This window comes from Lethenteron reissneri, chromosome 46 (assembly GCF_015708825.2).
Source record: "Lethenteron reissneri isolate LAM-NWPU_2019-01 chromosome 46, ASM1570882v1, whole genome shotgun sequence".
Classification (NCBI taxonomy): domain Eukaryota; kingdom Metazoa; phylum Chordata; class Hyperoartia; order Petromyzontiformes; family Petromyzontidae; genus Lethenteron; species Lethenteron reissneri.
In genome coordinates, this window is record NC_083824.1 from 3,838,313 (window position 1) to 4,126,670 (window position 288,358).

Here is a 288,358-nt window from a genome sequence, read left to right on the forward strand (position 1 = left end):
ATAAGCCACTTCGTTGAGCTGTCATTTGTGATTGCCAGGTCGCTTCTGAAAAAGAGCTGTACAGCTCAGTGGGCCTTACCTGTTAAAATAACAAAAACATTTAAATTTGTATTCTTAGTTCTTTCGGTAAAGTTACGTAGAAGGGAAGTAATAAAATAATAAAACATAATAAAATAATATAATAATATTTTTATTACTTTATTACTTCCCTTCTACGTGACTTTACCGAAAGAACCAAGAAGATGAATCCCTGCAGTCACGAAAGCTTTAAACCATTTTAATTCAGTTCAGATTTCATCGCGCGCTCCATCTCTTTAGCGGACGTCGTCCCAGGGCGCGTCCTCACCACCGTGCCACCCGGCCACCATGCCATTCATCCACGAAAAATATCAACGCGGTTGACATTGTTGATGAAGCACACGGAGCTCTCTCTCTCTGACGTCTTGAAGTGGCGCAGGACATCGGGGCTGCAACCTGAGACTCGCCGTCGTAGTCGCAAGCAAAAGAAATAAAAAAGCACCCCACCGGTTGTTTTTTTTTTGGCCGAGCCGCTCGATAGCTGCCGAGCAAATCACGGTAATGGCGCTTCTCGCAAACCCGAGCACGGAGCCGCAAACGGACGCTCGGGGGGCGGACGCTCGCCGCCCTCGAGTCGTGGAGTGACCCGCTGGGCCGGGCCATCACGAAGCCCCACACCTCGCCGGAGTCGGGCGGCGTCCGCGGCACGATCACGCGCGTGCGTGCTGCTCACAAACGGGGACGTGCCGGGACGAGGGGTCCGGGTAGCCTCCACGGTCTCGGTAACGAGGCAACTTTTGAGAAACTCGACGCCTCCGTCCAGTGGCCCGCGTGCACATTGATTGCGCGTTATGGATTTGGCGGGCGGGTTGATGGGGGCAGCGGAAGGGAGGGACGCGGCGGGCGGACGGGAGGGAGGGAGGGGGTGGAGGTTGAGGCTGCAGTCGCTCGCGAGGATCGATGGAGCTGCTCTGATAGGAAGCGGCCAACACGGACCGCTTCGTGTCGCGGTGATGGGTCGCTTGTTTTGCGCGTGCGTGATCTCTCCTGCGGAGAGCGATGGCTCAGCGGTCAGCACATTGCGCTACGAGCCCGGCGACCCGAGTTCAATTCCCGCTCACGATTAATAATGCTGGTGAATATTCAAATCCGCCCTTTGCATCACCCTTGAGTAAGTACCAAGTGCGGTGTTTATTAAACATCAGAATTGGGGATACAATAGCGGCCTGGCTTGGTGGTGTTGACCACCCACCCCCTCGTGTGCCGTTCAGGCCTTCATAGGTGCTCGCTAACAGCACTTGCCCCAGGAGTGTTGTGAAGGTTATACAGGGGATCTTTGTCTTTGATCTCTCCTGTGCTGAGTGGAACGTCTTGGATGTTTAGGAAGCCTACTGCTGCTGTAGCGTTTTCTCATATATATATTTAGCGTTGAGTTTTCTGTCCTTCCCCCGCGCCTCCAATTAACACGGTTGGCTATGTACGGTGCGAAAGAAGTTCAACATATACGCGTATTGTGCGAGCGCCTTTTATAGTGGTGACACGTGGCACGGTGGTAACCCTCGTCACGGCGATTATGCTGCTGCACGACGCCCGGCGTTTCGCTCCTCGTGCTGCAGGGAAATTCTTCACGAGTTTAATTGAGCAGCTCCCTTTGTATCTCCATGACGTGGCATTGCCTGCCGCTGCCGCCGCCGCTGCTGCTGCTGCCCATTCTCGATGCTGATTGGCTAAGCGCTCGGTTCGGAACCGTGGCGTGCGCTCTTCGCTCACAGTCGGTCTCCGTTTTCACATTTGTGGCGGCTGGGAGTGTGAACGCTTTTCACGACGAGTTGGGGCACGCCGGCCTCTTCATCATAATCAGCCCTTGTCTATCCACTGCTGGATGAGGGCCTCCACCACGCCGTCGCCATCTCCCACGCTGTGCAGCGCCGTCACCGTTCATCTTCACTCCAGCGCGTGTTTAATAACCCCTTTGCCGTGTCCAAGACGCCTGCGAGGTGCAGGGTGGGTCCCATTCACCACTGAATCTCGGAACGCGCAAGCGGTTCAACGTTAATTGCATTCAGAGCGCCGTTGTTGTTTCAAGACATTGTACTCACCGCAGAGAACTGTAGCGACACGACCACACTCTACGAACTCTAGCACGCGCCCTCCTGCATGCCCTTATGGGAGTCTCGGTACTTATAAAGTTATTATATATTTTTCTTCTCCAAATAAAAACTGCCAATGTAAAGGGTTAAAATGGTCATATACAGGCTTGGTGTGCAACTGCACTCTTGTATTGTGATACTTAAATGAGAAGTTTCGACTACAGCAAGATAATTATAGTCTTCATTAGTCTCGTCACAAATTCCCCGCCAGTCTAACTGTAGAATTTTTTTTTATTTGAAGTAAAGATCCATTTAATTACATTGTAGTAATATAAAGAAGAGCACACGGATGAAAGAACATACAGAGGTTAATGGCACAAATGCAACTATTAGGAGAGGTACGTGGGCTTGGGTAGGTCACGTCGCTCGATGAGATAATGATCCAGAGTAATAATGGAGTGGCAGCCAAGGAGTCGAATGTTTCCGATAGAACGTCGTCCGAGGAGGTGGAGCGATTAATTCTGTTTGCGTGCAAGTGTTCGGTGAGGATCAAGAGAGACGAGAGCGTCTTGGGAAGGCCTCCCTCCAGCAGTGGATTGACCACGGCTGATAACGATGACATTTTCAATTTCGCAAAAATGAGCTCGTCGGAAAGCTGCCGGCACGCCGCGGTTTTACTGACGGTCGCCGTGGCTCTCGGAGCCGGCGCTTGAGCTGCAGGTCACGCAAGAAGCGCTCGCTAGCGCCGGCTCGCCCCCGCGGAGTTTCTCCCGCGATAATGAATTTGGGGGCCTCCCTCGGAAAGGTGAGAAGGCCGCGTGACACGCGTGACCTTCACAAACGGCGAGAGCCGCGTCCCGCCAGCCGTGTAATGAACCCCGTCGCCGCGGACGGCAGGGCGAGCGGAAAAAACCCACCGAGCCACCCCCCCCCCCCCTCAACGCGCCTTCGCCACCGTCGCCCTCTCGCTCGCTCGCTCGCGTCCACCTTGGCCTTCGCCGGCCTTCGTTTGCGCGGTGCTGGCCAGCGAAGGCCCCGGGCGCGGAGTCCCCAGCGAAGCGCGCCGACCTCCTGATCTCCTCCACGACCATGGATTCGGAAATACGTGAGGGGGGGAGACGATCAATAGACGGACACGTGTAGAGCACGTGTTCACGTGTAGGGCACGTGTCCACGTGTAGGGCACGTGTTCACGTGTAGGGCACGTGTTGAGGTGTAAGGCACGTGTTCACGTGTAGGGCACGTGTTGACGTGTAGGGCACGTGTTCACGTGTAGTGCACGTGTTCACGTGTAGGGCACGTGTCCACGTGTAGTGCACGTGTCCACGTGCAGGGCACGTGTTCACGTGTAGGGCACGTGTCCACGTGCAGGGCACGTGTTCACGTGCAGGGCACGTGTTCACGTGTAGGGCACGTGTCCACGTGCAGGGCACGTGTTCACGTGCAGGGCACGTGTCCACGTGTAGGGCACGTGTCCACGTGTAGGGCACGTGTTCACGTGTAGGGCACGTGTTCACGTGTAGGGCACGTGTTCACGTGTAGGGCACGTGTTCACGTGTAGGGCACGTGTTCACGTGCAGCATAGGTCACCGCTGCTTAGGTTTTCTCGGTTGCGCTGCTGTCTTCGGGTGGTGCCGCGCGCTGTTCGGCACGATGCCCAACGTTTCGCTCCGTGTGCTGGGAGCGTCTTCAGTAGCTGAATTGAATATTTGATTATTCGTAAAAATCGATTGAGTTATTGAATCTTCCATTCCTGAAGGAACTCCCGGGCACAGCGGAGTGAAACGGCGGACATCGTGGCGAACGGGCGCACGGTGCGACCCGGAAAATGCTCTGACCTCCTGACCTCTTGCTAGAGGACGCTCCGTGGTGGCCACCTGTGAATCGAAATAAATGTGGACACGCACGAGAGCGTTATACTGTACTTCAGAGTCACCTATCCTGGCAAATCTTTAAGGAGTCAAAGAGAGAGAGTCCTGTGGAGCTGATCCATATGAAAGATGTATTGTCCATACTAATTACGACTAATTATGATGTACGGGTGGCAACCCTGGATGGATGGCAAAGTTTAATAGTAATGCAGTAAAATATAATTGGATAATAATTGAGCCTCTTGAGATGTAGTTGTATTTAGGCGCTAAATTAATACTAAATGCGATTACTGTTATTATATTGGGTGTAGCGGCGCACGGTAATTAGCGCACTGCGTTGTAAACCCTGCCATCGGAGTTCGATTCCTGACCGCGGCTCAAATCAGTAGCGAATGACTCCTCATATGAGCTTGCGTTTCCGATCATAGGAAAACATTCCTATGGGCTGAACGAGGCTTTGCTGGCTGAAAATGTCTATTTCTGTACATTCATTGTCAACGCAAACGTCAACCCACCGTTGCCATGCATTTATTTATTTATTATCCGTTGACCTTTGACCCCCTGTAAAGAACCTCACAATGCACTTCTCCTCCACATGTGGCACGTACGCATATGGCCACGTCACCCGGGGCGTGCGTCCGATCTTGTCAGACCTACGATGCTAATTAGGGTTGAGCCTGGCTCGTGCCAGGATGGACGACCGCCTCCTCATTCTCAAAAATAAGTAAGCTGACAATTCGCCCCCAACCTGCGCGTGCGAATTTAAAAGTTTTTTTCGTTAACACAATCCACCAGCCACACAGCCTTCTGGGAGAGTTTATTTTTCTTCCCAGCAGCATTGGTTGAATACAAGTGTAGTGACATAGAATTAGCTGTGTAGCAGCATAGCGCTGGCTGCTGGCGGGGAAGGGGATCTGAAACTTACAGCAGCCCTGACAGCAGCAGGCCACGTGATAGGGGGAAAGGTCACGGAAGGGACACACCAAGATCCCGCGGGTAGGTTCTAGAAAGGGGGCGTGGCCGGGGGCGGAGCCAGGCCACGTGACGGTATAAAAGGGGCCCCGGGAGGAGAGCTCGGGGCTGTCGCGTGGAGTGGGATCCCCGTCGTGCTGCTGCTGGAGTCTTCACCGTCTCGGCATCGCCAGTCAGGCAGTCTACCAGCTGCCCTGACTGGGAACCGTAGTCGACTATAGACGGATTATTTGGAAGTGTTAACCCTTGATACTTGATACAGTAATTTTGCTGCGACGGAGTAATTTTGCTGTGACAGTTCCACCTGAAGACGGAAGCTCGTGTTACCTCCAAAGCGTCGTGATTTAATTTAGTAATAGGGTTTTACCCTTTCAACTGGTACTTTTGGCGTCATCTGGTCCAACACCAATGGAGACTAGGCTCTAAGAAAAGCTGTCTCGGGTGTGGACCAATCAACTTCAAGGACAGTGCATATCATTATCATCATCAGAGTTGTTTCTTTTTGTTTGCATTTTGACTGCTTGTGTTGTGGTTATTGCAAACATGATGCTTTGTATAAAGGTGTCAGTTTTTGTACCAGTTGAAAGGGTAAAAACCTATTACTATATTTTGCCACTGGTAAAGGAGGTCTCATAGTGTGATCGAATTTATTTATTTATTTTACCTACGTGACTTTACCGAAAAAACCAAAGAGTATGAATCCTTGCAGTCACGAAAACTTCAAATCTAGAATTAAGTGTTAACCCGTTGGTGCGTGTTAATAAACAGAGTGCCTCCAACTCTTTTGCGTCTCCGATTCAGTCACTACACAAGCAACACTCTGGACAGGTGTTGACGTTCATCATCTCATCAACAGAGTGGGTCCTTCTTTAACCCATGTTGGTGGCCTGCGCCATGTTCATCAGCAAAGATCCTCTCTATTAGATATTGGTCCTTGTATATACCTAAAGAATAGAAGCTATAAGCTGCTGAAGCAAAATCCATTGTATTGTACTATTCACCCGCATCTCTGTGCTCCCCGGCTTCATCAACCTGCACTGACCAGCGTGGTGAAGTATGGTCACGTAACCTCCTAGACCCGCACGGCGTGGCAGTCGATTGGTGAAAGGGCCGTGTGGGCTCACACGCTGCCCTGTCAGGAGAGACCGCACGTTCCGCAACACGAAACAGTAAACGTTCAGACCCGACGAAATTAACAATCCAAGACTGCCACCAGAGGTGGCTTTCTTGCACGCTCGGTGAGTTTGGTCAATCTGGACCCAGGCTTGGAGGACGTGCACGAGGTTCTGCAGTGGACATCAATGTGAGCGACCTCTGGAAGTGTGGGGTCTGTCACTCGCGTCAGAGCCCCGCTCGCATCTCCGCTGCCGTTCAACAAGGAGCCCGGCGTGCCGAGCACGGACACCGGCGCCCGCTTGGGAGGTCATGAACTTTCTTTTTTAAATCCTTTATATTAAGTTCACTTGCTTGCTTGCTTGCGCGCTTACGACCGTGCAAATCTTTCGATCGTTTTTTAACCCACTTCCCGTGATCCAATCGAGCTGACATTTTGCACACAAACTCGTTGTACGTGACAATTTATTTTCGTGAAAATTTTTTTCCAAAATTTTCCACTTTTCAGGAAAACATTTTTTTCATATTTAATTAAAATACCAATGTGATAAAAATGAAACTCTTACTCAAGAAAAACAGAAATGAATAATAAAATAAAACCGATGCCACGCATATAAAGGATTTAAAGTGAAAAACTTTGTTTTTACGGGTTAATTTTATTCTATTCCAAGTCGCAGCTCGCTCCGCTGCATTCTCAGCCTGCACCACCATAGCTTGTTGTTCGGCGCCATGTCCGACGTTTCGCTCCACGTGCCGGCGGCTTCATCAGCCGCTGCGCGGCACGACTGCGGAAACCTCAGCGAGTCGCTCTGGCGCTCGATTCTCACGGACAGAGGATGCCACCGAAATGCAGTGCACCGGCGGATCAGCGGAGTCGGCGGTAGAGGAGAGAGGTTTGTACAATTTTTCTCTCGAATCGATTTAAAAGCGACACTCACCGGAGTATGAATCGAGCGCTTTGTGTCTCTCCAGGACTAAAATGCTAAACTGCAGCTACCTCTGTGGGCGACGGCTTCGCATCACTCGCTCCTCCTGAATGAATGTGCTGCGCCCACCTTCCTTCTCTGAGCACTCTGGGAGAAAGATTGCTTGCACAAGCAGTGGCCATGGTGGGGGGGTGGTTGCCGTGCCCCCCGAATGAACATCAGTGCCCCCCCCCAACCCCGCATTTAAAGGCAGCTCCTCGCGGTGACTCGAGATATTCCAGTTCATTACATCAAATGCATGAATGCCACGGCACCTCGCCGTCGCTTTCTTCCTGATGCCAAATTCCGCAGACAATTCGTGACCTCCAAGTGCAGCTCTTCGTCTGATCCCACTCGTGGAGCTACACACTGATATCTTAATATTTCCGTGCCCAGCACACCACATCCAGTATCTCTTACTGTGGATACTACTAGTCACGTGCCACCTTTTGCAGTCCACCAACGACCCATTGGCTGTTTCCTAGGATTACTGCTGTCAACAGCAGGAAGGTTCACAAAACAATTTCGTAGGTGGTGCCAAAAATATTTCAAAACTGCAGCACAGTTGAACACACAGCGGGTAGACTATAGAATCCATTCTTCACCATTCTCGTGAGTGGTGCATGGTGGTTTCTCGCCTGGTTAAACAGAATAAACTTGAGGCAGGGGGACCAGGGCGCGTTCAGATATCACGTGCCAGTTGTATTAGCCGTGGCCAGGAATCAAACTTCATTTTCTAGGTTCATATCGCAGTGCGCCAACCACCACGTCACCGCCCTCGTTAATAACAAAGATACCAATAACAACAACAACAAAGCCCTTTGTTTACCCATGGATGCTGCGGTGACTCCTCAAGACCCTCGTTTCACAAGGGTCCTATTGCATTGAGATGTTTGGGCAATTCCATGAACATGGGTGAACAAGACAGAGGGCCCAGGGGACAGGCACTTCTACAATCCAATTATCCGTACCACCGTCTTGTGGCCACCGTGCATCCCGTGGGTTTGGAAGTTTCATAAATCGACGCGACCCACCGACCGCTCGCCCTCCAACGTGTCGCATTACAAGAACAGATTTTCGTGTTTAGTTTGTTGTCCTTTCCCCCGCACCTCCGATTAGCACGGGTTGGACACGTACGATGCGAAAGAAGTTCAACATACGTACATACTTGTACATGTCGCTGCTCACTTCTTCGGGAACTGCGTGGATTCTTCTTGAGAAACGATTCAGTTGCGATTGCTACAGACGTAGTAATCTTTGCCGCCCTCCCGCGATGATCTTGCCAGGACCCTGCTGAAAGAGAGTCACGAGACTGAGTGTGGCTTTCGTGGGTAAACAAGCGGAATAATAACAACAACAACAACAGCAGCAACAATACTCGACTGATCAACCCTCAGCTGGGTTCGGCAAATGGGCCCGCAAATGAGTCTTGTGTGGAAGATACAATCAATGCTTCAACCCTTCGCCCACGGAATATTTCGGTTGAAACGCCGCTGCGAATTGCGAGAATAACGGTGGGATTAAGCAAGAAATAGGATCCGTGTGTGTGTTGTTAATTTTTTTTGCAGGAGAAAAGTTTAAAGCGAAGCGTACGGGCGCCGTATCTGCCTGTCAAATCCGCATTTAGTTTCACTTAATGCGAGGAGACGTAAAATACAATTATATTAATCCTCAGCCGAAGCCGTACACGAGCGTGTTCCTCAAGTCCCCGAAGATAGCGTTCTCGCTAAATTGATTTTCATAGTGAATGCAAATTAAACAAATAAATAATGACTGCTCCTCCGCGCGGTGCCCGTGGATACTTTTAACAACAACAACAAAAAATAATAATTCAGAAACCCTCCGGCACTTTTTCTTGAATGTAAATAACTTAAATCGGGAAACGCGACTCTCAATCCTGTCGCTTCCTCGCGGCTTTATTCAAATGTCTTAATGATCGCCTACTCCGGGCAAAACTTAAAAAAAAATCCCAATAAAGGAACTGAAAGAAGCCTTTTTGTGTCTGTATAAAGATTCCAACGATTACCGCAATCATCCAGCTCCCACGAGATCTCACCCGGTCAAACGAAATAAACCCTCGCTGAGCAACCTCGGGAAGGATGTTGACCTTCTGGGTCTCATCAGCAGTCAGGCGTGTTAAGAAAATGCTGCTGACTTCTCCAGATGCTCTGGGCAGCAGATCAAGACAGTGCAAAAATAATACAACGATAGCACAACAATAGTACAACATTAGTACAACAATAGAAGAAGAAGAAGAACAACAACAACAGCAGTACAACAATAGTACAACAATAGAACAACAATAGTACAATAATAGAACAACAGTACAATAGTACAATAACAGTACAACAATAGAAGAACAATGACAGTACAACAATAGTACAATAATAGAACAACAGTACTATAGTACAACAATAGAAGAAGAACAACAACAGTACAACAATAGAAGAACAACAACAGTACAGCAATAGTACAACAAATTTCGATTTAAAGCTTTCGTGACTGCAGGATTCATATTCTTGGTTCTTTCGGTAAAGTCACGTAGAAGGGAAATAATAAAATACTAAAAATAAAACATAATAAAATTCTCACGACGTTTCGGCCACAACACAAGCAGCCGTCCTCAAGTGAAGAACAGATCTGTCGGAAAGACAGCGTTCTAATGAACAGAGCTGTCGGAAAGACAGCGTCCTAATGACGCTGTCTTTCCGACAGCTATGTTCTTCACCCTGAGGACGGCTGCTTGTGTTGTGGCCGAAACGTCGTGAGAATTTATTTTATTTTTAGTATTTTATTATTTCCCTTCTACGTGACTTTACCGAAAGATCCAAGAATAGAACAACAGTACAACAACAGTACAACAGTACAATAGGACAACAATAGAAGAACAACAATAGTACAACAGCACTACAACAACGCTACAACAATAGCCGTGGTGGTGGAGTGTGGGTAGTAAGGTGGCTCTGTGTGGTTGAGGCCTTTAGCCGAATGTGCAAGGATCGGAGTAGGCCCCGGCAAGGTAAGGTAAAAGTGTAAAAACAACGAGCCTACCTTTACCCTACCTTTTACCTTACCTCAATACAATCACTCTACCCTACCTTTTACCCTTTAGCAGGTAAGGTCAAAGGTAAAAAGCAACGAGCCTACCTTGCACACCTTTACCCTTTTACCCGGTAAAAAGGGTAAATTACCTTACCTTGCCGAGGCCTAGATCGGAGGCAGGAGGCAGCGGTGCAGCAACCGGCACCGCAAATCGTCGCAGGTGCCCCTCCTAAACAACCTTAGCATAGGGGATGTCCCCCTAAGCGGAGCAGATAATCAAACAATAGCAGTGATATTCTTGGTTCTTTCGGTAAAGTCACGTGGAAGGGAAATAATAAAATAATAAAAAATATCAAACAATAAAATGTTCACGACGTTTCGACTGCGACACAAGCAATCATCATCAGGTGTAAAATCCACAGCAAGAAAAAATTCAAATTTTAAAATTTTCTTGCTGTGATGAATATGAATCCCTGCAGTCACGATAGCTTTCAATCAAAATAGCAGTGATGTGCTGTGCACTCTTTGCTTCTCTTGCCGTATCGCTGTTCTTCTCTGTGTGTGACTGTCTCCTTGTCTCTCTCTCTGTGTGTATTCTTGTGGCGAAATGTTAGTTACCTCTAGATTTGAAGCTTTCGTGACTGCAACGATTCATATTCTTAGGTTTTTTCGGTAAAGTCACGTAGGTAAAACATCAAAATTAATAAAAATAAAATAAAACAAAGATCACGACGTTTCGGAGGCAACACAAGTCTCCGTCATCAGGTGGGACCGTCACAGCCAGATTAGCTGCATCAAGTGAGGCAATGATTCAAGATGTAATCCCTTAAAAGCGAGTTGAGGGGGGAGGAGAGGGGGGGGGAGCTCATCAGAATGTGGTAGCCAATGAATGGAACGTATCGGGAGGGAGGGGGGGGCGGGGCCAAAAGGGTGGGCGTCGGCGTGGAAGCGATTGTGCGCAAGCGACAAACTGCTGCACGCCAAACGTTTTGGGTGACTTTACCGAAAAAACCTAAGAATATGTTAGTTACCTCGCCTGGTATACAGGACGTTGTGGGTTCAATCTCAACCCTGACGCCTGCTGTATATTTGGAGCTTGCATTTTCTCCCCGTGATCACGTGGACTTTTCTCCGGGACCTCCGGTTTTGACCTCCACATTTAGAAACTTGCGTTCAGAGTGTTTGGTTGCTATGAATTTCCACGCAATAGACCACTTTTGTTGAGCTATCATTTGTGTTAGCCAGGTTGCTTCAGAAAAAGAGCTACATGGCTCAGTGGGTCTCATCTGGTGAAACAAAACATCGTTTTCAGTAGTTTCAACGTGTCTCTCAAACACAGACACACAGACAGCGGCTGCGTCCGCCTCTCCCAGCGGTGTTGCGAAAAAGCCACTGATCGTGGCTTAAATCACTTCCCCCCGAATATTTTCCGGATCGCTTGTCGACCGAGAGTCGGTGACACGTGACTAGTCGCCAGCAGCCACAGGGAGACGTGTAAAGTGATCGGCGTTCCGGGCACGGAAATATACTCGGGGTCAAACGACCCCGAGTCAAACGAAGTCCTGGCTGTGAGCGAGCGAGCGAGCCGCGGTGGAGGAACGGAAGAGGTCAAATCCTCAGTTGGGCACGTCCAACTGAGTTGGGGGTTAGACGGGCCCAGTCGACTCGATACCGACAGGGGTAGGAACACGCGCGTGGAATCAATGCCAATAATATATTAACGCTGTGCGTCCTTCGGCGATCATACCCTGCTATATTAAATATATTCAATACAAATACTGCAACAAAAACAGCCGAGCTGATAGGACATGGCCGTGTACATCATTGAATGGGAATGCATTTTATTTTTACAGTATATAGATGCATCCAATCGATATCAATTACAGCCGAGTAAATTGTTGCGGCTGGATTTGTGCTGATTGCGTGGTGTGTGTGTGTGTGTAGTGTGCGTGTGTCGTGAATGTCGAGACACGCTAAAAGTTAATACCGCCAATGTTGTCTCAGATGGATCAGAGATATTCAAAGGGGGGCTGGGGGGGGGCACAATGGGGGAACTCGCCCCCCCCGCCTCCCCCCCGCCCCCAACCTTTGAAACCCCAATAAATGACATTTTATTGATATTTACCATGGTGAATTTGAGTATATTGATATTTGCAATGGTAAATGTTAATATATTTATATATAAATTAATAAAAACAAATTCTATTTTCTCTGCTGAGACACAAAAACCTGTGTTTATTGTATGAATTATTAACGTAGGGGGCCCTCATTAAAATCGTGAAAGTTTATCCACCGCCACCCCTCCGCCCGCTACATTGTGTGCGAGGATCGTGAATATCGGGTTGCTTTTTTGGGGGTGTTTTTTTGTCATCCCTCCATTGATTCCCAACCATTGACCGCTGCGTCCCTGCGCCGCCACTTAGCGTTATAACGACGCCGAGTACGTGTCAGGCCGGAGATTTAAAAAATATATATTTAAAGCCGCGCGGTGCCACGGGGGCAGCAGTGTTCCTGGGATCTCGATGGAAGTGCAAATTGTGAACGCGTGCCTCCCTGGGGAGTCTGCAAATAAGACGCGCGGGGATGGAAGATTCACGAGCTCCCACCTCGAGCACGGATCCCAGGGGCTGGAGTCGCGGGCTCCGTTGCGCGGTCATGATTCCTGGAATCCCACAGCAGGAGAGGGGGGGGCGGTGGAGGGGGGGGGGTCGGATGACCGCGACATGATGTGCCCGGGCGATGTGGATCATCTTGTCCCTATCCCACACCACCCCACCACCGACCGACCGACCCCCTAACGTCCCCCTTAAAAAAACTATTTCTATTTTAGCAGGTGAAATCCACTGAGCTATATAGCTGTTTTTTTCAGAAGCGACCTGGCCACAAATGATAGCTCAACAAAGTGTCCTATCATGTGGAAAGTTATAGCAGACAAATACTCTAAATGCACGTTCGTTCTAAATGTGGAGGGGAAAACCGGAGGACTCGGAGAAAAAATCCACGCGATGACGGAGAGAGAAACACGTAAACTCCGAATATGCAGGCGTCAGGGGTCGGGATGGAACTAATGACTTCCTGTATACCAGGCGAGCTCGTTAACATCTCGCCACCGTGGCGCTAACCCTTCTGTTTTTGTGCCGCACAGAGAGGATTTTTTTTGTTTAACCCTCCAGAGCTAAAACACAGAGTGATCCATTTATAGATTTGTGGTATGCATCGTATAATTTTGCGTCGAACTCGGAGCCATTTCTTACAGGATGGGTCCAATCCTCTATACGTATCGGGTATTTCACCAGCGGCGGTTCAAGCAAAGCCCGACTGCTGATGACACACTGAATGTCGCCAACTGTTGTTTGTATTAAACCGATGCTGCTGATGCAGTCCCACAAGGCTGTGCGGCCGATGGGTTGTGTCATAAATACTTTGTATTTGTATTAATTATGTGGAGAGAGAAATATGGAAATGTAGTTTTTTTATGCAAAGAGACAAATGCGGAAAGGAAGCATTAATTATTTTATTATTAACATTCTCAACAAGGACGCTTCGTGCTTTTATTGGGGCTTGCGTTTTTTAGAGAGGTACAAGCGCAGCCCTGCAATGGCTTGTTCATGCCACCGCTGGCGGAAGGATCCCTACTCGAGGGAGCAACGGAGAGCATCTCACAGAGCGTGTTTTTGGCCTACTCTTCCACGCTGACAAGACGTCCTTGTAGACATCCATGTTTATAGACCTGACAGAGATAAGATATTGGCCTTCAAAATATATTGCTATGGAAGGATACTGCTGCATCTAAACTGGACTCAAAAATTTAGATTTAAAGCTTTCGTGACTGTAGGGATTCATCTTCTTGGTTCTTTCGGTAAAGTCACGTAGAAGGGAAATAATAAAATAATACTATTTAAACACAATAAATACAATTCTCACGACGTTTCGGCCACAACACAAGCAGCCGTCCTCTTATTATTTTATTATTTCCCTTCTACGCGACTTTACCGAAAGAACCAAGAAGATGGACTCAAAAAGCCATCAACGTAGAAGTAAGAACAAGGTTGTACATAGACGAAGACACCCTGATGATGCAGGCGGTGATGAGAAGGAAACTGGCACGATTGGAACACAGACATGTAGTGGGATTGACAACAACAACAACAACAGGAACATTGAAAGTGTTCATCTTCTTGGTTCTTTCGGTAAAGTCACGTAGAAGGGAAATAATAAAATAATAATAAAAACATTTATAAATAAAACATTTTTATAAAGAATTTTTGTTTATTTTTTTTTATTTTATTATTTCCCTTCTACGTGACTTTACAGAAAGAACCAAGAAGATGAATCCCTGCAGTCACGAAAGCTTTAAATCGACATTGAAAGTGTTGTTGTTCGCAAAAAATGGAAAGAACCGGAAAGAGAGGAAGACCTCGCAGAGAACGGCTTGACGAGGACATCGCACGAGATCGGTGCCAGAAAGATGTGGCCATGACTTGAGCATCGCGGCACAAGACAGAGGAAAGTGAAAACAAATGGCGACATGTGCAATGGACACCTACCGACTATCTGCCCATGGATCGTGATGATTGTTATAAATACCGCAATGATGTCTAATGCCCCACTTATTCTGCCTTCTCAACAACCGATTGAATATCGTGAATGCGATGGCTTCGTGTCTTACAGGGGAGAGCGTTGAAATATTTAACATGTATTGGGATTCAAGTTCAAGTTTATTTATTAGGTATAGCCTACATGCAGCAGTGTGGTGTGCAGTAGGGTGGGTAGAATAATACATAGTGTAATATTACATAAATATGCAAAAATATCCTCTTGATATGCAAATTATGTTGTCAAGGCGCTCTTCCTCCTCCCTCCCAGCTTAAATAGACGCTCCAAGCCCAGGATGTGTCATTCAGACTCTGTCTTATCGACGGACCTGTTCTTCACCTGAGGACGGCTGCTTGCGTTGTGGCCGAAACGTCGTGAGAATTATTTAATTATGTTTTATTTTTATTTTTTTTATCATTTCCATTCTACGTGACTTTACCGAAAGAACCAAGAAGAGGTATAGCCCTGTGAGCCATTCGGCTCTTGAATCGGGTGCAACCGTGTAGAGGCCGTTAGAATTGAATGTTGATTTCTCTAAACATTACTCCCTATAATATTAGTGGGGTATCTGAAAACGGATCACCCTTCGTAAAATATTCACATGCACGTAAGGCCATTGTTGTCAATCCACTGCTGGATGAAGGCCTACCCATGCCGCAAGAGTCATGATGGGTTTTTTTTTCACCATACTTCACCGCGCTGGTCAGTGCGGTTGGCGGAGGCGGGTAGCATGGGCGTGGGGGGGGGGACATAAAGGTACAGTACAACAATAGGTTTTCCGAACTGCTCGTAGGTCCGCAGCAACCCTATGACAACCTGTTTGTAGATGGTGCTTGCCCAACCAGCCACTGTCCAGGCTGTCAGCTCTGCATTGCTTACGATACCTGCCAAGATCAGGCGTCCTCCAGGTGATATGGTCATATACTAGCAATATATAATAACAGCATAATAAGAATAATAATGCCGATTTAACCATCAAGAGCCTTGAGACTCTTTTCCAGAAGGGTCCTGCATTGTTGGTATGTTTGAACAATTCCACCCTGCGAGTGTTTGGCATCACGTGGGAGGAAATCCACACGATCATCATTATCATCATCACGCTCACAATCATCAACCAGTGTTATTTATCCACTGCTGGATGAAGGCTCCGCATCGTCGCCATTTCCTACCACGTCGCTCCAACGCACGAGCCGATCCCATCGCTCCGACTCCGAGGTGGTCATCCCAAGCGTGATACCTCGTTGGACTGTGATTCCATCACCAGTCTCATCCACCATCCTGCCGTTGCTGATGCGTCCGGGCCCGAGTCCACTTATCTTAACCATCTTCACGATGTCTCGACAGTTCAACACGTAGGCTTTCACGACCAATATCATCCATAATATACCCCCCAAAACCCGATATTATGGACGATGTCCCGAATTTTCCGTTTGTTTCTCTGATCCGTGCTTTGTTCTGTCTGCCATTCGGTGTTTTTCCCAGCATGCACCTCTCAATACTTATTTTAGTACTCGTTACTTTATTGTCTTGTCGCCTCATTGTCTTGTCGCCTCATTGTCTTGTCACCTCATTGTCCCAGCGTCCATCTTTTTACCGCTATTTTGTACGCTCTAAACAAAACCATCCCACCCGCGTGGATAATAGAAAAACAGTTACGCTGATAAAACACAAAAACGATCTCGACGCTGATTTGAAATTGTCTCTTTTATTGTCGCCTTCCTCAGCTCATGTGCATTTCCCGTGTGGTGAAGAACGCTTGGCCCATTTCTATCTTCCCCCCTCTTCATGGTGCAGTTGCATCGCCTGCACAATCCATCGGCTATGCCACCGGTCCCTGACGTTCCGGGTTCGATTCGTGTCTCCTCTGCATGGATTCTTTGCGATGGCGGCGAGCGCTGTTAAATAATATTCAACACAGTCGCTCCTGAGTGAGTGAGTGGGGTTGGGGGGGGGGGTTCTTTTAAAGGATTAATTCAGACGCGAAGTAAAACGAGATTTCTATCGTGTCGCTCGGCACCCGTGGCTCCGCCGCACTCGTGATTCACAGTCGTTTTTGTCCATTGCGTTGCCGAGACTGCAAACGTTCCAATCGTTGCGGCATGGCTTTCGGGAGGAGAGAGAGCCTCTGTTTTCCCCTCCGATGTTTGGCGAATGATAAGCACTTCTTTTTTTTGCACAGTATTCTCTCTTTTTGTTATTGGAGAGTTCACCCACGGCGGACGTGGAGCGATGAAATCGGCTCGTGTGTCGGCGGGCGACCGGTGAATTTTCTGTGTCGCAGGGTCGTGAGAGGTGGCGATAGTGGATTGATCATGACCGACAACGACGGTGATGAGAACAGTCAGAGAGAAGCGAGGTTTTCAGGGTTAGGCCGCATGTTGAGAATTTCTTATCTCGAGAGCTTTTGCCACGCACTACTGTGGGCATCTTCGACTACTGAAGCTCTTCAACTTTCTGAAGATGCCCGCCAGTAGTGTGTGACTCGACTTACGATCAACGGTGCCTGGAGCCGCAGACGTTCCAAACTTTTGAGCAACGAGCGGCGCCGCAAAAATACTACGTGTCAAAATTATCGAGAGGGAATCTTTCCCGGCACACCGCACCCCGTCTGTAGATTTTCCGGCACCTATCACGAAATCGCCGTGCGCCTTACGAAAGGCGCGGACGCCCGAAATTCCCAAATCATTCATCACCGTGCATCCCGGCCGGGCTCTGCTCCAGACCGGGTTAGCGGCCATGTGCCTGGACACGTTTCTCCCCTTCCTCCGGTCTGAGTCTCCCAACCCCGTATCTTGTTAGATACGCGCAAATCCCACGGGAGGTGACACGTGGCGTCGCACGGCAAGAGCCCCCCTCCTCCCCTCTTGCGCCGCCGGCTTCATTTTACACATGGCTTGTGTGGCCGTCGGTGCGTGAAGGCGGCTTAGCCGGGCGGGGGCCGGCACAGCGCCACGGTCCCGCCAGAGAGCCGAGTTCGATGCCCGCATCACGGCCAACGACACCAGCGATGAATATTTGAACCGGTCCCTGAGCCTCACCTGGCTCGACTCAGCCTCAAATGAGTACCTGGTGTGGGTGCGTTAACATCGCCACTGGGGAGATGAGGCGGCTGGGTGTGGTGCTGGCCACCCAGCCCCTCGTGTGCCGTGCCAGCCTTCATAGGTACTGTACTCGCTAACAGCACTTGCTCCAAATCTATATTAAGGCTACGACGTGGTTCTTTGTCTTTGCACGTGCACGGTTGTGTGGTTTTGTGTGAAGGAGTAGGCCAAATATCCCCCAGAGTGGCCCTCAAGAGGGAGCTCTATTTATTCATATCATTTACTTATTTATGCAGGAAAGTCCATTTTTTCAGAAGGGTCCTGCTTTTTTTTTTTTATATTTTAAGACTTTTTCAGTCATTCAAGGAGTGTTTACATGCGGGAGGAAACCTGAGCACGTGGGGGAAAAAACCCCGCAAGTGCGAGGGAGCAGAACTCTATCCCATACAGACGGAGCAGATCGAATCCCGTATTGGCCGCACCAGTCACCTGGCGAGCCAAGGCATGGCACCTCGATGCCCACAGGAAGGGACTTTCACAGCATCTGTGCGGCGATCCGTCAACCATCGCTACCGCCAAGGTGCTCGGTTACAGGCAGCCGCATGTGTAGCCACCACCGCCTCTGCTGGCTCTTCTGCCCGGGGAGACAGGAGGGAACAATTGCAAAGCACACACCACTGCGTTTAACTGCGACGAGTTAACGCTCAAGCGGTCAGGGATCTTTTTGCACAGCGTGGACTACGAAAGTCTATGAACTGCAAACTTTTTTTTTATTTTACCAGGTAAGACCCACTGAGCTATATAGTTATTTCTCAGAAGTGACTTAACACGTGGAAATGTCCAGCAGCCAAATGCTCTAAACGTACGTTGATTCTACATTTGGAGGGAAAAACTGGAGGACCCGGAGTAAAATCCACGTGACCACGGGGAGAACATGCAAACTCCAAATATAAAGGATTCAGGGTCGGGATTAAGACCACGATCTTCTGTATACGAGACGAGGTAGTTAACATCTCGCCACTGTGACGCCCGCTGACCAACTCATATGGTCACCGGCCGAGAGGGACCCTGGCTGGTTCTAATGTCATTCGGTGCTTCTGAACATTTCAACATTCTCAAAGGGAAACCCACAGAGTGACCTTGCTGCACCTGCGGAAGCCTCGCCATCACTGTGCCTTGTTATTGTTTTCGCCCAGTGATGTTCCTGTTGTGTTGTGACGACGACGTCATAATTCAGAACTCGAGATCACATGATGCCACAACTATCACCTCAATGAGCACGAGGAGAGCTGGGATGCTGTTAACGCCTGATGACGTCACGTAACGCTGTCAAGATGTTGCCTGCTTTTCAACATTCCTCCGTTTTGCTTAAGCAACTAATGAATTGGCATATTTGCCCACGATGTGACAATTAAATTTGATTGGCTCTATCGGGTTGCTGAGGGGAAATTGACATTGTACCTCAACAAACGAATTATAATAATGATCAATCATAATATTGGTCATGAAAACCTGCAGATAAAATTGATAATGATGGTGACAATTATGATGATGACAATGATGATGACAACAATGATTATGAAGACAATGTTTATGACGACGACGACGATGATGATTAGGGATGATGTTATATGTATGTTGAACTTCTTTCGCGCATCAACTGGCTGCTGGTCAGTCAGCAGAGACACATTCATTTCAGCCTGAGATTTACATCTAATCGGTGGGTTCATTTGTGAGCTTGTTTAAATTATGCGTGCTAAAGGATTTATTTGGGAGCTCGTTTTAATTATATGGACTAAAGAATATTAAACGTGATTATTTTTTACTATGCAATGCACACTCAGAATGGGGCTGTTTTAACGCGGACGTTATTCAAGGCAGGGCAGTCACAGCCCCAAAAATATACGCGTGTGAGTGTGCACACAGTGGAGACAAATATTCATAATTTCCGCTTAGAAGGTTAAAAGGATCAACCATAAAATAAAATGCTCTTGTAATTCCGCTGTCTTAATGGACTAATTTGCTTTAATGCATTTTGCGTGCACACAAAGCCAACAGTAGCGGTTTGTCTCCGGCCATTTTTCGGGAAGATATTTCGGTCATTTCCTCTCTGTGAGATGCTCGCGAGGATTCTGTCCGGCTAAAAACCCCAAAAAGATCGCAAAGATACGAAGTCTATTCTTTCCCCCCGCCCCCCGCCGCCCCGCCTCTCCCCGAGGAGTAAGAGGTTACGTGAGCGATTTCTGAAAATGAAGGCAATTTGTTTTAGCGGTTCGGATTGGGTGAACGTGGCCTCGTCTCGTGCCGGCTACGGCGGTTAGCGTCCATAATTGTAGCTTATCGCGGGCACTTTACGCAACACAATAACGGCCTCACTGCGCCCGCGCGCGACGTACTTTGGGTGGCGTGGGTCGAATTTATTCAAACGAGCGACACCGATTTACTGAAATTATACATATAAGCACATGGCGTGTCATTAAGGGCCAGTAGCGAGCTTGGCTGGTAAAGCAACAGGTTCGCCATTCGCAAGGTTGTGTGATCAATCCCCTGCCACGACTTGGCTCAAAATCATCATTATTACCAGCGCCCCTGACGCTACGATGACGTGGAGTGAACATGCACAGTGTACCCACTGGGCAGCCAGAAGGTGGTGGCACAGGCCTGTAATCTGCAACTGTGGAGCCAGGGAAGGTTGGTGGATCTCTAAAATGATGCAAAACTCCGATTTAAAGCTTTCGTGACTGCAGGGATTCATCTTCTTGGTTCTTTCGGTAAATTCACGTAGAAGGGAAATAATAAAATAATAAAAATGAAACATAATAAAATACAATTCTCACGACGTTTCGGCCACAACGCCAGCAGCCGTCCTCAGGTGAAAAACAGGGCGGTCGGAAAGACAGCGTCATTCGGACGCTGTCTTATTTTTTATTATTATTATTATTTTATTTCCCTTCTACGTGACTTTACCGAAAGAACCAAGAAGATGCAAAACTCGCTTCCTGTGGGCACCCAGGAGGTGTCATATCCTGGCTCACCAGAATATGACGGTGCAGCAAAGTGCAGACAACATCAGTTTCATGCGTATGGGATAAAGTGTTTCCCCACGCACATGTGGGTATTTCCCCAGTGCCCCAGTTTCCTCCCACGTGTATAAGCAGTCACTCATTGGCCGATAACACCTTAATATATAATAACACCTTAATATATAGAAGGCCGCAGGGCTTGGGGGGAAATTTTCCATCAGCTCGGCAAGCATGCGGCCTGCCCTTCCTGCTTATCTTTGGTTCCTCGTGCCTCTGAGTCAATGTCTCTGTTGAGAGTGACACAATGTTTTTGGTGATGTAAGTTGATCGTGTTGTGTGGGTAATTCGACGCCTTACTAGAATGCCCCATGTGCAGCTTCACGTTGCTTTGCAAGAGGTCGCCGGTGTGAATTGGCTAATTTTCTTGATTTAAACTATAGCGAAGTGGAGAGGGATATATAGAGGGCTGTGGTGTGGAGTTGGTGTGGTATGCGCAAGTGAAACCCGGGTGGACGTTGTGAGAAAACGAAATGAATAGATTAAATGTGATTGGGATGTGGGGTTACAGGAGAAAGGAAACAGCTGGTGCTATAGAAATATGAGAGAAGGGTTGCTGAGAGAGGAAGTGCTGGGCAATCTGATCAGGAAGGTGCGTATGAGCAGTGCCACGAAACAAGCAACCTCGGTCAGATTTTCATAATCATGCTAATCGTACATATAGGGTGTAATTTTGAAGGCAATTACCTATAGTGTGAGAAAATATTGTATTTTATGGAAAAGGCCATGGTTGGACTTGCATGAACCTTAACTCACCATTCCAGGCTGGATATAACGTCTGACGCCATAGTAGTTCATGCGCATTTCTCCCTTATCAAGAAAGGTGGACACATTTTTTTTATATTTGAATTATTACAGTGCTAATTTGGTGGTGCACGGCACTCAAGTCGGGTAATAAGCCACTTCACGATTTTTCGAATGATTGCCCACATCTGTAGAGTGTCCCTAACATGCAGCGCAAAATCATGGAATTTTCCCTCCCACGCAAGATCCTATCACAAGTGGATCCCCTGGTGTAATTGTGATGATGAATGCGCAGGGGACAAGGGGCAGTTGAAGGGAAAGGGGAAGAGGTCGGAGGCAGATAAGTGGGTGGAACAACATTAACATTTGTAAAAGAGATGCTGATGACCACATGATGGCGAGGATTTGTCTTAGACATCACCCCTCTAATTATGAGGATCACACATCACACTGATTCAGTGGCTCTCGTCGTTTTTAGAATGGTGCACCCCTCCCCCACACCCATCAACACCACTGGTCCCTAGCATTTAACCCAGCAATAGATAGATAATGGCTGCTGATGATGAAGTGAGCACATTGGTAGATGGAGTTAGCGTCAAGTATTTCGAAACACGTGTTTAGAATATTTGGCTGCTATACATTTCCACGTCATGAGCCACTTCATTGAGCGATCATTTCTGACCACATCGCTTCTGAAAAATAACCATATAGTTCAGTGGGCCTTACCTGGTACATGTTTTGTTATATGGTTAATAATAATAAAGATTAGTTTTCTATCGCGCCATAAAAATGACAAGCCTTTTCCAAGGGCACAGAACAAGCAATGACGAAACAATTCAACACGTTCTTATAAGATGATGCTGCTGCTGCATCGACAGTGATGCACGGAGCACAGCAACCAACAAAACACTCAACACGTCCACCAACAACACCGTGGTCATAACAGACACAATATTTATAATAGGTGACATTTTGGGCAATGTCCCGTCTTCGTAGTACATTTTCAAAAACGTTATTATTATGATTCCATTGCAATGAGAAAGAGGTGGCGCCACTAACGGCTGGTGAATATGTACGTTTTGAGTGAGATTTGAACACAGCTTTCACAATAAGTCATCGAAACGCCTCCTTGTGAGTAGACGAACACAGAAGACTTTGATCGTCTGTGAAGATCACGGGCCGCAACCCTCAATCGCATCATCCGCTCACAAACCATGGCAGCAGACAAATGGAAAATGAAAAACTCTCCGGTCAGTGTGCGATCGTGGTCGCCAAGAATAGAACCATGGAACTTTTTGCCACTCAATTCCCGATGCAAAAATACAAAGGAGGAGGAGGAGGCATCGTCGCAGCGATACGCTGAGCTACTCCTCATGAAATAATCGGGCACAACCACCTCATGGATCACAGCGGCAGCAACGGCAGCATCTCGACACATTAGTGTTCCGATTTAAAGCTTTCGTGACTGCAGGGATTCATCTTCTTGGTTCTTTCGGTAAAGTCACGTAGAAGGGAAGTAATAAAATAATAAAAATGAAAACATATTAGAATAATATAATGAAATATGATTTTATTATGTTTTATTTTTATTATTTATTACTTCCCTTCTACGTGACTTTACCGAAAGAACCAAGAAGACATTAGTGTTCTTCACTCATTTTCAGGAGGGGAGCACTTTCGCCAATAAGACATCATCAGTGGTGAGGGCCGCCACACGTTTGAAACCATTGGGGGGGTTGACAGGACGTCAGGGGCCCCACGAAAGGCCACCAGGGGCCGTCAGTTGCCCGCGGGCCTTGCGATGAAGAACACTTCCTGAACATCAACATCAGCCATCTCACAATCGCATCACTGCCGTGTCTCTCGCCGCATGCTTCACTATAGCGACCTCTCGTGGCAGGCTACGTCCTAGGCACCAAGATTTTGTGGCGTGTTCCAAAGGCATCCATCCTCCCAGTTGTGGTTCATATAACGTTCAGTGTATCATCATGTACGGAACAAACACTGATATACTCTACATGAAACACGTTACAGTTACTACAGAACTGTGCTTAGGAAGGGTCAGTGTCGATACATTGCGTAATATATATTTTTTTCTGAAGTCCAGCTTGTGAACGCAAATGCGTTATTATGAATGAGCAGTAAGCTTTGTTATAATTTAACATCAAGTGTGGATGTGATTACGTGCGGTTCAAAATATTGCCATGTGTTGTTGACTTTTATGTTTACACGTCTTTATAATTAAGATAAATAATTGTAAGAAAATAAAATATTTGGAAAAATAAAGTGTTTCCGCCCGGTTTCGAACCGGGGACCTTTCGCGTGTGAGGCGAACGTGATAACCACTACACTACGGAAACTCGCCATGAGAAGGGAATCTAAATGATCGGTTTTAATCTTGGTAATATTGGAAGGGGGCGTCCACAAATGACGTCGCGCGATTTTGGACGATTTTTGACCCCCCCCTCAACTATGACGTCACAAAGCTCTGCCCCCCCCCCCCCCAAAATAAAACTTGCTTCAAATCGCTTTTAACTATTGTCATTGTAGTGCGTATTTAATGTGGCGCTGCACTCTGATGTTGTAGGAGAAAACATTTATTAAAAAGTTTATTTAATTAAGTAGAACGCGTTGTCTATATTTATTTAAAGTTGCGCATTTTGATGTGACGTCATATTTCTCACCCCCCCCCCTCGTCACACATCGTCACTAATGTCTGACCCCCCCCCCCCCTCTAGGTGCGTGACGTCATTTATGGACGGCCCCTAAGGCAGCTCTCTCACCATAATTTGTGATCATAAGCATCTTTTTCCGTTCAGTGTATAAGCATGTACGGAATAAAAGACTGATATTACTGTGTCGGTGTTAATAAATTGCACAACAAGTTTTTTTTTAAGTTAAACTTGTTCGTTATTATGACTTTACCGAAAGAACCAACGAGTAGTCACGAAAACTTAAAATCTAGCTTATGAATGAGCAGTAAGCGTTGTTAAAATTTTACATCACGCCATGCGGATGTGATTCAATGCGTGCGTTTCTAAAACATTAGCATTTCTTCTCGAGTTTTATTTAGAAGATAAATAAAAAAATTTTTTTAAATGTTTCCGCCCGGTTTCGAACCGGGGACCTTTCGCGTGTGAGGCGAACGTGATAACCACTACACTACGGAAACGCGCCATGAGAGAGCCACCTCGAGATGGCCTGTTATCATCGATACTGGATAACATTGGAGGGTCAATAGGTCAATAATGGATCACGCTACATTTTTCGATTTAAAGCTTTGGTGACTGCAGGGATTCATATTCTTTGTTCTATCGGTATAGTCACGTAGAAGGGAGATAATAAAAGAATAAAAAATAAAACATAATAAAATTAACGTCGTGAGAATTTTATTTTATTGGTTTATTTTATTTATTTTATTATTTCCCTTCTACGTGATTTTACCGAAAGAACCAAGAATATGACTACGCAACATGTTTATTTACAGTACATGTAGAGACAGAATGGAGTGCTGATTATATTTGACGTTTTATCCATGGCAGCGCGTTTGTGTTGACGGGCATTGCTTTGTTTTTGTATTGAGCGGGTGGTGGGGGGGGGGGTCCCATCGTTTTTATGAAGCCCTCTTACCAGTCTTCTTATTCGTATGGATTAAAAGCAGCAGATGAAAGGTGTCATTTTCGATGTTGTTATCCCACTCAATTGTCTGTTCAGAAGCAGAGTGGATCTCGTCCATTAAAGAAGTGAAGCCATCGACCGGCGGAGTGTTTCACGACGCCGTTCGATGGCTTTGGCATTGGTGGCCGCAACTTCGCAGGCTGCCCGATCTTTGAACGTCGCCGTCGTTTGTGCATCGGGTGGCCGCCATCGGCCGTGATTGGGCTGGTGGTCGACCACTGTCGGGCGTGGAGGGTTCAACCCGGGAGGTTCGACGGGGCAGGGTCCGTCGTGCGAGATGGTGACTTGTCCTAGTTTACACAACAAAGACTCATTCCTAACAGCGTGCTTCAGCCGCACCGAACCTCACAAAAAAAATTATATTCAGGGCCTACCTTGGCTCCTCCCACCCTCAACCAGTATATATACAAATACTGTTTCTTGGTATTTCTCTCACTTGATACAGCTATCGTGCTGTGACGGTCCCACCTGAAGACGGAAGCTTGTGTTGCCTCCGAAACGTCGTGATTTCATTTTTATTTTACTTTTATTAATTTTAATGTTTTACCTACGTGACTTTACCGAAAAAATCTAAGAATATGAATCCTTGCAGTCACGAAAGCTTCAAATCTAGAATTGTCCAGACTCGCCTGCATCTCACGCCCTCATTTGTGGCGTGGCGAGATGCCGCCGCTGCTGCTGTCGCTGTGATCCAGGAGGGGTGCCGTGAATTTGGGCGAACGGACGGCGCTGGGTCCACGAGATTGTGTTTTGTTCAAGGCCGTAACCTCCACATACATACAAGGCAAAGTTGTGAATGTGCGTCTGTTCAAAATGTTTCGCGTACTTCCCGACACGCAACAAACTGGACATTTTCCATGTGGGTACTTTCCAGACTGTACACCATGCAAACATTATTAAAATACACTTTTGGTTTTTTTTGGGGGGGGGAGCTCATTAATGCATATATTTTTTGCACGGCAAGTGAGCTGTGACGTCAAATTTGCCACGTGACCCGCACATGTTCAAAATGCCCCCCCCCAATATATTGCTATAAAAATAATTGCTATGCTATGTAAATAAAAACAACTATTTGTTAAACCTTGGCCACAATATCTGGACTTGTCTTCGTATAAATCAATGCACATATTTCTGTTTATATGATTGTGGTTATGGTTGTACTTTATTAATCCCTAATCTCTGCCATTACATACAATGAAACAAGAGAAGGTAAAAAAAAGTTAAAACAGAGCAATGTAATACAAACCACTATTAGATATTATTGTAAAAATAAATAAAAAGTCCATCCCATGTGTCCGTGAATTTTTATTTTATTTTATGCAGGAAATAAGTTTTCAAATGTAGATATATTTCTGGGTTAGGACCCCCAGACAGCCTGGAAGATTTGGTCCCCCCCAATGTTGACTCCATGGCTACGGCCTTGGTTTTGTTGGTTACTCCCGGACGGATTTGCGGCGCAGCGATGTTGGGGTGAGCACTGGGGTCGACTTTTAGCGTGTGCCACACCGGATCGCACGCGTCGCGGTGTTCAGTTGCGTGTTGATTACTCAGTCGAGTGTGAACGCTACGGGTGAGCAATGTTCTGCCGTCGAACGCACGAGGGCGAGCGTCGCTTGTGACCCACGAGTGTTTGTTTGACAAGCCTGACTTTTAATTTTGATTTAAAGCTTTCGTGACTGCAGGGATTCATATTCTTGGTTCTTTCGGTAAAGTCACGTAGAAAGGGAAATAATAAAATAATATTAATATAAAACAATAAAAATTCTCACACCTGATGATGATTGCTTATGTTGCGGTCGAAACGTCGTGAGAATTTTTATTGTTTTATATTCATATTATTTTATTAAGCCTGACTTTGCTGATGAGCCCCAGAAGGTTGAAACCGGTCCAGAGCCTGCCTGCTTACTACTTAAACGCTGCTTTGAACATATTGATATGGAAAGCCAATATAGTTTGATGTTACACTAAATGTGTTTTATTTATACTGTTGGTATGAATAGGAAATTGAGATCTACTTATATTTTCTTTGTCCGTATGGCTCAACGGGAACACACGGCGCGTTATGTATGTGGATTGAGTCCTAAATACAGTGAGACGACCCCAGTTCGGCTCCCACACCACGGCGACCAGCTGACCAAAGTGGTGAAGTATGGTCAACCAGCTCCCACGACCCCCACATGGGGTGGGGAGGCACTCATCCAGCAGTGGATTGCAATTTCGGCAGCGGTGCCTGTGAATGCGTTCCTGGGCATATGCCCGTGTCGCTGGCTCGTCTGCAAGGTTGCGGCCACAGCTCTGTCGAGATGTAATACTTGACGTGGTGTGCCGGGCGCGGATTTTACTTCCCAGCGTCACGGCCAACACCAGCGACGATTATATCTGAACCCTTTCTGGGCCTCCCCTAGGTCGACTTAGCCTCGAATGAGGACCTGCTGCGGTGTGTGGAGATCGCCACCGGGGAGACAAAGGCGGCCGGGCGTGGTGCCGGACGTGGTGTTTGGCCATCCACCCCCTCGTGTGCCGTGCCGGCTTTCGTAGGTTCTACTCCCTAACAGCAACTTTCTCCCCAACAAGTCTGTTCAGTAAAGTCACGTAGAATGGAAGTAATAAAATAATAAAAATTAAACATAATAAAATAATTCCCACAACGCAAGCAGCCGTCCTCAGGTGAAAAACAGGTCTGTCGAGAAGACAGAGTCTGAATGACTTTACCGAAAGAACCATGAAGATGAATCCCTGCAGTCACGAAAGCTTTAAATCAAAATTTAAGTCTGTTCAGGCTATAGGGGGGGGGGGGGGGGTAATCTTAGTGCTGGAGGCTGTTTGTGGTAGTTACCACCAGAGGACGCTGTCGCTCACGCAGCGCCACCGCCTCGCGTCTCTTGGATAAGCGTGTGTGTGTGTGAAGCGTTATAGCACGCGGCTTACATAACACATCAGACTGATTTACACCACACACACACAACTTACACACAGCGTCCAACATACACAGCGAATTCAACACGTACAAGCACACGCAGAGTGCACGCAATGTACAACACGTTAATATGCACGAGGCATAAAAACACAACGTATACAACAAAAACTGCACAGCATAGACAACACAGACGCATACACAGCACACAACATTAACAGTGTATAACAGCAAACAGTAGCTAGAAACTGGCGAATACATGCTTTAATGCTACTGAACCTTTCACGTTAATTTGTCGATGAATTGTTCATTTGCTCTTGTTCAATGTTTACACACAAGACTTGATCTTTCACACGCGCTCATGAAATTACGATAATTATTATTATTCTTTTTAATCCACGTCAACCCCAAAAAGTTCAAAATCGGCGAAGACCCCGACTGAACAACCTTTGGGAACTCCAAGAAACCGAGGCAAAACAACGTTGGACAGGCAAAATGGAGCGAACGAAAGAAGGCGTGGGTTGCGGGAGGGAGTTCTAAACGAGTTCAAGTTCAATTATTAGGTATAGCCCTGTGAGCCATTCGGCTCTTGAATCAGGTGCAACCGCAACAAACAAAAAACATGAACAAGAATACATCTTATAGTGACGATCTGCAAACAGAAAATCCAAGAAAAGACAGCAAAATATTGCAGAAAAAGCACCGTACGCCAACACTGTGAGCAAAAATCCCAGTGGGATGCAAGCAAACAACAACAACTACAAGACAACTTAGATTAAGACCATCAGTGTAACTCTATACTACAACAAACAAACATGGCCAAACCAAAAAACTTTTCGAAAATCACCAAAATAAAGCCATTAAAGCAATGAAACAGTGGTCATAGGAACTGTGACCGAATTTTCACAATAATCGACGTCAACAACATGTACTACCAAACTCTGAGTTTGCGTAGCAGCAACAGGCTCATGCATACCACCGAGTGAACTCCCATGTGTACGGGATAAAGTGTTGCCCCCTCGCACGTGTGAGTTTACCTGGCGTGTGCCGTTTTTCACCCACTCGTAAACTCTCATGAATTGGCAGGTAACATTTCGTGTGTAGTGGATCGCAGAGCTTGGGGGGAGGAGGGATTTTGGGACCGGCTCACTGCGTGGTTGGCAGGATGATTGAGGATAGAGGGTACAGGACTCCGCGGGCAGCGGAGGATTTTGAGCGGAGTGACCTCCCATTGGGTGATTACACTGCAAAGCGATAGTTCATATGCTAGTTTTTAAATGACAGCAATAACTCCCTCCAGCATTTTTACTCACACTATGACGCATACGCTTGTAGCTGTGGCCAGTAAAATATCTTCTGATTTCAGACACTCCAGTGTAATTACTTCCTGGGGCCCATGCACCCAGGTATTGGCAGTGCAAAAGTCAGGTTGTTCCCATGCTGCAATAATCGCTGGGTGGTGCCCATTTCCATTGGTGGTCCTGAGTGAGTCATGGGAAATATAGGTTCTGATGGCAGGAATCACTGCCAGTTTTGGGCTAGATGATGCATTATACGATGTACTTTGTTGAAGCCAATGTCGATGAATGTACGAGAGCAACTCTGCGGACATGTGTGGCGCCATTCGTTAAAGTTATTGGGCTTGGGCAGGACACATCGCTGGAGTAGATGATGACCGGTGGTCGAGACTAATGACGGAGTGGCAGCCGAAAAAAAGGAGGGGCTCACACCCAAGGCAAAGCTTACTGCACAGATAGGCCATTGAGATCAGCTCGTGTGTAGGCGCGAGATGGATCATTGCATTTGTTGACCGTGAGGGAATGGGGTGGCTTGTGGACGCTTGCTTCATGCAGCAGCGAATAGAGATTGTGGCCGAGGACCACGTTGCACTGGGAGAGGCCTGCAAGAGTGCCTGTAAGTGTGTGCTGCGGAAGTGAACAAGGCTGGCATGGAGCCGTGGACCGCTGTCTCGCCGCTGTAAATGGGACACCCACCCACCCCCCAAACCATCCGTGACTGATCGTCAAGGAGCCCAGACTGTCGTGCGTGGTTGGCACGCGCCGGTATCCATATCGGTGCGGGAGAGAGGAGCGAGAGGAGGAAGGCTACAGGAGCGCTCACCGAAGCCAAGCTGCTGCAGAAATACATTGCATCAGCACGCACACACGCTAGCCCACTCACAACAGCGATACACATGCAGCCGATGCACTTCGAATATGATTACCTTGGCTCTTTAATACAGGGAGTGGGCAACAAAGGCTGTTCCTCCTGCAGCAAGCGGAGGTCTCGTCGGCGCAACGCAACCGTTATTCGGTCTGTCCAGGCAGACTGGAATGGGCCATCTCGAAACACATGTGGCAGATCGATCTGCTCACTGTAAGTGGAGTCTGGAGCTGCTGTGCTGTGCTGTGCGTGCGTGCGCGAGGGAGTGAGCACGCCCTTCCGCCAGAGAACCTCCGACGCGTCGTTCCAGGCTGGGTGATGGGGAGATATCACGGGTGTCATTCCTGGTGCGGAGAAGCACTGCTGCGGTACCAGGGGACGTTGATTCGCTATCCGTGTTCTATGCGAAGGCTTTTTTTTTGCTGGATCGCAAACTTGGCAACGACGCTCATCGCTTTGTCGCATCGGCGTTGCATAAGCCCGGTCTTTTTACGCGAATAAAAATCACCTTCGCGGGACATTCACTGACACACGGGGCCCTTCGCACTCTGCGAGACATCGATTCTCTGTCTCGTGCCGTGACACCAATGGCACAATTGGAATACATCGATTTTGTTTTAAATTAATTAAAACAGCTTTTTTTCGATTTAAAGCTTTCGTGACTGCAGGGATTCATCTTCTTAGTTCTTTCGGTAAAGTCACGTAGAAGGGAAATAATAAAATAATAAAAATAAAACAACCAAATAATTTTATTATATTTTATTATTATTTTATTATATAAAATTATAATACGAGCTGATCTCAAATAAAATAATAATAAAATAACATATTTTTAAATAATTTTATTATGTTTAATTTATTTTATTTTATTATTTCCCTTCTACGTGACTTTACCGAAAGAACCAATAAGATAAAACAGCTTTGCTTATTCGAGATATTGCGTATGCCTTACGTACTATCCCCCAGCTACAGCTCCTCCATGCAGCAGACGCGGACCCTCACCTGCTTGACGTCTGCGCCGTTTTCTCGGCCTTGTTCCCACGCCCCCCCCCCCCCCCCACTTGTAAAACGATGACACAGCCCGTGGTGATGGTGCTGGGTGTTTACGGAGGAGATGGAACGAGCGGCCGCAGAGTCGCTGACCCCGTGGGCCCCTCTTGGCTCAGCGAGCCATGCCCAGAAATATCAGCGCTCCTGAAAATAGCGTCACGGTCGAGAAATAGCCGACTTACAGCGAGTCGGCTAGGGGTTAGGGTTAGGCTTAGGGTCAGCATATAGAGCATAAAGCTAAGGGTATGCTTAGATTAACGGTAAAAAACGGGGTATGCGTCATGTTGGTTATTAAACCGATTCACCGATCGTGGGTGATTGTAGTTTCGTCGATATGAAGAGCTGGAATCTATACTCTTTGGTTCTTTCGGTAAAGTCACGTAGTGACGACCGCTTGTGTTGCGATCGAAACGTCGTGATTTGTTTTATTTTATTTCTACCCACGTGACTTTACCGTAAGAACCAAAGAGTATGAATTCCTGCAGTCACGAAAGCTTCAAATCAAGGTGGAATCTGTCCGCAACAATTCAGCGGCACGTGGTACGTCGTGTTGTTACAGCTTCTGCGACTGCTCGACAGATTTGAGTATAGTATTTGTTTTGGTGTATTGTCCGTACCGACCTTTGTCGCTCCACTGCTGGATGATAGCCTCCCCATGCCTTTCGGTCATGAGGGTTGCATAACGATACTTTACTGGTAGGAACCTCCTGGTTCCACCAGCCCACAGGGGATTATTGTGTCCGTCGTGCAGGGAGGGCCTGGGTGGGGAGGGGAGGGTGGGGAGGGGCTGGGTGGGGAGGGTGGGGCTGGGTGGGGAGGGGAGGGGCTGGGTGGGGAGGGTTGGGAGGGGCTGGGTGGGGAGGGTGGGGCTGGGTGGGGGGTGGGAGGGGTGGGGCTGGGTGGGGAGGGGCTGGTCACCCCGTGGTGCCCTTATAAAACTCAACGTTTTACCTACTCACGCCGGCTTGTGCCCGCCTTCACAGTCGGCCATATTTGCGGAATACACCACGCCGCCGTTGACCTTGGCCATTGACCGAGCAACCCAACGTTCCTACCAGCTCCCTCCGCAGGAGGAATGTGTTACTGTGCTGGTCAATACGGTGTTGGTAAACAGGGCTGCCCAGGACCAGTTCAGATATCGCTCGCCACTGATGTAAGCCGGGGCTTGGAATCCAACTCATCGACAACCACATCATCATAATCTCACGACGCTTGTCCATTCTGGTCAGGTTGCTCAGTGAGCAGAGCGAGCGGCTCGCAATTTAAAGGTTGTGACTTCAAATCCTGGCTGGGATTTTAACTCGCATCATTCAACCTCGGTCGGCAAAAATGAATGTCACTCTGTGGGAAAGTCAACGGTGGATGTCCAATGACTAGACTCACCCCTGGCATCAGCATGAGGAATTTCCACCAGTGGTCGAGGCCTGTAAACTGAGGGTGAGCACCGCCTCAATGCTCATTTGAGCAGGAAATCACTTTCAATGTCATCAAAGAATCCACTTTCAAGCGTCCTCATCTGAGACAGAAAACCCCCGAGGTTGAGTGGTGGAGCCTTATTAACCCGGAGCCGCGAGCCACCATTCGTGCAAGTGAGCCATTCTAGGTTCAATATTTTATGCATTTCATTTGAGAGACGCAATTGTTTTTACGTGCGCGCAGGCTTTAATTAATAATTGACCAATGGCCTATTCTGCCTGTGCCTGCCCCCGAAGACAGACATTATTTACACAAGCCTGAGCTTGTATGCTACGTTTCTATAGCTTGCATTAGAAACCGGACCCAAGCCGTGCTCGACCGTTCTCGATATGACCCCAAGTTTATCCCTGCCACTCCCTTTCCTTACCAGCAATCGTATTCCACGCTATCGCAAGCAAAAATCGTGTTTTATTCAATGCATAATAATCCACCCGTATTTTTTCTGAGGTTGATCTACTTTTCACAACGCGCGGCTTCTGTGCGTTAGCGCCTCTAACATCACGACTTTGTGTTTGGCGGCTCAGGCAACGCTGTGGCTATCGAGTGTGCAGGCGGTGCAACTGCGTCAGGGGCCCGTAGGCCAGAGGCGTCCCAGGCGCCAGGCTTCGAAGGAAAAGGGGTGGAAGGTTGAGAGGCGAGCACCTAACAGAGTGGCACCCATTGCATCCCTTGCACCGAGGCCCATACCAGCCCCGCTGCGACACTGGGGCTGGGCCCACTTGCCCGACTGATGGAATAGGCCAGCTCGCCACAAAGCGACTGCGGGAACGCGGCATGAGACTTTAGCGGGCCCTCTGTGGTTTTCCGCGCCCTCTGCATGGTACCTGTTAATCACAGCGTGCAAGTGTGGAGGCAGCACGCGCTATTACGCACAGCACTCTATTAATCAGCGTGCACCATCAAATATGCATGATGCTAATTCACCCTTTTCTTGGTGGGAGAAAACCCCACTCTGCTCGCGCTTTCCATGGTGGCCGCCAGTTCCACCGTATTCCAGTAAACTCGCCGAGTCTTGGCTGTGCATTCATTTAAAATCCAGCCTCGACATTTCCGGGGAGTTTTTCATTGTTTTTCACCCTCTAAAATGTTTAGCGCAGTGTGCCGTATTTCACGCTTGACAAAAAAAAATCCACCAAAAAAAACCCCCTGTAGCTCCACGAAGGCATTGGGTTTCCAAATCGGATCGCTGCACTTGCATGCGTTTGTCTTTGTTGTGCCGTGTGTGTGCATTTGTGCAGCGGTTAGCGCGCTGGGTATCCCTTAGGTCGACTCAGCCTCAAATGAGTACCTGGTGTGGTGTCTCTATACATCGCCACTAGGGAGACAAAGGCGGCCGGTCGTAGTGATGCCCACCCACTCCCTCGCGTGCCATGCCAGCCTTCATAGGTGCTCGCTAATTGCATTTGCCCCAAAACTTTGTTAAAAGCTATCAGGGGAATCTTTGTTTTTCATCTTTGTTGAACGAGTATTGACTTGCGTATGCCCATGTGTATTAAACGCGTCGTGGGGAGCGGTGGCGTAGTAGTTAGTGCATTGTGCTGGCAACCAGAGTTTGATTAGTCACTCACGGCCAACATCTATGATGAATATCTGAACCGGTCATGGGCTTCCCCTATGCCGACTCAGCCATAAATACGCACCTGGTGCATTTGTGCAAACACTGCCACTGGGGATACAAAGGTGGCTGGGTGTGGTGCTGGCCAAATGACCCCCTCGTGCGCCGTACCGCTCTCAATTGGAGCTCGCTCCCAAGCACTCGCCACAACAACCGGTATACGGTGATGCGGAGAAGGATCTTTGTTTGTGTGGAACAGAGTGGGCCCTTTACTCCAGCTGTAAGATTGGACAGCTGTGAATGGTCAAGCTCCAGGAAGGACCATAAAGGCTTATTAAATACACACTGCGGGCACTTGCAGTGTCCTGCTGCCATTGAAAACAGACTCCACAATGAGCTGATAAGATGACCACATTTGCGTTGCCGAGCAACCGCATTCACTCTTCCATTGCGCTTCCAAAAAAAAAAATCGGAGCAACGCGAAATCTGAGGAAGCTCAGGAATTACGTAACGACCCGTTTTTTTTTCTCCACGGCCATTGTGAGCGACTCCCAAAATCAGCCGAAGCCGGACACATAGTCGGAGAGAGCTCGTTCTTCGAATCGTGGCTTTCTCGCGCGTTGTTGTTGTTGTTGCTGCTGCTGCTGTTGTTCGTGTACTCTTTGGTTAATTGACAAATGCGTCATGTAATTGTTTTGTCCACGTATTCCTGGAAAATGCAAGTGCCGTACGTAGTCCCGTGCGGATTTCTAATGCGTCTAAAGGGTACGGCGAGGACAGCAGCTTCAAGCAGCAGCTTTGACAGAACCCAGCCGAGTTCCTTGAGCACCACGTGCCGAGGCTCAAGGGACGACCCCCGATGTTCCGGCGGTCATAAAACAACCGCCGCTTTCGAAAGTGCATCAACAGCAGCGGCCGTTCTCGTACTGCGCACAGGCAGGAGGGGGGGGGGGGTCACGGAACGTGCTAAAGCTTGCTGCTTTTCGCGAGGGTTTCCACCTCCGAGTTACAAATCTAGCCACTGCTACACGTGAGCAGAGTTCGTGGCTCCATCTCCACGTCGCACGTACTCGTACGTGGGGAGCGGTGGTGTAGCGGTTAGCGCGCTGCGCTGCGCTATGAACCCGGCGACCCGAATTTAGATTCCCTCTCACGGCCAACACCAGTGACGATTAGCTTAACCGGTCCTGGGCTTCCTCTAGGTCGACTCAGCCTTAAACGAGTACCCGGTGTGGTGTATAAACATCACCATTGGGGAGACAAAGGCGGCCGGGCGTGGAGTTGGCCACCCACCCCATCACGGCCGTGCCGGCCTTCATAGGTGCTACTCGCTAACAACACTTGCCCCAACAGTCTGTTCAAGGCTATACGGGGGTTCTTTGTCCTTGTCCCACTTTTCGCTGCCATTCGGTCGTTATTCACGACCACCGGTCACCGTGCCTTCTGTGTGCGCGTATGCTGAACTTCTTTCGCACCGTACGTGGTGGCCAGCCGTGCTAATCGTAGGTGCGAGGGAAGGACAACAAACGAAACACAGCGTCGTGTGCCGCCCGCGTGAAGGTTGCCACCTCTGAGGTGCAACATCTCACAATGCCGGCACACGGGAGAAGCTGCTTGTAAACGCATCGCCTTGGGTGCTGTACTATTATTATCATCATTACCATGCAACTTACACTAGCGGGGACATTTACTGATTGTGTAGTAGGTTCAAAGAGACTTGGACGACGTAGTCGGAGGCACACATTTATTAACCGTTCCACTATATACAGGCCAAGGTATACAACACTCGAAGGGGTATCGGCCCCTTCACCCGTCTAACAGGGAGATCTCACGATCTCTATCCCGGCTAGCCTACTCCCAGGTCCTCCACTACAGAGCTACGGGAGGCTAGCTGATCCAGCTCTGGCCAAGCTGGGATCACGGCACCCTTAGTCACCAGACCAGCTCTTACAAGAGCATCGGCTCTGGGCTCTCGGGGCCACGCCACTGGCTTGCCCTGGTCGGTCCTTAGAAGGACGACGATCCAGGGGAGTCCCAGGGCCTATCTAGCCGGTCTTCACTCTTCACTGGTTTAAGGTAAACACTCAACCCCGAGCCCACCGACTCACCGCCTTATATAGCAACTCCCCCCCGCCGAGGGGTGGGGCCGTGGGGGATCACAGCGCCGTTTCAGCCCCCCAGGCTAAACGGTGCAGACGTGGATGTAAGCATCCTTCCGCGTGCGGGCATAACCACCCCTGGTGCGTTTGTTCACCCTCCCGTAACACCTCTACAATTTTAAGAAGATGTTTCATATTTCTCAGTACAGCTTCCTAAATAGAGGACGATACTGGAAAAAACAGATCAGGTGGCAACACGAATCCGCTGCACACAGATATCGGGAGTATTACTCTTTGGTTCTTTCGGTAAAGTCACGTAGGTATAACATAAAATAAATCACGACGTTTCGGTCGCAACACAAGCGTCCGTCATCAGGTGGGAAAGCGTGGTCTGCTGCTGAGGTAGACTGTTTTATGACCCTTGAGCTACACCCATTTCAAACCTTCTAAAACAGCCTGCCTCAGCAGCAGACCATGCTTTCCCACCTGATGACGGACGCTTGTGTTGCGCCCGAAACGTCGTGATTCATTTTATTTTCTACCCACGTGACTTTACCGAAAGAACCAAATAGTATAGATTCCTGCAGTCATGAACGCTTCAAATCAAGATCGGGAGTATTATCAGCGTGAAAGGCGGACTCACCTGTAGTTACGCCAGCTTCCCCCTGGAACTAATTTTTGACTGCCTTGATTGGGGGGGAGGGGGGCAATTGCCTGACTATGGGGATCGAGTGCTCATGACAGGGCCAGTTTGTATGAAGGTAACGGTTCAATTCCACCCAGATGGCCAATCCATTCCATCCCGGGTAGTAGAAAGTTAAACCGCATCTTGTCACCCAAACGCACCCCGTCCTCACGGCCACCCAATGGCCACTTAATTCGTAATTGCCGATATTTACCGGTGCGTGCAAATTAAGCCACTGCACAGAACATAAAGGAGTGAAAACTCGAACGGAGCCGTAATCGTGGCTCGAGAAAAGGCCAACCGCGGTGGAAACTTGTTCAGCCCCCTCCATCACTAATGAGCTAACGTTAGCAGGGGACAGCTGCTAAAGACGGTGAGCGTTGGGATGTAAGAGTCTCGTGACATCACCAGGCACGAGTAACTACGTCGTGTGCCCGTGTCCTGGCCCTGAGCTTGCGGGCAAGAAGGTAGAAAGATTGGCGGCAGTTTTGGCTTCCATCACACATTTTTTTAAAAATAGGAATACCAGTAGATTTCCAACTGGATAATCTAATGGCAGCCGAAAGAGTATAGCAATGTTAATGTATTTTAGTTTAAATGATTTACTTTAAATCACCCGGGCCGGCTAGTGGCACGCCACGCACACGACCACTGCATCGTAATCCAATACTGGATGAACGCAGTACTGTATTACCAATATGCTGGGATGAAGAGCCATTGCCCGAAATGTCGCCTGTTATATAAGGTTACTGTTATTGACGATTGTGTTGAGTGTTTGTTGTTAATTGCGCTTGTGCACCACTGCCAAAGCAGCAGCAGCAGCAGCAGCAACAGCAGCAACATGTTCTAGATTTGAAGCTTTCGTGACTGCAAGGATTCATATTTTTAGGGTTTTTTTCGGTAAAGTCACGTAGGTAAAACATTAAATTAATAAAAGTAAAATGAAAAAAAAAATCACGACGTTTTTATTTTATTTTACTTTTATTAATTTTAATGTTTTACCTACGTGACTTTACCGAAAAAAAACCCCTAAGAATATAGCAGCAACATGACCAAATAATTTGTTCGGCGCTCTATGCAGGCCTCCCGGCACGCCATCCCGGTCATGGGAGTGTGACCATACTTCATCACGCTGGTCAGCTCAGGTGGGTGAAGGGAGGACCAAGGAACCCGCTTGGATACCACTCGCCACTCGATTTACCAGTGGCCGGGAATCGAGTCTCAGGTTACTGAGTTCGTCGCTTCGTGAGCTGCCAATACAGCTGTTTCTTCTCGTAACTGCTGATATAAAAATAACGAATTTAAATCGTAGTACGGTTAAAATTACCCAACAGTTTACATACTTAATTCAAACAATCTTGTGCGGCCCAAACATATCGGTCGTAATATTTGCGATATCGAATTAAGGCTCAATGATTTGTGCCAAGAATAATAGCCGAGCTGGGATTTCATTATTTGTGTTAATGAGTCATTTGTTTAAATCAAATCCTTTCTATAATGTTCGCAAGTCCCACAAGTGTTTGCGGTGTGTATTTGCACATGATTTATGCAAATTGCATCTCAACTTATCGCCATAATAAATATAAACTTTCATGAACTGTAACTACACACGCGGCGACGTTAAAAATAGAGAGAGAAAAAAAGACCGTCTCAAAATTCCTCCACGATTATTTGTATAGCATTTACCTGTGGCCACCAAGAGTATGTCTACACAACTGTAGCTTGACAAGGCATGTTGTGTGCAGAGTAAATACTGAGACAGACGACATGCAGATTATACGCCACGGATGCTGCTTTGATGTAATAGTCTTCATCCTGGATTTGGTTCGTCTTCCTGGCACCACAGTTGAAAATGTTGGTACGTCTTCTCAGTGACGGGCGGTGAGGTCAATGGCTGGGGAGGCACTGGCTCGTGTCAGAGCCAGAGTCACACACTGAGGGGGGCGTGGTCTCACTGAGGGGGCGTGGCCTCGCTGAGGGGGAGTGGTCTCGTTGAGGGGCGTGGCCTCGCTGAGGGGGGCGTGTTAGACACGTTTCCTTGAGTGAGGCAGATGTGATAGCTGCCTCCCCTGACCGCACGTCCCTGCGTCTTCTTAACCCCCCCCCCCTTGCCTCTGTCCACCACCCAGGAGTATCAGTAAATTAATGTCTATAAAGATATTGGACATCTGTGAAAATTAACTTCAGAGCTCATCGGCTTCTTCCAGTCTGAATAAAGATTCTGATTCTGTGTGGCCAGCGTGGCGGAGTCAGCCAAATACTCTCACGAGGGGCACTCTATGGCTCCCTCCGGTTGAGGTCCTCCCGTCAGCATTGCTTTGAGTAAGCAATTTGCACGGCTGCGCCTTCACCTCTTTCCTTTATCTCAAGGAGGGGCCAGTTCTACTCGGCTCCTGTGGAGATGCTCATGCTGCATTCCCACGGACGCTGAAACCCGGTCTGGGCGCGTTCATGAACTGGGCAAATGAGTTTGGCAAACTTAAGATTTGAAGTTTCTAACAGCTTTAAGTAAAATGTTCCGCTAGTGACCAGGATGTGATTTCATCATAGATGTCATAGATGTGTAATCAAATCGTGGGTCACTCACCGAGTCTATATTTATCTGGGCCACACACAAGCTCCCCTGTCATCACAAAGCCCCACTCGTCTCTCAGACGCCTGAAGCATCTCTGGTGAATCTGATGCCACGTGAGGTTCCTGAAACCAGATTGCTGCTGCTGCTGTTTCTGCACAGCCTGATGCTGCTGTGCATTCTAATGTTGCTAGTTGTTTTTATCGTGCGTGCCGCTGCTGCGTGTCTTGTCGCCGCTACACAAGCCGCATGTTGGACAGCAAAGCGGTTCTTACCGAGTTCGCAATCTGGGAGCGTTACAGCTTGCGCACTCACCGGTCACGTTCACCATCGCACGTGACATTCACGCTCATCGTTCGCCGTTGGGCCCTCGTGGTCGAGCGGGGCTGGAAGGAGGGCGACTTAAACGATAATAGGTGGAGGTGAAAAAGTGGCACAGGCAGTCGCTCCCGAATAAAGCTGAAATGCGTGTTTGGCGTCTATTCCCAATGCGGCATAATTATCCGGACCAAGCAAGTTGTAACTGAGCTATGCGGCCCCTGCTTTTATTTTGGGCCAAGTGGTCCGCTTTGTCGACGGGGCTACCCGCTGTTAGCCAGCCAGCCCTCAGAAACAGTCGGGACATTGAAGGGGTTCAATCGGAGAGAAAAGAGACGCGCCGTCGTCGACATATAGGTCAACACGGAGGGTTTTTTTTTTAAACTAGAAATACACGGCAGAGAGTTCCAAAAATCTGATTATCGCTCGTGGCGGATCAAGCTAACCCAAGCGTATGTTAAACCTTGTTAGATTTTTTTTTATCACTGTTGATTGCCTGCAGATACAGAGGGGAAGGTCCAATCTCACGGAGTCTCGGCGGCAGGTCAAACACCACACAGCCGGGACGGGCCGTTCCAGAACGCGCCAAGCGTGACTCGGGGTCTGACAATGCCCGTGGAAGTGCAACATTAGACCTGTGAAGACAAAGGCCCTCTCATGAGCGCTTCTGGCCTAATGTGCGCATGTTTGGGCCTCTCCGTTTGGTCATAACCAGTTACCCATTAAGACCTGGCCTCCCATGAACCAATAAAAGCCATTACACCTGGGCGTAAGGAAACAATGTAGCAGTGATCGAGGCGATTTGAGAGCGGCGGTAACGCTAATGGGGGCAATTAGACTCAATCACGGCTGCACTTGGGGGTTATTAAGGGATGGAGCTCAGGGGCTTGAAAACAATGGGCATCAGATTTTTATTTTTTATCAGGCCACTTCCAGAAAGGCACACCACACATCGTGGTCTATGGCGGCAGTTAGTGGTCACTGATGATTCAGAGCCGAGTTATTATGAGTGAGTTGACGTTTTTATGATGAACCCACGGTGACGTTTTTATGATGAACCCACTGTGACGTTTTTGGATTAACAATTCTCCAGCGTAATGACAGTTTTAACTGTTGTGTGTATATTTAAGGTGTATCGTATTCACGGGCGGAATAGAAATGCAAGGGTGTTTTCGTGGCGTGCACTCATGTAGACGTGCACACTGCAATTTGTGTAACGATGGCTAGGTTTAAAAGCCACATTGTGTGATCAGCAAATCAGTGTGACTTGCTCACAATCTCCAAAATAAAATTTAGATATTCTTGGTTCTTTCGGTAAAGTCACGTAGAAGGGAAATAATAAAATAATAAAAATAAAACTATAAAATTCTCACGACGTTTCGATTGCAACACAAGCAATCATCATCAGGTGTGAAAACCACAGCAATAAATGTTTTCATACCTGATGATGGTTGCTTGTGTTGCAATCGAAACGTCGTGAGAAATGTATTGTTTTATTTTTTGTATTTTATTATTTCCCTTCTATGTGACTTTACCAAAAGAACCAAGAACATGAATCCCTGCAGTCACGAAAGCTTTAAAACGAAAAAATTGTAATATTTTAATACATTTACGGTGCTGTGTCGTACCACTGTTGGATGAAGACCTCTGCACGCCGGTTCAGTAATGTGGATGATTTAACCATACTTCACCACACTGGTCAGTCCTGGTTGCCAGTTTTATAGCACAATACCCAAACTACTCGGCATTTGCCCCGTGCCCCAAATCAAGTGGATACTGCCACACTTTCTTCGTGGAACTCAATGGCCAATTCAGCCCTGTGTGGAAAATTGTCAGGCGCGATTCAGGTGAAGTACCGGTGAAGACGCTTGACGCCGAGGTTGAGGCACACGTATATTTATTTCACAGTATGACAGTGGGCATATACACTCTCGAGGGGGTATCGGCCCCCTCACCCGTATAACTCGGGATACACCCCTAGCTAACTCTGTCCTAGCCCCGAATCCTCCACTAATGGGCTAGGGGAGGCTAACTGGCCCGACACTGGTAAGTCGGGCCCGGTACCCGGAGTTCCAGACCAGCTCTTACAAGAGCACCGGCTCTGGCTTTCGGGACCACGCCGCTGGCTCAATCCTGTCCGGCCCTGAAAAGGACATCGAACCAGGGGAGTCCAGGGCTCTATCTAAGACGTCTTCAATCTTCTTCCCTTAGCTTAAACATAACTGCCGAGCCCTTTGAAACATCCCCTTTTATACCCAACCCCTCCCTGAGGGGTGGGGCCCCGGGGGATCATAACGTTCAAACCAGCCCCCCCCAGGGTGTCTGGCTCGGACGTCGTAGAGAGCACTTGCTCGTGCACTTACGTAGCCCCGCCCACTGTGTTTGTTTTCCATAGGCTGCCATGCATAACGGGCCCTCTCTTTAACACCCCTACATCACCCCCCCCCCCCCCCCCCCCCGCATAGCTTGCAGCCGTCCCGGCTGCCAACATACAAAAATGACAATAAAAGTGCATTTACCCCTTGACCGCGCGTGTGCCTCACTATTTTTCAACAATAACAAGAACAGCAACAAGAACACAACAAAATGCAACAGCAAGAAGAGAAAACAACCCGACGCACCCCCCCTTGAATAAATACGAATTCCGTAAAAAAAACAACCTATATACAATTTGCAGGGAACCCACCATACACACAACACCAGGTGAACCCAACGTATGTACATTTCAATGGGCAGGGAACACACCACCCACACAACACACGATGAACACAACCTATGTACACATCTTCCGGCCTCATAACAGTCTGCGCATTTTTGCGCGCGTCCTTGCAGCGGGCCCCTCACACGGGGTAACCCCGGGTGGCGGACCGTAAGGTGGCAATTGTCCGTCCCGGAGTGAGACCTCATCCGATGCCGCGCGACCGTCGGTATCCCCAGGAGGGGTGGTCGGGCGTGAGCCCGTCAGTCCTGATGCACCTGGAGGTGGCACGGCCGGCAAGGCATTAGGTGAGAACGACGGAGACGGACCCAGTGAGTCGGTCGACCCCCCACACGTTTGGCCACGCATGTGTGAAGTGGGTTTGTGTACCGCAACGAGGGGTTTTAACCTAGAGGGGTGCACGAACCATCGCCGCTTCCCCCATTTAATGCGCACGCACTGTGGTCGCAAAACTTCGACCACCTCCACAGGGCCCCGCCACGGCCGCGCCAGCTTAGGGGAGGTAGCCAGGGGCACTTGGGGACAGTGCAACCATGCCTTGTCCCCCGGCTTCCACTGTATCACGTGCGCCCGACCCAGCCTGAGGCGCTCATTCGCTTTTTGACGGAGGTCCGAGTTTAGCATAGCAGCATCCCGCGCCTCTGTTAATTTGGCCAGATTAAATTTGACGTGGTCAGCCAATTTAGTTTTCCCTTGCGGGTCGGGGATCTGCAGCTGGGCGCGAACAGGCGGGTCGGGTTCGCGACCGTACATGAGGTAAAAGGGGGAAAATCCCGTAGCTGCATGGGGTGCCATCCGGTATGCCGCCAAGACCCCTTGAATATGCAGGTCCCAGTCAGTCTGCGAGTCCGAGACCTGCTGTGACATCATTGACGTAATGGTGCGATGCAGGCGCTCGACCATTCCGTCAGTTTGCGGGTGATACGGGGAGGTACGAATTTTCTTCGTGCCTAAGAGGTCACAGACTTGTTTGAGTAATTTACCGGAAAAATTTCTGCCCTGGTCGGTCAGCAGCCGCTCCGGAGCACCTTTGTCCAGGACGTATCCCTGAACAAAGGCCTCCACGATGGCTGCTGCCGACTGGTTGGCAAGGGGCCAGGCCATAGGCCAGCGTGTAAAATACTCGACACCTGTCAACAAATACCTATTGCCCCTGGGGGTGGCGGGAAATGGGCCCAAAATGTCCAGCGCGACAAGCTCATTTATTCTGGATACTTTGATCGATTGCAAGGGCGGGTTAGACTCCCGCGCCGGCGGTTTCCGTTGCGCACACCGAGGGCATGATCCCAATAGATCCCCAACATCCCTCGTCATACCAGGCCAAAAAAAATCAAGTTGTAGCAGTGCAAGAGTCTTTTGGGTCCCCAGGTGTAATAGGCGCTCATGCGCGGCCCACGCCACCTTGCCTCGCAACTCAGAAGGGACCACCAGCCGATGTCGCTGGGATTTGCCGTCCCAATGCATCAGCAGACCTTGCACCATTTCCCATGCATCCGAATCACCCTTCACCCGCCCAGCACCCCCGACGCGACGACGCCACCCGAGGAGGGAGGTATCCTCCATTTGGAGGCACCCCCATTCAGTGACGGGCAACCCCAACAGGGAATCTCTTCCCTGTTGTTCGATCGAATTAGTAACCAATGGTTCGTCGTCGTCGGTGGCTGCTAAGATCGGAACCGATGCGTCCCCTGAAGGCCTGCAACGTCCCGACCCCAGGAGGCATGCACATTCGGAGGTGGTTGGCATGCGCGACAGAGCGTCCGCATTCGTATGGCGAACGCCCTTACGGTAGGTGGTTTCAAAATCAAAGTCCTGGAGAACCTCCAACCATCGAGACAACTGTCCCGATGGTTGTTGAACTCGCAGGGCATACTGTAGTGCCGCATGATCTGTGCGGACGGTGAAATGCCGACCATACAGATATGGGCGATACTGTTGGATGAAATAGACAATTGCCAACAGTTCCCTACGGGTGACACAATATCTTTGCTCCGCAGGAGACAACACCCGACTACCGTACGCGACCACCCGTTCCACGCCATCAACCACCTGGGAAACACACCCCCAATACCCGTGTTGCTCGCATCGGTGTCGAGCAAAAAGGGCTTCGAAAAATCTGGGTAAATCAAGGGAGGGGCTTTTACCAGGGCGTCCCGAAGGGAGCAGAAAGCAGCCTCCTCCTCTTGACCCCAGTGGAACCGAACGCCTTTAGATGTTAAAGCGTGCAGGGGTTTTGCAATTGTCGCAAAATCAGCGACGAACCGTCGGTAATACGACGCGAACCCAATGAAACTCCTGACCTCTCCCACCGAGGTGGGAGTCGGCCAGGAGCTGACACACTGCGTTTTGGCGGGATCGGTAGCAATACCTGAGCGTCCCACGATGTGCCCCAAATAACGCACCGAATCGCGCAACAAATGGCATTTTTGGGGCTTGAATTTCAAATTAGCAGCCCGCATCTTTAGGAAAACCGCCCGCAACCTCTGGAGATGTTCGTCAAAAGTTTTACTAAAGACGATAACGTCATCCAAATAAATGAGGCACGACTCCCATTGCAATCCAGCCAAAACCAATTCCATCAAACGCTGGAAAGTTGCCGGCGCTGAGTGTAAGCCCATCGGCAACCGGTTGAATTGGAACAGGCCATGCGGTGTACGGAAAGCAGTTTTAGGCTTTGAATCATCGTCCAGAGGAAGCTGCCAGAATCCCGAAAGTAAATCCAGTGTGGAAAAGAATCGCGCTCCCCGCCAAGGCGTCCAGCGATTCATCCATCCGAGAGAGCGGGTATGCGTCGGCAACCGAAATTTTGTTAAGACGCTGGAAATCAACGCAAAACCGCAACGAACCGTCCTGCTTTTTAACCAGGACGATCGGCGCTCCCCAAGGGCTGGTGGAAGGAGAAATGATGTCGGCGGCCAACATGTCATCAACAGCCGATTTGACATGGTCCTTTTCGGCGGGACTCAACCGAAACGGATTTTGGCGAATTGGCGCGCTGTCACCCGTGTCAATATGGTGACGCAGCAGGTGAGTACAACCCAAATCGTATTTATTCCGACTAAAAACGTCGGAAAACTCCCGCAGTAGTGTTTTAAGTTGTTGACGCTCTGAATCTGACAGGTCCGTCGATCCCGCACAAAGCGCCTCGAGCCACCCTTCATCGCTGTCCGAATGCGGTCGCGGCGCAGGGACAACGCTGACGTGATTTGCGACGGGTTCCTCACATGGCACCGGCGTTGCGTGAGCAAGCACGGTCCCCTGTGGGACCACCACCGTCTGCGAGCCCACATTGAGGACCGCGATGAAGGGTTCACCGTCCCCTCTTACTATGGTCTGGGCCGGAAGTAAATGAGGTCCACTAACCCCGGCCCTAGACGGCCCCAGCAGAACCCCTTGGGCCCCAACACCCTTAGCGAAGGGCCGCCGAAGTTTCAAGGGAATCAACATTTGCGCCCCCGGAGGGACGCGCACCGTTCTCTCTACGAATGCCGGCACCGTCGCGAACGCCGTCCGAGTCGTAACAGGCGATGGCAGAAACGCCATGCGTCTGCCCGACGGGAGCTCAATACATCCCTGGTCGATCAATATCCTAATCGGCATTTTGGCCAGGAAGTCCGTCCCCAGCAGGCACGGAACCGCCAGCGAGGAGGAAACAAAAATCGGCCCAGACAATTTAATTTCCCCAATACAAATTTGGGCACGAATTTGTCCGATGATGCCAAGTGAGCCCCCGTTAGCCGCATAGAATGGTACGTTAACAGGCATCAAAGGACGACTCCGGACAGGGAGAATATTGTAAATCAACTCCGAAATAATGGTCGCCGATGCTCCCGTATCGACCAGGATGCGCACTTCAACCCCGTCGATGTGCCCCACAACGGCCGACGACCCCGACGATGCGGCTACCATACGATCGGCCAGCACGGACCACTGGCCGGGTTCGATATGAGTACCCGGGGTGGTGCGTGATGGTGCGATGGTGCGCGATATCGGCCCCCCTCTCGTTGCGGTGTTTGAGTGCGTGACGGGTGTGTGCGTGGGCCAAACATGTGGGGTGCCGCGACTCGCCGGGTTATGATGGTGGAGCTTGTGATGAGGCCCGTCGTCCCGTTGAGGTGTCGTCCCGCGCTGTCGAGGAGCGCGGCACCCCGAGGCGACGTGGCCCCGGACGCCGCAGTTGAAACACCGCGGGAGCGCCGTTGGAGGAGACGGACGGTTGAAACGGCCCGGCCCGTCCCGGCCCGACCGTGCTCCTGTCGCCTGTTGCGGTCGGTGGTCGACGGCGTAGAGCTCCTCCGTCGGAATGGTGGCTGCAGCCACCGCACGCCCCGCCGATGCCCTGCTGGCTTTCCGCCGCAGTGACAGGAGGTTGGCGTGGAGGAGCCGCGCCGCCTGGAGCGATGTCATCTCCTCGTCCTCCCGGGCGACGACCGCGATGTCAAGGTCGTCTGCCAGGAGGAGGATCTTCTCCGTGACCATCGCGTCCACGCCGTCGTCGTCCATACGAGGGAAGGCCGACTTAGCCATCGCCAGGAGGCTCGTCCGATATGCTAGGGGCGACTCCTTCTCACCCCGCTTGCGGTCGTAAAATTGCTGTCGGCATTCAGCCGATGGTCCATAGACCCCGCCCAGCAGCTGTAGTGCCATCGGTAACGTAGACCGCTTCTCTCTCGGCGCCGATGTGAGGGCGGCGAGCGCGTCGCCGTCGAGGAGCGCCGGCAGCGCGCAGAGAGCCTCCTCATCGGACCATTTCGCCATCTCCTGATGGGCGAGGAAACGTCGGCGAAAACCGGCCCAGTCCCCCTCCGCGCCGATGAACTCCTTCAGCGGGGGCAGTCTCTGATGAAGCGCAGCGGTCGTTGTGGACTCCCGCAGGCTGATGTCACCACCACTCGGCTGTGCGTCGGTGCGAACGGCCGATGGGATCGCCTGTCGCGCTTGTGATGACGTTGCAGCTTCAGCGACGGCGATGTCGGAGCGGATGTCTAGGCTGGCCACGCCCCGAACAGCTGTAGCGTCGATGGTGGGAATTTCAAATTCGGACTGCTCCGAAATGGCGGGAAGGCGCCCTGGTCATTGGCTCGCCTCGCCCCGTGTTGGATCACCGGCCCCTAGTCGCGTGATGGTCTCCAGCGTGGCGGCAGCGGCATACAGCAGCTCCGCCAGCCTCCCGTGAGCCAGCCGTAACGCGTCTGGCTGCGGCCCCTCTTCATTTCGATGCCCCGGTAAGGAGGCGTCAGGCCCCGGCTGCACCTTGTCTTGTGGAGCCGTCTCGGGCTCGACGATCTCGGCAGTGTCTTCCTCCTGCGGTACTTTGGCCCGCGCTGTTTTCCGCGTGTCCATGTTCGAATTACTTCTGACACCAGTTGAAGTACCGGTGAAGACGCTTGACGCCGAGGTTGAGGCACACGTATATTTATTTCACAGTATGACAGTGGGCATATACACTCTCGAGGGGGTATCGGCCCCCTCACCCGTATAACTCGGGATACACCCCTAGCTAACTCTGTCCTAGCCCCGAATCCTCCACTAATGGGCTAGGGGAGGCTAACTGGCCCGACACTGGTAAGTCGGGCCCGGTACCCGGAGTTCCAGACCAGCTCTTACAAGAGCACCGGCTCTGGCTTTCGGGACCACGCCGCTGGCTCAATCCTGTCCGGCCCTGAAAAGGACATCGAACCAGGGGAGTCCAGGGCTCTATCTAAGACGTCTTCAATCTTCTTCCCTTAGCTTAAACATAACTGCCGAGCCCTTTGAAACATCCCCTTTTATACCCAACCCCTCCCTGAGGGGTGGGGCCCCGGGGGATCATAACGTTCGAACCAGCCCCCCCCAGGGTGTCTGGCTCGGACGTCGTAGAGAGCACTTGCTCGTGCACTTACGTAGCCCCGCCCACTGTGTTTGTTTTCCATAGGCTGCCATGCATAACGGGCCCTCTCTTTAACACCCCTACACAGGTATGAGGCTGTGGACATCAGTCCGTCAGTCAGTTCGTGCGGCTTTCGTGGCATGTCCACGCATTAGTTCCACCCGAACGTCGACGTGTACAGGCATAATAATAGCAATATTTATTTAATTTGTAGTATTTTTTTTACAAACGCGTCATTTATATAATTGCATTGCACTACACTGCCACAATCCGCAGCACACGGCAGGCTAATTGATCAGTGTTTCGATTTAAAGCTTTCGTGACTGCAGGGATTCATCTTCTTTGTTCTTTCGGTAAAGTCACGTAGAAGGGAAATAATATTATTATGTTTTATTTTTATTATTTTATTATTTCCCTTCTACGTGACTTTACCGAAAGAACCGAGAAGATGATCAGTGTTTATTTCGGAGGAAACCGGAGCACCCGGAAAAAAACCCCCAGAAGGGGCAGATGATGATATGAAAGAATAAGAATCGCCTTTTCTCTTCCTGGTAATAAAGCAGGCGTTAAGAGGTTCGTGTTTTGCCACAAGTACGTGTGGTTAATGCAGACTTGATGCCTTGCCATTTGGTATCTATTTGGTGTTTGAACATCTTAACACTTACACTATGAGACCTCCTTTACCAGTGGCAAAACATAGTGATAGGTTTTTACCCTTTCAACTGGTACAAAAACTGACACCTTTATACAAGGCATCATGTTTGCAATAAAGGAGGTCTCATAGTGTAAATGCTTACCCCGAGCTCTCAATACTCTGATAGTGCGCTGTTTTTGAGTTGTACGCCTTTTGGCGTTATCTGGTCCAACACCAATGGAGACTAGGCTCTAAGAAAAGCTGTCTCGGGTGTGGACCAATCAACTTCAAGGACAGTGCATATCATTATCATTATCAGAGTTGTTTCTTTTTGTTTGCATTTTGACTGCTTGTGTTGTGGTTATTGCAAACATGATGCCTTGTATAAAGGTGTCAGTTTTTGTACCAGTTGAAAGGGTAAAAACCTATCACTATCTTAACACTTCTTTTATTGCCAGAAAGGGTAAAGCCTATTCTTTTTGGTTTTTTTACCCTTTTATCTGGCAACAAAACTGACACCATTTTTTTTTACAAGGAGTCATGTTTGCATTGACAACAATACCTGCGGTCGGAATGCAAACAAAAAACACAACTCTGATAATGTATGCACTGTCCTTGAAGTTGATTGGTCCACACCCGAGACAGCTTTTCTTAGAGCCTAGTCTCACATGGTGTTGGACCAGATGACGCCAGATAAAAGGGTAAAAAAAACTATTAACATATTTTGCTACTGGCAAAGGAGGTTCGAATGGCCTATTCTTATTAAATCCTTTATATTAAGTTCACTTGCTTGCTTGCTTGCGCGCTTACGACCGTGCAAATCTTTCGGTCGTTTTTTAACCCACTTCCCGTGATCCAATCGAGCTGACATTTTGCACACAGACTCGTTGTGCGTGAAAATTTATTTTCGTGAAAAAAATTTCCTACATTTTCCACTTTTTAGGAAAAAAAAATGTCATATTTAATTTAAAATACCAATGTGATAAAAATGAAACTCTTACTCAAGAAAAACAGAAATGAATAATAAAATAAAACCGATGCCACGCATATAAAGAATTTATAGTGAAAAACTTTGTTTTTACGGGTAAATTTTTTTTCTTCATGAATTTGATACTGGCACAAAGGTCCCATAGGTACAGAAGATATCCGTCCACACTTTGCTGTGCTGCCTTCTCCTGGTGAGCCAGGGTACGCGATTCCTCTTCCACGCCCACAGCAAGGGAGTTTCACGGCAGTAACGTGACCCACCAACCCTTGCTGCTGCTGCTGCCGCCACAGTGCTGGGTCACTGGTCACGTGCATGGCCACTGCCGTCGGGTCACAAGTGGCAAAGACTGCACACCGTGCCGCGCAGATGCGAGCGATCGATTTGTGCCGAGGAAGCTAAACACGATACGGCGAGAGCGCGTGTCGGCCAGACCCCTCTCTCCGAGGCATCGCGGCGGTTCACGCAAACGCGTAATGTGTACGCGCGATCACAGCGGCCACAACTCACGTTTTAAGAAGTCACTTCCTGTTTGCCGGGTGGCTCGGAGGTCGTCAGGGTGCTTAGCTGGCAGCGATGAGATGTTTGGGTTTGAATCTGTTGTTTCATCTGTCAGTGATTAAGTTTCGTTCTCAAACGCAGTGAGTTGATGATGGTGTCAGCCTGGTCACAAACGACTGTACAAAAAAATCCATCGGTTGTTTTTTTGCACTTAATATGGCTAATTACATCAATTTTACTGACATGTGACAATTATTACTCAATAGCAGAGTGGGTGCTGCTCCCCTACTCTTGTGTGGACCAAAGGTCACTTGAAGGGATCTCAGAGGTAGCTCTGTGAGATCCATTTCTTCGATTTGTTCTCTCAGCGCAAAGGGTTAGACTGCTCTGTGCAAGTCCCAAATTGATTCTTTGTCTCGTTACCCGAATCAGATGGCACTCTTGGGAAAAATACAACAGAGGTCAGTCACTTCTTGAATTAAAAAAGCCAGTCAGCGACAACATGAAGATTTTAGTTAATTCTTCAACATATTTCACCTGGATAATCTCTTGAGATGGAATATCTCATTATCAAACACCCCTGTCATTGTCTGTCATTACATATTTACTCATTAAACAGGTTCTCTGAATTAAAAGAGTATATATAGTTTAGAAGGCAAAATATTGTAATGTGCTATTAACAGAAAATCAATGTGAATCTTCCATCAGCTGGGTTGAGGGGTGGGAGCAGGAGGTCCTTTGAGTGTGACCACATCAGAATTATGAACCAATAATGATTAAGCTGGCCCTCGATTTGTTACGGGAGTCACAGATGCGGGGACAGGGAGATGCTCAACACCTGACCGCTTATGGGTGGTTAATGGAAATGTGTGTTCATCTGTCAAATTAGAACTGTCCATGTATCAACTGCAACGTTCTAAGAACACCACAGTGTAGATTCCAAAGAACACAGGATGAGATGTTACTATCCTTTGTGCAAGCACTTCCAAGAGTTCATGAACAGTGAGCCTGGTGAAATTTGGGGAGCGCATCGTCAGTAGTGACCCTTTGGTTCCTAGGGTGTTTCGGCCTTTCATACTATACACCCTCCCCAAAGGCGGCCAGCGACAAGGTGATCAATCCTACGCTTGCGTCCCATTCCCAATTAGTCATAGGAGTTGCCTTGTTGTTGGTAGCCAACATAAGATATAATCTCCTGATAAGTTAGTAAATCGCTCTCTTTCTGCTCAAACAAAGGAAATTTCTCATCGAGTTATTTGCTTAAATTATTCACATGGAACATCCCTTGGCAATGGAGCATCTCGTTTGCAGGGGTGTCCAGGATGTCACGTGACACATGACAAACACGTAATGACGCATGTATACAAACATTCTAAATGTATAACGCATATGGTATGCATTTATACAATAAACAGTATTGTACACAATTCCAGACCACTATCGAACACATTTTCTGTTGTAAGCCAGTGTTAATAATAATTTGACTGATGTCTGTGTGCGCTTAAGGCTGCACGGTGGCCCGAATCTAGCAGGAAACCCATCTGTATGGAACTTTGGAGTGTTAATCCCCTGGGTAATCCAGTTTCTACCCGCAGGCAAAATACCCCTTTGAAAAAAAGAAAGGAGCCTCCTGGAAAAGGATCATGAGACTCAGTGAGGCTTTTCCAGGTATAAATAAAGGACATCATAATCATCATCTTCATCATTTGGTGCGTGACGCCACAATGCAGTACGGCCCTTGGTCTGCCCACTCTTGGATGAAAGCCTCCTCCCAACAGGAAGTCGATGACGAGGGTTGTTTGACCATACTTCACCACGGTGGTCAGTGGGGGGTTGGTGGAAGGCGGTGGCAGGGGGTGGTAGGGGGTGGGGGGCTAGAATTGGTTCAGATATCCCTCGCCACTAATATTAGCCGTGGCTGGGAATCGAACTCAGCTTGCCAGGTTTACAGCACAGAGCGCAAACAACTGCACCGCCACTCTCATCTCCGCACGTAGATTTTCTCGACGGTACAGTAATCGCCATGCAGCATTTCCGTTAAAGATCACGCGGCATCGACTCGCAAGAGGTAGGCAGGCCATCGTGTGCCGGTGTCACGGTCCACATTAGAAAAAATAACATTGCAAATCATCGCAAACCCCCCGACTGTCACCATTTGGCAGGACGCACCTGAAAAGGAGTCCACGAGACTCACTGAGGCTTTCCTTGGTAAACGAGGGTCGTGTAGGTTTTTTGTTGATGCAAGAAAAAAGTTTACATCGCTTTATAAAAATAATAATTTGAGTGCCCTCCAAGCAACACTCCGAACTGATATATGTAGTGCGATAAGGGAATGTAGGCAAAAATAAAGATGAGCGAAGAGAGATGCAGACAAGATAGAGAAGTGAGAGAGATGTATTGGCTTTCGCTGTTAAAAAAAACGTTCATTTACGTTCTATGCTTATTTATGATCTGAAATTCAGCTGATGACAGTATTTGAATCCGGGGCCCCCTTGAGCCACTTGGGGGGGCACTTAGCGTGGCCTTGGTTTGCTTCTGCCTCGCGCCGCCCACTGCCCATTACCCCGGTACTGCCGCAGCTGGAGGTTGAAGAAGATGATGATCGTAAGGTTCAAAATAAAATTAAGATGATCTACAGCCACACGGTTTATGTCGCCGGCGATGTACACGAGTCGAGTCCCAGCAGTTTCACTTTAAGGGCTCCGTCATTGACCTGGTCACCGCCGTGATTCAAGTTGAAGTTTCAAGTTCATTTATTAGGTATAGCCCTCTTCTTGGTTCTTTCGGTAAAGTCACGTAGAAGGGAAGTAATAAAATAATAAAAATAAAACACAATAAAACAATTCTCACGACGTTTCGGCCACAACGCAAGCAACCGTCCTCAGGTGAAAACCAGGTCTGTCGAGGCGACAGCGTCTGAATGAAACAGCACACGTGCTTGGAGCATATATATAAGCTGGGTTGGAAGGGGGGAAAAGGGCGCCTTGACAAAAGAATATGCATATATAGGTATATCCCTGCGAGCCATTCGGCTCTTGAATCGGGTGCAACCGCAACAAACAAAAAACACAAACATGAACAAAAACATCTTAAAGTGAATATGTGACTAAGTGCAAACAGAAAATCCAAGAAAAGACAGCAAAATATTGCAGAAAAAACACCGTACACCAACGCTGTGTGCAAAAATCGCAGTGGGATGCAAGTGATCAGGTTGAATCAAGGCACATGGGTCGACAAACCTGCGGCTCCTGAAGGATTGCTCGGTGAGGTCGTTTATTAAAGAGCCACCGTCTCGTATTCACCATGAGCATTGCGGCTCTTGCAATGTTGAGTTGTCGCCAAATTCGAAACACACGTGTGCGTCTCTTCTTGTTTGTTTGGGTGCCGCCCTTCCCTGCGTTAAGGCCTCGTTCATTTCTCCGCGGCGAAGGCAAATCACTCCTCGCGCTCACCACGCTGGTGCAGAAGCAACGCGACCTCGAGTGACGGTGATTGCGTCGCTTGATATATATCGTTGTTGTTATTCCAGCCGTTATAAATCCACCCCACCATAAACGGGAATCGAACTCGGGTGGCCAGGCTTTTAGCGCGGCGCCGCGTAGCCACTCGACCACCGGCCTTCACTCATATCACAAAAATATCGCTTTGTTTATAGTTAATAATTATATCAATATTTTGAGACCAAATTGCAAATAATAATATGTTGACAATGCACATGACAGCCCTTTTGACAAAATAGATAAGAAGACTGCATCTCCTTAAATATCCATACCCGTCTCACCACGTGGAAAACTTCAAGTCCCGTCCCGTATTCAAACTTGATTTGAAGCTTTCGTGACTGCAGGATGTACTCTTTGCTTCTTTCGGTAAAGTCACGTGTTCCTTACACAGCCCGCCAGCCGCACGACCTTCCGAGAGTGCATCATTTCAGCAGCATTGAGTGTCGTCAAGCGACACTCTGGACTGGTTTCGACGCACGGTGTCTCACTGGCAGAGCGGGAAACAAGGAAGTTCTTAATATATAACTGAAGCTTTCGTGACTGCAGAAATTACTATAGTCGTAGTTTTTTTTCGGTAAAGTCACGTATGTAGAAATAAAATAAAAGTAAAAATGTTTTTATTTAGGGGTCGACTAATTTTTTAAAATTTAGTTTTATTTTATTTCTACATACGCGACTTTACCGAACATATTCCTGCGGAGGGAGCTGGTAGGAGCGTTGGGTTGCTCGGTCAATGGCCAGGGTCAACGGCGGCGTGGTGTATTCCGCAAATATGGCCGACTGTGAGGGCGGGCACAAGCCGGCGTGAGTAGGTTAAACGTTGAGTTTTATAAGGGCACCACGGGGTGACCAGCCCCTCCCCACCCAGCCCCTCCCCGCCCTCCCCTCCCCACCCAGCCCCTCCCTCCCTCCCCACCCAGCCCCTCCCTGCACGACGGACGGACACAATAATCTCCTGTGGACTGGTGTAACCAGGAGGTTTCTACCAGTAAAAAAAAAACAATGAGTAAAGGAAGGTCTTGATTCTAGACTCGAACTGGGCAACGAGTCGACAGCACGGATGTCTGGGGGGCGGGAGGAGTTATCGACTAGGGGAGCAGCAGAGGAGAAGAAGCGAGAACGGTTGTCCCTATATATTCACCGGAGTCACTGGAACAGCTGATTTTGCACTCAGGCTGCGCGCAAATAATTGTTGCACAGAGACAAGGCGCTTGTGTACTGACTACTGGGTCGAGTGCTGTTAGCGAGCACCTATTCAAGTGGTTATTTGGTGATGCTGCATTTGCAGTGGTGCACAAGCACATACTGTATATCGTAAACGCTCAACACATTCATCCATAACACTGCGATAAAATGATAAATATGCAACAGATGACGTTTCAATCCATGCTCCTTCATAGCACATACATGTGTGACATTCAGACGGGTCATTGCCACATAGGAAACGGTGGGCAGCGCTAAATCACTGCAGAACAGGGCCTGACAGATGCGGTCACCTCCTTCATCGATAGAAAATGAAAAACAGTTGGCAATGTGATTGCTGTGGTCAGGGACCGCCCGTGGGGGGTTGCGGAGCAAATCCGGACGCCTTCGAACTAAACCATAAGTATTACCCATAATATAGTTCTTTGGGGTTAGATCGCGTAAATGTGTGTCGTTAAACTCGCCACCACCCGACACAGCCAATTATATTTACGCGATCTCACCCAAAAAGCCTGCATTATGGATGGCGTGAGTATTACGCCCGAAGCGGGGGGCCCACCAAAGGCGCGGGGCCCGGGGCGACTCAATCTGTGGTCACCAGGGCCAGACCATGGGCCACGTGGTGAGTCCACACTGGCCGCACGGGCGACTCGCACGAGAGCCAGTCGCGTGCTGGTGGCGGTGGCCGGCACAGTGCTGATGTCTAGTGTCTACACAGCGCCCAGTGCACTCGTCTTTGGCCAAGTAGACCTCAGGCAGTCCGTGCACGAGTTCAGGTAACGCTTGTGTACTGATGCGTTCCTTGGCCGGGATTCCACTTCAGTGTCTCAGGTTTGTCGTGCAGTGGCGCAAGACACTACGCGACGTGTCGACACCCACACACACACACGCGGAATACAATGCACACCTTTCATTCCACGGCCTGAAATCATCATTTGCACCCACGCACTCGCACACACAAACAAAAGGCAAGGATCCTCCGTATAGCCTTAACACAACCTTGGGGCAAGTGCAACGCCCGGCCGCCTTTGTCTCTCAACGTGCGATGTTTACACATCGCACTTGGTTCTCATTTGAGGCCGAGTCGACCTAGGGGACGCCGAGGATCGGTTCAGATAATCGTCACCGGTGTTGGCCCTGGGCGGGAATCTAACCCGGGTCGCCGCGTTCGTAGCGCGCTAACCCCTGCGCCACCGCTCCTCACACACCCGTACTTGCACACACGTGCAAGGCGCATGCACATACACACACGTGCACATCTGCACACGTAAATACACGCATATATACTTATGCACAACAACACCCGCCACTCAGTGGCGGTGACGTCACCACGGCGCCTGTGCCAGGAGAGGTGCACTTTGAGGCCACGTGAAGTGTCGCTGACAGGAGGTCATGGTACAGACCCAGCAGGTGCCATGGGTTGACTGAGATGACTGGCAGATGCACCAGATGTGCCCCCTACTGTGCCAACTTGCTACATTTTAGCCACCCGGCGCTCTGCTCGTTGTTGTGAGCGTCGCTCCTCCGCCCTCCGTTGTTGTTGGAAGGCGACTGCCTCCAACTGCCCAGTGGCAGCGTCCTTCACGAGCCTCCTCCACAGAGGCCGATCTTGACACCGCTGGTACCAGCCATCAGCAAGTCCACTCAGCTCCACATCCTTCTGTACCACATCCGTCCATCTCTTCTCCAGCCTTTTCGCGCCCGTTTAGCCCCCTCTATCCGGCCAAGCAGAAGCTCCTTGGCCATGCGGTGGCTGGGCAGGCGGACTACATGGCGCAGCCAACGCAGTCTTGCCTAACGGAGACGCTCACCGATGGGACACATATAAACACACGTGTACTCCAATGCACACATATAAACACACGTGTACACCAATGCACACGTGTGTACTTGCACACACACACAATTTCATACACATTTAAACACACACGTGGGTACACGTGTAACCACATACACACGTGTACACGCACGTACACACAACACGTGCCAATAGCATTGCACACATGCGCACGCATGCACGTACTGCATGGATATAAACACGTGCACACACACACACATGTAAACACACGTGCGTAAGCACGCACACGTGCACAAGCAGTCAAGCATTGATCTCCCATCTGCTGCTGGAGTACGTGGCTTCTCCACTACTGGCTCCGGATCCGCCGAGGGTGTAGCCGTCGGAAATCCGGTTCCGCGTTTTGCGCGCGGCTCGCGGCGTCATGTGTTTGGAATGTGCGTTCGCAAAATCCGGAGTAAGTGGCGCACGCGCACGCACGGAGCATGGATTCCCGGTGCCTCTCCTGGTCCGTCACGGGGACCTTAACAGGGCATTGATGGTCGCGTGGCGTTTCGCGTCCATCTTTTGGTCAACCGACGACCTGAAATTGTGTACCGTCCAACTACACGTGGGGTTTGGCATGGGTGGTCTGTATCCACTACCTAGTAAACATGCAAACCTTGGGCCAACGTCAGCCAACGTTGTTGACCCAACGTTGGCGTGTAGGGGTGGTGGATTGAATAGCTGTACACTTGTAAAATCGTAAAGCCCTCGTTCCTTCAAACGACCTCCACCTCTGGCGTTTGTAATTCTCAACACGGAGGTTCATTACAGGTTCGCGATAGAGACCAGGTTGATAAACGTGTTGGGACAGATTAACTGGACCGGTAATGCTGGTTTGGGGCATTGGCCAACGCTGATGTGTCTACGTGTCTGTCACAGCACGTGTCACGCAAAGGCTGGCACGTACGCATAAGCACGCAAACTCACTCACGCACTCTCACAAACTCATAAATACACAAACAGAAACTCACTCACGCACACCTACATACTAACGGAGAGCTATAACATTCACGCAGGCTATTAACAACAACAACACAAACGCACAGAACAATACACGCTCACCTCCGCCACACACAGCCCTATGGTATAAAGACAAATATCCCCCATATAGCCTTAACATACTTTCGGGGCAAGTGCTGTTGACGACCACCTATGAATGTCGACACGGCACGCGAGGCGGTGGGTGGCCAGAACCACGCCCGGGCACCTTTGTCTCCCCAGTGGCGATGCTTACACACCGCACCAGGGTACTCATTTGAGGCGGAGTCGACCTAGGGGAGGCCCAGGACTGGTCCAGTTATGTTGGCTGTGAGCGGGAATCGAACTGGGACGGGCGGGTTCGTAGCGCAGTGCAAGAACGACTGCCGCTGTGAGCCGCCACTCCCAGCCAGCACACGACAGCACCCGGGGGGGGGGGGGGTCAATGTGGAGGAAGCCGTCTCCTCCTCCTGGCCCATCCACGCCCCCAAACACACACACCCACAACACAAAGACAAAGACTCCCCGTGTAGCCTGAGCACGCCGTGGGGGCAAGTGCTGTTAGCGAGCGGCTATGAAGGCCGTCACCGCGCACGACGGGGTGGGTGACCAGCACAACGCCCGGCTTCCTTTGTCTCCCCAGTGGCGATGTTTGCCCACCGCACCCAGGTATTCTTTTGAGGCTGAGTCGACCTAGAGGAGGCCCAGGACCGGATCAGTTCAGTTTCAGTTCAGTTTAATTTATTAGGATTTACCCTGTGAGCCGTTCGGCTCTTGATTTGGGTTCAACCGCAACAAACAATAGAATTACAAGATACACCTAAAATTAATTGTACACAAATCTGAACATCACATAATCGTCACTGGGTGTTGGCCGTGAGCGGGAATAGACCTGGGGTGGCCGGGTTCGTAGGTCAGCGCACTAACGGTAGCACTAGCACACACGCACCGCCATACACAACAGCAGCAGCAGTCACCATTCGCCGCTAAGTGGCGGTGACGTCCACACAGCGCTAGGTGCAAGTTGAGGCCAGGTGAAGAAGTGTGGTCTGTCCCGTGGCAGGTCACGGGACAGACCAAAGTGTTGTGAGTTAACCGACTGAAAATGACTGACAGATGCACAACATGCGTGCTCCCCACTGTGCAAACTTTCAAAGTTTTAGCCGCCCGGCGTTCTGCTCGTTATTTTTTGCGTCGCTCCTCCGCCCTGTTTTGTTGTTGGGAGGGTGACAGCCTCCAACTTCCCAGTAGCGTCCTTCACGAGCCTCCACCACAGAGGCCGATCTTGACACCGCTGGTATCAGTCATCGGCAAGTTCACTCTGCTCTACTCCTCCAGTACCACATCGGCCCATCTCTTCTCTAGCCCGTACCGAGCCCGTTTAGCTACACCTATCTGGCCAAACAGAAGCCAGATAGGCATGAGATGGTTGGGCATTCAGGTTGCACGACCCAGTCAACGCAGCCTTTCAAGCCGGAGTTCACTGATTGGATTGTATCCACACCATTCAAGGATCATAACACAATCCAGTCTCTGGTTAAACTCAAGACCGTAAGCAGGCCAAACCTGAATGTTTAAAACTGACACAGATGTTCCTTTAAAGGGGTCCGCGTTTCACAAGCATAAATAAGGGAAGGAATAACTGGCAAACACGCTTCGTATGGCGCAACAGCCCAGGTAGCTAGCTCCACACGTGATTACGTAACTGATTAAATAAAATATACTGCCGCTTGAATGATTTGGAGTGAGACCACTGCCAAATCGGAGCTAGTTTTAAGCACACTGCACGGATATGGAAACTCCTTCACTCTCTCCAAAACTGTCCCATCGCTCATGGGGAGTTGATGGAGGGAAGTATTTGATGACATAAAATTCAGAGGCAGGTATTGTACATTGTTTTGTGAGTCTGATGGTAAGGCCCCACCTCTGTGGCACAACAGTGGATAGAAGTCTCTAACTGCATATCAAAGTGAGCAGCATTTGCCAGATCATCAACAAGCATACAATGGATGACCAATAGGGAGCCATCACTTGGGCATCGATTAGCCTCCCATATCTGTACCAGATTGAAGTTAAAACTATTGGGAGCTTCTTGAACTACGTGGTAAAACAGATGTTGAATAGTGTCGTTGCCAGAGGACATACCTGTTACACCCCAAGGTGAACAGGAAATGGCTCTGACTGACTCCCGGTCACGCAGCTCTATCCAAGCTTGTCCAACATCACGAAGGCCCTTAATGATTGTGAGCCGAGAGACCAGGGACCCAAAAAGCACGAACAACCTCCGTACATACACACACAACCACACAAAACACACAATAACATCCACACTAACACACACAACCACACAAAACACACAATTACATCCACACTAACACACACACAACCACACAAAACACACAATAACATCCACACTAACACACACACAACCACACAAAACACACAATAACATCCACACTAACACACACACAGACATACAAAACACACAATTACATCCACACTAACACACACACAACCACACAAAACACACAATAACATCCACACTAACACACACACAGACATACAAAACACACAATTACATCCACACTAACACCCACACAACCACACAAAACACACAATTACATCCACACTAACACACACACAACCACACAAAACACACAATTACATCCACACTAACACACACACAGACATACAAAACACACAATTACATCCACACTAACACACACACAACCACACAAAACACACAATTACATCCACACTAACACACACACAACCACACAAAACACACAATAACATCCACACTAACACACACACAACCACACAAAACACACAATTACATCCACACTAACACACACAACCACACAAAACCACAACAATTACATCCACACTAACACACACAACCACACAAAACACACAATTACATCCACACTAACACACACACAACCACACAAAACACACAATTACATCCACACTAACACACACACAACCACACAAAACACACAATACATCCACACTAACACACACACAACACACAAAACACACAATAACATCCACACTAACACACACACAACCACACAAAACACACAATTACATCCACACTACACACACACAACACACAAAACCACAATTACATCCACACTAACACACACCACAACCACACAAAACACACAATACAATCCACACTAACACACACACAACCACACAAAACACACAATAACATCCACACTAACACACACACAACCACACAACAACACACAATAACATCCACACTAACACACACAACCACAAAACACACAATTACACAAAACACACAATAACATCCACACTAACACCCACACAACCACACAAAACACACAATAACATCCACACTAACACACACACAACCACACAAAACACACAATAACATCCACACTAACACACACAACCACACAAAACACACAATAACATCCACACTAACACACACAACCACACAAAACACACAATAACATCCACACTAACACACACACAACCACACAAAACACACAATAACATCCACACTAACACACACACAACCACACAAAACACACAATAACATCCACACTAACACACACACAACCACACAAAACACACAATAACATCCACACTAACACACACACAACCACACAAAACACACAATAACATCCACACTAACACACACACAACCACACAAAACACACAATTACATCCACACTAACACACACACAACCACACAAAACACACAATAACATCCACACTAACACACACACAACCACACAAAACACACAATAACATCCACACTAACACACACACAACCACACAAAACACACAATTACATCCACACTAACACACACACAACCACACAAAACACACAATTACATCCACACTAACACACACACAACCACACAAACACACAATTACATCCACACTAACACCACACAACCACACAAAACACACAATAACATCCACACTAACACACACAGACATACAAAACACACAATTACATCCACACTAACACCCACACATCCGGACAAAAGATAAACGCTGCAAATACCCCCAAGGTAATTATCCGCCTTATAAGCCTTCACGGACTTTCGTGGCAAGTGCTGTTCGTGAGCACCTATGAAGGCAAGCACGGTATAAGAGGGAGTCCGGTAGGTGGCCAACACCACGCCCGACCGCCTTTGTCTTCCCAACGGAAATGTTTACACACTGCACCCGGCACTTATTTGATTATCTGAACGACAAGTTCAGATAATCGTCACCAATTTTGGCCGTGAGCGGGAATCGAACTCGGGTAGCCGGGGGGGGGGGTCGTAGCTCAGTGCGCTAACCACCCCCCACACACATAAAGACCCCAAGTTGTAGCCTTAGAGCAGCCGATTGGGGCGAGTGCTGTTTGGGAGCACTCATCATCATCACAAGCCTCGCAACACGCGCGCGCGCGTAGCCGCCGTCCTCCACCCTCCCTCGCCCCGTGAGTTGCCCCCCACTACCCCCCCCACCACCACCACCCCCACCACCCCCCCACCACCACCACCCCCACCACCCCCCCACCACCACCACCCCCACCACCCTCCCACCACCCTCCCACCACCCCCCCACCACCACCCCCCCCCCCACCACTACCCCCACCACCACCCCCACCCCACCACCACCCCCACCCCACCACCCCCCCCCACCACCCCCCCCCACCACCTCCCCCCCCACCACCCCCCCCCCACCACCTCCCCCCCCACCACCTCCCCCCCCCACCACCCCCCCCCCCCCACCCCACCCCCACCACCCCCCCCCCTCCACCACCCCCCCACCCCCCCACCCTCCACCACCCCCCCACCCTCCACCACCCCCCCACCCTCCACCACCCCCCCACCCTCCACCACCCCCCCACCCTCCACCACCCCCCCACCCTCCACCACCCCCCCACCCTCCACCACCCCCCCACCCTCCACCACCCCCCACCCCCACCCTCCCCACCCCGTGCGCACCGCGTCACGGCCACGGTCGCGTTCCGGCTCCGTGGCTCCGGCTCCGGCGCGCCTTCCGCGGCTCCGCTCCGCGTCTTCCGCGCTCCGCTCCGCGTCTTCCGCGGCGCCGCGCTCTTCCCTCCGCGCAAACCAATCGCCATTGCTCGTCGTCGTCGTTGTTTATGAGCCCCGCGCTGAAGGCGAAGTTGACTCCGCTCGCGGGCACGCCGGAGTCGCTCTCTCCCCTCCCCCTCCCTCTCCACCTCGTCCACACCGCTATCTTCTGTCTTCGACGACGTCGTTATCGGCGGCGGTATCGTCCGTCGAGAAGAATTACCGCGGGATTTGTAATCATCGTTTCGTGAGCAGCGACGGTGAAGAGACACGCGGCTGCCGGGAGGTGGTGGCCACGACTTGAGGGCGGCGAGGGGGTTCAACATCATCATCGGAAAGCTTTCCTCATCATCCTCTTATCTTCTCGCCTCATTTCCCTCCTTCATCTTCTTGTTCCTTCATCGTGACCGCGGCTGTGACCGCAACGGAGGCTGATTCAGCTCCCGGGTCGGAAAAAATCGGAGCAGCCGCTGTGGATTTACATTTTTATTTTTTTCGGAAGGTTGTGGTTGGTGGTGGCGGTGGTCGTGGTTGTTGTTGTTGTTGTTAGTCTCTGCAGTGTACTACAGCCTCTGGTTCGACCATTTGCGGCGTGCGTGTTGCACAGAGACCCTCACCGACAACTCGAGGAGGTTGAACTCAGGAGGAGGATATCGCACGAGTCTGAGGTGTGAAGTAGTCTCATCGTGATGGTGTTACTACTACGACTACTCTAGGACTCGGGGGTGGGTTGGGGAGAGACTCGGTTCGTTCATCTGCCTCGCCTGGACACGTACCACACCGGGACCCTTTCGACACGAGCAGCATTCGTGAAGTGAGCGAGCGTGGTGGGACACGTCCAGTGTGTGTGCAGCATTGTCGAGGAGGAGGAGGAAGAGGTTCGTTACGAGCCCCCTGTCCTTTGAGGGAGAAGTGAGGCAGGGAGGAACGTCAAAGAGAGTCAGGAGAGGGGACACGGACGACACCAGCAGCAAGAGGAGGACACGGCAGCGTCTTTGCTGTGGCTGGAACACGGTGGAGTGAGTAGGAGGAGGAGGATAGGGGCCCATCGGTGGGGACTGCATCATCGACGACAACAACAACACCACCGATCGATCTACCTCATCGTCGTGGGCCTGTGCAGTGAGGAGGGCTGTGGAGCCTTCTCGGCTGGATGCGAGCATGAAGCCCGGCACACAGGGCCGACGCATCGTGGCCGCCTTCACCGTGGCGTGGCTGCTCGCGTTGCTGGCCCCATCGCCCACCTCGGCCATCAGTGAGTTAACGGAGAGGGGGGCCCCTGTGGGGAGGGAGATGGGAGCTGGAGATTGGTTGGGGTTCTCTGTGGCGTGAACACGCGATGATGATGATGTTGTTGTTGTTGAGAGGCTCCACGTACACGCGAGTGGTTGTGTGTGTGTGTGGCCTTTGCCCCATCAACCCACCTCGGCCATCAGTGAGTAATTACTAATTCGGGATTCAGAGAGAGCTAAATCGGATTGGAGATTGGTGGTGTCACACGTGTTGAGGAGCCCCTAGGCACACGTGAGAGAGGGCTGTGTGTGTGTGTGTGTTCTGACCGCATCAACCCACCTAGGTCATCGGTGACTAATGCGATCACTAAGTAGGGATGCAAGGACAGGGATGGAGGGATGGAGGTGGGGATTAAAGGTGTCACTTGCACACGAACAGTGTTGTTGACGTGCTCCGCATGAGAGTGCTGCGTCAGTGTGTGTGCGCGTCTTGGCCGCGTGTGATCCAGCGATTTGGAGGAAAGGGTTGGTGGGTCACGTCGAGATTTGTGAACCATCCTCGCTGCCCGTTGGCCAGGGATGGCAGTGCAGCTCAGTGAGTTCGTGAAACCCGTCTGTGCAAACCTTTACATGTTCACGATTGAGGCTTTGATAAAAAAAACTAATGAATTGTAATGTTCAGTGTAGTGATTAACTCCCTTATGCATGCAAGACACGACAGTATTAACAAGGCATTGGTCAAATATCCCAAATGCAGGGCCTCCCTGAAAAACAGTTCAGTGTATCCAGGTGAGAATGCATTGAGCCTTACAAGTATCGTTTTCAAGAGTGGCCTGGGTCAACAGTTCACACATCTTTGAGGCTCATTTTATTCTGGATAAGTGAGTGATATTCCTGATGTAATTTATATTTAAAAAAATATTTTATCGTGGGATTGAGCGGTGGTGCAGTAGTTAATGCACTTCCTATACATCCCGGGCCATGACTAATCACAGTGGTAAGTGATATCTGAACCGGACCTGGGTCCCACACCCCACACCCTTAAATTCACCAAACCTCACCGATCATCATGGTGAAGTGTGGTCAGGCAAACCCCGTGACTGACACGGTGTGGCAAGGCTTTCATCCAGCAGTCGATTGACAAGGCTGCCCATTACGTCTCATTGGAATATAAGATCATTGTTTTGTGTCTTGAATTTCCATACCAACGTTTGGTAATTCAAGACACTACCAGTTAAGTGTCACACTTGGTCATATCCGTCCACATGTTTATAACAGTTCTTACACAGCGTTACCTAAATATGTTGCAACAGTTTTACCATCTCTGTATGACTTGCCCAATCTTTTCCAGGCATATTAGAATGTATCCATTCGGTCACTTTGGGAGGACCATTGTCTTAAACGTCGGTCCATCCAGACGGTGGTGGTCTAGTGTGGATGGTGAAGTGTTCTAGAAGTCTGGTGGGGTTAGGGCTCGTTGGAGTCGTTTGGATGGAATTCCTTAATTGCTGCTGTTGGATTTCGTCATTATTCATTGACTGATGTCATTTACGCAGGTAAGAGGCCTTAGATATTGGTCCCTTATATATACCATATATAGTTGCGCTGAAAAGAGGTGTGAGGGCCTGTTGAAATACTTGTTAGCCTTCTGCAACAAGGATATTAACCACCGACGCTCAAGCATTACGGCAAAGTGGCAGCCAAGGAATGAAACGCACCTAAGAAGGACACCCACCGCGGAGAGATGGAACGATGGAATAGGCCATTGTACAGAGCGATAAATAGGCCGTTGCGTTATACGACCGTGAGAGATGGCGACAGCTTTCGGAGGCCGTCATCTAGCAGTGGAATTATCAATACTTGCTGTTGATTCATTGAGCAGAGGGAGAGGCTGACTTTGACCTGTTGCTTTACTGCCCTTGTTAAGTCACCGTGCCCTTTGGGGGGGGGGGGCGAACGTGGAGCCCAACAGGTGTGGCAAGGAGTCGAGATAAGATTTCTGTTGCTTCCTGCTTGTTATTCTGTTAAGGACGGGTTATGCAACTGTGTTTATTGAGGGGTTAAGGGAAGAAAAACAAGAGAATTGAAATGGTGAGTGCGTGTACAGGAAGTGGGTGTGTGCACCCATGTCACGGTGATATGTAAGACTCGCATCGGGCAGACTCACCAGCAAGCCCTGCAGGTGAATAACTCGCAACTCTGATTGATTTCATCATGAAAGTGGGAGGGAGGAGGAGAGCTGTGTGGCTCAGGACACTCTTTAATCCCAGTCAAACAATTACCATCACGTGATATGAGCACAGCCATTCACAATTAGGCTGGGTATGATACCTGGGTCCCAAACCCAACACAGCAAAATTACTGTTGTGACGGTTCCACCTGAAGACGGAAGCTTGTGTTGCCTCCGAAACGTCGTGATTTAATTTATTTTAACGTGACTTTACCGAAAAAAACAAAGAGTATGAATCCTTGCAGTCACGAAAACTTCAAATCTAGAACTTGTGATGATACTAGCCTACCCCTACCCAACCCCCTAACTGAGATACAAAGTCAAGTTTATATTCGTCAAATAGCAAATGTGTTTTTTCTGCAGCGAGGTTGCCCTTGGTTGAAGGAAGTGCCCGTGTATTATTGTGCTTGTTTGAGTTGTCTCGTGTGTGATTGATGTTTGGCACGCCCCTTTGTTTAAGGGTCCCACGGTGGCTAGGAAATGTTAACTACCTCGCTTGCTTTGCAGGAGGTCGGGGGTTCGAACCCGACTCTGATGCCCGCTGTATATTTGGAGTTTGTGTGTTCTCCCCGTGGTTGCGTGGATTTTTATGTTGCTATAAATGGCCAAATAATGAGCCACTTTGTTGATCTATCATTTGTGGCCAGTTCGCTTTTGAACAATAAGTTAATACCTCGACGGTCTTTGTCTGGTAGGATGGAGTTTATTTTTATGTGTTTGGGTGATTTGTTTACCTTTCATGTACCTTGCACTCCTATATCATGTTCTTGTTTTGTTGTAACGTTCCTACCCCGTGCCCCTACTGAACATCTGTGAAAATAGCTTTATACCTCATCGGATTCCTCCAGTATAAATAAACAAAATATTCTGATTCAGTTTGGCCCCACGTACAAGGTAGATTTTTCAAGAACTGCAATGCGTTCCTGCCCTTGGGTCGCAGGCGCAGTAGATCACGGCAGAGATCCGTCGGTTTTGTAGGCAATGGTTGGTGGATCACGGAGAGATTTACGAGAGCCACCAAAGGTGTTTGGGCTCTAGCCAAATGGCAAGGAAATGGAAAGTACAGCAAGTGGGGTTGTGAACCCCATCCGAACTGACCTGTCGTGAATGTTGTCGCTTCGTATGCGTGGCAGGGTTTTCTCCAGGCACCCTGGTTTCCTACGATATGCAAAACATTATTTTGAAAGGAATTGGCCAAAATCCCAAAGCAGGACAAGCCTAAAAAACAGTTTTGAGCCGTAGAGAGTCTTTCCTGTGTAAATACATTACATAATCGTTTCAGTTTTTTTAATACACATTGAAGCCCTCTCACTGAGCAGTGCTCGGCCAATTGAATTTCCTTTATTATTTTTTGATGTTAATGGTAATAACGATGATGATGATGATGATCAAAACGAGACGGTAGTTTAGGCGATGTTATTTTTCCACCCCGCAGTCGCTTATCAAGTTTACATATCTCTGACGTCGAGAGTCCAGGTCACGTGACTTGATTTGTGTTCGCTAAGCGAGCACACACACACCCTCCTTACCAAAGGCAAAGATCCCCCCACCCCGTGTAGCCTCAACAGATTGTTTTGGGGCAAGTGCTGTTAGCGAGCACCCTATTGAAGGTCAACACGACACACGAGGGGGCTAGGTGGCCAGCGCCCGCCCCCGGCCGCCTTTGTCTTCCCGCTGCTAATGTTTACACATCGCACCAGGTACTCATGTACTAAGGCAGAGTCGACTTAGGGGAGGCACTAGACCGGTTTTTCTATTCGTCACCGATGTTGGATGTGAGCGGGAATCGAACTCGGGTCGCCAGGTTTGTAGCGCAGTGTTCAAACAACTGCACAACGACCATTCATTCCCCTTATCCCCCCATACACACACCCGACTTACCCCCCCACACACACACTGCTTTAAGCAAGCACCTATAAAGGTCGTCACTGCATAAAGGTTGGGCAGCATCAACAACGTGCGCGCCTCACTGCCATTGTTTCTAACACACCGGCTCGACATTGTAGGCTGAGTCGACCTAGAGGAGAACCCAAGCCACTGACAAGAGCCCCACATTTACACCAAAGATACGACGACAGTGACCCAAGTTTAGTCGTATAAACTGTGAAAACACCTGAACCGCGGGGCCAAAAGTGCTGTTAGCTCACACTCTATTAAGGCCGGAACGGCACCCAAGGAGGTGGTGTGGTGTGGGCGGCCACAACGCCCTCGCCGCCGCTGCCTTTGACCTCCCCCAGTGCCCTCGCTCCCTGAACCTCCACAGGCCTGGAGACTGCTGGGATGGGTGCTCGCCAACAGCACCCGCCCTCAACAGTCCGCTTTTTCCCTCCACGGTTAAGAAACACGCGTTGAGATTATTTATATGTAAATTGGCCGCTATAAATGTCCGCATGATGATAAGCCACTTCGTTGAGCTATCATTTGTGGCCAGGTCGCTTCTGACAAAAAGAAGCCAATTGCTCGGTGGGCCTTACCTGGTAAAATAAAAATAGATAATGTTTTAGTGATGTGTTTACCTTTGCTATACTTTCCACTCTTATCGTTTTTTCGTATTTGTTGTCATGACTTTGTGACCTGCCCCTACTGAAGACCTGTGAAAAGAGCTTCATAGCTTATTGGGATTCCTCCTGCAGTCTAAATAAATATTCTGATTCTGGAAAGAGCTATTGTCAGGCATTTCGTAACGTCAGTGGACGCAAATACACGGGGGCATGGCCCGAACAATACAAGTGTCAGTGCTGTGTGCCTTTTCATCTGTGGGCCATACACGTGGATTGTATTTGTGTACACGTGCTTGTACACAGCCAGGCAGACAGTTGAGTTTACAGCTCTTTGTCAATCCACTGCTGGATGAGGGCTGCTCCCCGCCCACGCCCTGGTGTATCAGTCATGGGGGTTGTTTGACGATACTCGCCATGCTGGTCAGTACGGGTTGATGAAGGCAGAGGTCCCAGGCCCAGTGCAGATATCACTCCCCACTCATGTTAGCCGTGGCAAGGAGTTGAACTTATGTGCGCTAAGTGTCGGAGAAAGTGCTCTGACCGCTTTTTAATGGCTTCATTTTCACACTTCATGGGAATCGGATTACTTGGTTCACTGATGATGGGAATCGGTTGTGAGTTGTTTATCACAGGACTCTAAGCAAATGTAGAACCATAGATTGAGCCTTCCCAAATTAGTGAAGCCAGTCAACTTCCTGAGCCTTACATTTCGCAGCCCAACGAGAGGCTTTGGGGATTTTCATCCTGATATAAGCATAGCCCATTTCTCAATTATTGTTTTGCCAAATTTCTAATTTTATTTGGCCCGATAGAACGTCATCAGTCGTGATCATGTGTATGTGTGCTGTGTGCGTTAGATGTGTTTACATTGGGGGGTGTAAAGACTCAAACCCTGCCCATCTGGCAACCCTCTCACACTTATACTCAAGAATAAATGTATTTTTATCCAACGTTGTGAATTGTTGCGGCCTCTACTGGCTGCACAGTTCACACAGACACAACGCCAAAAAAAAACAACCCACATCAATTACATTGCGTCGATAGGTGCACGTTGTATCATAAGCATAATAATCAATGTATTAATAGATTGTTCGTCGTAGCTTATGTACATGTGTACTGTATGTTGTTGATAGAGGCTGAGTCAATACACTGGGCAGTGTAAAGCTTCCGCCACGAAGGGAGCAGTGTTTAACCCTGCAGGAGTCGTCCAATAACAACCGCACAGGAGAACAAAACACAGACTCAACGTAGCGCTCCTAAACCATGAATGCACAGTCCACCAATTGTGAGACTTTAAATAACCCACTGAAATCACCACCGTCATCATTGATTCAAGATCAAACCACTGTTGGATTAAGGCCTCCCCTTTCGCTGTTTCTCACCATTCGGCAATGTAACAGTCCACCTTACATCTGTAAACAAAATTATTTTATTGCACCATCTCTGCAGTGCACGGCCTCTCGGGCGTGATTATGTCCCTTCAAATAAATGTACGTACTACGTATGTTGAACTTCTTTTGCATGGTAAGAATTGATAAGAAAAAATTACTTACGTTTCCCATTTTCTTGACCATTCTTCACCACGCGAGTCGGTGCGGGTTGGGAAGAGGAGCGGCGAACAGAGTTCAATTCCCGCTCACGACCAATAATAGTGCCGAATATTTGAACCGCTATTGGGCCTCCCCTAGGTCGATTCAGCCTTACATGAGTACCTGGTATGGTGTGTAAACATTACCAGTGGGGAGACACATGTACCGTGCTTGCTTTCATAGGTGCTCATTAACAGCACTTGCCCCAACAATCTGTTTAAAGGCTATATGAGGGATGAGTTGTCTTCGTGAAGTTGAAGAGCGGCATTGGTTCGGATATCGCTCGTCACTTTTATTTTTTTAGCCGTGGCCCAAATTTGAACATGGATCGCTGGTTTCACCGTTCATTGCGCTAATCACTCTTATCACCGCCGCTCTGTAAGGGCACGATAACTCCTGATGTTGATCAATTGTTGAGTTCGTCGGGTCTCCCTGGCAAATGAGATACCTCGCCTTGAGTGAGACGAAGAAGGGCGAGTGAGATGAAGGGTCATTGCATGAAACATGAGCCTGGTACACGGTGAACTCTTGTTTTATCCTGGGTACTTGGGGTGGAGATATAGCCTGTATAAAACCAAAAATCCTACGTATTGTAAAACATTTCAGCGATGCTGTAATTCCGTATTGCTTACCTTTTGTGGAATAGGGTGAAAGACCCGTGGAATGTTTCGTCTGTTTTTATTATTTATTAAGGTGATCAGTCACTGAGTCGCGACTAATAATACCCATCTTCTTGGTTCTTTCGGTAAAGTCACGTAGAAGGGAAGTAATAAAATAATAAAAATAAAACATAATAAAACAATTCTCACGACGTTTCGGCCACAACGCAAGCAGCCGTCCTCAGGCGAAGAATGAAACACCACCAAGCTTGGAGCGTATATTTAAGCTGGGTTAGAGGGGGAGAGGTGGGAAGAAGAGCGCCTAAACAAAATAATTTGCATATCAAGAGGAATTCAGCATATGGAAAATGCGTAGGAGGTGGGCGGGGGTTCCAAATCAATACTATGCCCGTGCATTATGCAGGATTAGCAGCATCAAAGGGGGGGGGGAGGGGGGTAGCATTAACAAAGGAAAGGAATGTTAATAGTATGTGGCTGCAGTTACTAAACAACCACGTAACAAACTAAAGTATAAACTGCATAACAAACTAAAGTATAAACTACATAGCATCATCAGTTTACTTACTATACTCTACAATAAGCTGAGTTACTAACAGTAAGTAATACATAAAAAATTTCTACGTTGTAAAAAAATTATTTAATATGCTTCCATCTAAACTTTATTCTCTTACATCACACGCGTCTATACCGTACTATATACTGTCATAGGCAAACCCAACATTAAATTACATACTGTATTGCTATAAACCACTCTATACCCAGCACAGGATTGAGCGAGCGTGGAATATCATACGTTACGTTATTTTCCTTTTGTAGCAACCACGGATAATCCACATGCAGAGCATCGATAGTTGACTGCGCGTCTATGTGCAGTATGTGGTTGCGTTGTATGAGGTAGTGCGGTTAACGTGGAGGAAGCTTTTTTACGGTGGAGGGGATCGATTTTGTGTACGCAGTAAGCGGTTCCTGGACCGTGCGCCTACAATCCCAGCCGCCCAAGTTCAATTCTCTGCCCCATGCATTGGGAAATGTGGCCTGATGGGTTTCTTAATATCACGAAGCTCCGACGAAATACAACCGAACTCACCGTGCCCTTTTCACCCCGTCATTGTATCCATTGGAGATGATAGAGGGCACCGCCAGATGTTTTTGGCCAGTTTGTTGTTGGCAATCCCCCCTCCTGTTTGACTCGCAGAGGGAATATTCACTGTGAAACGCAGCAAAGAGGCTCTTGCTTGATCTGTTTTGAGTAACGCGACCGCTGTGATGTTCGTTACAAACGCCGCCCCGCTTGTTATTGAAAAACTTTGCGTGGACGGTGGAGGGTTTTGAGCAGACGCTGTTGTGACATCGGCATCCTCCGAATGCACTCTTTGCCGAAAGCATTTATGGTTTCGAACCTGCTTAACATTGTTTGGCTCTCAATGCTCCGCACTCATTCACGCGCGTGTTATACAAGTTACAAGTTCGGTTTTATAACTTTTTATTAAGATCAATCGCGTATGGGGGCGTCGGCATTTCTGTCCCACGGCTAAGTGTTGGGACAAAATTGGCGCCTTGAAAACACCTTTGCGGGAAGTAAAGTCTCTTTGCCCAAAGGTGTTAATCTGCGCACTCTTATTAGTGTCTCCCATAGATGCAAACTGCTAATTTTGGTCATGGTGAGATATATATAGATACTTCTCTGTATCCCTGTCTCTCTACTCTTCAACCACAATTTTTGTCATCATCCGTTATTTCTCTATCCGCTCCCGGATGAAAGCCTTCTGACATTGTCGTCCAGTGCTGCTTACCATCCATCTCACTCCTGCACACGAACAGATCTCAACGCTCCACATCTCCAGGAGTCCCCGATCACTCCACCGATTATATATTTATCGGTGTCCATGACTCGACCAGTCGGACAACGCGAAAATAGTTGGGGTGAAAAATCATGTCGCGTGTGCCGCTGGACGGGCGGCGGTGGGGCTTACCGACGCCATGGGCATCATCAGCCACGGCTCGCTGGGTGTGGGTTGTAGAGGGGGAGGGTTCCCCACCTTCGGGCGGCAGGGATGTCAGGGCACCCGTCATTTTTAAACGGGCCTGAATAATCGGCCACAAAAAAGTAGTTGATTTACAATTCAAGCATTCCAGTTGTAGGCGACACAGTGATTGTAGAGCGAGCCTGAGAATTCTGGGGTGTTTAGCGGTGTAACCTGCTGCAAGCCGCCAACAGCACGAGTGTGGCATGTCCATGGTAGGTCACCTCCTTGGCCTTGCTGTGTGCCCCACGGGAGAGATTGGACAGTGTGTGTCTCTCTCATCTGTGTGGTGTGCACGTGCTGTGTTAGCGCTGAAGCAAAATAACGATTATTTTACTTGAAGCGCAGGCAACCGTGTCTGTTTAAAATTAACTTTCCCCAGCTTGAAGTACTTAATGCACTTAGCTTGTGCGTTTTTTTATGCATATATATGCGCGCACGGGGTGTAGCAGTGGTTGAAAGCGTACTGCACTGTGAACCCGGTGACCCGAGTTCGATTCACGGTCACAGCGCACACCAGTAGCGAGTGGTATCTCGGCCGGTCCTGGCCCCTGCTCCTTTTCACCAACCTGCACCGGCCAGTGTGGTGAAGTATAGTCAAACAACACCCACATGACATACACTGCTGGGGTATACCTTCATTCCGCAGTCGATTGACAGCTTAATATTCAAATGGGAAGGGAGCGGTGGTGCACAGCTTAGCGCACCGCACTTCGAACTCAGGCAGCCTGAGTTCGATTCCGGGGCATGGCTGCCATCAGTAGAGAGTAGTATGTGAACCGGTCCTGGTCTTTCATCTATCACTGAGCAGTACTGTGAAGCATGCTCAAACCACCTTCATGACTGACACAGCATAGGAAGGCCTTCACCGAGGAGTGGATTATTTATAATATATACGCGGATGACTTGAAGTGCTACAGCAACAGATAGAAAGGGAAATACTTAACCCGTGGTAATGAAGTGGGTAGGCAGGGATTTGTTGAGGGAGGGGTTGAGTTTGTGTGACGGGCGGACTGCGCCGGTGATTGATTTACGGCACGGTGCCACAGGTCAACAGCTGTGGACTCCCGAAGTTCGCGTGCCCACGTTTAATATCCCATAAACCCCGGCGACCTCGCGCGCCGACACGCGCCATTAACGCTTCGTGAAGATAACTTACGTACGCTCGTTTTTTTATTGTTGTTGCCTGCCCCTTTTTTTCGGCCTTAAATGATTTTTGTTTTTTTGCTCTTTCATTGAAAACGGTGAAGGTAATGAATGGAATCTCCTTTTTTTTATTTTTGTCTTCTCTGTCACTCGGCATTCTATTGGCGTAATCCTGAACAGATTTTAACGGGACACGAACCAAAACATTTGTCAGGCAACGTGGAGGACGGGTGGGTTGGTCCCTGTTGTTGGGAAGAGAGAGAAAAAACAAATCCGCCATCTTGAAATAAAATGGTGGCCATTTTTGTCCACCCCAAAAAACGAGGGAGGGTGAGCGAACTTGCACTTCTAGACGTGCTAGGAGGCTCTGATTTGTCACAAATATGGTCAAGTTGATGCCAACAATGAGCCCAATCTGAAAACTAAAATTTTATATTTGCCCCTCCCCCCATTTGGGCCTCCCAAAATGAAAGGATGAGTTAACCTTACTTTCAGAAGAGCTAGAAACTATAATTTTGCACAAATATAGCCAAAACAACAAAACTGCAAAGTTAATGTTTTGGCTTCCCCTACTTTGGCCCCCAAATTACACACATTAGCGTAGACTTGAGGTTTAATAACGATGACTGTATATATTTGCGGCAGTTGCCCAAAATATCACTCGGAGGAAGCGCAAAGGCGATTACAGAGAGAATAACCTTTGTTTTGAGGTAAACACGAACATCGTGAAACAATCTTAACATAGCAACACGTTAACACGGAGAGTTTAATGCACAGCCCTTGGTTCAAAAGGGAACTTCCGAGCGCAAACTCAGCTGACAGCTGCAACTGCCATTCTGTGCCACGGCAACAACAATGATAGCAATGCATCAAACGTTTGGCTTATATAAGTTATTAATGTCGATGCGAGCATGCACCGAGGGTTATGTAAATGACTGCAGTCCCTATGGCTATGCGACTTCAAAGGACAGTTATGAAAAAAGCAACATTGCCCACGATCCCGTTTGCGTGTTTTCTGTCTCAAAATTCTCCGAGCGGCGATTGCAAAGTGGTGGCACAGGCGTTGGCGTGCTGCTTGTGCCACACACCCGAGTTCGATTCCTGGCCACGGCTGTTTTCAGTGGCGGGCGATATCCGAACCCGTCCCTGGTCTCACCCCTCTCCCAGTACCCCACCCGCCCTTCACCAACGCTCGCAGTGACCAGCGTGGTGAAGTACGGGCAATAACAACGGCGTGGAGAGGCCTGCATCCCGTAGCGGTTTCACAACAAGCTCTACACACACAACACAATTTAATCCCTGGGGAAAAAATGGCTCTCTTTGCAGCCTGAACTGCAGCTGCTGTTGCTGCTGCTATAACTGTTGCTGCTACTACTGCAGGTGTAGGCTGTGGCACTTGTTGTTGTTGGGTTCTGCCAATGTCCGTCTCCACTCGGAAGCCGTCCCTCATCTGTAGAGTACAGAATTTCCTCAACCTCCGATACAACCCGGGGCCAGCACCTGTAGCAAACAAACACGGGGGGGACTTTCTGCTTGCATCTGGATACCCACGCAGTGAAACAACAGTGCTTGTTTTGTTTCATTATTCTTTTTTTATATTGCAGTTTATAAATGTAAGTATGTGAAAAAATGTGGATATTTATCAATGACAATAGTTTATACACACTTGCGGGCATATGTCACCCTTGCAGAAGAAGGTTAGTTGGCAAAAACATCAGTTCTTTCCATTCAATGCAGATGTGTTTATTTGGTTTATGTGTGTTTGAGAATACACACAGCTACACACATAAAACTACTAGAACGAAAACAGTATGATGATGAGGTGGATTTTAGGATGGTGAGGACGACGATGATGCTGATGATAATGCTGGTGATGATGGTGATGATGATGACATTGATCTTGGTGTCAGTGATAATGCTGGTGAAGATGACTGATGATATTGCTGATCATGAAGAGATGATGCTGGTAGTGATGATGACACGGGTTAACGGTGCGTCACTGCTACAGGATGCGTTTTGAGCAAGCGGGTGAGCGAGTAAGCGAGCTGCAGCCTGCCAATCCCTGACTCTCGCGCTCGGCTGTCTCCGTCTCCCTCTCCCACTCGCGCAGTCTGCTCGAGCATGGACGTGCGGAACACCGTGTCTCAGCTGAAGCAGCTTGAGAACTGCACCATCATCGAGGGCTACCTGCAGATCCTGCTCATCCGCGACCCGAGCCCCAGCTACTTCCGTGGGATCAGCTTCCCCAACCTCACCATGATCACCGACTACCTGCTGCTCTTCCGTGTCTACGGTCTCGAGAGCCTCAAGGACCTCTTCCCGAACCTCGCCGTCATCCGTGGCAACCGCCTCTTCTACAACTACGCCCTCGTCGTCTTTGAGATGCTCAACCTCAAGGTGGAGCAGAAGTCGCTTCGCCCCTTGTTCCACGTGGGACGAGGGCGTGTGGGCTGTGTCTCCCTGTGCCGTGTCTCCCCGTGCCGTGTCACTGCCGTGTCTCCCGTGCCGTGTCTCCCGTGCCGTGTCACTGCCGTGTCTCCCCGTGCCGTGTCTCCCCGTGCCGTGTCACTGCCGTGTCTCCCCGTGCCGTGTCTCACTGTGCCGTGTCTCCCCATGCCGTGTCACTGCCGTGTCTCCCCGTGCCGTGTCTCCCCGTGCCGTGTCACTGCCGTGTCTCCCCGTGCCGTGTCTCACTGTGCCGTGTCTCACTGTGCCGTGTCTCCCCATGCCGTGTCACTGCCGTGTCTCCCGTGCCGTGTCTCCCGTGCCGTGTCTCCCCGTGCCGTGTCTCACTGTGCCGTGTCTCACTGTGCCGTGTCTCCCCATGCCGTGTCACTGCCGTGTCTCCCCGTGCCGTGTCTCCCGTGCCGTGTCTCCCGTGCCGTGTCTCCCCGTGCCGTGTCTCCCCATGCCGTGTCTCCCCATGCCGTGTCACTGCCGTGTCTCCCGTGCCGTGTCACTGCCGTGTCTCCCCGTGCCGTGTCTCCCGTGCCGTGTCTCCCGTGCCGTGTCTCCCCGTGCCGTGTCTCCCCATGCCGTGTCACTGCCGTGTCTCCCGTGCCGTGTCACTGCCGTGTCTCCCCGTGCCGTGTCACTGCCGTGTCTCCCCGTGCCGTGTCTCCCCGTGCCGTGTCACTGCCGTGTCTCCCCGTGCCGTGTCACTGCCGTGTCTCCCCGTGCCGTGTCTCCCGTGCCGTGTCACTGCCGTGTCTCCCGTGCCGTGTCTCCCCGTGCCGTGTCTCCCCGTGCCGTGTCTCCCGTGCCGTGTCACTGCCGTGTCTCCCCGTGCCGTGTCACTGCCGTGTCTCCCCGTGCCGTGTCACTGCCGTGTCTCCCCGTGCCGTGTCTCCCGTGCCGTGTCTCCCGTGCCGTGTCTCCCGTGCCGTGTCTCCCCGTGCCGTGTCTCACTGTGCCGTGTCTCCCGTGCCGTGTCTCCCCATGCCGTGTCTCCCGTGCCGTGTCTCCCCGTGCCGTGTCTCACTGTGCCGTGTCTCCCGTGCCGTGTCTCCCCATGCCGTGTCTCCCGTGCCGTGTCTCCCCGTGCCGTGTCTCACTGTGCCGTGTCTCCCGTGCCGTGTCTCCCCGTGCCGTGTCTCCCGTGCCGTGTCTCCCGTGCCGTGTCTCACTGTGCCGTGTCTCCCGTGCCGTGTCTCCCGTGCCGTGTCTCACTGTGCCGTGTCTCCCCGTGCCGTGTCTCACTGTGCCGTGTCTCCCCGTGCCGTGTCTCCCCGTGCCGTGTCTCCCCGTGCCGTGTCTCACTGTGCCGTGTCTCCCCGTGCCGTGTCTCCCGTGCCGTGTCTCCCCGTGCCGTGTCTCACTGTGCCGTGTCTCCCCGTGCCGTGTCTCCCGTGCCGTGTCTCCCCGTGCCGTGTCTCACTGTGCCGTGTCTCCCCGTGCCGTGTCTCCCGTGCCGTGTCTCACTGTGCCGTGTCTCCCCGTGCCGTGTCTCACTGTGCCGTGTCTCCCCGTGCCGTGTCTCCCGTGCCGTGTCTCCCCGTGCCGTGTCTCACTGTGCCGTGTCTCCCCGTGCCGTGTCTCCCCGTGCCGTGTCTCACTGTGCTGTGTCTCCCCGTGCCGTGTCTCACTGTGCCGTGTGCCGTGTCTCCCGTGCCGTGTCTCCCCGTGCCGTGTCTCCCGTGCCGTGTCTCACCGTGCCGTGTCTCCCGTGCCGTGTCTCACCGTGCCGTGTCTCCCCGTGCCGTGTCTCCCGTGCCGTGTCTCACCGTGCCGTGTCTCCCGTGCCGTGTCTCACCGTGCCGTGTCTCACCGTGCCGTGTCTCCCGTGCCGTGTCTCACCGTGCCGTGTCTCCCGTGCCGTGTCTCACTGTGCCGTGTCTCCCGTGCCGTGTCTCCCGTGCCGTGTCTCCCGTGCCGTGTCTCCCGTGCCGTGTCTCCCGTGCCGTGTCTCACTGTGCCGTGTCTCACTGTGCCGTGTCTCACTGTGCCGTGTCTCCCGTGCCGTGTCTCCCGTGCCGTGTCTCCCGTGCCGTGTCTCCCGTGCCGTGTCTCCCGTGCCGTGTCTCCCGTGCCGTGTCTCACTGTGCCGTGTCTCACTGTGCCGTGTCTCCCGTGCCGTGTCTCCCGTGCCGTGTCTCCCGTGCCGTGTCTCACTGTGCCGTGTCTCACTGTGCCGTGTCTCCCCGTGCCGTGTCTCCCGTGCCGTGTCTCTCCGTGCTGTGATGGACTGGCACCACTGCGCTGCCTGGGTTGGCTGGTTGTGCGGTGTGATCTGTGTCTGCGTGCCGTGCGGCACCTGTCCGTGAAATCCTGTCAAAGGCCCATCTTGGTTCCTTCCTTCCCTGTGATTCCTCCTGGTGTTGTTTACTAAGCATTAGGTAGTAAGTGCACTGCACTGAGTTTAAGTCCCAGCCATGGCTAACATCGGTGGCGGTGAGCGACTTCTGAACCGTGCCCGGGTGGAGGGGGAGTGTTCGACGGAATGAGAACCACATGGGGTGGAGGAGTCGACAGCGGTTGCCGTATGGAATGCCTCGCTTTTGCCATAGGAATGTGGAAGCTCCACCCCTGTCTCAGTGCTGCAAAGAAGACACAAACAGTGCCCCTAAATTATTATTGATAGAGGGCGGAGAAGAGCCACGGTGGGATTTTTTTTGTTCCATTGAAATTTAAACGGGTATCACATCAGATTTTCCCATTATACAGCATCATTGCCTGCATATCATGCTGTGCGTGTTGGTTAACTCGGCCTTGTGTTCCTGGTGCGATGTGTTTAAAAAAAACACCAGCACCAACGAGGGCGGCTGGGCGTGGTGCTGACCACACTGCTCCTTCATGCGCCGTGCCGGCCTCCATAGGTGCTGCTCGCTAACAGCACTTGCCCCAACAGCCTGTGTAGGCTACACGGGTGATCTTTGCTGTCTTTGTTGTTGGGTTAGTTTTGGGGCCAACAGTGAGGTCAACTGGGCTTTCCAGACAGACAATGTCAGGTGTGGGCATTAGATGCAATGTGCGTTGTCCAATGATGTGCGTCGGTCACAGCCAAAAACAAACAGAATGGCCTGGAGTTCCTTCACCTGGATTGTACACCATTATCATCATCAGCCGTGATCAATCCACTGCCTGATGAAGACCTCCGCAGGCTGTCACCACCTCTCACAGTTCTGTGAATCAGCAATTCATCAATATGCTGCACACGAGCTGATTCATGGCTGGTATATATAGCGTCCGTGTATTTGCGTGCATTTATACAGTACTTTATGTTAGTGTGTATTTGTGCCACTGCTTGAATTGGTTTACCCTTGCGAGTATTCAATATTTGGCGGCAGTGGCAACGTTAGTGGATCGCACACTACTTGCTGTGATTCAGAAACGTGATCATTAACGATAAAACAACGGAGCAAAGAGTGAAAAGTTTGCCTAGAGGAGAAATGAAGAGATGCACTCTCGGAATTTCCATGCAGAGACCGTGAGAGGGACACATGGAGTTGGGTTAATGGCATCATTCAAAGCGGGCTTGGGCACGGCGCGTTGCTCAAAGGGGGACGATGGCCGATGGTCAGGCATAAGCGACGGATCGGCAGTCGGAGAACACAACGCATCCGAGGAGATGAAGCGGTGCATTCAGCTCGTGCGCAGCTGCTAGGGTGGACCGTTACGTCGCAGGATCACGAGAGATTGTGGCGGAACCTTGCGGTCGGGCGGGGGGGGGGGAGAGGTCATTATCCAGCAGTGGATTGACCACAGACGGCGATGTTGACGATGCGTGGCAGCGGTAGCCTTGCAAACCCGCCGGTGTGCACCGATTTTTGCACGGGCCGCGTGTGGTTTTTTTCATTGACTTGGCCGGCCCACAGAGTTGGCTCTGTGATGGGACGCGTTCAGCTTGTGCATCTGTACACCCCACCCCCGCGCGTGCGCGTGTGTGCGCGTGTGTGTGCGTGTGTGTGCGTGCGTGTGTATGTGTGCGTGTCGCGATGTTTTCATAACCGCATTTGCCTCATCGGGGGGTGGTTTCAGGTGCCCTGTTACCTCTCCGCCGAGACACTGACGAGGCTTGTTGGTGCGCGGACGAACGCGCGCGCGTGCGCGCGCGCACGCGTGCGTGTGTGTGTGTGAGCGCTCGTGGCTTTTGGTGCACGCGCGTGTTTTCTTGTCTGCTCCGCGCGCGTGTGTCCGTGTGTGAGGAGCACGGCTGCTTGCGTGCACGCTTGTGCACCGGCTTGCAAAACGCGCTGGCGTGCGCGCTTTCGTGCGACGGTGTGCGTAGGTGCATGTGCTCGGAGACACGGCTAAAGTGGATGGGCCAAAGGGGCAAATGCTCCACCTTTCTCCATCCCTCAACTCAACCCCAATACTTTTAGATGACCGTTGTATGTAACCGACAATGTTTTAAAATTTGTAAAATTGCAAACACGTAATTATGTGTTCGCAATTATAATTAATGTGATAATAGGTTTTCCCCCATTTTTTTCTGGTAACAAAACAGGTGTTAAGATGTTAAAACATCAAACTGAAACCTTTTACAAGGAATCATGTCTGCATTAACCACAATACTTGTGGTCAGAATGCAAACAAAAAAAACACTGATAATACATGCATTGTCCTTAAACCGATTGGTCCACACCAGAGACAGCTTTCTTTTGAGCCTCGTCTCAAACGGTGTTAGACCAGAGGACGCCAAAAGGCGTACAGCACAAAGACAATGCACTATCAGAGTAACGAGAGCTCGGGTGAGCATTTACATCATGGGACCTCCTTTGCCAGTACCAAAATATGATAATAGTGTTTTCCCCTTTTTTCTGGCAACAAAACAGGTGTTAAGATATTAAAACACCAAACTGTAACCTTTTACAAGGAATCATGTCTGCATTAACCACAACACTTGTGGTCAGAATGCAAACAAAAAACATACTCTGATAATACTATTGTGGTTAATGCAGACATGATTTATTACTTAAGGTTTCACTTTGGTGTTTTAACAACTTCTGAACCACGCGGCTCTGACTGACCCCCCCCCACCCCCGCGCGCTCTCTGACCTCTCGTCGCGTCGTTGTCGCTTCATCCACGCAGGAGCTGGGCCTGTACGGGCTGCGCAACATCACGCGCGGCGCCGTGCGTCTGGAGAAGAACGAGGACCTGTGCTACGTGGCCAGCCTCGACTGGACGCTCATCCTCGACTCGGTGGAGAACAACTACATCCAGGGCAACAAGCCCGTGAGCGAGTGCTCCGACATCTGCCCCGACCTGCTCATTAACGACTGCAAGTGCCCCCGCACCAGCTTCAACGGCCAGATCTCCTTCCGTTGCTGGAACTCCCAGCACTGCCAGACAGGTACGCCACGCAGCGCGCCGTCACCTGCTCGCAGTGCCCGCCTGTCACTCGCCCCCGTAGCTCACCCGCAGTTCACTTATATTTTCCATACAGCTCACTTGTAGCTCACATGTAGCCCACCTGGAGCTCACGTGTAGCCCAGGGCTTAATATGTTACTGAATATTATCCGGCTTGCTGGTCGACCGGAGTAAGTGGCATCGAACGAGTAGCCACATCCATAGCGAGAGGCATACGGGCCTGTAGTGTTCTGGATAGCAAAACACTTTCCGGGGTACTGACCCAGGACAGACCTGACTCAAGTTTAAGCCCTGCCATGTAGATCACCTCGAGTTCTGAAGCTCACCTGTAAATCACTTGTACGTCACACGTGGGCGCCGCTGTGAGCCGAGCGATTAACAAATGAATGAGCACTCGTTACCCGCATGCGACAACGCAGAGCGCCGGGCTGTGTGGAAGACCCTCGTCGTGGGTGACGACGATGAGGTCGCCGTTTCCGTGAGCGAAATTCCGTGCTGGGTCGTGCGAGGCGGGGGGGCGATTGCGAGTTCTGGCGGTGGCTGCGTCGCGAGCAGAGGACCGTGCGCTGTTTGTGGCCGCTACGTTTGCGCGTCAGGCTTAGGCCTGGCAAGGCCGCACGGACGTCGCGTGATTGAAGCCGCGAGCGCGCGCGTGCTCACTCGTGTTTATACGTAGCAAATAATTTATTTGCGCGTTTGTTTTTTTAAAGAAGTATTTTATGATGTGTAGGTAAAACAATGGGCTAGATTGGTTCCTAAAAAGCACATGAGGGAGAGAGTGTGGGGATTAATTAGGGCTTGGCAGGGCTATTTCAGAATTGTTTTGGAGTTTGGTGCGCGCTTAGTGAAACGCATCCACGGAGTTGGCTTTGGCCCAAGTGCGGTTAGCCCAGAAAAATACCTTAAAGTTTAAAGTTGATTTTGTTTATCCAGGTGAGAGCTCAACAAAGTAGGGACGACCTCATTGGCTAGGCTGGCCTGGGTCACCAAAATGACAGAAGCGAAACAAACAAAATAAGGTACAGCAATGAAACGAATAGAAAGCAGGACGAAAACAACCATGTCACTCGAGATAATCTCAAATATTGCACAAAGACAAATTAATGTTCAATAATTAATTTCCTGTTGCACAGCTCGGCTGGAGCAGATTATATTCCGACTGACCAGATTACAATTAAAACGTGTAATATACTGAAGCATGAAACAGATACGGGGTGATTATTTGACTAATATGTAAACAGCCAAGCATATATACGAGTCAAACCCATTTTGCAACTGAAGTTATTGCAAAGAATTGACAATTTAGTATCAAATTGTGAATCCACGTGGGGCATCGCCAAAAACCGGCACCTCCTTGCCGAGCGCCATGGTCACCGTTCCATTTCCGCCAAAACTCACGGAACGGTAGCCACAGCTGACTCCCATTTGCCGTGTTGTCACAACACTCCACGTTGGCAGTGGCTCGTAAGAATAAAAAAATGAACGTGGGTCGGGTGCAGGGGCAGAGGGGCGGTGGAGGGATCGGTTGAATCGGAGCAGAGGGTTTGGCTAATCTCGGCACGGTGGGCGACGGTGGCGGTGGATGCGAGTGACGCCTAACGCTATCTAGCGTGCCGGACTGTGGCGGGCGGATGCCGGATTAGACGGCACTCGCAGCTGTGACCTTAAACAATGGTCCTCCGCGGGAAGGCTAGTTTTGTACGGCCATTTCCTCCAGGGCAGCGCCGTGCCCCGCTCCACTGGGCTCTAGTGGAAGCGCCGTTAAGCTCTTTCCGTGCCCTGTTGGCACGAGCCGGGTGCGGCGTCGTGGCGAGAACGCGGGGTGCCGCGTCGTCTCTTGTTCGGATGTGGGGCGCACAACGAGGAGGCGTAAGTGACCGCGAGAATGGAACCCCCCCCCTCCCCAACCTCCCTCTTCTCGCGTACCCAAAATTGTCGCGGGTCCGCTGAGCTCTCAAAGCAGGTGAATGGAAACTGCCGGCTTGCCGTCCCTTCCGGGGGCCAGTCCGCTCCGCCACGTGGCGGGGGGCGGGTCCCGCCGGCGCCGAAATTGGCTTCGAGCCACCGATCCTCTCGGGGATTCTGCCTCGTGTGGCTGGCGACAGCGACGAAGCCCGGCTTCCTGCCGCCTCGTTTCCACGTGTTTTCATAAGCGTTTTTATCGGCATCGTCGATAAACGTGGAAAGGTCTTCCTTTAAACGCGCTCGCAAAACAATCCCGCATCCTCCCCAGGGCCCTTGGTGGAATTTGAGCTGCGCAGGGAACATCGGGTGGACATCGGATGGGCTGCGATCGTTTCCCAGCGCAAGCACGCCGGTTGAACTCCGCGTGACGCGGAGTTTAACGTTTGCGCGTCCGTCCCGTCCCCGCGTAACGCACGTCGCTCTCGTGGAAACCCGGGCTCTCGTGCATCCTGTACGGAATGCATCTTTCTCCTTGGTGCTTTTCATGACCCCTACCCACCTGCTGCTGTTTTGTGTACTCGAAGTCGTCACGCGCACATGCGCGTTCCGATCGTGACGATCGGCGGTTGTAAATATCTCCCGAGACGATTATATCCGAGGTCTGACCTGGTGAAGCGAAATCATTTTGAAAGTGCCTCCGCTTCCATCATGCACGTCACAATGAAGCACATCAAAACAATCGACGCGGTCACATTGACACTCCGTCCTCTCTCGACGGGTCGGCGTCTCTTGAGCCGGACAGCGTGTGACAAGCAGCTGGCGTGGTTGGTGCGCGCACACCACTATTGCGCCCTCCAGTCACCTCCTTAACTGGTCGCGCAGAATGTTTCACTTTTTGTGTTTGAGCGGTGACATTGGTGCGCAGAAGAGATAATGTCCGACCGCAGCAAAGTCCACTTAAATGTACAGTGCTTCAGAGTAATAAAGGTAGTCCTCCCAAGTTCTTAATCGACCAAGGAAAGTGTCACGAACACAGAGGCTGAGCAGTCTAGGTTTCATAATAATTGAATAATAATTTCTACTTGTGACGCTCATCTGCGCAGTAGTCGATCGCTGTCAATGAGAGAGGTTGTATAATTCGTATATGTTGTATGTTATTGGTTCATGTGACCCTGTCAGCCACTAGTGGCCGCTATAGTTACCACAAACCAACAAAAATTTATTCCTTAATCATTTCACGATTTGGAATCGGAGCAATCCATCGGATGGCCGTTGGCACGGCTGGGTGGGGGTGGATAATTTTACACCCCTACTCTGCGGTAATGTTTACCTCTCCTCTTTCACTATTTAAATCATCAGTTCAGAATTTGTTCCGAGTGTATTTTACGTGCGTGCGTGTGTGCGTGCGTCGCTCTGTTTGGCGTGAACCGCGTGCGGTGCAGAGTTTCCGAATCGGCGCAGCTAGGCTCGACGCGGGGCCGCTGGCGGTGCATCACGCCCCCGCTGCTTGGCTTGCCCTTCGGCTACGGCTGCTCGCAGTGCTTGTATCGGATATCTGCCTTGTGTGCGCCCAAGGCCACGTGAGATCCTTTTAAGCTGATAACAAGCCGAAGAAATCCTTACGATGAGGGCTTTGTTTCTGACAGACCCGTCTCGGACACGTGGAAAGGTGGCGCGGGTTAGGAGCGTGCCAGGAATTTCGCGGAGTTATTTTACTCACGAATTGGCGATTGTGTGATTATATCCCCCAGCCCCCCTCCCCCCACACGACGGCGCGTAACGCCGCGTGCCATTCTTGCGAAGCGGCATTTTTTTCTTCCTGTGGGTATGCGTGTTATCAAAATATGTTTCAAAAATATGCATTAAACAAACCCGCACAGCAGACACCACAAAGTTGAGTCTATTAACCGAGGCCGCCTACACTGCCTGGGATTTGACGTGACGCTACGAGGAGGCGGCGGCGGCGGCGGCCACCCCCGCTGCGCACCATCGGCCGCACCCCAAGCCCGGCGAGTCAACGGGGCTCGGCCCGCTCGTCGATGACCGCACACGAGGAACTAGTCGCACCCCGTGCAACGATACGTCGTGCGGGCGCACGCCACCGTCTCACTGGGGGGGCGGAGGGCGTGGGGGCGGGGTGCGGTGGGGGGGGGTGGTACACATCATATTTGTTTTGACTCGGTAGAAAAACGGGATCTTCCGGCGCTGGAAATAATATCGGCGAGCGAGGTCGAGCCGCCCCCGACGGCGTGAAAGGAAAAACTCGTGAGATTAAAGACTGGCAGAGTGGCCGTCCTGCGTTCCTGCGGTGCATCTCGACCCCGTTCACATCCTGAAAATCTATGTGGGGGGGATGTCTTTTGCTTGGCGGCGCGTACTCGCGAAGCCGGTTTAATTCCCCGAAATTAATTGTTATGTTGAAAACGTGGGCGGGAAGGTGAAAACGCCGACATGTCCTGACAGCAGCTTGCAAGGCAAATGGAGAACGCGACGGTGCCATCCGTGGCTCGCGGGTGGCTGCTAATGCGCTGAAAATGAGTCTTGTATACCCGTGTTGTTGCTCAGAGTTAATCTAAAATCAACTACGTCCTGAGCTAGATTTCGAAGTTATCATTCTTGTTTTCTTTTCCTACAATTTATCATGAAAAGCAACATACCAATGTGCCCAAACAGTGACATTCTTAATTGTCACTTGCCTTTTGCCCGTCCAAGGATGGGTGTATGGCAGTAAATTTGAAACTTGCAACCGAAAAGCAGACCGCGACTTGATATTAATTGCATCAATTCGTGTGCAATTTGTAAGGCCGCGGTGACACAGACTTATTTCATTTAAAGGTTATAATCCCTTGTTCATCATGACGTCCTTTTTACTTCTATGTCTCAACAGCGTTACGGAGATCGCGTGACGTGAGGGTTCTGCTTTTGTAGTGAGGGTTGTGAGTTGACACTGAGGTCACCCGCTATTGGACGACGTCACATGTTCATGATTATTAATGAGGGGGGCTGTTCAATGTGGAGTTACGTCACCTGCTCATGATTATTAATGAGGGGGGGTGGTGCTCCATGTGGAGTGACGTCACCCGCTCATGATTATTAGTGAGGGTGGGGGTCCATGTGGAGGACGTCACCTCTTCATGATTATTAATTAGGGGGGCTGGCCGATGTGGAGTGGGACACACAGACATTCTTGGCTCATTATAGTAGTAGATTGCATACTTCATGCTACGACACGTGGCTCAGAAACGTTGACAGAGAAAATGGAACAAAACTGAGAGGCACAAAGCGATGGATTAGAGAACACAGGCAAGTCAGAGTCATTATTTTGCCTCTCAAGACAAGCCGGTTGGCTTGGGCAGGCCACGTCACTTGAAGGGATTATTGCCATTCGTCGAGACTAATGACGGCATGACAGCCAAAGGTGCGAATGCGCCTGTGCGGAGATGGAGCAATAAAATCGGAGAGGTGGATGCGAAGGGGGAATGTGCAGGAAGCGATGGCTTGGGGAGGCTTTCATACAGCAGTGGATAGATTAATTGAGAACTCGCTTCTAAATTGAAAACTAATTTTTATTTTAAGTTTGTCCTCCCACACCTCCGATTAGCACGGTTGGCTACGTACGGTGCAAAATAATTTCAACATACATCAAGTCTGATGGTGATGGTGATGACTTGTTCTGCTTTCTGGCACCGCACCTTCTAACTGACACAGCCTCTAGATTTGAAGTTTTCATGACTGCAACGATTCCTACTCTTTGGTTTTTTCGGTAAAGTCACGTAGGTAAAAAATTTTAATAAATTAAATCACGACGTTTCGGGCGCAACACAAGCATCCTTCTTCAGGTGGGGACAACTTAGCGAAAGCACACAATGTTTTTGCATGGGGCCTTGGTTACAAGATACAAGTATCAGTCCAGCGTGATTCATGAATTTTTGCGATCCGCAGGTTGGCAATTCGATCAAAGGACACATACATTTTTGCGTCTTTTTTTTCTTGAATCGTTTGTGTTGCTTCTCATTTGTTCCGACTGTGGCTAGTTGGGGCATCGAGTACAGTTGAAACCGTATGAACGAGACAGAACGTACAAGATAGAAAATACAAACAAGGCAACAGCAATATATGCGAGAAAGTGCAAACAAGACAAAACATGAATCTTGAATCGAATATTCACCATCCATTAAATCGGTGCGGGTGGTGCCTGTAGTCTAGGATAGGTCACCTAGTCTCTGATCTGTCAATATGGCTACTGATGGGTCGGCCTGTCCTCTGGCGGCTCTGCTTGTCTCATGGGTCGCGTTGACTGGGTCGGCATGTCTGATGTATCGGCTTGACACCGAGTTCTGTTTGTTGGGGGTGCGATGCCACAGCCCGCGGGATGGAGGCGGGTGGCGTGCGCCACTGTTGCATTTTCTTCTGTCTGGTTTTTAATGCGGCGTCCATTGCCCAATTGGTGATCATTTAGTGACGTGAAGTCGAACAAAACCCCACTCAGATTGCCGTGTGAGAATGACGGTGGTCGTAATGGCCTGCAGGGTGGGAGTATCCCGAGTAATAACACGGTACAAACAAGATGCAGCTTATAAGAGCGATTCTTAAAAAAATATTAAATAAATCGTATCAGCTTGGGCACAACGGTTGTGTCGTAGAATATGACGGAGACCGGCCCCCATCATCAGAATGTGGAATTTCCATTGCCGATGAAAAACGATGACTGCCAAGTGCTCATATGAGCAAGGAGGAGCCTGTTTTAACTTCCGACTCTGCGTGTTTGTTGGTATAAATAATGCGCACTAAAGGGTCTGGGTTGTAAGAGCGGTCATAGCAAGCCACAGCGCGGGGATGCCCTCGTCCAGCCGTTGCTTGACCAACGCACACACACTTGTGCCTAAAGAGTTAAAAATAATGGACGCGGCGCGAAAGGGGCGGCCGTGCGTCGCTGGGAGAGCGGCGACGCAGTCCGCCTGCTGAAGCGTGAGGAATGCGTGGGGCTGGTGCTTGGCAGGCAGAGAGGGAGGTTGGTGAGTGGGTGGGTAGATTTGGGTGGGTGGGGAGGTGGGGGTGGGTGGCCCTGACAGTGGCGCTCACACACACACATACGTGTGTTCCCATTGAGACTGTGGCCATAAGAGCCTCTATTTTAACAGCGTTATGTAATTGTAAAGCTCCAACACGTCCCCCCTTGTTAGATCTTTATTTAAGTTGGGGTGTAAGCGATGCGGTATTTTTATAATTTTTTTTGGCAGTTTGTCTGTTTGTTTTATTTATTCTGTTTGTTTTTAAGCGCTGTTCTCTGGCTCGTTATTCAGCGCCTGTCGTGTGTTAGCAACGGCAACTATGCCGTTTTAGAGAATAAGTTGCTGTAAAGCGTTCAAGCACGCTAACCTACACTGACCGGCACGGTGAAGTATGGTGAAATGGATCTGCAAGACCGACACGTGGTGGGGAGGCCTTCATCCAGCAGTGGAATGACCCAGGGCTATGAATTTAAAGTGTGGAAGGAACCCATACGTCCGAGATTAACTTGCACCAAGGAGATTGAACCATGAATTCAGTTTGCGCGCAGTTGCCAAGCGGATTGCTACATCGCAGGATCGTGAGAGATGGCGACAGTATAAGGAGGCCTTCATCCAGCAGTAGATTGACTGTGACTGATGATGACGTGTAGACGGCATGAGGTTATTCACTGCAGCGTAGGGAGAGAGGTTGGGTAAGAGCGGTTGTTATAGGAAAGCATGATCGTTCTTCTGGGTTCGTGACCTCACCAACAAAACAAGTTAATAAACCCGGTCCAGGTACACGTATTGCACCTGGATTGGGTCTTTGCACGAAAACACATTTTTTTTTCTCAAATAATAAACTGCGCGCCCGTGTTTTCGACGCTCCATAATGCTTTGCCACCAGTAACGTTGTTAACTTCCTCCTCGCCGTCCCCGCGCATGACGGCCTCGGCTTAACACACGGATGCGAGCTAAATCGTCTTTGTCTTGGGAGGGATTCCTCCTCCTTGACTGGAGGTGAGCGGCGCAGCGCAAGGTCACGGCGGGTCACGGAGGGTCACGCGGTCGCGTTTTTAATTCAAGCAAAGCCCCCTGACTCATGTGGCCATGGAGCAGAACGGTCGTCCCTCAAGGGTCAGGTGGCGGAGGAATGGAGCCAAACGTGATTTCTAGGATTGCCGCACATTTTTAATATAAACTTCAGAGAAGTTTATATAATATTACTGTTGAGGTGCTTGCTTAGGAAAACCTTCGGGCGGTGGCAGTGGCACGCTGCCTTTACGTTGAGCGCCGCGATGCTTGCACCTGTCTGCGCCTTTTGTTAACGAGCGCCCGCCCGATGACGCACACCCGCGGGCAGCCTGCCGCTGAGGCTCGACTTGCCACGTGGTGCGAGCCCGCCGCCACCTACCTGCTGCCTTGGCAGCCGCCCCGCCGCCTGGATCATGTGAAACGTGTCCCTTGCAAGCGGCTGGCATGGCAGCCAAGAGGCTGTGACACTCTTTAAAATACGGTCACATTCCCCAACCCACCCCCACACATCCACGTGGAGCCTTCCACCTGTGTTGCGCCGCACCAGCCTTTATTTAGGCATGTGACGGCCCCGGGATGTACCACTCTCGCGGCGTGGGCATCACGGGGTTGGATGCCCTCCCCTTGTCACTGCCACCACCACCTTGGACCCGGCGCCAACGCCGCATCCAACGGTGACTCATACGTAAGACGAAGGCTGCTGATGCTGGCCGGCGTGCCGGGTTACCTAACGGGAAGCACAGTGCCCTTTCCCGGCAGCGTGGTGGCATCTCCGAGCCAGGGGGGTTATCGCCGGGCGAAGGGTGGGGCCCTTGCGCAGCTTCCACGTACGACGCGACGAGCATCAGCAGCGTTTCAACCCCTCGGTCAGAGAGCTACTTTGTGTTAAGTACACGCATGTACAGCAAGTACGCCTGCGTACAGCAAGTACACGCGTTTACAGGTGCACGTTCCAAACACCGGCCGAGTTTGGCCGAATGTGTTTAGTGACCACCGTGGTGGGAATAAATGACGAAAAGCGGAGCTCGCTTGAATTGGGGCGAGCGCTGGGATGTCATCGCCACGATGTTTTGAGTGTTGCGTGTTTGAATTTTTATTTTATACCCACTCCAGGGGGCTTTCTGGCCAAAACTACAGATGTGGGCAATGGCTATCTCTCAGCGATTGGAATCATGGTTTGTTAGTTTCGGTGAAAATATTTTGTGAAAACACACGGACTAACAGAAGAACGCACTGATTATTTCCAAGGCACAGATATGAGCAGGCCTTTGTGCTGCCGTAAACACTGGTGCCGCCCCAGTGCGCGTGCGTAGTCATCTCATGACGTCGTCTCATTCTCTCGGTCTCGTGGGAGCTGCGTGGGATGGTAGGAAGGCTTCAAGCCTTTAGGTGACGCTAAATATAGGATGGCAAAAATGTGTTTTTGTCATAAATGGACCGCAGTGATTCGTGCAATCCCTGTTTGGCCAGAGACAAACCTGTTGTTCATCAGATTCCACCGATTCTGGAATCAAACTGGTTTCACCGTTTTCGGTGAAACCAGTTGCAGCAAGTTACGTGAAGGGGAGGGGGGGAAACATGTTTTGAAGTGAAGAGCAAGATAATGAAAGCGTGTGGCATTGAGTAACGTGCGTGAGCGCACCGCGCGCCCGCGTGAGTGCGCGGAATGTGTTGTGACCCCTTCTGCCTTCACGTGATGTTTCACGACATGAACTTTACATTACAATCAAGGTACACCGTCGTCATCGTCGTCAGCCGTGAGCGGTCCCCTGCTGGATGAAGCCCTCCACGGACAATCTCCGTCTCTCGCAGTCTCGCAATGCAACAAGCCAACCGGCACCTGAACACGAGCTAATTTTACCGCTCCATCTCCGCAGCGGGTGTCCTTCAAGGCACGTTCCCTCCTTTGGCTGCCACTCCATCGTTAGCCTCGACCGCCGACCTTCTAACATCGTTTCCTGCCCCAAGCAGGACGCAACGTGGGCCTCGTGTTTGCCACATGGCCGTGTGAAATTGCGTATCGGGTTGGTTCTGGCTCACGTGGTTGTGTAGGTTCTCCCGCCTCTATCTCAGAATTCTCGACACCGAGGTCGGCGGAGCGGCGATTCCTTTCTGCCCCGGTTGGAGGAGGCGTCCTTCGTTTCAGCCGCGCGTGTTCGCTGTTGTTTTGTTTCGCAATCTTTGGAAAACACGAACGGCGCCAGCAAAACAATCCGCGCGGACGCCCATGAGTCCCGGCGGCTTCGCGCGTGGCCGATCGGCTTGCGCGCGAGGATGAATGTCAAAAAGGGATTTAGGATTTGTTTTAGTGGGGGGGGGGGGGGGGCGGCCGTGATCTTATTTATGGACAGGTATTACGTTTGCCGGACCATCGGAAAGGGCAGTAATCCAGTTGTGACCCCTTTGCGCCTCTAGAGTGACACGGCTTATTGGCCTCAACAGCGGCTCTCCCTACCTTTTCCATCTTAGCGTAATTTTAAATCCCTTGTTGTTGACGAGGAAAACTGACGCGCGCGGTACCAGTGGTTTAGGTTTTACAGCGCCGGGCAACCTGCGCACGTGCGTGCCGCTAATTGGCTAGCTTTGGATTTCCATGGTAACCGGGCCGATGAAGCGGACGCTCTAAGATTCTGCTCAACGGAGCCGAGCGGCAATGCATGCAGGGACAAATCCTCTTTCTGGTGAATTGCAGTTTTCAGCCGTCATGCGGAAAGAATAATCATCCATACATTACAAGGTTATTACCGTTGATAATTGTTTTTTACCCTTTCATCTGGCAAGAAATCTGACACTTTTTTTTACAAGGAGTCATGTTTGCATTGACCACAATACCTGCGGTCGGAATGGAAACAAAAAACACAACTCTGATAATGTATGCACTGTCCTTGAAATTGATTGGTCCACACCCGAGACAGCTTTTCTTAGAGCCTAGTCTCACATGGTGTTGGACCAGATGACGCCAAAAGGCGCACAACTCAAAGACAATGCACCATCAGAGTATGAGAGCTCGGGGTAAATGCCCCGACCGCAGGTATTGTGGTCAATGCAAACATGACTCCTTGTAAAAATAAGGTGTCAGTTTTGTTGTCAGATAAAAGGGTTAAAAACAATTATCATATATTGCTACTGGCAAAGGAGGTTCCAATGGTGTTATTACCGTTATTGATATTTGTCAACATCAATTTCATCAGGGCTTGGGAGCTAAGCAGAATTATTCAGCTTGGTTAGTACTTGGATGGATGATTGTTATGATTACAAGTGTTACTTGAAATGTGTTGTTTGCACAGGAAAACTACTTTACCAAAGGCGTTTCTATTCCTTGTTTTGCAATATTTCTTCGAATCTTATTTCTCACTCTAGATGCACTATTTTGCAATATGCTTCTCTAATCTTAATGTTCACTTTAGTAAAATATTTAAATCATAATTAAGTAATATATTGTAACAAAAAATAATTTGACTTTCATCATTTCCTTACTTATTGTATTTATAATTCTCATGCGACTTGCTGCAAACGTTGTGTTTTAAATTTTGTTCTGTTGATGAAACCCGATTCAAGAGCTCACAGGGCAATTCTAAATCAACTGTTCAAACTGTTTAAACCACCAGCGCCTGCCAGGTGTTGGTGGCATGAGGCTGGTAGGTGTGGCCGGGCCACAGAAGTGTTGAGTGTTACCCCCTCGTATGTACGAGTTTTATTCGGTTACCTTGTTTGCTTCGCACATGAAGCCAAACACTCTCTCGTGAGCAGAACTCGCCAACAAACATCCCAATGCAGTTCTATTCCAAAAGAAGATACCGAAGACTTGGTGAGGCTTTCCGACGTAAATCATTCACGTTATAACACCTTCCTGTGCTGGAATGTAATTTCTTGAGCACCAAAAGCCCCCCCCCCCCCGTGTATCAGCAGCCAGTCTCTTAACACAGGCCAAGAGCATAAACCCATTTAGCCCAGGATGTGACGCAGTTTGCATCTCGACGAGCGTGTGGCTCCACACGGGAGCCGCGTTAGGCGCCGTGTACCAGGTGGCAGAGCTATCGATGTTGGAAAATTACCCATGGGCAGGCGCGTGGTCCATGCCAACCTGGTCACAACAAGACGCACAACCACACGCACACGCACGCGCGCCCACCTGTCGGTTCCAGAACTCGCACGCGGAACAAAGGACATCTGAGCCACAGTGTGTTGACTGATCGTTTGTGTTGTAATAACACGTCCGTTCCCAATATTCAAAACAATCGTAGGAAAGAGGGGAAAAAAAGTATATGAATCCAAAGCAACACAATGCAGGAACCAAGCGGCGCTGGAGAGCGTTTATCGTTTCCCACGACGTGCGCACTCGGAAACACAATTTGATTCACGAAAGCTGTCGCCCCAAACGCAAGCTTCCTTCCCGCTCCCACCGCGCCCCCCCTCGCCTCAAAAATAAAAACCTTCACGGGAGGATTTCCGCTGTTGGGCTCTACGAGAGTTCGCGGAGCTAAAAGCAGAGGAGCATTGCCCCGTGTTTGTTTTGAAAAGGTAAACTTTGCCGGAGTGTGTGGCCAAAACCGGTCCAATTTCTTTGTTATCGGGCTTCTCTTTGTCTAAATGCGTCCACGCTATATCAGTTGGGCGGCACAAAGCGGGGCTTCCCATCTTTTCTCGGGCAGCTGACGCACTTCACCCGGGACATTGTTATCGACACGCTTCCGCTAGAAGGCAACTGTTGCGATGCACTGAGTGATCCGTTTTGATGTTGCGAAGGCACGGCGCCCGCCGAGACTCTCCGAGGGCCCGCGCTGTCCAAGCCTTTTAGAGTTTTCCGCCGAGCGTTGGCACGGGCGGACGTTGCCGGACCGTTCCCAGGGTTTCCTTCCCTGAGCCGAGGCCACCGCGGGCGTTCCGGCCAAACAAGCGGAGCGCGGCGCGGTTCTGAAGTCGCTGCCGTTGGCCGGTTTCACCGCGGAGCCGGCTCTGGACGCACCGGTGCCAAGCCGGCGCGCGTGTAACTTGGCCGCGATGTGACTGCGAATCTTGCTCGGCTGAAACCGTTCCGGCGCTCCAGCTAGCGGCTGCCTGGTGGCAACGGGGGAACTTCAGCGCTGTCAGTTGAAGCCTGTTTGGTAATTAAGGGGCGTATAAACATTTAAATCTGAAACATTTGATGTCGGTCAGGGTGCCCAGTTGTATCGTACCGCCTCCGACTCTTGTTCCCTCAATTTCTTTGCTATGAAGGAGAGCCACTGCCCGAAATGTAGATTTTTTTTTTTGTTCCTCTTCAGGGCAGGACACTTGACATGATTAAACATTTTCATATTAGTGGCTGTTCATGGCCATGCAGAGAGAGCTCCCGAAATTTGCAACTCGGTAACTAGAGGAGAAGCGGTTGCGAGCAGCGCGTCCGGACATGGCGACGCCGTGGGATGTCTCTCAACGGGCGGTTGGAGGGGAACTGGCTCCGGTCCCCGGCTACGCGGCGGCCGTCCGTCTGTCTGGTGGCCGGTGATGTACAATCTGTCTAATGAACAATCTGGCTCCGGCAGTCTCCTGAGCTGGGCCAAGCCCCGCGCGGGAACTCCGTCACTCGCGCTCTCCGCTCGCACGGTAGCGACGCTGTCAGGGGTGGCGACGGTGGGGGGGGGGGGGAGTTTCCACGACCTCCCAGCGCGTCTCGTAAGTGCTGGCCTAAGTAACCCGACCTGAAGCATTGGGCCCTCGGGCCCCGGGGCCGCAGACACGCCTGTCTAGCAAGGGACGTCGATGGCCGTCAATAATTGTGGTTATTTATAATGCGGGGGGACGCACTCGCTGAGCGTGCGCCTGGATTCCTACCCAGCGCCTCTCGCCCGCCACTCTTGTCTCGTCAGTTTCTATTCTTCCCTTCGTGGCGGTCGTCTTGTTTCCGTGTTTATCCTTCGTTATTTCTGTATTTTCTGCAGTGCTGGTGGTTTACGCTCTTGCGGTCACGCAAGAGTTGCGCGTAACTCTGCGGAAACGAACGTTGCATAAGAGCGCATCCTGGCACATGAGGAATATTCAATGCAAATTTCATACCTCTTGGTCGAACCCTTCCCCCTGAGCTTTCGGGGCGACCTCATGAGAGTTAGAGGGAGCACAGCGTATTACTTTGTTCTGGAACACGTGGGAGGATGTGAGTCTGCCCCACACATTATTTTGGGGGGGTAGGGGTGTGGGGACCCCTAATTTTTCTGTCGTTAAAATATGTTTTGGAAAAGACTCACGCTCTCAAAGCTCATTAATGGAACACGATGCAGCACTGTCGTTGGCTGTGTCTCCACTCTGGACACAAACGGCACGTGTCCAGAGCCTGCCCCAGTTTAGTGCCGTGTTGTACAGTAACTACAGAATTATTGAATGCATGGTGATTTCTAGAATAGACTCGTCGTTTTCATTGGCATTTTCTTTACTTTTCTTAAATATTCGTTTACATTTTTATTTATTTTAAAACAAACCAAATATAACTATCATTACAAACTGTAAATGGCCTCAATTTGGTCTGTATGCAAATAACAGAGCCTTGTTATATCACCAGGGCACTCCAACCCCGGCATTAACCTGCTGCGCTTATACGTCGGTATCGGCGTCCACGGAAGTTCTTAAATAATCACTGCGTACGCAACCCCCCACGTATCTGTGCGCATGCAGAGCTTTCCAGACAACGTCGTCCCGTATTTAGACTGCGGGAAACAAAGTGTCAATGCGCGTGCGTAGGGCTCGGAGAGAGCGGGGCGAGCGGTGGTTGCAGATCTGATGTCGGGGTTGCAGCCCGCATCACGGCACTGGTGGCAGTGACCCGCGTTGGCACCCGGCTGGGGTAACGCAGTCACGCGGTCACGCGGTCACGCGGTCAGTGACGCGCGCTATAAATACGCGGTGGTTCATGCGCCCTGGCGAGGGAGCTGACCTGGTCGGTCCGGCCGACTTCTCCCTGTAAGTGTCCTTCTGCATTCGATGGTGACCCTTCCGGTTTTGATGGAAACATTCTTTGGTGAATTCGTTTTGTTGTGGTTTTAGCAACTTTTAAAGAAGAGTTTGCCAGCCGCTTCTCGGGACTCACCCACCACGGTCCACCTCTCCACGGCTTTCAGCCTATCCCAGTGAAATGCAAACTAAATTGTGGCACGCAATACATACCTGATGATCGGTAAACATGCCCCTCGCGACACACAGAGGGTGCCAATTTATATAAAGGTTGAGGTGTCGTGTGTGTCTTTGTGCTTCCCAGCCATCAAAAAGCCACACTTGCAAATGAGACTTAGCTGTGTCTCTTGACTTTATTAAACAAATAAACTTGAACTAGATCAAAAGGGACCATCAGGAGCATGCAGCCTTTAAACGACTTTGTTCATCTTGGAGCGGAAGAGATTGGTAGACGTGGAAAGGCGGACTGCGGTGGGCCACGAGGACTGGAATCTGGGGAACCCTAAACTAGAACTTGTGCTTCCTGGTAAGTATGTATGTTGAACTTCTTTCACACCGTACGTAGCCAACCGTGCTAATCGGAGGTGCGGGGGATGGACAACAAATTGGGTTGTGACCATGACAAATCAATTATTTAAGTCAGATTTTCCCCTACGCCACCACAAGGGAAAACAAGAATATTATCATCAGTGCAAAAATATGGCAAGATCGGTATCACCGTTATTAATGGGCCTTTTGTGTCAACTTGGTATCTGACTCGCTAAACTATCCCGAAAGCCTTTGTGGTTCACTGTGCGGGTGATCGCTGGTGTGTTTTTCTACGGGGGCGTAAACAAGATGATATTTCAGCTTGTGTGTGTTATTGTATTTGGTTACAGAGGGCCTCGGCGTGTTGGTTTCAAAAGTTCTCTCCATGAGAAGCGTCGCCGGCACTTTTGGCTCGACACCAATGACATCTCTGCTGTAAAAACACCACGAGCGGCAGCGACGGCAACAACGAGCGGGCCCGCACGCTCGCCCCTAACGTGCCCGCAATGCGTCCCCAACATGCCACTCCCGCCTGCGCTGTTCTTGAGCGTGACATCGGAAAATACGGATATAACCGGCATTGTAATGGACCGTGCAGTGGAGGAAGAGGGGCGGCAATGTTAGAAAGCAAACCTCTGCACGTATGTTGAACTTCTTTCGCACTGCATCTAGCCAACCATGCAAATCATAGGTGCTGGGGAAGGACAACAAGCTTAACACAAAAACAAACGGATGGAACATTGCCTCAAAGTACAAAAGACAGAGACGTCTTACCCTGTGCTGTCCAGAGGATTTTTGGTGAAGCGTAAGGGGCCCATAGTTGTGGGCCGCGCGTGCTGCGACAGGGCCTCTGGCACTGTCGCGAACTCAACTCGGCCTCGGGGGCTGAGACTCGCATCCTGAGCTCTGACGGGGGCACCGTTGCGTAGCATGGCCGTGCCCTGCGCTCTCGGCCTCGCATTCCGCACTCATTCTCGCCACTAAAATCTGTACCTTGCCATGCTCCGTCTACCTGCGTACCTCGCCCTCTCGACCCGGCCGCGCGGTCTGTACCTAGCCCACGGCCTCTATGCCGTGGCCTGCCCTTGCGTACGTGGTTGGGATCGTTGTCTGTGAAACGAGGACAGCGGATGCGGCTCTGTTTGTACTCGGCGAGGTTTCCCCTTTATTTTTCTCTCTCCCTCCCCCTGGCACGGCCCTGGTCCAGGCGGCCGACATCCAGGTCCTGAATTCATCCCTTTGGAGATTAATCCCCAATCTCAAGGGCACGTCGGAAAATGGTTAAGATCACAAGGCGGCAAAGTGGGAGTGAGCGTCTTGTGTCTCGAATTCTTTTTATTTGCTCCTTTATTTACCTTTCACATCTGGTACCTCACGCGTTCATCACCGCACGCCTGCTTAGCAGTCATTGCGCCCCCGTCTCTCCTTGTAGCGTATTTGAATGAATACCACGCAGGCAGCTCTGATGAATGCGGTTGCAGGGGCTATGGGGCCGGTTGGAGACTGCTCTCGTGGGAGCGAGTGATTTATCCGTCTCGTATCTGCATCGTGGCGGTGTCTTCCTCCAACGGCGTTGAAAAGAGTCGGTTCCTCTGTTGCCAGTCCGTGGCTCTGCGATTCTCTACGGGAGGGAGAGCGGAGCATTGCTCTGGACGCCGTCCCCTCCCTCCATCCTCGCCTCCCCCCCTCCCTTGCTGCCTGGTGACTCGGGGTTATTCGTGGCAACGACTGCACACAACATCACCGTGAATATGTGAGCTTGTAAAACAACAAGTTAAATATTGTTAAAGGGCCTGTCTTTGGGGTTATCCTTTGAAAGCAGCGGTGGGGGTTGCGGTATGGAGTTTGCTCACTTTGGCGTTCTGGCTGGCAGACCGCTGGCGCTCTTTCTGTGGAGCGAGGAAATTCAGCGGAGCCATTAAAGACATTCACCCAGCTTCCCCCCCCCCCCACCTCCGAGTTGTACTTATTTATTTTATTAGGGAAGGGCCCTATTCGCAAAATCTTGAAATTTCAGGATGACCCCCCCGCCCTCCCTCGTGCCATTTGCCTGCGGCATGGCACTTAAAGTATGGCTCGGAGAATAAAGAAAACGGTGGCTTACACAGAATGCATTAATGCATCAGTTTGTTAATTCAAAATAATTCCTACACCGACGATATGTCCACCAAACCAAGTGTGCTAGAATTGCTTAATTTTAGTTCCTGACAATTATATGACAATTGTACATTGCGTCTGAGTAAGCAGATAGATGGAAGAATACAAATTAAGAAAACCCATGATGCAAATGGTAAAGGAAAAAACGAGACAAAAAGAATGGATTTTTTAAATCAAATCCTGACAGTGAGTCGTGACAATAGAATCGCTCCCTAACCCTCATTCCTACCTTTTGAAAGGTTAAATCTATTTTCAATAGATAACCCACTTCGCTTTGGTATGCCCGGCATAAATGTGCAGTGGCATATTTGTGCTTAATATTCTGCAAATATCCGCATGGCATTTTACACACTAATGCGTCATTGGACGGGGTCATGGGAAGAAAGTCAACAATAAACAGACAGAAAGTCCCCGTCCGTTTGTTTGTGGAGATGGACGCTTGTTGTTTATTCGTGTGGCTCTGTAGTGATTGCCGGCAGAGAGTGTAAACACTTATTGGAGTGAGGGTGGGCCTTGTGATAGTGGCGTAGTAGCGGTAACAATTTATAATGTCTCCCCACCGCCCGCGTAATGCGGCGGTGGCGGTGAGGGCTGTAGGGGGGGCCTTGTCTGCAGCTGCCAAGGCCTAAACTCTGTCTATGAAAATAAAGATACGGTGGAGATTATGGATGGGGCGGGCGGGCGGGCGGGCCGGCCGTCCGGCGCCGTGCTTTTCAATAATATTCTGGTGGCTTCTCCTTGAAAAGATTGGCAAAATAAATCAACGAAAAACACGAGCCACACGGGTTGTAAGTTTTTGGTCTAGTCCAGGGGTCGGCAACCTACGGCTCCGGAGCCGCATGCGGCTCTTTACGGGCTGCTTCTTGACGATGAGTACGTATGTACTCAGATGCATTGCGGCTCTTGAAATAGTGAATTTTGTACCGAATTGGAAAGAAATGGCTCTTCTTGTTATTTTGGTTGCCGACCCCTGGTCTAGTCGCATAAAAAGCAAAGGCAGACTCGAACCAGCGGCGCTGGAATTTCATTGCGTACGCAGCCCTTGCGAGATTTTTTTTTTTTACAAACCACGGGAGTGTTTATGTTATTGAGATGTTTTAACTTGAAGCATGGGAAGATAACAAAAGAGAAAATTGCGATGAGATTGTTTGCATGCCAGTGTGTGCCCGCTGCGCCAGCAATGTCGAGAGGAACAGTGCGGCTAACGAGACGTAATTGCTAACGGATGTGGTTCCGAGCGCGATGTGTCTGCCCATTGTGTCGCCATGAAGGTGGCGATTGCAGTCGCTGTGGAAATCCTCGGAAGGGACAGCTAAATTTGCCTCGCCGTGCAGGAACCGTGGAGGTGGTGTGAGAAGTCGAGGTCACGCCGTTCCTGAGAGTTTGGCTTTTATAACGTCAGACACGGTCGCTTCACCACGCTTCAATCTTGACCTTTAGCTGCTGCTTAGCACATGCTGCTGATGATGTTGATGATGGTGCCGTATGGAGGAATAGAACATCTTTTTACACAATGAAGTTCATTTTTGGTCTTGAGTCAAGAGCTTGAGAAGGTGGTGCGGAGTGAATTTCAACAGTGGACAGTTGTGTTCACCCAGATTATCTATTATTAGAAACTGTTCAGATCACACGCTCTTGGAGTGTCCTCGTGATGGTTCCGACGAGGTTCGTGATGGTCGTCCACCGTTGCCGTGGCGGTGCCAAGCCAAGGAGGCTCGAACGTCGAGTGAGCCGCGAGTCGTCGTCGTCTGTCCTGCGAAGAGCGACGTGAGCAGAAGAGCTGGAGGAAGCGCCCGCGCGGGTTCCTGCTAGGCCGAGTTTTTTTTCTCCAAGGTTGCTTGTCCTCTTGCCACCTTTACGTCAAGAGCAAAAATTCCGTGTCCTGAGTTTTACGAACTGGAACTGTGCCACATTGTATAAACTGACTTGTGGCTCACAAAGAAAATCCCCCCGTATAGCCTTAATAGACTTTTGGGGCAAGTGCTATTAGCAAGCACCTATGAAGGCCTTCATGGCACAGGAGGGGGTGGGTGGCCAACACCATGCCCGGCCGCCATTGTCTCCCCAGTGACGATGTTTACATACCGCACTAGGTACTCATTCGTGTAGAGGTTAGCACGCTAACCGGTACACACACACGTTTGTATTGAAACATGGCTGGCCTTGTATCGTATGGCGGTGGCCAGCAATGTTTGTTGTCAAGGGCTAATTGGCCCGTGGCAGAGTTTCTGAAAGATGCTGACATGCAAACGCGGGAACACTTTGCTGCTGTTGTTGTTGTCCTCTTTGTTTGGACGGCGTTTGGGTTGGATGACAAATTCACGTGTACGTGGACACGTCGTGCCCTCCCCCCACTGGCGTCTGGGTCACGGCTTGTGACCTCGTGGCCAAATCATGGGTCGGCGCCGTGATGTAGGTGGGCATGTGGTCAGAAAGCCTGTGACCAAACCACCGGGAATATGGTCGATTCCATCAGATCTCAGAAGCTATCTACGAAGCAACGACGAGCCTGGACGGTGCTTAGATGTGCGACCACCATGCACAAACAGGTTGCCATCGTGCCTGCAGGACTGCAGGGGGCAGTGTAGCAAAATCCATTGTTGTATTGTACTTCTGTGCTCGCAGACCTATGCTTCTCTAACTTCACCATCCAGAACTGACCAGCACGGTGAATTATGGACGTGTTGTAACCCCCACGACCCAGATGGGGGTTGACGAAAAGGGGGTTGATTAGGCCACTCATTCATTCGGGGTTGATACAATCGAAACCACTTTGTGAGGAAGTCAACAGTGCTTGTCGTTTAGATAGACTCTGTCCTGCTATACGAATGTGGAATTGCCATCGCTAGCTCTGCAGGCCTGCAAACAGGAGGTGGGTATGTATGTAGCGAACCGGTGCTAATCGGAAGTGAGCAGCAATGCCCCAATGTTGAATTGAATGGGAACTCCCATTGACTCGTGACTATTTTGTTGACATGTAAATCACGAGTCTCTGGTTTCCATGCGTTTGTTGCCTTGTTGCACGAATCCCTCCCGACGCAGCCTGACACCGGAATGTCGACTCGCAGTGCGACGTACCACCCATGTGGTTCTGGCAGCGCCGTCGGCTTGCCCTGCTGTCTGGCCGCCTGCTTGAAGTAGACACGGCTCAACGGCACACAGCTCTTACCTTGTAGTTACCGTGCACGCCGGTGCTGTGTGCGCACCCAGCCTGGTCCCCCGCGTGTTTTGAGGCCTCCGTAACGAGGGTAAGAACTTTCGAGTGACTTTCCCTGCACTGGTTTCGTTTGAAAAGTTGCAGTGTGTCGTGTCGTAGACTTGACTTCATTGGGCCGCTATGGCGGTACCACTGGAAGGTACTTTAACGTCTTTGTCACTCATTACACTCCAGTGGATGGCCCTTATGCCAGCAGTTGCAAGAGCAATCAAATTGCAAGGCTGCACCTTTATCACCTGTTGTTACATTGAGCGTAACGGGGCTGAACAAAACTGCAATAATCCAGCCGCAAAAAACCAGACGTGCTCCCAACGAGACACGAAAGGAATCACTTCTCGATTCACGCCTAATGCCGAATGCGGACTGCGCGCATCTTGAGCGTAAGAGCTGTGTTTTTTCGGATGTATCTTTGACAAACCACTGCGACGAGCCACACACGTGGTTTATGATGCTACTAAGATGCTGATCGAAACCCTGATTCCTCTCGCCATGCCGAGTAGAATGTTTGCCCTGATTTATTTGCGCAGTGCGAGCTGTGCGCTTCGCACCGCAGCGCAAACTCCGGTGACCGCCCTTTGAAGTTTGAGCGCCCACCGCCGTCGCTGCCTCCGCTCTCTCCCGGCTCCCCCACGTCCACACTGGCTGTTGCCCACTCCCTCCCAGGTCCAGCACACTGCCAGCTCACTCTCTTTCTAAGATAACCCTCTCCTGCTTGGCCTGCCCGCCCGCTCAGGTTTCTTCCTCTCTCAGCTCCTCCGAGGTTTCTCTCTCTACTTTTCAGCTCCTTCCCTTCCAGTTATCTGTCTTCTTCTCAGCTCCCCCACTGATCATGTGATCCTGCTGATGCTCCGAGGCTGCACCAGGCATGAACCCCACACACCGTCTATTGTGTAAACGTGCGCACCGGTGTTTGTCGGTGAAGGCTCCTCCTGAAGCCGAGGTTGTTATTTTCATAGCCACGTGGTGGTGACTCACGAGCGGAGGTCACTGCGGGGCACGCTGGTTGTGTCCCTCGTGGCCTCTAGCAGAGCGGTTCCCAGTCCCAGCCGGTGGCCACCTGACACGGCCAGGACCCCAAACCAACGCGCCCGCGGATCGGAACACCGCTTAACGTGCATCCAAACATTTTGTAAACATGCGCAAAGTGCGTGTGCCGCGTTGTTGCCCCCTCTCTTTAATTGCTCATAAAATCAAGTGCACTTAGTGCGTCCAGCTCACGCGGCCCCGCGGTGTGTGTGGCTCAGAGCAACTGGAAACCAGAGAGGAGCTGCAGGAAAGGAAAGCCCCGGGGAGGGGATAACATAAACGTTTGTGTTGCGTGCGGCGCAAACGTTCGTAACGTTTTGCACGGAGATGAGAAAACCCACGCCCGAGACCACCTTTGCAGCACGAGATAGCATCGTGTCAATCTCTACGAGCAGTAGGCACCGTTCATTTCTGCACGATTGCGAGATGTTAACTACCTCGCCTGGTATGCACAAGGTCGTGGGTTTGATCCGGAGCCTGAAGCCTGCTGTATATTTGCAGTGTGCATGTTCTCTCCACGGTCGCGTGGATTTTTCTCTGAGTCTTCTGGTTTCGAATCGACGTGCGTTTACAGTGTTTGGCTGCTATAAATTGCCACATGAGAAGCCACTTCATTGAGCTATCATTTGTGATAGCCAGGTCACTTCTGTAAAAGAGCTACATAGCTCAATGGGCCTTACTTGGTAAAAAAAAAATAGTTTTATACTTTCGTTTATAGTTTCCGTTACCCGGAGTTAATATTTTCTCCCGATGGCCGCTGGCTGGTTTTGCAGCGTACAGAGAGCGCAGCGCGAATGTAATGGTCAAGATTTGGGTGGCGTATTTACGAGGCCTCTTAGCTATGATTTATTTCGGTGCTAAATACAACCCATGTGTCGCAGACGGGGAACTTGTTTTTCTTTGCTTGATGGGCAAGGTCCTACAAAACCGTCGGGTGCTTTTCTATGTCGGTGAAAGGTTTTTCTCAAGTAAGGCTAATCTGGCTTGTCGGAGCTAATCTGGCAGCAACAAGGGCAGTGTCCGTAATTCATTCAAACTTGATAATTCTGCCAAGTCATCATCATCATGGTGAAGCGGCTCTAACTATCGTGGTGCTGGGGCGTCAGAGAGGGTGAGAACATCTGAGTGCCTTGCGAGGAGAGCCGTGGAGTACAGATCAGGAGAAGATGCAGGAGTGGCCAAGACGGCTATTGACATGGGTCACTGAAATGGTAACATGTCGGACACTGAAGAGATTGCTGAGGATGAGGATATTGGAGGTTTTGTTCGGTGCGGAGTGTGGTAGGATGCGTAGATGGTGCGTGGACACCGTGGGAAAACGGAAAAGAGTGAGTTGGTGCGACAACAAAAAGTGATGGGGGGGTGGGGGGGAGTGAATCGCTCCAAGCAGGAATGACCGAGAGGTCCGAGGCCAGGGTCGCAGCTAGAGAAGAAATGGCAAAAGTTGCTGCTGCTGCTGCAGGGTAACATGGAAGAAGCGGGGGGAGGAGGGGAAGAGGAAGGCAACCGATTGGCTGGTGGGACAGTGTCAGCGGTCACGGCAGGACTGACCACGAGAGACGCTTGGGGAGAAAAGCGCGTGTCATGGACATCATCCCTCATCTGTGAGGATGACACTAGACAGAACTGGCCGGGTATGTGCTTACCGGGGTACGTGCTGACACCTGGTACGTGCTCAATTGGTAGGTGCTCACCAACTACCCGCTTACCGAGTACATGCTGACACCTGGTACGTGCTCACTTGGTAGGTGCTCACCCAATACGCGCTCACCGACTACCCGCTTACCGGGTACGTGCTGACACCTCGTACGTGCTGACACTTGGTAGGTGCTCACCGACTACGCGCTCACCGACTACCCGCTTACCGGCTACGTGCTCATTAGGCACGTGTTCACCGGGTACGCACCGGCTGTGAGCGTGCTGCGAAGCACAGGGGGAGCGAGTGGCGCCTTCTCTCAGACTCGTGCCGTGCAGCCACACGGACGTGCAGCGAGGGTCGCCCGCGCCGTCGTTTCAGCCATTGCCCCTGGGGTTTTAGTTTTATTTACCACATTTCCGTGTTCTCTTTGCACCGGCAATCTGTCCGTGACCTTATATTGTGGAGATGTATATTTCTGTCGACTTCCCCAGCCAGCCTTTGATCATTGGGGAGGGGAGGGGGGGGGTCACTCATTCTCTCCTGCGAACCCCCATCGTTTGAAACTCCCTTCCCTCAGCTTTCTGTGACGTCCACTACCTGCCCCTATTGTTGTTGTTGTTTGGGTGTCACTTAAGCCAGTGGGATGACAACTTCAGGCTTAAGGAACGGCCTCTACTCCTCTACCCGCGACTGACTGCCGCTCTCGATAAAATGAATGTCCAATGTTTGTACGCCGCGTCTGGAGATGCGCTTGCATTCGGATAGGCGTGCGAACCCGCGCACCGTCCTGTGCGCGGTGCATCGTGACTTGTTCCACGCCTACGTGCGCACGAGCCACACCGCACGTAGGCGATTGGGTCCAGGTGACGCACGTCCCACGGCCGGCTCGATGGGCTTGCAATTAAATGGCAAAATTGGCAACGGCGTGGGCCTGCAATTTGCTTTGTCACACCACTGCTGACGGAAGGACCTCCCTTAGAAGGACCTCTAGAGAGTCCTTCTAAAGAGGTTAATTGGCCTCCTGTTCCAGGCTGGTCAGACACCTTGAAATAAGTGGGAGTTACCCACACTATGCCCCACCTGACGATTGACGAACCGCGGTGTTACCCGTTCATACGGCTGTGTGGAGAGAGGCGGTCGGGGGTGGTTTGAGAAACTTTTTTCACCATTGCCGTGCCGGGAGATTGAATCGCTTCACCATTACACCATGGGAGCCCCCCCTCCTTGTTAAGCCACATGTCGGCCTCTGTCTCAGGCTTTCACGTTCTGAGTGGGAGCGTGTCGGAGACAGCCGTATCAAGCGAGAGGGATGTTTGGGAACGACGTGAATCCCGATTCTAATCGGTGTCCGCCGTTCCCCGCGAGAGTGTCTCTGTTGTGATTGTGGGTTTATGTGTATTTTTGTATTTATGTTGCGGGGGAAAAACTGCCGATACTTTCCAGTTGGTGAGGTTACTGTTGCTCAAATTGGACCTTTTCGCTTGCCTGTGAGATGCAGGAGATGGTATCCCCTCCGTATTAAGATTTTGGCCATCACTTTGAAATTAGGCCGGAGGGTCATGTGGTGACCTGGCTCCTGCCCCCTCCAACTTCCCCCCCCCCAGGGAGGGGGGGGGGGATGAACCCCGCACCAGCTTAGTGAATTATAAAAAAAAAACTGTGTGAAGTTTTCTCGGTGCCCAGCACAGGGTGGCGTTCACAGGGCTCCGAGTTGGAGTGCGCTGGCGACCAGCTGTGAACGGCGGCATAAACGTCAAGCGCCAAATCCTGGCTCTTCCGTAGATGTTCGCAAATCCGACCTTGTCACACACAGTCGTGTACAGTATTTTTATTTTAACTCGTGTACATGAGCTTACGTCTTAAACACTGTAGTAAGGCATTTGCGCACGTTCAAGGTGGCTTGCGCTTATTTTTGCCCAGTAACCTATTTCTGCACGGTGGTGTAACTGTCGTTTTCTATTTGTGTTCAAGCACCCGTCGTTTTCACGTATCCGCCTACAGCTCAGTCCCTCCCTTCCGAGTTGGATTTGCCAAATAATACCAAATCGATGTTCAAACACAACGTAGAGGCGCGGTAGCGAGGCGTCTCCGTGTGCTCCTTGAAATTGGACGGGGGAGCGCCGATGCTGCGCATCTACATTGAGATCCAGACGGCCACAGGAAACCACTGCACGGCAAAGGAGGGACCACCCCTGCACCATGGGGTCACCGACGAAGCTGAGCGAGGAACTCCGTCATGCCCGGCGACTGCCAGCAGTCCGTGGTGTGAGGAGATGAGAACGATAACGGGTGTTGCGGGCTGAGGGGGTGGGGAAAGATTGCAGCCGTTCAGTACAGCGGGGTCGCACGCTTCCTCTTCACGGTTTCTCCCCGCTTGTCTGAGGCCCGGAAACCCGATCGCTGCGTCTGTGCGGTCGGGCGGCCGCGCACGCCTCGGCAGTGGAGCTCACGGGCCGCGGTCGATCGTTTCGGCATCAAGTTGCACAGTTCTGTTCATCGATCGGATATTTCGGCGAGGTTCGCTCGACCGCTCCGTATCGTGCGACTCGCTTGTGCGAGTCATGGCTGTTGTCGTGTGTTTTTTTTAACGTAGTAAACCGCTTACTTTTGCTTGAGTCAATTCTCAGGTCCCACTGTGCGAGCATGTCTCCATGCTGCCAAAGATAATTTACACTTGCTCGCTAAGATTTGCCACAAGTCATAAAACGTATTCATCTGAATGAGAGCCGCGGAGTTGATTAACTTATGACACGCCGAGTGTGTTCTGATGCTTGTCAGTGTAGTGCTTTACTGTGGGGTGCCAGGGTGGTGGCAGTGCAGTGGTGCTGCTCGTGCCTCACAGCGAGAAGGGGCCTCGGTTCGAGATCCGTTCTGAGTGGAGTTTTTAGTATTTTGCATGGGTTTCCTCCAGGTTCTCCAGTTTCCTCTCATAGCTAAAAAACAAACACACCGTACAATGTAACCGGCCCAAACATCCCTATGGTGAGAAATTATCTTGAAAATTACTCGGTTGGGATTACACGCAGGGGCAGCAGCGGCAGCAACGTCAGCTTTCACCGCGTGAAAACTTGGCAGGGCCCTCCTGAAAATGAATCTCGAGACTCGGCGAGGCTTTACTGGGCAAACAAGCCTGATTATGGTAAGCAAAATAATCACTGTAAAATAGCGTGAAATGTTTCCGCCGTTACATTTCCAGAATTTCAGCCGCATGAATACGTCGCCGTAATTCCTCTTGGCATGTTTTGTATTTCCTGTTCTTTGTGCAGCTATTCAACCACATTACGGGGGGGGGATCCAAGTAATTGTACCATGTAACAATTATTGGAATGTGTTTATATTGGGGAAAACAGCAGGATATGTTCTGGGCACAGACATCACCGTCCAAATGTGTGTGTGCCCTCTTTGATCAATTAGTCGCAAATGACTTCATTTGAAGTCCACTCATTTTGTTCCGGCAGTTGGTACCGCTTCTTTGATGATGATGTCCACAGATCTATCATGTGGAGCTCTTCCCCGTTTTCATACTGCGAAGGGGCAGCAGAGTGTAACGTCTGAATTGTTCCCTTGAATTCACAGCTTGTCCATTTGCTGTGTTAGTTGATTTATTTTTTTGCTTGAGGGACCTTCCTAAAATTTCGTTCAGCAATTTCAAGATTGTCTACGTCTTACCATGCGTTAATATTATTCCACCGAGCGCTTACTTAGTCCCTTATTGCAGTCGGCTACCTAGCTGCCGGGCTGGACCGTTTATGTTTTGCCAGTGAATCAATTCAAGCAATGTACTCGTGAAGTGAAGGTTCGCCACCTCCTGCACACGTCATTCTGACGTGCCGCTAAAACCTCCGCTCGTTTTTCAAGTTTCGCCTCATTCCAAATTTCACCACGTGAGCATTTATTACGCCCTTTTTCGGTGTTGACGGCAACATTGGAGAGCGCCGTTACCAACTCGCGTCTATGCAGTTGCCTGCGTCACGCATCGGCCTGGTCTATTAATTCCGTAGTCGCAGCCGTGGTCAAAAGGGGAAAGTTTAGTCGTTTTGTTGTTTTTGTTTGCATACAATTGTGTCCATCGATGGTGCCACCCCCTGGTAGTCATTCAGCTTCCCGTTGGGGCACGGAGTGTGGTGCAGAGAGAGTGGTTTGAAGCGGGGCGCTGTGTGGCCGCCACTCCTGGCACCTCGCTTTTCCCCCAGCCTGCTACCCACAATACTCACCGCTTTTTTCTGCATCCTGAGCAGGTGCAGGTAGAGAGGGAGACAGCCATTGTAGCTAGCGAGGTATGGGAAGTGGTTTAGAAGTACAGAGAGAGAAGGTGTACAGCTGCATGTACAGTCTCTGTTTTTCCTTTCGCTATCCTGTACCGTGTTCTTTTTTGCTTTTTGTAGGTAAAAAGTAACATGAATTAACTTAATTTCGTTCCGATTCAATGTAGTCACTACATTGTGACCTTTCCCCCCCTTCCAACCCAGCTTGTATATATGCTCCAAGCACGTGTGCTGTTTCATTCAGACGCTGTCGCCTCGACAGACCTGGCTTTCACCTGAGGACGGCTGCTTGCGTTGTGGCCGAAACGTCGTGAAAATTGTTTTATTATGTTTTATTTTTATTATTTTATTACTTCCCTTCTACGTGACTTTACCGAAAGAACCAAGAAGACATTGTGACCTTTCTATGGGTTTGGCGACCTGAGAGCGGTGTGCTTCCTTGGGCCAGGTCGCTGGGCCAGGGTGGCGACTCAAAGAGAAGAGAGCGGAGGTCGGGGCCCACACTGGGACACAAACCCAATCTCGGGTTGTTGTTGCGTTTCTTCGACGAGAGGGCTCAAGTGAAATCTGCTCGCGAGATTTTCAAAGTTCTCCTGGGCAGTGCTGGGGCATCACTGACTCGCTTCTTTAGCTGCACGTTTTCTCAATCACGTCCGCTGGTAAATTGGTCCGCGCAAAATCCTGCCTTTCGAAAAATCCTCGTTTACCGGAACGTAAACAAAACAGCAAGTCATGTAAAAAATGTACAACTCTTTAAATTAGCACGATCGAAGCTAACGGATGGCTGTTGGGATAAAATCCATTTTAATTTTTGCAAATAGTCCTCTTTGCTCTGGTTTATGTTTCTTTTGTCAGGATTTTAATCGGGCAAGTTCGTGACAGTAACACAACATTATACGACCATTTAAATAAATATTTGGTCATCTTTCAGAGAGTTATGCTGTGCCCCCCCCCTTCCCCATGACAGACGGACGGAGAGAACTCGGGCATAAACGCTTTCCACTTTGGTTGAAAAGCATTAAAACCGAATTGATTATGTAAGCAAATGAGTACCTAATGAGCCTGTGGTGACACGCGTTCTTAAAGACACAGAGTACGAGGTGGATACACGATCCGTGGGGAGAGGAGGTGTTAGCGCTGGGTGGCGAGTGGCCGCCCCCCCTCCGCTTGTCGCTCGCTCGCCCCGTGGCTCGTGGCCGTCCCCTGCGTTTGTTGTGTCTGCCTCGCGCTCCATTTGCATTCGATGCAGACGCCCATAACTCACGATGTGGCGCTGGAGCGATCTCAAATGCCTTCCATTTGACGCGCCGCCACGCAGCCTGCGCGTGAGAGCGTGCGTGTGTGCGTGCGCCTGTGTGCGTGTGCCCGGGTGTCTGCCTGTGTGCGTGTGCGCGTGTCTGTGCGTGGACGTTTTTGCGCGCGTGTGTGAACGTGCATGCGTGTGCGGGGGCATGTGTACGTATGTGTACGCGTAGGCATCTCTGTGTGTGTGAACGTGGATGTGTGTGCGTGTGAGCATCCGTGTGTGTGTTTGTGAGGATATGTGTTATCTGAACTGGTCCTGGGCCTCCCCTAGGTCTTCTCAGCCTCAAATGAGTACCGAATGCGGTGTGTAAAATCATTGCCACTGAGGTCGGGCGTGGTTGCTGACCCACCCCACCCCTTCGTGTACCGTGCCGGCCCTCATAGGTGCTATTCGCTAACAACACTTACCCCAAGAATCTGCTACGGCTACACGGGAGATCTTTGTTTTGTTGCATGCATGCGTGTGTGTGCGCGCGCGCGCGCGTGTGGGCGTCTGTGTGTGTGCATGTGGGTTTGCACCGGCTGCACCTAGCTCTCACGGCGAAGGTGTTTGTGCAGCGGCTCGTGTCTTCCTCGTCAACCATCGCCGTGTTTTTTCACTCGCGTTCAGCGTCGTCGTAAATCATCGGAGCAAATCGCGGTGCAGCATTTTCAAGCATATGTGTCCATAGGCCCGCGCACGCAAACGCACGCATGCGTGTTTTGTACAGTAAGCGTGTGCGTAGTTTGGCACGGTATCTGTGCAGCCATCGCCGCCAGCCAGCGATTTTAGAGCCGCAATGCATACGCGTATGTTTTTATTTAAGCGCCGTTTGTCACAATGTGTTAGTCATTAATTGTTTCATGCGTTTAATACACATTTTGTGATTGCGCTATATTAATTACGGCTGCGCGTCAGGAGTGGCGCTGCATCCCGCTGCCCGTCGACTGCCCCCGATGACCCACCCCCCCCTCCCCGTTCATTTATAGTCTGGAGCCCCTGGGTTTCTGCAGGCGGTTTGCTTTGGCCTCTGTACCCAGAGAGGACCTCCCCAAGGTTGACTCGCCCCAAAATGGTGCTGCTTTTTCACAAGCAGCCGAGCGGGCGCACAGGAGAAAAAAAAACTTGCAGCCAGGCCACGCGTGCGCGCTCGTGTATGTGTACATGCCCGCACGCGCGTGTGTGTGTGCGTGTGTGCGTGCGTGTTTTTGCGTGCGTGTGTGTGTGTGCGGTAGTGTAATGGTTCGCGTGCTGTGCTACGAACCTGGCGACCCGAGTTCGATTCCCGCTCATGGCCAACATCAGTGACGATTATCTGAACCGGTCCTTGTCCTCTCCTAGGTCGACTCAGCCTCAAATGAGTACCTGTTGCAATATGTATAAACATCAGCACTAGGAAGACAAAGGCGGTCGGGCGTGGTGCTGGCCACCCACCCCATCCTGTGCCGTTCTGGCATTCATAGGTACTCGCTAACAGCACTTGCTCCAACAGTCTGTTAAGGCTACACGGGGGATCTTTGTAATTGTTTTTGATGCCGCGCAATCCCACACTTGGCGGAATAAAAACAAATGCGGGGCCCTTCTTTGAATGGGGCCGGCCGTGAGAGGGCTTTGCGCGCGCGGCGCCGGTCAGCGTGCGCTGTGCCGGCCCGGCAGTGGTCCTGCCGTGGCCCCGGCAACATCTTGCTGTAATCTGGGTCCTTAATTTTTTCCACTGAGACACTCGAACTTTGTGTGATTTGCATGCGGCAGAAGCAGCGACAGTGCAGATTAACTTCGCACACAAAAAGGTCCCCGTCGTGGGCACGTACAGACCGTTGGGACAAGTGCTGTTTGTGAGCAACTGTGTATGTCGGCACGGTCAGAGGACCGGTTTTGCCAGAACCATGACCCCACTATTTATGTTTACATACGCTACCATATACTCATTTAATATTGAATCTACCAAGTTGGTTGGGCCAGGACAGATTTAGACACTATTGTCCTCTGTTGTTATGGAATTGAATTCAGGTCACTAGGTTTTTAGCAGAACGTGCTAACCACTGCACGTTGCCCTATGCCAACCCATTGCCGAGTGAAGTCTTCCCCAAATCGTGCATGTCATGGGGGGCTTTTTGACCATACTTCACCGCTCTGATCGGTATGGATCGTTGAAAGGTGTTAAGAGCGGGCAGAACCGGCTAAGACAGGGCCATCGATGTTGGCCGTGGCTGGGGTTCGAGCTCCTGGTCATTGGGTTCATAGTGCAATGCACTAACCGCTGCACTGCCACCACAACCTACACACACACAACGGTACTGTGTATAGAATACGAAGCAACACTGCGTTAAAACCACGAGAAGCAATCGTGAGCTATCCACCGCTAGATAAAGGCTTCCCTTCACTGCCACCATCCCACATGGTCCCCACGGTGAATCGATCCACCGAGCACCTGTAGACAGACCAATCCCATCTTTCCGTCTCAGCGGTCGGCTTCCTCTTGTGTACGTTCAGCGAGCGATCCCGCCACCGAATTGACCTCTGGGTACCCACAGCGGACATGCCACCCGGGAGGCCCTTCTTACGGTACGTCGCAAGACCGGCACCCGAGCTCAGTACACAGCGGTCGCCAAAAGTCTCCGCTCCCGCCACCATCACCGCCACCACCGTCGGCGGGGGGGGGGGGGGGGGGCTCAAGCACACGCCCACCACCTCGCCTTACCAACCGCTCCATCTGACGATAAACAACAAACACGGGCCGGGTCGGCGAGGGGGGGGTGTCCACACACCGCCCTGAGCGGTGGTGGACGTGGGAGTGGAAAGCGGCCCGCGAGCGGGTGGCGGTTGGGGGGCAGGCGGGGGGTGCGAAGGGGAGGGGGGGGTGCAGAGTGGGGGGGGGGGGGAGGGGGTCACTCGAGTGCAGCCGCGCAAGTTATTCCTGATGCATTGTACGCACGTGACGATGCCCCTACAGTGAAAGGGCTCCGGCGGTCCGTTTTGAGCTAATATGGATTGCGTACACATTCGGGTGCTGGTTTGGAGAAGGAGAGAGGGGAGGGGGTGTTTATTATTTTCTATTTAAAGCTCCTTAGCTGGCGTATATACCTAAGCTTGCACGGCCCCAGCAACCAAGCTAGCCGTGCATCGCCACTTGTTAAGCGGCCAATGCGTAGAGCGGGACGAGCGGGGCAAGCTGGTAGATTTTTGGTCACGGCTCTTTACGTGTTTGTGCGCTTTCCTCGCGCGTGCTCTGTTTTCGCTGGGCACCCTTTTCTTTCCTGCTGTACCCGTCAATGCATGAGAACGAAAATTGGCGGAATTAAAACCAGCGCAGGGCACTCCTCGAAGAAAAGTTTTGCAAACTCGGTAAACTTTCAAGATACGAAAAATGTTCCAACGGAATACACAGAAAGTTTGTCTTAGTAACAGCAGGCAACTTGGCAGCATTTGTTTGATAAGCGCGACTGCTGATGAGACTGAAGAAGCCAGAACTGGACCAGAGTTCGCACACTCAAGCGAACTCTGCCAGGAAACATCAGTGGAGATCGGCCCACAGGGCTGATGACTTGAACATTTTTTTTGATGTATTTTAATACATGGAGACACAGACTCTTGCTTGCTGAGTCTGTCTCCACGTGTTATGATCGATCGGCTGACCAGTTGACAATCAGCAGACGTCTAGGCCACTGGGAGGCGCACGGCGCTGGGCTGGTGTGGCCGCGTTAACGGCGCGGTGCTGGCGATGTTGCCTGTCCTGTGCCGGCGGCGTGGCGCGGCGGCGCCGGCGCGGTGCTAACGGCGCGGTGCTGGCAGCGCAGTGCTGGGGCCACTTCTCTCGCTCGCTCGCCCCCCTCCAATCCGAGGAGCACCTGGCAGGCTGTGACGAGTCCATGCTGCCCAGCACACTGGTGACCTCCCTTGAAATAGTTAAGCAAGGCTGGACATTGCTCTCACAGCGTTATTGGACGCCAATAAACCCCCCAGCGTGCTGCCATTCGAAATGTAAGTAGTCGTTTGTAATTTGTCTTATTGAGATGTCAGGCGGTGGCCCAAGTGCAGATGCACACGCGGCTGGTTTCAGTTTCAAATTAAATTGGGCGTACAAAGCTGGGGTTTGACGGCATCCCAGCCGCTGGCATGGCCACTCCGGTCAGAGGGGCCCCACTCGTTTTGAGGTTGATGCCTTGGGAATTCGTGGCGACGTTGGCCTTTTAACACCGCGACGGTCGAGTGCTTTCCGCTCGGGGGTTCAGAGCAGCCCGCTCATGGCACCAGCCCCCGCCGCTGTTCCCGATGATGGGCTTCAGCCGTCATGTATGTTTATTTTATTTTAATTTACGTCAACATATCGAATACGTGCAGATGGTCGTGACTAACTTACAACTCATTTCTTTCTAACTGCTTTTTGTGTTTAGTTTTATGTCCTTCTCCCGCACTTCCTATGAGCATGGTCGGCTACCTACAGTGCAAAAGAAGTTCAACATACATTACTGAGCGAGTGATGTAAATTCTCATGGTGTTCCAGAGGGGATATGAAGCAGAATGTGGCACATATATAGTTGAGTCTGTGCTTTTTTTTTATTCCAAAAAAAAAAATAATTTTGACTTTTGAGTCACAATAATTATTGACTGCAAAAGTTAAATTTGTTTTCTGTCCGTGGGGAAGGTGAGTCTGGAGTTTGCTACAAACGTATGGTTACGGGGCAGTCACGCGGCTTAGCGGGAGAACGCTCGCCGCTTCTTGCAGAGGTTCACGGTTTCAAATCCAGCGGCCTCCCTGGTTAACACTGCAGGTGTATTAATCGTAATACTACACGCCGTCAGCTGCAGAGTGGACATTAAGATCCCCATGACATCATTCCCAAGAGCAGGCCATCATGTACTGGTGTCAAGATCGCAATTTTCCAAATTTGAAAAATTACTCGCATGTTGCTGACTTACTACGTCACAACCATCGCCCTCTGGATATACAATAATAGGAATAAAGCATAATAATGAATGAGTAGCTAAGCAAGTAATCCACCTGAAGAAGCTCCAAGGAAGTGGAGAGAAGCATCAGACATCATGCCGGACGGCACGCGGAACGACACGGAAATGCGTCGGACGGGCATTGGTGCTCCCGAGCAGATAGCAGCTTCCTGCCATCACAGGCTCATGTCTGCCTGCCACGTGTCTCTATTCTGTTTCACTTGGATTTATTTGACAAAAATATATGGACATTGTGCACTTTTTACACTCATTCCCTCTCATCCTCCCATATTATTTATTGATTTGTCTCTCATCGCTTTCATTTTGTCATAACATCTTTAACTCTCTCCCACTCCATTATCCCATCTCATCCTTGCCTCCCCTCTGCCTGAGACTTTCCCGCTGTCTGACGTCAGTGCTTCCTGCCACTCGGTTCCAAATGAACTCCAATTTGCTCTCACTCACCTATTTATTTAATAATCTCATCGCGGGCTGCCTTGAATAATAATTTACCTATTTTTTAATGTATATACTGTGATTTGTTTTCTAGCTTTACGCCTCCAAAACGTATTTTGTTTAGTTTAGTCAACTTATTGCACGCAACGTTTGCTTTTCTCGGATTTTTTTTTATCTTGAGGCCAAATTTGCGGACGTCTTTCAGTCATTTCTGCAATCGTTTCCCTGTAGTGCACTTTCAATTGGCCATCGTCACGACCACGTTCAGCATCGTCGTCACCGCTGTACACAGCGGCTCGGTTGATGGGGTCGTGTCACCTCTAAAGCAGCTAAGAGGCCCTGCCATTGACTCACTGCGTTGTCAAAAATATATAATGAATTATGCGACCAGTTGTGACCCAGAATCACAAGCATTCACTGAATTGTTCAGGCCGGAGAATGATCACACCACCACCATCCATTGAATTTAAGGGGTTAGGATGCAACGCCGCATTGTTGCCGTCTTGCGTCATCGGGGAATGTTTTCACCATTTCTCTCCACTTCCCATCACTGTGGGGCATGTCAAAAGAATTTAATTGGGCACCGTCATATTTTATTGTTGGTGTAGGCTTCACTTGGGTACACGGTGGCGCGGCGGATCGGAAAATTGCGGCTGGCTCGCATGCCCCCCCGCGGCCCCCCTTCCCCCCCCCCTCCACCCCCTCAAAAAAAATTGACGTTCTCGCCATTGTGCGTGAGTCACCCGCATGTTTGCGTTTCGGACAATCGCGTTTCCCGGTCGGAGCGGGCGTAACCAGCGTCGATTCGTGGCCTGTTTGGCGAGGGCGGCTTCCCGGGTGTGCATGTACGCGCCAGTCCACACGGCTACGCGTTCCCACTTAATGCATTCAATCTAGTGGAATTGAACGATCGCGTTAAATTCGGTTCGGCACTGAAATTCGCCGCTAAGTTAAAAGAACCAACCGGAACCGAGTGCAGGACACACAAGGAGTAGAGGGAGAGCGAGGGTGAAATGGGAGGATGCGGTGGGACGAGATACGGGGACAGTGGATGTGACGGGGGAAGAGGCACGGAGTGGAAGCGAGTGGATGGAGGAAATCTCAACAGGCGGTCCCCATGCAGTCATCGGACTTTTGGCTTAGAAGAAGACTTAAGTTGGTTAATTTCCAGCTCTGAGAATTAAAATATGGATTTGACTCTCATGCAATGAACATTCCTCTCAGTGGCAGGGAAGGTGGGAAAGTGCTGCCACCTATTCTTGTGTGGCTCAGAAGTATCCACTTCTGTGGGCCAGTCTCAACACAAAGGGTTGCCGCTGCTTTGAGCGACCCGAATGGATTGTTCGTCTCCGTTCACGGTAAACAACAAAGTCGTTTAATTTATTTATTTGAAACTCATCCCTGGTGTATAATGCACAACACAGCCTTGTATTAGCCCAGCAACTCAATGTAAACGAAATTACAAAACGATCTCTCGCCATTGTGTCTGGAGGCACGGGGAAGAGGAGGGGCGGGGCGGGGGTCCCCCCCGATCGTGGAGGGAAGTCCACAGGGCCCGGGTCAATCGGCGCTCGCTCGCCGGCTCACGGCCACGAGTGGCGGCACTCCGCCACGCTCCCGCCGAGCGCCGGTTTAGACATTAACGTAACGAGAACAGTCGCGCCGGCGAGGTCGGTCCAATCGCGCCGCAGGATGCGTAAGCAGCGAAGCGAGAGTACCACGTGGGGCACCCAGCGCGTGGTCAACAACACCGCGCGTGGATGTCTCTTTCACCCAGTAGCGGCGCCGCTGCGCGCCGAGCAGGCATCTGCATTGGCACGGACGGTGACGCCCCCCCCCCCCCCCCCCCGCCTCTTAAGCTTGTGGTAGATTGAAAACACCACGAGGCTGCCCTGCGCGGGTCAGTGAAGTTCTTGGTCGCAAAATATATATACACCACAGCGTCAGGTGCTCAGACAGCGGCAGTGATCTTCCCGAGCGGTTGGAGTGCCCCCGTGTCCGCCTGTCCATATCGCCGACACTTCACCCTGCAGTTCGCCCGTCGTCTGCCCTTTCTCCCACTGAGCAAAAAATAGGAGCTGGTGTGAGTTCATCATCATCATTGTATTCTCGGTTAAACTCGAAATATATAATGAATGCCGCCAGCACGAGTGTACCTCTCCGTGGCTAAATTTAACCTCGGCAGCTTGAAGGGAGGTAACGGCGGCGAGAGTCAGCGAGCGAGCGGGTTGGGCCGTTGTGCCGAAGTGTGTCCAGCAAAACAACGTGGTGCGTGCGGAGAGGTGTGCGTTGCACTTGCCGGCTCGCGCTTCCCCACAGGCTCGAGCAAATGCCCCGAAGACCGTAGCAATCGCAGCATGGCGCTACCATGCTCTGTATTTCTCTTTCCTGTTTATAGCGACTTCTTCTCGCTGAGGCTGCTTGCAGCTTCTGCGACGTTGGGGCCAAACGAACACCCTCTCCTCGTGACTCTCCTGCGCTCATTCTCCTGTGCTGTTCCCGTCTTAAAGCTTTCTGCTCCGTCCACGATGAACCTTCTCCGGTGCCGTCTGTCCAGCGCAGGGGTCGGCAACACGCGGCTCCAGAGCCGCGTGCTGTGGCTCATTTAGGACTGCGGTGGCAGCTCTTGAATTTAGATGAAAACGGCTCTGCTTGTTATTTTGGTCGCCGACCCCTGACCATGAAAGTTCAGTTGACCACGGGCAGGGGTCGCCAATCTGCGGCTGCTTGGTGACGTTATTTTTTAAGGACCGCTCTCTTGTATTCAAATTGCATTGCGGCTCTTGAAATATTGAGTTGTTTACCAAAATCGAAAAAAATGGCTGTTCTTGTTATTTTGGTTGCCGACCCCTGATCCGGCACATTTTGCTTTTCCTCTTCTCGTGTATAAATAGAAATACTCATCATTTGCAACCCTTTGTCAATCCACTTCTGAATGGAAGCCTCCGCACGCAATATTTGTCATGGCGGTTGTTTGGCCATACTTCAACGTGCTGGTCAGTGCGAGTTGGTGAAGGGGGTGACCAGGGCCTGTTCAAATATCACTCGCCGCTGATTATAACCGTGGCTGGGAATTGAACTCGGTTTCACTGGGTTCACTGCGTGATGCACCTGCTGCTCACTGCAACCATGCAATCAAGCAAATCCTTAGGCGCGTGATCTAGAAAAGTGAAACGTGGTGCTCCTCTCAGTTGAGAGTGATTCAGCGCTCATTTATTGTGCTTAGCCGCTACATCACCTAGCCAGATCGTCAATGGTTGAATAATAATAGCGACAAGGTTTATGATGTAATAAGCATTTGAGTCCATGCCGCCTTCCACTGGTCGCTTAGTTTATCTTAACAATTAGCAGCTCCCGTTTGTGATGCAGTGAGAGTAGTAATATTTGTTCTTAATTGCGTCTAATTATTTTTTTTATACTCTTCAAAAATATGTTGCCATTTTTATGGATGTTGTTGAAGCCTGGGTCTCCTGGGCTCTTAACCTGGTCATCAGCGAGGCTCATCTGTCTCTCCAAGATTACTTGAGATGAGAGGGAACCATTATTAACTTTGTTCAACCGGGATAATGTACGGAATCACAAACGTTCACTTCACTTTCGTTGCTGCCAATTTTTATTTTACAATGCGGGATTGAGATCACGAGGATTGACCGTGGCTGATGGTTACAATGACGATTGCGACGCAGGTCCACGTCACGGCGACCAATGCGTATCGCGGCAATTCCGTACTGCCTTGCGCAACGGTGATCGAACCTCCAAATCCGGTGTGGACCGAACTCTGGCGCTGATGCACGCGGCTGCTCAACGTTGTCGGTCGCGTGCAGTGGGGTGTCGCTAACGCTGCCCGGGCCCCGCCTTGCTCGCATCATCGCTCGCTCACTTAAGGAAGCCGAGATGGGATTGTGTCACGCGTTATGGCAAGCGATGTTTTCCTTGAAGGAGTGGGGTGGGGCGTGGTGGGAGCCACGAACATGAATGTCGATTCACTTACTTGCCCCCCCTCGCCCCCGCGTGGTTTCACAAGATTAAGTGGCAAATGAATTGTGTTGCAAAAGCTCTGTTTATCATGTGTGAGGGCGGAAGGGTTTCTCCGAAAGCCGAGGGAGCAGCGGTGATGCAACCACGATGCCAAAGGCAAAACAAGACACGCGCGAAGTCTGCACCGCCAGCACCGCGCCGTCGCCCTGCCCGGGGGTCCTCCCCGGGCCCCCCCCCCCCCCCCCCCCGCCCCCCCCCGGGCCACCGTTTTTGCCACTTGAAAGACCGTGAAGTTGCGTTGGAGCGCTCTGTCATGGTGCTCGTGTTAATGTCGAAATGCGCAACGGCACCGTTGCTGGTAACGACACTCGAGTGTCACCATGACGCGTCTCATCCGGCAAGGTGGCTCCGTGGAGGTAGAGCAGTGTTCTTCATTGCGAGACCCATGGGCCACTGGCGGCCTTTAGTACGGCCCCTGACGTGCGGCCCCCGACAATACACAATTGTGACAACAACCCCCATCATCATCATTGTGCTGTCAAACCCAGTGGTTTAGAACCTAACGTGTCTTATCGGCGAAAGAGCGAGCGGAAGTTTTGCAAATTCAAATCCTGGATGGGGGTTGACTCTGCCCCATCATCATCTGTCAAGGAGACGAGAAAATACCTTCCACTTTTCACTATGGGGACCTCATTTGCCAGTAAAAATATGATAATTGGTTCTTTACCCTTCTATCTGGCAAGATAGAAGGGTAAAGAACCAATTATCACCTTCCACTTTTGTTGGGAAGTCAACAGTGGTTGTCCTATGTACAGACTCATCCTCACCATAGGAATGTGGAATGTCCCCCACTGCATCAGAGCTGTGAACAAGGATATGAGCACCGCCTCAATGCTCATTTGAGCAGGAAATCAACATTTTTTTACATAAATATTTTTTCCAGTTGATGAAGCTTCACGCTTGACAGAGGTCAGGTGCGATTCTACAAGATACTCGGCTTTGGTGACCCCCTTTGGTCTTATAAGTTGAATGAAAAGTTGTCATTTATATCGTCATTTCATGAACGGCCGACTGCACATTTACGATGATAATAATAAGTATGGGAGAAGAGAATTCACGTCGTAGCGATGATGGGGTGCCAGCATGGAGAGATGCAGTAGCTCACGCACACCTATTGGACATGCGCATGAAAGACAAAAATCTCCCATGTCGCGTGCACAGGCTGTTGGGGCAAGTGCTGTTAGCGAACACTGAATAAAGGCCGGCTTGGCACACGAGCCGGGTGGTGTGGCCTCATCACGTCCCGGCTGCCTTTGTCTCCCCAGTGCTGATGGGTACCCACCGCATCAGGTCCTCAATTTAAGGCCGAATCAACTCGGGGAATGTCCAGCACCGGTTCAGATATTCGTCACCGAATGTTGGCCGTGAGCGGGAATCGAACTCGAGTTTGCAGCGGTGCGGTGAACTCGCGCACACGCACTCGCACCCGCATGCAAGCGCAGGTGCTGCTGTGGCGCGCGCGGGCACGCGGGGGGACGTGCGGATTAAGGTCAAAAGGCCGATCGCTGACGCAAAGCGCACACATGATCGTATCTCATATGACACGGGTTGTATATGACTGCGCTAGTGTTGTCAGCGGGCGCCGCCTTAAATACTTGCTTAATTTCACCCTGCGTTACCATTCACAGTACGCTGCTACCAGCACGTGGTGAGCGTTTATTATTATATTATTATTTGTTCGTTTTCGCCACCGTCCACTTCTGCTAGCGACGTGCCCTGTCCACAAAGCTTATTTAGTTGTTTTATTAACAGGCAGCATGGCGCCTTTCTAACTTTCGATGGTCAAAACAAACACATCGGAGTGGTGGCTGAAGGTGGGAACATGGCCGGGAGGAGGACCTGCACCGTGGAGATGGAGCGATTCAATCGGCTCATTTCCAGGAGCGAGTTGAATTGTTGCATCGCAGGATCGTGTCTGACAACTTGGGAAGACTTCCATCCAGCAGTCGATTCAACACCATCACGGCTGATGATGGTGATAATGATGATGAAAACGATGAATATTATGAATTTCAGTCCAGCAAGAGATTTGCGAGTATATTAACTCATCGCTTGGGCTATGACGTGGCAGTTTAATGGCCGCCTCCTGAGAACGACATCACAGGATCCCGACAATCGTACATCGGGCGCGCTGTCCGATGACGGACGGCGGCGATCGTCTGGCCGCGGCGCGAGCTGGAGAGACGACGGAACGGCGATGCGGTTGATGGTTGGGCCACCCAGCGAGAGGCGGAGGGGTGACGACGCTTGGCAGCACCGGGGACCTTGGCGGTGCTCGGAGCGCGCCGACACGCGAGCTCCCCACGGTGCAGCGCTGGGTCTTTAAGCCGGCTCACAGCCAGGCTCAAGCCGCCACCACCACCCCCCTCACCCTGCCCCCCCCGCAACACACCCCCCTCACAAAAATAACCGCGCTCCAGCATTTGAACCGAGCGCGCATTTGGAAAGGCTAAGGATGCGTTCACAAGCGGCGGTGGCGGTGGAGATGGTAACTCACTGACCTGCTCGTACTGGACACGTGCGACAAAGAGCTTCGAAGCTCGTCGGATTCCTCCTGCAGTCGAAATAAAGATTCTGATTCTGTAAGGTGCAGCTGGGCTGCGGAATAAAAATAAAAATACGCAAGGGGGTGGTGGTGGTGGTGATGCAGAATAGATAATGACCACTGGTCGAGACTTGAGAACGGTGTGCGGCTGCCGAGGGAAGGAACGCGACGAAGAGGAGCGACGTCGCGCCGTGCAGATTCCACAATGAAATCGGCTACCTGCGTGCGGGCGCTGGGTGCGGATTGCCACGTCGCGACGCCGTTGGAGATAGCGACAGCTTTGCGGTGTGGGGAGGGGGCGGAGACTTTTAATCCAGCAGTGGATAGATTTTGGCTGCTAATTACGACGGTGCTGTGTGGAGCACAGATAATTGTGCGTGCAGTCGATTCTGAAAAACCCGCAGGAGCAGCAGTAAAAGCGCTGTCGGCACGCTGCAGGGCACGTGTTAAGTTGCACTCGTTAAAATTCCCAGCGGACAAGGAGGGCGGTGACTTGCAGAGCTATGGCAATTCCCCCATAAACACAACTCTTTGAGAAAAGGAATCGCAAGAAAGATCGCTGTCGCGTTAATTTTACCGGGGCGTTTGTCCCACAAGGTGGGGGTCCGCTTTCCGAAGTCCTCCCTCTTTCCACCGTCTTCGATCCATCGCCACCTCCACAGCAACATCTCCACAGCAACACCGCCGCGTGTACTCGGGTCCTCACTGACAACTTCACGCCATCTCTTCTTGGGTCCTCCTTCTCTTTCCCTTCCCGCTAATCTCTTTTTCTTGTGCCAGTCCGGTGAACACACCGAGTGCATCTGTGACCGACAAGGAGCTGAACGCACTGCCCAGCGTGAGCCTTGCTTGCTCACTGCCATCTCATTTCATCTCCCCGCAGATATCCGAATCGTACGCTTGATGTTTTTCTTGTTTTAGACAGGTGTGCGTTGCGTTGTTGCGGCATGCGGTCTTGAACGGTGGCACGGGGTCTTGAGCTATAAAACTGTAAACTATTTTGATTTTACCAGGTAAGGCCCACTGAGCTATGAAGATATTTTTCAGAAACGACCTGGCTACCATTGATAGCCCAAAGATATGGCTTATCGTGTGGCAATTTATTGCCGCCAAATACTCTAAACACATGATTCTAAATGTGGAGAGAAAAACCGGAGGACCGGGAGAAGAATCCACACGAGCACGGGGAGAACATGCAAACTCCAAATAATACAGATGCCAGGATTTGAATCGAACCCACGACCTCCTGTATACCAGTGAGGTAGTTAACATCTCACCACCTTGGCAGCGGCCAGTAGTCGTGGGTGCTGGGGAGGAGAGCCAAAGTCAAACATTTACCTTGCGCGGCGCACTTTCAACAGCTGTGAAAATATTTTAGTCTTAGGTAGCCGTATGTCACTGGACGGGCTAATGATCCACGTCTCCCAAAGAGGCCCTGCTGTCCACAATTTACACCCGACGATCATCGTAGCCAACTATAACTCTGTGCCTTAAGAGATTTCGCGATACGGTTGTTTGTGCTGTGGCGAGTGCGAAGGATTGTGAAGGTGCTGCGTTTCCCAGTTTGCCTTATTGATGAGCCGAGGGCGGAATAACCCATTACTGCAGCAGTCTGGCTGCAGTAGGCCCTCCGGCAATGCACTGCAAATGCATTTCTACATTCCTTAAGGGGTCGATTATAAAATAAAGACGCATTAATACTGCAGCCGTTCTGGGGAGAGTTTGCTGTAATGGCTGTGTGTAGGAGAGTTGGATGTGTTTGTGGGAATGTGAGGAGTGGTGGCGCAATGCTTAGTGCACTGAACGAGGAGCATGGCCACCCGAGTTTGATTCCCGCTCACGGCCAATGACAGTGGTGAATATTTGAACCGGTCCCTGAGCCTCCCCTAGGTCGCCACGGCCTTAAATGAGTACCTGGTATGGTGGGCCCAACACATCATCGGTGGAGAGACAAAAACCGCCACCCACCTGCCCGTGTGCCATGCCAGCCTTCATAGGTGCTCGCGAACAGCACTTGCCCCAGCAGTCTCTTCAAGACTTTCCAGGGGATCTTTGTCTTTGTGTGGGAATGGTGATGGTAGCCTGTGGTTCGTACACCCGTGCTACAAACCCAGCACTTAATTATGATGCCCAGCTACGGCTGACAGCACTGACGAGTGATATTTAAACCGAGTCCTGGGACTTTCCTCCGTGTGTTAACATACGCATATGCACCGGGGAGACGAAAATGCTGTCAGGCGCGGTGGTGGGCTTCTGGATACACCACTCCTGTGCCGTGCCGGCCTTAATAGGCTGTTGCTAACAGAACCTGCTCCAGCAGTCTATGAGGCTACACGGGGGGGGGGGGGGGTGGGGGTGAGCTTGTGTGAGTCTTTGAGTCCACGAGTAGACATTTCACGAACTAAAATTACTGTTTGCCGGTTGCTGCGCCAGAATGGCTCTTGACTGGATCTGATCTGGCAGAGAGGGGCGGCAATTTCCCTTTTGAGTTTGTCCGTGCGTGCATGTCTGCAAGCGTGTGTGAATGCGTGTGAACGAGCGTGCGTACGTGTGGGTGGGTGCGCGTGCGTGCCTGTTTGTGGGGGTGTTTTTTTCTGAAAATATTTTGCCGGCTGGCAACGTTTGTACCTCCAAACACATTTTTAGATTTTGCGGTTCCTAACAAACAAACAAAAACACACAGGAATAAAATAAAAAAGGGACTGGGCGGTGGCTACGGACGGAGGGCTCCCGTGGGTCACAGCCTACTTACGCACGTACATCTAGCACGTGTTCGTGCGCACGCACGCACCTCCACACATGAGCGGGAATCGCCGTCGTGGATTCGCGCGGGATTGTGTGACGCATGCACAAACGCGGACAAATTGTCCCCCTTTCGCCTGAACAGATTTTTGGGGCAAGTGCTGTTAACGATCACCAAGTTAGGATGGCACAGTACACCAGGTGTTGGTTATTACCAGCACCATGCCCGGCCGCCTTTGTCTTTCCAGTGCTGATGTTTGCACTCCACACCATATACTCATTTAAGGCCGAGTCGCCTAGGTGGGGGGGGGAGGCCCAGGACCGGTTCAGATATTCTCCACCGATACTGGCTGTGAGCAGGATTCGAACTCGGGTTGCTGGGGTCATAACGCAGTGCCGCTAACCACCACACTTGATGCGCGCGCACATAGGCAGCCGCGGACGTGCGTGCGTGCACGTGCGTTGGGGCATACGGCCACGAGCTGGCAGGTAGTCCAGCCCATTTCCTGAGCACCGGTAAGCGCTGGCCGGGGTAACCAGGAGACGCTGGCTGCCGCGGTGGGAATGATCAGCTGTTGGGGGCTCCGTTGTTGAGTTCGCCACACCGGCGCCACAATAAAAATCCCAGGGCATTGAAAATAATTTTTACGAGTTTATTTATTCCGTCTAGAATGCAATTTCCTATCTTTGTGTTTCGCGCTGGCCCTGGAAGTAATAAACGGCACGCGTGACGTCGCGAGTCGCCCAGCGGTGATTAGCCGCTGCGGACACAATTGAACGTCGTCGTCGTCATCGCCAGCCATGATCTATCCGCTGCCTTCACCACGTCTCACGGCCTCGCAATGCTTCGGTCCATCGAGCCCTCGCACAGGAGCTCAGTCCATTGCGCCATCTCCACTGTGGAAGTTTTCTCGGGAGGGTTCACAATCGAGCTTAATTGGGGAAAATCCTGGTGTGCACCTTCTCCTGAATATGTCGATAACTCCCAAGAGAATCAAAACATCAATACTGGAGAGAATGGTGGCGGCCGAGCCCGATGCTGGCCACACCCACCCCCTCGAGCGGCCTTCATAGCCGCTCGCTAAAACAGCACTTGTCCCCAAGGGTCTGCTAAAGGCTACGGAGAGGCGGGACCTTTGTCTTTGTACATCCTTCAAGCCCGCACGTCGGTTATTGTTTTGTGCCGGCGTGGAACTTGTGGGTGAGCCTTTTCTCACAATGCTCGCTCGCTCTGCCCCTCGGGGGCGGCGTCTCGCACAAGAGACATTTGTTGTGTTTGTTGACGACGTGCGTATTAGCGGCGTTGCAATTTTTGTAAATACCGCGACGTTTTGACACTCGCCGTGGGAGCCTTGTGAAGGGCCTTGCGCACAGCGATGACCTACTTTCGCGAGTGATGTCACATGCTCCTACAGCACATCAAGCTTGTCTATAGTGGGGGGGGGGGGGGGGGGGTTAAAATATAAACACGAACGTTCTCCGCACCGCCGCTGTGCTCTTTGAGGCGCGCTCAATCTGACCCCTTCCCTTCCGCTTCCTCAAAAGCGCAATTGCGCGCACCTGGGCGGCATTTACAATGCTGTTTGGGCGTCGACCGCTTCATCCGCGGAAGCCCCCCCCCCTCCGCTCCCGACCGTGTTTATTGCGCCATCAGAATTGTCATCGTACCTAGCCGGCATCCGGTTGCGAAGGGTTTCGCTGCGAATCGAGGAAGTGTCGGCGCTCGTCCCGTCGAGGCGGACAAGTTATTTGGTTTGGAAGCAAGCCCCGCATTGTCCCCGTTTCCTGCAGCTGACTGGGACGGCCGTCGATACGCTACTCGAACGCTGTCAGAGTCAAAGCAATCGGATAAGACAAAGCGTGGGCACTTCCCCGATTGTTCGCAGCGGACATAAATGCAAAGAAATAAATAAATATTTACATCTGGCGGCTGAAGTGCGGTGGCCTTGAACTGGTTTTGACTTGACCGCGCTTCGTCAGCAAGCTGCTGTGGCCAACTCGGGGATCCCTTCATCCAGCAGTTGATTGATTGGGGCGGATGATGGTGATGATGGAACCAGTGTAACCGGATTCTTTGATCTGTTGAGGAGGAGCAGTCGCCCCACGTCACATAGAGTTGCAGCGATCCACACTGTCTGTAATTCCTCAAGCGTCTGTACTTTCCCTGTGCAGGAGGTGTCAGTCGTGGGGATTGTTTGACGATACTTCACCACGGCGGTGATTGAAGCACACAGCGCAAGCGAGCTAACCACTGCTATTGCGTTCGAGACTCAAGGCTCTGAATTCCAAGTGCGGAAACGTAATCGCGATTGCTAAATTACAAGACTGTCGATAACAATGCAGGGTCGGTGAAGCGGGTGGCCTGTGATCAGTAGAGATATCCCTTGCTGCCGACGTTGGCCGTGGCTGGGAATGAAACCCAAGTCGCCCGGTTCGGAGTACAACATTCGAACCTCTGCACCACCACTCCACCCATCCCCTCCCCCCGTGTAAAATATAGGGGCAGTAAAATAATTAGAAAAAATGGGTTTGCAAGAATCGCAGCAGCAGCAACAAGACGAGCCTGAGCAATAGAAATTCTACGGAATGGGAGGCTCGCGCTCTTTATAAAGTGGCCGATTGTTGCCGCCGGCCGTGAGAATACGGCCGAGAGTCAAATCCCACATTTGGCGGAGGCGTGGCGCGGTGTAGTCAACTCGCTCCCAGGATGCACTGGCTGCACGACCCCTCTCGGGCCGCCACCCCCGTTCCCCGCCCCGCTCTCAGTGTCGTTAAATCCCGCGTACACTCGTCGTACATTGTGCTGTAAAAGAGATGGATTTCGTTGTACCCCGGTTCGGTCACTATTGCATTGTTGTTGGCAATATAAACAAATGAGACGGTCTACTATAGCTCGCTGAAAGTTGGAGGCCTTTAGTGGGACCATTGTGCATGGGGAATAGGTCACAAATGATAGATCATCAATAGTGGCTTATCAGATGGAAATTTATAGCAGCCAAATCGACACCACCACAGGGACTAAGACATGCCAACTCCAAATATACAGCAGGCAGGCATCAGGGTTCGAATCGAACCCACGACCTCCTGTATGCCAGGCGAAGGTGTTAACATCTTGACCCACTGCGGCACCCCATGATTGGATATCCCAGCTCTACTTTGGAGGAAACGTGGCTGTGTCAGAAAACTCGGAAATGCTCCGCGTTTAATTGGATAGCGACCGTGGCGTTGCCGGATATTTGCCTGCCCGTTTACCTCGTGCCACGCAACCCCTCGGGCAAGGGCAGCGTCGCCGAGTAGCGCCCGGAAGCGGTGGGCCCGGCACTTCCCAGAGGTCACGGGGTCAAGAGTTCCGTAGCAGCTCGGGGCACTCGACCCCCACTGACACTTGACCCAAAACAAAGTGACACCCCCCGCCGCGTCACCGCCCCCTCCACTGCCCGCCACTTACTCTGGGTGGCATCGGGAGACGCGTGAAGGTAGGGGGGGGGTCAAGTGGACGAGCAAGATGAGACGGGACGAAGAACAAACACTCCGCCCCACTGTTTTAGACTCGGCAAAAATCGTTTCTTCTTCAACGGAGCACTGCAGTTGACATAACCCAGGTTCACGGTTCTAATCCGACAGGCTGCTCTGGTTAATACTTGTGGTGCGGAAGCCATAAAATACTCCGGTCCTTCTGCTGCAGAGTGGACGTCAAAGATGCCGTGACGTCATTCGATAAAGATTTAGGCCGTTGTGTGTCGGCGTCGTAATCCAAATCTCCCACATTTAAAAATGACTCGCGCATTACTTCATAGGGAAGCGCAGCGATTATGTCCCCCGCCTCCCCTCAGTGGCAAACTTGGCAGGACCCTCCTGAAAAATAATCTCAAGGCTCAGCGAGGCTTTCCTGGCTAAACAAGCGTAATATGCAACAACCAGATATACACACGTGTGTGTACCTCGGGACAGCGAATAATAGTGTACTGAAATAAAAATGGTGAACTGAAGAGGCAGGTGGGGGCAGCCCTGGAGTGCTTTTGAAAACGTGAGCTTGCAAATGATCAGTGACTCAACAAAATGTGCCACCGGGAGAAAGTTCTTAATCAGTGCATAATACTTGCTGCTGTGACTGATGGATCAGAAACGTGATTGTCATACTATTATATTTAAAAAAAAGTTTTGCTGGCTGGCTCGCGGGCGGGCGGAATGAAACCTGAAAAGTGCGCAAAGAAGCGAGGGAGACATGCAAGCTTGCCAATGCTTTGTGAGATAGAAAGAGGAGGACGTGGTTTCGAGAATGTACGTAGCTCAAACACGTCGCTTGAAGGAACAATTACCGACGGTCCAGAATAACAACGGGGTGGGAAACAAGGAACGGGGAGATGGAGCGTGCCGGTGCGTGGCGGATTAATACGTCGCGAGATTGTCAGAGGTGCTGTGGGAGGAGAGGCCTTCATCCAGCAGTGGCTTGACTATGGCTAATGATAACGATGGTGATGATTCTTGACTTTTATTGCTTTTATCTTCGCTATTATTATTTTGTTGTTTCTTGCCGCCACCACGCAGATTGGGTTGCTGCAGGGACGGCGAACTCGGCGAGGACGCGTCGCTGTGAGCTAACGTGTTGCGCTGTTCCCACTCAAAATGGTGGCGGCTGGGGAGAGTTGAATAACAACCTTTAACCGGCACGCTTGCATAACCCGCCAGCCCGCCCGCCCACCCACCCCCCAGTGTTTGTGTGCACGTCCTCCGTGTGCGCGCGTTCCTGTGCGAGCGCGCGCGTGCACGCGCTTGTCACAGCGAGCGAGCGCGCGCTTGTTTTTAACACAGTCATTGAACCTTGGCAGAGTCCACTAACTGATCGTAACTTGGGGCAGTGTCATCATGCTCAAAGAACACGAGATAAACACGGAGGGGAGGTGGGGAAGCGGGGGGGGACCGTTGGTACACGGGCTGCTACGCATGCGCGCTACGAACACGCGGAGTCGCGGACTCGCTTAGTTACCCTTCTGTTGTTGCTGCACAGGGCGAAGGAAGAGATGTTATAATAAAGTAGTACATTTGGTATTCGAGCAATTGTCATAGCGCTTCACGCAGGCAGCTGTGTTTCACGGACGGGTTGTAGTCTGCCAGTGGGGAAGCAGTGGAATTGATCAAATTCGGTCAGTTTTGACCGTGACGCCGGCACGCGAATGGCCTGCTCGTTTCGGATGACATCACGGGGGTCATTAACGTCCGCGCTGCGGCCCGGAGTCGAGCCGCGAACCTCTACAACGAGTGGCGTGTTACACGTGCCGGTGCCCCCCCCCCCCACCGCTATCTCTGTGCGCGATCACGAACGGGGCACGCATGCCCCCCCCCACCCCCCCTATTCACATTGTGCTCGCACACCGTTTGGATTTAAATATAAACGTTACGCGCTTCGGCCGCGGCAAAGAGGAAACGTGCCAGAGGAGACATTTTCACGCTGCCACCATGGGTTAATTTGGTCTATTTCCTAGTTAAATAGAGGACCCTTCTGCTACCGTACGGTAGCACCCAACGCTGTGAACCAGTCAAGAACACAAATTTTATTCCCATGCCACGTCTGACATCGGCGGCAAGGGAGCTTTAAAGCGGCGGTGGGTGCACGTACCGACCGGCGCAGTCGCCTAATTGCGAATGTGTGGAAGTGCAATCTGTGTGGTGTCGGTTAACCGGCCACTGCCCCCCCCCCCCCCCCCCCCATTAGAGGCTCGCACAGAAGCCAAAGGAACGGTTATACATCAAGTGGCTCCTGTGCCGTCCAATAGATTACCCAACTGAACATAGACAATTTGTACGTCGCTGCTGTCGCCAGACCCACAATGTGCAGTTAGCGTATTTTTCCAGTTGCATTTCAGATACCGTACCAAACGAGCGACCGGCGTGATGTACGGTCAATCCGCCGCCATCGCCACAACAGCATGGGGGGAGGCCTTCATCCAGCAGTGGACTGGCTCAGGGCTGTACACAGTGTCCGTTGTGGCTACTTCCTCGCCGCATCCTTTGGACCGCCTGCCCTCGCGTTGGGGGAGGGGCGCGGGAAGGGGCAGCAGTCGCTTCCCCTTGGGACACGATTCTCACGCGACCTGCTTTTCGTGCTTCACTTGCGTAACGCGTGTAACTGGACAAACTATGCGCGCCCGTAATCGGCATAACAATAATACGACCTGAAAGCCGCCACTGCCAACGTCTATATGGCGAGTGATATCTGAACCATTCCTGGGCCCTAATCTTCAGTAATCTGCGCCGATCAGCTTGGTGAAATCTGGTCAGTTAAACCCCCGCTCCCACCCCCCCAGCCACAACCTGCACGATGTGGGGAGGGCTTCGTCCAGCAGCGGATTTGCCTATTTGCTGTTTATAAACTAAACTATTTTTTATTTTACCAGGTAAGGCTCACTGAGCTGTATAGCTCTTTTTCAGAAGTGACCCGGCCACAAATGATAGCCCAGTGAAGTGCATATTATAATGTGGAAATTTATAGCAGCCAAATACTCGAACCGCATTGTTGATTCTAAATACGGAGGGAAAAAACCGGACCCGGGAGAAAAATCCACACGGCTCTGTGTGGTAACATCTAACCTCGAGAAAATGACCGTTAATGTCAACAAAAGAAACGGCCGCTGGTTTGTTAGGCAAGAGCCGCGCTTGGGGAATTCACATTTACCTGTAATGTGTTTCGCGCTGTAATTGAGGAGGAAATGAAGAGAGCGAGAGAACAATGAAAGGCTGAAAGGCGCGCCAAGATAAAGTGGGGAGGGGTGGGGGGGGGCCTCGATTTGAGTCCACGGCCTTGAGCTCTCGGGGGTGCTGGCCGCGGTTTGCGAGTGAGTGACCCCACGGTGTGCAGGAAGTCGTGGGTTCGATCCCGACCCTGACGATGCCTGTATATTTGGAGTTTGCACGTCTCTCCCCGTGGTCGCGTGGATTTTTCACCGGGTCCGCCGGTTTTCCCCTTCACATTTACAATCGACACGCCTTTAAGAGTTTTTGGCTGCTGCTATAAATTGCCACGTGGTAAGCCACTTCGTTGAGATATCCTTTGTGACCAGGTCGCTTCTGAAAAAAAAAGCTCTCAGTGGGCCTTACCTAGTAAAATAAAAATAGTGGAGTTTTTTTTTTAGAAAACCCGCTATGACGACAGCACGGTTCCATCTCCGCCTAAGCCGCGTCTGGGCCATGTCCCTCGGAGCGGCGTTCTCGCGGAGTTGCCCCTGTCGATCCCGTCCGTAGCTTCGCCCGCCACGGCACCGGTGCCGTTTTTGACGCCGAGCCCCAGCCGGGTTTGGTTGGCAAATCTACAGCGTGTTGGCCGCTCCGCCTGACCCACGCTGTCGTTGGGGACGACGACTGGCGACGAGGGTGGTCATATCGACGATGTCGGCGATGTAACGATCGGCAAAGAGGCATGCGGCGGGCCGTGCCGCAGTGCGAGAGCCGGCTCTCGTCCCGTAAGAGCGCTGTTAGAATCAGGAGCTGCCCATCCCATGCCATGCCACCCAACTCTCATAAACGTAACGTGAAGAACATGGGGCGGAGCGCTGGCTCGGTGATTAGCGCAATGCGCTATGAAGCCGGCAACCCGAATTCAATTCTCGGCGACGGAAAATATCAGTGGCAAGCGATATCTAAATCGGTCCTGGGCATCTCCGGCACTCATTGACCACCAACGCTTACTGAGGAAGTGCGGTCAAAAAATTTACCCACGGCCAACACGCCGTGGTTCAGGCCTCCATCCTGCAATGCATTGGCGAAGGGTTCTAATTTTTTATGATTTTTAACTGATTGTTTTTTTCCTTTCATTCAACACGGCGCAAACCGCAGCAAGGAAAGAGGGATACAGAAATTTGGTTCGCGGGCCGCTCAGTTCTGGATGAGGGAAAAAAAGAAATGGAGTTTGTGCGAGCGAAGACGTCGTTTTTTACACGTTACCATTACGATGATCTTATACGCTACGTTTCATGCGTTACGATTAAGTATTCGGGCGTCTCTTCTAGTGCCTGACAAACTTCCCTGCCGCTCGTGGGAGTGCCCCCCTCCCCCCGTCGTCCACGTTACGAAGGACGTACGCTCCGTAATCGCGATTGCAATTCGTTACCCGGTACCTTTACGCCTTTTGCAGGGAAGACCCGCTTTGGGGTTCTTTTGCCACTGGTTTATATACAGGGTAGGCCAAAAGTCAGTACGCGTCAGGTTATTTTATTTACTTTAACGCTGGCATTAAAACGTTTTAATTGTTTATTCTTTCAGGTTCATATTTTTTGTTCTATTATCATGAATATCTATTTTTTTTCCTGCCTCTGGGGTCACCTCAAATCCGTCTTTTACAAAACTCGACCAAGAATCCCGAATGAATTGAGACGGTATAAGTGATGAATGTTTCATGATTAACTGCAATCTTAAACAACAATCCTGAATATTTCAAATAATAATTAATGCACGCGTTACTGTTAATGGTTGTCAGTTTGTTATGTAACCCTGTGTGATTTAAAACAATATAATAAACCTATGTGTCCTGACTTTTGGACCATCCTCCTGTGCATATACACACACACGTAAACACAACTCCAGGAGAGAGAAAAAACACTATAAGCTTATTGTTCTTGGTTCTTTCGGTAAAGTCACGTCGAAGGGAAGTAATAAAATAACAAAAATAAAACATAATAAAATAATTCTCACGACGTTTCGGCCACAACGCAAGCAGCCGTCCTCAGATGAAAACCAGGTCTGTCGGGGAGACAGCGTCCTGGTTTTCACCTGAGGACGGCTGCTTGCGTTGTGGCCGAAACGTCGTGAGAATTATTTTATTATGTTTTATTTTTATTATTTTATTACTTCCCTTCTATGTGGCTTTACCGAAAGAACCAAGAAGATGAATCCCTGCAGTCACGAAAGCTTTAAATCGAAATTTAAGCTCATTGTTGCACATTCTGTCAGTAACCTACTTGCTGTACTAGGTCCGTGCATGGCTGGCTTAATCAACGTCGGCAGCATTTGCTCCCACGGCCTAAATGCGTGGTCTCGGTCTTTGTTTTATGAATGTGGGGCGTAATCAGCGTCTGTGTTCGTGTATATGTGAGTGTTCCTGTGTGTGTGTGTTTGAGCGGACTGTACTGACTGTTCACCAGTGGAGGAGGTGTAATGGTTAGCGCGCCGCGCTACAAACCCGGCGGCTCGAGTTCGATTCCTGGCCACGGATAACGTGAGTGGTGTTCATCCACCCTGGTCCTGGGCTTCCCTTAGCTCCATTCGGTCACTCAAATGAGTACCTCGTGCGAGGTCTAAACATCAGTGGCTGGGTTGTGGTAGTCGCCACACCACCCCCTCATTCATGCATGAAGTTGGCCTTTTATTGGTGCTCACTAGCTGCACTTTCCCTAACAGCCTATGTAGGCTACACGGGGAATCCGTTGTATTTTGTTTGTAAATACGCGTGTGCGGGAGTGTGCGAGTGAGTGTGCGCGTCCTAGGGGGCGAGCGGTAGAGTAGCGTTTAGCGCGCGCTGCACTGCGAATCCGGCGACCCGAGTTAGATTCCTGCTCACGAATATCTGAACCGGTCCTGGGCCCCCCCCTACGGCGACTCAGCCTCAAACGAGTACCTGGTGCTCAATTGACTCAGGCGGCCAGGGCGTGGTGTTGGCCCCCCCCCCCTTCGTGTGCCGTGCCCGGCCTTCGTAGTTGCTTGCTTACAGCACTTGCCTGAACGGTCCGTGAAGGCTACACGGGAGATCTTTGTGCGTCCTGCGCTCGGGGCTGTTGAGTGGTGGCGTGGAGCCAGCTCTGGGCTGTTCCGTTCAGAATTCTCATCCCACCCCCACCTCGCCCCCCCTATGAATGGAGTCGTTGAATTTGAGAAACAAATGGAGATGAACGGAAGCAAGACAAAAGGAGAGAGAGGGTGAGAGAAATACAAAAAAAAGCTCCCGACGGTTGAAGCCACGGGTGGAGCACATTAACGACGTTTAAGCGCCAATGCTGCTTCCTCATCGCGGACGCTTCCCGCCGTCGCTCGTGCCCTGGTGAATTGAAACATCAGCGGCGACCACGCTGGCCTGTCACGTCGTCCCACCCAGTGCCACCCCTCTCGTCCGCGTCGGGGTCCTCGTTCCTGTGCGCGTGCTCATTCGCGAATGTAGTTACCGGTGAACCCCGTTTTACCTTCCCACCTACCCCGGCATCTGCACCAGAGTCGCCGGAGACCGCACCTGTCAGCTGATGAATGCTGTCACTCGTTCTTCCTACCCCGCGTCATCGTTACAGGGCCACAACGGTGGAGAGATGTTCACGACCTCACCTGGTATACAAGAGGTGGTGGGTTCGATCCCGACCTTGATGCCTGTATATTTGGAGTTTGCGTGTCTCGCTCTCTTCCCCAGGTTGTATGGATTTTTCTCGGGGTCCTTGGTTTTTTTTCCTCCACGTTTAGAATGAACATCACGTGTTTTAGAGTATTTGGCCGCTATAAATTTCCACGTGATAAGCCACTTCATTGAGCTATCATTTTTGATAGCCAGGTCGATTCTGAAAAAGCTATATAGATCAGTGGGCCTTACTTGGTAAAATAAGAATAGTTTAGTTAAGTGTTCAATTTAAGAGTGAAACTTCTTCGTGTGCGTGTGTGCGCGCGCGTGGCGGGCAGGGTGCTCGACAAGGGCTCGTTTATCCGAACGGCTCCACGGTTGTGAGGCAGCGCGACACTGCGCACCGCAAGTTTACGGGAAAGATTAACGCTTCCCCCACGCAGTTCCTAACAAATGCTGTCGATGAAACATCCCACTGCCGGCGACGTCTTAAGCGCAGCCTGGGTAGATGTGGAAGAATCGCTGTGATTTGAGGGACATCCCGGTCGTGGCATGAAGTAGGTTTATTATTTGATTTAATGTCTTTCGTTTTTTTGGCAGTCAAGAGTATTTCACATGGGTTATCCAACAGATAACAAATCAAACTAACACGGTGCTTAGATTCCTACTTGTTTTTCCCATTTCATTCGTGAACCCTGCAGGGCTTTTGAGTGTATGGAAATGCAGGACGCGCCCTATGGGAAGATGGGGCGTGCTGTGCGAAGGTTGGGGGAGACAGAATGCTGTGTGAAGACACTCTGTGGGACAGGAAGGCTGGGAATGCTATAGGGAGGCAGCGCATGCTACGCGTGCTATGGGCCAGTAGAGGAAGATTGGGGGCACGCTATGGGAAAGCAGGGCGTGCTGTATGCTGGTTGGGTGGGGCTATGGTGTCCAGGCTGCCCGCACGCTGGCCCCCCGCTCCAGGCAGGGGGCAGGCGCGCAATCCCTTCGTGGGTGGCGCCCCAGTGGAGCTCCGGCACTGGCCACGTCCCAGTCTGCGGCTGCAGCGAACGTACGGCACGGACCGCGGCGCCGCCGGATCCTGGATTGGGAACGTTCATTCTCGCGCTCGTCGGGATGACGGGGCAGGTCTAGTTGGGCCCGGGCGTGTGTACGTGAGGAGACGCTGTGTGACGGAACCCCGTTTTGAATAAAGCCGCGTCGTGTTTGAGACGGGGCCTCGTCCGGTGGCATTTTAATCAGGCGTCTGCGCAGGCCAGCCGTCGGCACCCCCCCCCCCTCCTCCTTGTTTGTGGACTCGCCAAACTGACTGACTGGTCACATGATTGACCCCACTGCCGCCCCCACCCCCATACAAACAAGCTCGTGTACACCACGTGTCAGCCCGCGGTGCGTCTGCCCGCCCCGCCTGAGCGTGTTATTTATTTCTCTTTGCGCGGGCTTTGGGTTCGGGGTTGGAGTTGTGCTTTGTAATGGGTGACGCACGAAATGCGTATCATGTGTGCTGCCTGCTCCGGGCAGTTCGATCCTTCCAGCTCCCCTCTGTACCCAGCTGGGCGCTGGCTCGTTTCCTTGTTCACGTTTGAAGGCTTGTCGGCCACCTTGAGCCCGCCGCCGTTCACCGTCGTGGTACTGCGGTGTGTATTGAACAAACATTCTCAAGCGACATCCTCTCAAACGAACATCGAGGCGGGGCGCATCTCCCATTTTATAGCCCTGAGCCAGCGGTGGGAATTCCACATTCCTATGACGGGGACGAGTCCATTCATAGGGCAACCGCAGTTGACTCATTTTATCGACTACAGAATGCATGATTTTCCAAGTCAACTCCTGGCCAGGACTTTAACTCATCGCCTTCCGATTGTGAGCCGCTCGCACTCCCGCCAAGCCACCTGTGTATAATAAGTACATTAAATATATGCATGAGTGCACACCAGCATCATCCGTTATACATGCACGCATCCGTGCATAAATTCATGCGTCTAGACTGCTGTATACAAACGCACGGCAAAACGCCATCAAGATCGAAGCATTGATGTTGGCAAGCTGTGCGGCTGAAATGTGTAGCAGTTGGTTTAGAGGTTCTGTAGTTTTCATGTAAACATGAGAAGTGTCTTGAACGTATGGGTGGACAGACGTAATGTTTCCCCGACTTGTTGACTAAGCGGCCTGTGACCCCTCTCAGGGTGAGCCAGGATTGAGCCCGATTCGTGCTTGGATGGATGTCAGCAGCGCTGGGTGCCACTCCCTCGTGCGCGATGGTCATGGGTTTTGTCTCTGTCCTTTGGTTTCTTCCGACGCGAGGTCAAACCTCTCGTGAATGGAAATCCCCCAACTTGCTCACGCAGGACTGGGTGGTCAGAGGCGGTCCTTGGGGCCGTGCCACGTGGTGGTCAGCAGAAGGCTTTCCAGTCCAATCCATCGTTGCGCTGTACTTCTATGCTCCCGTATCTACTCTCCCTGCCCCCAGCAACCCGTGCGCCGACCGGCACGGCAGAGTGCGGTCAATTAACTGGCGCGACCCGCGGGGTGCGTGGGAGGTTCTCCTCCAGCAGCGGAGCGACAAAAGCGCTACTTGATGCAGGTGGCACAGTACGAATGCGAGCGGCGGTGCGTTGGGTGGACGTGGCGGCTGGTCGGGGGCACCGCCGCCGCCACCGCCGCGGTCTCCTGGTCCAAGGTTCGCTAACCCAAGTGCCCCCGTGCTGGCCCCTTGTTTACGTTGCGTGCGCTCGCCTCCTCGCGCTGCGGTATTTTTTTTTCTTCCCCCGGCCCGCCACGCTTTTCTCTCCGCGGCCGCGCGTGGCCCCTTCAACCCGCGACGGGCCCCCGTCGCATCTGTTAGCGCAGATCGCCGTGTTGGCAGCTCCGCTTGCGCCGTTGAGGCTACCGCGCAGTCAACGGCGTCGTTATCTGCCCGCCGATGCATATTGGGCAGCGGGGTGAGTGGCTATCGGGGGAGCAGGCGGTGCGATTGCACCGGGGACCCACGGGCCCCGAGGGGTGCAGGTGCCGGGTTACGAAGCAGTGGGGGGGGGGGGGAGTCGAACTGGGGGAAGGGGCCCATTGCATTCCTTGCACCGGGGCCCCAAATGCGAACCATGTTACTCTGCTGATATGGGCTGTTAATTTTGAAGGTGCTTTTATCAGTAGTATGTGTGGCTTGTTTATGTAATCATTCGATGGTTTGACCATTGGACACCCCTGCAAACGAGGTGTTCCCCTCTCAAGGGATTATCCAGGTCAAATATTTTAATCGTCAAAAAAAATGTAACAAACAATGTACCTTCACCATTATTGTGTGGAAGGGGGAAAAAATCGTTCTTGAGTACTCCCATCACCGTCGTGTTTGAAGAGCGTTCTTACCTTGTCAGGAAAGGGGGACTAATGATTTCTATTTGAATTACAGTGCTAATTGCTTGATGCACTGTGCCCAAGTAAGAGGACACTTTGTGATCGGAACTAATGATTATATCTGCATTTTTAATGAGGATGACATGGACATCCTGATTCGCGTAACTTGCCTGTCTGATCTGAGAGGCTGCCCGAAACTGCTGGGGTTGAGCTGGGGAATGGTGAGGCTGCGATGGGGGAAAAACGAACAACCACAGCGAGTGGGTGACTTGCCTCCACTCTCGGACAGTGCAGGAGTGCTCGGTAAACAAGCTCGGTGGACGCCGCCGCCGCCGCCGCCTCGGTGGATTTCAGATTCTAAAACTAGGAGCAAATATTCGGTGTGTTGTCACGGCCACTGAATGTCTCTCGCTTCTTGTTGGAAACGTACGACAATTGTTTTTGTTTAGCCAACGCAATTTAGCACGTGGTGGCGGTCGGTGTTTTTTTTTATGCCTGTTTTTTCTGCTCGCACGGCGCCCTTGAGGAGGCGGCCGTAACGTGACTTGAAACGTGCAGAAAAGCCTTCGCTGTGATTTCCGTGACGGTGGGGGGGGTGTTGTTTTGTCTTGGGAGATAAAAAGCCAACGGTGAACTCGCCTTCAACTGCAATGCTGTGGCTTCCGCACCTGCTCCCCTCCGTCGTCGCCACGTCGCGCCACCTTCGCCATAGTTTCGTCGCGTTTACAGTTGCCACGTAGCACCTTGACTTAATCCCGCCTGCGTTTGTTCTGCAGTGCGTGGGATTAAGAGTTGCGGATGGATAAAGAGGTTTACGATTTTTTAATTTAAGGGGAAAATATGAAAACTGACCTGGAATTTTAAGCCGGTCAAGAGTTTAAGTGTCTTGATCGCGAGGCCCGGCGCCACCTGAGAGGCCTGAAGTGGGCCTGGTGCAGGCGAGGGTGACGTCCGGAAATGAATATGTGAACAAATAAATATTTATAAATAGCATTTATTTACTGACGAGAGCCGCACAGAGTGTGAAGATGTTTTCAGAAAAGTTGCGGCTGGCTTTGATTGCCCGTTTCATTTTTAAAATGGCTCGCAGGCTGCTTTAGTAAACAAGTTGGGGAAATACGTAGGAGACACTTTACATGAAAACCGCAACATCCCTAAAAACGAACTGCTACGGAACTCGCCACAAAGCTCGCCAGATCTTGATAAAAAAAATTTGGCAAGATTGGCAGAAAAATACTTAGAAAAATATTTGTTGTGTTAAAACATGCACAAGAAAGTGAGCACGTGGGCATAAGCCCTCGCTCTTCATATGCCTGGCTATTTGTACGCGCGTTTGTTTGGTCAGCTCCCCTCTCAACGAAATGGAGGAGGCTCCCCTTCACAAACTGTCTTGCCAACTTTGTTACGAACGGGCTCTCAGAGTCGGAGCCACATTTCGGCAGGGCCGCCAAGCGTCGGTGTCGGCGCCGATACCGAATAGCCGCGAGGTCGGTGTTCTCTCAACTCTAGTCTGTTCTCGCAACCCCCCACGGGTACAGCTTTTCGTGACCACCATCCATCAGGCGCGTGTGGTGTGTGCGTTGGCGACTTCATTTGCGTATGGGTAGAAAAAATATCAGTGATCGGGAGCGCGAAAGTGGTGTGGGGGGGGGTTAGGGCTGGGTGGGGGGCCGATGAGGACTGGAGTGGAGAAACACTGGGCTGATGGGACGGGTGGCTCTTTCTCCGGCGGGAGACCCTGTACTTGTTTTTTTGTGGCTGCGCATGCCATACAGGTCATTTGGTTTCGGCCTCTGGGGTGAGCGGGTGCTGGGGGGGAGTGGCGAGGGTGCAGTGGAAGGTGGAGGGCTGGTCTGGAGGCCAGTGCTACTACGGCAGGGCCCACACGCGCGTTGCGGTTTGAAGGTTATCATGGCGTCATGGCTACCCTGGAATGCGGCGCCACGTTCTGGACACTCGGCTGCCCCCTGGCTCGCTCGCTCGCCAACGACAGGCGGAAATGGAGAGACAGCAGTACTACTAATATAATAGTGGCGATGATCAATCCTGGTTGGTTATCCAGTAAGGCTCGAGTGAGTTTCAAGGCTTTTCATCAGCAGCTTGCCTGGGATGTTTGGTCAGTTCTTCGCAAATGAGTGTTTTGGCTGCATGTGGGGAGGAAATCGGAGAAACCGGAGAAAATCCTCACACACGTGCCGGTGGTAACACTCGCACCCCGTTTACAAGCAGGTGGCACTGCCGGCCTGCAACCGCATACCTATGACACATGGCAGGCCCTCGGGGTGTCCCGTCCAAGTACTCGCCGCGTTTATGCCCGTGTAGCCGCCAAGGTGTGATAGGTGAGGAAACATTAAAACCACTAAACTATGTTTTTATTGTACCAGGCGAGGACCCACATTGAGGGCCATTTCCTAGCGGGCACGTCGGCTCGTTGACCCGCTCCCGCGTTCTTTTGGGGCGTCGCGACGCAGCGCTGAACCGTCAAAGTCTCGATTCTTAGGGCTCACAATGCGCGTATCGAGTTGCGTGCGGGACTCAATCCATGAACATTATTTGCGTTAATGTCAACATTCAGGATAATGGAAGCAACCAAAAGCTGTACGAATGAGACGAGCAAACAAAGGACAATATCTAAACGAGGCGCTAGAAAATGAGAGTGTAAACTAAAGAATTGGCTGGCGGCGGCTGACACCGCTCCTTGTTGATCACAAACTCAAATTCAGCAGACCCTGGGCCCCCCGCCCTCCCCCCCCCAAATTCCATCTCATCCCAACACACACCCTCCTGCTCCTAAGCCTTCCCCTTCCATACAATCCCCACTCCAAAAGAGATGTGTTTTTTCCAGCGGGGCATGGCACTTTTGTAGATCTACAGTTGAGAAATGTAAACAGTGGTGTGGTGAGCGCGCTCTCGCCCGTGCTCTCGCCGGGATGCCGGGGTCAGCGCTACGATAAATAGCTCTTTACGCATCGTGACGCGCCTCTTAGCCCCTCCGGCTCCTTTCAAAAATACATCTCGGGTCGCCTTCAAAGGCCCGGCCGCGGCGCAAACAGCGCTCGCCTTCGGCAAAGACGCCCACGCGCGCCTCACGTGTGCGACACAGGCGATGCAGGCGACGCAGCCTCGTTGTTTGTGGTCGTCCGAATTTGAAAGCCTCGTTTAACATTGCCCGGTGTCTTGTACCGCCAGCCGTAAATAGAATGTATATACTCTTTGGTTCTTTCGGTAAAGTCACGTAGGTATAAAATAAAATAAATAGAATACCGCAGTACGAATGTGAGCGCTGAACAGGCCTCACTCAAGCGGTATCCAATTTGCTCTCCCAAACCGGGAGGCAATGTGATCGTTTTGCGCGGCGACACGCTCTGCCGTGTTCCCCGTGGTGGGCGACGACGGTCACTCGGGAGATGCGCGCTGAGCAAGGCTCACGAGCGAGCGCAGGCTGCTGCTGCTGCAGCGCACGCCACAGAGGGCCTCGGTTCAGCTCTGTTGTAGTCACGTGGACGGTCCTAGCGACTCCATGAAGTGATGGATGTTCATTTCTTGATAAGTTTTTTTTTATATGTTCAGATTTTAACGTATTTTTTGTTCAGAGTTTTATGACAATTCATCGCAACAATGGATTAAAACACAACTCATTGCCCCTGAATTTTCTTTCGAGAAAATGTTTAATGACAAATATGTCCACCGTCATAGCTTGTGTGTACTGCCTGTTGAGTACTGTGTGGACTGTACCATGTTCATCATTCGTTCACGCACGCCGTATTTTACGTCTAACTTTGTACAACTCGTCCCGTACGTGCCGTACCCTGTTGGTTTACGCATTCACATAAAATTAGGAGAACACTTACATTTGCTGGTCGGTGTATTTACGTAACCAAAATAGATTCTCGGTTAAGCCATTTGATACCTATATCATTTGGTTAATGCATCCATCTTAATGGATGTCATTGGTAGATCGTTCCAGCCCTGGTAATCTTTAAGGGACATTAGCCGGTGTAAGGTAAACGTTACAGACCATGCGACTTTAGCGTTCTAAATTATTTAGCCCCGTTTTAATGATTTCACGCAACGTTTGGACTCTGGGGGGACTGCTGCGTGGGTACATTTGTAGCACCCCTAATCATCGTCACGATCACAATAATAACAACAACGCAGTAATGTCATCAATATTGCTATGAAGGGGCAGCATCGCCGGGCTCCGTTGATGCCGTTTACAAGGGGACTCTGTTGATTCTCGGAGAGCGTCGCTTATTAAGTGCACATGGTTAATTTGGAACATGAAACCGGGACACAGCACAGCGAGTCAGCAACATGTGCCATGGTGATTATGATTATCTCGGGCTGGTAGTGCAGTGGGGGGTGCTGGTTATCTCCAGTGGACCTGCAGGGACAGTGTTGTTGTTGTTGTTGCTGCTCTTCTTGTCTCTGCGATCGCCGCTGCGCGTGGGCCCACACACGGCGGGGCTCTACCTGCAGAGTGTTTACTGCTGCCCCCCATTGACATTGGGGTACGATGTCATTTGAGAGCCGTGGCCCAGTCGCCAGTTGCACGGCCAAAAAACATTGGGGAGACGATACTTGCCTACCATCCCACTCTACTCCCATGTACTCTGCTACCTCTCCCGTCATTTCACCATACTCACCTCTACGCACTCTCCTACCTCGCAACTCACTCTCCTCTACACACACTACTCCCTCTCCTATTTTCAACTCGCTACCCTCTATACGCTTTCCGCCGCAGAGACCAAGACTTTCCCCAGTCAACCTTTCTTCAGTGGGAGGTCGCTCATTCTCTTCTGCTGCTGTCAATTCACTGCCCTGTTCAAGTCCAGACTCAATAAATTCCTTTTCCCCTCTGCCTATGACTGACTACTGCCTTTCTCTCCGTAAAATAAATGTGCCCACTGTTTCTGCACAGAATCTTGAGATGCGGTTGCATTCAGATGCAACGTGAATCTACATTCTAGGACTGTAATGACTTGCACGGAAGACCCATAGACTCGCACAGAGACCCATATTCCCATACGGATACTCAGACTCACATAGATATCTATGACTTAGCCTCTCTCTATGAAATTAATATACCCCCTTGTTCACTCAAATGTAAAAGGCAAGCTGGTGGATCGGATGAGATGACGCAGAGCTGTGTACAAGGGGCAGCGAGCAGCCTGAGTTTGAGCAACACTTATTTTACCTCTGCCCTGGCATTGGTGGCCAACTAAGGAAGCTGGGTTTAACGTGAGTACTAAAACCCTGTTTGTTTACAAAGAGTCCTGTTTCACAAGAGCTGTCAGACCATCGCCAGCACTCGGTACTTGTACAAAAATAACGGTGAGCCCAGAAAGGAGGACTAAGAAAACAAACGAGGAAAACTAAATAGCAATAAAACACAGTGCTGTATTTAAAACCAGGTGAGATCCCATTGAGACTTTTCAGTCCACTGGAGACGTGGGTCACGTTCATTGACGGTGAACGCTAGAGGGATCAAGACAAGTAAATAACAATGGGAAATATAATTTAATTGTCCTTGTTGTGAATTCAATATCCCATTGGAAGCCCCAATGGGAAGGACTCGTTTTTAAATGGCAGGCACAGAGAATATTGTTTCACACACGAGCAGTATCAGGATAGATGTGAAGCTTTTGTGACTGCAAGGATTCATATTCTTAGGTTTTTTTGGTAAAGTCACGTAGGTAAAAATTTTAAATTAATAAAAGTAAAATAAAATAAAAATCACGACGTTTCGGTAGGCAACACAAGCTTCCGTCTTCAGGTGGAACCGTCACAGCACGATAGCTGTATCAAGTAAGAGAAATTTCAAGAAAACAGTTCTTGTATATATACTGGATGAGGGTGGGAGGAGCGAAGGCAGGCCCCTGGATATTATTATTGTAAGGTTCGGTGCGGCTTTTACCTACGTGACTTTTCCGAAAAAACCTCAGAATACAGTATCAGGATCTCATGAACAAACAATTGGTGAGCCGAGTCCTCTTCTAAATGTGAGGTTAGAGCTTGCGGAGGGCGAGAAAACTCAAGACAAGCTTGGTGATAATTGTAAAAGCCCAACGATAAACTAATCCCAGTTTCAGATCTCTACTTATTGACAGCGGGAGGTATCTATCCGCTCTTGTGAGACGTAGACATCGCCGTGGTGGCCGGAATCGTTCTCATTCGGGACAAACCCATCGGGCTGCGGCCCGTGCCCGCTTGTAAACCAGCGTCGCCGCAATCGGCGTCGTGCTCGCCACAGTCAGCCGTGAAGTAAACGAGCTAAGGAGCCGGCGCCTAACCGGAAGCATCTCCGCTGCTGTATGTTTGTAGAACTTCTTTGGCACCGTATGTAGCCACCGAGCTAATCAGAAGTGCGGGGGGAAAGGCATTGAACTAAACACAAAAAGGAGTTCTAAATACATTTCTTTTCAGTCTAGTTGGAAAAGTGTGTTCCAGATGGCTGCGGAAGCGCATCTGAAAGTGCGCGATGTGGTGAGCGTCTTTGTTCGATGGCTAGCAGCCAAAACCCGCTGTTGCGAGGATGAGCGGAGTTCGCGTCCCCCCCCCCTCCACGAGCCGAGGGTGGGGGGGGGTGGCAGGGGGGGGAAATCACACGGCGAGGGGCGTTGGCACCGAGCCAGGTGAGTCACCAGGTGTGCTGGGTGCTGTTTGTCACCTGCCTGCCACGTCGCCACGTACCATGGAGTGACTCACGCTGTTTGCGGGTCGCCCTGTGGTTCTTAATTTCCTGTTGTTTAGCCTTGGCCTTGCCCAGCGCCTGTGGCTGGTTCCCTCCCTCCCCTCCCCTCCGCTCTTCTCTCCCTCCCTGTGACGATAACCTGTAAATCTTTCACAGGCCGCCTTGTCGCGGCTTGTGTTTTTTTTTCTCCCCCACTTTGCCACTTCCGCCCCGCATGAATGGCCGAGTGTTCGCCGTCTCTGCAGAAGAAGCCGTCGGGATCTCAAGCCCAGTTGCTTTTCCCGCTTTGGCAGCCGTGACGCGAGCCCCTGGCCGCCCGGCTCGGCAGAATGAGAATGCGTGAAACGACCTGGGCGCTTTTAATCGCTCAATACGCAATGCCCTCTGGGTGGACTTTGGGAGATAAATTGGCGGCAGGTTGGTGCTTGATGCTGTTTTCCCGGGGCTCGTGTGCGTCTCCCGTTGTTAACTATTTTATTCCCCGCGGTTGTTTACTTACGGTGCGAAATAAGTTCAACATATGCACAATACGAGTAGTGGTCGTGATGCGCCCTGCATTTATAATAAGAAACGGGAATATCAACTCCCATATTCTCGAAACCCAATTACACCGTGTGTATTATAATGGTTGAAGTGATTTCGCCACGCGCGTGTACCTGCACGTATGGGAGGCTTTGTAACTCTAAACGCAGTGATGAGGCTTTGGATGAACCATCCAAAGACGACAACGACCGTGGCATTACAGCAAATAAACTTTACTTCTGCAAAATACGAATACCAAAAATATATAGAGCTGTTAAAGGTAATTTTTTTCCCTTGAATGTTTTTTGTCTCTTTTATAACTGTGATGCATATTCAAGTGGCAGCACAGGGAATATATAATCTAGTGACCATTGACCTCAAATTTGATAAGTAACAATATTAAATAGTGCAATAATCAATGACAGATTCGATGACATTCACATACAGACGATCAATAAATGAACATGGCCATATGCAAAAATGAAACAATCCATAATTTAGATTTGCCAAACTCTGTAAGTTGCCAAACTCTGTAAGTCATCAACAAGGCCTACCTTTTCAAAGTTATTTTGCATGTCACCAGGATACTCACCAGGCTTTAAATAAAGACTTTGAACGCGTCAAAAACCTAAACTTAGCTCCCCGCTTCAATTACTGTATATGCCTTAGGCTGGCCCAACCTCCAGCCCAAAAGTATTTTCTTACGTCACCCATTTATTTTCTGTGAACCGTAAGTGGCGCTCGTGACAGCCTCCCGTCAGCGTGGCCGTGGTATTCGGTTGCACCAGCTGGGGTGGTGCCAGCTTCCTGCGATGATTCTCTTTGTCTCGTCACTCTGCGCCCCCCTGCCTCGGCCGGTCGTCCACGTAAAAAACAAAACCGCCGACCGTGCCCGTGCCGTGCAGCAGTGTCGACGTTCGCTTCGCCAAAATTTTGCGCAAACCGCGGGTCGTCACGGCCTTGGGTGCTGCGCGCCGGGCCGGCGTGCCAGGGGGGGGGGGGGTGAGTGGGCGAACGAGCCAGTGCCGTCACAACACCGCCGCTCGCGGGCCATGCTGATAATTGACGCCACGTTTATGCCGATCGTTTTTCACGCGTCACCTCCCGGCACCCGCATCGTCCACCGGTAGTAGATCGCTGAATTGGCGCGTGGGTGACGCTGTCTGTGGTGGAATGCTTATATTGCATGCATGGGAGCGAACGAGCGTAAGAGCGTGCATGGGAGCGTGTGAGCGAGCGTGTGAGAGAGAGTGTGAGCGTGTGAGCAAGCGTGTGAGAGAGAGTGAGTGTGAGCGTGTGAGAGAGTGTGAGCACGTGAGCGTGTGAGCGAGCGTGTGAGAGTGTGAGCACGTGAGCGTGTGAGCGAGCGTGTGAGAGTGAGTGATTGTGAGAGAGTGTGTGAGAGAGACTGAGTGAGTGTGAGCGTGTGTGACAGCGTGTGATCATGCCTGAGCCGACTGGGTGTGTTTTTGCTCCGGCTGCCCCGTGCGTGCGTGCACGAGGGCACGCATTCGCGACGTGAACCGCGACGAGCGTGGCATTCCTTCGACGCCGAGCGTTGTTTGTGCCTCCGAGCGGCCGTGTTTATCACTCTTTAACTTTTGGAATTTGAAATTGGATCTAAGAACGTCGAAGCGAGGCCTCACTCATGCTGTTTATTTAAAGCGACTGACCGACTGACTGACTGACTGACTGACCGACCGACTGACTGACCACGGAGGCCCGAATTTGGTGCTGTTGCAAACTGACGTCGTTTTATCAGCTCGGGCGCATGTCAACACTTTTCAAGCGCTCCCAAAAAGCGTGCCGCTTGAGAGGCGTGACACCGTCGCGGAGTTGCTTGCGGCCCAGAAAACCCCACGCCTCCCCCCCCCCCCTCCCCGATTAAATTTGCTCGTTTGAGTTGACGAACGAACGGCGGCGGCGGAGTGGGGTGGCAGGATTGTTGTGCCGCAGCCGCCCGCCCGCCCGGCAGCATTCCTGGCATATTGCGCCCAGGCAGCAGCGGTTTGCGTTGCTGCAACTCTTCTCCCTCTCTCTCTTTCTCTCCTGTGTTGGGCGTTTCAATTAATTTATTAATTTTATTAACAACGCGCGCAAAAACAACAACACGTAACCCCCCCCCCCCCCCCCACCACGAAACCCCCCTAAGCGGCTTGGGCTGTAAACTGATTACCGGTGCGTGCGTACGTACGTTGCGTGCGTACGTGCCTTGCCTGCCTGCGTGTGCGAGCGAGCACGAGCAGGTTGCTCTCTCGTCAAGTTGCGTGGCGCTCCTCGCCCATTGCTCGGCCCTGGCGCGGAGGGGCGGCCGAGCTGCTGGTCCGTGGTGCTGCCACTTGAAAACAAACCAGCAGGCTAGCAGGCTTCGTGTCACCTTTGCCTGGCTCGTAGACGAGTCTTCCTAAGTCGCCCTCGCTCAATTACCGTGCGTGGATTTGCACCTGGCGAGCCTACGTTTTTGCTGGCAAACTGTTAAGCCAATCGATTTCTGTTGTTTTTTTCCTGTCGCCTCCGTGGCACGGAGCCTGTAATGCCAACTGGCATTTCACCGCCGGCTTTCTGCCGATTGGCGCTGCATGAGCGCTTGTGCGATGAGTTCCTGCGCGTCGCTGGCGTGGCTGCACCGCCTTCCCAGCGTGCACCGCCGCTCGCTTGTCGCAGGTCAACGACTCCCGACGGCGGCGATCATAAGTGGCGATTGTTAATTTACCACTTATTTGATGAAGGTGTATATGCCAAAGTTTGGACCACGCAGGATCATGCGTAACTATCTCGCAGCGCCATGAATTCCCAACAAAAGAGAGGGGACATACGTGTGACCGTCATCATTATCAGCCATCATCCATCAAATGCTGAACGAAGACCTCCACAAGCCACTTGCACACGAGCTGTTTTCATCACTCCATCTTTGTGGTGAACGTCCTCTCTGGCACGGACACACCTTTAGTTTGTCCTTGAGATGTTAAAATGAATAACGGTGATAATGATGGAGGCGACGATGACATTGATGCTCCTGTTGCACGTTCTCCGAGCAGTGGCGACGACGTCACTAACGACGGCTCTTCCCCCCTCCTCCCCCGTGTCCGCCGTTCCGTTGCGAGCAGATTGCCGGTCGGACTGCGGGCGGCGTGCCTGCGCCAACGGCGGCGGGTGCTGCCACATGGAGTGCCTGGGCGGCTGCTACCGCCCCAACGACCCCACCGCCTGCACCTCCTGCCGCCACTTCTTCCACTGGCCCGCCACGGCCGCCGCCTCCGCCGGCGCCGTCACCAGCTCTCCGGGCACCCAAGGCCAGGGTCCGAGCGCGTACCAGGGCACGGGCCCCGTGGAGTGCGTGGCCACCTGCCCCTTGGGCACGTACCGCTTCAAAAACTGGCGGTGCGTGAGCTTCGAGTTCTGCCGCGAGGAGAACCGCAAGTGCCGGGGCGACAAAATCTGCGCCGAGTACGTGATCCACGACGGGGAGTGCGTCACGGGCTGCCCCTCCGGCTACATGACGGACGAGAGCAGGTGCGTGTTCCGCCCGTCGCTCCCCCCAACTCCACCACCACACCTTCTCTCTCTCTTCTCTTTTGGGTACTCGCGGAGTAACGGGAACACCGCCGCGCTCGTGCAGCTTCAGGCCCGTCGTTTTTTTACGCGTCGGTGTTGGTTTTTTGTAACGTCACGCGATTCCCCCTACGGGCCAGGGGAGAAGCCGCGGTGCAGAGGAGGAGAGGTTCGAGATGGGCACTGAGTGCCGCCCCTCAAACATACAAAACAAAAAACCAGTCAAACGTCGTGCCACGAGAGAGAACGTGTCCATCCGGAGCTGACTCGGACTGTGGAAGGAAACGTGACCGAACTACTTCTAAGGTCTCTTCCAAAGTGACCTCTTATTCACACTGCGCTTTCATGTGTGTGTCCTGGAAGTTGGCCACATGAGGTGAAAAAACAATCTGTTATCGAGTATTTTTTGTGTGCGGTCATGGTGACTGAGCTGGGGGACCTTCAATTCACTCCACTTGAATACATTTGGTGAAGTCATTGGGGGCTAATACCCAAACCCAGGGTCTCAACGATGCCGGTTCGGTGTCGCTGACCCCTGAGCCACCCGGGCCCACCTTCTCTCTGGAAAACCTCGATGGCAGAGCCACGTTGCTGCAGCGTCCCCCGGGTAACAGGTTCGATCCGCAGAAGCCACGTTGAATGGCCAACTCGGTGGGTGCATCGGTTAGAACGCTCGAGAGCGCGTTGCATGTTTACGTTTTGCTCCCTGGGCACTCGTAAATGCGTCTCCGAGACGCAGCAAACACACGGTGCTTTAACGCTTTTCGACGGACATCAAAACACACTGGCGGCGGTGCTGCACTTGTGTTTTTCACGGAGCCTCCCGAGTCGATGAATTAGCTCGGCTGTTTATTTAATTTTGGAATAGGAAACGTTTTGTGTGTTTTTTTTGCACTGTGTCACAGCCGATGATAATCACCGATAAAGGACATGGCGTGCACGGACCATCGATTGACGGCGTGAAAAGCTTCCTGTGCCGCTATAAATAGATGGCGCTGCGGCGAGCGCGGGACGGGCGGAGCCACCTGCGCTGTGCCTCGTGTTTACCCACAGCCGCCGTGCTCTCTCGCCGGCAAATACCCCCAGGTTTTCCAGACGATGGGTACGGGCGGAGTAACCAGAACACGGCCACGCACTCCACAGCTTCACACCGTCATTTTTACGCGTCGGGCGATGGCGCCCGTCCCACTCGTTCATAACGTCACGCGCTTCCCTTGCGGGCAGGGGTACCGCAGTGCGGAGAGGAGAGGTTTGAGAGGGGCACGGAGAGCCGAGGTTTTTTTTTTTACCGCGGTGCTTTTTCTCTGATTCCTCCCTGTTTTGTTAGCGAGGTATCGATAAATAAATCTCGCCTTTGTATTTCCCCTGGCACCATCTGCTGCCGCGTGGAAGAGTCCACCGAAATGCAACTGCTATCGTTTGTGCTTGACCGCCGTCCTCCGTTCTCCCATCGCGTGCTGAGTATTTGTTCTGGCGAGCCGGGCAGCCTCATCAGGCTGCCCTGGCCGATTGCGCACTGCACATTCCCAGCATAGCCCGATGCGTGATCTTTTATTTGATACATTTCACAAATGCATTAATACATTCCGGGCGACCGTATACATCTTTCTCTTGACACAAGCCCGTCGCAGTCTTGCGTGGGGTGGGAGCGGCGCCCAGACGCACCCGGACGACCCAGCGCCCACCATCTCCCTGCCTCGGATGCCCCCTCGACCTCTCTCCGTTGCGTTCCGCTCCTGCGTAGATTCTCGCTTCTTTATGCCGTGTGACAAAGCACGACAAAGAGGTGTCGGGGGAAGAAACCTCCTTCCCCCGAATTCAATTAAATGTTGTAAAAATATTGTTTTCATTTATCGGTGTTGGCATCCACAGAACTTGTCTTATTCATAACACCGGCAATTTTCTATGGGAACCGTTGTGCAGAGAGAGCTTTGAGACAGGCACTGAGTGCCCACCCTGCCACCAATCTCCACAACCAGGGCCCCCTACTCGGCATTCACTTCTTCTCTGCACACAAGCGAAAGTGCAAGGGGTTACTCAGCCACCCGAGGAGTTTAATATTTTAATTCCACTGTACTACTTTCGAGCACCAAAACAGCAGTCGGATGAAGAAAAACGATGTAAATCAATCGTGTAAAAATATTTATTTTACGAGTCCTCGCCGAACGGCCGCGTAATACGTCGTTAAAAGCCGTAAAACTTTCATTAGAGGCCTGGAGACGGTAGGAGCGTTAAAACCCCGACGTCTTGAATGTTACAAAAAACACCGCTCGGAGCACGCGCGCCGCACGTGTGCGGGGGCGACTCGCTGGAGGTCACCACCGGGTGAGGGTGCCGTCCGCGGTGCCCTTTGCTCCGCGAACTTCACCCCCGGGATGTCTGTTTGCCATTTGTGTAACGCGGCAAAAAACGCGGCCGGCCCTCTGTGACCGAGCCAACCGCAGGAGGGAACGCGAGTCGCTGGTTTCCCGAGAGGCTTTAACCGTGAACACGCAAACTCGCCACGAGGCCCCGCGGAAAGCGCGTACCCGCGCCGAGTAGCTCCGTGCGCCCACCTCCCCGGGGCCTTGCCAGCCGGCACGGTTGGCGGAGAGCGAGCGATCGGTGAAGCAGGGTTTATGGGCTTGGCAGGAGGGTAGCACCAGCGGGGCCGAGAAGACAGAGTGAAGTATACGGCAACAAAAACCCACAAAGGCTCCCATCGCACGCAACACAATGCATTGATGTACAACATCCATTTATATCGCGTCTAAATGCAACCACATCTCAAGACACTGTCCAGAAACAATGAGCACATTTTTATTTTATGGAGACACAGTTGGTCATAGGCTTCTAGGTGAGACTGGTTCAATACCCTCCAATGTGAATTTATATAAGGGCTGAATGCGACTGCATCTCAAGATGCTGTGCAGAACGAGTGGGCATGTTTGTTTTATCGTAAGAGAGTGGCGGTCAATCGCAGGGAGAGATGAGATTTTAATAAAAGGCCTTGATCCTGGACTTGAACAGGGGCAGTTGACAGCAGGCAGGGCTAAGAGAGTTGCAGACTATGGAGGCAGCAGAGGAGAACCAGCGACCTCCCACCGAGCAAAGGTTGACTGTTGGTTCCGACACAGGGGATGCGTTTGGTTAGAGAGAGTTTTGGTGATACACCGTGCGCTGTGAAATGAATAACCAACCAAGCAACGGGATCATTACTATTCCGCTTGTTCACCCAGGAAAGCGTCACCGAGTTTCTAGACTCTTTTTCAGGAGGGTGCTGCAAACTTATCGCAGTAGAGTGCCATGTTGATATTTGTGTAAACCCAATTGAATAATTTGCAGATAAATTTTTACCACTGCAATGTTTGGCCAAAACCGGTTACATTGCAGTGGAGTGTTTTTTTTAGCTAGGGACGGAAACCGGAGAACCTGGAGAAAACCCGCGAAGAACAGGGAGAGAGAACACACAAACCTGAGTCGGGAGTCGAACCCCGGACGTTCTTGTGGCGAGGCATGAGTGTTTTTTCCACTACCGCCATAAAATACAGGAATGGAAAACCATGAACATCCAGGGCAGGCCACGATTGTGCCCGTAACACCGGTGTCAGTAACTCTAGAGCATGGCGTGGCTCTTCGGGGTGCGATATTTTTTGTGTTTTGTTATCGCCAATGTTATTTTTAGGTTCTTTGAAGTCTGCTTGTGATGTCTGTACCTCACCTGGATTTAGACGTTCAAACGTTCAGTGCGCTTGTAGAGACCCATGAGACATTCTTTTTTTTTTCAAGTTGTACATAGTTCGTGTTTACTGCTTAACAAAAACAGCGGTGATTTATGTCATGGTAATAATGCACATCATAGGAAAGGTCACTGACATTTCGAATGTGTTTGTATGAAATAGGTATGGGTGTGCTATGCATGTGTGTGAATCAAACGACTGGGAGTGAGATGGTGTTGTTAGCACTCGACTATGGGCCTCCTCTAGGTCGACTCAGTCTTAAACGAGTACCTGGTATGGTGTGTCAGCACATGCAGTGAGGAGACATAGGTGGCCAAGCGTGGTGCTGGCAACACCACCCCCGGTCGTGTGCCGTGCCACCCTTACTGGTTGCTCGCTAACAGGACCTGCCCCAAGAGTCATAACAGACGTCTGGGGTTAGGCAACGCAATATGACATTTTGTGCCGTTAAGATCCTCCACCACCTGACATTTGGTGTCCAAGCTTTTAACGAGCCATTACAATTTTTATTATTTCAGCCGCCACCGGTGGGATGCAGTGTGGAATTTTCACCACCAAATCAGCAATTTTTTAACACTGGAGATTTCGATTGCGGTCTGAGCGTGCGTTGAGAACCTGAGTGACAGTGTCAGGTTTAGCGAGCGACAATTTACGATCACGATGATGACGGTGGTGATGATGATGACACTGGAGTTTAGTTTCACGTCGTCACTCGCCATGCTGCTAAGACACAGCGCTGCGCAACGCTGAATGCATGACATCCAATATTTCGCTGATCCACTTTCCGCGGTCTCGTAAAGGAGACACACACACACCCGTCAGGCTTTACGGCCGTCCGTGTCGCCTACCCCGCTGGACTCATCTTTGTACGTGTGTACGTTGAACTTCTTTCGCACTGTACCTAGCCAACTGTGCTAATCGGAGGTGCGAGGGGAAGGACAACAAACTAATGAGTGAGCAATTTTGACTCATTAAAGCCTCATGAAATTAACATCGTTGACCAATTGTTACTGGGTATAATAACTCTGTTGCGTGTCATTGAACTGAATTCCTGTTCAAGTGAAGTCTCACAAAATGACCTCAAATCTCCCTCCCTCCCTCCGCATATCCCATCTGTCCTTCTTCCCCATAGCATGACCTGCAAAAAGTGCGATGGGCTTTGCCCCAAGGTGTGCCACGTAAACAAGAAGATCATCGACTCCGTAACGGCCGCCCAAGACCTCAACGGCTGCACCGTCATCAATGGCAGCCTGGACATCAACATCCGAGGAGGCAGTGCGTATCACAGTGTCCATCGCAGCGGTGACGCGGCGCTCGCTGAGCGGGTGGAGGCTCACAGAGCGCTCCGCCGTGTTTGTAGAACGCATTTATCTTAACGACGAAGGATAAGGATTTGCATGTGTAGTGGCGCTCGCTTAAATGCCTCGGCATCTCAAAGCGCCCTGCGTCACATCGCATCTTGACCGCTCTGTTGAGCTCCGCCGGTCTACCCTAGGGGGGACCCACAGTGGCAATCGTCCCTACGTGCTACCAGGTACACACAGCGCCGGCATGAAAATGGGTTTAGTCTGCCATCAAAGGGGCATTGTTACCGTACTGTTTTTATTTTCCCGGTTAAGCAATAGGCCTTTGTATCTTGTGGCCCGCTGCCTGCGGTCCAGCGCTTTGGAGGTAAGGGTTGGTGGGTCACGCAGATTTGTGAGACTCCGCAATCCCCCTGGGCTATGAGGTGGCCAGGACATGGTAGCACAGATCCCATCTGTGTGGACCAAGTTGAGTGTTCTCTTCATCCTGGGATTTTCTCTGGCTACTCTAGCTTCCTCCTATATACTAGACATTATTCGTACGCATTGGCCAAACATCCCAATTGAAGAACCCTCATTAAATAGTCTGACTACTCGAGTGTAATTTTTTTGCACATTTTACGATTTCAGATTGAAAACTCAGTTCTTTTGAAATGCTTTTTGCGTTTAGTTTGTTGTCCTTCCCCCGCACTTCCAATTAGCAGGGTTGGCTACGTTACTATACTAAGTTCAACTTACATTCAAATGCAGTCGGGTAACATATCCGCATCGCCGCATGTCATGCGACAGTCCCTTCCGTGGATAGACAATTGGGTGTCAAGATTGGGTTTCAGTGTAAAATCGATTGCCCAGGGCTTGAATTCCAAATGGGGATTTTACCAGAACCCCGCAGCAGAAACAGCAGAATCCTGCCAAAGTCGTGGTTTGGTTGAAGTCCATTTTCTCACTGGAATTAAATATTTGACTTGATCCGTCTGCACAGTGTATTAATAACGACCAACACACGATCCATATTCATCGTTTGGCACGTCCGATGGTTAGAATATAACTTGCATGCATTGCTCAAGTTCGCTGATTATATCCACGGCTTTAAATCGTGAATGATGATTATAAAAATAAACTCGCTTTTCTGTAGTGCAATTCGCACAAGGCCTCAAAGCGCTGAAAATGTTTACAAGCATTAAGACATTTCCTGGGTTCCCTGCCTCCCATTGGTGGCTCTGTCTTTCTGTCCCTGGTCTTCTCTTAAACGTTCATGCCTTGTATGTATGTTTGTATGTATGTATGTTTGTATGTATGTATTATGTATGTATGAATGTATGTTTGTATGTATGTATTATGTATGTATGCGAAACGTTTTTCGTACCATACATAGTCAACCGTGATAATCGGACATGCGGGGGAGGGACAACAAGCTAAACACAAAAGGCAGTTTTAAAGAAATGAGTTTTCAATCTAGATGATTTAAAAGTGCATAGCTCCAGTGGCTTCCTACTATCGGAAGGAAGAGCGTTCCAGACGGCCGCAGAAGCGCATCTGAAAGCGCCGCGCGATGCGGTGGCCCGTATTTGTTCGATGGCCAGCCAAAAATTCCTTCCTCTCTTGCCAACTTCCGCATCCCGATCCGTTTTCCCCCGTCCGTCCGCCTCACCCTCCCCTCGTCTGCCCCCCTCCGTCCGTCTCTCCTGCAGACAACATCGCGGCCGAGCTGGAGGCGAACCTGGGACGCATCGAGGAGGTGACGGCCTACGTGAAGATCAAGCACTCGTACGCGCTCATCTCGCTCTCCTTCTTCCGCAACCTGCGCCTCATCAAGGGCGAGACGCTCGAGACGGGGTGAGGCGCGTCCGCGTGCCGCCCGGCTCTGCACTCCCAGCCATTGTCTGAAGCGGAACGTTCCGTTGTCGTGCCAGCGTGAACGGCAGCGGTGGGTGTGGAGGTGTTTTCCCGTCGGCGTTTCTTTGGTCTTGACATTTTCTCTCCCGCAAACAGAAACTACTCGTTCTACGTCCTGGACAACCAAAACCTCCAGCAGCTCTGGGACTGGGACCGTCACAGCCTGACCATCGAGAGGGGCAAGATGTTCTTTCACTCCAACCCCAAGCTTTGCCCCGCCGAGATCCACCAGATGGCGAACAAGACGGGAACCTGGGGCCGTCAGGACGAGAGCGAAATGTCGGGAAAGACCAACGGAAACCAGGCTTCCTGTACGCAAGCCACCCCCCACTGCCCTCACTCGATTAGCACATTTAGTTATTCGTGCCATTAATGTAGCTATCACAAAGGTGTGACGGTGTCGCAGGCGAATGCACCCTGCCAGTAAACGGGGGGGGGCGACTTGGCGACGTGGTTTTACCAAATTAAGTTGCGTTTAAATTTGCGACCGTGACGCACGGCACACCTTGACTCCTCTTGCCACAGGACCTTGTGACATGCACTGTGAAGCAGGTTGCACGCATTGTTGGTAAACGCATCTGCAGCGTTAACGAGGGGAAGCCGCTACGCTCGAACCAAAGCGGCAAATGTGCCACCCACCCTGCCATTTTGCCGTCTTGCAACCGCATTGTTTTTACGGGAACCAGAATGCCGTTCTTCGTACATTGATCACCGATACGCTGCGATTAGACACTAGTTAAACTCTTTCCTGTGCTGGGCACACGGAAAGTCATCCATTATTGAATAATTTAACCTTGAGTACTGGACTGCGGCTCCCCCCCCTCCCTTCCCTCGGGGGAGGCGCAGGTTTCATGGCAACCCTCAGACCAAGGTGTAGAGACAAGGACCCTAACTTGCCTGTAGGGTTGCCACCTGTCCTGGTTTTCTCAGGATGATCCTCTTATTGAGGCAGCTAACCTGGAAAAATCCGTGAGTCTTCGCAGGGCATTACGAGTTCCGGTTATTGTCACTTGCGTAACAATACAACACTCGAGACGATGCACTTCAACGTAATTTTCCTGCTTCCTGTATTGTGAGGTATTCTTCTTCCCATGATATGCCACGATTTTTGTTGTACCTCAGAGGTGGCAAACCCTGTTGGCCTATGTCAGAGTTCCTGTCCACACACGAGCCGAGGGTATCAAAGCCCTTCCATGGCATGAGATAATTCAAATAATTTAAAAAGTTATAAACGCAACTTCGCCCTGGTTGTGTGAGGCACGGGTAGGAAGGCTGTTTTACATGAATTAAGGAACACTAAGAAATCTTCTCAACCAATTCCTACGCAACTCACCGCACAACTCGCCAACGCCAATACTCGGGGGTATTGTTAAAACATTGACGTGAAGCTGAATACTGGTACGAATATTGTACGTACAGCATCACGGTGATCGGCTTGCGCACCAAACGTGGATTTCTTTTTTAAATGCAAGATGGTGTGTTTTGCACATTTATCAGTGGGCTGCCTTGCCAACTTATTTTTGTTGTTGTTCACGATACCAAGGAAATGTCGAAGGATAACGATGCTTCCTGTTGGGAGCTCCTCATTCCGCGAGTAAACGTTTCCCTTCTCTCGCCAACCCCGCTACCACCCCCCTGCGCTTGCCGTGCACCGCTGCCGCCACCGCCGCCGCCGCGTCTCAGGCGAGAGCACTCTGCTGGAACTGACGACCCTCAAGACGAGCCAGACCATGATCATAGCCACGTGGACAAACTACCGGCCCCCGGATTACCGGGACCTCCTGGGATTCGTCATCTACTACAAGGAGACGTGAGTTGCCCTCTCCTCGTGCTCACACGGCGGTCGGTGCCGCTCGGCCAGCGGCGCGAAGGTCTCCGCACCGGTGCCTCCGTATCCGTTGGCGTTAGCCACCACCGTCGCCGTAGTTGGACCGGAAGTCGCTGAGCCAACGTGACCCCTGAGGCTTCCGGCGCAGGAGGAATTCCGCATCGTGACTCGAGCTCCTGTGGAATCGTGGGAACCTTTTGTCGTTGCATGACGTGTTGGGGAGGGTGGCGGCGGTGGGGGGAGTGGGTGAGGGGGAGGTGTGCCCGGTGTCGTGCCTGCATACCAGACATCCTGAGAACCTCGTGGAGGAGTTGACATTTAGTGCCTCGCGATGACAGTTTTAGTCTTGAATTCCTGCTCTTGGAATTCCGTCCGAAATTCCCAAATGCACCGTTACGACTCGGCCAGGCGCAGGATGGTTGCTTTCTTGCAGTGGCAAGAGCACAGGCACTTGGGCATGCTGCGCAGCCACCTATGTCGAATTGTGGGTCCTGTGACCTCTGCCTCGCTCATTGGTGTCAGGTCATGTGACTTAACATCTATTTTATACGTCCTTCATTAACAAAAATAACAAACTTTAACTCAATTTCCAGCAAGCTTCTCATTCGTGGCTTATGCACCCCACTGCCGCCCACATTCAAGTCGCGTCACAACGCCGCCGCAGACTCGAGACTCAAAGATCTTCAACTGAAACCGCCCTTTTGCTTCGCTGAAGACAGACGAGCGCCGTCTGCCTTCGGCGAAGAGTGGCCCCGGCTTTGTTGACCGTCGGCGCCGGCCTCGCGCCTTGTGCACGAGCCGCAGAATTTGCGGCTACAGAAAGCGCCAATTCCGTTGTGCGCGGCCGAGCTCTGGCGATCGGGAGACAATGTGCGGTCGTTCGTTGGGCGGGGCGGCCATGCCCTCGGCGTGAACGTCGATGGGGCTCGCCCGGGGCGACGTCGGCTGGGCGGCCATGCCCACGTTTAACCGCTGCTGCAGTGCAACACAAAGAGTGCTCCACCACAGCCATGTTCCAAGCCCGTATCTAACCAAGAAAATGTATATAGATTAACAGCCCTTCTCCATCCACTGCTGTTTGAAGGCCTTTCCATACTGCGTTGTTTGATCATACTTTACCATGCTGGTCAGTGCGGGTTGGTGCAGGAGGTGCCCAGGACCAGTTTAGATATATCTCACCGCCAATATTAGCGTTGTGTAATGGAATCTGGCGACCTGCATTCGATTCCTGGCCACGGGGACGAGCGATATCCAAACCGGTCCTTGGCCGGGCCACTGCCTTAACCGTTGCCCCCCCTCCCCCCTCATCGGCTGCCCTTCTCCTCCTCGGGGTGCACACCACGCAGGATATACCAGAACGTGACGGAGTACGAGGGGCAGGACGCGTGCGGCTCCAACAGCTGGATGTTCCAGGACCACGAGCCGCCTTCTCTGCCCTCCAACAAGGGGACGAACCAGACGGCTCAGCAGAGCCAGCCGCGCGCGATGCTCGCGGGGCTCAAGCCCTGGACGCAGTACGCCATCTTCGTCAAGGCCTACATGCTCACCACTTCCAACGAGGGCCGAAACCACGGCGCCAAGAGCAACATCATCTACGTGCGCACCAATGCCAGCGGTGAGATGTGCTGAGCCGCGCGCGCGCGTGCGCATGTGCGGGGAGCAGGAATGTAGCAGTTGGCGCGCTGTACTAAGAACCCGGCTTCCCGAGTTTGATTCCCGTTGACCACCAACGCCAGTGACAAACCGGTCCTGAGCCTCCCCCTGAGTCAGGGGTCGGCGACCAAAATAACAAGCAGAGGCATTTTTTTCGAATTCTGTGAATAAAACTGAATATTTCAAGGGCCGCAATGCGCGTAATAAATACCGTGACGAAGCAGTCCTTAAAGAGCCGCATGCGGCTCCGGAGCCACAGGTCGCCGACCCCTGACCTAGGTCGACGCAAACAAGTACCTGGTGCGGTGTGTAAACATCGCCACTGGGGAGGCAAAGGCAGTCGAGCATGGTGCTGGCCACCCACCTCCTCCCTCATGTTCCGTGCCAGCATTCATAAATGCACACGAACATCTCTTGCCCCAAAAGTCTTGACTTTTCGAGGAACATTTGTCCACTTGATGTGCTTGCGTGTAACGTTCAAGGCGTGGCAGGGGACCGGCGGGCTGTACACTGCAGTCGGAATTCTGGGTGTTACGCATCAAATCAGTGCATTTGGAATCCACGCCACTTGTATTATATTTAGGCCATTGTTGATGTCTTTGCTGACGCATACAGCAGGGATGGGGTTTACACTCAACACCAGAAACACAAAGTACTATTTGAGCCGACTCCCAGCGTTCCATCGACTGCACCTTTAATGAGGGTCCAGGATACCTTATAAGGGGGAGCATGGAGTATTTCCCAAGATGTTGCCATTCCACAAACTCTGAGCACGATCGCTCTCCATGTACGATCATCACACTCAACCTCGAGGAAACCCAGATGATTATTATAGCGCAAGGCGGTCGAAGCACGTGCCGTGTGTTTCACAGGCCAGTGTAGTAGTCTGCAGTAGTTTCACACTTCAGTCGTTTGCGGTGTAATTTTTTACGATTTTTTTACAATGATGCCCGCACATTCGGCCTGCTCTCTTTCTGTTAACATCACGTGACCTTTAACAGTCCGGGGGAAGCAGACTGTGGCGTGTTCATGTCATTGCTGTGAGCACGAGAATCGTTACCAGTTGTGCTGCCGTGTAATTCTGTTGTTTTGATCCTGCGTTGCTTTCTCAGTGCCGTCCATCCCACGCGACATGGTCTCCGTTTTCGCGTCCAACACGACGATCAAGGTCAAGTGGAATCCGCCCATGAACCTCAACGGGAACCTCTCTTACTACCGCCTCTTCTGGCAGCGCCAGCCTGAGAACAGCGAACTCTTCGAACGCAACTACTGCCAGACAGGTGTGTGTGGATCTTAAATTTGGAGCTTGTGTGTGTGGAGTCGCCCGGGTCGCGCTGCATCGTCGGGAGTACTCCAGCACTCAAAACTGAGTACTCCAGTAGTTGGACTGAGTTATTCCCAGCTCGCACAGTGACGCCGTGTACTCCGTTACAGTGAGACCGAGTGGTACAGTACCGAGTGGCCCAAGACAGTTAGGAGACAGACAGCCGGGCATGTTGCTGGCTGCTCTCTCGTGCGTTGTCTCAACCTTCATAAGTGTCCATCTTTCGGACGTCGTGCTGACGAGATGTTAACTACCTCACCTGGTATGCAGTAGGTCGTGGGTTCCATCCCGACCTTGACGCCTGCTGTATATTTTGAGTTTGCATGTTCTCTCCGTGGCCGCGTGAATTTTCCTCCACATTTTAGAAACATGTGTTTCGAGTATTTGGCGGCGATAAATTTCCACATGATAAGCCACTTTCACTGGGCTATCATTTGTGGCCAAGTCGCTTCTGAAAAAAAGCTAAATAGCTCAGAGGACCTTACCTGCTAAAATAGAAAAAAATCTTAGTTTAGTTTAAAGGTGCTCACTAAAAGACTTGACGTGTAGCGGTGGATCTAACGCGTTATACTCATTTTGCCGCCTGTTCTGTACCCCGGTGCACCGCTAGGCAAAGTCCCGTCGCCGGACCACTCGCCCGGCACGGTGGACTCCGACGACGTCCCCGGCAAGGGCAACTCAACGACCGGCGACGGCCACTCCACTACCTGCTGCGCCTGCCCCAAGCCGGAGAGCGAGATCGAGAAGGAGAAGGAGCAGGCAGCTTTCCAAAAGGCCTTTGAGAACTTCTTGCACAACACCATCTTCATACCCAGGTGCGCGGCGGCAGCAGCGGCAACGTAACGGCGGTTTGGTTAGGGGGGTCGGCCTCGTTATGTAGGAGCGATGGAGAGGTCGCGACCCCCGAGCAGGCGACGCTGGCTCGGCTTCGGCCTGAAGCTCGCGGCCGACGATGGCGCCTGTCCCGTAGGCCCCCGGCACTTTGAGGTTCGTTAGCTGAGCGCCGGCGGGAAGATGTGGCGTCTTTGGTTACGCCGGCGATGATTTTGTAAACCTTCCAGTTTTAAACGAGGGGTTGTGTGACTACAACCTCCAGGAGAAAATAATCACTTGATAGCTGGTTTTGTCTGATTATTGAAACGGTCCCAAAACCAATCACTGAGGGGGGGGGGGCGATAATCTTTAAGGTTTGGGAGGATTGATCTGTGAATGAGGACAGACAAGGTGTTAACACTTGTGCCTTACAGTAAGAAGCGCCTCGGTTTGATTCCCGACTCGGGCGCCTTCTTGAGTGTGGTTTGTATGTTCGTTCTCTTCCCTTGGTCTGCACGGGTTTCCTCAGGGTTCTCCGATTTCATCCCATACAAAAAAAAAACATTGTAACTGGTGTTGGTCTAACATCCCAATGCTGAAACATTTCCTGCAAATTACTCAATTGGGATGACATGCAGCAGTAACATTGACCCCCGACTGCGAAAACTTGGCAGGACCTTCCTGAAAAAGAGCCTTGAGACTCAGCGTGGTGTTCCTGGGTCATTATTACTAAAATAATAATGTTACCTGCATCGTGCAAATTATTGCAGCAGGGGATGGAATTTAATCTTTTAAACGTTTAAAATAAAAGCCTTTCTTTGTTCATTTTGGCAATATTGACTTTTGGGCATGCCTCAACTGGCCGTGCGTATCATGCTGGCAGGAGAAAAAATGACCTAGTTGAAGTGGCGCTGTGAAGTCACACGACCGTCACCTGCGACAACGAGTGGGGGGAGAAGTGCGGCGGTGCGAGTGGGTGGAGTGCCATGTGCTGAGATATTCACGTGGGACTAGGACGAGGACAAAGTTTGCATGTCTTGCGTTTTCAGACCGCCGGGCAGTAAGTCTGGGGAGATTGGCGACAGTAGGTAAGGTGACATCGCTACAGAGGCTCAATCAAAACGGAGATGTGATTTTCGCTGCTATTCGTCTGTCAGAGGAACCACGCACCTGGCCGAATTCGTATTGCAATAGATAAATAAATGAATAATTGTCAGCGGTGGAGTTGCTCCTTTGGTTACGCAAGACAGCGTGCCGCCTCCTCCCCGTCTATTCGACCGCTCCTTGCGGGGGCGTGGCGTGAACAAAACCGCGGCTCTGCGATTTCGTCGTAAACGGCGCACGAGCAACGTACGCGGATGTTCTCGAGGCCTTCCGAGGGACAAGTGCGCGAGCCGCCTCTCCCGAGCCGCCGCCCCGTCACCGTGCTCGGGGATCGCCTGGCTTCTTAGAGGAGCCACGCGTTTACCGATTGATCCGAGCTCGACGCAGTCATGTTCACCACGACTGCCGGTGGCCGCGTACATGGTTAGCCGGCTCAGTCCTCCCACAGCAGGCCCGGTGAACACTTTACGCGGCCAATGAAGCACCGGGGTTTCTCCGCCCGAGATCTCGTGGTGTTCAACTTCATGCCCCTTATTCCTTGCCGCTGGGCCCGTTGTAAAGCGCAGGGATGGCCACTGCACTTCTGGCTCGGGGACAATTGACAGTTACTTAATTAAATCGTCTGAGCGACACCCCCAGAGAGCGTTGGTTCCTCAGGCAGACCGTTGATTCGGCTTCTAATCCACAATCCAGGCTACCGTGATCTGTTGCCGACATACGGCGCTATAACACTCCGATGATTTATAAGCTTCAACGTGTGGTTACTCACCTTCCTTTGTGAAAAAAAAAATGCTGCTCAGCAGAAGCCCTCCGTCAGTTTTGTTTTTACGGAATAATAGCACGAGGGGACGTTGTTTCCACACGCATCGAAATCGCCGTCCAGCGTTCGCGGCAGGTTTACCGCGCGAGACAGCGTTTAACTGTGGTGTTATTTTCGTCCTCAGAAAACTGTTTTCCGAACGCCACAAATTGACACGACCTTTTTCCCCATCGGCCGGCCGTGCTTGAGGCAGCGGCAGCGGCGGCGGCGGCAGCGGCAGCGCGCGGTGTACGCTTCAAAGGTCACTTGACCGTCGCTATTTTTAGCCGTCGTCTTTGTCCGGAATTACCACGGGGAAAACCGTCGGCTCCGCACGCCAGGGTACTTAAGTACGGCGTGATGTTGTTGTGACAGAGGCACATGATGTTGTTATTGCTGCGGACGGTGGAGAGATATTAATTACCTTGGATGAAATCTGGTTTCACGTGGCTTCGCGCGGACGCCACGTATGCGCGTGTGTGTGTTTTTCATTCCCCAAAACCAGACCGCTCCTCCGTTTCCTGATTAAAAGCGGCATGTTTGATTCCCAGCATCAAACCGCGTTTGCTAGCACGTGGGGAGTGACGAATCGGTTCACCCGAGAATTCTCATCGTTAAGCTCGCGGCGTAGCAACTTGCATTGAATGGAGCGGCGGCGCAATGGTTAGCGCGCCGCACTACGAACCCGGATGAACAACCTCCAATGTGTCGAATACGTTTAGTACGATTTGAATAGCCGTGGTAAAGACCGTAAGGGTTCCGCCAAAGTGGACACGGTGCACGAGAGGGTTGTGGCGCCGTGCGTCTTGACGGCGTGAGGTTGTAATGCACGTCTGGACGGACGGGCTGAACCCACGGTGGCCGATGGCGAAACGCATTTATCTTGAGTTTAAAGCATCGGGGAAAAACCGTCAAGATCGCTCCTCCTAATTTGGAGTCGCGTCACTGGAAGCGTTTCCCGCTTGGTAATGAGGCGACGCCGTGTGACGCGGCACCCCGCCTCTTTACGGCGCCGTACGCAGCTCGCCATTTAAGACTCCCATCCCTCCAAACGCCGAGAGAGGACGTCTCGTTAGGTGAACCGCGTTGGGTGGGTTGGTGTGGTGGTGGGTATAGGTGGTGGGTATAGGTGGGTGGATATTTGTAGGTATTGGTGGGTGTATATTTGTAGGTATTGGTGGGTGGATATTTGTAGGTATTGGTGGGTGTATATTTGTAGGTGGGTTGTTGCGCGCGTGTGTGCAGTCCGAGCGATCGGTACTTTTATTTTCGCGACTCCTCCTGTGCTGGGGGTGTAATGGCCGCCGTGCGTCACCGCCGTGCGTCACCGCCGCGTGTCCCTTTCGGTGACTCAGCCGGTCCTGTAAATCGGCTCCGCTGAGGGTTTTTTGCCGGGGCGATGCGTCACCAATGGGCCTCGATGCTCACGCAATTGCCTTCCCATGCCTGCCACAAGCGCGAGCCTTGATTTAAAAAAACACGCGTTAATGCAGCGTTAACCAACAAATCATTTTACGTAGTTTCCGTGGAGAGACCCCGACACACTCGCGCCCGTGCGAACAGATTCTATTTAAAAGTTACGTCGCAAATTATCTCATGGCGTTCCGCTGCAAAGCTGCGTCAGCTTACGTTCGCACACAGACACCGAATTCTATGTGCATGCTGAACCAACATCAATCGTACGATAACAACAACGAGCTGAGTGTGATTGCTAACACTGGGGGTGGGGGGAAGGTGGTGGAGGTGAGTTGTTAGGGTTGGACACAGGGGAAGTGTATTTTGAATGTCTGTGCCCAAAGGAACCTGGGTTTGACCAGGGTATTTATAGCTTCACAAATCCGCCACAGTCGTCGTTCCTGCGTTAGTCGACGCGGACGTAGGTGTCCCATTGATTCACCCAACACGTGAAACAGCGGCCAGGCTTGCGTGCGTACGAGGCATCTCCCAATCGCCCTATCGTGAGTTGAGGAATCGTCACAGTTGTTGCCAATTCCACTCGAGGACAGAGTTTGTTTTGCCATTCTGGTACATATAGTGCCTCTCGTGGCTGCAGGATTTATGCAAACCAAACACTTATAACACATCAGAATCGATTTTAGTCCATGCACTGATATGTCCAGACATCGTCACACGCTTACAACGTTTATTCATCGGAGCGGTTAGCAATAGCTCATCATTTTATGAGAGAAGTCGCCATTTGAGGCCTCCTCTTCTGCTGCCTCCTTCTCCACGAGCCCAGCTTTAGCCTGGGCTGTGTTCGAGGCGTATCCGCCGTAGGTTTAGCGGATGGCGCAGATGATTTGCCTTCGGCCTCGGGGGTCCGTGCCCGCTTTGTCACGTGTTCCCATCCGAGCGTGTCTCGCCCCCCCCCCCCCCCCCCGCCCATGACCACGCGCAGGCCGTCAAGACGCCGGCGCGAGGCTCCGGCCGCCCCCACCTCCCCGTTCAACAACGCCAGCGTGGTGATGCTCAACGGCGGCAGAGGTGGCGACGATCTGCCCTTCTTCGGCCGGACGACGGACGGCCCCGCTGGCGGCGGCGGCGGAGGGGCGCGCACCACCGCGGCCCCCCGTGACAACTTCCCCACGATGGACAAGGTCGTGCGGCAGCGCGAGTTTGCGGTGATCGAAGGCCTGCGCCACTTCACGGTGTACCGCATCGACATCCAAGCGTGCAACCACGCCGCCGCCGACCTCGGCTGCAGCATGCAGAACTACGTCTTCGCCAGGACCATGCCAGAGCGTGAGGCACCACACCCCTCCCACCACCCCTCCCAGCAAAGAGTATTATGAGCCCTTAAATTTAATCGTCAGATAGTCACCCGGTCATTTGCTGTCAAGCACCATTCATCATGTGACGCGGGGGAGCGTTACCCCATTATTTACGCTCTTTATGAGGCATTCATCCGGTCTGGTGAAGACTATCGGCTTAGTAATGATGATTCGGGGCCAAAAATGTAGCTTCCTCCGGTGCCTGCATAGGTCACGCAAACCAATTCTTGACAACATGTACGCAAAAGTGATGTCGACCACACCACCCCCTCGAGCACCTTGCCGTCCTTCGTAAGCACTTGCCACAATAGTCTGTGAAGGCTACGCGGGGGGGGGGGGTAGCGATCTTTATCTTTGTGTGCACCTGCCCCTCAGCCCACGCCGATGATATCCCGGGCTCCATGGCGGCCAAGCTGCTCAACGGCAACATTGTATTCCTGTCGTGGCCCGAGCCCACCAATCCCAACGGGTTCATCATCCTCTACGAGATCACCGTCTGGCGAGAGCAGGTCAGGCTGCCCCGCGACCCCATGACCCCGTGGCCCCATGACCCCATGACCCCGCGACCCCACCCTCCCTGCTCACCGCCGTCACCGCAGCCGCTGAAAGCGGGCGACGGCATTTCGTTCCCTTTGCCAGATTCTGAACTCGCTTCGCTTGCCTGTTGATTGATAATTATTCATGATAATGCAAATATTGCAAATTATATTCACGCACTACTTAAGTGCAGCCGCATCTTGCATACAGATACACATATAACAACAACAACCGCCATTCGCCACTAAGTGGCGGTGACGTCACCACGACGCTTGTGCCAGGCCATGTGCACCTTGAGGCCACGTGAAGTGTCGAGCGCCCGCTGGCAGGAGGTCACGGGGCAGACCCAGGTGCCACAGGTCAACTGACTGAGATGACTGAGATGACTGGCTGATGCAACACCTGTGCCCCCTACTGTGCCAACTTTTGTTGTGCTTTAACCACCCGGCGCTCCGCTCGTTGTTGTGAGCATCGCTCCTCCGCCCTCCGTTGTTGTTGGAAGGCAACTGCTTAAAAACTGCCCAGTAGCGTCCTTCACGAGCCTTCTCCACTGAGGCCGATCTTGACACCGCTACACATATACACACACACCCACACACGCATCTCTATAATGCGGCCAGCTGGCTCGGCAGCAGAGCCTCTTGCTCGCAGTCCGAAGGTTGTGAATTCAAATCCTGATTTTGGGTTGACTCATCCCATCATCCCGCTGGGGTTGTTAAAGTGAGGTACAACTTTGTTGGGAAGTCAGTGCTGGTTGTCCTATGGGGAGACTCGCCCCTGACATAGGAATGAGAAATTTCCACCGCTGGCTCAGGGCTGTGAACAGGAGCTGAGCACCATTACCTCAGTGCACATTTTAGCAGGAAATAATATTGAACTCTCTCGTGTGTTTACAAATAAATAATTGCAACACATTCCTGCGGAGGGAGCTGGTAGTAACGTTGGGTTGCTCGGTCAATGGCCAGGGTCAACGGCGGCGTGGTGTATTCCGCAAATATGCCCGACTGTGAGGGCGGGCACAAGCCGGCGTGAGTAGGTTAAACGTTGAGTTTTATAAGGGCACCACGGGGTGACCAGCCCCTCCCCACCCAGCCCCACCCTCCCCACCCAGCCCCACCCTCCCCTCCCCACCTAGCCCCTCCCTCCCCACCCAGCCCCTCCCTGCACGACGGACGGACGGACGGACACAATAATCCCCTGTGGGCTGGTGTAACCAGGAGGTTCCTACCAGTATAAACATTTGCTAGACACCTCATAGGCAGCAGACAGCTATAGGCAGAAGAGGAAAGTGCAGATTATATGAGCAGATGCTGTTGCTCCTGGTTCACTCTTTGTTGTTCCATTGCTCATGCACGCACGGCGTTACACACGTACCCACGGCGTTACACACGTACGCACAGCATTGCCCTTGTACACACAATGAGTGAACGGTGTAGCCGCGGGTGCGAGCGGTGCGAGTGCGGGTGAGCGGCGCTGTGCAGGTGGGCGAACGGCCCGATTGCGCTCTCACGTATCGTGTCGCGGCAGCAGCAGGTGGAGCGGCTGGAGTGCGTGTCGCTCACCGCCTACCGCAAAGAGGGCCACGGCAGGAAGATCCACGGCCTGCTGCCCGGCAACTTGACGGCACGCGTGCGCGCCACCTCGCTCGCCGGGAACGGGTCCTGGAGCGAGCCCATCAGCTTCGTCGTGCCCACGCCCCGTAAGCGTCGCCGCCAACGCTCATCCCTCATTCCCTCAGCGCAAGCGAGCCCGCAGCTGCACTGCTGGCCCAACCACGGCCGGGTCTCGGTCCGGTAAAACCAGACGTCCGGCCTCGATCCTCGCTCCGCAGTGTGAATACTCAACGCAGCAATGGCAAAAGGTTCACCCTCGGCTGCAGGGAATTGGCTGGCACGTTGGCCAAAAACATGGGCGAGAGCGAGCGTCGTGCACACTGACTCACCGTCCCCCTCCCCCCACTTCTGTGCGTGCGTGCAGCCGTGGCCCAGCCCAGCCAGGTGATCCCCGTGGTGGTCATCGTGGTCTCCCTACTGCTCGTATTAGTGGCCATCGGCGCTGGCCTGCTGTTCTTCTTTGTCAAGAAACGGTGCGTCCGTGTGTGCGTTGCGTCCGTTTGTGTGTGCGTCCGTGTGTGCGCGCGTGTGTCCGTGTGTGTGCATTTGAAATGGGAAATTTTATAAAATTTTGCGTGAAAAAGATGGGAGAACACAAATCACTTCTGGCAACAGCAAAGAATAAAAGTGAACTGCAATGGGTGATATGAAGACGTAGCATGATAACGGAGATAACCCCCCTAACATCATCTTGCAGGGGATGGTAGAGCGATATAGAAGGAAAGGATGACCAAAGATAAGTGACGTGACAATGTGTGTTCACGTGGGCTGAGGGATGAGCCGGTACAACACCGGACAAATACTGTGATGGACAAGGCAAACGTGAAGAGAGTTTTGACAGCCAAGGAGGCTTCGTTGGCACTCCCATGACCGTTGCGTGGTTGAAAAGACAGATGACAAAATGAATTTTCCAAAAAATGTCTAGGGAGACTTCGGCTGTCTGAATGAAACGCTGGGTTGATTGTCGCCTCGTTTTTTATTCCCCTGGTGCAGGAATGAGGCTCGTCTGCCCAACGGGATTTTGTACGCGTCTGTGAACCCCGAGTACATCAGCACCAACGAAGGTCGGTGCAACATTTAAAACATAAAACGTTAACATCTCGTGCCATATCGAACGGCCTGCATTTTACTCACTCACTTTAATAGACACTGGTAAGCAATTTGTGATGGCGAGGGGCATTGGACCGATAGACAATTATAATTGGGTATTTTTTCCACGGTCCGCAAAACTTGCGACCGAAAGAGCCAAGGTTTATACCGGGGGCCAGTCCGATGTAGGCTGCGTGAGGGTGCATCGTGAAGCACTTTGACCCCCCCACCCCGTTCCCACCCCCCCTCCTCCCCCAGACGTTTCTCAACTCCAGTCCTCACGGTGCATCTAACTGTGGTAGGGCCTGGCGAGGCCTGGCGAGGCCTGGTGGGCAAAAACAACCCATTAACGATACTTTGCTTCTCATGATATAGTTTATAAACGCCACACAGTCTCCCCTTGACACCCGTCCGCCACCACTGCCAACCATCAGCCGCGTGCAGTATGGCGGTGGCTTCATTTGCGTACGAACATAAAAGGCTTTGGTAATCACGAAAAGGCCAATAGACCGCGGTGCGAGGGTCTCGAGGACTGGAGTTGGGAAGCACTGGAATAGTCGACCTTTAGTTGTGGCATTCCGCGGCCGTGATATCCGTGCCTGCAGGCCCGTCAGCCCTTCACAGAAGCTGTCAGCATGTCCTATCTCCGTCTCTTCACGCCATTGCACCCTTTTCGTCTCTGCCTGCTTATTTGTTGACCTATGACCCTAGTGCCAACGTTACACCAACGCCCCCCGGTATTGTTTTATTTATTTATTAAACAGGAGCCTGGTACAGATATTCCGCGGACGACAAGCCCAACGCCAAATGCCCACGGATGCCCTCCTGTATTTTTTTACCTCCCGTGCCCTCTCCGTGCCATTTTTCCACCTCCGCAGTCATGTTTTATATACGTTAAGTTAAAGGTTCGACATTTATTCGGCATCTCAAAGGACAATCCGTAAAATTCAGACCACGCAACGCATGAAATGAAAGAATTGGGAGAAACGTCGGGAATGAAAACGAGACACCGCCGGAAAAAGAATTGACGAGCATGCGTCACACGACGCACACACACGTGGAGAGATGCGCTATGGAGCTCTTTTTCACAGATGTCAAGTAATAGAGGCCTTATGTGCATGCATACATATGAGTCCGACTTGACGGGAAGTACGCTGCTAATATTCATCAGCGCTGTCCACGTCAGAGTGAAATGCAAGTTAGAGTTTCAAAATTATTCACTTGGATGAGATGCGCAAATTTCAGAAACGCAGTGTCAGTCGATACAAAAATGGTTTTAGATGACGGACAAATACCTTTCGTTCGACGTAGCGGCACGCGCTGTCCAGCAGGATCGCGTTCCGTGGGCGGCTCCAGATAGGGGAGCAAGGAATTCCGCGGTGGGACGTGCAGACGCGTAGGGAGGCACCGTCGACGGGGGCGCCACGCTGCCGCGTGGAGTTGTTGCGCGTGCATGTTGAACTTCTTTTGCACCGTACGTAGCCAACCGTGCCGATCGGAGGTGTGGGGGAAGGGACAATTAAACACAAAAACGGAGTTCGATTTAAAGCTTTCGTGACTGCAGGGATTCATCTTCTTGGTTCTTTCGGTAAAGTCACGTAGAAGGGAAGTAATAAAATAATAAAACATAATAAAATAATTCTCACGACGTTTCGAACCACAACGCTTGCAGCCGTCCTCAGGTGAAAACCAGATCTGTCGAGGCGACAGCAGCCGTCCTCAGGTGAAAACCAGGTCTGTCGAGGCGACAGCAGCCAGTCCTCAGGTGAAAACCAGGTCTGTCGAGGCGACAGCGTCAGACGCTGGTGGCCAGAGGCCGCTGTCCTGACCAGTGATGGCCGCCGCCACCGCCAGCGCTTTGGCTGAGATGTCTCTGTCCCCAGCAGTGGGGAGGATCGTGCCGAGCCGGAACTGAAATGTAAAAAAAAATGACGACAGGTTAAAGCATTTGAAACCTAGAATTGTAAACCTAGAATGTAAAACCACGATGGAAACTGGATTAAGTAATGGTTAAATAATAGTTAGCGGTGCATCGATTCATAAGTACACAACTTGATGATACATGCACCAAATTGTGTGTGTGTGTGTACGGATCGATTATTTGCATGTATATAAATTACCGGCAGAATACAATTGAGAAACAAACAAAAACGGAAGGTAAACAGGAGACTTTAAACCAAATTTATTGTCAAGTAAATCAAATCGTGGCCCCGATTCCCAACAGTGCGTCGCGAGACGTTTCGCGTGCCCGTTTATCAAAATCAATCAGAATCTTTATTTATACTGGAGGGATACGACCAAGCCATAACGTCCAGTTAAACAGAGGTGCACACCCCCCCCACCCCCCCACCCCACAGTGTACATCCCCGACGAGTGGGAGGTGGCGCGCGATAAGATCCTGCTGCTGCGCGAGCTGGGCCAGGGCTCGTTCGGGATGGTCTACGAGGGCATGGCGCGCGGCGTTATCAAGGACGAGACAGGAGACGCGCGTCGCCGTCAAGACGGTGAACGAGGGCGCGAGCCTGCGCGAGCGTATCGAGTTCCTCAACGAGGCCTCCGTCATGAAGTCCTTCAGCTGCCACCACGTGGTACGTGTGCCCCCTGCCTCCCCCACCATCCTCCCCGCCGCCGCTGCACGCGAGCAAGCACCGTCGTCGCAGAGGCCAAGAGGCACGCGCCGGCGCGGTCGTGTAATTATCGGCATCGGTACGGAATCAAATCGGACATCCGACCATATCGGCGATCGGTCCGTGTATGGAGAGAAGTGGGCGTGTCCTCGTGAAACCTGAATCGTGGTGTCTGTTGTATCGATTCTGTTCATAGTCGATCTGACAGCCATGTCTCTACAGTATCTATTCATCGAGGGTTAATTACTGCGTCGGTTCATTGGCAAGCGATCCATGGATAGAGTAGTCTCATTGGTTAGTATTGTATCGTGTGATTAGGTAATATCTACATGATTGTTGGTGTGCTCGCCATCCGTTATTGTCGCATCACAGCGCCCACGGCGTTGCCGCTGTTGTCGACGCCGTCTCTAATCAACTTCTCGCGCCCTCCGCCATGTTTTCGGGTCGTGTACCGCGTGTCGTTCGGCACGGTGACCGAGGTTTTGCTCCACGTGCCGGGGGCTCCTTCGGGGGGGAACTGAGTGGCCGCGCGTGTCCCCCGCCCGCAGGTCCGTCTGCTGGGGGTGGTGTCGCAAGGGCAGCCGACCCTGGTGGTTATGGAGCTCATGACCCACGGCGACCTCAAGAGCTACCTGCGCTCCCTTCGCCCCGACGCCGAGGTGAGTGAGCGGCGGCATCTCCGCGTATGACCCGCCGCCCGTGTCGAGCATTTATTTATATTGAGCGCATTTGCCACAGCACTGCACGCGGCGTTGATTGCGTTTTGCGAGCGCCTAAAGTTCGATGGGTAAAGGCTCAACGTGCGGCCTAAACCTGCAAAGACCGCAACTTTGGATTCGGTGAAAATCTGGAGGCCCTGGCACGGCCGGCGTGCGGGGTGCTCCTCGCGGGAGCGGCGCTCTCGACAACCCAGGCGTCGGCCCAGGGTCACGCCGCTGTACGTAGCACCGGAGAAATTTGCGCTGAACTCGAGGATTATCGCACGCGAACAAAAAATAGTCGCCGCCTTTACACGCACGCCTGTTTCACCGTTAGCTGCTCCTTGCTGTTTGGGGGTCATCGACTCAAACGGGCAACGTGTTATACATTTCGCCCCCCACTTTATGTCGCGAAAACCCTTTTGTAAACAAATGACGAAATGTGCAGTGGCCACTTAGGGGCTATCTGCCCATGGATTGTGATGATGTTGATGATGATGAAACCCGAAATATATTATGGTCTAATTCTTTGGCCCATCCTTCCTACCACCCCACTCCCCCACTCCACTACTGATTACCGTAGATAATCGCGAGTTCACTACGGTTGGCGTTGTTAACCCCGCCGAGCTGCGCTATTCCGTTGCTGATTCGCGACAAAGCCGCCTTTGGGAGGCAAGCGCGAGAGGTTGTGCTTGCACGCGCGCCAGCCGGAGCGGCAATCGCGAGCGCGCTTCGTCCGACTGTGTGTGCCGCAGAACAACCCGGGGAAGCCGCCACCCACGCTCGAGAAGATCGTGCAGATGGCCGGAGAGATTGCCGATGGCATGGCCTACCTAAACGCCAAGAAATACGTGCACCGCGACCTCGCCGCTCGCAACTGCATGGTGGCCGAGGACTACACGGTCAAGATCGGGGGTAAGGCGCCGGGCGGTAAACCACCGCGACTCGTGCATGTGATCCGTGCCCCGGATCCTCGTTCCTAGGAAGAGGCTACGAGGAGTCGCATCTTGTTCACGCCGAGATAAACCCAACCGTAACGGAATATAAATAGTGCGGGCTGTATAGCCGTGAGTGTCAAGCGACGCACTGAAAGCTGTCCAAAACGCACGCATCTCGTGCACATGCAACAAAAAACACTTAGTTTCCTGAAGAAGTGCTCCCGTTGTTTTCGATAATCATCAAATTTATTTTGACGGTGACCTACGACAAGAGGACCACAATGCATTTCTTATGGAATTGTGTTTTTACACGTGTTCCCATGTTGCTATTCACAGTAATGAATGTTTCACTCTACCAGTGATATACAAGTCCTTACGTGTGCCCTCACAGGCAGCCTGGTGATGATAAATAGTGTCTGTAGTGCCTTTTAATTGGGGTTTTATTACCTTTTGAGAGTGGGAAAAATATAGCGTGGAACTTATTTTTTTACTACGAAGACAAAATACTTAAACAATTGGGGGGAACGGTGGTGCAGTCCGCTTCCCACAGCCATGGCTAACATCCGTGGCGAGTGATATCTGAACTCTGGTTCTTTCGGTAAAGTCACGTAGGTAAAAAATGAAATAAAAACAATAAAAAAAAAATGCCCATTCAATCACGCCGTTTCGATTGCAACACAGGCAATCGTCATCAGGTGTGAAAATCACAGCTAGAAATGTTTAACTAAAGTAGGAGAAATGCCGGAGCTAAGGAGTTTATATAAGTGTGGACGTCAGGGACTGGGACGTGAGACTGTGCGGGGGGGGGGGGGGGGGAGTGGGCGGGGCTAGAAGCGAGAGGTTGAGGGAGAGAAGCGCGGGGGGGGGGATAGAGAGAGAGAGCGACGCAGCGACGACTGCAGTTACAGCCGAAGAGTATGGATCCTTGCAGTCACGGAAACTTCTAATCTAGAACCCAACCGGTCCTGCGCCCTTCACCAGTCTGCACTAACCAACGTGGCGAAGTATGGTCAAACAACCCCCACACGACTGCCACTCCACTCGTGACAAACAAGGGTGGCGTGTTTCTAAATGTACTTACTGTGTAGAGGCCTTCACCTCGCAGTGGAATGAGAGAAGCGACTGATTATTAATGTCACCAAATATTATCACCACAATGGTGGGAAGTCATCAGCGGTTTGAGTGTGGTCTCTCTGCCATGGACGTCACGGTGACGAGATGTGACAGGAGGTCGTGGGTTCGAACCCGACCCTGACGCCTGCTGTGTATTTGGAGTTTGCACGATCTCCCCGTGATTACGTGGATTTTTCTCCGGGTCCTCCTGTTTTTCCCTCCACATTTAGAAACATGCGTTTAGAGTATTTGGCTGCTATAAATTTCCACTTGATGAGCCACTTCGTTGAGCTCTCATTTGTGGCCAGGTCGCTTTTGAAAAATAGCTACAAAGCTCAGTGGGCTTTACCTGGTAAAATAAAAATAGTTTAATTTACAATGTTCAGCACTGGTCTAGGACCCACGGCATGGGGACACTTTGCCCGATCGGACACACCGTGCGAACGGCGAGGGCGCTGATGCCGGAATGGGGCGGTGTGCTTGCGGTGTGCAGACTTCGGCATGACGCGCGACATCTACGAGACGGACTACTACCGCAAGGGCGGCAAGGGCCTGCTTCCCGTGCGCTGGATGGCGCCCGAGTCCCTCAAGGACGGGGTCTTCACGACGCACTCGGACGTGTGGTGAGTGCGAGCGGCGACCGCCCTCCTCCACCTCCACCGCGCCAGTTCCTCGGTCGTTCCCAGCGGCCGTCGCCACCGCCAAGCCTCGGCGACCCCGGTCGTTGTGACGGCAGTTGTGGTAGCAGTCGTTGTTGGCGGTGGTTTTGACGGTCGTTGTGATGGTTGTTGTGATGGCGGTTATGACGGTCGTTGTGACGGCGGTTATGACGGTCGTCGTGACGGTCGGTGTGATGGTGGTTGTGACGGCTGTTGTGACGGTCGTTGTGACGGTCGTTGTGACGGCGGTTTTGACGGTCGTTCTGACGGCAGTTGTGACGGCGGTTGTGACGGCGGTTGTGACGGTCGTTGTGACGGCGGTTGTGACGGTCGTCGTGACGGTCGTTGTGACGGTCGTCGTGACGGTCGTTGTGACGGTCGTCGTGACGGCGGTTGTGACGGCGGTCGTGACGGTCGTCGTGACGGCGGTCGTGACGGTCGTCGTGACGGCGGTTGTGACGGCGGTTGTGACGGCGGTTGTGACGGCGGTTGTGACGGTCGTTGTGACGGTCGTTGTGACGGTCCTCGTGATGGTCGTTGTAACGGCCGGGTTTGTATGACCTGTATCAACAACCGCGAGAGTGGTTCTCGTGACGATCCGTGTGACGGCCGTCGCGACGCGTGCGCAGGTCCTTTGGCGTGGTGCTGTGGGAGATTTCCACGCTGGCCGAGCAGCCCTACCAGGGGATGTCCAACGAGCAGGTGCTCAAGTTCGTCATGGACGGCGGCCTCCTGGAGCGGCCGGAGAACTGCGAAGATCGGCTGTGAGTTCCTCCCCCCCTCTCTCGGACCTCGCTCACGCGCCGACCCTCCTGCATTAGAATCAGAATTTTTTTTTAGACTGGAGGAATCCGATGAGCTGTGAAGGTCTTTTTCACAGTTGGTCCCGTAGGGGGGTGGGCACTGCCTTTTTCCTGCCACGTGGTAGCCGGGCGTGTGCTTAAATAGGCATCCATTATAATGGGCAAAGTGCTCACGGCTGTGATGATGCAGCGTGGTTCGCATGGGCACCTGCCGCAAGGAATAAAATGGGGCCCCCTCATAGCCTGGCACCTGGGGCCCCTCCGGCCCGTGGGTCCTGCAGTTGCGCCGCCTGCGTACTCGATGTCTACGCCACTAGTTCACGATACATCGAATCGCAGGTGTAAGAATGTATTGGTTTATAGCGGCAATGTGAATTATGTGCAAAATGTATCCGAATGGACCAAAACGCAAGCGTGACCAAAACGAGACGTAAAAAATGTAAAAGTTGCAAATGAGACGGCAAAAAAAAGGAGGCGAAAAATCATCACAGGCCTGAACCGCGACAATCCGTCAATCAACCGTGGGGACAGGATCGTCGCATCGCGTCGCTCGACAGCAGAGTTGGCCCGACGCTCGCTCGTGTTTGCGAGCGACTGTTGCCGTTGGCGACTGGGCACACATTGTAAAATGACCGCAGGTCGACCGTGCGTGCCAAGACGCGACTTCGCCAAACTGGCCGCGATTCCACCTCCGCCCGCCCGCCCGCCCGCCCGCCCCCCGTCCCAGAGAGCGGCTACGCAGTCCTGTGTCTTTATATAGGCATACGCCTGGATTCACTACGAACAATTGGACATCACCGCGATCGGCTTTTTGTTAGAAAGGACCGGATTCGCAGTGCGGGAGAGGATGGCGGTATTGACGGCGGTCGTTCTGACGCGAGGTCCTCGGGAACAAGGGGGCCCCGTGCGTCCACATCAACCGCAGTTGGTGGATTATTGCGCAAGATGTTTCGCACAGGAATGCGTGGCTGGTTCCGCTTTTCGCGCTGGTGTCCAGTTCGTCAACTCTTTGGCCGCTCCTTGCATTGCTCACTGGCTTTGGATCGTGTGTAGTGTTTATGATTAGTACGCAGTCAAAATTTATGTTGTTGTTTTGTCCTCATGACCTCTTGGAATTATACCGAGAAACAGAAAGAGGAACACATGGATCGGAGAACATAAGCGCATTGTCAGCTTTTTGAGCGTTAAGAATTTTTTTAAGTGTGCTTGGTCAGGACGCATCACGAGCAGCGATGATGGTTGGTGGTCAGAACTAACGACGGAATGGCAGCCAATAGGAGGGAACACGCCAGAGAAGACAGCAACTGCAGAAATTAGAGCGACGAAAGCACCCCATGTGTGAGGGCTGGATGGACCGCAAAGGCCTTGGAGGCCTTCATCCAGTCGTGGATAGATCACGGCTGACAATGACGATGTGACCTATGTCCTTCCTACCTGTCCTCCCTTTCCCCGGTCTCGCGTGCGACCCGTCCCGCCCGTCCCCTCGCCCCCCCCCCCCCCCCCCTTTGTGCCGTGTGTGCCCGCCAGGTTCGAGCTGATGTCGCTCTGCTGGCAGTACAACCCCAAGATGCGGCCTAACTTCGTGGACTTCATCTCCATACTGAAGGACGAACTGGACGCGTCATTCCGCGAGATGTCCTTCTTCTACAGCGAGGAGAACCGGCAGCACGCCGAGCCCGAGGAGAGCGACCAGGACGGCGAGAACACCGAGTGCTCGCCGCTCGACCCATCCAGCTCCGGCGCGGGGGTCGGCGAGCCCAACGGGGCCAGCCTACACGGCGGCGGCGCGGCTTCCGCGCAGGCTGCGGGCGGGCCGCGGTGCCGCGAGAACGGGCCACTCTCGCTTCACTTCCGCGGCGGCAGCCAGGCGAGCCCCCCGGCCGGGCCGGCGGCGGCGGCGGCGGTCGCGGCCGTGCCGGGCGGCTGCGCGGGCAGCGGCGGCTGCAGCAACTACGAAGCGCACCAGCCGTTCGGCGTGTCCAATCGAGCCAACGACCCTCGCTACAGCAGCCCGCCGCTCAGGTCGTCGCCGTCATAACGCCGGCGCGGCCGCCGTAGGGGACCCTCCGCCGTTTGTGCGCGCCCTGTAACCTCCGGCCTCGACGCGACGATGCCGTTTCAGCAGGGGGAAGAGAGGGAGTTGAGGCGGCCCTTCCACCAAAGTGATTTTTAATTGTTTCGTTGTTGTTGCTTGTTCGTTCCCATTGGTTTGTGACGAAACGGCGGAGCGGCCGGGTTTGGGGGACGGCAGGAAAAGCCGTTTGCGATTGTCCCTCCGTCTTGAAGCCGGTGTCCCTCCGGCGCCTGCCGTGAAGCGGGCTACGGAGTCGCCCGGCATCTTGAGAGTCGGGGCGACGTCGCCGCGGGACCCTGAATCCGATCGGTCCGCTTTGAAAAAGCCATCGTGTGGGAGGAAGAGTTCCGAGTCTCCACTTTAACTACCTTTTTAATTTCATTCTGTTGGCAGCGAACCAATCCACGGGACAGCTTTTGGAGCAAAGAGCAGCACCCTCTTGGTTTTTCAAAGGAAGAAGTTTTTTTTTTTATTTTGTTGTCAAAGAGGCGACGAAACAGTGTTTGTGCCAGCCTCTGTTGACCCAGCTACACACTACTATCAAGAAGTGCACCCGCTCGACAGAACTGTGCGGCACTTGATTCTCACTACAGTTCCAGCACTGTCGGCAAGAAAGCAGAACTTTCCTGGGGACCGTCGAGCGACTGACGACGAATTTGTTGAAGACTTTTGAGAGCACCCCGAGGCGAGGGGAGGTTCCTTTGTGGGTTTTGATTTCCCGTCACCCCCCCCCCCACCACCCCCGATTCAGCTGCGGAATCTTAAGATGCCAAATGTACACGACGTTGGTGGAATATACGAAAACGCTTTTCATTATTTTCTTCGGAGGGTTTGTTATTTTGTCTCGTGTTGGTGACCTTTGTGGCTACAGCGTTGCTGCTGCTGCTGCATCTGCTGCGTTCCTCAAGATGTTCCGTTGTCCCCAACGGAACGGCATATCGGGACATCATCTTCACGAGCTTGTGCGATGGCCGGCGTCTCCGTCTCGTCGTTCCCGATCTTGTAGCCGGGGTTGCGTCCGTGCGTGTGGGTCAAGTTTTGTGCTTTTCGAATGTTTCAAAAGCAGCGTGTAATAGTGAAGAGGGGGTGGGCAGGTGTTCTGGGAGAAAGCTAACACAGCACTTAACTCAATAGGTTTGCACATCCCTTACCAGAGGATTTTGTATTTTTGTTTTACTCTCTTGGTAATGTGTTTTTCTTCTTCTCTGAGCCTACACTTTCAGTGCTGACAACTGCTGCTAAACAGTGCTAACCCATTACAAACAGGAACATTCGTTTTGACGTTTGTTCCTCATCCGAAAATCGCGCACGTGCAAATAAACGCCGTTGAACCGCGGCTGTACATAAGGAATGTTGGAGGGAGCTCGGGGGGGGGGGGGGGGGGGTGCGTCTGTCGCTTGCGCTTTGCATTTTCCTGATTAACTGTGATAGGCATTTAGCGTTTGAAAAACAAAGTAACGTGTTTTATCCCGTTAATCTGCTGGGGTTTCTTTTTTTTTACTTCGTCAAAGCAGAGTGGTTCACCCAAGACGTGGGAATTGCCTCAACGAAATAAAATGGTTTTTATTTCAAATTTGAGCAACCAATAATAATGATGATGATCATTACCTTTTCAAAAAAAATAAAAAATCTGAGGTATAATTTTAAGAGGCCGTTTTATATAATAAATAAAAATAAATGTTTCCCCCCTCGTGCCCGCCCAAGATGCTCTCTGCAGTATTCACGCCTAATCTCACGATGGATTTTAGTTCCGAAGGACAGCGGTTGCAGTCCGTGCGTCCATCATCCAATCCATCGCCTGCGCTTGCTCTCTCAGGCACGTCTGCCCGTCTGCCCGCCGGCCCGTCTGCCCGCCGGCTCACCGGCCCGCACGCAGCAGCAGCAGACCCAGCAACTCCTTTCAACCCTCCGCTGCTTTTGCCGCCGCCGTTTTTGTTATTTCGAATCTCGCGCCCTTTCGTCAGGGTCCGCTTCTTTTATTCCTCATTTCGTTTCAGTTGAAACCGCGACCACTGTCGTCGTCATCATCATGGTGCATTTCAGATATCTGTTTTAACCGTTTATATTCTCATCGGTAAACACTACAAAGAAGCATCTCTGCAAACTCAGGTGTAAACCAGTTCCGTTACATTCAATTACCGGTTGTATATATTCATTACGTGAGTACTTTGGGAGCTAAGGATTGTGGGAGGAAAGGGGGGCAAATGAAGCTGGACGGGGGGGAGGCGTTGGTCGGCCCTCTCCGGACTTTGAATCATTGCGTGACTTTCTTAGTCTTTCCGACTGTTTATTTTTTCTTTAGCGTTTTAATCAATTCCTCACCGAACCTTTTGTAATTCTAAAGATTTTCATATATTTGAAAAGAGAGCATTTGCTATGTTATTTATTTTGTGATATTATCGAGAGAAACGAAGGGGGGGGGGAGAGGAAAAAGTGCGTTGTCGTGTGACCGTGAAAAAGGAATCGTGCTGTTGAAGATTTTAAGAAATGCATGTCGTTGATAACAAAACAAAGTTATTATTTTGCTGTTCAGTTAGTTTACAGTGAGAGTCCATCTTTCTACAAGTTGTCTTCAACCATCTCCCTAGTCGCTTTTCAAATAAATGTTTTCTTTTGTGTTGACGGTAAACGTGTAAAAAAAAATAGAAAAAAAAACCAAACCCCTTTACCCCCCAGCAGCGCTGCGTCGCGGTTCTAATTGTTCGTTGCAATGTCTCTGGACCACTCGCGCGGCGGTGTGGTCTTTTATTACCTCAACTCACTCCAAGCTGCTCAACACCGGTTGTTTCCAGTGAGGGACGACGGCCCTCGCTTCGGTCCCTTCGCGCGGGACGGCACCTGGCGCTCCACGGGGCCCAGAGGGGGGCGGCACTGGGCAGGCGCGCGGGTCAGACGGGGTTGCCGCAGGTGGAGGTCGCCTGCGTGGGACTCGGATATTCGGAATAGTGCTGACACAAATAAAACCGCACGGTTACAAAACACTGCGCGAAAGCCGTCGGGGTTGCGCACAATGCAGCTCGCGACAACAGTAAAAGGTGAAACTTAAATCGACTTCAAATCGGTCCCCTCGCACAAGCTGGCAGCTCGCCAAATCTTAAGGCCACGCGACCCGACGCGACACACCGCTCAGCCCAAAGTGTTCGCCGCCCCTCGCCTCGTCAGGCCGCGACAACGCGGCGACTTTTCTTCGTTCGCGCGAAGCTCGGCTCGCCAAGAGCGGATTCCGCGGGGGGGCGGGCGGGGGAGGGGGGATCCAGTCCCGTCCCTCACCTCCGCCATTCCCACGCGCGCGCTCCATCTCCTCGGCGGGACGTCCCCACTGGCGGGCGGCCGTCGTTCCACTTTGCCCAGCCGCGTTGTCGCGTCTCCGCGGTCTCACACGGCCACTTTTTGTTGTTGTTGCTGTTGTTTTTTGTGAAGTTCGCGTTTAGAACTCAACTTTCCCGTCATTTTTGGTCTCGTTTTGGAGGACGACAAGAGCGTGCCGAGAGACATCGGTCGGAACCTTGCGGCTCTGCGTTTGGAGGGGCGAGCGGCGAAGGGTGTGGGCAATGCGCGATCGTGGGCCTGTCCCGACGCGGGAGGAGGCACACGTGGCCCCATGTGGCGGCCAGGACTTCCCTGGGCCCATCGATAATTATCATCGATTATAATCGGCAACGATCGCTCGCGCCTTGCGACATCGTCTCCCTTCAATTCGGAGTCGGTGCCAGCTCTCATACCCCCAGCTGCGAACACCACCCACCCACCTCCACTTTTGAGTGACCGGTTTTTAATACATCCTGGGTTTTCATCCGACTCCGTAGCAACAACGTGTGTGCAGCTTGTACTTAAAAAATAGGTGGCATCGTTGGCCCGACTCAAACACTCGTGAACATTTACGAAACGTTACAACCATTTTGCACGAAAAAAAAAACTATGAGAACTTAAAAAAAAATATCCCAACTCACTGAAATGCCTTAGCCCTCCTGCGTAAGTAAACAGCCGTGCGTATGCAGTTCAAAAATTTGACCGTGTTTTAACCCAGACGTGTTCACCTATCAAGGGACTTCGTCACAGGCAATGCCGGGCGGTCATCGTTCTAGCACAACTGCGTCAGTCACATGTCACACTCGACCTCGGCAAGTTGAGGTTTTGGGCAAAGTGCCTTTTTCAGTACACGGACTAACCGACCCGGGTCTGTTTGTTGCCACGTTTGAGACTGGCCCCGTTTTCCGTTTTCAGCGGGGCTTGCGTAGTCTCAAAACAAATGTCCTCGCAAACGGCACACCCAGCTGGATATATCGGCGGCGCGCGCTCGGTGGCACGTGAAACACTCTACCTGCAATCTTCTAAGAAAACGACGACGACGTGCCAGTTCCCGTGTCGTGATCGTGTCCTGCTGCCCCCCCCCCCCCCCCCCCCGTTCATCGGCGCGTTCGACCGCCCCCCTTCACGGCGCTTTGTGTCGAGAGGGGAACCCGCGCGCGATTGTGCAGTCGACCGTGAAACTCGTCAGCCGCCAGATTTTATTTTTAAATCATGACATCGCATACTGTTTTCCACAAGAAACTGTAAATTGTAACATAATCACGCTAAGTCAGAGATGACGATATATATATTAAAAACAAACAAACAAAAAACTCTAAAAAGAACTAGAAATCTTTATTTGGTGTGATTAATCGATGACACCTACAGTATATTGTAATGCCGAGGGGAAGACATTTCCTGTTAATTGTATTTATTTTTTTCTGAATGTGTTTTGTAGTTAAATGTTTGCCTTACGCGTTTGCTGTCTGAGCCCTTGCCTTACTCTGTAAGAAAAAAACCAGCTTCTGTACGGAGTCCTTCTTGCTTGTATATGAACACGCGTAAGCGCGCGTGCGCATGCGTTTTATGCGGCCACACGGGGAACCCTTCTTGGTTGCAGGGCAGAGGATCGATTGACTTGACCACGGGGAACGGTGCCATTTGAAAGCATTGAAGGAGCTGCCCCCCCCCCCCCCCCCCCTGTTTGAATCGCCACCGCTTCGGGAGCTGGGGGTTGTGTGCGTGGAGTACAACTCCTGCATGTTGAGGCTGTCCATGAAAAAAAAACCTTCACTGCCCGAGCAAGAACCTCCTTCCTCTCTAGCCGTGCTGGTAGCCAAGACACTGCAGCAGCAATAATAATAATGACGACGAAGAAAACTCGCGCGGGTTTCAGTAACATTCGCCAACGCCTCGTTTCGCCCCCTCGGAAGTGTTATTCGTGTTAACAACAATTAGCAGCGGTGGCTCGGGCCAGAGAAGCGGCACGCAGCTGAGGAAGCGGTCGCGTTCGTGGCGCTGCGTCGACAAATCGGGGCTCGGAGAGCACGAAATCCGCCTGCCGAGGGAGGGCGTGGGGAGAATAACACCCCCCTCCCCCCATCCTGGATGTTACAGGGATTCCTTGCAGTCACGAAAACTTCAAATCCAGATTGATTCCCCCCCTGGATGTTGTTTGGGGTGCTTGCTTGTGTCTGTCGTGCAGAGTGGCATCTTCCCTGTCACGTTGCAGGTGGACAGAGTTGATGCCGTCGATGGCTTTGACCTCGGTTGAAGAAGCGTTATTTTCAACAATGATGATGATTGTTCTTAACTCGCTTGTCAGTGGGGCCCGTTGCCCAAGAGACAATCCCCAAGTCGGATCCACAACGCGTCCAAATGTAACCGTTTCAGTACGCCGACAAAGTGAAAACAAAATTAAAGGGATTTGGTTAATGAAGGCGACATAAGGAAAACATTAGCGCCCCCCACCCCACCCTTATCCCTCACTGCTCGCCCCTCCCGACCCGGCAACCAGAAACCCGTCTGAAAATCCCTGACCAGCAGCGTCCCTTGTGGAGAGATTTGCGGCCAGTTGCAAATGACGTCTCTTTCTCTCTCGATACTTTCAGTGGAATTTTCCACTTTGCCACTGAGAGCCAGGGATTGTAGTGGCACCACCATCGACGCGTCTCCGACTCTCCGCCGTGCCGCACATGGGAGCGAGCGTCGGTTTATTTTGTGTTTGTTTTCAATTGATATTACGTTGTACGGTTTGTGTGACCCCCCCCCACCCCTCCAGCCACTAGAGGCCACTACAATAAGCATCATTTCCCCCACGGCGGTTTCTCGGGAGTCGAATCGTGATTTCCCCGAGCCGCGACACATCCAATCGCGTGCTGATGTTGGCGAACCTTTATACTTCGTCTCACTCGGACCATTACTTTAGACGCTGGGCGTAAGAACATTTACCCAAAGGTGTGTTTTTTTTTATTCAACCGGCTACACAAACCCGTTTCATATTTTGTGGCAGGGCTGGCCGCTAGCGGCGGCGTGCGCGATGACGCAGGTTGGGTCCGTTTCGGGCGAAGTCGCTGCTCAGATCGGGTGTGGAGTGCGCAGAGTCGGAGCCGGAGTTGCGGTAGAAGGCGGGGGGAGGGAGTTGACGATCTCCAAGCTTTGCCAAGTCTGCACACTCCACTTCGAGCTCGCTGTGATGGCTTTTAAATGGATCTCGGAGGCCATGTGGGGTTGAGTCTGGTTCGTAGTGGGTGTGAAACCTGCCCCGTGAATACGAAGGGATGTGAGATTGGACTTTGCAGTGGCCGGGTGGTAGAACAGAGATGGGGTTGAATCTATCTGGGCGGAGCTTTGATAGTGTATCCCCCCTTATAATATGCGTGAGTTTTTATCTGGGCAGTCTGGATTCCTCAAACATGCCAAGCACTTGTTCATAGAATTGGCCAACCATCTGGACGCAGGACCCTCCTGAAGGAAGCCTTGAGTCAGCGACACTTTCCCGTGTAAATAAAGAATATCGCAATTATTGTCATCTAAGGAGGCGAATGGCTGCATCAAGTAGCACAATATTTTAAGTGATCGATTGAAGCCCTGTGCCAAAAAGTAATATTCACCTTATATTCGCATCGGTTCTTGATCATGGTTAGATGACAGCTTGTGTGTGCGGTGATCCATAAATGGAACTTTGCATGGATCCGTCGCTTAAAATAATTGGACATAGAAGGAAGTTGAATCGTTAAACAACGTCCATAGATGTTGAGGACATAAGACCCAGAGCCAGAAACATTTTAATTAGGTGACGTGTCAGAAACATGAGTGTGGTCATGATCTCGGCATTGGCAGTGCATCAAATGTCAATTGTATATCTCAAATGTTCACTCCCACGTCCCACATCTCAATGCCGCACGTCAGTCCCACATGTTCATGTCGATCTGGCTTGTCGATCAACATATCTCTAGCACACGTCAAAACGGCATGTCAATCTCCCACGTCCTGATTGCGTGCCGATCCTGTGCCGCTCTCACGTCCATCTCAAACGTCGCTCTCGCGTGTTATTCGCGTGCCAATATTCCAGTCTCACTCGAACGATCAATCCCGCACCTCGTCTCGCGTGCGAGAATCCCACCTCGGTCGCGCCGCCAAAGCCGTCGAAACGTTTCAACGAGTTGTCACCACGCGTCTTTGTCGGGTAGTAACGACGCGCCCATCGACTAAAATACGATTCTTACCCCCCGCGAAGCAGGCGTCGAATCGCGAGGGTAAAAATCGATCGTTTTAACTTCGTTCAGCGGGTGGGGGTGGGGGGACGTTGACGCGGTGTTTGACACACTGCACTACGAACCCGGCCACCCGAGTTTGCGTCTCAACCACGACCACGTTGCGTGATCTTTGAATTGCTCCTCGCTGGATCTCTTCCTCCAGCGACCCACGGTGAACCAACGTGATGGAGTAGAGTCAGTCCGCGGCTCGTGACCGACGCGGGGCGAGAGGTCATCCTTCCTTCTCGTGAATTGACACAAGGGCCGTTCTACGTTTTCTACTCTCTGTTCGTAATGGCTTCATCGGAGGACTTCTGCCGCTGCCCACTGTAAGCCGTGAACGTCACCACAATAGGAAAACGAAGGTGAATGGATTCAATTACATCGTCCAACTGTGGCCCCCGAATCATCGCAAACGGTTCATGGAATGGCGAGGCGAGGGCGGGGAGGGGGGTCTGGCAGTGCGTATCTTTACAGGTGTCCGAATCCCGGTTTCTCTGCGATGATGGTGGTGGTCTAAACACGCTGCTGCTGCGCGCCCTCGTTGGGGGTGAAACTGTGGACAGGCCGCGGTTTTTTTCGGAAGCGTTTCCTCGTCGACGGTGGCACTTGCATTGCTCTCGAACCATGCACGTGGTTCTGCTGATGCTTCACAATGTAACCACCCGTGATGTTATTATGCATTGGCCGATGACGTGAAAGGAATCTTGCTTTCGTTGGTTCTTTGTAGTAGACAAAAGAAAAAATCCTCTTTTATTTTTTACCTAACGTTAAATCTCCTGCGTAATGAATTGTGCTGCTATTAAAAAAAAGGTGTTGATATGTGAGGTGACATGAGCATCAACAGTATTTAAATGCATCGTTAGCGTGCATACAGATGCACCGTCAGTGACATGTGTTAATTAACTTAATTTAAAATGGACAGCACATGTGAATGTAGTCGTCATTTTGGCTGAAAGTCTGGCAGATTTAGAAAAAAAGAAAATGATCAATCTGTCACCTCCGCCATAATTATTGAGACGGACTGAAAACGGGAATTTGTTCCATCTTGAAAGCACAATCTAGCGCGTGTTCTCTAGATTCAGTAGAGTATTTAATAAAAAAAAAAATTGGTGCAGACACAGTCCCAAAGCTGCTTTAGAGAGAGGCCCCGTCACGAAATTGTCCCTTCAGCTGAGCCGATTGTGTCGGGAAGCATCTCCAGAGGACTTGGAGAGAGCCCAGTGGTGTAGCGTGGTTGGAATGGGGCCCTGGCGCAAACTATTAAAGGGGGATGGGGCGTGGGGGGGGGGGCTCGGAGATGGTTGTGGAAGGGGAGCTGCCCCCCCCCAATCCATCCCTGGTCAACCGCCCCCTTTTGTCGCCCAGCGCCTGGGCCCCTTCTCGCCCGTGGTGTCCCCTGGGACAGCCACGTCACTGCGAGTTCCACATTGTAACTCGCGCATCCTGTCGATTTATGGAACGTGACTAAATATTCAACGTTTCTCCCTTTTTTTTTTTATAAAACTAAACATTAATTTGCGTGAATATGGGAAATTCTGATTCAGATGTTTCCAGGGTTTCTGTGTAAAAAAAAACACGTACGTCACGTTGTAGGGCGAGTTTTAATTTGTATATTCTGAAAGAAGAAGAAAGTTTATTTTAATTATTTGTTGCTATAATCTGTGTAAATTGTGTACAGTTGTATTGTGTCCGTTTTAAGCCGCACCTAGATTTGCTTTTTCCTTTCGGCTTTTTTCATAGCAAATTGCTGTTACTGTACTCCTGGTTTAAGTCAATAAATAATAGAGAGAGTTTGTGTGTCTGTGTACACACGCATATATATATTATCAGTATGTGTGGTCTTTATTTTGTCACTTTGTCTATCATAAAATATTAAACCAATAAATGCAAACGCGTGATAGTTTTTTTCTCCCTATGCCGCTTATTGACTGCTACGTTGCAGTTAATAAATTTCACTTATTTATCACCATGCTGAACAAGGAGAGAATATACCACAGACAAGCACCTGCACCAACAACTGGCCCAAGCTATGTGGTCTGCCAACAGGGAGCGATAACTGCGTATCATACCATGTGATTAGCGCCGGCACACAATGGGTCACTCGCGAAAGACGTCGTGGAATATTGAATGTCCTCTGTGAAGCAGACGGCGCGACTTCTACGGTGAATGCCCCCGCAGTAATTGCCGGGGCGGCCGCTCGATTCCAACCTCGAACCCCTGCAACAAGCGGCATCGCCGCCCCAGGCTGAGGCTTTCCTGGCGAAACAATTGGGCATTATTTGAACTTTTCAACAACCTTTCGTTTTAATTGCCTGCACAGAACTCTCGTCACCACCCCAATGTCGTGCCAAATCAAACCAGGTTTCCAGGGATGATTAACCCTGGTGCATCACGGCTGTCAGAAACCGACCCGGTGGACGCATGTGTGACAGTCCGTGGGTGAGGTGTGTGTAGGCTCGTAAAGGATGTTCCTGGCCACTCAACAACAACGGAGGGCAGAGGAGCAGCGCCCACAACAATGAGCAGAGCGCCGGGTGGCTCAACAGTGAATTGGCGCAGTGGGGATCACAAGTGGTGCATCTGTCAGTCATCGAAGTCAATCGACTAACGCCTCCGCATGTCCCGTGACCTTCCAGCGAGCCTTCATCACTTCACGTGGCCTCAAAGTGCACCTAACCTGGCACAACCGCTGTGGTGACATCTTAGTGGTGAATGGTAGCTCTTGTTGAGCTCTGTGTTGGTGTTTAAAGGGCATTGTGCTGTAGGTGGTAGGCAGTAGCATTGTGATGGGCATGTGGTGAGCTCTGGCTACATTTAGAATAACATTACCACCACACTGTTGACTGTAACAGACTGCCTTTAACATGCCAGTTTACGCAATACGTACTATGGCATTCTAACACGATGGAGATGTCAGTGCAGGGCAAAAGGGGTAGAGGGAAACTGAGCGTGAGATGGGAGGTTGCAGTGTAATGAGATAGGACAGTTTGACTATAGAAGAGGCGCAGATTAGAAGCACGTGGAGAGAGAAAATTCGGGCAGCAATCCCCATGCGATACGGGCAGTCCCCGACTTGAGAATGGGCTCCGTTCCTGAGACCCGTTCGTAAGTCGGAACACTATATATTTAAATGCACATACGGCCAATGTGCAACAAAAAAGGGAAGCATTTTTAAACAAAAGAAAAACCAAATAGGCGATTCGCCTCGCAAGTGCGAGCTCACGTTGGCAAGTCAGATGGTTAAAAATAAATACTTTATGGAAGCTCGTTCGTAAGTGCGGATGTTCGTATGTCGGGCGTTCGTAAGTGTGGGACTGTTTGTCGTGGGGCTTCTGGCTTTGAAGAGGAACTTGCTAACAGAGCCACTCAAATGCTGTCACCTGTACAGTTGAGGGCGGCACCGTCAAATATTTCGAGGAAAATCCTCGCGTCTCGTGACCTCTTCTTGAGCCTTGAACACTCAGTGGGGAGCACGCTGCGGTAAAAAAAACTGCACAAATTTCCAAGTGAAATCTGCCAAGGGTCTGCTTCTCATTTCAAAACAGAACGATTTGCCCAAAGTGAATTATTTCAACGAGATATCACAGGGGCGCTGTTTATATCCGAATCTCCGCGTGCCATCTCTGGCTCCGAGTTTGTAAATGTTTTCTGCGAGGCTCATCACGGCTGGCTGCTGCGAGGACCTCTCTGTCGGTGCCTTTGATGAAAGAAAATAAGCACAGCTTTGTGGAAACAACTCCAGAGGCTGGATCCTTTGTGATGGATCGCAATTTCACTCACCAACACCACCCTCATGCCACCTATACACCATACTCTTAGGTTTTTTCGGTAAAGTCACGTAGGTAAAAATAAATAATAAATAATTATTTATACAAATAATATAAATAAAATAAAAAATCACTACGGTTATTTTGCTGTGCCTTTTTACACCTGATGAAGGAAGCTTGTGTTGCCTCCGAAACGTCGTGATTTATTATTTTATTTCTATTATTATTTATATTATATTTATGATTTATTTTTATTATTTCTTGTTATTTATTTATTTTTCCCTACGTGACTTTACCGAAAAAACCTAAGAGTATGAATCCTTGCAGTCACGAAAGCTTCAAATCTAGAACCTATACACCACTGTAATGGCACGTATAATTTGAGAAATATGTATTTTATTCCATGCTGCACATAAGCATTGTCTAGATTTGAAGCTTCCGTGAATGCTAGGATTCATACTCTTTGGTTTTTTCGGTAAAGTCACGTAGGTAAAAAATAAATGAAAACAACTAAATTAAATCACGACGTTTCGGAGGCGTAACCAAAGAGTATAGAAGCATTGTCATTTCGTACTATTAAGATGAAGTCAAACGTTCCCCCTGTTGAAACGGGGAGATTATCACGGTTGGCTGCGTACGGTGTGATCGAAGGTCAACATACAAACGAAGGTGGAGCTGCCTGTATCACTGTTGGCAGCTCTAAGCCAAAGGTGAATGTTCCATATTCCTATGACAGAACTTCCAAAAGACAACCAAACGACTCGTCATCAGCAGTGAAAAATCCACATCTGGATGAAGGGCTTCCCAAGCTGTTGCCATCTCTCACGATCCTGCAGTGAAACAATCCGCCTCGCACATGACTTCATCACTCCATCTCTCGGTGGACACGTGATTGGGCATGTTTCCTCCCTTGGCTGCCGCTCCAGTGGTTGAGAATAATCATACAACTGGATTATTGCAATTACTCCAGCGCCGATTAGAAAACCCTTACAATACAGGTATCCTATTAACAAAGGGATGTGTTCGCACATCATTTATGGCTTTTCCCATTCATTGAATGCGAAAAATTAGGGGTGTGTTTCGGACAGTCGTTCCAACTCTACTCCCAACCTAAAAGTATACACTAATAATGAATACACAATCTTAATGAACATACATATTAAAGTGATTGCATAGCAATTCAATGAAAACTAAAAAAAATAACCTTTTCAGGGAACTCACGAAAAGATCTGCTGCTGCTGCTGCATGTTGGAATGACTGGAGCTTGACCCTACCGCGGACACCGTGACGCTACCGTGGGAGGATGACGATGCTTCGTCCTCCCAGGTATCTTTGATCTCACAGTCCGTGGCAAGAGTGAAATTTCGTTCAAATTCGGAAAATTCGATTTTGTTAATTGACGAAAACAGTCCATGATTTGTTGATTGCGTGAACGCAAATTTCAATCCCATAACCTGTAGCCCATACCTCTCACTCTCCCCTCCTTATATGCCCCTCGGCGCGGCTTGGCTCCGCGCGAGCTGCGCCTCTGTTCTCGAACCTTCTAGAGCAGCGGTCCCCAACCTTTTTGGTACCAGGGACCGGTTTCGTGGAAGACAATTTTTTCACGGACCGGGGAGGGGGGGTCATCATTGGGTCTTTCCCCCTTTTCAAATAAGCTCTCCAGCAACGTTTGTGTTTTTACTCATTCTGGCTACTAGGGGTTAGAGCTTGTGGGCTTACCAACACTGTGACTGAGACAAGTGCGCAGTGCGGGAAAGATGCGTGGACGGAAGTGGTCAATAAAACAATGGGGGCGGGCCACGCGCGGACTCACCGCTCACCTCCTGCTGCTGTGCGGCCCGGTTCCGAACAGGCCACGGACCGGTACCGGTCTGCGGCCCGGGGGTTGGGGACCCCTGGTCTAGCGGGTTCCGGGGGCTTCCACACGAGGTCTACCGTGACCCTTGCCCCAGTTCCTCCGCCCTGCCGGCACACCCACATTATATGCTCAGCGGCGTGTGCGCTAAGTGCCCACCTGCAGTTGCTGCTGCTGTCCAACAGTCGGTGCTATGTCACTACAAGTATGCTGATTCTAGGTTACGCCACCTCAGGTGGTACCGACAAGCGAGATAGCCGGCATGGGCTCATAGACTAACATCAGCTTAGCCACAATTCCACGTATTGTCAGATATTATCGGCAAAAGGTTGAAACAGCAAATGCAGTTACTCACGAGGGTGCCTTCGATTTTAATTGATTGGCAGTTCTGTGTAAAAAATATTGGACATGGTTTCCGAAACAGCACTAAAATAGGTACCCTCTGAGACTCCGCACCTTGATGTGCTGTGCTAAGACCGTACTGAGCCTTGCCAGATAAACATGGAATCACCACCGCATACTTAAAACGATCGCCACAAAGTGTAGCCCCAGAGAATTCGGCGACATGTGCTCAATCTCGTCTGATCTCAGCAGCCCAGCAGGGTTGAGCCTATGGCTTAGATGGGCTACCTTCATGCATAACAGGTGCTATAGGCTGCTGCGGGGATACCTGGTGGGCAGTGAGTGTGTAACGTCCACCCTTGGTGGCGAATTTGTGTGCTATGAAAAAGGGTCGTTGCCCAAAACGTCGCCTATCGTATTTGTTTCATTTTAAAGTTACAGTATTATTCAAGAATGTTGACTTTTTGCCGTGTGAAGCAAGGTCAATTAACCTCCACAAATTCTTATCCAGCGGTCGTGGTTAAGCGTCTTCATTTGTTAAAGACTCAAAAGTCAACGGTGCTTCTATGTAAACACATTACCCTCAGATATTGACACGTGGAATTCCCACGGCACGCGTATAACTAAATAATGCACTCGGCCCTGCCGCCGTAACGTGGAATTTCCACATCCACAAAATGAATCAAGGATCACATTTCAAATCTATTGTTTAGCCAGGTTTGTACGTTGAACTTCTTTCGCGCCGTACGTAGCCTTTTATGGTAAATTACTGATATTTTTCTTTTCATTTTAATTTTTTAAATATTTTTTACCTACGTGACTTAGCCGAAAAAAACAAAGAGTAATTCACTAGGTTTATTTTCTCTTTCATTAGTACCCGATGATTATTGCTTGTGTCGCAATCGAAACGTCGTGTGCTATTATTACAAACTTAATTTGGAGCTTTCGTGACTGCAGGAATTAGTCTTTGGTTCTTGCGGTAAAGTCACGTATTAAGATAAAATAATATTATTGCATTTATTTTCTTTCTACAGTGGCTTTACCGAAAGAACTAAACAATTAAGGAAATAAAACGACTGATTCCGTGCGGCCTGCGTCCACGAGTAGGGGCAGACGCACCTGTGCCCACACACTCGTATGTATACACTGTACTAAACTTCTTTTGCACCGTACGTAGGCGACCGCGCTAACCGCTCTGGGCTGAACCCCCCCCCGCTTCCGTCAGCAGTGTTCGCGAGCGATGCAGTTGCAGCGCTGCGCCTTTAAACAGCCGGCAGACACCGGAAGTTGCTGCCTCGACCGCATTAAACGAAACGCGTTTTTCGTTGTTTTTTTATGACCGCGCGCTCCAGCTGTGACGGAGCGTGACCCCTCGCGGCCGCCGTCCGCACTCAACCAGGAAGTGAGACGCGGCCTTGGGAGTGGAGTTGCGTGCTTCGGTCCGTGTTTGTCTCTCTTGTTTATTGTTGTTGTTGTCGTTGTTGTTGTCGTCGTCGTGAGTGCAGTTGCAGCTGTCGCCGCGGTCGTAGAGAGACTCGGGGGGTCGTGGAGATTCGTAGAAGTCCGACAAATTCGTCGAGACTCGAGGGATACGTGGAGATTCGGAGTATCGACGGGGCTCGGCGTCACCCACAGAGAGACTGGCGATTCGTAGAGATTCTAGATTTGAAGCTTTCGTGACTGCAAGGATTCATATTCTTAGGTTTTTTCGGTAAAGTCACGTAGGTAAAACATCAAAATTAATGAAAATAAAATAAAAATCACGACGTTTCGGAGGCAACACAAGTCTCCGTGATGTTTTACCTACGTGACTTTACCGAAAAAAACCTAAGAATATGATTCGTAGAGACCCCAATCCACTTGCGTTATTGATCTAGACTCGAACACTTATCGAGGTTATCAGGCCCAATGAGATCCGTGTGACTTGTCGAGATTGACAGATTGGCGAGCTGTATCTGAATGGGGTCCCCTCTTCACCAACTCGTAGTGACCAGTGTGGTCAATTAGGCCTTCATCCAGCAGTGGTTTCACAAGAGGCGGTGTATTACAATACCCCGTGTGAATCACGGAGATGATATATTGTATGCAGAGAGATTCTCGGAGGCTCGCGGATGTTACTACAGACTCGTGGTGACAATGAGACGCATAGAGAATGAGACTTATCGACTCCTAGATATTCGATTTGTCAATTGGAGAGATCCATAGACATCAATACATACTCGGATGCACAGTGAGCTGTCTGATGTATAGTGATTTAATTAATTAAGAAACGTCTGATATATATAGAGGTTCAACACGTAGGCTTTCGCGACCAATAGTATTAATGTGGATTCACGCTTCAACACACCGGTGGGCTAAAGCAGTGAACTATTTGTCTTTTGTCAACGTGACACTTTTTTGCTGATTGGCCGTGTCGGGTGGTGGAGGGTTACGACACATTTATAAATAACGCGATCTAACCCAAACACGTTGATTATGAATATATAGAGTTTGCATCTACATAGACTTCAGATATCTATCGAGCCGTATAATCTCTCTACATGGCCACAATTCTACAGCAGAACTTTACCGCGTGAATACGTGATTCGGAAATAGCCACGGAATATATCGCGGTCATTTTCGAACCTTGATTCTTGAGCCAGAGCAAGGCACGCCCGAGATTATTGTGTTCAGTGTTAATGCACGAGTCTCATAGAGCCAGAGACTAAAGCACCACTGAGGTTTCAGGGTTTATGCCTAATTATAAAGAGCCACATTCCTAGGTATATTTGTTCATGCCTAGTTCAACCAGATGATGTGCATCCTCTATTTAATTCGGTTTTGTATACTGTACTCTTAGGTTTTTTCGGTAAAGTCACGTAGGTAAAAATTATAATAAAATAAAATCATAATATATGAAAATAACTAAATTAAATTAAAAGCATGTTTTATTTTATTTTTACCTACGTGACTTTACCAAAAAAACCTAAGAGTATGAATCCTTGCAGTCACGAAAGCTTCAAATCTAGAATTTGTATACTGTATTTGTTTTTATATACGGTATTTGTAACAACAAAGATTCTTGAACATAAACCAGAGATGAGCGTGGTTGCATATAGTGCCCGTTACCATTGTAATCACTCCCGAGTACGAGACTGGCCGTGCAGTTTGTACCTGCAGGTCACAGACCTGTGTCTGCACAGGTGTGCACTCTGGCGTACAGTAGGAAGTGCCAAGGCTGTGACCTCTGCAGCTTGATTTATCCTTGCACGAAAACGAAATCCTTCACTGAAGGGGAAGTAACGCTCATTCTTTACAGATTAGTCACCGTCATCATGAGGTTAACCACGTTGGCATCCTGCACTGTCTGGTAAGGGTGCGTGACTGGGACGAGGAGGAAAAATCGTGCATACGCATGGATGCCGTCTCGAGGCCGTGGTCGTCGTTGTAACAGAGCCGCTTAGCTGAAATAAAGTCCCGCGTGTTTCCCCTCCGAGGTAGTTAACGAGAGCGATAATGATGGCTCGCTTACGAGGCGCACGACGAGGTGATGACGATGCACGGAGCACGGTGTCGTGAGGTGGCGTCACACGCAGTGATGCCATCGGGAGAGGGAGGGGTGACGCTTGGCCCTGGGTCACCGGTGCGGACGCGGAGTTGAAGCGTTTTGGCGCTGGCTTTTTCTCCAAGTTGTGGACAAGCCTTTGTCCCACTTTATACTCAAGTGTCATTCGTATTCGATCTCAGTCGTCACAGGAGTTATCGTGCTCTCCCTCGCCCCGTTACAGACTGGCAACTGGGACAGAGCTGATGCATTCCTGCTTTCAACCCGAGTTGGAAAGGGGAAACATAATGGTGCATTGCCGTTAACAGCAAAGGCACGGGGCCTTGGTAGTGTGAATGAAAGCTGTGTTGACGGTCCTCATTAAGGGAGAACTGGAGAGACTGTTGCAGCAACGGGGTGATGCAATTCGAGCTCCGGCCAAGAAATCCCCGCTCCTCCATTGCCGAACCTCAGAATTCCGCAGCTCCGACGGGAGGCAGCGGTTTCTTGCTGCTGGGCAGTGTCCACGTTGTGAGCAGTTCCCCTCCTTAACCTCCTTCCCTTCCTCTCTTAAAGCTCACGTCTTATCTCTTGCCCATTCTCATCCTGTTCCCTCCCCTCGCCCCTCCACTCTTTCCCGTTCCTCCCCTACTCTTTCGTGATCCCTAAGCATTCCTCTATCACTGTGATTTATCACGCCTTGTACACCCCTGCCGACTTCATCATTACATTCTGTCATCGTTTTGTAAGCCATGCCGAGCACCTTGAGTGAAGGTGCTCTGCAAATATAAATTAGATTATATCAACAGACGACAGGTCCGCCATGGGACTGAATACCTTTCATTTCGATTTATTGGCGTTTGCTGTTTTGGTGCCGTGTCTCCCCGTGTAGGTGCGATCAAGAGGATCAGTGATGGATGCCACCAACATGGATATCGATGATTCTTTGTACAGGTGAGCTCAGCACGTAGCAAATCGTTGAGCGCGCAAACCTCGCTTTGTTATGACTCGTATGGGTACTTTACACTTGTCATGTTATAAAACCTGTGTGTACGAATGAGAAAAATATTATTGTAAAATTACAGCCTAATTAAAAATAATAGAAATGGAGGTGATTTTAATTCCTGTCACTCGGAGGAAAGGAATATCTCTATTTTTGCTGGCTGGGCCTTTGGTGACGTAGCATTAACCTACTTGCACAGCTGGTTTCAAATGTCTACTATCGACCACATACATGCTGTCAATCAGATTGTAGAACAGAAACTAATACCATAATGCCTGAAATTTGCAAACCATACAAATGCATGTTATTCAGTGGTAATATATTCATTCATTCAAGTTCTCACAAACTAAGGCTTTAATAAAAAAAATAGATCGATTGAAAATATTAAAATAACTGTGAAGATGGAAAAGCTACACTGAGTTTGCGTTACGCGATGTGCAATCACTGCCTGGGAGCATGGTTGCTGCGGATGTCAAGTGTTGAGATTGGCTTTTACTGGTAGGAACCTCCTGGTTACACCAGCCCACAGGGATTATTGTGTCCGTCCGTCGTGCAGGGAGGGGCTGGGTGGGGAGGGAGGGGCCGTGTGGGGAGGGTGGGTGGGGAGGGAGGGGCGGGGTGGGGAGGGTGGGTGGGGAGGGGTGGGGAGGGGCTGGGTGGGAAGGGGCTGGTCCACCCCGTGGTGCCCTTATACAACTCAACGTGTAACCTACTCACGCCGGCTTGTGCCCGCCCTCACAGTCGGGCATATTTGCGGAATACACCACGCCGCCGTTGACTCTGGCCATTGACCGAGCAGCCCAAAGTTCCTACCAGCTCCCTCCGCAGGAATGTGTTCTGCCAGAGCAACGTTGGTTGTGGCACCGCAGCACCGTGAAGGATAGCATTGGTATGGCGAGGCCCAGCATTCGTCAGTGGATAGACCATGGCTGATGATGTTCGGAAGCTTTTTCGAGTTGAAATTATTATTGTAGGTTGACTCAGCCCATCATCTCTCTTCGGCCTATAAAGTTAGTACCACGTTGTGGGAAATGAACTCACACCTGCCATATGAATGTGGAATTTCCATCACTGGCTCAGGGCTGTAATTTGGAGATGAGCACCACCGCACTGCTCATTCGAGCAGAAAATCACTTTGATTCTTTTTGAAGCGACTATTAAAGACACCTCTTATTTGTAAGTTCACAGAAGCAGCAACTTTACAAAATATCATTGTAAGGTGATTCGGGGGAGAAAATAACTGCAGCTTAAGTCCTAAACTTTCACAGGGCAATCATAACACGTGGAGAAAGCGCTTTCCTTTAGTGTCCATATGCTCTTGAGTTCTCAAACAAACAACATCGCTTGTTAACACCGTCTGCAAGGTGCAGGGTAGGGGTGTCCCATTCACCGCTGAATCTCAGAATGCGCGAGCAGTTCAGCGTTAATTTTATGTAGAGAGGCGTAGCGTCGTTTTTAAAGACATTTTTCTCACTACAGAGAAACGTAGCGACACGACCGCACTCTATCATAGCTGCCTGCCAAACTGCCACACGCCCTCCTGCATGGCCTTGTGGGAGCCTCGGTACTGAAAAAGTTATTTTTTTTTACTTCTGGTTCCGTTCAAATGACGTATGTGTACGTCATCAGAATGGGAAAGGGTTAAAAACACAAAACACCACTGGGGTACTCCCCCCCCCCCCCCCCGTAGCTGTACACTGGGCCGGTCACGTTCATGACTCCGTGTGTGATTCTAGTGATGTGATGGTGTGATGTGATTGCGTGCGATCGCAGCCGGCAGCGCTATGTGCTGGACGACGATGCGATGCGGCAGATGGCACGCTCCAGCGTCTTCCTGAGCGGGCTGGGCGGGCTCGGCGTGGAGATCGGTGGGTGTCCCCCGTCACGACGCACGAGTTTTCCGTTTCTCTCGGGACGTAACGACGGCGCCGTCAGTCCGCGGCATTCGGCGTCCAAGCTAAATGATTCGTGTCAGCCTAGCGTCTTCGCTAAATTGACGAACGGAAGACGCATCCTGAGAAAACACATTCAACACCTCTTGTCAATATGCACGCAGGCTGTGTGTCTGGATTGCCCCTGACACAGGCTCCGTCCTTACCGAGACATTAACTTACTGATAGGCCTTCCGTTGTGGCGCTCCGGTGACATCTCTGCAACTTGGCTCTCTCGTACGTTTTAATGCATCAGTGCAGTGACATCACTAGAATGCTGTAATTGAGTGCCAGCACATGACCGGAGTCGCTTTTTTCATGAAGAAACATTCATATCAGACAGCCTGGAACGTACAGCGTAGGCACGAGGCGGCAAGAAAAAGCTCTTTGGGTGTTTTGGTTGTTTCTTCCTCGACAAGTCTACAACCAAGAACCAGTTGTGCACTTGTTGTTATTGTGTTTGCACAGAAAACCGACCAATGGCCGTGGAAGTGACCGTCAAAATGTTAGACGTAATCATAACAAATATGCAATTTGCTAATTGACTGTCATTTTGTTTTCCTGCAGCCAAGAATATTGTGTTGGCCGGCGTAAAGGTAATCGCATCAATTACTCTGTCATATGACACAATACAAATGTTGCTTTACACATCGTCCGAATGCGACCGCCTCAACGGAGAGTGTACAGAAAAGGTGGGCAGAATGAATTCGTAAAGAGAGGCAGTCATCTTCTTGGTTCTTTCGGTAAAGTCACGTAGAAGGGAAGTAATAAAATAATAAAAATAAAACATAATAAAATAATTATCACAACGTTTCGGCCACAACGCAAGCAGCCGTAGACAGTCAGACTGTCTACTTGACAGACCTGTTCTCCACCTGAAGACAGCTGCTTGCGTTGTGGCCGAAACGTCGTGAGAATTATTTTATTATGTTTTATTTTTATTATTTTATTACTTCCCTTCTACGTGACTTTACCGAAAGAACCAAGAGGATGAATCCCTGCAGTCACGAAAGCTTTAAATCGAGAGGCAGTCAGTTATGGGTTGAGGAAAGAAAGTCTTGCGCCGGGACTCGAAAAGGGGCAGGGGGTCGACGTGACAAACGTCTGGGGTCTTCTTGTTGTTGTCGTACGGCCGCTGATGTCGATGCAGAGCAACAACTACAATTTCACTTTCACGTGGTCCAGCCAGATAACTGCATCAGGAGCAGTATCTTCATCGCTGCGTTGTCTCCTTCGTATTTGTGGATCGTGGATTTGTGTTGTTATACGTTGTACGGTCTGTTCTGGATAACCACAGTCGCACACTACCAAAGAGTTTTTTTATTTTTAATTTGTGCATCGGGTATCCGCATCTCCTGCCACGGTTTGTGCAGTGGATGCGGTTTAGGGTGGACCACGAGCTTCGTGGAAGATTAAACCCAGGGATCTTCTCTGTTGGGTCTTTCACAAGCAGTGTTTGTTTGCGAGTTCTTTTGAACTCCATTCAGCTTTCCAAACTTCGTCAGGGTTGAATTTGCATGTCTGGGGTAAGGGAGTGCCAGCCGATGGGGGCAGCAGAGGAGAACCATTGATCTTTCCCACTGAGCGAAGGTTGGCTTAAGTGTGTAACTGCATGCTGCTGCAATTGGTTTTATTGCTGCACTAACGACCTCCTTTTCACGCTGTCCGGCCAGTTGCTGAATGTGCACGACACGAAATCGGCCACCATCGCGGACCTCGGAACGCAGTTCTTTCTCAGAGAAGATGATGTTGGGCGGAACAGGTGACGTTTTAAGGGATGCCGTTGCCTGCTTATTGGCTGTGCTTGGGAAATGCGTTCATCGGTCTGTACGCCTCAAAATCACGAAACCCTTTAACCAACCACAAAAAACCCATACCGCACGGCTGACCAACATCAACGTCTTGATTTAGATCGTTCTTATGCAATATTGACTAAATACATTTTAAAAGTTTTACGTGTCGTTAGGTAGCAAATATATTGCAATTGTGTTAAGAAGCGTGCCATGTGGGTGTTTGTCCAGTCGAATCCCTGAACTCCATGGAAGGACCCCTTAACAGTGTGGCTTGGCCAGTTGTTGATGACTATATTCTTTAATTCGTGGGGCATTTGTGTTTGATGTGAGCCGAGCCGTCGTGCAGACTCCTCGTAACCACCTACACAGCAAGGCTTTGGCCACGTTTTGTTGTTGATTTGTGATGATGTGTGTCGGGCAGGGCCGTGGCGTCTCTTGAGCGCTTGAAGGAGCTGAATCCGTACGTGAGGGTGCGCTCGTCAACCGAACCTTTGAACCACGACACCGACCTTGTCTTCCTGAAAGAGTACCAGGTAACAGCAGCGGCGTTGGCAAACGGCTCAGAAAAACGTGTTTCCTAAGAAGAACAAAAGTAAACCGATGAAGAAAAACCACGCTAACGCATGGATCCTGTAACGCTTTCCAACGCGAGTCTGTCCTCAAAGGGTATTTAATTGGCGATAATCACATCGCGTATCAAGCCGCACAACGAGAAGACGTCCCGTGGCACGTGACGTGTGACATCGTTGGGAGGGAAGGGGCACATATCCTGGCCAGGCAGGACCAATCCTTCGAGCGCTGGATCTCCTCGGAATCTTTTGGGCAGCCCTTTAAATACATTTTGTCGGTTATCCATAGAGTAAGTTCTGACTAGCAAGATGACTTAATGCCAAAGTTTAGTTGCTATTAGATCATCTTGGTAAGGGTCTATCATGCTCTCTTTTATAGACAAGAGGGATGGACAGAGTTCATGCATATTCCACTTTAGTTGGAAAGCATGTAAAAAATCTTTGAAATGTTTTTTGCTGTTATTATTGCGGGTTCAAAGTCGTCGTTCGTAAGCTTCAGCATGGAATTTCCTACATTTTATTCTCATGAGAAATTGACGTGTCATATCATTTTTATGATATATTTTTCCAGCATTGCACAGCTGAGAAGCAGCCCGACCATAAGTGTTTTTGTGAGTTGGAGGTTGATACAAGCAGACTTGGCAGCGTGCAGGCTGGAGAGTGCACATTCAAGTCTCTTGGCGGTGGTTGCATAACACCGAATGGCTCACAGGGTAAATCCTAATAAATTAGACTGAACCGTTATGTTTCGCAGATGCGGGATAGTTAATGTTTTGAAGCCCTAATTTATAATGTTTTAGACCCATGGGTCGAATGAGTGTGGGCGTGGCATGATTTGGCACTCGCTCACGGCTCTCGGTAAAACGCAAGCGATACGTGTGCTCGTGTTTTTGCTGATCAGCGTTCTAAAATATTACACTTTTTATTTTACCGGGTAAGGGCCCATTGAGCTTTCTAGCATTCTAGCAATTGTTCATAAGCGACCTGGCCGCAATTGTTAACTCAACAAAGTGGCTTATCACGTACAAATGTATTTCTGCCAAAAAACTCTCAACGCACGTTGATTCTAAATGTGGAGGGTTAAACTCGAGGACCTGGAGAAAAATCCACGTGACCACAGGGAGAACACGCAAACTGCAAATATACAGGTGTCAAGGTCGGGATTGAACCCACGACCTCCTGCGTATCTGGCGAGGTAGTTAACATCTCGCCACCATGGCGTGGCATGCTCCCTTCGGGTTGCCGTGATGTCGTTTTTGACGATAGAAAAATTATATCATTTTTCATGGTGCGATCATGATAGCGATACCAATTTGCTGTAACTTTCTAATTTCACGTCACATATTTCTCTTGTTTGTGTGCGGTTATGTACATCCATTGTGAGCAGAGGTCACTTAATTATTCTTCAACTGCGGTTCACTTAACACACGAAGTCTGTCACAGGTCTTATAATCATTGCAACTTTACTTTACAATCTATTACGCTTCATATCGCACATGCAGCCAGTTACGCAATAAATAAATGATCTACTGCAATAGCGTAGGCTTCTTGTTGTGATGCAGGAAACGAGCGTGTTTCACGGGTAATATACCTATTCATTTACAATGGCAATTATTGCGTGTTTAAGTTCACAATTATTTTGGTCCAAAATAAGATCTTTAAAACGCTGTAAAATAAGCAAAGATGTCACGAAACTGAGCAAAATTGACGGTACAATGATCTTGACGCGTGATAAGTTGTCAGTTATTAGCACATAAGCCACGCTCGTGGCCTTGTGGGTAGTTAACGCAGCAGCCGTCGCGTTCGCCGTTTTCCCGTGTCGCGTGATGCCTCCCACCACCACCACCCTTTCCTCTCCCTCCTCTCCTCAGTGCGTGGTCGTGACGGATTGCCCCCTCGCGCTGCAGTGCAAGCTGGACTCGTTTTGTCACTCCCAGGGGCCTCCCATTAAGGTACGAGGTGCCTGCACGCAATCGCCCATCGCCGATAGAGCGCGCGGTCGTCAGGTTTTGCCTGGATTCCATCCCGTTCCATCCGTGCGGTCACGTTACCTTTTTGACACAAAGCGAGCGATGCATTGCTGTATTACTTTTTGGGCAACAACAACAATAAGTAATATTTTAAAAAACTTGTTTAAAAACACGCTTTAATGAAATGTACTCGTAATGGCAGAACTCCACAACTCCAGGAAGTGGCCCCGAAGCTTGCCATAACGTAAGAGACCGTGGCCAATTACAGCCAACGTCTGTTGAGCATGGACAATTATACCCAAGCCGAAACATAACGTTTTATAAAGAATGTTTAAAATCTTATATATTTTTATGATAGAATATAGTATTGTCATCAGTATGACATAAGTATACCAAGTTTGCAGTCGATACCACATTGGGAAGTGGGTTAAAATTGAGTTACAAGATTTGAGGATACAACAACAACGACAATAACAACAACAGACAGAGTGAGTTCATAAAAAGCGTGTAAAAAACAATCTCCATTTACGAGCACAAGTTACCTTTTTGGGGCGCCACGGTGGCGAGATGTTAACTACCTCGCCTGGTATACAGCATGTCGTCGATTCGATCCCGACTCCTGGCACCTGCTTATTTGGAGTTTGCACGTTCTCTCCGTGGTCGCGTGGATTTTTCTCTGGCCGCTATATTTTTCCACATGACGATAAGCCGCTTTGTTGAACTATATTTTGTGGCCAGGCCACTTCTGAAAAAGAGCTGTGGGCCTTACCTGGTAAAATAAAGCACAGTTTGCTTTAGTTTGATAACTCACATGGTGAGCCAAAATTATTTGACAAAACGGCACATTACAACTCATCCTCATGTGCCCTTCATGGTTTGATGCATTGTCACGATTCAGGGTTGTGATTGAAGGCAAGAATCGTTGAGGCTGTTTTGGGCCCTTGTGCTGCCTGTTGAGACGATCGTGGCTGCCAGTTGTACATGAGCCTGAACACTTCCAATAGACCATTCATAAAAAATGTATAAGAATCAGAAATAATATTAATTTGAACCAGGTCTGTATCTCAAGATGTCCTGCATTCAGGGCATGATACAAATAAAAAAATATTAACGATAATGAACATATTTCCGCACCTGGCACACTACATCCAGTATACCGCTCGCTCTGTCTGTCGCTTGCCTGCTCCAGTCTCGTTCGGGAGAGACCCAGAAAATATTAGGTGAAAAAAATAACAGCTATTAAATGAACGATTTTACATAGCTATATACACACACACACATGTATTGTAAAAGTGAGAGTTAACTCTAATTTATGAATTGTGTCAGATGCTTGCTTGCTGGTACCAACAATGCTTGAAGAAGATTGTGGAAGGGCATCATCCCATTCTAGATTTGAAGCTTTCGTGACTGCAAGGATTCATACTCTTAGGTTTTTTCGGTAAAGTCACGTAGGTAAAAATAATAATAAAATAATGAAACATGAAAATAACTACATTAAATCACAATTTAATTTAGTTTTTTTTTTTTACCTACGTGACTTTACCGAAAAAAACCTAAGAGTAGGCATCATCCCATCCCAGAGCACGTAAATAGTAATGCCGTAATGACGTGTCCGTCTGAGACGGCAACGGCGAGCGTGCTGCGTCGTCGCCCAGACTAAGCGACGCTCCGAACCGGTATCGGACAGAAAGTTTGGAGAGAACGCCCAGAAGGCCGAGCGTGTTGCATTGCGATTTTTTGTTGTTGTTGTTTGCGGCCGGCCGTAGTTTATCAGCACGGACGTGCGGGGCGTATTCTGCCGCATCTTCTGCGACTTTGGAGAGCGTTTTGAGGTTTTGGACCCGACTGGGGAGGCGCCCAAGGAATTCTTCATCCAGAGTATCTCGCAGGTCAGTCACCGCCCCGTGGTGTCACACCGACACGGCTGCCCAGAGGGACGGGGATAGTGGGGAGGGGCTGTTGCAAAGGGGGCAAATAACCGCACACAAAAGAGTGGCCTCAGACCAGGGCTTATATTTTGGTTGCTAATCAATAAGGGGGCCCCACGTGGCATTGGGCCTCAGGCCTTACAGAACTCCTGCTCACTGATATGTGTCACAGGTGGCTGAAGACGTCGATTGATGCCTCGTACGCTTTTTTTGTGAGCACGTAACAATTCATTGTAATGAAGAACTTTGAACTTTCGCAGACATTACAGATATTCTTGAGAAGCTGTAAGGGAGGTGAGACTTACGAGTTTTGGGCGTGTGTTGAGAAGAGACAAATAAGATGCATACTCGCACAGAAACCTAGAGATTCACATCAAGGTCCATGGACTCGCAGAGAGACATGAATCCCTATAGAGCAGAGGTGGGACAAAGTCATTGTTATGCAAGTCCAAGTCGAGTCTCAAGTCATCAAATTCATGACTCGAGTCTGACTCGAGTCCAAGTCACATGACTCGAGTCCACACCTCAGAGGTGGGACAAAGTCATTGTTATGCAAGTCCAAGTCGAGTCTCAAGTCATCAAATTCATGACTCGAGTCTGACTCGAGTCCAAGTCACATGACTCGAGTCCACACCTCTGCTATAGAGACTCATGGACTCGCACAGAGATGCCACCGCAATGAGTAGAGGGAGAGCGAGGGTGAGGTGGGAGGATACGGTGGAACGAGATACGGGGCACAGTGGATGTGACGAGAGAAGAGGCACGGAGTAGAAATTCGTGGAGGGAGGAAATACCCATCGGGCAAAGACGGTCCCTGCGTCGCGCGCTTTCAGATGCGCTTCTGCACTTTCAAATCTGGATTGAAAACTCGTTATTTAGAACTGCTTCTTGTGTTTAGTCTGTTTTTCTTCCCCCCGCACCTGCGATTTGCACGGTAGGCTACGTATGGTGCGATAGAAGTTCAACATGCATACATACAAATTCGAACAGCTGCCCCCATGCAATCAAGGGACTTGAGGCTTCAAAGAAGAAGATAATGGTGTATTTTGTGTTGTTTAGTAACCTCTCTACGTATGTTTTTAAATACACTTCGAAGTGCAAAATTGAGTGTAGTTGTAGTTTATTTTTTAAAGTTCTATTTGTAATGTTCCTTCTGTAAACTTTTTAATTATATCCTTCAACTGTGATTGCATAGCATCAATATTACTGTTTCTCAAAGGGGAGCTGTGCAGGGCAGTATTTGGCATCTCAAACGATGAGCGCACGCAGCAACTCTAGGTTGTGTGGCGGCACTTGTCTGCGCGAGTGGGCGGTGCGCTATTTTGTGGCGGTGTGGGTGAAATTAAATAAACGGCAGCAGATGGAGACGGATGAAGGGGGCTCTTGGGGTTTGTCATTGGGGGGGGGGGGGGGCAGTGGGGGTGACGTGGGCGACGGTGCTGGTCAGGATTTGATAAATTGCCTAGGGCTGTGAAGTTTACTGGGAGAGCGAGTAAGGCGTTACCGGGTTGGGATAACTTCAAACCACAACTCATTACCTACGCTTCGACCATTGCCGCCTCCCTGATTGTGGGCGGGTGTGGTGCGTCTGTCCCGCTTGCTGTGCTGCAGTCCAATCCGGGCGTGGTGGTGACGATGGACAACCGTGCCCACGGCCTCGAGACCGGCGACAGATTGACATTTAAGGAGGTTCATGGGATGACCTCTCTCAACGGCTGCACGCACACGGTCACAGGTACGAGGGCTGCCCCCTGTAGACGGAGACATCAGCGGCCCTTCTCTCGCGCGGTCGTGTGATGCTGCACGCACCCACTTCTCTGCAACATCATGTGACCTCCCTGTCCTTTTGGTGTGCGGGTTAATGTAGCGTGGTGAAGAATGGCCCTCATCCAGCAGTACTCCCAATGCTGCGAAAACGTTACCATCATGCAAGGGGACCTCAATCGATGATCGGAGGTGTACAGACCTTTGTTCCTGGCTCAAGGCCTCTCCTCGCCACATCAGTTACAGGGATTGCTTGACGATGCTTAAAACCGCTGGTCAGTGCGGTTTGGTGAAGGGAAACCGGTTTCAGATATTACTCGCCACTGATGTGAGCCATCGCTGGGATTTGAATTCGGGTGGCCTGACATCACGGGATGCTAACCGACACGCCGTCTATTTACAGCTCTATTAAAATCGCACGGACACTTACGCCTGTTGTCGAGTGATGACAACTTCCCACGTCAGTGTTGTTCGTTGTTAAATTAAAGTGATCGTAACGGCAGAGGTGGCTACTTCTGAGTGGACACTAAAAGCCGGCACTGCTGAGATCCTAGAGTTTAATGCAGACAGCCCGCACCCATGATGAAACTGGGTTCTCAAGGGAAGCAAGTTCATGTCAGTCCGGTCAACAATGACTACACATTTTAATTTAAAGCTTTCGTGACTGCAGGGATTCATATTCTTGGTTCTTTCGGTAAAGTCACGTAGAAGGGAAAAAAATAATATTTTATTGTTTTATTATTTAATTTTTTTCCCTTCTACGTGACTTTACCGAAAGAACCAAGAAAATGACTACACGTTAAATTAGTTTTTTGGGTTATTCTTTCATACTTAATTCTACAAATTGGAATGAAACTCTTCACGCTGAGTGCCGTGTCAGGGACATTTTGCAGGGCAATGTAAGAGGTGTGCCCCTGGCGCGTGGATGCAACGGGCTCGCTGTGAAAGAGCTTCACAAACTAATCCTCTGACGTCTTTCTCTGGGGCTCCACTTGGACCCAAAGTGGTACACCGCTCTCTCTCTCTGACGATTCGGAATGGATATTTATTCTTGTCATGATTCTGATAACACGATTATAATATCATCAGCAGCAGCAACTTCTTCTTATGATGGAGTGTTTGATCAGCAACATCATCATCATCGGCCATGAGCAATTCCACTGCCTGATGAAGGCCACCCCAAGACTTCGCTGCTTATCACCATCCTGCAATGCACCCATCTTTGTAGGTTGGCTACACGTGACACACGCTGACTTGCGCACTCTGCGTTGCAGTGCTCTCCCCGTACATGTTCAGCATCGGCGACACGTCCGGCCTGCCCGCGTACCTGCACGGCGGCATGGCCAAGCAGGTCAAGGTGCCCAAGATGGTGCACTTTGTAAGTTCCCGTCTGTGTGCGAGTGTAATTGTGTGTGTACGTGTGGCCGTACGTGGTGGTGGTGATGGTGGGGAGCGGTAGTGTAGAGGTTAGCGCGCTGCGCTACGAACCCGGCGACACGAGTTCCATTCCCGCTCACGGCCAACACTACTGACTATTATCTGATCCCATTTTGGGCCTCCTCTAGGTCGACTCGGCGTCAAATGAGTACCTGGTGCGGTGTGTAAACATCGCCACTGGGGAGACAAAGGCGGCCAAGCGTGGCGCTGGCCACCCACCCCCTCGTGTGCCGTGCCGGCCTTCATAGGTGCTCGCTGACAGCACTTGCTCCCAACGGTCTGTTAAGGCTACACGGGAGGATCTTTGTCTTTGTGTGTAGGCGCATGTGTGTGTACATGAAGTTAAGTGGGAACCATAGACGTGGAAACCTTTAAGTACAGTACAACCATGCATTTTCCCGTACTACCATTTGCTACCCACAGCAAAGCCCCGTATCCTATAACACCTGTTATGCACGGTGGTCACCCAAGCACTATCCACGATGATTTGGTTATGTAGCCACATATAAAACACACTGCGTACTGCCTCTTGTTAAGTTGTAGTGATGGATATTACGTTTTGAAGATTATTTAAGGACACGACTTTGAAGATTGCAAAACGACAATGTAGCCCCGGCTGCGTGTTTGCACCCAGTACGTTTGAACAAGCCACGTCGTGTTTTCTTTTCAGCGATCGTCTTGAGAATGTTACGAATTAAGTGGTGACGTGTGGCTTTTAAACCTCGGTCACATGAGCGTGATGAATAAAAGCCAGTGGTGCGTGTGTCCTGCGCGTGCATTGCTTGTGCGTGTGATCGCCCATTGCAGGAATCGCTGGAAAAGCAGCTTGTGAAGCCCACATGTCTCGTGGTGGACTACAGCAAGCCAGAGGTGAGTCTCACTTCTCGAGACAGCGACCCAAGCAAAGTCCGTTCATCGCCCGAGTCTCTTGACTGTGGACAGTAAAGCAATTAGGTTGTTAATCTACGATCGAACTTTTGGTCAACTTTTGTTGCAAACATTATCGATTCCAGTAAGCCATGTAATCACTCATTGAGTGCAATTTAACGTTGGTAACAATTAAATCCGTTTGCACGCGCGAACGTTCAAACCACACGGCGGCGTTCCTGTGCGATGGATGGGTGAGCGGCGCGTGTCGTAAGGACACCTGGCGAAGGCCTCATGGGTCACCGCGTGGTACGTTTCAACAGACGCAAAGACACAGGGGACTCGAAGTTGTTTTGCTATGCATTTTTATACGTGGTGAACTGATAAATGTTTACATTTTCCTCGGCACGAGTTTATTGATAATGCCAGCAAACGCCATTTGTTTAACGACAACCCAAACAAAAACTCCTGAATATCTCCACAGTGTGTACCGACTTGAGACATCGACTACTTGCACCCTGTCCCTACAGGCCCCTCTGCAGATCCACTTGGCGCTGTTGGCCTTGGAACACTTTGAGGAGCAGCATAAGAGATTGCCGACAGCCGGGTATGGGATTCCACTCGCTGTCTTCGCAAAGCAGCATGTGGGCTGCGTTAGACGCTATTAGACGCACGCCCACGGTACTGCAAAGTGACAATGACCACGCGTGTTGCATCACGCTGCGTGTGACCCACGCGCGTGGTTTAAAGGTCGGCGCTGTGCTTCACGTACACGCGCTTGTGTCCACACTCGCAGCTAATCGCACGAGAGCACGCTGGCAGAACAAGACCAGTGCACTCCCGCGAACTTGTACTGAATAACACTCGCGCACCGGCTCGAACATGCAGACGCACTATCGCACATCATGCGCACATGCACACATGCTCACTCATGTATTTAAGAGCAAGTGTCTTTATTGTTTTCAGTCATCCCGCAAGTCGTTATAAAGTCACGCGACTCTGTGGGGGATTGCTTAGTTTTTTAAGAGTGTGTGTATGTGGTGTGTGTGGATGTGGTGTGTGTGGCTGGGTGGCTCACAGGTGCGCTGATGATGTGAAGACGCTGTGCAGCTTGGCAGAAGCGGAGAGTGAACGTCTCTGCGACAAGGTAAGGGGCATCGGCTTCACTCGAACCCGGAAGGTCGCCCCGGGTGACGCAACGAGCGGTTCATTGCAGCGGTGTGCAGAGCACGCAGCCTCTCCTCCTGAAGTTAAATAATGTAATTTATTCGCGCATGTAAGTTGCACTAAGCCTCAAGACCTTTTCAGTGGGATGTCTTTGACACTTACATTTTACAAAGTCTTTTGGAGTTTTATGAGACGGTGACGCATTGTAACGGTGCGTGTTCAGCGTTGTGTGAAAAGTGGTCACCAATGGCAGAGCCACGTTATGGCAAAAACGTATTGTGTGAACATGCATTAAGCGAGGGTTTGCCGTACATTTATATATTTTTTTATTCTAATTTGTAATTGGAGTACCAGGAGAAAACCAAAGGCGTGAATTGACTGGCCTCCAAACCGCTGTGCTGCCATCTCCTGGCCACCTCATATCCCGGCAGCTTTAGGAGTTTCACAAATCCCCGTGAGCCACCAACCTTAACCTCTGAAGGGCTGTATCACCATACCCGTCTCCTCACTATTCAAGGGCTGCATCGAGTCTGGAGGAGTGTTCAGCTGAGAACCGTCAAACGGAATCTTGGGGCGTCTCTATCTAAATGTGTGCAAAATATGCTTGGGAGTCCCACGCACATTTCCGTACCGGACGCCGTGCCTGCCATGGCTTCAGAGATTTGGACGAGGGGGCTTGTGTTAGCACCAAATGCCTCCCACGTGCACCCCGCGCTGGGCAACAGCCTCGCGGAGTTAGATTGTCAAAGAGGGGGATTGGCGCTAGGACACCGCACCGGAACGCTCTGGGCGGTCTCCATTATCGATGGCGCCGGCCTCGCTGCGATAAGGACTCATTCGTTGGGGGGACGCCCTATCCTGGACCCCCCCCCCACCTTCCTGTGAGTCTGGAACACAGTGTCCTTGAAAGATAAATTGTCGGGCAGTGGCTCGGGGAACTGAGCGGCGGCCACGAGTGTAGAAACTTCCTTTCAGGGTCAGCTAAGCACGCAGTCGGTTTTCTCGACCAATATCATCCATAATAGAGTTTTTTTTGGGTTAGATGGCGTAGATATAAAAGTGTCGTTAAACCCGCAACCACCCGACACGGCCAATAAGTAAGGTTTGTAAACAAAAAGTGCCAATCAGTTACTAGTACAGCACACCGCTTGTGCGTTGGAAAGTTAAACCCACCACAACATTTACAATTCGAGTACTGTGACGTTTCACCGGTGATTACAACAGCGAGCATCATCAGGCGACAGCCAGAGTTGTTCACGATGTGGTCCCGGATGCCGGAGTGGGTGACGTGTTGCGCTTGCATCACCGGTTCCTGCCCACTGGGATGCCGGCACTCAAATCTGCGTCTGAATAATCCACTTTCTCAAAATACCACTCGGCGCATTTGGCCTTTAGATGTTTCTGTTCCAATTTCCTATATGTCTGAGATGCATTTAATTGTCTCACCCCTCCCCCCTTGTAAATATCAAAGCATTTGAATTCCATCTGCTTTTTCTTCAGCGTTATCATCTCAGCCGCTGTTGACGCGATGGCTACAACATTCTCACCTGTCCAGGGTGATCTATTCGTAGATGCCCTGCTCATTTCTAATACCCCTTCTTGCTTTCCTCTCAACACAAGATTACATTTCGATTTAAAGCTTTCGTGACTGCAGGGATTCATCTTCTTGGTTCTTTCGGTAAAGTCACGTAGAAGGGAAGTAATAAAATAATAAAAATAAAACATAATAAAATAATTCTCACGACGCTTTGGCCACAACGCAAGCAGCCGTCCTCAGGTGGAGAGCAGGTCTGTCGAGTAGAGAGTCATTCAGACTCTGTCGAGTAGACAGAGTCATTCAGACTCTGTCGAGTAGACAGAGTCATTCAGACTCTGTCGAGTAGACAGAGTCATTCAGACGCTGTTTACTCGACAGACCTGCTCTCCACCTGAGGACGGCTGCTCGCGTTGTGGCCGAAACGTCGTGAGAATTATTTTATTATGTTTTATTTGTATTATTTTATTCTTTCCATTTTACGTGACTTTACCGAAAGAACCAAGAAGAAGATTACATTTTTGTTTAAACGATGGCTCCATATGTCACAGCAGGGGAACAGATTTATGGAGGAACGAGCGTTGATGTACTAAGTGGATGGCGGCTGCTGGGAGACACGTCGAGGCTTTTTAATCAACCGGCATTTTTCTTTCATCTGTAATTTCTCCCGATTGTAGTGTTTTAGCGGGGCTATATCAATGGATCTCCCTGCATTCAAAAGTTGCCACGCGGCGTGGTTGCAAGCGGCCGCATCTTATGACTGCGTTCTGGCCAGCTCGGTTTGTGGTGCCACTATTATCTGAAGCGGTTATCTAAGCGGTTATTTGAGCGGTTATCCGGAGCGGTTATCTGAGCGGTTATCTGAGCGGTTATCTGAGCGGTTATCCTGAGCGGTTATCTGAGCGGTTATCTGAGCGGTTATCCGGAGCGGTTATCTGAGCGGTTATCTGAGCGGTTATTTGAGCGGTTATCCGGAGCGGTTATCTGAGCGGTTATTTGAGCGGTTATCCGGAGCGGTTATCTGAGCGGTGATCCGGAGCCCCCCTGTGTTGGCGGTGGTGCTGGTGCGGTTGTGCAGGTGAGCGTGGAGCGGCGGGTCGTGGAGTGTGCGGCGCTGGTGGCGGGAGGGCAGCTGGCTGCGCTCACCGCGGCGCTGGGCGGTGTCGTGGGACAGGAGGTTCTCAAGGCGCTCACCGGGAAGTTCGGTCCCATCCAGCAGTGGGTAGGTGTCCACTCACCACACCAGCGGTGTCCACTCACCACACCAGCGGTGTCCACTCACCGGCGGTGTCCACTCACCAGCGGTGTCCACTCACCTCACCGGCGGTATCCACTCACCACACCGGCGGTGTCCACTCACCACACCAGCGGTGTCCACTCACCACACCAGCAGTGTCCCCTCACCACACCAGCAGTGTCCACTCACCACACCAGCGGTGTCCACTCACCACACCGGCGGTGTCCACTCACCTCACCGGCGGTATCCACTCACCACACCGGCGGTGTCCACTCACCACACCAGCGGTGTCCACTCACCACACCAGCGGTGTCCACTCACCACACCGGCGGTGTCCACTCACCACACCGGCGGTGTCCACTCACCACACCGGCGGTGTCCACTCACCACACCGGCGGTGTCCACTCACCAGCGGTGTCCACTCACCACACCAGCAGTGTCCCCTCACCACACTGGCGGTGTCCACTCACCACACCGGCGGTGTCCGTCCACCCAGCGACCACCTTTTATAAGCATCGATATTAATCGATTAATTTGCCGTGCCATTTACGTGTGCCTGTCGTTAGCCTAACATACGCGCGTCTGCGTTGTTGCTTTTCAATGCCTTGCGTTTTGTTTTGCTCCCAGTTGTACTTCGATGCCATGGAGGTGGTTGGGAACCTTGAGAATGTCGACAGCGAAGGGTTCAAGGCAAGGTGAGTTGGGAGGAGCCGTCGTTTGCACATATGTCGGAGCGGCTGAACCCGACACGTTCGCCGCGGACCTTTTCGCCCACATCCCTCGCCAGTGGTGTCATGGTTCGCCCCTTCCCCTTGCGCTCCAATGCCTTGTCGCCGTTTTAGTGGTTGCGATTCAGAGTATTTGGCTGCTATAAATGTCCTCTTCATTGGGCTGTCATTTGTGATATCCAGGTCGCTTCTGAAAAAGAGGTGTGCGGCTCAGTGGGCCCTACCTGGTAAAATAAAAAAGTTTTGTAACGGGCGACGCACGAAATGCGTATCATGTGTGCTGCCTGCTCCGGGCAGTTCGATCCTTCCAGCTCCCCTCTGTACCCAGCTGGGCGCTGGCTCGTTTCCTTGTTCACGTTTGAAGGCTTGTCGGCCACCTTGAGCCCGCCGCCGTTCACCGTCGTGGTACTGCGGTGTGTATTGAACAAACATTCTCAAGCGACATCCTCTCAAACGAACATCGAGGCGGGGCGCATCTCCCATTTTATAGCCCTGAGCCAGCGGTGGAAATTCCACCTTCCTATGGCGGGCGCCAGTCTATTAATAGAGCAACCTCCGCTGACTTCCACGCAAAGTGGTACTCGTTTTATTGACCCCAGGGGGATTATGGGCTTTGTGACCTCGCAACCTCCTGATGGTGCGAGCCGATAGCTGAGCCAACCGACGGTTTATCATTGTAATGAGCGGAGCGGCGTCTGCCGTCTGATCAATGTACATGAACGTATTACGTACGTATGTATGTATTACATTGCATATGAATCGAAAAGCCTGGCTCCGGCCACATCAGTCACTAAAATAGCCATTTCTTCTGATGACCAGGGAGCCGCGCAGAGGCGACGGTGATTGTTTTATCTGTGGAATTGTGGGAGAGAAAAGGTTGAAACTTTACTCGTGTCAACAGTATTGTATTTACAGCTCCCACCAAGTCAATTGTCAGATGTGTAAATTACGTTGTTTTTTCTCTTTTGAAAATCCCTACTGGCGCAGGGGGGACCGCTACGATGCCCTGCGTCTCTGCGTGGGCGAGGCGGTGTGCGAGAAGCTCCACAAGCTCTCCGTCTTCATGGTGAGGTCTCGCGCAACAACGGCGCTGCAGAGATTCTCGGGTTTTGTCATTCCGCAGCAAGCAGTTGGGCACAGTGGATATATGCTGACGATGATGATTACAGCGATGATCATGACAATGATGATGACGTTGCCGTTGACAACAGTGGTGATGAAGATGGTGCTGATACCGATGATGATGACAACGGTGTTGATTATGACAATGATGATGATACCGATGATGATGACAACGGTGTTGATTATGACAATGATGATGATACCGATGATGATGACAACGGTGTTGATTATGACAATGATGATGATACCGATGATGATGACAATGGTGTTGATTATGGCAGTGATGATGTTGCCGATGACAACAGTAATGAGGAAGATGCTGATGGCATCGATGATGATGATGACAACAGTCATGTTGGCAATCATGATTATCATGGTGAGTAAGATGACAAGGATGATGCTAATGCTGGCAACAGTAATAATGCTGACGAGGTTGACAATATTTTATGGTGATGACAGGGATTTTTTACGATAATGAAAGAGACGGTTGAAGGAGCTGCGGGCTGTTTGATGCGTTTGTTCTGCCTGCTGCCACGCGTGAAGGTGCGAACGTTGTTGTTCGGCAGGTGGGGTGCGGTGCCATCGGCTGCGAGATGCTGAAGAACATGGCCTTGCTGGGTGTGGGCACCGACCAGGAGCACGGTGGCCTGGTAAGAACCTATATTCTTTGGGTCTGTCGGTAAAGTCATGTAGATAGGTTCGAAGAAAACAAAAAACTATGACGTTTCGATCACAACACAAGCGGTCGTCATCAGGAGGAAGAAGCCTTCCATCACAACACAGACGATCGCTTGTGTTGCGATCGAAGCGTCGTAGTTTTTTTGTTAATTTCTCTGAACCTATCTACGTGACTTTATCGAAAGTCCCAAGGAATATGAAATTCCTGCAGTCACGAAAGCTTTAAGTCATGGTAAGAACCTCTTCTCGGTTTTCTGCCACTGATGAATGAAGCAGACCGCTTCGTTCGTCAGCCTGTGCCAACACCGGAGCGGGAGTATACGTTACTGCCGCGTACTTTGGGGGTGTCTCGAATGTTATAGGGTGCTTTTTTTCTGGAAGATTTTTACTGTTTTTTCCTGGACGTTTCTGTTGCGAAACGTCACTTTAAGATGTTCTTTGTTCATGATTTGTTTGTTGCGGTTGCACGCGAGTCAAGAGCCTCACGGCTCACAGGGCTATACCTAATAAATGAAACTGAAATGTTCATTTCATGAGACTGAACGTGCGATGCTTGTGAATTGTGACGTTTTTTGCAGGTGACCATTACAGACCCCGACCTGATCGAGAAGTCCAACCTCAATCGTCAGTTCTTGTTTAGGTCTCACCACATACAGGTAACCACGACTTCCGGGGGTGGGGGAGGGGGGGAGGGGCAGGTCTAACCACGGTTTAACTGCTGTGGACTTCCCACAAAGCAGCACTCATTGTATATTGACCCGGATCCGACCCCAGACCGGGATGTGACTTAACCCAAAACTCCCTTGTGAATATGAACATGACTCGCGTTGTCTTGACGAGTTGTTACCCATCTGGGCACATTCAAATCTACCCCTCGTGCTACACATGGCAACGACTGCAATGTGTGACGATGACGATTACGGCGAAACAACAACAATAATAACCGGCACGTCAAACGCTTGTACGCCACGTGACGGTTAAATTTGTTTGGCTGTGTCGGGCGGCATCGGCTCTTTGGAGACAAAGTTGCCCAGGTTCATCGCGCGACCTAACCCATGAATCAATTACCAATCCCAACATCGGCCGGAAGTCCCCGATGCGTTAAGCGTTGGAAGTTGGTTGCGACGTTGACGACGCGCTGTGACCGTGAGACGTCGCGACGACGGCGCTCCCATCCGCAGAAGCCGAAGAGCACGACGGGGGCGACGGTGGCGCGCGACATCAACCCGCAGCTGCACGTGGAGCCCCGCCTGGACCGCGTGGGGCCCGCCACGGAGGCCACGTTTTCCGACGACTTCCTGTGCCGCCAGAGCCTGGTGCTCAACGCCCTGGACAACGTGGAGGCCCGGCGATACATGGACAGGTACGCCATCTCCCCCCCTTCCCACCTGTGCCTGCCCCCCCCTCCCTGTCACTCTCGCACGTAGCCCAAAGTGCAGGGTCAGCACCAGCAAAGTCTGGACCGTGACCACCAGCAGTAGGCCGCGCTACCTGGGTAGCACTGACCCGAGGCTGTCGCACCAGCAGCAGACACGAGGTTGTACGCTCAACAGTAACCCAGGCTGTAGGGCCAGCATAAAACCAGGTCCTCTTTCCAGCAATAGCCTAGAGTGTAGCGGCAGCACCAACATTTACCTCGACGAGTCTTTCTCAACTCCGCCCCCACCACAGTTTCGTCTTTTCATGATGACCAGTCTATGTATTCATTAATCCACTGCACACTGCGCACACCTGATGGTTGGTAGCATTGGAGAGCAGTAACGTGGAACCAGTGTTATTACTGGGTTGGCACAAGAGGATGTAGGGTCTGTATCGGTAACAAGTGTGATTCCGTAGCTGCCGTACGTAGTCATCGTAATGCACATACTACACAGTTACACCAAATCCAGTTACAATGTATAATATCGGTGATAACTACAATGTTATTAACGCGTCGACGATGCTGCGTACACCGCACTGCTGACTTGTACCCATTCCTGGTTGCTGAATGTTTAGTCGAGAAGACTGCCAGCCACTGCCGAGGTGGCTATCACCACGACGCACAATGGACCCAGCACTAACGTCCCTTTAACCAGGGCTCTCTCTCGCTCTCGCTCTGTCTGTCCCCCGCACACACAGCCGCTGCGTCTCCAATCAGAGGCCGCTCATCGACTCGGGCACCATGGGCACCAAGGGTCACGTGGAGGTCGTGGTGCCTCACCTGACGGAGTCCTACAACAGCCAGGTGGCACAACCCCCGAGTCCGACTCGCCCACCCCGCTGTCGGTGCCAGGCCTCCCACTGACCCGTACCACTTTGACTCCTCCGTTCGCTTGCTGGCGCCTTGCGCTCGTGCGCTGGGGCCCCGAGTCACTCGGCGGGTGCTTCTGTTGTTGCAGAGGGACCCGCTGGATGAAGAGGTTCCATTCTGCACGCTCAAGTCCTTCCCGAACGTCATCGAGCACACCATCCAGTGGGCTCGCGACAAGGTGTGTACGTCGAACTTATTTCGCAGCGTACGTACGTAGCCAGCCGTGCCAATCGGAGATTCCAGGGAGGCGAATGCCAATGTGTCGTTAACACACGCCAAAAAAAAACCTTTACTGCGGACAATATTGGTCGCGGTAGCCTCCGTGTTTGAACGGGGTGGTGACCACCCGCCTGGCCTTGACCGCGTGTCCCCTTACTGAGCCGTGTCGTCTGGGAGAGGAGGACGGAGTAGGGGGGGGGGCTGGGGTGGTGGCGGGGGGCTGGGGTCGGGGGGTGGGGGCTGGGGGTTGGGGTCGGGTGTGGGGGGGCACGTTAAATGTGCTCAACATGCAACCCCTGAACGCTCTCCTGTCCAAGTCCCCTGGTTCCCGGCTTGCGTGTCGCGTTGCGGGGCGCTCGTAAATCATGCAGGAGCGGCTCCCCGCCCGCCATGGCAGCGGGCGGACGACGAGAAGCAGAGTGGCGTCGGCCACGAGAGGAACGATAAATTCGCTCGGAAAGGGCACGGGGCGCACAGGAGGGGGGTCACCTTACCGATGGGCCGTGTTCAGCTCGGCAGTGCCGCGTTCTATAATTAATCGTGACGGCACAGGGGAGCGCGCCCGGTCATGGTGAACCACCGCTCACGGTCCGCCTACGACATGGTCTCTCTGCATCATGCGATCTAGCCGATCTCGGAAGCTAAGCAGGTCCGAGCCTGCTTAGTACTTGGACCTGAGACTGCCTGGCAATGCCAGGTGTTGTAGGCTTGAGCTGCGAGGTGGCCAGGAGATGACAGCACGACAATGGTTCTAAGTCATCGTAGAGGTGCATAAGTTCTGCCTCTGGATTGAAGCTATCCGTGGGGAGTGGTGCGTATTGTCTCCTCTGGTTTCTCTGCAGTTCTTCCGCTTGAAGCCGAATGACCATTAAAAGAATTGGCCTAGGATTTCAATGTTGATATTAGCTTCTTGACACGGAATTTTGCGACTCAGTGAGGCATTAAATTTTGATTTAAAGCTTTCGTGACTGCAGGGATTGATATTCTTGGTTCTTTCGGTAAAGTCACGTAGAAGGAAAATAATAAAATAATATAAATATAAAACAATACAAATTCTCACGATGTTTTGACTGCAACACAAGCAATCATAATCAGGTGTGAAATTCACAAAAAAAACATTTCTTGCTGTGAATTTCACACCTGATGATGATTGATTGTGTTGCAGTCAAAACGTCGTGAAAATTTGTATTGTTTTATATTTTTATTATTTAATAATTTCCCTTCTACGCGACTTTACCGAAAGAACCAAGAATATCAGTGAGGCATTGTTTTGTATAATTAAAGGACATTTTTTGTTAATTGTGAGGGCTTTATAAGAACCTGGTTAAAGAGCTTATCATGTGACCATGCTGTCGGGAGGAGCTGACCAAGAGCTATTTTTTGCGTTACAGTTTGAGAGTGCCTTCACCCACAAGCCCTCCATCTTCTCCAAGTTCTGGGAGAGTCAGCGGTCCCCCAAGCTCTTGCTGGAGGTGCGTATCCGCTCTGCTGTCTTGGACCGTGGTGATCCCTGCTGTGACATCCGAACGACCGTTTGTGAAAGACTCACGGAGCTGGGCTGGGCTGTCCGGTTATTTACGTCATCAGTTCAACTCTGCAACCAATCGGATAACACAGAATAGTTAAGGGGGGGAAGTTTCACCTCCCGTTCCCACGTGTGCTGCTGGACTGGAGGTGATGGGCGGGGCTTGGTGACATCTTCAACGTCGTCGTAAAATCCCCTTCACGCTGGCTGCCGCTGGTTAGGGGTTTCCCACCTTCGGGAGACAGATTGTCGGGGTGGTTGCCATGTTTCTTAAACGAGCCCAAGTAATCGACCACGTGAAATTGGCCCATTTTAGAAAAACAATTCGGACAATACAACACAAAGAGATTGGTACCAAAAAGATTTTCACTACTTGAGCGTAGTAGTGAAAGTGGAAAGAAATTTTTAAAAGTTCAGCGGACACCTACAGGCTGTCTGTCCATGGATCGTGATGATGATGATGATTCGGATAATCGGTACAATCGACAAATTGCGCTAGCTGTAAGCGCATGTGCAGCTGCTCGCTCAACAGCGATGGTACCAGCGGCGCTCAGCGTGCGTCGTCTCTCCGTCTGTGGCAGCGCCTGCACACCGGGGAGAGCCCCGAGGGAGCCATCCAGGCCGTCAAGTTGCTGAGCCGTCGCTGCACCTGCTGGGAGGAGTGCGTGATGCTTGCCAGGGTCAAGTTTGAGAAGTACTTCAACCACAAGGTGCGTGCGCGTGTGTGTGTGTGCGGCCGGATCGAGGGGGCTAAACGGGCGCGGCACGGGCTAGAGAAGAGATGGAGTGATGTGGTACAGGAGGACGTGGAGCTGAGTGGACTTGCCGATGACTGGTATCAGCGGTGTCAAGATCGGCCTCTGTGGAGGAGGCTCGTGAAGGACGCGACTGGGCAGTTGGAGGCAGTCGCCCTCCAACAACAACGAAGGGCGGAGGAGCGCGACGCTCACGACAACGAGCGGAGCGCCGGGTGGCTAAAGCACAGCAAGTTGGCAGAGTAGGGGGCACAGGTGGTGCATCAGCCAGTTATCTCGGTCATCTCAGTCAGTCGACCCCTGGCACCTGCTGGGTCTGCCCCGTGACCTCCTGCCAGCGAGCGTTCGACACTTCAGGTGGCCTCAAGGTGCACATGGCCTGGCACAAGCGTCGTGGTGACGTCACCGCCACTTAGTGGCGAATGGCGGTTGTTGTTGTTGTGTGTGCGGGGAGAGACGGTCGCTCACACCCTCAGCGTTTTGCAAGCCCTCTCTCTCAGCATGAAATTGAGTCTCGGTATTTTTTATCATGCGAAGTTTTTAATAATATTTTTTAACTTAACCACCCCATGCCGTTGATGGTCACGGGTGTTGTTTGACCGTACCTCGCACCTCCGATCAGCACGGTTGGCTGCGTACGGCGCGAAAGAGGTTCAACGTACGTACATACACACCTCGCCACGCGGGTCAGTGCCGCTTGGCGACGAGGGTTACTCTGGACCCGGTTCAAATGTCACTCGCCACGGACGTAAGACGTGACTTGTAATCAAACCCAGGTTGCCAGCTACATAGCGCAGTTCGCTAACCACTGCGTGAACATTTTTTTCAAATATCGTGGTTATATTGTAAAAATAAATTGCATATCATCGCCTTTTTATATGCCTTTTTTTTACCGGCTCATAATTATCACTATGAAATGGCAGTGGCAAAATTAATGTCACCCTCATATACTGAGCATGTTCAGTCATTTAAAGGTATAAAGATGCCAATTAGGGCATTGACGGGTCATTACTTAGACAAACAGTTACACACACATGATGTTCTTGTCCCTTGGTGACACTTGCCATGAAGGCTGCTTTGTTATCGGCCGTCATCTCTCCCCACTGCTGGTTGATGGCCTCCCCTCTTCGGCAGTCTCTCATCAGCCATTTGCGATGCCAGGATCCATCTCGCTGCTGCCAATGAGCTCATCTCCATTGCTCTTCATCCCCAGTGGCTGTGTCTCTGTGGCACGTTTCCCTCCCGTGTGTCACCAGTCTCGTTAGCTATCACCCTACCTCGTGATGCGCGTTACCCACACCCAGTTTTATATATCTTAACGGTAATTATTATTTAAATTTTGATTTAAAGCTTTCATGACTGCAGCGATACATATTCTTGGTTCTTTCGGTAAAGTCACGTAGAAGGGAAATAATAAAATAATATTAATATAAAACAATAAAAATTCTCACGACGTTTCGACTGCAACACAAGCAATCATCATCAGGTGTGAAATCCACAGCAAGATCGGACATTAATTGGTTCCAGACATAAGAAATCTCTCATTATAAATCATTTTTACATGAAGTTTACAGTAATTACATGCATAAAATCATACAAAAAAACAAGAAACACAATAAATAAATGGAATAAATGAATAAACAAATGTAATAAATGAAATAAATGAACATTGAACTTCACTTGACCTGTAGTAAGGAGAGTTGATGGCTTGAGTGGAAGGTGAGGAGGAGGAGGAGGTGGTAAAACCTTTATCTGGGCAAGCGTCATGCACGCTGGCCATGCGCATCTCAGCCGTACAGGTTCTTTCAAGTCGCGATTGCCCGTTCGACCTCCGAATTTCGTTCGGTTTCCGGGACAAAAAATGTTTGGAAATATCGTTCGAACAACGATTTGTTCGAGATCTGGCGCGTTCGATCTCCGAGGTTCTACTGTATACGTATATACATCGTTCACCATCACGGTCCAGTCAGGAGTGCAGCACAGTGGTTATTGTTCCACAATCTTGTCGGGGCCCAAAGGCACCTGTCGATCGTGCCTTGAGGGATGTGTGGTGCTACCCGAGCACATGCTGGCCACGCCGTGGACATGTACGTATGTTGAACTTCTTTCGCACCGTACGTAGCCAACCGTGCTAATCGGAGGTGCAGGAACCCTCGCGTTCTTGTGGCTACGTCTGCCCGGGCGCCTTCCTCGTAGTTTTGAGCACAAATACTCCGCGTTAGTTTCAACTCTCTCCGTCCGACGGCCACCGTTAGGACTACGGCGGAGCGCCACGTTGCAACAGCCCGGCGACGTAATTATTTTTTTTAAATCTCCCTTCGCAATAGCGGGCCTTTGTTTTGCGGCGTTGCGGCTGAGTGTGGTCGAATTGAACCGCCGTGCCGTTTAGTCGTGCCCGTTCAGAGAGAGAGAGCGCTACCCTCTAAACACACACGACCGGTTGAGTGCCCGCAGCCAAGTCGGCGGGGATTGACTCGCACGGCTGCCGGTGTGTCTCTCCCTCCGCCGCCCGCAGGCTAAGCAGCTGCTGCACGCCTTCCCGTTGGACACGAGGCTGAAGGATGGCTGTGAGTGTGCGGCAGCAGCAGCAGCGCAACGCGACATCTGCACGACATCTGCACGTGTTGTTGCCAACGCAAGAAAATGTATTTTCCGATTAAAAAAAAAAACGTGTTTGTTTGATTTCACTCCCCCGCCTTGCCTTTCCTCCCAGCATTGTTTTGGCAGTCTCCTAAGAGGCCACCCACCCCAGTCATCTTTGATCCCAGCATCCAACTGTAAGTTTACATCTGCTGAAATGTTGACTTGCGTCGTAATTTATGAGCGTTTATTATTTTGAACAGTTGTTTATTTGTGTAAAGGTGACTCGGCTGCTGCTGTAAATATCCACGGTCTTTGGCCGCGACTCTTAGCAGACGCTTGGGGCTTTGGGAATGCACGTTCAGTTGTTCACTCCGTTGCATTAACACCGCACCATGGGTGAATGAGCTAGAGGGTTGGCACGGGCAGCAGTAGGTGGCAGGCTGGGTGGTGCAGCCTCGCAGCATTGACGGCTTGAGTTCAATTTTGAGGCTCGGGTGCCTTGCTGTGTGGATTGTGTTTGTCCTTCTCCCCCGTATATTCTGCACGGGTTCCGCGTGGGATGCCTCCGGTTTCCTTCAATGGCAAAAAAAAAGTAAACTTGCAATGTCACCGGTATTGGCCAAACTTCCCACAGCTGAAAAATGACCTGCAAACTACTCAATTGGAATTTCACTTAACAACATCGCCTCCTAATGCGAAAGCTTGGCCAGGACCCTGCTGAAAAAGCGTGTTGAGGCTCTGTGAGGTGCTCCTGGGTAGGCAAACATAGTAGACGAAGTTTGTAGTCTCATGCAGCCAAAGCCTTGGTCTTGAGGCCCTCTTCCGGGAAGTCGTGATACCCCGACCGTAGAACCGAGAACTTCAAACAGTTTACAAAGCTCTGAAAATTATAACACACAGCCATTTGTAAATCCACTGTTGGTCAATGCCCACCCCCACAAATGCCATGTCGGGCATGGAGGATGGTTCGACTATACTTCATCATGCTGGTCAGTGCGGGTGCTTGAAAAGTGGAGTTGCCCAAGGATCAATTAAAATATCTCTTGGCGCTAACATTTTAACCGTGACTGGGAATGGAACTCGCGGCCACCGGTTTCTTAGCGCGGTGCGCTAATTCACTACCTTGCAAAAGCTCTTCATGTCGCCCGTGCATTTTACTGAAGCCTTGCGATTGTGGAGTTTGTCGCGTGGCCGCTAACCGGCGCTCGCCTCGCTGGTTCCGGCCTCGGTGATGACGCCGCAGCCCGCGCGCGTCGGGATGATTGATGGCCGGGATGATTGATGGCATTTGTGTTGCGTTCACGTGACGCCCGCGCGGAGTTTAATTGTGCGGTGTCACGTTGCAGGCACTTTAGTTTCGTTGTGAGCACGGCTCGCCTCTTTGCGGAGGTTTGTGGAATTCCGTACACCGAGCAGGTGAGTAAAAAAGAAACGCTCTCGATGTCAAATCCAATTCTTTTTTCGCCACCACCACCACCGTTCAAGCGTAAATGTAATGCTGCCCTTCTCACAGCATTACCAGCCGTGTAATGTTCTTGATGCATTTTTGTACGTATTTGCAGAGTCTGTCCAAAGAATTTCTCCTAGAAAAGCTGGAAAGCATCACAGTGCCTGAATTTAGACCTTCCTCCAAGGTGAGCAGCAGCAGTATTGCCTGATACAACATTTTTCAACTCGTTACATTAAATGGTCATCATCATCCATATTTTATCTACTGCTGCGCGAAGGGCCCTTCCCTCTTGTCGTAACGACTCCACGTGGTCCTACAATGCCCTTCACTCCCACACACGCCACTCCGCTTGATCCCCGTGCTCACGCACACACACGACCTCCACTTGCTCCTCCACCTCTGCCGTGGCCGCCCTCTCGCGTGTGATCCTTCCAAAGGCTGCCACTCCATCACCAGTCCTGACTATTGGCTGTCAATAAAAAGTGAACATCTCATGCATTGTGACTCGTCATGCATTGTGACCCATCATACGTTGTGGCATGTCGCCCGTAATACATTGTCATTGGATTTTCCGTAGTGAAATGCACTCGGACGAAATATTTCACGATGTAAAGTGAGTGAATGTTTGGTAGTGTTGGTCTGCCTGTAATTTTCCACTGCAGAGCAAAGGCCGCTCTCATTTTCTCCCACGTCTCCCGTCTTCCCAGCAGCTCCTGTCGAGCGCTGGCTCGAATGTCGACCTATTAAACTAAACTATATATTTTTTATTTTACCAGGTCCCACTGAGCTATATAGATTTTATATTTCAGAAGCAACCTGGTCACAAATTATAGCCCAATTAAGTGACTTATGTGGAAAGTGACAGGAGCCAAATACTCTAAACGCATGTTTCTAAATGTAGAGGGAAAAACCGGAGGACCCGGAGGGAAATCCACACGTCCGTGGGGAGAGAGAGACACACCGCAAACTCGTGTCGAGCAGCGGCTCCACAACTCTTTCGCTGACTTTTCTCCGCTTATCTTCCCCGACAGCAAATTGAGACGGACGACGGCATCAAAAAGGTTGAGTTGGCCAAGCTGGCGCCGAGCGGAGAGGAGGAGAGCCAGGTGTGGCAGCTCCTGGACCGCACCATCAAGGAGGGCGCCATCTCAGAAGGTGATGCCCCCCTCCCTACCTCCCCCCCACACAACTTCCCCTGCATATAGGGGCAAGCTAGCAGTGCCCGCACGACTGTTGCTGTGACCCTACAATACATCATACGATATTGCGTCAACGATCACCATATAGTTTTCTTCGCAATCTATCGTCATCGCCGTCATTTTGGTGGTTCATATATTTTAAAATACAAATTTTATTTCTGACAAAATATAAGAAAAACCGGCACACACATCCCCCGTGTAGGTCAACAATGGGTAGAATTGTACGGGCCAAATTTGCGTCGGTATTACATCATCATTTTTTTGTTTGGCTTTTAATCTGGGCCACCACTCCTCCACATTACCCCTGGATAACCAAGAGTTGGCTGTAAAAGCAGGTGACCCACACGGTAAGCCGTGTTGTGCCGCCCCATGCGTGACACCATCCCCCTGTCTCCCACGCCACTCGCACAGCCAACCTGCGCCTGAAGGCGCTGGAGTTCGAGAAGGACGACGACTGCAACGCCCACGTGGACTTCATCCTGGCGGCGTCGAACCTGCGTGCGTGCATGTACAGCATCGACCTGGCCGACCGCCCGCAGACCAAGCGCATCGCAGGCCGCATCATCCCGGCCATCGCCACCACCACCGCCGCCGTGTCCGGCCTGGTGAGCGCTTGCACCCTGCGTCGTCCCGCACACTCGAGATGGGGCGGCTTGGTGGCGAGATGTTAACTACCTCGCCTGGTATGCGGGAGATCGTGGGTTCAATCATGACCTCATGCCTGTATATTTGGAGTTTGCGTGTTTCTCTCCCCGTGGTCGTGTGGATTTGTCTCCGGGTCCTCTGGGTTTTCCCGCCACATTTAGAATGAACGTGCGTTTAGAGCATTCTGCTGCTTAATATGTCCACGTGATAAGCCACTTCGTTAAGCTATAATGTGTGGCCAGTTCGCTTCTGAAACAGAACTATATAGCTCAGTGAGCCTTAGCTGGCGAAATAAATAGTTTCGTTTTTAGTTTAGAGGTGGGCGACATTGGCCGAGGTCGCTTTTGACGATGTTGACGTCGCGCGACCTCGACGTAGCTGCGAGTGACAGCGCCGCGCGTGTGTGTGCGCGTGTGTGCGCGTGTGCAGGTGGCGCTGGAGCTGATCAAGGTAGCGCAGGGCCTGAAACTGGAGGACCTCAAGAACTGCTTCCTCAACCTGGGCATCCCCGTGCTGCTGCTCTCCGAGCCTGCGCCAGTGAAGAAGACGCCCATCCGGTGGGGAGAGACACTTGGGGACCGTATCCTTGTTGATTGTTTGGCGATGCTGCGTTGGCAGTGGTGCCACGTCTCGCCTGTGCTCATCCCTCTGCATTGGCTTCCAGTTCAAACCCGCGTTGAGTTTGCGGTCCTCCTCCTTGTGGCCAAGGCTTTGCATTGGCTTGCTCCACCATATACCCCGGAGTTGATGCAGCCAAAAGCTCCACTGAGATCTCCGAGATTTCTACTGGGTGCGTAAGCACGCCCCATGCGTCGCACCTGGAGTGACCAGCGGACATCCGGGCCCTTTCCCTGCCCTTTCATTATCAGAGTTGTTTATTTTTTTTTGCATTTTGACTGCTTGTGTTGTGGTTATTGCAAACATGATGCCTTGTATAAAGGTGTCAGTTTTGTACCAGTTGAAAGGGTAAAAACCTATTACTATAATGGATGGAGACTTGAGTCCCAGCCGAAGACCCCACCATCTGTTTAACAAGGCCCTCCTCTCTTTGGAGTTCTCTATCTGGTCTCTTCAATCTTTCTCTCCCTGGTGACTTATTTTCCTCATTCATATGCATGGCTGTCTGAGATGCATTGTTAAAGGTCACCTTATAAATCTAAATTATTGTTTTTAATTAACGGAAATAATTTAACACATTTGTCAGTAGCACTATGACTCTAAACTAAAATATCTATTTAAAAAAAGGAGACGTTTCAATAATCATAACGGGTTTGCCTGTTGCCCAATAGCTACGATTAGGTAATAATTCATCAGCCAATTTAAATACTGCTTATGAGAAAACACATTTTTTAAATGTAATTCTCTTATCAGGTCACACTCTCTACTCAACCTCTATATATATTTTTAAGGCCAAAGTGTTATTGACGAATGTGAGTTTTATTTTCCCATGCCAAGGATTAAATAGGCATTCAAAATACCTTTGGTGGGCAACCACGTATTACTAAACTAAACTATATTATCTTCTTGGTTCTTTCGGTAAAGTCACGTAGAAGGGAAGTAATAAAATAATAAAAATAAAACATAATAAAATTATTCTCACGACGTTTCGGCCACAACGCAAGCAGCCGTCCTCAGGTTAAAACCAGGTCCGTCGAGGCGACAGAGTCTGAATGAAACAGCACACGGGCTTGGAGCATATATATAAGCTGGGTGCCTTTACAAAAGAATTTGCATATCAAGAGGAATTTAGCATATTTATGGGAAATGCAGGAATGTGATTAGTACTACATATGCATGTGCATTATGCAGGATTAACAGCATCAAAGGGAGCTGCAGTTGCTGCTGCTGCTGCTGCAGTTGCTGCTGCTGCTGCAGTTGCTGCTGCTGCAGTTGCTGCTGCTACTGCAGTTGCTGATGCTGCTGCAGTTGCTGCTGCTGCTGCTGCAGTTGCTGCTGCTACAGTTGCTGCTGCTGCTGCTGCAGTTTCTGCTGCTGCTGCTGCAGTTTCTGCTGCTGCTGCTGCAGTTGCTGCTGCTGCAGTTGCTGCCTTATCCATTTTAATATAACACTATGTATTATTCTACCCACCCTAATGTGTATCACACTGCTATATAGTTACTATACAATTACGACACCATACATTACTCTGCACACTGCACCATGCCAGTGAGTGGAACGTGGTCTGAAAGTCACCGTAAACGTGAACACAATCAGTTAAGATCCGAAATGGTTTATTACGTCCTTCCAATGATTGATAAGCCAGAATCCATCTTCTCGGTTGAAATTGTCTCTGTGTTTGTATATGTGGATCGCCTCATGAACGAATCTCTCATGATAGCCAGATGGCTTGCAGAGAACCTCTGTCTTGGAGAAGTCAATGTCATGTGAGCCCACTGAATTGTAACAGTGATCTGCCACGGCTGAGGTGTCTCGGACCGCATCCGTGAACATAAAGCAGACCTGAAACACGGTAGGACCAACACCTCAGCCGTGGCAGCAACTGCAGCAGCATCAGCAACTGCAGTAGCAGCAGCAACTGCAGCAGCAGCAGCAACTGCAGCAGCAGCAGCAACTGCAGCAGCAGCAGCAACTGCAGCAGCAGCAGCAACTGCAGCTCCCTTTGATGCTGTTAATCCTGCATAATGCACATGCATATGTAGTACTAATCACATTCCTGCATTTCCCATAAATATGCTAAATTCCTCTTGATATGCAAATTATTTTGTCAAGGCGCCCAGCTTATATATATGCTCCAAGCTCGTGTGCTGTTTCATTCAGACTCTGTCGCCTCGACGGACCTGGTTTTCACCTGAGGACGGCTGCTTGCGTTGTGGCCGAAACGTCGTGAGAATAATTTTATTATGTTTTATTTTTATTATTTTATTACTTCCCTTCTACGTGACTTTACCGAAAGAACCAAGAAGATGAATCCCTGCAGTCACGAAAGCTTTAAATCGAAAAATAAACTATATTAGTTTTACCAGGCAAGGCCCCACTGAGCTACACAGCTCTTTTTCAGAAGCGACCTGGCCACACACAATAGCTCAACGAAGTGGCTTATCGTGTGGGAATTTATAGCAGCCAAATACTCCAAACGCACTTCGATTCTAAATGTGGAGGAAACAACTGGAGGACCTGGAGAAAAATCCACGTGACTCCAGGGTGAACATGCAAACTCGAAATATACAGCAGCAGGCGTCAGGGTCTGGATCGAACCCACGACCTCCTGTGTACCAGGCGAGGTATTGCAGGAGGACCTTAGAGTGACATAAATTACTTAAGCATGCTAAAACACAGCGTGGTTGCCCAGGTCCAAAATAATCCACCCAAGTTCTGAGTTAGCGTGGGTAATATTCTTGCAAGTGACGGATAAATACACTGGTCAACACACTTTTTCTGGCATAAGGTATTCCAACGGTTTTAAGGTAATTTTGGGGTGCTGATTCCAAATCTGGCATCAGTTTTTGTTTTATCACGTCAGGTTTTTGAGATATCAAATATTGCATTTTCAATCAAAACTGCAGAAGAAAAATATTAAATAAATGTGGATATCTACATAAAATTATAGTATAAACACACTATCCTAAAAATACAGCACCATATTTTAACACTAAAGCAGTCACTGACTCGCAACAACTTGCAATCATAAGTGACAGAGTTAATTTCGGGTAAAATCAATGAAAATGGGGTATGCCGATAGCGTAAAAATGATCTGATAGAGCAAATCTGAGATCATATTTGGAATCAGCACCCTGAAATTAGTCTAAAACAGCTGCAAAAGTCCAGGCCAGAAAAAAATGTTTTTTTTTGTTGACCAGTGATATCATTCGCAGGCTCTTTCGCAGTGGTAGGTCTCATATGGTGGCCGTATGTAAAATGACATTGCGGGTCAGATGCAGCTTCTGGGGCTGTTGGTTTTCCCAGCCGTGGCTTAAAGGGCCGAAGCCGTTTAATTGACATTGCCCCCCCCCCCCCCCCCCCGTCAGTGGCACTCTGTTTGTATGGGAAGGCAAGCATGAAATTAAATTAAGTTTCGTTTACAAACCATTTAACTCTAGATGTTGAATTCCCACTGTGTCAAGTTAAGTGCTGGTCGACGTCGCTTGCAGCCCCTTCGAATGCGGCCTCTTCATGCGTGTCTGCGAAATGGGTTCGGCGAACTAAATTACGTGTGAAGATTGTTTATTCTTCGAGGGTTACGATGATTTATTCCGGCCGTCGTGGCTACGCACGCTTGTAAAATCCAGCACTGGTTGGCAGCGAGGGTTGGTGGGTCACATATGTTGTGAAACTTCCTTCGTGCGGGTGTCGAGCTTGCCAATCCCTGGCTTGCCAGGAGAGAAGGCCACGCAGCGAACGACGACTCCACCTTTTCCATCTGGATGATAATAAGCAAATGATGAAACGTGCCGGGGAGTCGCATTCAATCTCAGCGGCCATGGGCTCTGGTGCCAATCGGGGTAGCAGCTCTCACTGAGATAACCGTCTTCCCCCCCAACCCCCACCTCGCCTCGTTGTGCCGTCACCAGGGGCGACCTCTCCTTCACCATCTGGGACAAGTGGGAGATCCACGGCAGCGAGGACTTCACACTGCAGGACTTCATCAGGGCCGTGAAGGTGAGCTCTTGGCAGCTTCATTGCCCTTGCTATTGCACCAAGTTGCGTGCAGTCAGGACGATTTTCTAACACATCCCTGTAAGTGCCCCCCGTGTGTCCTCATTTCCTGACGTGTCTCCATGCGTCTCCCCCGCGTCTCCCCGCGTGTCCCTGACGTGTCCCTGACATGACCCCGTGTGTCTGCACGTGTCCGCATGTGTAACCATTTGTCCTTGCGTTTCATTTTGCGTGTTCCCTTGTCTATCCCCACGTGTTGTTATGTGTCCTAAACGTGTCCCCATGTGTTTACGATTTTTCCCCGACACATCCCTGTGTGTGTGTGTGTGCCGCTGACGTGCCCTCCCCTCCCGCCCCCCACCGTCTCTCCCTGCAGGAGAAGTATGGAGTGGAGCCCACCATGGTGGTGCAGGGAGTTAAGATGGTGTACGTGCCTATCATGCCGGGCCACAGCAAGCGGCTCAAGCAGACGTGAGTGCCCTCCCCCAGCCTTCCTGGCACGGCAAAAGGGGATAGACGGGGCTATATTTACTCGTATGAGTAGAGACGTCACGATCCGTGTCACGATCCGTATCACAAACCGTGAGTCCATCCTTTAATCAGTCGGTCCCCGTCTGTTCTCGGGACTCAGCGGTGCCCTTCCCGTGGCCGGCCCCAATATTTCGCGTGACCGAGTGTGTTCGTAGGGCCACACACGTCATTTGTCTGCCATCTAGTGGCAGAATTGGGGGGGGGAAATATTCACGTCAGGGACCCATTCTGATTATTTATTTTTTACCAATTGAAAATGACCAAGTTTACGGGATGGATTTTGACAAGTGCTGGCTGCAGGGTGACGTAATAACGCACGGCTATAATCGGGATGATTGGCATGATGTGGGGTTGTCTCAAGATTTGTGTTGTTTTTCCTCTGCTTTGGAGCCATCTAACCTGTCATGCATATATTGTAAACAAATAAATGAAATGAATGATTTGAACATGCAGAAGTTGATCGTAAGAATCACTTTCATCGTTGAATCCTTGCATGTCTCAGAATCATGAATATTTATTTATCTATCCTGGAGGAATCCGAATGAGCTATGAAGCTCTTTGTCACAGCTAAACCAGCTGTATGTCGAGGCCCTTACAAAATCTGCTTTTGCTCATGCACGGCTTGTCAGTGGCCCTTCGTTCACAACATTTCACTATTTAATATAACGTTCAATATTCTCAAGAGTGGAGCGGTTGTGCTTAGCGGTGGTGCCAGCGGTCAGTCCACCGCGCTACGAACTCAGGCTCCGAGAACAATTCCCGCTCGCAAGATCAAAAAGCTGTGGCGAATATTTGAACCGGTCCTGGTGCTCCGCTAGGTTTACTTAGCCTTAAATGAGGACCTGGTGCAGTGTGTGGACGTCAGCAGTGGAGGGGACAACGGCAGCCGGGTGTGGTTTTGGCAACCCGCCCCTCACTTGCCGTGTCGGCCTACATAGGTGCTCGCTAACAGGACTTACCCCGTTAAAACGCTATATGGGAGATCTTTGCATTGGTGTGTCTTGTGTGTGTGCCCAGCATGAACAAGCTGCTAAAGCAAACGGAGCGACGGTATGTGGACCTCACGCTGTCCTTTGCACCGGAGACGCCAGGGGAGGATGACCTCCCGGGACCGCCGGTGCGATATTTCCTGTGCCGAGCGGCCGACTGAACGGAGAGAGGAGACTGTGGCCAGCGAACTGCGGCGGCCGGTCGCCCGCCCGCCCGGGGTGCACTAACACCCCCCCCCACTCTCCCTCCCCCACCACCACCGCCCCTATTCTCGTCTCCTCCTCCGTGTCGCCCTGCTCAGCGAGGAGTCGTAATATTGAAGCGACCCACACCGGACAAATCTCGATGGACAATTCGTAGACACAGCAGCAGTACCCCCGTGTATGTCCGAAGCACTTTTCTTGACCTTGTTGTAGGGAAGTAACAAAAACACTGTGAGGTCGGCGCGTCGACCAGCCCTCAAAATTGACACGAGACTAACGGGCGAGGCATTACTGCAACTACTTTGCCGACTCTTAACTCGTAAATATTTCAGTACATCTGGAGGAATTTATTGAGAGATTTTGACTTATTGTTGATTTCTTAGAGCACTTTAGAGAACAAAATTCTAACACGATCCTAAATGCCACGAAACTCGAATGACGGGTTTTACTTAGCTGCCGATTTAAAACAGAAATACTAATTATAAACAATCTCGTATGGTCGCCTGCGTCGTGTTAGAGAAAGAGACAAACATCATCATCATCGACTTAGACCGCCGGCGAGTCCACACCCCAGCAAGTCGTCACACTCTGCTCGCGCCATGAACATTTAAATAAATGCGCACGTGCGTTTGTGCAACACATCTTGTATCAACACATCACAACTCATTTAATAATTTCCAGCAGTTTTATTGAATGAAGGCCCTCCACAAGCCACGTCAGTCTTGGAGGTTATTTGTTTGACCATACTTCACCACGCAGGTCAGTGTGGGTTGCTGAAAGGGTGGGGTGGGGGGGACCAGAACAGATTCGAATGCCACTCGCCACTTGCGTTTATCCGTGGCCGGGAATTCAACTCGGACTCGCCAAGTTCGTAGTGTGGTTTACTAACCATTGCGCAACTCTTCTCCCACACACACGCGCACATCTACAATGCTGTATATGCACAGACTGCTGATATAAATACGTTTGAATGGGAAGATAACAGGCAACGGCGTAACGCGACGAGCTGAACTATACGGTGGGCATATTATACGGAACCTCCACCCCCCCCGCCGCTCTCCTGCTCGTGCATCCAGCCAAAGAGGAGACGCACCTTACCGTGTGCGGACGGCCCGCGAGGTCGTGCAGCTGTGCGCGTGCGCTGCTGCATAACGGACGGTTGTTTGCGACTCCTTCGCGAAACGTGATATCTGAGTTTAGTGAGCCACAGTGTGTAGCGTGGTTTTGCACTGCCTTAAAACACGAATGTTCCGTGCCATCGCCCGCCGTGGTTTTGCTCCCGTGTATTCATCGTCGCCATCATCTCTGCAGCGAAGTGAACGGAATTAAAGTGTTGCTTACGAGCCCGGACCCGAGCATTTCACTGCTTGTTGTCGAGGTGTCGTCGGGGGTGGCGCAGCAGGTCAGCCGCCACACTCCCTTGGTTCGGTGGTTTGTTCGTGGCAATCGAGGGGCGTTGTTGAAGTTTGAACGTCGGAGGAGGTCAGCCGAGCATCGTCACCGGCTCGTGCCTGGAATCTGTCGCTTTGGAGACGAGTGTTAGCGGGTGGTGACGGATATTTGTGGAAACTCCATAAACTCACTGGACTGAGAAGGTGATTGGATTAGGTGGCAGCAACGCAAGTGGGTTTATGAACCCATCAGGAGAGCTGTGGGTGTTATCCTTTCCGCATGTGTGGGGTTTCTCCAGGTGCTCCGGTTTCATCTTACTCGCAAAATACTCGATAGAAAGGAATTGGCCCAAACATCCGAATGTAAGACCCTCCTCAAAATGGATCTTGAGACTCAAAGGTTGTTTTTTTTTCGAAATTTGTTGTATTGTCATACATTATATTCCTGGTTCTTTCGGTAAAGTCACGTAGAAGGGAAACAAAATAATAAAAATATAAAATTATCACGACGTTTCGACTGCAACACAAGCAATCATCATCAGGTGTGAAAAACAGCCAAAAATTTTGAAAAAAGTGGCGGTTTTTTCTTAACGTTAGCACCATGGACAGCGATTTTGGCAGTTCAGATGCAGTCGAAACGTCGTGAGAATTATATTGTTTTATATATATTTTTATTTTATTGTTTCCCTTCTATGTGACTTTACCGAAAGAACCAAGAATATGAATCCCTGCAGTCACGAAAGCTTTAAATCAAAATTGTCATACATTGTTAAATTGCTACTGTGTTTAGAGCATTATTCATTACCAAAGCCCTCTGCTAAAAAGTGGACGTTAAAGACCCTGAAAATGAAGCATTGCCAGTACCAGCATGAAGCCCCGCATCTGCCATATGTAAAAGATGCACAGATTGCTTTATTTTGAATAAATGCATTCCATGTATGGTATGAACATCCAATTAAAACATTATCTATGAGGATGTTATCTCTAAGGCAATGTTTGGCTGTCGAATTGGGCAGATTGCAGTTAAAATTTCAAGAATGGAACTTGTGAGATTTCAGCTATGAATGGTAATCGCCGTGTAATGGATTCGCTTGTTTGAAATGCACGTGGCAGTCAGTGGCTTGAATAAAATAGCAACAAGTTGATCAATGCAGTCCAAACATCAAGTTTGCACTGTGCTGGAACAGCACGCTTCACACGTACGAGTACGAATGCACACGGGGATTTTCTGGGTGGCAAATAGGATCTGGATATGACCATCGGATAGGCCCTCCCAACACGCCTTGTGTATCAGGTGACATCACCAGACCGGGTGCATAATACATTACACACAGCCTTGATTTAAATTTCGATTTAAAGCTTTCGTGACTGCAGGGATTCATCTTCTTGGTTCTTTCGGTAAAGTCACGTAGAAGGGAAGTAATAAAATAATAAAAATAAAACATAATAAAATAATTCTCACGACGTTTCGGCCACAACGCAAGCAGCCGTCCTCAGGTGAAGACCAGGTCTGTCGGGGAGACAGCGTCTGACCTAGTCTTCACCTGAAGACGGCTGCTTGCGTTGTGGCCGAAACGTGAGAATTATTTTATGTTTTATTTTTATTATTTTATTACTTCCCTTCTACGTGACTTTACCGAAAGAACCAAGAAGATGAAGCCTTGATTTACACACAGACAATTGCGTTTTGCCGGTTTCACCCTTGTTAGGAGCCATCAGTACAGTGGAGGCATCGTGTCCCAGAGAGCTTCGTGTGGACAAGACCTCCCGTGGCCGCTGTAAGTGCCACAAATGTAAAAGACACAACGCAGGAAATCCCCGGGATTGATCTTCCACGAAGCTCTTATAGTTTACCCGTAAACCGCGCCCACTGCACAAACCACGGCAGATCGGATACCTAACGCGCAAGTTTAAACTCTCCAGTGGTAGTGGTGCGACTGTGGTCATCCAGAAAAAGGCCGTACGTATGAACGACGCAATGCCCTGTCCACAAATATGAAGGGGACAATTCTCGATTTGAAGCTTTCGTGACTGCAAGGATTCATATTCTTAGGTTTTTTCGGTAAAGTCACGTAGGTAAAAAATTAAAATTAATAAAAAGTGAAATAAAAATCACGACGTTTCGGAGGCAACACAAGCTACTTGATACAGCTATCGTGCTGTGACGGTTCCACCTGAAGACGGAAGCTTGTGTCCGAAACGTGATTTTTATTTTATTTTTATTTTACTTTTATTAATTTAAATTTTTTACCTACGTGACTTTACCGAAAAAACTTAAGAATACGAAGGAGACAACGCAACGATGGACAACTCTTGCTGCTCCAGGTTGCGGTTGTCTGAATGTGAAATTGTAGTTGATGCTCTGCATCTCCCATCAGCCGTCTGAAAGAAGTGTCACAAATCAATTCTGACGGTTGTTATAAATGACGAGCAGCGCTCCACTCAAACTCAACTCCTGCTCCATTATACTTTAGTTGTTTACGTGGTGGTTTAGTTACTGCAGCTACATACTATTAACATTCCTTCCCTTTATTAATGTTACCCCTATCCCCTCCCTTTGATGCTGCTAATCCTGCATAATGCACGGGCATAATATGACTTTAAACACCCCGCCAAACCAACGCATTTCACAAGTAGTACTAATCGCATATCTGCATTTCCCATAACTGACGTTGGCTGTAATTGGCCACGGTTCCTTACGTTATGGCAAGCTTCGGGGCCACTTCCTGGAGTCGTGGAGTTCTGCCATTACTCGTACGGTACATTTCATTAAAGCGTGTTAAAATTTTTTTTTTTATATTACTTATTTCTTCTTTATCCGGATGAATGTACGTGCAGTAACGAGCGAGCAATACTCGATGCGCTTGTAGTTGGCCATGTCGTCAGTAGAGGGCAGTGCTGCAATATAAATGGTACTGGTAGGAACCTCCTGGTCACACCAGCCCACAGGGGATTATTGTGTCCGTCCGTCCGTCGTGAAAGGAGGGGCTGGGTGGGGAGGGGAGGGTGGGGTGGGGTGGGGCTGGGTGAGGAGGGGCTGGGTGGGAGGGGTGGGCCTGGTTGAGGAGGGGCTGGTCACCCCGTGGTGCCCTTATAAAACTCAACGTTTAACCTACTCACGCCGGCTTGTGCCCGCCCTCACAGTCGGCCATATTTGCGGAATACACCACGCCGCCGTTGACCCTGGCCATTGACCGAGCAACCCAACGTTCCTACCAGCTCCCTCCGCAGGAATGTGTGACTTCACCGAAAGAACCAAAGAGTATGGATTCCTGCAGTCACGAAAGCTTCAAATCAAGATTGTACTAGACACGTACACAAAGACAAGGATAGTCTGAGCAAGGCTGACACGGCACAGCACACGAGGGGTGGGTGGCCAACTCCATCGCCCGGCCGTCTTTGTCTCCCGGGTGGCGATGTTTACACACCGCACCAGGTACTCATTTGAGGCTGAGTCGACCTAGGGGAGGCCCAGGACCGATTCAGATCATCGTCACCGGTGTTGGCCGTGAGCAGTGAGCATGGACCGAACTCGGGACGCCGGGTTCGGAGCATACTACCCACTCGGGCTGAACGAGTGATCGATTTCAAATCGAAATCGCAATTTGAAACAGTGCGGTTAGGGGCCGTCCATAAATGACGTCACGCGATTTTGGGCAATTTTTGACACCCCCCCCCCCTCGTCACACGACGTCATAAAAAGTCAGACCCCCCCCCCCCTCTCAAATATGCCCCCCCCCCCCAACATGCTTCAAATCGCTTTAAACTATTGTCATTGTAGTGCGTATTTAATGTGGCGCTGCACTCTGATGTTGTAGGAGAAAACATTTATCAAAAAGTCTATTTAATTAAGTAGAACGTGTTGTCTATATTTATTTAAAGTTGCGCATTCTGATGTGACGTCACATTTATCAAATCTCACCCTCGTCACACATCGTCACAAATGTCTGACCCACCCCACCCCCCTAGGTGCGTGACGTCATTTATGGACGGCCCCTTAGCAAATCGCAAAGCTGCAATTTTCTGCGATCTGAAAAGTCCTATTTCTTATTGGAATTGTTTTATTCAACGGTTTTACTTAACTTGATTCCTCTGTTTGTCGTGGTCAAATCTTGTCATCAAAATGTCGTCCACTTCCCGTTGTCCAATAAATTCCACATTCTGCACACGTGCTCAGATCCGGTGACAATACATGCCTGTATCGAAATCGGCATCAATTAATCACGTATTCGTTAATGTAAAGCAATTACATTTTGCATGGAGGCCTTATTATTTATATATTTTTGTGTCGGTCAAAAACGCCGCGGTCCCTAAACTGTGGAATCGGCTCGCACAAGAAACAGGCGCCGCGTGTCTCAGGCGCCGATGACGTACTTGTCGACCGTGAGTTAAACGAAGTTGTTAATAAAAAGTTGTTTAAAAAAAAACTTTTCTAAAGGACTTTATTTAACTTGACTTGTGTTTGTCGTGGTCAAATCTTGTAATCAAAATTTAGTCTACTTCCGTTGCTCAATCAATTCGATATTTTGCAAACGTACTCAGATCCGGTGACAATGCATGCCTGGATCAAAATCGACACCAATTAATCAATTAATTGGTTGTTTCAAAGCAATTTTTTTGTATGGACGGCTCATTATTTAAATATTTATTTGGGTAGGTTAAAAACGCCGCGGTCCCTAAACTCTGGAATGGCCTCGCAAAGTGAGACACAGAGAGAAAGAGACACAGAGAGAGAGACAGAGAAAGAGACACGGAGAGAGAGACACACAGACACACACACAGACAGAGACACCAAGAGAGACACACAGACACACAGACAGACACACAGAGGAGACATTCGCCGCGGTGCCTCGCCCCAACAAATCCGCGCTCCGACCAATGAGACGCCGCCTGGCGACGGCGGCGGCGGGAGGGTCCGCGACGAACGACTCCGAGGCAGCCGCGGCGCCGCGGCCATGAAGGCGGCGAAGGAGCTGACGGAGTGCGCGGCGCTCGGCCCGGGATGGATGCGGGAGGAGGTCTACCGCAAGTCGGGCGCCTCTGCGGGCAAGACGGACGTCTACTACTACAGGTGCTGCGCCGGGCGGGCGATGAAGGAGGAGGAGGAGGGAGGGAGGGGGAAGATCCGGGCGTGAGGAAGGCGACGGCTTTCAACCACGGCCATCGAAAGTCGCCGTCGTCGTCTTCGTCGTCGTGAGGCGGGACGCGCTCGGACATGGCTCCCCGTCGCGGTGGGGGACGCGAGCCGGGCCCCGGGGGGTCTCGGTCAAGTGGCGAGAGGGCGAAGCGCGGCGCTAAAAGTCCGCGCGGGGCAATGGAGGTGGAGGTGGTGGCGGTGGCGTTTGTTAAAAATTAGGTGTTTTAACATTTTTTTGGGGGGGCGCACGGTTGTGAAGCTCCCTGAGGGAGCCGGGGGCCCCATGGGTCCGGCTGCCTGGCTCGGGGCCCCATGGGTCCGGCTGCCTGGCTCGGGGCTCTGGTGAGCGGGGCCGCGGTAGATGTCGTAGCAGCGAGGGCCACGGGAGCCAAGGAGGCAGTACGGCGTCAGGTCCCCGACTCGCAGTGCTCGGAAGCTCCCACGGGCCGATGTCTTTCCGCCTTCAACCCGCACTGACCGGCCGTGGTGAGGTATGGTCAATTAACCTGCCTACTGTCCACACGGCGTGGTGAAGTATGGTCAATTAACCTGCCTACTGTCCACACGGCGTGGTGAAGTATGGTCAATTAACCTGCCTACTGTCCACACGGCGTGGTGAAGTATGGTCAATTAACCTGCCTACTGTCCACACGGCGTGGTGAAGTATGGTCAATTAACCTGCCCACTGTCCACACGGCGTGGTGAAGTATGGTCAATTAACCTGCCTACTGTCCACATGGCGTGGTGAAGTATGGTCAATTAACCTGTCTACTGTCCACACGGCGTGGTGAAGTATGGTCAATTAACCTGTCTACTATCCACACGGTGTGGTGAAGTATGGTCAATTAACCACACGGCGTGGTGAAGTATGGTCAATTAACCTGCCCACTGTCCACACGGCGTGGTGAAGTATGGTCAATTAACCTGCCCACTGTCCACACGGCGTGGTGAAGTATGGTCAATTAACCTGCCTACTGTCCACACGGCGTGGTGAAGTATGGTCAATTAACCTGCCCACTGTCCACACGGCGTGGTGAAGTATGGTCAAATAACCTGCCTACTGTCCACACGGCGTGGTGAAGTATGGTCAATTAACCTGCCTACTGTCCACATGGCGTGGTGAAGTATGGTCAATTAACCTGTCTACTGTCCACACGGCGTGGTGAAGTATGGTCAATTAACCTGTCTACTGTCCACACGGTGTGGTGAAGTATGGTCAATTAACCTGCCTACTGTCCACACGGCGTGGTGAAGTATGGTCAATTAACCTGCCCACTGTCCACACGGCATGGTGAAGTATGGTCAATTAACCTGCCTACTGTCCACACGGCGTGGTGAAGTATGGTCAAATAACCTGCCCACTGTCCACACGGCGTGGTGAAGTATGGTCAATTAACCTGCCTACTGTCCACACGGCGTAGTGAAGTATGGTCAATTAACCTGCCCACTGTCCACACGGCGTAGTGAAGTATGGTCAAATAACCTGCCCACTGTCCACACGGCGTAGTGAAGTATGGTCAAATAACCCGCCCACTGTCCACACGGCGTGGTGAAGTATGGTCAATTAACCTGCCTACTGTCCACACGGCGTGGTGAAGTATGGTCAATTAACCTGTCTACTGTCCACACGGCGTGGTGAAGTATGGTCAATTAACCTGTCTACTGTCCACACGGCGTAGTGAAGCCCTCCCCCCCCCACCTCATCCAGCAGTGGATTGACAAAACGAGCTGTGAATGTTTTGATTTGATTGTGGAATGTGGTGCAACTGAGTGCCGAGTCACCAGAGTTCCCCACCACCACCACCACCACCCCACGCACCCGGAGCGCCGTGACCTCGAGCCGCGGCCGTGACACCGTCACACGCCGAGAGCCACTTCCATCGGAGGGACCGAGAACTCAGCTCGCCAGATACGGGGTCAAGGCCGTGGGGAATCGGGAATCATGGGGCTCGGGGTGATGGGACTGAGGGTCATGATGGATCAGGGTCATGATGGATCAGCGGCATTGGAGAGGGGTCACAGGGGAGTCTGTGTCATTGGGTTCAAGGTCATCGGGGATCAGGGTCAAGGGGATCAGGGTCACGGGGATCAGGGTCACGGGGTCAGCACCCCACCTGTGGCTGCTTCTCGCTGTGAGCCTCCACGCAGCAGTTTTTAAATCATCAGTTCACGGAAGACTTTCTTGATCTGTTGATAGGTAGGGTGGTCCATTCATAGATACTCAATTCAAATTAGAAACATTTTATTTACAAGCCTCTGCAAGTCTCCCATCAATGTCAACACACGTATAACATCTTTTGTTAACACTCTTCTGAGATATGGATCCATTGATTTCCATATGCTCGGTTAACTGTTGTGAAGAAATGGATCACTCTGTACTACAATTTGTTCATTACTTAATCGGTCATCCGTTAATCCATCACTTCACATTGATCCGTTCATTCTTTGGTTCATTTATCACTCGTGACAACAGGTTGTGGCACGTCAGCCTATAATTCCATAAATGAGACGTTTAGATTAGTCTTCATCAGGCTAAAATATGTCACCGTCGCGACGGGTTTAAACACGAGCGACTGACGAAGACTGCGATTCTTCTCGCTGTCGTCAAAATGTCTCCGAAATTTAAACGTAGGCTGGCGTGTACCATCTCGTCACGAGTGTTCATACTCTTTGGTTCTTTCGGTAAAGTCACGTGTTCACCAGCACCAGTTGTTCGTAATTTTTTCTTCATCAGTATTCAGCTTCTCGTGGGCCATGTAACCAATGCTTAGGTGATGTCATCTCGGCATCAGGGGCCAGAAGAATCTACCGGTTTCATTGAACAACTCTTCATTATCGCATAGCAAGGTTCTTCGTCATCGCAAGGCCCGCGGGGCCACTGGCGGCCCGTGGTGGCCTTTAGTGCGACCCCTGACGTGCGGCCCCCGACAATACACAGATGTGAAAGTATCCCCCCCCCCCCCCCCCGACAATTAGTGGAGAACGCTGAGGTAGATCACTTGCCCCTCACCACCACCACCTAACCCTGAGTGGACAGGGTCCACAGAGAGGAGGAAGGAGGGCGTACATGGAGACAGGCATACTGGAGTGCGCGTGAACCTCTTTCTCGCGTGCAACCCCTTCACTTGTGTCAACTGCTGGATGAAGGTCTCCCGATCCCTTTCAGTCATGGGGGGTCATTTGACCGTAGTTCAGCCGTGCTGGTCAGTGCAGGTTGGTGAGGGTCGGGACGTGTGGAGGCATTAAAGTCCAGAAGCAGCTATGGATTTTGTCGCACCAACCCTCCCGTGCCAACCACGGTGCGGTGCCGTGCACAAACACGCAGGCAGTTTGCCATAGGGCTGCGTGGTGTACACATCACTGCATTATTTTACAAGCTCCCTGAGAACGGTCGGTTCTAAATAAGGCCAATGCAGAAGAGATGCATTAAGTTTGGGTTTTAAAATGTGATGGCAAAAGACACGATTGAAGAGACAGCGGCATATTGTGTTCCGAACATTTAACGCTCCTGCTGTTGGCACTCGTTTGACAAGCACACAAATCTTAGATGTTTACATCGCCCTGTTCCGTGTTGGCAGCACTCATTGGCAGGCTGATTTCAGTTTTATACAACGTTTTGAGATGAGAAGAAGCCCAATAAAAGTGTGCATTATGTATTTTATCGGGGCATGCATGAGGGATGTTTTACGGTCAACATCAGTCACGTTAAATGTAAAAGTCATTGTCTTAATGTTTTCGGCCACTTATGTCAATCTCGCCCCCCCCCCCCCCCCCCCCCCGGTGCTGTTGGCCAGCTTTATTTGACCACGTTTCACCACGCTGGTCAGGGCGGGTTGGTGAAGGCGGGGAGCATAGAAGCGCCATGTATCCCCACAACTATATATGACAGCCTGATGAAATAATAATAGGCTTTACCCTTTCTGGAAAAGGAAAGGGTAAATCCTATTATTTCTGGAAAGGAAAGGGTAAAGGCTATTCTTGATACTGGCAAAAAGAGTCCCATAGATATATTTGACAAACTGTTGCATTGTGGAGAATATAAGTTACAGTTTATAAAAAAGATTGTGTCTTATGCATTGTGATCACCCAATTAAGCACTATTACGATTATTCAAAAACTAATTTGCTCAGGTAAGGCCCAGTGAGCTATATAGTTCTTTTTCAGAAGTCACCTGCTCACAAAATGATAGCTCAACAAGGTGGCTTATGTGGAAATGTATAGTACTCGACCACGGGGAGAACATGAAAATTAGAACTATACAGGCATTGGGGTCGGGATCAAACCTACGACCTCTCTATTAGCAGAGCTAGTTAGTTTCTTGCCACCGTAGCGCCCCAACATGATTGGAGGCTCAAGCAAGTTTAGCTTCCGAGATTGGGCATATTCCAGGTGCTTTTGTCACGAGGCTATTAATTCCACCTCTTGCTAATAATTGTCTTGATAACCCCAAATTAAATAGTGAACCATGGTCAAGTTACGACTTGGATATCGGGCCAGATTCACGTGACGGTGAGGCAGTCGAAACACAATTCGGTTGCAATGTCTCCGTTGTTAATGTACAAATTTGTTGTTGACAAACAAAAATATAAAATGAAAGGGAAACATCCAGATTTGAATTTGGCCCGTAGTCTTTTAATTGCAGTCGTGATATATGGATGTGGGAGATCATGAAAATGTGATATTGTGTAACCAGATGAGAATTCAAGAGACCAGGACAGTTTCATTTTCAAGAGCGACCTGGGTCCCCAAAATTACTCTCGCGATAATAACATAAAAACAAAAGCACATCAATGAAGCAGATAGAAATGAAAGCAAACAAAAAACGCCTTACAAAGTAAGTAAAAAAGCAAAGCTTAAAAATAAACAATATAAAATTTAATATATTTTCCTGAAAGAAAAGTTAGCTTGCACATATTTAACAAACAATTCATAGAAAAGTTAACTTACAGAAACATCACAATAGATTTCAGATGATTATTGTGCCAGTTTGTGAACAGACTGATTGACCCCGGGTCTCAGAATAAAAATCTTTATTCATCTTGGAGAAATCCGATGAGCTATAAAGCACTTTTTCACCGATGTCCAGTCGGCCTAGTGCGTGAACCACGGCGCCACTGCTCCACCCCTGACAACACAGTAATGGGTGCTATTAAAATCGAGACAAAACACCTCGTCCCCAATTAGTTAACGATCATGATATAAATAATCACGCGTTGTCCGCTTCTGCATCTCCTCCCCATGGCTCGCAGCCCCACGGGGGAGCGATTTCGCAGCAAGCTGAGGCTCGTGGATGCGACGAAGAAGGTCATGGACCTCTCCAACTTCAACTTTCGCACGGGGACGATGACTGGACCCTGGAACAACAGCCCCAACTACAGAAAGCGCCCTCTCACGCCGGACGCCAAGCACAAGCAACCGGTGTGTGTACAGCAAGAGTTAATCTTGTATATATAGAGGACTGCAGAGCTGGGGCTATTATTGGTAGTGCTGGCTCACCACCGGACTGCTGCTGCCTTCCTTCCAGGTTGTCTGTGATTGCTCCTCGATTATGAGAGACAAATTGCATGAACGACACGTTCTAAAGCTAAACATAACGGTACATCTTCTTGGTTCTTTCGGTAAAGTCACGTAGAATGGAAATAATAAAAGAATGAAATAAAACATAATAAAATAATTCTCACGACGTTTCGGCCACAACGCAAGCAGCCGTCCTCAGGTGAAGACCAAGTCTGTACATGTTTAGGAGGAGCCCCGCTTTGGGATGTTGACCGGTGATATTTGAACCAGTGTTTGTGTCTGGAAATCCTTCCGAATCGATGATTTATAATCGCTTGCAGGAGGTAACTTGTTGATCCCATTGTGTCATTTGCACACCGGCTCGGTGGCTCCGTGGTGGAGTGAGCGGCTCGCAATCGGAAGGTCACGAGTTAAAATCATCGTAGGGGTCCCTCCTCCTCCTCCTCCCCCCCTTCCCTCGCCCTTCCCTCCCCTAAAAATACCACGCTCCCAATCATTGTCCCTACGTGAGTAGGGCAGAGAGCCCAACCTCCTTCCCTCCTGCCCGTGAGCACCTGGCCTCAGGCTTTCATCCGTGGAATATTTGTACCTCTCCCCCCCCCCCCTTACCGCTCGCGCTCTGTAGCCGGCTGTTGTTCAATAAAACATTTTTTTTCGTCGGGGGGTTTGACTCAGCTCGTCATCCTCCTGGGGTCAATAAAATGAGTACCACTTTGTGGGGGAGATCAGCGGCAGTTGTCCTGGATGGTTACCCACTAAATTGACTTATTCAGTTCTCTGTGGCTTTCGTGAGCAGTTTATATAAGTGTGATCAGAGGCTAATGGGTCTGTCATTGCTCAAAAAGTTCAACGTATTTTTTTTAAACGTATCTTTCAAAGAGGAGGTTTTCGCAGTCTTATTGATGCCACAATTAACTTTAAACATTTAAAAAATACATTTTATCAGGGCCCCATGGTGTATAGTGCAGTGTCCAACTATTATTCACTCTATCTGTCAGGCCTCTCTGTGTATGCCCTCACTGGAGAGTGATCCGCAATATTTAAAAATCGGATATTGCTTTCAACGTTACCTATTTGGCCGTGTCGGGTGGAGGAGGGTCTACGACACACACATTGTCATTTTACTCACACGCTGATCCAAAAATCCATTACGAATCGTAATATTGATCACGGGAGCCAACACGTGTTACATTTAATTAGGAATCTTTCTGTTTTTGCTCCAGCATGTTCATTTTCGAGACTCGTGCCTCTGTAAAAAAAGGTGCTGATGAGTTTAATTTCCCTGCTGGCAACGACGGAACCCAGTAGACATTCTCCTGTGTCGCTCTTCACTCCACTACCAAATTTCACCAATGATCCGCTCATCTCTTCACCTTCCACCTACCATTGGTGTGAAGTCGCCCATTGCCATGACATGTGTTTCGCTCCATTTATGAATTGGTTTATATCTTCACGGTGGATCTTCATGGATCTTAATTTCGAATCATGTTTACCTTGGTGTGTTTCTAAATGTGCAGTGGACACCTACAGGCTACCTGGCCATGGATCCTGATGATGACGCTGTTTCACTCTGTGACCAGATCACACGTAATGCTCCCAGTCCCGTCAGACCTCAGATTCTAAGCAGGGCTTAACCTAGATAGTTGATTGGTGCCCTCCGAACCCAACAATAGGTGTAGTACGCGTTGTGGGCATTAGAGGGCAGTGTAGAAATATCCACGGTTGTTCCGTATCCACCCGTCACAATCTCCTCCTCATGACTACATCCACTACTCTCGCTGGCCCTGTTATGTTCTGAACTTCCAAGCTGCTTGCCCCCAAGCCTTCCATGGATTCCCAATATCATCTGCGTGCACCTGTACAGACTGGAAGCTCGTTTTCTGGTTTCCTTTTTCAAGTCCGGCTCTCAGACCTGTGCAATAACAGAGATCACATGACCCATGTCTAAATCACCAACTTTGAAACCTAAACTTGACTTCTATGCTCTTGCAATGTTTGGTTTGTGAAGTCCAGCAATAACCTGCCCTGCTACCAACTTGTGCTACTGAAAATGATGCTGGGTGTTAAAATAATAATATTGTTTTTTTTTCTTTTGCAGAAGAAGTTAAAAGTTATGGACTCACCCACCAAGCCGGTTCCGGCCCAAAAGCCCAGCTCCCCCATCAAACGCACGCCTGCCGTCAAACACACACACGCCGTCAAACACACACAAGCCATCAAACACACACAAGCCGTCAAACACGTGCACGTCAAGCAGCGCACGCTCGCCAAGCGCACATCCCCCGCCAAGCAGAAGCCCGCCATCAAACGCACTCCCACCGGACAGCAAAACTCCGTCCGGAAATACACCTCTCCCAAGACGCACACAGCTGCTGTAGCCGAGCTGAGGACGACGGAACATGCCGCTCAACGCACCAACTCGCAGTCAAGTTTGGCTGCTCAGGTAAGATCTCCCGTCTGTAACTATCGGTTTTCTACCGTGGCAGCGCTTGACAGAGCATCGCTTCTCAAAGTGCAGGCTAAATTTAGTGAGTTAATTAACAGCACAAATACTTGTCAAAGCAGTGTTTTAATTTGGTCGACGATGACTGTGAGTGGATGAAAATGACCAAGCGCGACGATGACCACGATTACTGCCAACCAGAGACCGGAGCACAATCGACTTTTGACGAGACGAAATTAACAGTCTGAATGAAGACGCGGACTGGAATAATTTAGTCGCGTGACTAGAGCCTGCGGCAGCCTGAGACAGGCCAATGAATGTGAACGACATAGCAGTTGAAGAAGGTGATGAACGTCAATCTTGCATTCCTTTACACTCGCTTGAACGACTGACTTTATACAAATTAATTGGCGAAGCTGTGTTGGCAGTGGTGCACGAGCACAAATAACAATGAAACTCGAACACATTCGTCAAAAACACTGTGGCCTTAAAAAACGATATAATAGGTGACTTCGGTCAGTGGCCCTTCTGCAGAGCACATAGATAGTCCAGAGTGGTAGAGTGAGAGTCGTAAAATATGCAATGGGCCCCGTAGTGCCACGCAATTGGAGGGGGGTCGTGCGTTGGATCCTCAGGGCTCGCCGAGTGCCCCCCGATCTCCCCCTTTGCTGGCACAAGTTTGTTAGGCAGCTGGGGTTATGACATCGTGGTGATCTCGTTGCATACAGCAGAAGGAGGTGGTGAAGCAGCCCTATCAGGTGTTCACCAGATTCTTCGTGCAGCCCCGGCTCGCCCGCATCATTGTCTTCAAGGAGGTGCCCATCCTGGACAAGATCAAGCAGGTGGGGTGGGTGGAGGAGAGGGGGGGCCCTTTTGTGTTCGCTGTTACGCACCGCTGGCGTCGCTCGGCGGTGGAGCGAGAGGCTCGCAGTCGGAGGTTTGCGAGTTTGCATCCTGCTTGCGGGGGGCTGACTCGGCTTGTCATCTTTCCGGGGTCGATAAAATTAGTACCGCTTTGTAGAGAAGTCAACAGTGGTTGTCCTTTTTAAGACGTAGGCTTTCGCGACCAATGTCATCCATAATAGAGGGGGTTTTTTGGGTTAGATCGCGTAAATATATAAATGTGTCGTTAAACCTGCCACCACCCGACACAGCCAACTAGTAAGGGTTGTCACGTAAACAGAACGTGGCCAATTCGTCACTAGTACAGCACTAGTGTGTAGTGTAGTGTATAGTGTAGTGTATAGTGTAGTGTACAGTATAGTAGTGTATAGTAGTGTACGGTGTAGTGTAGTGTATAATGTAGTGTATAGTGTTGTGTACTAGTACAGCAACACCGGTGTGTTGGAGAGCCAAGCCACAACATTTACAATCCGAGTTCGACGTTTCGCCAGTAATTACAACTAGCTTCATCAGGCGACAGCCAGATTTGTTGAGAAGTCCACCTGTTTCGTTCCTTATATCGAGGCGTAGATGTGGTGACCATGCTTCTGTGCTCTTGCGCAAAGTGGGGGGGGGGGTATTACTGAGTCAACGTACAGTATGCATGTGCATTAACGACACATTTTTTATTTACGCGATCTAACCCAACAAAAACCTCTTATAGTGGTTGTCCTTTGGATGTGTCATAGGAACGTGGAATCTTAATGATCATTTGAGCACGAAATAACTGACCTATGAGTCATTTACCACAGGTGCAAGGGTTTTGGAAAACAGTAACGACATTGGCTATATTATTAATACCCCTTATTAGCCAGATTCACCCTTGGTGAATTTCAAGACTGCCCTTCGGGAGGAGGGGTCTTTTATTGGGATGTGTGGCCAGCTTGCAATGCAACACAATGAAGATTTATTTAGCGTCCAAATTTGACCGCATCTCAAGTTGCTGTACAGAAACGCTCCTTCGACTGTTGTAGTGGCAGTCATAGGCCGCGGTGAAGCGCAGGTCTTGAGCCTGGACCTAAACGGGGGGCAGGCAGTCAACGGCACAGAAGACTGGAGGAAAGGAGTTCCAGACAATGGGGGCGGCAGAGAAGGATGAGTGATTGGAGAGATGGTTGACTGGGCGCTTTAGCAGACGTGCTTGATTGCTGGAGCTGAGAGTGCGTGGAGGGGTTGAGAGAAAGGGACGGTATACTCTTAGTTTTTTCGGTAAAGTCACGTAGGTAAAAAAGAATTAGATGAAATCTGGCTGTGACGGTCCTATCTGATGACGGAGACTTGTGTTGCCTCGGAAACGTCGTGATTTTTATTATTTTATTTTTATTAATTTTAATCTCGTTTTTTTTACCCACGTGACTTTATCGAAAAAACTACGAGTATGAATCCTTGCAGTCACGAAAGCTTCAATTCTAAAGAAGTACGGCTCGTGGCGGTGGCGAGTCTCTCCGTAGGACAACCGTTGTTGGCTTCCCCACGAACTGGTTACCAATGTTCTCCACCCCGACGGGATGATTAACCGACAATGGATAGGCTGGATAGAATTGTATAGTTCATAAGATGGGAGAAAAGAAAAACCCAAATAATATTACTATTAATAACCAGGATAAAAATGTACTTGTTATTAACATTCTATGTAAACATCATTTCAAATACATTCGATTTGGATGCAGTGAATGACAGTGTATGAGAAATAAGCTCCGTGTAACATTCCATCGAATCGCAGCCGGCGCTAGTCAAGACGCTGCAGTGAAAACGCGGCCCAAGTCGCAGGATGCTACGCCAGAGCGGGGGTTTTGTTTTACGAGCGCAGAAATAATTTGATTCTGGAAAATGGGCGATTGCTCATATTGTGATCACCGCAAATAGCAAGATTGATTTGAACGGGGTTAGTTACGTTTCCTTCACGTGCTAATGGGCCGTCGTCACGTCAGAATGCATTTCAGAAGAGTTTTAGTCTCGTACGTTTGCCGGGCGAACCAGTCGGAGCGCTTTATGTGCGTGTGCCAGCACAACGATAATTGCATTAATTTTTTTCACATTTCTATTTATAGCTCTAGAACCTCGCCTGTGTTCTGCAAGGTGAATTGGCCGGCTGTCTTGTGAACTGTTTTTTTGCGTTTGCCAGCCTGTTTTGTGAAAAAAAGCGTCGTGTAAATTCAATTGCGAAATTGTCAGGTAAAAAACACACACACACATACACACAGAAATTGTCAGGTAAAACACACACGCATAACACACAAACACACATAACACACACACACACATAACACACACACACATAACACACACAGATAACACACACACATAACACACACACACACATAACACATAACACACACATAACACACGCACACATAACACACGCACACATAACACACACACACATAACACACACACACATAACACACACAAAACACACACATAAAACACACACACACATAAAACACACACATAACACACACACATAACACACACACAACACACACACACACAACACACACACACACAACACACACACACACATAACACACACACACATAACACACACACACATAACACACACACACATAACACACACACACACACAACACACACAACACACACACACACATAACACACACACACATAACCTTGCCCTACATCGTCGACCTTCCAGTCATCCGCACCGAGTGAATGCTGGTAGTGCGGGCTGTCTCACCGCCTGTGCAGGAGACCTCTGTGAGATACCCACCAGGGCCTTATCCTAAGGATGAGCTCGGCAAGCCAGAACCTGTTGCTCTTACACTTTCACATCTAAATATTTACCGGTGCCCTTCAAGAGAAGATACTTTTATATCGCTGAAATAATCCCTTCTATCGCTGACATCAGTTCCAAATGCATCTGTCTCCTATCTCCACATCTGTTATGTGTTTTGTGGCCTGCAGTTCTCTGCTTATCGGTCAATGCGGCACTCGACACAAAATATTGGGACACCCGGCGGCTGGAGGGATATTGCTCCTTCGCCTATTAGCGGCTGAGCTGAGCGAGCAGGCAACTCATCATTCGTGAAAGTGTCTCTCCTGTCCGAGGAGGCCGCATTTATTTTGTTGCCCTTGTGCCTGAACGTTCTCACCTAATAGAATGGGTATTGATCGTGTTGAACTGTTGACGTGAACTTTGGTGCCGCAGCTGTTTCAAGGCGGCCAGATGGAGGGGAAGAGCACGGTGGACATCGTTGGCGAGGTCATCAACGCCGTGCACAACCCCTGGTTAATACAAGGTGGGGGTCTCGCTTTGGGTTGTCCATAAATCACCTCCATCGCAGCCCCCCCCGGTAATTTGTCTTGCGCTCTTGAACACATACCATTAACGCCCCTGCTGTGGCCGCTCGCGCTCGGGGTGATTGTATACACTCGTGACCGATCTCGGTCGCACGTTCGATCACTCACGCCGTGCGCGCGAGCGGAAGGTCTGCCGCGGACGCGTTGCTTTTGTGCTGTACGGCACACACGCCAACAGCTGCGCGCGTGTGTGCGTGTGCTGCACATGTGCTCGCTTACGCAGCTCTTGCCCTGACAGCCTGTGTAGGATGATACTCGGGGGATCTTTGTGTGTGCTCGGGCAAGTTGGCACAGTCGGCACTCTGAGTATTGCATCTGCAAGTCACCCTAGCCCGTTAATCAATAACATCTGGGTCCTGTGACCTGCCAGGAAGCCTTTGCCACTGCATGTGGTCTCAAAGTGCACCAATTCTGACCTATGCGACATGGTGACATCACCGCTACTTAGCAGCGATGTCGTCGTCACTTAGTATCGAATGGCAAGTGCCTGCCACTTTTGTATGCTTATCAGTGGACTCTTACAGCTAATGAGGATGTCTTGGTTGGGTCATGGAGCCTGCACGCCCAGCCACCGCGTGCACAAGCGTCGCTTTTTTTTTTTACGAACGGAGGGGGCTGGATGAAGGCAGCAGGGTGGCGCTGTGGCAACACTCATGCCTCACAGCAATCGGGGCCTGGGTTCTTTAAAAAAGATATATCAATTTATGTTACCAGGTAAGGCCCACTGAGCTGTATAGCTCTTTTTCAGAAGTCACCTGGCTTTCACAAGAGATAGCTCAACGCGAAGTAGCTTATGTGGAAATTTACAGCAGCCAAGTACTCTAAATGCACGTTGATTCTAACCGTGGAGGGAAAAACCGGAGGACCCAGAGAAAAATCCACGCGACCACTTGGGGAGAGACAAGCAAACTCCAAATATACAGCAGGCGTCGGGGTCGGGATCGAACCCACGACTTCCTGCATACCAGGCGAGGAAGTCAACAATTTTCCACCGTGGCGCCATTGGATTCCCAACTCGGGCACCTTTCTGTCTGGCGTTTGTATGCTCTTCCTCTGTCCTGAATGGCTTTCTTCCCGAGTTCTCCAGCTTCCTCCCGTGGCTAAAACAAGAAAACCGTACATTACAACTGGTTTTGGCCAAACATCCCAAGACTGAAACATTACCTGAAAATGACTCAATTGGGATTACACTTGGCAGCATTCACCACCCCCACCCCCCGTACTGCGAACACATGGCAGTAAGACGATGAGTCTTGAGACTCATTGAGGCCTTCCTGCGTAAACCACCGTTATAGTAATTCTAAGAATATGTAGCAATGGGCTGATGTGGGACGGGAGGACCTGAAGCCAAATGGAGTTGCTAATGGCTGGGACCAGTCAGGACAAGATTGGCCTCCCTCTGGGGGCAACTCGTGGAAAGCATTCGTGAGCAGCTGGTTGCAGCTGCCCTCCAGCAATGAGTTGGCACGGTGGGAGGGGGCGGGTGCGAGTGGTGAATGCGCCAGTCATCCACGTCAATTAACCTGTAACACCTTGCTCTGTCCCCACGAGCTTCCAGTGAGCTTTTGCTCTGTTACATGGTCTCAAAGTGCACCTAGCCTGGCACACAAGTATTGATCACATTACTGCTAATTGACAAAAAAATAAAGAATAATTTAACCCGATGTTGTCGGCTTCAATGTAATGAGACAAAGTATTTGTTTGGAAACTCGTGGAGCTGAGCAACTCGATACGATGTCACATGGTCTCAGAGTGCACCTAGCCTGGCACAGAAGTATTGATGACATTTCCGCGAATTCAAAAATATTAAATTTTCCCCAATGTTATCGGCGTCTAATCTAATGAGTCGAAGTATTCGTTGTGAATCTTCGGGGAGCAGAGAGCAACCCTTGGAAAATATCATGGCCCATGGATATCGCAGAACTAATTCTGAGATCGCTTCCCAGTGACCTTTGATCCACGCAGTAATAGGCAACAGTGACCCACCTTCTCTGCCACCGGGACTAATGTTCGTCGCGTGACGGTCAAACAGATTCCTATTTCATCCCCAGAGCCGATATATTTTAGCGCAGTCAGTTGATGGTCTCAGCCCGGTTACCAATGACTGAACATCATCATTGTCATGATCAATCCACTGCTGGATTAAGGTTCCCCTATGCCGTGGCCATCTCTCATGGATTTCAATGTAATAATCACCCCCAGCACCTGTGCACGAGCTGATTTCATTGCTCCATGTTGAGATAAATCCTCTCGGACGCAGTCCTTTCCTTGGCTTTTACTCCAACATTCTTGACCTTCGGCCGCGACGTGACCCGCCCTAACCCACCCAATTTTCATATTTCCAGTTAATTACGCAATTAACCTGTTAATGTCTGGTAATGATCAATGTGTTCTTCTCTCTGTCTCTCAGCGTAATTACGAGCATGCATCGAGAGGCTGAACGTCAGCGCTATTTAACCCTTTCTCGTTCAGTTTTTCTTCCGGAACAGGGAAGAAAAACTGTTAAATAAAATAACTTTATCGGTACCGAGGCTCCCACATTGCCACGTGGCATAGTTTGGCTCCAACTATCGTGTAGTGTGGTCGTGTGGTCGTGTGGCTATGGTTCTCTGCGGTGAGTACAATGTCTATAAAAACAACAGCGCTCGCCTCTCTAAATAAAATCAACGCTGGACCGCTTGCGCATTCTGAGATTCACGGGTGAACGGGATCCATCCAGCAACTCACAGACGTCTCTGAACGAAAGAGAGTTAAATGACAAAGCGGTGGCCGCTGTTACCGTGTACCGGACGCGTGGACAGGCGTGAGCTCTGCTTCTTCTCTGGACTCGCTGCTCGTGGTCGTGATCAACTCGCTGTGCTACTGCCGTCTGGCGGCGCCAGCGCGGCCGCCCTCGCAGGTCGGCGCCGCCCCACCCGGCCACTCCGGCCACCCTGACCACTGGCCCTTCATCGTCACGGAGGACGACATCAGGCGAGTGAGAGCGCTCGGCGGCTTGTACCGTTGCGTCCCTGCGTAGCGTTGTTCGGGCGCGGTGCCCGTGGAACGGGATGCTCAACCTGCAACAACCTAATTACGGCTACTTAAGGGCATTGTTAATGAGGCTCCTACGTTTCACTTTGATTGCTCGGTAAACTATTAATCTATTCATCCAATTTGCCTGCGGTGCAGCGCTCTGGTTCCCCGGAGAATACGCAAGCCCTGTAGATGGCGCTGCCAGCCCGATGTATGCACTCCGCCGCCAGCGTTCACCGCTTTCCTCGTGGGTTGAAGGCGGGCACGGGGGCACCTCTCCGACGGGGCTATCGGCTCCCCGGCGCGTCGACGTAACTTTACGCCCCCGATGTTGTGCACGGCAGGCAGCAGGAGGAGCGGGTGAAGCAGGCACGGCGCCGCCTGGAGCGGGCGCTCGTGGCCGACTCGTTCGCCGCCATCACCGTGGCCGTCAACACCGTGGCAGTCAACACCGTGGCCGTCAACACCGCCGCCGCGCTTCCCGCCGTGCCGGCCGGCGCTCTGGCCGTCCCCACGTTCGCTTACCCCGTGGTCTTATCGGTCGCTCACCCGGTCGCCAACGTCGGTAACTGGACGGGCAAAGCCGCGGGCGCCACCGCCGCCACCACTCTCCCGCGTTTGTCCGTCCTGCCGGCCGCCGCGCCCGTCGCGGCTCACGTGGGCCTCCCCGGCGCTGCCACCTCCCGCGGCTCCTTGTCGTTGGCGCCCGTCGCCAAGACCCTGACGGTCGCCTCCGCGCTCCCTGGTGCCGCCGGTTACAGGGCAGATCAAATCATCGTCCCCGTCACGCCGTGTCTCATTTCTCAAGTCGCCGCCGTTTCTTCCGTGTCTTCTGCCATCTTCCCTACCGTGACCTTCACCTCCGCCATGGTCACGCCGTCGATCAACAACTGCAAGAATTCTGCCTCCAAGGCGTAGGGGAGATGCCGGTGAGCGTCCGGTCATAGCGTCGCCCGACACCTTTCATTGCAGACGTGTGCTATCGCAGTAATCCTGTGTTGAAAGTTGCGGTCATTAATTGCACCGTTTTCGATGACTGCAAGTCTCCCGATTGAGAAGTCAAAAGGTGTTCTGTAAATACAGGTAGTCCTCTACTTAGGATGGAGATGCGTTACGACGACCCCATCGTAAGTCAAAAATATCGTAAGTCGAAGATGGCCTAGCCTATCCAGGAGTCTTAAAGAATGGTGATAATTTAGCAAAACATAGCAATTTATAGTACCGTACTGTATAAACTATATACTGTATGTATTTATTAATTACAATACTGTATTGCACAGTAAAATGTAAAGTAAAAAAAACAAGATAAATTCTTAGCCTACCTGTATGAACTGCAATTTAATAGAAAGTTTTTTCAGGAAACAATCCTATCTGCTATAAAAACTTTTAACATGCATTGAACGTATCGTAACGTATCATATTGTCCGTACTCACCAAGATTCTGTCCGTCGTATGCACACTTGAACGATGTTAGGTTGTTGATGGCAATTTTGTCGTATCGCTATCGCCATCGTAAGGTCGAAATATCGTAAGTCGGACCATCGTAACTCGGGGACTACCTGTACATCAGCGGGGGGTGGGGGGGCAGTTCGAACATTTTGAGAATGAGAATAAATGAGGAATGGCAAATCTCCATTCGCGTTTAGAGACTTGCTTTTGACGTAATAATAACCACGATTTATAAAGCCCACGCGTTTCAACAATAGGATGTGACGTTCGATCGAGAATTCGGATGGGCCACCGACTTTTAACGCTGCTGCTCTTATAAATCGGCGATGCTCTGAGGTTTCAAACGGTGAGGTGAGCTGACCCCTTTGTGCCTCGTGCTCAAGTTTATGACCACCTGTATTTTTCTTTGCGGAGGAGACGAGTTGCGTGTGATGCTTGTGCATTAACTGGCAATTGCGGTGCTCGTGTGAGCGGTACTTAAAGTCTATATTTGTTCTCCCCGCCCCTCCCCCCTGTCTCCCTTTCTCAGCCTGAGAAATTCTGCACGTGCCAAGCGGCGATGGAGCGGGGGCTGGAGAGATGCGAAAGCGAGAAAAAGCCATCGACTTGCACACAAAGGACAATTTTCTCCCTTTCCCTCCTCCCATTTTGTTCGGCAATTTGCTCTAAAATCGCCGGGTTCCTTCGCGACGCCAGCAGGCGCCCGCTCGCGCGCCTGCTGCGATCTCCACCCAACCCTCGAGGGGGTGGGGGGAATCCTAGCGCCTGGCGCAGCGCCAGGAGACAGAGGGAGAGAAAGTTGCACCACCCACAGATGCAGGAGGCCATTGCAGTTTGCAGCCTGCATGCTGCCACTCGCAGGTAATGCACAGGTGTCGGACAGGCATAATGGATCTAAAAAAAAAAAACCCTGTGCTCTATTTCACGCCTATTTGATGACTCGTGTTGGGTACCTCCTGATGTCTCACATTTTGTGGGGGGTGGGGGGTTGAAGCGGTGGGGAGGGGGGGGTGTAAATGGTTAAGATTTTGTTGATATGATCCTGCGGGTGGAATCCGATTTAGGTTTTTTGGACTCTTGTTCAGAGTTTTACGTGAACCGCAAAGGTAGAGTAACATCTCCTCCCCTCCTCGCGAGTCTGCGGGCAATCGTCAGTGAAAATAAGGAAGGCATTTGCACGCTATGTTTCTGTGTAATCGCTGCGGGTTCCATAATGCGCTGTGCCATTGTGAGAACCAGTTGCGTAACCACTAAGCACAAAAAAAAATAATTTGGGATAACTATCTCTGGCATCTATCCCAAGTGGAGCAAAGCGTAAACCCCTCGCCGGCTGAAAGCGTCCCGTGCGGCGGCAGAGCGCTGGCGTTAGCAACCAACGGACGCAGCTTTCGCGCCGCGCACGTGAGATTCATCGCCGGGTGCCGCCGCCGTTATGGTCGATGGCGGTTTTGTTGTTGTTAGAGGACTGACAGTGATAGCCCGGGCATCAGCGGTGCGTTCCGCTTCTGACGGGGGCATATCGGACGGCACGAAAGGTGATTAGGTGCAGCGGAGAGGCGTTGCGCGCGTGGGGAAAAGAACAGCGGGATGTTACAGCGATATTGTCTGTGTTGTTCGAGTTCAAATAGAGCACAGCTCCAAACTTAACGCACTTCCCCCCCCCCCTCCTGTCGCTCGCATTGCTTCCCCAGTGCGGCGTTGAGGCCTGAACTTTCCTTGACCGATGTAGTTGAATGGCACTTATACATTATGATGTTTTCTATCGGGATTTTTGCAACGCAATCCGTTTGTATCTTCATTTCAAGTTTTCGTGACTGCAGGAATCCACCCTCTCTGATTCTTTCGGTGAAGTCACGTAGATGGGAAAAAATAATAAAAGAACACGACGTTTCGGTCGCAACACAAGCGCCGTCGTCACCTAATCACCTGATCACGGATGCTTGAGACAAACGTAGACACGTGGAATAATCATCCGTAAATTAGAATTTTTTCTATCCTACGCGGCTTTACCAAAAGAACCAGAGAGTATATAATTCGTTTGTACTTTGCGGAATTAGTTGAAAGAGTGGCATACTATGGACCAAGAACTTATTATACTCGTCATACCGATAGCAATTGTGTATTTAAATACAGAACCCTCCGTGTTGCGTACTATAGAGACTATATATATATGATGTGGGTGTTTTAAAAGTACTTTATTTGTATACGTCGATCATGTTTTGTGAACGTTTTGCGTTTTATGCACAACGCTAGCGGCTTGGTGTTAATGGAAGCTTGTAAACGGCCAACGTTTTTTGAGCACAGGTGGTGAATCTGTAAATATGGAAGTTGCGTATAAATATGTGTGCGTGTGTATATAAGTTTAAATGGCCGTGCGGTGCACTTAGATGTGGCAGTAGTATGCACACCACGTGTTTATATTTGTGATCGGGGGATCCGAGGTCTGTCATCGTCGCGGTTGAGCATAACTGCAGGCAGTCGTTAGCGCTGTGCATAAAAATCGGCCCCGAATTGACAAAAGCGTGTTAGACACTTGATAAGCACACATGAGAGTATTAGTTTATTTTTGTTCCAGCACTGCAAGCGTTTGTGTGTAAATCCTCAATTGTGTTACATTTTGTATGGGCACATGATGAGACAAACGTAGACACGTGGATGGCCGTTAGACATTTTTTCGCGATAATTGTGACCTCTGTATGAGGCTCAGCTCTAGGTGTAAATAGAGCAGAGGGCATTTCTGTTTTGGGCTATTGCAATGTTCCTTGATGAGTTGATCGCAGCTTCACTGGTACGCACAGAAACAATTTGCGATGCTTAGTATGCAGGAAACCCTTCCTGTGGTCTGGCATGCCCATCGCCGAACTGCACATCATCAAATCATAGCTATAAATACATTCTGAGAAACATTTTTTTTTTTACATTGGTATGGGTGAGTCATTTCTCTGCGGCGCTATTTCCAAATGACGTTTACATGGTGCGTGTGGGTGCTGCTCGTTTCGTAACGCTGCTAAGAGCTCGACACGGCTACTCGTTTTCAATTGTTGTCCACTCGTGTTCTAGAATGCCAGCCGCTTACCGTCGACGTGCCAGCACGCGCAGCGCCGTGTGAGAGAGAGCCCACCAGCCGTGCTTACTCTGGGTTCAGTGGCGAGCATTTAAAACACAAACCTCCTCTGCGCTTCTTGTCGGCATCTCCTGGACGTGATTGGGGGGAGGGGGGGGTAGCAGCTGTGCTTTTACCCCCGGTGTGAGTGATTTCTGCCCTGCTAGAACCAGTTCCAATCCCGATGTGAGCTTTGAACGATCGCTGCGTTTACTTTTTTTTTCAATTAATGATCAACGTCTTGTGGGGTTCCACGAGTTTCTGTGATGAGCGCGGCTGGACTCGGTGATCGGCGCACGATATCAAATGTCCAAGCGTCTCGTACCTCCTCTGACGACGCACGCACATCCCCGCCGCGGATTAATTACGGAGTGGGGGGAGGGGGTGGCGGTGACGCTCCCCCCTCGATCGGCGGGTCAATGAACCGGCTTCCTCCTTCGGGTTGGGAGCGACGGCGCCCACCCAGCCAGCGCACGCGGTCGCGGAAGCGTAAATATTTAAGTGCTCGGATTTGTGGTGCAATTCGCCCTTCTACCGGCGGCATTGCGAGACCCCCCCCCCCCGCCCCCCGTAGGGGAATGCCGCTTTGTTTTATATTCCGAGCCTCGCCGTCTTGTGCGCGGCCACAGCGGGTTCAGAGAGTGCAGGCGGCGTGTGTTGCGGGTGATGCCCCACTGATGGCTCCCGCCGCACCGTGGGTGCAGTGGGTGCTGCTGCACCGTTGTTGCCTGCGATGGAAATCCGCTGGGAAGCGCCCCCCGCCCCCCCCCCCCCTCATCGGCTTCTCACGTTGCGTGCTCTCCCAATGTGGGCGGTGGGTGGCAGCCGGTTTGGTTAATTATTTTATTTGTCAGCAAAACGGTGGGGGAAAAATACGACGTGGATTTTTAATCAAGGCCCAGCCTCGCTTTGTCTTGCGCGGTGCATGAAGTGTAACGTCCCGTTGGTTTTTTTTTGTTGTGTGCAGCAAAATTGTTATTTGCAAATGCAAATGTGAAGGCCAAATTTAATGGACTGGTTTGCCCAGTTTGTTGTCTAGCGTGATGCGGGTTGGTTTTTTTCCTCTCTCAGTAGAGTACTCGTTTGTGTTTGACTCGTTTTCGTAAATGAACGGCTAATGATACCGTGTCTAGTGATGTTTACCGAATAAAAGACACCAACAGCCCTGTACATAATACTGTAATACATTGTGCACTTTGAGAACTTTCGCTTGTTGCCGTGGTTGTGTTTGTGTCGCTCGTTTAGCCCGGCCTCGATCAATTCCCTTCGGTGACTGCGGTCCCTTATCACAGAAAGAGCCCCCACTTAGGACTCCGCCTCAGGCATCTCAACCCCAAGAATCTAAAAAAAACAACAACGCCGGGTGACGCGGGAGGAATGGGCAACGCACTGTAGTAGGCACGACGAGCCCGAGTCCCTTTGCTCGGCACTGCGATCCGCTGCTTTGTCCGTCGCCTTCGCGATGAGAGGCGCTCGCAAGGCGAGTAAACGAACACCACTTGCGTTTGTGTTGTAGCGGCCGTGCTGTGTCGCTGCCCAAGAAGCTCCCGGCACCTGCGGCGAAACCGTCGGGCGACGGTGCCCGACAATCGGCGAGCGAGCCCGACCACACGTCGGCCGGAGTTGTGGACTAAAGAACATTCGGGAAGGGCAGGGCTGCCCACGGCTTCCCTGGGGGCAGCGATGCCGCGTGGTGCCCCCCTCTCTTACATTCCACCAGCCCCAGGCACGGGGTGGGGGGGGGGCGGGGACTCTTTTGTGTGAGGCCCCGGGGAAAATTGCCCTTTTGCCCTCGGCCCTTCCTGCCTGCCCGCAACCTCTCGGCAGCGGAGTGCTGGTCACAGGGGTCTGATTATGGCGAGTGCATCTCCGTGCGAGCACGAAAGCAGCAACAATGTCGTCTACCGTGACCCTGCCGCACTCGTAATGGGCTACGGTTTTTAAGAAAAAATTGTCATCAGGTCGAGTTTTACATATTGATTGGAACCGGCACCCCCTCGAGAACGCGGCGAGTCGATTAACCCGCGCCGTGGCGAGCGTAAAAGAGCCGGAATATTAACAATGTAAAGCAGCAACAACAAAATCCCACTCCAACCTTCCATTAGCTCTCGTGCGGCGCGGAGAGGGAGATTAACCGTACCGGAATAACTCCACGGTGCAGTGGATGATGCGGATCCATTGCGCGTATCGAGTGCCTTTCGGGCAAATTGCCCGGCCACGAACGAGCGTGGGGCCGCGCGCGCACAGACGCGGTCGCCCATTCTCTCGCGGGAGCGTGGCGGCCTCGCCGCTCTATTTCTGTGGTGCGACGGCGGCGCGCGCGGGGACCTTGCGGGACAGCCGCGAGGATAGAAACAGCCGCCGGGGCGTTCTCGCGGTGCCGTTTCCCGTGCGGGGGTCGTGGAGGTCAGGGCGCCGTGACATGACCTCCCCCAGCCTCCAACACCACCACTCCCCGCAGTAGTCGCCGCTCCGGGCGCCCTGCCGATGTCGCTGGGCGCGGGCGAGATGCACGGAAGGAGGTTCGGCGAGGAGACCGGCGGATGTCCCATCCGCACGATCGAATTGGCCGTCAGTTTCGGAGTGGTCCCTCCGTGTTCATCATTGAGGCTCGGAGAGCCGGAGTCGGGCTCCCCACTGGCTTCAGTGTTTATCTCACGAGGCGCACTGAGCAAACTCGGGTTTCCCATATGGCTCATTGTTGATCACTGGGACTCAGAGCCAGACTATGGTTGCCATAGGGTGCATTGCTAGTTTCAGAGGCTCACGGAGCAGACTTAGATTCCCAGAGTGCAGTGTTAATCACAGGCTCATAGGACCAGATTATGGCTCTCATAGGGTTCAATATTAATCATAGGCTCATAGAGCAAAACTCGGGCTCCCCATAGGGTTCAGCTGGGTTCAGCAGCAGCCGGGGGAGACTGGCGGAGCGATATTTCCTGGCCGACGTCCATCCGTGAGATGGAATTGGCCGGCGGCGTGGAAGTGGTCGCCGCCTTTGTGCTGCGTGAATTGGCTGAAAGTTAAGCGGCGAGAGAGCTTAGCGCAGTGCTTTCTTAACCTGGGGGTGCGAGATGAGATGCCCTTTGTGAGAACCAAAGGGGGGGGGGGTGCAGACTGCAGTAAAGGTTCAGGACCACTGGTTTAGCGGAAGCTTGTATTCATGTAATTCCGATTATTGCTTCAACAAACACGAGGTGTACAGCCACCCACAAGCGTGCTCGCACACGCGCTCAGCTCACTCCCGTTGTCCTGTACCCGTGCGTTCCACCGCGGACTGCATTCGGAACTTCTCGTGAGCGAGCTTTTGTCGCGTTAAGAGCAGCTCAGCGCCTCTTCAACGCGACCCCAAATAAATGAAAGGCAACATCCAGAGTAGTGCGAGTGTGGCCGTGCAACCAAAACGGTGGACCAATCGGTGAGCCACAGCGGTCTGCGCTTAAATCTCAACGGAGGAGGAATCTCAAAACTACACCAACGACCCCCTCCTGAAGCTGCCAAAGGTATTGTTACAGGAAGATATTGTTACGGGAAGGGAAGGCAATGGATTAACATCGTCCACGCGCCCTGTGAACGTGTGCGCCCGCTCATTATGAAGCTTCCGGCGCATTCAGCGGAACGTCGGACAACTTCCTAACAACGCGAGGTACGACCCAAAAATATGTGAGGGTGTGATAATAATGAATGGGTGCTTTTTACAGCAGACGGGGCGAGTTTGCCGGCAGAAAGCGGCGTCGTCGAATTCCATCCTTGAGTAATTTTCGGGCATTTGTTTTTTCTCTCCCCAATTTGGCAAATGTTGGGACAATGACGCCTGCAATTAATGGCCTTCTCATTGACAACGACGTCGGTATCTTTAACGTCCACTGCGTGAAGCAGACGGGACGTATTTGCCCAGTTAAGCACACCACACAGTATTAACCAGTGCAGCCTCTCGGAGCCGAACCACAAACCTCCACAGCGAGCGGCGGATGCACTCCCCTCCGCTGGGCAATGTCACCCCCCGACGCTCTACCTTTTTAAAAAACAAATATTTACAGCCACTGTTGAAGCTAAATGTTTATTTTTCGATTTAAAGCTTTCGTGACTGCAGGAATTCATCTTCTTGGTTCTTTCGGTGAAGTCACGTAGAAGGGAAGTAATGAAATAATAAAAAATAAAACATAAAATTATTCTCACGACGTTTCGGCCACAACGCAAGCAGGGGAGACAACGTCTGAAAAGTCATTCAGACGCTGTCTCCCCGACAGACCTGGTCTTCACCTGAGGACGGCTGCTTGCGTTGTGGCCGAAACGTCGTGAGAATTATTTTATGTTTTATTTTTATTATTTTATTACTTCCCTTCTACGTGACGATTTTACCGAAAGAACCAAGAAGGTGAATGTTTATTACGTACATACTTGTTAATGTCATCGTTATCAACAGATAGGGCGAAGCATCTTCTGCACAAAAATTGCGTTTGCAAAAAAATTCTAGATTTGAAGCTTTCGTGACTGCAATGATTCATATTCTTAGGTTTTTTCGGTAAAGTCACGTAGGTAAAACATCAAAATTAATAAAAATAATTTTGATGCAAAAAAATTATCGCGCGCCAGATACTTCGATTTATAGTGTGGCTAAAAATAGTGCAGACAATTTAAATTATCGACCACGAACACAAATCTGGCGGCGTAATATTGCGGTCGCGTTTCCCAAAATAAAAACCCGCAAACGATTGCCCTCCGATATCTAGAAAGTCAAGTCGCAGGCATTCGTCGAAAGAAAAACTAAAAAGTTATTTCAGCGACGTGACAGAGCAATTGCTCTCGTGACTTTGAAAGTGGTTTTAAAAGTTTCCCTTTTGCCGATTTAATTTCACATAATGTTGGTCGCCACCACGATTTTCTTTAAAATTGCCTTTCTGTGTTTATCTTCTTGGTTCTTTCGGTAAAGTCACGTAGAATGGAAATAATAAAATAAGAAAAATTAAACATAATAAAATAAATTATATTATTATATTATTATTTTGTTATGTTTTATTTTTATTGGAATAGAAATAATGAAAGAATAAAACATAATAAAATAATAATATAATATTATAATAAAATAATAATATAATAACATTATTTATTTTATTATGTTTTATTTTTCTAATAATAAAAGAATAAAAATAAAACATAATAAAATAATAAAATAATAATATTATTAATTTTATTATGTTTTATTTTTCTTATTTTCTTATTTCCATTCTACGTGACTTTACCGAAAGAACCAAGAAGATGAATCCCTGCAGTCACGAAAGCTTTAAATCGAAATTTCTGTGTCTAGTTTGTTATCTTCCCGCACCTTCGATTAGCGCGGTTGGCTACGTACGGTGCGAAAGAAGTTCAACGCACACAGACGCGTGCACGTCACCTTTCATTTTGCGCATCGAATGGGGTTAATTATTTGCATCAATTACCGCAGCAAACACACACACGCGCAGGCTCACTCTCTCTCTCTCTCGACGATGTCAAATCATGGCGAGCGATTTCACTGATCCATTGGGCCTCCCGATCGCAAGCGGCCCAATTACCGCAGCGTGCGGTTTGTTTAGAAGTGGGCGCTTTGGAACAAACTCTTGTTCCCCTCGACAATTACCAGCGAATTGTAACCCCTTTGTACCCACAGGAGGAATAAGTATACCCCGTAAAAACAAAGTTTTTCACTATAAATACTTTATATGCGTGGCGGCTAGAGTCCTCTCGTCCTCTGGCTTGAGATGGCTGCCACCTATGGGTCAGATGATTGTCTGCCAGTATTAAGCAATTGGTAATTAAATATTTAATTTGTTTTCCCGAAACAGTGTAAAATTTTGGGAAAAATTTTTTTTCACGAACAATAATTGTCACGCACAACGAGTCTGTGTGGAAAATGTCAGCTCGATTGGATCACGGGAAGTGGGTTAAAAAACGACCGAAAGATTTGCACGGTCGTAAGCAAGCAAGCACGCAAGCACGCAAGCAAGCAAGCAAGCGAACTTAATATAAATGATTTAATAAGTATAACCCGTAAAAACAAAGTTTTTCACTATAAATCCTTTATATGCGTGGCGGCTAGAGTCATCTCGTCCTCTGGCTTGAGATGGCTGCCACCTATGGGTCAGATGATTGTCTGCCAGTATTAAGCAATTGGTAATTAAATATTTAATTTGTTTTCCCTAAACAGTGTAAAATTTTGGAAAAAAATTTTCACAAAAATTAATTGTCACGCACAACGAGTCTGTGTGCAAAATGTCAGCTCGATTGGATCACGGGAAGTGGGTTAAAAAACGACCGAAAGATTTGCACGGTCGTAAGCAAGCAAGCAAGCACGCAAGCAAGCAAGTAAGTAAGCGAACTTAATATAAAGGATTTAAAAAGGCCACGGTGGATAAATAAACTCGTCCCAAGGTCTATCGGCCGCGGTGACCGGTTCGACCGGATCGCGAATGACGCGTGCCAGCTTCTGCGTCACTTCGAATGTTGGATGAACAATATAAATTGCGTTTATTTGAAGACGGAAGAAACCCCGTGAAATATTAAATAAAAACAGCAGATCAGACTGGAGTGCGCGCGCGTAGCTGACGGATGTAACTTTGATCCTTAACTCGTGTATCGATGGTTAAATGTTGGTGTGCGGTTTTATTGAGGAACTGCATTTTGGTGTGGTCTGGGACTGTTGTTGTTGTTGTTGTGGTCTAGCACTGTTGTTGTTGTATTGATGTGGTCTGGGACTGTTGTGTTGTTGTTGTCTTGATGTGGTCTAGGACTGTTGTTGTTGTTGTTGTGGTCTAGGACTGTTGTTGTTGTATTGATGTGGTCTGGGACTGTTGTGTTGTTGTTGTCTTGATGTGGTCTAGGACTGTTGTTGTTGTTGTTGTGGTCTAGGACTGTTGTTGTTGTATTGATGTGGTCTGGGACTGTTGTTGTTGTTGTTGTTGTTGTGGTCTGGGACTGTTGTTGTTGTTGTCTTGGTGTGGTCTAGGACTGTTGTTGTTGTTGTGGTCTGGGACTGTTGTTGTTGTTGTTGTCTTGATGTGGTCTAGCACTGTTGTTGTTGTTGTGGTCTGGGACTGTTGTTGTTGTTGTCTTGGTGTGGTCTAGGACTGTTGTTGTTGTTGTGGTCTGGGACTGTTGTTGTTGTTGTCTTGATGTGGTCTAGGACTGTTGTTGTTGTTGTGGTCTGGGACTGTTGTTGTTGTTGTCTTGATGTGGTCTAGGACTGTTGTTGTTGTTGTGGTCTGGGACTGTTGTTGTTGTTGTTGTCTTGATGTGGTCTAGGACTGTTGTTGGTGTTGTCTTGATGTGGTCTAGCACTGTTGTTGTTGTTGTTGTGGTCTGGGACTGTTGTTGTTGTTGTCTTGATGTGGTCTAGGACTGTTGTTGTTGTTGTCTTGATGTGGTCTAGGACTGTTGTTGTTGTTGTTGTGGTCTGGGACTGTTGTTGTTGTTGTGGTCTAGGACTGTTGTTGTTGTTGTTGTCTTGATGTGGTCTAGGACTGTTGTTGTTGTATTGATGTGGTCTGGGACTGTTGTTGTTGTTGTTGTCTTGATGTGGTCTAGGACTGTTGTTGTTGTTGTCTTGATGTGGTCTAGGACTGTTGTTGTTGTTGTGGTCTAGCACTGTTGTTGTTGTATTGATGTGGTCTGGGACTGTTGTTGTTGTTGTCTTGATGTGGTCTAGGACTGTTGTTGTTGTCTTGATGTGGTCTAGGACTGTTGTTGTTGTTGTGGTCTAGCACTGTTGTTGTTGTATTGATGTGGTCTGGGACTGTTGTTGTTGTTGTTGTCTTGATGTGGTCTAGGACTGTTGTTGTTGTTGTCTTGATGTGGTCTAGGACTGTTGTTGTGGTCTAGCACTGTTGTTGTTGTATTGATGTGGTCTGGGACTGTTGTTGTTGTTGTTGTCTTGATGTGGTCTAGGACTGTTGTTGTTGTTGTCTTGGTGTGGTCTGGGACTGTTGTTGTTGTTGTTGTTGTCTTGATGTGGTCTAGGACTGTTGTTGTTGTTGTGGTCTAGCACTGTTGTTGTTGTATTGATGTGGTCTGGGACTGTTGTTGTTGTTGTCTTGATGTGGTCTAGGACTGTTGTTGTTGTTGTCTTGGTGTGGTCTGGGACTGTTGTTGTTGTTGTTGTGGTCTAGGACTGTTGTTGTTTTGCTGACTTGCCCAAGCTTGTAATTAGTGTTGATAAATCGGCAGGAATGTATTTATGCAAATCGTCCTTTTTTTGTTCGTGACTTGCTTCGCTTTTCTCTATTTTGCCCTCCCGTCGTGTTGTCGTGTTGTTGTGTTGTTGTGTTGTTTGTTGTTGTGTTGTTTGTTGTTCTAACTTGCTGACCCGCCCTGACTGGACGGCTGTGTTAAAAGAGCTTCATAGCTCATCGGATTCCACCTCTTGCAGTCGAAATCAAGATGATGGCTTCCGGTTGTACCCCGCCTGGGCTTACTTCGCGAACTCCGATTGCCTTCTTCGCCGAATGAATTCAACTCCTGCATAAGCTCCCCACGCAGCCACGTAGTGCGAAACGTCGGACATCACGCTGAACAAACACGGGAACACGACCCAGAAACACGGCGGAGAGCGAGCTACGCAACACAACCACAAACATGTCCACGTTACAACAACAAGCGAGAGTGGGTGAGTGAGTGGGGGAGTGAGTGGGTGAATGTGTGCATGTGTGGGTGAGTGAGTTGGTGAGTCTGTGGATGAGTGGGTGAGTGAGTTGGTGGAGGAGTGAGTGGGTGGGTGAGTTGGTGAGGTGGTGAGGTGGTGGGTGAATGTGTGCATGTGTGGGTGAGTGAGTTGGTGAGTCTGTAGATAAGTGGGTGAGTGAGTTGGTGGGGGAGTGAGTGAGTTGGTGAGGTAGTGGGTGAATGTGTGCATGTGTGGGTGAGTGAGTTGGTGAGTCTGAGTCTGTGGATGATTGAGTGTGTGGGTGAGTGGGTGTCTTGTGCGTATCGCAGTTGAAGTGCTCTTAATTCTCTGCCTTCCGTGCTTGGCTTGCCAGATGGTGCATGGCACTGTGTGTGGACGTGGGGTGTGCATGGCGCTTTGTGGTGGTCGCTGGGGGGAAAGCGCCTCCGTCATCTGTACCCCCGATGTAGCACGGCTGGCTACGTACGGTGCGAAAGAAGTTCAACATTCAGTAACATCTGAACGCTGGCGGGGTCGTGATCGCGGATCAGCCAGGAGCCGGCAATGAGCCTCGCCGCAGGGGATCAACAAAACATCGAGCGCCGGTGAAGACTTTGAACACGCAACTTTAATTTCTTGAACAAAATAAAAACAATGATCCGTCGCTGTTAGTTTTGACTCCTCCGAGCACGCTGCTCGCGTGGCCTCGCGCAGAAGACCTCGCCGCCGGCGGCGTGAGAGTGAGAGTAAGGGAGAGTGAGAGAGAGTGTGTGAGAGAGTGAAATAGAGTAAGAGAGAGTGAGAGAGAGAAAGCCACGTGGCGGTGGTGGTGGTGGTCATCGCGCACGCCACGGTGACGAGCGAGCGCTTCAGAAGGTGAACACCACGAGGGTGCCGTCCACGCTGGTACAGAGGGGGGCTTGTCCGGCCCCCCAGCGTTCGAAGAAGACGCGCTGCACATCACCGACACGTGTGTGGAACATGGCGTGCTCCAGCCGGAGCCGCGCCTTGAGCAGGCCCCCGAACACTGGAAGCAGCACAGAGCAGCCGTCAGTGTCACAGAGCGAGAGTGAGGAGTGAGTGAGTGAAGAGTGAGTGAGTGAGGAGTGAGTGAGGAGTGAGTGAGTGAGGAGTGAGTGAGGAGTGAGTGAGGAGTGAGTGAGGAGTGAGTGAGTGAGGAGTGAGTGAGTGAGGAGTGAGTGAGTGAGGAGTGAGTGAGTGAGGAGTGAGTGAGTGAGGAGTGAGTGAGTGAGGAGTGAGTGAGTGAGGAGTGAGTGAGTGAGTGAGGCCTGCTGGGCCGGCGTGCGTCAATGCGTGTGCCGGGTGGCACCGCTCCTGGTGGCGGTACCGCCAGAAAATCATACAACGACCAGAGCGTGTTCTTATTCTTGGTTCTTTCGGTAAAGTCACGTAGAAGGAAAATAATGAAATGCACTCTTGTTCTGCACTCTTGTTCTGCACACTTGTTCCTGCACTCTAGTTCTGAACTCTTGTTCTGCATACTTGTTCCTGCACTCTTGTTCTGCACACTTGTTCATGCACACTTGTTCTGCACACTTGTTCTGCACTCTTGTTTATGCATACTTGTTCATGCACACTTGTTCTGCACACTTGTTCTGCACTCTTGTTTCTGCATACTTGTTCCTGCACTCTTGTTCTGCACACTTGTTCCTGCACACTTGTTCTGCACTCTTGTTCCTGTACACTTGTTCTGCACTCTTGTTTCTGCACACTTGTTCCTGCACTCTTGTTCTTCACGCTTGTTCTGCACACTTGTTCTGCACTCTTATTCCTGCATTCTTGTTCCTGCACTCTTGTTCCTATAAACTTGTTCTACACACTTGTTCTGCACTCGTGTTCTTGCACACTTGTTCCTGCACACTTGTTCCGCACGCTTGTTCCTGCACACTTGTTCTACACACTTGTTCCTGCACTCTTGTTCCTTCATGCTTGTTTGCACACTTGTTCCTGCACACTTGTTCCTGCACAATTGTTCCACACGCTTGTTCTGCACCCTTGTTCCTGCACACTTGTTCCTGCACTCGTGTTCTTGCACTCTTGTTCTGCACACTTGTTCCTGCACACTTGTTCCTGCACCCTTGTTCTGCACACTTGTTCTGCACACTTGTTCCTGCACACTTGTTCCTGCACCCTTGTTCTGCACTCTTGTTCTGCATACTTGTTCTTGCACACTTGTTCTGCACACTTGTTCCTGCACTCTTGTTCTGCACACTTGTTCCTGCACTCTTGTTCTGCACACTTGTTCTACACACTTGTTCCTGCACACTTGTTCTGCACACTTGTTCCTGCACTCTTGTTCTGCACACTTGTTCTACACACTTGTTCCTGCACTCTTGTTCTACACACTTGTTCTGCACTCTTGTTCTGCACACTTGTTCCTGCACTCTTGTTCTACACACTTGTTCTGCACTCTTGTTCTGCACACTTGTTCCTGCACACTTGTTCTGCACACTTGTTCCTGCACTCTTGTTCTGCACACTTGTTCTACACACTTGTTCTGCACACTTGTTCTGCACTCTTGTTCTGCACACTTGTTCCTGCACTCTTGTTCTGCACACTTGTTCTACACACTTGTTCTGCACACTTGTTCTGCACACTTGTTCTGCACACTTGTTCTACACACTTGTTCTGCACACTTGTTCCTGCACTCTTGTTCTGCACACTTGTTCTGCACACTTGTTCTGCACACTTGTTCCTGCACTCTTGTTCTGCACACTTGTTCTACACACTTGTTCTGCACACTTGTTCCTGCACTCTTGTTCTGCACACTTGTTCCTGCACTCTTGTTCTGCACACTTGTTCTACACACTTGTTCTGCACACTTGTTCTGCACACTTGTTCTGCACACTTGTTCTGCACTCTTGTTCTGCACACTTGTTCTGCACACTTGTTCTGCACTCTTGTTCTGCACACTTGTTCTACACACTTGTTCTGCACACTTGTTCTGCACACTTGTTCTACACACTTGTTCTGCACTCTTGTTCTGCACACTTGTTCTGCACACTTGTTCTGCACACTTGTTCCTGCACTCTTGTTCTGCACACTTGTTCTGCACACTTGTTCTGCACTCTTGTTCTGCACACTTGTTCTGCACACTTGTTCTGCACACTTGTTCCTGCACTCTTGTTCTGCATACTTGTTCTGCACACTTGTTCTGCACACTTGTTCTGCACTCTTGTTCTGCACACTTGTTCTGCACACTTGTTCTGCACACTTGTTCTGCACTCTTGTTCCTGCAAACGTGTTCTGCACACTTGTTCTGCACACTTGTTCCTGCACCCTTGTTCTGCACTCTTGTTCCTGCAAACGTGTTCTGCACACTTGTTCTGCTCACTTGTTCTGCACTCTTGTTCCTGCACTCGTGTTCTGCACACTTGTTCTGCACACTTGTTCTACACACTTGTTCTACACACTTGTTCCTGCACTCTTGTTCTACACACTTGTTCTGCACACTTGTTCTGCACACTTGTTCTACACTCTTGTTCTACACACTTGTTCTACACACTTGTTCTACACACTTGTTCTACACACTTGTTCCTGCACTCTTGTTCTACACACTTGTTCTACACACTTGTTCCTGCACTCTTGTTCTACACACTTGTTCTACACACTTGTTCCTGCACTCTTGTTCTACACACTTGTTCTGCACACTTGTTCTACACACTTGTTCTACACACTTGTTCCTGCACTCTTGTTCTACACACTTGTTCTGCACACTTGTTCTGCACACTTGTTCCTGCACACTTGTTCCTGCACTCTTGTTCTACACACTTGTTCTGCACACTTGTTCTACACACTTGTTCTACACACTTGTTCCTGCACTCTTGTTCTGCACACTTGTTCTGCACACTTGTTCTACACACTTGTTCTACACACTTGTTCTACACACTTGTTCTGCACACTTGTTCCTGCACTCTTGTTCTGCACACTTGTTCTGCACACTTGTTCTACACACTTGTTCTACACACTTGTTCTGCACACTTGTTCCTGCACTCTTGTTCTGCACACTTGTTCCTGCACTCTTGTTCTACACTCTTGTTCCTGCACTCTTGTTCTACACTCTTGTTCTACACTCTTGTTCCTACACACTTGTTCTGCACACTTGTTCCTGCACTCTTGTTCTACACTCTTGTTCCTGCACTCTTGTTCCTACACACTTGTTCTGCACACTTGTTCTACACTCTTGTTCTACACACTTGTTCCTACACACTTGTTCTACACTCTTGTTCTACACTCTTGTTCCTACACACTTGTTCTGCACACTTGTTCTACACTCTTGTTCTGCACACTTGTTCTACACTCTTGTTCTACACACTTGTTCTACACTCTTGTTCTACACTCTTGTTCCTACACACTTGTTCTGCACACTTGTTCTACACACTTGTTCCTACACACTTGTTCTACACTCTTGTTCTACACTCTTGTTCTACACACTTGTTCTACACTCTTGTTCTACACACTTGTTCTACACTCTTGTTCTACACTCTTGTTCCTACACACTTGTTCTACACTCTTGTTCTACACTCTTGTTCTACACACTTGTTCTACACACTTGTTCTGCACACTTGTTCTACACACTTGTTCTGCACTCTTGTTCTGCACACTTGTTCTACACACTTGTTCTACACACTTGTTCTACACACTTGTTCTGCACTCTTGTTCCTGCACTCTTGTTCTACACACTTGTTCCTGCACTCTTGTTCTGCACACTTGTTCTACACACTTGTTCCTGCACTCTTGTTCTACACACTTGTTCTACACACTTGTTCCTGCACTCTTGTTCTACACACTTGTTCCTGCACTCTTGTTCTACACACTTGTTCCTGCACTCTTGTTCTGCACACTTGTTCTACACACTTGTTCCTGCACTCTTGTTCTGCACACTTGTTCTACACACTTGTTCCTGCACTCTTGTTCTACACACTTGTTCTGCACACTTGTTCTACACACTTGTTCTACACACTTGTTCTACACACTTGTTCTGCACTCTTGTTCCTGCACTCTTGTTCTACACACTTGTTCCTGCACTCTTGTTCTGCACACTTGTTCTACACACTTGTTCCTGCACTCTTGTTCTGCACACTTGTTCTACACACTTGTTCCTGCACTCTTGTTCTACACACTTGTTCCTGCACTCTTGTTCTGCACACTTGTTCTACACACTTGTTCCTGCACTCTTGTTCTGCACACTTGTTCTACACACTTGTTCTGCACACTTGTTCCTGCACTCTTGTTCTGCACACTTGTTCTACACACTTGTTCTACACACTTGTTCTACACACTTGTTCTACACACTTGTTCTGCACACTTGTTCCTGCACTCTTGTTCCTGCACTCTTGTTCTGCACACTTGTTCTACACACTTGTTCTACACACTTGTTCTACACACTTGTTCTGCACACTTGTTCCTGCACTCTTGTTCCTGCACTCTTGTTCTGCACACTTGTTCTACACACTTGTTCTGCACACTTGTTCCTGCACTCTTGTTCCTGCACTCTTGTTCTGCACACTTGTTCTACACACTTGTTCTGCACACTTGTTCCTGCACTCTTGTTCTGCACACTTGTTCTACACACTTGTTCTACACACTTGTTCTACACACTTGTTCTGCACACTTGTTCCTGCACTCTTGTTCCTGCACTCTTGTTCTGCACACTTGTTCTACACACTTGTTCTACACACTTGTTCTACACACTTGTTCTGCACACTTGTTCCTGCACTCTTGTTCCTGCACTCTTGTTCTGCACACTTGTTCTACACACTTGTTCTGCACACTTGTTCCTGCACTCTTGTTCCTGCACTCTTGTTCTGCACACTTGTTCTACACACTTGTTCTACACACTTGTTCTACACACTTGTTCTGCACACTTGTTCCTGCACTCTTGTTCTACACACTTGTTCTGCACACTTGTTCTGCACACTTGTTCTACACACTTGTTCTACACACTTGTTCTGCACTCTTGTTCCTGCACTCTTGTTCTGCACACTTGTTCTACACACTTGTTCTACACACTTGTTCTACACTCTTGTTCTGCACACTTGTTCCTGCACTCTTGTTCCTGCACTCTTGTTCTGCACACTTGTTCTACACACTTGTTCTACACACTTGTTCTACACACTTGTTCTGCACACTTGTTCCTGCACTCTTGTTCCTGCACTCTTGTTCTGCACACTTGTTCTGCACACTTGTTCTACACACTTGTTCCTGCACTCTTGTTCCTGCACTCTTGTTCTGCACACTTGTTCTACACACTTGTTCTACACACTTGTTCTACACACTTGTTCTGCACACTTGTTCCTGCACTCTTGTTCCTGCACTCTTGTTCTGCACACTTGTTCTGCACACTTGTTCTACACACTTGTTCCTGCACTCTTGTTCTACACACTTGTTCTGCACACTTGTTCTGCACACTTGTTCTACACACTTGTTCTACACACTTGTTCTGCACTCTTGTTCCTGCACTCTTGTTCTACACACTTGTTCTGCACACTTGTTCTGCACACTTGTTCTACACACTTGTTCTGCACTCTTGTTCCTGCACTCTTGTTCTGCACACTTGTTCTACACACTTGTTCTACACACTTGTTCCTGCACTCTTGTTCTGCACACTTGTTCTGCACACTTGTTCTACACACTTGTTCTACACACTTGTTCTACACACTTGTTCTACACACTTGTTCCTGCACTCTTGTTCTGCACTCTTGTTCCTGCACTCTTGTTCTGCACACTTGTTCTACACACTTGTTCACACTTGTTCCTGCACTCTTGTTCTGCACACTTGTTCTGCACACTTGTTCTACACACTTGTTCTACACACTTGTTCTACACACTTGTTCTACACACTTGTTCCTGCACTCTTGTTCTGCACTCTTGTTCCTGCACTCTTGTTCTGCACACTTGTTCTACACACTTGTTCTACACACTTGTTCTACACACTTGTTCTGCACACTTGTTCCTGCACACTTGTTCTGCACACTTGTTCTACACACTTGTTCTGCACACTTGTTCCTGCACACTTGTTCCTGCACACTTGTTCTGCACACTTGTTCCTGCACTCTTGTTCCTGCACTCTTGTTCTGCACACTTGTTCTACACACTTGTTCTGCACACTTGTTCCTGCACACTTGTTCTGCACACTTGTTCTACACACTTGTTCTGCACACTTGTTCCTGCACTCTTGTTCCTGCACTCTTGTTCTGCACACTTGTTCTACACACTTGTTCTACACACTTGTTCTGCACTCTTGTTCCTGCACTCTTGTTCCTGCACTCTTGTTCTACACACTTGTTCTACACACTTGTTCTGCACACTTGTTCTGCACACTTGTTCCTGCACTCTTGGTCTGCACACTTGTTCTGCACTCTTGTTCTACACACTTGTTCTGCACACTTGTTCCTACACTCTTGTTCTACACACTTGTTCTGCACACTTGTTCCTACACTCTTGTTCTACACACTTGTTCTACACACTTGTTCTGCACTCTTGTTCCTACACTCTTGTTCTACACACTTGTTCTGCACTCTTGTTCTACACACTTGTTCTACACACTTGTTCTACACACTTGTTCTGCACTCTTGTTCCTACACTCTTGTTCTACACACTTGTTCTGCACTCTTGTTCTACACTCTTGTTCTACACACTTGTTCTACACACTTGTTCTGCACTCTTGTTCCTACACTCTTGTTCTACACACTTGTTCTGCACTCTTGTTCCTACACTCTTGTTCTACACACTTGTTCTGCACTCTTGTTCTACACACTTGTTCTGCACACTTGTTCTGCACTCTTGTTCTGCACACTTGTTCCTACACTCTTGTTCTACACACTTGTTCTGCACACTTGTTCCTACACTCTTGTTCTACACACTTGTTCCTACACTCTTGTTCTGCACACTTGTTCTACACACTTGTTCTACACACTTGTTCTGCACTCTTGTTCCTACACTCTTGTTCTACACACTTGTTCCTACACTCTTGTTCTGCACACTTGTTCTGCACACTTGTTCTACACACTTGTTCTGCACTCTTGTTCCTACACTCTTGTTCTGCACACTTGTTCTACACACTTGTTCTACACACTTGTTCTGCACACTTGTTCCTACACTCTTGTTCTACACACTTGTTCCTACACTCTTGTTCTGCACACTTGTTCTGCACACTTGTTCTACACACTTGTTCTGCACTCTTGTTCCTACACTCTTGTTCTGCACACTTGTTCTGCACACTTGTTCTGCACACTTGTTCTGCACACTTGTTCTACACACTTGTTCCTGCACACTTGTTCCTGCACTCTTGTTCTACACACTTGTTCTGCACTCTTGTTCTACACTCTTGTTCTACACACTTGTTCCTGCACACTTGTTCTACACACTTGTTCTACACACTTGTTCCTGCACACTTGTTCTACACACTTGTTCCTGCACTCTTGTTCTGCACACTTGTTCTGCACTCTTGTTCTGCACACTTGTTCTGCACACTTGTTCCTGCACTCTTGTTCTACACTCTTGTTCTACACACTTGTTCTGCACACTTGTTCTACACACTTGTTCTGCACTCTTGTTCCTACACTCTTGTTCTGCACACTTGTTCTGCACTCTTGTTCTGCACACTTGTTCTGCACTCTTGTTCTACACTCTTGTTCTACACACTTGTTCTGCACACTTGTTCTGCACACTTGTTCTACACACTTGTTCTGCACTCTTGTTCTGCACTCTTGTTCTGCACACTTGTTCTGCACTCTTGTTCTGCACACTTGTTCTGCACTCTTGTTCTGCACTCTTGTTCTGCACACTTGTTCCTGCACTCTTGTTCTGCACACTTGTTCTGCACACTTGTTCTGCACACTTGTTCCTGCACTCTTGTTCTGCACACTTGTTCCTGCACTCTTGTTCTGCACACTTGTTCTACACACTTGTTCTGCACTCTTGTTCTGCACACTTGTTCCTGCACTCTTGTTCTGCACACTTGTTCTGCACACTTGTTCTGCACTCTTGTTCTGCACACTTGTTCCTGCACTCTTGTTCTGCACACTTGTTCCTGCACTCTTGTTCTGCACACTTGTTCTGCACTCTTGTTCTGCACACTTGTTCCTGCACTCTTGTTCTGCACACTTGTTCTGCACACTTGTTCTGCACACTTGTTCTGCACACTTGTTCCTGCACTCTTGTTCTGCACACTTGTTCCTGCACTCTTGTTCTGCACACTTGTTCTGCACTCTTGTTCTGCACACTTGTTCTGCACACTTGTTCCTGCACTCTTGTTCTACACACTTGTTCTACACACTTGTTCTGCACCCTTGTTCTACACACTTGTTCTACACTCTTGTTCTGCACTCTTGTTCTACACACTTGTTCTGCACACTTGTTCTACACTCTTGTTTTGCACTCTTGTTTTGCACACTTGTTCTGCACTCTTGTTTTGCACTCTTGTTTTGCACACTTGTTCTGCACTCTTGTTTTGCACACTTGTTCTGCACTCTTGTTTTGCACTCTTGTTTTGCACTCTTGTTCTGCACTCTTGTTCTGCACACTTGTTCTGCACACTTGTTCTGCACTCTTGTTCTGCACATTTGTTTTGCACTCTTGTTTTACACTCTTGTTCTGCACTCTTCTTCTGCACTCTTGTTCTGCACTCTTGTTCTGCACTCTTCTTCTGCACTCTTGTTCTGCACACTTGTTCTGCACTCTTGTTCTACACACTTGTTTTGCACTCTTGTTCTGCACTCTTCTTCTGCACTCTTGTTCTGCACACTTGTTCTGCACTCTTGTTCTACACACTTGTTTTGCACTCTTGTTCTGCACTCTTCTTCTGCACTCTTGTTCTGCACACTTGTTCTGCACTCTTGTTTTGCACTCTTGTTCTGCACACTTGTTTTGCACTCTTGTTCTGCACACTTGTTCTGCACTCTTGTTTTGCACTCTTGTTCTGCACACTTGTTCTGCACACTTGTTCTGCACTCTTGTTCTGCACACTTGTTCCGCACTCTTGTTCTGCACACTTGTTCTGAACACTTGTTTTGCACTCTTGTTCTGCACACTTGTTCTGCACTCTTGTTTTGCACTCTTGTTCTGCACTCTTGTTCTGCACACTTGTTTTGCACTCTTGTTCTGCACACTTGTTCTGCACACTTGTTCTGCACTTATGTTTTGCACTCTTGTTCTGCACACTTGTTCTGCACACTTGTTTTGCACACTTGTTTTGCACTCTTGTTCTGCACACTTGTTCTGCACACTTGTTTTGCACTCTTGTTCTGCACACTTGTTTTGCACTCTTGTTCTGCACACTTGTTCTGCACTCTTGTTCTGCACACTTGTTTTGCACTCTTGTTCTGCACACTTGTTTTGCACTCTTGTTCTGCACACTTGTTTTGCACTCTTGTTCTGCACACTTGTTTTGCACTCTTGTTCTGCACTCTTGTTCTACACACCTGTTTTGCACTCTTGTTCTGCACTCTTCTTCTGCACACTTGTTCTTGCACACTTGTTCTGCACACTTGTTCTGCACTCTTGTTCTGCACTCTTGTCCTGCACTCTTGTCCTGCACACTTGAAGCCGTGCCGGGCCGTGAGTGTCCACGCCGGCCGTGGCTCGGCGCGTGCGAGTGGCGCGTTCCGCAGATCGACGATGCCGTCTCTGAAGTGTGAGCCAAGCCGAACAATAACATTACATCTCGATGGGTCCGGGGGGGGTGGGAGGGTTTGTTGTTGGGGTGGGTTGGGGTGGGGTGATCTAACCTTGTACACACACACACACATCGTATGCACAAAGCAAGCGAGCGTCGTGTCTCTGAGCATTGTCTATCACGGTACAGTGCTCTTCATATTTCTAATGGATGCATTAACTCTCATCGTCACGTCCATTAAATATTTAGCTGCCGCGACCGCTGGCGCTGCTGTTGCTGCTACTGCTGCTGCTTCTGTGGGTTAAATGGATCCCGCGTTTAACCCCCCACCCGCCCATCCCACCCTCCTCTCTCTCTCTCTGTCTCATTTACAGCGGCTGTTTCTCATCTGGACAATTTGATCATCAGGATATTATGTTCATTAGAACGTCGTCATCGTCGTCATTGTTGTTGCTGTTGTTTTTCTCAACAAATAAAGGCGAGCGCGTTTGCGTGACCGCTAATCGAGCTTCAACTTAATGACCCCCCCCCCCCCCCCCCCGTGTAGCCCCCACAGACTTTTGGGGCCAGTTTCTGTCAGCGAGTAGCGCCTATGAAGGTCGGATGGGTGACCAGCACCACGCCGGGCCGCCTTTGTCTCCCTAGTGGCGAGGTTTTTCACACCGCACCACAGGTGCTCATTTGAGGCTGAGTCGACCTAAGTGGGGAGGACCCGCAGGACCGGTTCAGATAATCGTAAGCGGTGTTGGTGGCCGTGAGCGGGGAATCGAACTCGGGTGGCCGGGTTCGTAGTGCAGCGTAGCGCTAACCGCTGACGCTTCCGACGTGCGCGTTAAAGGCGAAGAGATTTGTAACAGAAATAAAAAATGATCGTGGCCTGTTTGGGTTTTCTTTTTTTCATCGGATCCGACGCTCAATTCCTGGCATCCGCAAAGACCGCGTCCACGTCTTTCACGCGCACATCCCCGGCGGACAGCGCTGTGCGCGTACGGAACGAGAGACACATCGTGTGACATCTGGAACCGTAAAATACAAAAAAAAAGCCTTGACATCTGAATCACCGGCGCTTAAAAAAGAAAAAAAGCAGCATCTGAATGACCGGGCAGTGGGAATGTTTTTCTCTCTCTCTCCTCTCTCTCTTTTTTTACGATCAGTGGAAACAAGAAGATGCTCGGTGTATTCGGCACTTTGCTTCGTTCATCATTTCGTAATTTTTTTTTTAACTTAGCTTTATGTAAAACCCCCACCTCTCGCTCACTCTCTCGCTCACTCTCTCGCTCACTTTCTCGGTCACTTTCTCGCTCACTCTCTCGCTCACTCTCTCGCTCACTCTCTCTCCCCTCTCTCTCATTCTGGTGTCGGGGAGTTGAGTGCGCTGAGCCATTAGAACCGAGTCGCTCCCCAGCGAATTGCCGCAGCCGCCCACAGCCTCTAAGACGCTCTCCGTGAATTATTAATGAGCCAGGAAGAGGAGGAGGAGGACGAGGGAGATGTTGCGAACGGCACGCTCCCTTCTCTCTCTCTCGCTCACCAGAGCCAGGGGTGTAATATTGCAATCGATGATACTGCAGCGCTGAGCAGCCGTCATTTCTTACCTAATTGTGCTCAAGGAAATCGTTTTTTTTTGCTTTACGTTAAAACAACAACAACAACATCAACAATTACCCTGTGACCGTTGGTTCACTGGAGAAGGAGAGAAGACGCTGGTGGTTACGTCTTGTGTACCTTGGAACACTAAAGTCGTACTCAACCAAATTGTGTAACGTACCGGATGAGAGAAGACGCTGGTGGTTACATCTTGTGCGGAACGGTGGGGTAGTGGTTAGCGCGCTGCGCTACGAACCCGGCGGCCTCGAGTTCGATTGCCCCTTACGGCCAACACCACCAGTCTTGGACCTCCCCTAGGTCGACTCAGCTGACACTATGGAGACAAAGGCGAAGCCGGACGTGGTGCTGGCCACCCACCCCCTCGTGTGCCGTGCCGGCCCTTCGTAGGTGCTCGCTAACAGCACTTGCCCCAACAGTTTATTAAGGCTACACGGGGGATCTTTGTCTTTGACATCTCGCTCAACAACGTAATATTTTCGTTTTAATTCTTAAAATCACGTTGTCTTCGGCGAAGAGCATCGCTAAAGGGGCAGCACGTACGTGCAGCGCATTGTGGAATTATTTGGCGATTTAATTTGCGTCGCTTTTGGAGATGCGATGAGTGGTGGGTGAGGCACTTTTGAAGGATGGCGAGTGCAAAGGGGCTATCCATCATTTTGTCAATTTCCCACGATGTTATCCCCACCGTGCTGTCGGCGTGATGTCCCGAGACCAATCATCCAACCGAATCTTTCGCAGATCAGTGGCGGCATCGCTTCGTGTCAAGAAAACGGCGCGCGGAAGCGGACACCGCTGAGCTTGCCTCTGAGACACCTTCAAGTGACCCCTGGCTCCACCAGGCAGGGAGTGGCACTTTCCATGTTTGACATTCACAGTCAAACATTCCTTTTTTTTAAATCCTTTATATTAAGTTCACTTGCTTGCTTGCTTGCACGCTTACGACCGTGCAAATCTTTCGGTCGTTTTTAACCCACTTCCCGTGATCCAATCGAGCTGACATTCTGCACACAGACTCGTTGTGCGTGACAATTTATTTTCGTGAAAAACATTTCCTAAATTTTCCACTTTTTAGGGAATTTTTTTTCATATTTAATTTAAAATACCAATGTGATAAAAATGAAACTCTTACTCAAGATAAACAGCAATGAATAATAAAATAAAACCGATGCCACGCATATAAAGGATTTATAGTGAAAAACTTTGTTTTTACGGGTTAATTTTTTTCATTCTCAGACCTAACCTAGAGTTTAGTCGTATTTTGTGCAGAGCCCAATTTAATGTGATGAGTGATGATCATTATCTGGCTCGGCGTGTATACATCGCCACGAGGGAGACAAAGGCGGCCGGGCGTGGTGCTGGCATTGGCGACCGGGCAGAATCCATCAAATCACTACACTTGAGACACCAGATTGAATCATTGCCTCGGTCTATGCGAATGTGTGAGTCTCTGTTTGACCCGATGGGGCCTCTGTGTAAGTGTATGCGTGTCCCTGTGTAGGTCTATGGGTACTCTCTCTCTCTGTCAGTCGTCAGTGACTGGACTGGAGTCATCAACTCGCTACACTTGAGAGCCCAGATTCATCACAGGTGGCTGTCTGGGCCTTTGGGGCAACTGCCTCCATCTCGACCCTGTGACCTCTGAGTCACCTGGTCCACCTTCTAGACTGCAGCGGCATGCGGTTCTTTAAATCAACCACATGCGGCTCTGCCAAAGAGGCATAACGTAGCACGCACTTTCTCAGTATCAGCAAATAACAAATAGTGAATGTATCCCGTGCTGTGCCGAAAACTCTCAAAGTATACAAAGACAAAGATCCCCCGTATAGCCTTGACCGACTGTAGGGGCAAGTGCCGTTAGGTGGTTGGCCAGCACCACGCCCGACCGCCTTTGTCTCCCCAGTGGCGATGTTTACACACCGCACCAGGTACTCATTTCAGGCTGAGTCGACCTAGGGGAGGCACAGGACCGGTTCAGATGATCGTCACTGGGTGTTGGCCGTGAACCGGGAATCGAACCCGGGTCGCCGGGTTCGTAGCGCAGCGTAGCGCTAACCGCTGCACCACCGCTCTTGGCTCTCTGCAGAACTCCCGAGAACTGTTTGACTCTTGGTCTGTCACAGGGTGGCCTCTCCTGTTCCAGAGCCTCGTGGTGTGACGATCTCCAATTTGATTGACCATTGCGGTGCATGCGGCAGCCTTTCGTGGCTCCAGGGTTTACGTGAACCAATGATACTGGTAGGAACCCACTGGTTCCACCAGCCCACAAGGGATTATTGTGTCCGTCCGTCCGTCGTGGAGGGAGGGGCTGGGTGGGGAGGGAAGGGTGGGGAGGGGCTGGGTGGGGAGGGTGGGGGCCGGGTGGGGAGGGTGGGGAGGGGCTGGGTGGGGGCTGGGAGGGGTGGGGCTGGGTGGGGAGGGGCTGGTCACCCCGTGGTGCCCTTATAAAACTCAACGTTTAACCTACTCACGCCGGCTTGTGCCCGCCCTCACAGTCGGGCATATTTGCGGAACACACCACGCCGCCGTTGACCCTGGCCATTGACCGAGCAACCCGACGTTCCTACCAGCTCCCTCCGCAGTGATGCGTTATACAAATTCGTACACACATGCATGTCAATGCGTGTTGTCCTGAGTAGATGGACAGATGCCACAGCACTCGCTCGCTCACAGAGGCGCGAGGAAACCACAGACGAGCAGGAAGGCGGCCAACTCGTGAGCCGGCGCCAACAATTGCCCAAAGCTCTGCGAGCCTCTACACACGAAGGTGCTTTCGGCCAATGAACGAGCGCGTGGCATGTGGAAGGAAACTGGAGCAAAAGCGGTGAGTGTCGTATTTTATTTGAACGACAGACACGTGCACGTTTGTAATTACAGAGGAAGATAAGCGCGTGGATTGCAGGAAACACGCATGCCAGTGACATCGTATTGACCACTATGAGATCTTTTTTACCAGCGGCAAAATATAGTAGTAGGTTTTTTACCCTTTTGAACTGGTACAAAACTGACACCTTTATTCAAGGCATCATGTTTGCAATAACCACAACACAAGTAGTCAAAAAAGCAAACAAAAAGAAGCAACTCTGATAATGATAATAATATGCACTGTCCTTGAAGTTGATTGGTCCACACCCGAGACGGCTTTCTTTAGAGCCTAGTCCCCATTGGTGTTGGACCAGATGACACCAGAAGGCGTACAACTCAAACACAGTGCAATATCAGAGTATTGAAAGCTCGGGGTAAGCATTTACACTATGAGATCTCCTTTACCAGTGGCAAAATATAGTAGTAGGTTTTTACCCTTTTAAACTGGTACAAAAACTGACACCTTTAGTTTAAAATGGTAAAAACCTACTACTATCGTATCGATCGTGAATAGAAGTGGGCTTGTACCGGCCACACTGATGACCGGTGGTGGTGAGGTCTAACAGTGGGAGTGGCGACCTCAAGGAGCGAACTAGGCCAACGAGGGGATTTTTTTTTCACCACGGAGATGGAGCGTGAAATGAAGCCACCAGAATCGGCGTGGTTATACTCGAGGAGGAATCCGATGAGCTGCAAAGCTCTTTATCGCAGATCTCCAGCTCACGCGTGATTGACGATGGCTTGGTGGAGGTGTTCATCCAGCAGTGGATATATCTTGATAGATGAGTATTTAATTTCGCAATATACCAATGCCGGCTTCGTTAAGTGAACATGTGGGCTTCGAGCCTGTTTAGCGATGTGGCTTTTGGTGACGAGTAAACGCACGACTATTGCTACGAGATGCTGCAGGGCTTACTCGCTCCGGTGTTTGCGATCTGCGTTGAGGATTCTCGGCGCTTGAATTGATGCTAAAATAAGATCGTGATGTTCGCAGGGCGTTCCGGGAAAACGTTTTTTTAGACGCAAACGCAGTCCCCCCCCCTCGTCTGCGTGAGTGCCGTCACGTCATCGTGTAGCGGTTTTACACAAAGACAAAGATGTTCCATGCCGCTACTTAGGCTGTGGAGGGCACGCGCTGTTAGCGAGCACCTATTGAGGCTGTCACGGCGCACGGGATGGCAACGTGGTTTGCAAAAACACCCGGCCTCCTCTGTCTCTCCTCGTCAACTCATGTAAGATTCAATGTGACCCCGAGAGAACCAGAATCGGTTCTGATGTTCACCGATGGGTGGGAGACGAGATCGCGGTGCAGCGCGCGAACCAAACCGCCACCGCTCCCAATCACACAAAGACAAACACAAAGATCCCCCGTGTAGCCTTAACAGACTTTTAGGACAAGTGCTGTTAGCGAGCACCTATGAAGGCCGGAACGGTACACGAGGGGGTGGGTCGACAGCACGAGGCCCGGCCGCCTTTGTCTCCCCAGTGGCGATGTTCACACATCGCACCAGGTACTCGCTTTGAGGCTGAGTCGACCTCGGGGAGGTCCAGGACCTGTTCAGATAATCGTCACTGCTGTTGGTGTCTACACACACACACACACGCGCTGTGTACACACACACACACAACGTGTACACACTACACACACGCCGTGTACACACACACACACGCCGTGTACACACACACACACCGTGTACACACACACGCTGTGTACACACACACACACACGCCGTGTACACACACACACACCGTGTACACACACACGCCGTGTACACACACACACACGCCGTGTACACACACGCATCGTATACACACACACAGTGTACACACACACACACGCCGTGTACACACACGCATCGTATACACACACACAGTGTACACACACACACGCCGTGTACACACACACACACACGCGCTGTGTACACACACACATGCCGTGTACACTCACACACTAGTGTACACACACACACACCGTGTACACACACACGCTGTGTACACACACACACCGTGTACACACACACATACACCGTGTACACACACTAGTGTACACACACACACCGTGTACACACACACACACACGCGCCGTGTACACACACACACACCGTGTACACACACACACACACGCGCCGTGTACACACACACGCGCTGTGTACACACACACACCGTGTACACACACACACCGTGTACACACACACACACTAGTGTAACACACACACCGTGTACACACACACACACCGTGTACACACACCGTGTACACACACACGCGCCGTGTACACACACACACCGTGTACACACACACGCGCTGTGTACACACACACATGCCGTGTACACTCACACACTAGTGTACACACACACACCGTGTACACACACACGCGCTGTGTACACACACACACCGTGTACACACACACACGCCGTGTACACACACACACCGTGTACACACACCGTGTACACACACACGCGCCGTGTACACACACACACCGTGTACACACACACGCGCCGTGTACACACACACACGCCGTGTACACACACACACCGTGTACACACACACACACCGTGTACACACACACACACGCCGTGTACACACACACACAAACCGTGTACACTCACACACGCACCGTGTACACACACAGTGTACACACACACACACCGTGTACACTCACACCGTGTACACACTCACACACACCGTGTACACACACACACACCGTGTATACACTCACACACCGTGTACACTCACACACGCACCGTGTACACACACAGTGTACACACACACACACCGTGTACACACACACCGTGTACACACTCACACACACCGTGTACACACACACACACCGTGTACACACTCACACACCGTGTACACTCACACACGCACCGTGTACACACACACAGTGTACACACACACACACCGTGTACACACACACACCGTGTACACACTCACACAAACCGTGTACACACACACACACCGTGTACACACACACGCCGTGTACACACACACACACATAGTGTACACACACACACGCACCGTGTACACACTCACACACGCCGTGTACACACTCACACACCGTGTACACACACACACCGTGTACACACACACACAGTGTACACACACACAGTGTACACACACGCGCTGTACACACACACTAGTGTACACACACACACACACTAGTGTACACACACACACACACACTGTGTACACACTCACACCGTGTACACACACACACACAGTGTACACACACACACGGGCACGCCACCGGCATCACGTCTTCATTTCCAGACAGCGCGCGCGCGTCCGCGTTTGCCATGTCAGTCTGTCAACGGACCGTCACATTTGGCCTTAATACACTCCTCAACAATCGCCTGCGTGTCCTCAGCAGTTCAAGAGGTGATGCTGCTGATGGCCTCACGGGTTGGGAGAGGGGAGGGGGAGATCCCCAGCCGTGAAGCCGAGGAGACCCGAGCGAAGTACACGATATCCGCTGTGTGTACGAGGTCTGAGCGGTGGACCCAATCAATTAGGCGCTGCACAGCAGAGGTCGCAAACGGGTTTTGATTCCATACCCGTACCCGGCCGTACCCTACCCGTACCCGGCCGGTAGGGTACGGGTGATTTTACCGAAAGAACCAAGAATATGAATCCCTGCAGTCACGAAAGCTTTAACTCGGCATGGAAAATCTTTGTCTTTGTGTATTTTTTTATTTTCTACCCACGTGACTTCACCGAAATAACCAAAGAGTATGGATTCCTGCAGTCACGAAAGCTTCAAATCAAGATGAAAGTTCGGAATGTTCGGCCGTCGCCACCGTGTAAGGGTCTCTCGCTTTTGTGCTGCGGTCACTTTGTTCGGCGAACAAGAAGAGGCTTTGCTCTCTCGCGAGCTTCTCATCCGGGTTAAATGGAGACCGCCAACCGACCACGCCAACAAAAGCGGCCGATCACAGTAATTTTTTCAAAGTAAATATTCTCGAATTTGTGATGAATATTAAGTCTGCCGCAGCAAAAATGTGCGCATCTGCTACAGAGCAGCTCTTTTGTTATTATTACACGCTTTTATTTAACTCACTTCGTCTGTTGTATCCTCAAAAAATAAATCTTGCAACTCAAATAAAACCCACTTCCCAATGTGCTATCGACTGCAAACTTTGTATACCTATGTCATACTGATGACAACACGATATTCTCTCATATAAAAATAAAATAAAACATTTTAAACATTATTTTTGACATGTTATGTTTCGGCTTGGGTCTAATTGTCCACGCTCAACTGACGTTGGCTGTAGATCACCACGGCTCCTTACGTTATGGCAAGCTTCGGGGCCACTTCCTGGAGTCGTCGAATTACCGTTGGCATTGTTGGGAGACATCTAAAAATCGAGCGCGTGTTTTCGTTTACGCGCTTGAGAAACTCAAGAGGGCAAGGACAAGTCTCATTTGCCAGGGCGGCCTCGGTGAAAACAACAACAACAACAACATAAATGAACAAAAGCAATGTGAAATGTTTAAAGAAGTAAACACCCACGCAGAGAGAAAC

The 288,358-nt window shown here is 50.4% G+C and overlaps 3 protein-coding genes and 2 non-coding genes across 6 annotated transcripts; 3 read left to right on the forward strand and 2 right to left on the reverse strand.

Moving 5' to 3' along the window:
• Positions 1 to 23,819: 23,819 nt before the first annotated feature.
• On the reverse strand, positions 23,820 to 23,892 carry TRNAV-CAC (transfer RNA valine (anticodon CAC)). Its single transcript has one exon. It is a non-coding gene; the product is annotated as a tRNA-Val (tRNA).
• A 739-nt stretch (positions 23,893 to 24,631) lies between these two features.
• On the reverse strand, positions 24,632 to 24,704 carry TRNAV-CAC (transfer RNA valine (anticodon CAC)). The gene has a single exon. It is a non-coding gene; the product is annotated as a tRNA-Val (tRNA).
• Positions 24,705 to 63,377: 38,673 nt separating this feature from the next.
• Positions 63,378 to 182,612, forward strand: LOC133354143 (insulin-like growth factor 1 receptor). The gene is given in 24 exon segments (XM_061570748.1): positions 63,378 to 64,601; positions 76,799 to 77,085; positions 82,220 to 82,481; positions 150,189 to 150,594; positions 155,485 to 155,627; positions 157,348 to 157,492; positions 157,649 to 157,863; positions 159,236 to 159,362; positions 160,727 to 160,995; positions 162,146 to 162,313; positions 162,968 to 163,172; positions 164,220 to 164,258; positions 167,472 to 167,815; positions 168,220 to 168,353; positions 169,909 to 170,080; positions 170,359 to 170,467; positions 170,988 to 171,058; positions 173,441 to 173,559; positions 173,561 to 173,671; positions 174,259 to 174,369; positions 175,164 to 175,323; positions 176,953 to 177,082; positions 177,748 to 177,882; positions 179,449 to 182,612. Coding segments are annotated over 24 exon segments (4,467 nt in total). The 5' UTR covers positions 63,378 to 64,507; the 3' UTR covers positions 179,960 to 182,612.
• A 12,285-nt stretch (positions 182,613 to 194,897) lies between these two features.
• UBA6 (ubiquitin like modifier activating enzyme 6) lies at positions 194,898 to 236,303 on the forward strand. Its single transcript, XM_061570906.1, has 33 exons — positions 194,898 to 194,951; positions 197,928 to 197,989; positions 199,812 to 199,906; positions 200,537 to 200,565; positions 201,643 to 201,731; positions 202,184 to 202,295; positions 204,203 to 204,283; positions 206,068 to 206,190; positions 207,841 to 207,964; positions 209,268 to 209,371; positions 210,238 to 210,300; positions 210,828 to 210,904; positions 211,378 to 211,444; positions 214,077 to 214,220; positions 214,863 to 214,930; positions 215,951 to 216,029; positions 216,652 to 216,735; positions 217,342 to 217,419; positions 217,945 to 218,126; positions 218,882 to 218,987; positions 219,142 to 219,231; positions 220,664 to 220,744; positions 221,379 to 221,507; positions 224,068 to 224,119; positions 224,266 to 224,329; positions 225,482 to 225,551; positions 225,698 to 225,769; positions 226,617 to 226,740; positions 227,196 to 227,389; positions 227,859 to 227,986; positions 231,959 to 232,046; positions 232,420 to 232,514; positions 233,592 to 236,303. Exons 2-33 carry the CDS (start codon positions 197,949 to 197,951, stop codon positions 233,722 to 233,724), a joined length of 3,066 nt encoding a protein of 1,021 aa, XP_061426890.1. The 5' UTR covers positions 194,898 to 194,951; positions 197,928 to 197,948; the 3' UTR covers positions 233,725 to 236,303.
• Positions 236,304 to 240,082: 3,779 nt separating this feature from the next.
• LOC133354097 (uncharacterized) lies at positions 240,083 to 261,288 on the forward strand. Of its 2 annotated transcripts, none has more exons than XM_061570668.1 (8): positions 240,083 to 240,229; positions 245,545 to 245,713; positions 247,911 to 248,255; positions 248,984 to 249,097; positions 252,367 to 252,457; positions 255,320 to 255,495; positions 255,882 to 256,462; positions 257,512 to 261,288. In XM_061570668.1, exons 1-7 carry the CDS (start codon positions 240,114 to 240,116, stop codon positions 256,449 to 256,451), a joined length of 1,581 nt encoding a protein of 526 aa, XP_061426652.1. In that variant the 5' UTR covers positions 240,083 to 240,113; the 3' UTR covers positions 256,452 to 256,462; positions 257,512 to 261,288. The 2 variants fall into 2 exon arrangements, with proteins under 2 accessions (XP_061426652.1, XP_061426653.1); XM_061570669.1 differs by having other exon boundaries at positions 248,987 to 249,097.
• Positions 261,289 to 288,358: the final 27,070 nt, after the last annotated feature.

Bases quoted from the DNA above. Each gene is read 5' to 3' on its own strand.
- LOC133354097 (XM_061570668.1), top strand. From the start codon at position 240,114: ATGAAGGCGGCGAAGGAGCTGACGGAGTGCGCGGCGCTCGGCCCGGGA. The intron at 245,714-247,910 runs GTGTGTGTACAG...TTTCTTTTGCAG, and splicing joins ACGCCAAGCACAAGCAACCG to AAGAAGTTAAAAGTTATGGA. The intron at 255,496-255,881 runs GTGAGAGCGCTC...CACGGCAGGCAG, and splicing joins CGGAGGACGACATCAGGCGA to CAGGAGGAGCGGGTGAAGCA.
- UBA6 (XM_061570906.1), top strand. From the start codon at position 197,949: ATGGATGCCACCAACATGGATATCGATGATTCTTTGTACAG. The intron at 204,284-206,067 runs GTACGAGGTGCC...GGCCGGCCGTAG, and splicing joins CCCAGGGGCCTCCCATTAAG to TTTATCAGCACGGACGTGCG. The intron at 226,741-227,195 runs GTGATGCCCCCC...CCACTCGCACAG, and splicing joins GGAGGGCGCCATCTCAGAAG to CCAACCTGCGCCTGAAGGCG.